Source organism: Oncorhynchus clarkii, chromosome 29 (assembly GCF_045791955.1).
Source record: "Oncorhynchus clarkii lewisi isolate Uvic-CL-2024 chromosome 29, UVic_Ocla_1.0, whole genome shotgun sequence".
In the NCBI taxonomy this organism is placed as follows: domain Eukaryota; kingdom Metazoa; phylum Chordata; class Actinopteri; order Salmoniformes; family Salmonidae; genus Oncorhynchus; species Oncorhynchus clarkii.
The window spans coordinates 3615479-3870873 of NC_092175.1; the positions used below are offsets into that span (position 1 = coordinate 3615479).

The window sequence follows — 255395 nt, forward strand, 5'->3', positions numbered from 1 at the left end:
CGGTCTCTATTGCATTTCACACTGCCCTTTCCCACCAGGACAAAAGAAACACCTATGTGAGAATGGTATTAATTGACTACAGCTCAGCGTTCAACACCATAATGCCCTCAAATCTCATCAATAAGCTCAGGACCCTGGGACTAAACACCTCCCTCTGCAACTGGATCCTGGACTTCCTGATGGGCCGCCCCCAGGTGGTAAGGATAGGTAACAACACATCCACCACACTGATCCTCAACACAGGGACCCCTCAGGGGTGCGTGCTCGGCCCCCTGCTGTACTCCCTGTTCACACATGACTGCACGGCCAGGCACGACTCCAACACCATCATTAAATTTGCCGATGACACAACAGTGGTAGGCCTGGTCACCGACAATAACGAGACAGCCTATAGGGAGGAGGTCAGAGACGTGGCCATGTGGTGCCAGGACAACAACCTCTCCTTCAACGTGATCAAGACAAAGGAGATGATTGTGGACTACAGAAAACGAGGACTGAGCACGCCCCCATTCTCATCGGCGGGGCTGCAGTGGAGCAGGTTGAGAGCTTCAAGTTCCTTGGTGTCCACATCACCAACAAATTGACATGGTCCAAGCACAGAATGACAGTCGTGAAAAGGGCACGACCGGTCATAATGGAGGATGTTGCAGGCGGCAGAACGTTCTCCACAGCGTCTCCAGACTCTGTCACGTCTGCCACATGTGCTCAGTGTGAACCTGCTTTCATCTGTGAAGAGCACAGGGCGCCAGTGGCGATTTTGCCAATCTTGGTGTTCTCTGGCAAATGCCAAACGTCCTGCACGGTGTTGGGCTGTAAGCACAAGCCCCACCTGTGGACGTCGGGCCCTCATACCACCCTCATGGAGTCTGTTTCTGACCGTTTGAGCAGACACATGCACATTTGTGGCCTGCTGGAGGTCATTTTGCAGGGCTCTGGCAGTGCTCCTCCTGCTCCTCCTTGCACAAAGGCGGAGGTAGCGGTCCTGCTGCTGGGTTGTTGCCCTCCTCCACGTCTCCCGATGTACTGGCCTGTCTCCTGGTAGCGCCTCCATGCTCTGGACACTATGCTGACAGACACAGCAAACCTTCTTGCCACAGCTCGCATTGATGTGCCATCCTGGATGAGCTGTACTACCTGAGCCACTTGTGTGGGTTGTAGACTCCGTCTCATGCTACCACTAGAGTGAAAGCACCGCCAGCATTCAAAATTGACCAAAACATCAGCCAGGAAGCATAGGAACTGAGAAGTGGTCTGTGGTCACCACCTGCAGAACCACTCCTTTATTGGGGGTGTCTTGCTAATTGCCTATAATTTCCACCTGTTGTCTATTCCATTTGCACAACAGCATGTGAAATGTATTGTCAATCAGTGTTGCTTCCTAAGTGGACAGTTTGATTTCACAGAAGTGTGATTGACTTGGAGTTACATTGTGTTGTTTAAGTGTTCCCTTTATTTTTTTGAGCAGTGTATATATTTATTTTTCTGCCCCTCTTTAATTACTTGTTACTTTTACATCTTATTCTTATCTGTAATTTTTTAAACTGCACTGTCGATTAGGGGCTCGTAATTAAGATTTTCACTAAGGTCTACACCTGTTGTATTCGGCGCATGTGACTAATAAAATTTGATTTGATTTGATTTTGACATGCACTGACAAATGTTACCAGGTACTGGGCCGTACGCACTACCCTCTGTAGCACCTTGCGGTCAGATGCCAAGCAGTTGCCATACCTTGCCACCTTCTTGATACACACAGGAAATTGTTGAGCGTGAAAAACCCAGCAGCATTGGAGTTCTTGACACAAACCGGAGCCATACCCTGTTCAAAGGCTCTTAAATATTTTGTCTTGCCCTTTTACCTTTTGAATGGCACACAAACTATGTCTCAATTGTCTCAAGGCTTAAAAGTCCTTATTTCATGTCTCCTCCCCTTTATCTACACTGATTGAAGTGGATGTAACAAGTGACATCAATAAGGAATCATAGCTTTCACCTAGATTCACCTAGTTAGTCTGTATTTAAAGTTATGTAACATGCACATGTACAGTGAAATGCCTTTCTTGCTAACTCAAAGCCCAACAATGCAATAATCAATAACAATGTATTACTAGGAAAAATATGAAAAATAAGAATAAGAAATATGAAATTCACAATAAAGTATTTACAGTAAGTAAGCATACTATATACAGCAAATATTGAAAAAGTCAGTTCCAAAACCATATGTACATGTGCAGGGATACTGGAGTGATGAAGGTAGATATGTATAGGGGTTTGGTGACTAGGCAACAGGATATAAGATAAACAGAGTAGCAGCAGCTTGTATGTGAGTATGTGTGTGGGTGTGTAGAGTCAGTGTAAATGTATGTGCATATTATGTGTGAGTGAGCAATTTATGGAGTGAGTGTGTGTTGGAGTGACAGTGTGTGTGTGAGTGTGCATAGAGAGTGCAAATACTGAAATTAAAGATCAATAACGATGCAAGGTCAACTCAGTCCGTGTAGCAATGTCATGGAAAGAGCAGGTGTTCTTAATGTTTCGTATACTCAGTGTACATGTTGGTTTACAGAGAGAAAACTATTCTAGGTGTCAAAGTAAAAGTGGGGATGGGATTACTCACTACGGTCTGTAGAATCTATATATGGTGTTATTTCATTACAGCCTATATAGTAATGATTTAACAACAATATAATGGAATCAAATAGAATCAATTAGGGAAGGGAGCTGGTCACAGAGGTCTGGTGTTGGTGGAGGGACTTGTAAAGGGTGGTCCTAGTGCTATGGTAGGAGTTGTCTGTGGTGATAGAATTAACTGGGGTGTTGACCTACTAATAAATGCATAGAACACAATAATTTGACCGCTGATAAATTAAAAATAATGCTGCTGAATAACCAAATCTGAAACATAAATTGGATGGGAGTGGCGGGAATGTTGGGGATAATCATGCTATTTTAATGACAATACATTCCGTTATGCAGCATAATGAAACATTTTTATTTCCAATTTTGGGAGGAAGTTGACAAAACTCTGCAATGGCCAGTTGGAAAACCCATTGTCACTAAACGTAGTGTCCAAAATCTTTGGAATATGAGGGACAAGAATAGAGATAACATTCAAAGTCTTGTTAATCAGCTTGAGGAACAGGTTGGGTTGACCAGCCCCTAACCGATATGCAATGGGATAGGAGATGAAGATGAGAGCACAAACTTAAATCAGTGCATCCCAGTCAATAAACAAATGTAAACAAATTCACCAGTCAAAGACAGAGTGGGTAGGGGAAACGCAGTGAAACATAAATGGTGAAGAATGGGCCCAAGAAACCCGAAACACTGTTTTGTTTCTGTAAATGACCAAATAACATTGAACAAGCAATGCTAGCATGTGATATCTGTGCAAAATGTTATCACTTTGATTGTGTTGGCTTATCTACAGATAGTCAAAAGGATGTAGAATATGCTACGTTTCTATGCAACGCAGAATTATGTTGAGTTCAAGTGCAGACATTGCAAAACTGATTTAGTCTTAAAGGGGACTTTGACACATTGATGTAGTACATTCTACTGCTAGTGACAACATGGTTAAATTAAACAAAATGGTACAAACAGAGAATGTAAATGAGGCTCAGGTACAAAACCTGTGGAGTGTTTAAATGAGGGAATGTCAACTGCTCAGAGAAGACCTTCAGACTGCCAACTTAATTTGATAAACATACAAGCCTTTGAGGATAAAGAACCTGCTTCTGATCTTCATCCTGATGTAGCCAAGAGCTCAAATGATGGAGTGTCGGTGGTGCAGCCCAATCAAATCTCAGACACCCAAGATATTGGGAATGAATACTACTACTTAGAGACAGAAAGTTGTGGTAGAGGTTTATCAGATGAGGAATTCGTAATCTCTGTGAAAACTGAATCAGATGAACAGCATGTAACTGGAGAGGTTGACATCAAAATTCGCAAGGATACACTGAAGTGTGTTTAGTCAGATGAGGCAATTAGAGGGTCCATTCAGAAAGAGGTGGTAGATATGTAAAAAAGTTCTCTCTCAGGCCTATTTGCACCTCTGAGAAGCGGGGTCCAGAAAAGTTGGATCCACAGCCTCTACCTTTTAGAAAACAGGTAGCAGTTGTGGTGTTTATGTGTGCTTGTTCTCTGATGCAGTCTTTTAATTTTTATTTCTCCTTTATTTAACCAGGTAGGCCAGTTGATAACAAGTTCTCATTTACAACTGCTTCCTGGCCAAGATAAAACAAAGCACTTCGACACAAACAACAACACAGAGTTACACATGGAGTAAAACAATAAAGATAAAGGGATAAAGAAACATACAGTCAATAATACAATAGGGGGAAAAGTATTTATACAATGTGTGCAAATGAGGTCGGATTAGGGAGGTAAGGCCATAGTGGTGAAATAATTACAAATATAGCAATTAAACACTGGAGTAATAGATGTGCAGAAGATTAGTGTGCAAGTAGAGATACTGGGGTGCAAAGGAGCAAAATAAATCAAATAAATAACAGTATGGGGATGAGGTAGTTGGATGGGCTATTTACAGATGATCTATGTACAGGTGCAGTGATCTGTGAGCTGCTCTGACAGCTGGTGCTTAAAGCTAGTGAGGGAGATATGAGTCTCCAGCTTCAGTAATGTTTGCAGTTCGTTCCAGTCATTGGCAGCAGAGAACTGGAAGGAAAGGCGGCCAAATGAGGAATTGACTTTGGCAGTGACCAGTAAAATATACCTACTGGAGCGTGTGCTACAGGTGGGTGCTGCTATGGTGACCAGTGAGCTGAGATAAATCCAATCAAATGTATTTATATAGCCCTTCTTACATCAGCTGAAAGTGCTGTACAGAAACCCAGCCTAAAACCCCAAACAGCAAACAATGCAGATGTAGAAGCACGGTGGCTAGGAAAAACTCCCTAGAAAGGGCAAAACCAAGGAAGAAACCTAGAGAGGAACCAGTCTATGAGGGGTGGCCATAAAGCAGGGCTTTACCTAGCAAAGACTTACAGATGACCTGGTGGGTTTGGTGACGAATATGAAGCGAGGGCCAACCAACGAGAGCTTCAGGTCGCAGTGGTGGGTAGTATATGGGGTTTTTGTGACAAAACGGCGTGCACTGTGATAGACTGCATCCAATTTGCTCAGTAGAGTGTTGGAGGCTATTTTGTAAATGACATCGCCAAAGTCAAGGATCGGCAGGATAGTCAGTTTTACGAGGGTATGTTTGGCAGCATGAGTGAAGGATGCTTTGTTGCGAAATAGGAAGCCAATTCTAGATTTAATTTAGGATTGGAGATATTTAATGTGAGTCTTGAAGGAGAGTTTACAGTCTAACCAGACACCTAGGTATTTGTAGTTGTCCACATATTCTAAGTCAGAACCATCCAGAGTAGTGATGCTGGACGAGTGGGCAGGTGTGGGCAGCGATTGGTTGAAGAGCATGCATTTAGTTTTACGTGCATTTAAGAGCAGTTGGAGGCCACGGAAGGAGAGTTGTATGGCATTGAAGCTCGTCTGGAGTTTAGTTAACACAGTGTCCAAAGAAGGGCCAGAAGTATACAGAATGTTGTCGTCTGCATAGAGGTGGATCAGAGAATCACCAGCAGCAAGAGCGACATCATTGATGTATACAGAGAAAAGAGTCGGCCCGAGAATTGACCCCTGTGGCACCCCCATAGAGACTGCCAGAGGTCCAGACAACCGGCCCTCCGATTTGACACACTGAACTCTGAGAAGAATTCAGTGAACCAGGCGAGGCAGTCATTTGAGAAACCAAGGCTGTTGAGTCTGCCAATAAGAATGTTGTGATTGACAGAGTCGAAAGCCTTGGCAAGGTCGATGATTACAGCTGCACAGTACTGTCTCTTATCGATGGCAGTTATGATATTGTTTAGGACCTTGAGCGTGGCTGAGGTGCACCCATGACCAGCTTGGAAACCAGATTGCATAGCGGAGAAGGTACGGTGGGATTCTAAATGGTCGGTGATCTGTTTGTTGACTTGGCTTTCAAATACCTTAGAAAGGCATGGTAGGATAGGTATAGGTCTGTAGCAGTTTGGGTCTAGAGTGTCTCCCCCTTTGAAGAGGGGGATGACCGCAGCAGCTTTTCAATCTTTGGGGATCTCAGACAATATGAAAGAGAGGTTGAACAGGCTAGTAATAGGGGTTGCAACAGCGCGCACCACTCCCTAGCATTCTTCTTGCCAATGTCCAGTCTCTTGACAACAAGGTTGATGAAATCCGAGCAAGGGTAGCATTCCAGAGGGACATCAGAGACTGTAACGTTCTTTGCTTCACGGAAACGTGGCTTACTGGAGAGACGCAATCCGAAGCGGTGCAGCCAACAGGTTTCTCCACGCATCGCGCAGACAGGAAAAAACATCTTTCTGGTAAAAAGAGGGGCGGGGGCGTATGCCTTATGACTAACGTGACATGGTGCGATGAAAGAAACATACAGGAACTCAAATCCTTCTGTTCACCTGATTTAGAATTCCTCACAATCAAATGTAGACCGCATTATCTACCAAGAGAATTCTCTTCGATTATAATCACAGCCGTATATATCCCCCCCCAAGCAGACACATCGATGGCTCTGAACGAACTTTATTTAACTCTCTGCAAACTGGAAACAATTTATCCGGAGGCTGCATTCATTGTAGCTGGGGATTTTAACAAGGCTAATCTGAAAACAAGACTCCCCAAATTTTATCAGCATATCGATTGCGCAACCAGGGGAGGAAAGACCTTGGACCATTGTTACTCTAACTTCCGCGACGCATATAAGGCCCTGCCCCGCCCCCCTTTCGGAAAAGCTGACCACGACTCCATTTTGTTGATCCCTGCCTACAGACAGAAACTAAAACAAGAGGCTCCCACGCTGAGGTCTGTCCAACGCTGGTCCGACCAAGCTGACTCCACACTCCAAGACTGCTTCCATCACGTGGACTGGGAGATGTTTCGTATTGCGTCAGATAACAACATTGACGAATACGCTGATTCGGTGTGCGAGTTCATTAGAACGTGCGTTGAAGATGTCGTTCCCATAGCAACGATTAAAACATTCCCTAACCAGAAACCGTGGATTGATGGCAGCATTCGTGTGAAACTGAAAGCGCGAACCACTGCTTTTAATCAGGGCAAGGTGTCTGGTAACATGACCGAATACAAACAGTGCAGCTATTCCCTCCGCAAGGCTATCAAACAAGCTAAGCGCCAGTACAGAGACAAAGTAGAATCTCAATTCAACGGCTCAGACACAAGAGGCATGTGGCAGGGTCTACAGTCAATCACGGACTACAGGAAGAAACCCAGCCCAGTCACGGACCAGGATGTCTTGCTCCCAGGCAGACTAAATAACTTTTTTGCCCGCTTTGAGGACAATACAGTGCCACTGACACGGCCTGCAACGAAAACATGCGGTCTCTCCTTCACTGCAGCCGAGGTGAGTAAGACATTTAAACGTGTTAACCCTCGCAAGGCTGCAGGCCCAGATGGCATCCCCAGCCGCGCCCTCAGAGCATGCGCAGACCAGCTGGCCGGTGTGTTTACGGACATATTCAATCAATCCCTATACCAGTCTGCTGTTCCCACATGCTTCAAGAGGGCCACCATTGTTCCTGTTCCCAAGAAAGCTAAGGTAACTGAGCTAAATGACTACCGCCCCGTAGCACTCACATCCGTCATCATGAAGTGCTTTGAGAGACTAGTCAAGGACCATATCACCTCCACCCTACCTGACACCCTAGACCCACTCCAATTTGCTTACCGCCCAAATAGGTCCACAGACGATGCAATCTCAACCACACTGCACACTGCCCTAACCCATCTGGACAAGAGGAATACCTATGTGAGAATGCTGTTCATCGACTACAGCTCGGCATTCAACACCATAGTACCCTCCAAGCTCGTCATCAAGCTCGAGACCCTGGGTCTCGACCCCGCCCTGTGCAACTGGGTACTGGACTTCCTGACGGGCCGCCCCCAGGTGGTGAGGGTAGGCAACAACATCTCCTCCCCGCTGATCCTCAACACTGGGGCCCCACAAGGTTGCGTTCTGAGCCCTCTCCTGTACTCCCTGTTCACCCACGACTGCGTGGCCACGCACGCCTCCAACTCAATCATCAAGTTTGCGGACGACACAACAGTGGTAGGCTTGATTACCAACAACGATGAGACGGCCTACAGGGAGGAGGTGAGGGCCCTCGGAGTGTGGTGTCAGGAAAACAACCTCACACTCAACGTCAACAAAACTAAGGAGATGATTGTGGACTTCAGGAAACAGCAGAGGGAACACCCCCCTATCCACATCGATGGAACAGTAGTGGAGAGGGTAGCAAGTTTTAAGTTCCTCGGCATACACATCACAGACAAACTGAATTGGTCCACTCACACAGACAGCATCGTGAAGAAGGCGCAGCAGCGCCTCTTCAACCTCAGGAGGCTGAAGAAATTCGGCTTGTCACCAAAAGCACTCACAAACTTCTACAGATGCACAATCGAGAGCATCCTGGCGGGCTGTATCACCGCCTGGTATGGCAACTGCACCGCCCTCAACCGTAAGGCTCTCCAGAGGGTAGTGAGGTCTGCACAACGCATCACCGGGGGCAAACTACCTGCCCTCCAGGACACCTACACCACCCGATGTCACAGGAAGGCCATAAAGATCATCAAGGACATCAACCACCCGAGCCACTGCCTGTTCACCCCGCTATCATCCAGAAGGCGAGGTCAGTACAGGTGCATCAAAGCTGGGACCGAGAGACTGAAAAACAGCTTCTATCTCAAGGCCATCAGACTGTTAAACAGCCACCACTAACACTGAGTGGCTGCTGCCAACACACTGACACTGACTCAACTCCAGCCACTTTAATAATGGGAATTGATGGGAAATGATGTAAATATATCACTAGCCACTTTAAACAATGCTACCTTATATAAATGTTACTTACCCTACATTATTCATCTCATACGCATACGTATATACTGTACTCTATATCATCGACGGTATCCTTATGTAATACATGTATCACTAGCCACTTTATACTATACTATGCCACTTTGTTTACATACTCATCTCATTTGTACATACTGTACCCGATACCATCTACTGTATCTTGCCTATGCTGCTCTGTACCATCACTCACTCATATATCCTTATGTACATATTCTTTATCCCCCTACACTGTGTACAAGACAGTAGTTTTGGAATTGTTAGTTAGATTACTTGTTATTACTGCATTGTCGGAACTAGAAGCACAAGCATTTCGCTACACTCGCATTAACATCTGCTAACCATGTGTATGTGACAAATAAAATTTGATTTGATTTGATTTGATTTGAACAATTTTGGCTTATCATTATAGAAAGAGAGGGTCCAGATTGTCTAGCCCGGGTGATTTGTAGGGGTCCAGATTTTGCAGTTCTTTCAGAACATCAGCTATCTGGATTTGGGTGAAGGAGAAATGGGGGAGGCTTGGGAAAGTTTCTGTGGGGGGTGCAGGGCTGTTGACCGGGGTAGGTGTAGCCAGGTCGCAAGCATGGCCAGCCGTAGAAAAATGCTTCTTGAAATTCTCAATTATCGCGGATTTATTGGTGGTGACAGTGTTTCCTAGCCTCAGTGCAGTGGGCAGCTGGGAGGAGGTGCTCTTATTCTCCATGGACTTTACAGTGTCCCAGAACTTTTTGGAGTTTGTGCTACAGGATGCAAATTTCTGTTGAAAAAGCTAGCCATTGCTTTCCTAACTGTCTGTGTAAATTGGTTCCTAACTTCCCTGAAAAGTTGCATATCGCGGGGGTTATTCAATGCTAATGCAGTACGCCACAGGATGTTTTTGTGCTGGTCAAGGGCAGTCAGGTCTGGAGTAAACAAAGGGCTACATCTGTTACTGGTTCTACATGTTTTGAATGGGGCGTGCTTATTTAAGATTGTGAGGAAAGCACTTTTAAAGAATAAACAGGCATCCTCTACTGACGAAATGAGGCCAATATCCTTCCAGGATACCCCGGCCAGGTCGAATAGAAAGGCCTGCTCGCTGAAGTATTTTAGGGAGCGTTTGACAGTAATGAGGGGTGGTCGTTTGACCGCAGACCCATTACGGATGCAGGCAGTGATCGCTGAGATCCTGGTTGAAGACAGCAGAGGTGTATTTGGAGGGCAGGTTGATTAGGATGATACCTATGAGGGTGCCAGTGTTTACGGATTTGGGGTTGTACCTGGTAGTTTCATTGATAATTTGTGTGAGATTGAGGGCATCAAGCTTAGATTGTTGGATGGCTGGGGTGTTAAGCATGTCCCAGTTTAGGTCACCTAGCAGCACAAGCACTGAAAATAGACGGGGGCAATCAGTTCACATATGCTGTCCAGGGCACAGATGGGGGCAGAAGGTGGTCTATAGCAAGCGGTAACGGTGAGAGACTTGTTTCTGGAAAGGTGGATTTTAAAAGTTGAAGCTCAAATTGTTTGGGCACAGACCTGAATAGTAAGACAGAACTCTGAAGGCTATCTCTGCAGTAGATTGCAACTCCGCCCACTTTGGCAGTTCTATCTTGTCGGAAAATTTTATAGTTAGGGATGGAAATTTCAGGGTTTTTGATGGTCTTCCTAAGCCAGGATTCAGACAAGGCTAGGACATCCGGGTTGGCAGAGTGTGCTAAGGCAGTGAATAAAACAAACTTGGGGAGGAGGCTTCTAATGTTAACATGCATGAAACCAAGGCTTTAACGGTTACAGAAGTCAACAAATGAGAGTGCCTGGGGAGTGGGAGTGGAGCTAGGCACTGCAGGGCCTGGATTAACCTCTACATCACCAGAGGAACAGAGGAGGAGTAGGATAAGGGTACTGCTAAAGGCTATAAGAACTGGTCATCTAGTACGTTCGGAACAGAGAGTAAAAGGAGCAGGTTTCTGGGCATTGTAGAATAGATTCAAGGCATAATGTACAAACAAAGGTATGGTAGGATGTGAATACAGTTGAGGAAAACCTATGCATTGAGTGACGATGAAAGAGATATTGTCTCTAGAAACATCACTTAAACCGGGTGAGGTCACTGCATGTGTGGGAGGTGGAATTAAAGGGTTATCTAAGACGTATTGAGCAGGGCTAGAGGCTCTACAGTGAAATAAGGCTGAGGTAGTTACTCAACAATATTACTCAACAAAACAGCAATGGACAAGGAATATTCACATTAGAGACAGGCATGCGTAGCCGAGTGATCATAAGGGTCCAGTGAGTGGCTCAGGCTGGTCAGGGAGATATGGCGATTCAGGTAGCTAGCGGGCCGGGGATAGCAAGCTAGCAGAAGGGCCTTAGAGGTACGTCGTGATGGAAGAAGTCAGTTGTAGCCCCCTCGTGCTGTAACGTCGGCAGACCAGTCGTCGTGGATCAGCAGGGCTCTGTGTGGTGAAAGGGTCCAGGCCAATTGGAAAAATAGATATAGTGGCCAAAGAATTTGTCCGATGGGCCTCTTAAGCTAACAGTCTGGTATGCTCTAGACAGCCAGCGGGTCGCGGTTAGCAGGCAAGCATTCAGGGGACGTCGTGACAGAGGAGCCAGTTGAAAAACCCCCTCGGTCGAATTACGTCGGTAGTCCAGTTGAAAGAGACTTAAGAGGAGCCTTAACCTATGTTTGAACCGACCCGGCTGTAATTTTGGGAAGATAAGATAAGACAGGGAGAGCCCCTCCATGTTTCTGGTATCTGGGGGAGACTGGAACTGTCAGCTGATTGGTAATAAACTGTGGTGAGATTTCATGAGAAAATCCTGATGTTGGTGTGTATGTATGTGTGTAGGTTAATTAAGAGAAAGATATAAAGGGAACATCTTTGTACATGCACAGGAGAGCTCTCGTAAATAAACATGCTGACTATTGTAAACTGGTCTCTGTCTGTTTCATTTCAATAAGAACCTTACAAATTCTTAGTAACAGACAGAGTAGTTTAAGTGAAGTTCAGTTTATGAACATTGAGAACAAAATTCTCATAACAATGGGTCGGTGGGGGGTCCAGGCCAATTGGCAAAATAGGTATTGTAGCCCAAGGAGTGGCTGACGGACCTCTTCGGCTAGCCGGGAGATGGGCCCAGCAAAGGCTAGCTCCAGGCTAATTGGTTCTTGCTTCGGCACAGAGAGGTTAGCCAGGAATGGCCATTCGGATAGCAGCTAGCTAGCTGCAATGATCCAGGTGAAAAGGTTCAGAGGTTGCGGTAGGAATCCAGAGATATGGAGAAAAATCAGGCCGATTTGCTCTGGTTTGAGTCACGCTGTGCAGACTGGCGAGAGTTGTCCGGGCTAAAGGTAGCTGATGACCGCTAGCAGCGGCTAGCTGACTACTAGCTAGTTAGTAGTTAGCTGGCTAGCTTCTGTTTGGGGTTCCGGTTCAAAGTAAATAAAATAGCAGATCCATACCACATTGGGTGAGATGAATTGCAGGAGAGTATGTTGAACTTGAGGTTAAGAAAAATATTTTAAAAATATACATGAAGAAAAAAGATATATATACACAATTTATATAAGGGACACGACAAGACGAGGACAAAAAGCGTCTGACTGCTACGCCATCTTGGATCTAATGTGAGGGCAATGTCAATATGCTTTTTCACGATGGCATGCAAGGCTATGTTTTACATGAGGTATCAAAGAGGAAATTACTCAGTTGAAAGAAGTTAAGGTTTAAAGCTTCAATGATACAGCAGATTAGGCTATATGCTTAATAATTTAATTATATTTAAACACAGCTCCAGTCAAAATTTTGGACACACCAACTGATTCAGGGGTTTTTCTTTCTTTTTACTATTTTCTACATTGTAGAATTATAGTGAAGACATCAACACTATGAAATAACACATATGGAATCATGTAGTAACCAAAAAAGTGTTAACTTCTTCGATATAGGGGGCGCTCTTTTAATTTTTGGATGAAAAACGTTCCCGTTTTAAACAGGATATTTTGTCACGAAAAGATGCTCGACTATGCATATAATTGACAGCTTTGGAAAGAAAACACTCTGACGTTTCCAGATGTTGTCTGTGAGTGCCACAGAACTGATGTTACAGGCGAAACCCAGATAAAAATCCAATCATGAAGTGCCGCATTTTTTTGAAACCGCCTCATTCCAATGACTCCTTATATGGCTGTGAAGGAGCTAGGAGTCAGCTTACGTTTTCCACGTTTTCCCCAAGGTGTCTACAGCATTGTGACGTATTTGTAGGCATATCATTGGAAGATTGACCATAAGAGACTACATCTACCAGGTGGTCGCTTGGTGTCCTCCGTTGCAATTATTGCGTAATCTCCAGCTGCAGTATTTTTCAGTTTGCTTCTGATGAGAAGGCAACTGCCACCACTGATAGATTATTGAATAGATATGTGAAAAACACCTTGAGGATTGATTCTAAACAACGTTTGCCATGTTTCTGTCGATATTATGGAGCTAATCTGGAAAAAAGTTTGGCATTGTAAGTGACTGCATTTTCCGGTATTTTTCTTAGCCAAACGTGATGAACAAAACGGAGCTATTTCGTCTACACAAATAATATTTTTGGAAAAAATGAACATTTGCTATCTAACTAAGAGTCTCGTCATTGAAAATATCCGAAGTTCTTCAAAGGTAAATTATTTTATTTGAATTATTTTCTTGTTTTTGTGAAAATGTTGCCTGCTGAATGCTAGGCTTAATGCTATGCTAGGCTATCAATACTCTTACACAAATGCTTGTGTAGCTTTGGTTGAAAAGCATATTTTGAAAATCTGAGATGACAGTGTTGTTAACAAAAGGCTAAGCTTGTGTTTCAATATATTTATTTCATTTCATTTGCGATTTTCATGAATAGGAAACGTTGCGTTATGGTAATGAGCTTGAGGCTATGATTACGCTCCCGGATACGGGATTGCTCGTCGCTAGAGGTTAAACAAATAAAAATGTATTTTAGATTTTAGATTCTTCAAAGTAGCCACCCTTTGCCTTGATGACAACTTTGCACACTCTTGGCATTATCTCAACCAGCTGATACTCAACCATGCTGAGCACATGTTGGCTGCTTTTCCTTCACTCTGCAATCCAACTCATCCCAAACCATCTCAATTGAGTTGACGTCAGGTGATTGTGGAGGCCAGGTCATCTGATGCAACACTCCATCCCTCTCCTTGGTAAAATAGCCCTTACACAGCCTGGAGGTGTGTGTGGGTCATTGTCCTGTTGAAAAACAAATAATAATCCCACTAAGCGCAAACCAAATGGGATGGCATATCGCTGCAGAATGCTGTGGTTGCCATGCTGGTTAAGTGTGCCTTGAATTCTAAATAACTCCCCAACAGTGTCACCAGTAAAGCACCCCCACACCATCACACATACTCCTCCATGCTTCACGGTGGGAACCACACATGCAGAGATCATCCGTTCACCTACTCTACTTCTCACAAAGACACAGCGGTTTGAACCAAAAATCTCAAATTTGGACTCATCAGACCAAAGTACAGATTTCCACTGGTCTAATGTCCATTGCTCGTGTTTCTTGGCCCAAGCCAGTCTCTTCTTCTTATTGGTGTCCTTTAGTAGTGGTTTCTTTGCAGCAATTCGACCAGGCCTGATTCACGCAGTCTCCTCTTAACAGTTGATGTTGAAATGTGTCTGTTACTGAACTCTGTGAAACATTTATTTGGGCTGCAATTTCTGAGGCTGGTAACTGTGATGAACTTATCCTCTGCAGCAGAAGTAACTCTGAGTCTTACTTTCCGTTGGTGGTCCTCATGAGAGCCAATTTCATCATAGTGCTTGATGGTTTTTGGGACTCACTTGAAGAAACTTTTAAAGTTCTTGACATTTTCCATTTTCATGACCTTCATGTCTTAAAGCAGTGGTCGCCAACCAGTCGATCACGATCGTCAAGGCATTCCTAGTCGATCACCAAATTTTTCTGTAGAAAAGCCAACGACCGATAAAGGTTTGCGCTCCTTTTTAAAAATCGTTTTGAACTGTTGCCGGTAGGTGCACTTAATTAAACAGTCCTGCGCACCAGGTAAGCAAAGTGTTCCCATGAGACAAACTCCGCCTACCCAGCGGACCGGCAAATCTGTGACTAAATCGAGAGCACCTACTGCGCTGCCCAATCAGATAGCTCAAATCACCATGGCTACAGAGCTTCAATGACCCTGGCCACAGAGCTTCAATGACCCTGGCCACAGCCAAGTTTAATAGGCTACTAGCCTACGTAAGATTTAATTACTTTTAAAACCATGTCAACAGAGAGACTGTCAACGAATACAGCGAATAGGTGCTGTTTTTATGAGTGAGTTCATGTTTATATTCAGCACTGTCACTGTTTTTATTCAACACTATTACAAAACGTGCTTCTTCGTACTTCTGCTCGGGCTGCAGCTGCAATGAATGAGTAGCCAAGTATCGATAGCCCTGCGTTTTATTATTATTAGCAGCTCGTCGTATCGATTTTAATATTAAGGAATATTTAACTTTCTCTGGTTATAGGAACATCATGAATTTGTGCATGAGGCAGATGCGGTGCGACTCGAGTTTCGCCGTCAGGTGGAAGACGGTGTCCCCTCTCTCTGGTCAGTCTCACGGGAGGAAAGGATGGAGAGAGCAGGAACCGTGAGAGACGGTTGGGAAAAATCGTTTTGAACGGTCATCCAACTCGGAATTCCAAGTCGGAAACTGGCATCTTTCTAGAGCTCGAAATATGATATGGTCTGATTAACAATGTTGGCAGGCCAATCATATAGCCAATATGCTGTGATAACGTACTGCCCAAACCTCATTCCTACAAAACTGTTTGTGTGAGGTTAATTCATGTAAAAAAATGTTATCTGAGCAATAGATCTCAGCTTGCTTTTTGACTACGAAAGTGAATCTTGACTCAGAAAAGGTTGGTGACCACTGTCTTGAAGTAATGATGGATTGTCATTTCTCTTTGCTTATTTGAGCTGTTCTTGCTATAATATGGACTTGGTCTTTTACCAAATAGGGCTATCTTCTGTATACCAACCCTATCTTGTCACAATACAACTGATTGGCTCAAACACATTAAGAAGGAAATAAATTCCATAAATTAATTTTAACAAGGCACACCTGTTAATTGAAATGCATTCCAAGTGACTACCTCATGAAGCTGGTTGAGAGAATGCAAAGAGTGTGCAAAGCTCTCATCAAGGCAAAGGGTGTCTACTTTGAAGAATCTCAAATGATTCCATGTGTTATTTCATAGTTTCGATGTCTTCACTATTATTCTACAATGTAGAAAATAGTAAAAAATAAAGAAAAACCCTTGAATGAGTAGGTGTGTCCAAACTTTTGACTGGTACTGTAAATGTGTTATTAATTTAATGTAGTTGTGGGCACCAATATTAATCATTTGATATGATATCGATACCGTTAGATATTGATACGAGCAAGGTATATAGTGATTTTGGTTTATTCTTCCCGTTAACCTACACTATTCTGTAAAAAAGCTTACATTACTGTTACATTGAATTCTGATTTGCCACTAATAAACACTGACATCTAAAATATTGTGTTATTTTTATGCTGATTATTAATAATTATAATAATTAAAGATTAACCCCCAAAATATATTTGAGGAACCATTAAAGGGGGTTCTTTGAAAAACCCTTTAAAAGGGTTCTTTCGAAGAACTTATAGAGGTTCCCCAACACACTCTAAAAAATAAAATGTTCCTGGACTATCCATTAGGGGTTCTTCAAATGGAAACTGGGGGGGAACCCCTATAAATTCTTTGAAGAACCCCTTTTAATGCATCCTCGAAGAACCTTTTAAAGAACCTTTTGAACTAATCCCTTTCTCTTTTTCCCCCTTAAAAAAAAAATCTTAAACAACTTTGTCACCTACAGCAGACAATTACAGGTAGGTCTACATGTTCTTGCTGGATTAGGCTGTGTAGGCAGGGCTGTATTTTTGTACAGATACTGAAAGCTAAAGGCAAATGCGGTGAACATTCCTTGTGGAAGAACACAATGAAGGCCAGATTTATGTGTCAATCATGTGTTGAAATTAGATGCAGAACTTTCTGCTTTATTTTGATCTCTTGCAGGAACTGCATGAACAGGCTAGAATGCCTATCCTGAAAATAACTGTTTGAGAATCTCAGAACAATGCTATGCCAGGCCATGGTGACACTGCTCTTGTTGGCCAACCTATTGCCCCCATCAGCATTCGCCTATGAGATGCCGGGCCGTGCAGCATTTAGAGTGATACTGCCTCTGTAGAAGGCAGGGCATTTATACTACTTGCGCTTCACCGAGCAACGCAGAGCTGTTAAGGAAGTTGTCAAGGAAGTGAGTTTGTGTTTATACATGACCTCCCGCCCCCACCTACGGTCAACCAATCATGTCAATGCGGAGCCATACCGAGTCCTCCGCATTGTGACAAAATTTGAGAGGCGCTCGTCGATGCTGTACGGAGCTTGAATTGGCCTCTGCATGCACTCATAGACTCCGCAATTGCATCACACGTAGCCTCAGATCAAGCATAAATGATCTTTAAGAGACATCGAGTTACCGTAATCTCGACAACACAGAAATCAAATCAAATCAAATTTTATTTGTCACATACACATGGTTAGCAGATGTTAATGCGAGTGTAGCGAAATGCTTGTGCTTCTAGTTCCGACAATGCAGTAATAACAAGTAATCTAACTAACAATTCCAAAACTACTGTCTTGTACACAGTGTAAGGGGATAAAGAATATGTACATAAGGATATATGAATGAGTGATGGTACAGAGCAGCATAGGCAAGATACAGTAGATGGTATCGAGTACAGTATGTACAAATGAGATGAGTATGTAAACAAAGTGGCATAGTTTAAAGTGGCTAGTGATACATGTATTACATAAGGATACAGTCGATGATATAGAGTACAGTATATACGTATGCATATGAGATGAATAATGTAGGGTAAGTAACATTATATAAGGTAGCATTGTTTAAAGTGGCTAGTGATATATTTACATCATTTCCCATCAATTCCCATTATTAAAGTGGCTGGAGTTGAGTCAGTGTCAGTGTGTTGGCAGCAGCCACTCAGTGTTAGTGGTGGCTGTTTAACAGTCTGATGGCCTTGAGATAGAAGCTGTTTTTCAGTCTCTCGGTCCCAGCTTTGATGCACCTGTACTGACCTCGCCTTCTGGATGATAGCGGGGTGAACAGGCAGTGGCTCGGGTGGTTGATGTCCTTGATGATCTTTATGGCCTTCCTGTGACATCGGGTGGTGTAGGTGTCCTGGAGGGCAGGTAGTTTGCCCCCGGTGATGCGTTGTGCAGACCTCACTACCCTCTGGAGAGCCTTACGGTTGAGGGCGGTGCAGTTGCCATACCAGGCGGTGATACAGCCCGCCAGGATGCTCTCGATTGTGCATCTGTAGAAGTTTGTGAGTGCTTTTGGTGACAAGCCGAATTTCTTCAGCCTCCTGAGGTTGAAGAGGCGCTGCTGCGCCTTCTTCACGATGCTGTCTGTGTGAGTGGACCAATTCAGTTTGTCTGTGATGTGTACGCCGAGGAACTTAAAACTTGCTACCCTCTCCACTACTGTTCCATCCATTCCACCAGAAGAACCAAATGCTGTGTGACCTCAGGCCAGCTACTTGATTTGGGTCTGAAACTGGAGGATGTGATGTTGGGACTAGTATGTGGCAAGAAAAAGGTAGTTATTTTATGCAAGGTGATTTGTAGTTGACTGCTATGCAGTTGATGTTGAACAGGTCCACAGTTTTATGAGGCTATAACCAGAAAGAAATAAATATTCTTGATGAAATTGCTTTATTGCAACTCAATACAACTTTATACACGTTCAAGGTATATAAAATGGCCATTACAAATATATATCTCCTATTTCATAATTAAAGCAGAAATATTTAAATTATTGACAAGAGCACAACTCCTTCACTGTTGATTCCTCTCATGGGTATCACATTTTAGACAAATACTGACACAAATAAACAGCAAACAAACCAAACAAAATAATTGGTTTCATTGATATGGCTCTGTTTAGCAGATAGCACCATCATTGGCCTGGGTACCAGTCTGTTTGTGTCATCATGCCACTCCTTGTCATTCCAAACAGGAGTTGACACGATAGCACAAACAGATCTGGGTCAAGGCTAACCAATCATAGCACCATTGGAACAATTCCGTAATATGTATGATAAGATGAAAAATAGCCAAGATGTATAACAAGTCCCAGATCTGTTGGACAGCTATGTTTTGGTACATTACATCTGTTAGGTGGTTGGTTACATGCTGTTGTATAGTAAGGTACAGAATGATACAGTATGCAGAGACATTAACAGTAGAACTGAAAACATAATGAAGTCAGAAGGACGTGAACAACTATAGGACAACTGTAATTAATGCAGACATGCTGGAAGTAAAGGCTGTGTAAACTTGATGTCTTATATTGTAACATTATTGATATTGTATAATTGGAACCATATTGATATAATGTATAATTGGAACATATACACCCACAAAATCAACATTGAATATAGTTGAAAAGAGCTCTGAGTATAGACCTGGATAATGATGTGTGTGTGATCCGAGAGAATCTTTGGGGAAGAGTTCCCTCAAATGGGGTGTGTGTATTTGTGTGTGCGTGTGCATAGTGTAGGTGTGTGTTTTCTGAGAGAATCTTTGGGGAGAGTCCCCTCAGTTGGGAGAAGGGGCCCGCAGAGTGCTGGTGAGGGCCGAGTCTCCGAACACGTTGGCATAAGAGGCTTTGAGGAACTGGACGTAGTTCTGCAGACTCCTGTTGGTGCTGTCCGACTGCTCCAGACGATCCTTCACATCCTGAAGACGGGACTGGTACCGCCGCTCTGCCTGAGGGTGGCGGAGGTGCACACACGCAGACAGACACACACCACAGCAATTCTATTATTAGAATGAAATATCATTTGATTTCTAAAGAGTGTGTGTGCCAAGATGTGTATTGTTATGAGTCACTATGTCTTTGACCGCAATAGTCTTAGAGATTTTGAGAGATTATAATCAGAGTTGACGCTAGAGATGTGTATTTCTAAAACACTCTCCTTCACCTCCTCTTTGCTGCGGCGGAGGGTGGTGAGTTCTGTGGTGGTCCTGCTTAGCTGGGTCTCCAGGTCCACCACCTTGGACTGGGTGGAGTGCTCTTTGGTGATCGCACGTTCCCGGGTCTGGGACACCTAATATAATAATATATGCCATTTAGCAGACACTTTTATCCAAAGTGACTTACAGTCAGTCATGTGTGCATACATTTTATGTATGGGTGGTCCAGGGAATTGATCCCACTATCCAGGAGTTGCAAGCGCCATGATCTACCAACAGAGCTACAGAGGACCACCTATACACCAGGACCGTGATACTCCATCAGACAGAGCAACTGACTTGTTACAACAAGCATAAAACAAAATGGCTGTGCACCCCATGGGAAGAAAATGACAAAGTCAGTGTAAACTAATGTTATTCTGTGAGTATTCACAATGCTAAAACGTAAAACAACCAAATCACTCAATGCAATACTTGCATCTCAATTTTACAATGTCCATGCAAAAAGCAGTAATAATTTATACGACTTTTGAATGACCAGGGATTGGTTCGGATTTCTAAACTTTAAATATTGTTAATAATCAGTTATACTAGAGACATGAAGAGTGCCATAGTCTGGTTTCTACACCAGGAGTTAATGGGTATCTGTAGGAGGAATGTATATGGTGGAGGCCTTTAAGCTTGGAATGTACTGAGTGAAGGAAAGACGATCACATCTTGGCAGGCACTGATAAGAGTGGAGAGAATTGGTTTAGTGAGGAAGGTGGCCGAGGTCAGGTCAGGTTAAGGGAGAAGGAACAGTCTATTGCCGGCGTAACTTAATTTCCTGCCTAGCAACAAAGATGTAATGTTTAGAGAGAAGGAGGAGATTCCACCCCAAATTGGGGTATATATACTACCACTTGTGGAACAATGTATTTGTCTTATGCAGCTGTATGACCCAATGGGGGAATACACTTGGTTTAAGCTTTACTAATCGTCCGTGAGTTTTAATAGGTTCATTTAGAACCTAACACCAGTGAACATAATCTGATGCACATATTGATCTCAAGCTGCAATGCTCCCTCCCACCCAGTTATTCCCCAAGTAGCCAATCCCCAGCCCCACTCTCCCTATGCCCGGGTGCCCCAGACAGACCTGGCGTCGGGCATCATCCAAGGCCTCCTCCAGCTGGCGGGTCAGGTGCGTGCACTCGTGGGACTTCTCCTCCAGCCGGAGCTGATTGCCATGGATGGTCTCCTCCCGCTTGGCGATCACCCCCACCAGGTCTCTGTTCTGACAAGTGGCCTCCTCTAGCTTCCTGTAAGGGAGAGATGGGATGGGCTCTCAAGCCCAGGTATGTTCACACATACACACACACACACCATACAAACACGGTATACATAAACACACACACAGGGGGTCACATGTTTATGCCAGGTCACAAACTAACAACGTATGAGCTCACTGTACTGTAAGTTGGATAAAAGCGTCGGTATATATCATGTATCATACTGCACACACACACACACACACACACACACACACACACACACACACACACACACACACACACACACACACACACACACACACACACACAGCGCGTTATGATATTGGCTCTGGAATGGCCATGATAATCTGACCTCTCCAGACTCTCCACACGGTGCTGCAGCTGTTTGTTCTCCTCCAACAGGACAGACTTTTTCTGTCTCAGCAGCTCCACCTGGCTGCCCTGCTGCTCCACCTAGACACAAAACATAAACCATTATATTATTATTACCATATTATTAAATTGATAAAGCCAGTTTGGAAGATGTGCATATACCATCACATTGTGTACAGCACACATACACCACCCTCCCACCACACACAAGCACGTCCCCCCCCACACAAACTTCCCCCCCCAACCCCCACACAAACTTCCCCCCCCAACCCCCACACCTTTATGCGCAGGTCAGCCAGGACGATACTCAGCTCAGTGCTACGTCTCTCCTGGGAATGTTCTCTATCCTGAGCTTCTTCCAGTAGGACCTCAGAGCGCCGCAGTGCCTCAGGAAGAGGCTCCAGCTCCGTCAGCCGGCCCAGCAGCTCCCTGCGCACCACCTCCACTTCGCTCTCCAGCTGGTCCCGGACCTCCCGCGCCTCTCGCTCTGCTTGTCCCAGCCTGGCACAGTACTCGTCCGCCTCCGCCCGTGTCTTCACCACCTGCATTACACAGAAGCACAGAAAACACATGAGGCACGCACAAACAATATACACACACATTGTAATTTATGGACTATAATTCTCCTTTTCATTTAGCCTATTATTGCATGTTTGCTTTCAGCACATTAAGAGTCTGTATGTGGGTACAACATGTGTGCATACCTGTGTGTATACCTGTCTGTGTGTCTATTTACCTGGGTCTTGTAGTTGTCCACTAGGCTCTCGTATTGCTTCACAGAGGCTTTGACGTGTTGTACCTCTGACTGGGACAGAGTCAGCTTCTCCTCCACTGTAGACAACATGGCCTGAAAGAGGGGAACATATGCCTGTCAGCCTACAGTATAGCACTGTGTATGTGTCCAAGTCCATGTTATGATGCAGTCCAATATCTGGTCGGCTAAATCTATGCATATTGAATTACTTTCAAATCTTTGTAATTTACTAGAACCAGAACCAACACCTACTATTTGGTACCGGGTACAGATGTAATTCTTGTAAATGACAAAGAACCACATAAATTGATTATTTCCCAGGCACAGATTAAGCCTAATGCATGATTTAAAATGTATGCTCAATGAAGAATATCCATTCAAAGTGATTTTTTGTCCAACTAAAATGAATCTGTGTCTGTGAAAACTGGCCTAATAATTCCAAGAGTCCATTGTCATCACTGACCTTGAGGCTCTGGTTCTCTAGCTTGGCGTGGGTGCCCTCTGTGGTGAGGCGGTCCAGGAGCCCCTCTCTCTCGGCCCGGGCCTTGTCCTCTGTCCCATGGAGTTGCTCTGTCAGGTCTGACACTCGGCTGCACGCATAGGGTATGGTCAGGATTATAAAGGTTTTTATGTTAGACCATAAATGTACAATTCAACCATATTCATGATTGCTCATGATGCTGTGTTCCCTATTATTCTGAGAAAAACTGAAGCAACTCTCCTTCTCTCACCTGTTGAGGACTGAGACCTCCATATCTAGCTGAGTCTTGTCCTTCATTTCCTGGGCGTGGCGACCACGCCAATTCTCTGCTGCTGATAGGGCCTCTACCATCTGGTTCTCCTGTGTAGGTAGCAACATCATCCAATAGATGTAAAAAGTATTTAAACCTGGTCCTGGTGAGCTACATGGTACATCTGGCTATTGTTCTAGCCCAATACTATCAAACGTAATTCGACTAATCATCAAGAAGTTCTTCATTGGAACATCTTGTTCCTAAGTATTGATGAGTTGTTCCATGTCAAATCAGCAAGCCAAATTGTTTCTGTAGTTAGACTGAACAAAAATATAAATGCAACAATTTCAAAATGTTTACTGAGTTACAGTTCATAAGGTAATCAGCCAATTAAAATAAATGCTTTAGTCCCTAATCTATGGATTTCACATGACTTGGCATACAGATATGCATCTGTTGGTCACAGATACCTTAAACACAAGGTGTGGATCAGAAAACCAGTCAGTATCTGATGTGACCACCATTTGCCTCAAGCAGCGCGACACATCTCCTTCGAATAGAGTTAATCAGGCTGTTGATTGTGGAATGTTGTTCCACTCCTCTTCAATGGCTTTGCGAAGTTGCTGGATATTGGCGGGAATTGGAACAGGCTGTTCAATCCAGAGCATCCCAAACATGCTCAATGGGTGACATGTCTGGTGAGAATGCAGGCCACGGAAGAACTAGAACAGCTTCCAGGAATTGTGTACAGATCCTTGTGACATGGGGCCGTGCATTATCATGCTGACACGAGGTAATGGCAGCGGATGAAGGGCACGACAATGGGTCTCAGGATCTCGTCACAGTATCTTCGTGCATTCAAATTGCCACTGAAAAATGGCAATTGTGTTTGTCACCCACACGCTGTCTGCCATCTGCCCGGTACAATTGAAACCGGAATTCATATCTGAAGAGCACACTTCTCCAGCCTGGCAGTGGCCATTAAAGGTGAGCATTTGCCCAGTGAAGTCGTTTACGACGCCGAACTGCAGTCAGATCAAGACTCTGGTGAGGACGACGAACACGCAGATGAGCTTCCCTGAGATGGTTTCTGACGGTTTTAGCAGAAATTATTTGGTTGTGCAAACCCACTTTTATTTCAGCTCATGAAACAAACACTTTACATGTTGCATTTATATTTTTGTTCAGTGTAAATACAGATAAGATTAGCATTCCAGCAACAATATTAATGTATAGGATAACAATCAATAAATATAATACCTAACATCCAATTTTGGACCAAAGAAATTGTAAAAAGCCACGCACGGGCCCCCCACGCCAATCCAAACCTAACAACGAGTATACAGTATCAGTTCTCTATGTCAGACAAGTAGTATGGAGTATTGTTTCTTCATCCTATGTAATGAATTCTCAGTTAATTTTGTGATTTCTTTCCTCTGCTCAGTGAAATTAGTCATTCAAGTTGTTTGGTTGATGTCCCAGCCAGTTCTGACCACTTGATGGTGTTGTTCCTGCTATTAAGTGACAAAAATATATAATTCCCCACCTCCCCCAGGCATTACAAACATTTCGCTACAACCGCAATAACATCTTCTAAATATGTGTGTGTGACCAATTACATTTGAGTTGATCGGGGCGGAAGGTAGCCTAGTGGTTACAGCATTGGGCCAGTAACCGAAATGTTGCTAGATCGAATCACCGAATTGACAAGGTGAAAATCTGTCATTCTGCCCCTGAACAAGGCAGTAACCCACTGTTTCTAGGCAGTCATTGAAAATAAGAATTTGTTCTTAACTGACTTGCACTTAAATAAAAGGTTAAATATAAAAATGCAAATGAAATAAAACTGTTACCCAAATTACAAAATTACATTTTGGTTTCTTTACCCTGTGGACAAGATGACAGCAACCCATGCAAATCCAATTCAAGTCAATGGTACCTATATTACCATTTTTGAGCTTCATTTCCAAATCATCCACAAGTAACATCATTGAGTTAAACAATACATTTTTTAAAATAATTTCACGATTTGAAAATGAAGAGTAATAATGCTAATATATGTACCAATGACTTGCAATGGATTTGTACAAAAATGCAAAAAAGATAGCAGTTGAAACAGTGGCCAATAAAACGAAAGCATGGGTTACTGTCATTCCTTGTCAATAGACGGCTTTTAGGGTAAGGAAACCAATGCAATTTTGTAATTTGGGCGAAGAATCCCTTAAACAATCTTCCAACTTTTTTCACCTAATAACAGGAACAGCGACATCTAGTGGTCAGAACCTGGTAATATCAGAACGCAGGATGAGGCACGTAGCGAACAACTCAAATGACTAATTTCTCTGAATGGGGAAAACACCATCACCAAATTCACTGGGAATATAATAGAAAGGATGAAGAATCAATATTTTCAAGCCGCAACTCCATAGTACATGTCAAACAAAGAGAACTGATACTATACGGTGCGTTCGGAAAGTATTCAGACCCCTTCCCTTTTTCCACATTTTGTTACATTACAGCCTATTTCAAAAAATTATTAAATTCACTTTTTCCTCATCAATCTACACACAATGCCCCATAATGACAAAGCAAAATACATTTTTTACAATGTTTGTAAATGTATATAAAAAATTTAAAAAACTGAAATTCCTTATTTACATAAGTATTCAGACCCTTTGCTATGAGACTTGAAACTGAGCTCAGGTGCACCCGGTTTCCATTGACCATCCCTGAGATGTTTCTACAACTTGACTGGAGTCCACATGTGGTAAATTATATTGATTAGACATGATTTGGAAATGCTGTCTAGATCAGGTCCCACAGTTGACAGTGCATGTTAAGAGCAAAAACTTAGCCATGAGGTTGATTGAAGGTCCCCAACAACATAGTGGCCTCCATCATTCTTAAATGGAAGAAGTTTGGAACCACCAAGACTCTAACTAGAGCTGGCCGACCAGCCAAACTCAGCAATCGGAGGAAAAGGGCCTTGGTCAGCGAGGTGACCAAGAACCCGATGGTCACTCTGACAGAGCTCCAGAGTTCCTCTGTGGAGATAGGAAAACCTTCCAGAAGGACAACCATCTCTGCAGCACTCCACCAATCAGGCATTTATGGTAGAGCGGTCAGACAATGCCACTCCTCAGTAAAAGGCACATGACAGCCGGCTTGGATATTGCCAAAAGCGACCTAAAGGACTCTCAGACCATGAGAAACAAAATTCTCTGGTCTGATGAAAACAAGATTGCACTCTTTGGCCTGAATGCAAAGTGTCAGATCTGGACAAAACCTGGTACCAGGATTGAGTAAAGGGTTCGAAAACTTACGTAAATGTGGTATAAAAAACTGTTTTTGTTTTATCATTATGGGGTATTGTGTGTGGATTTATGAAAAACAACTTAATCAGTTTTAGAATAAGGCTGTAACAGAACAAAATGTGGAAAAAGTCAAGAGGTCTGAATACTTCCTAAATGCACTGCAAATGTATTGAATATTATATGAATTCTACACACTAAATTGCCAATTTGGATGCAATCAATTATCTTAATTTCTCAGATAAATTATATTTCAACAAAATAACGTTGCAAGAATGCTAATCTTATCTGTTTCTAACAACAGAAATTATTTCAAAATAATCTGAGATGCTGAGTGTCAAAATTCTTTCTTGTCCTTTTTGAGTTGAAACGAGGATTAGACCAAACTGGTCCTAGATCTGTTCTAAGAGGTAGGTCACCATCTCCCTTCTTCCACCTACCATGTCCAGTAGCTGAGCTCTGAGCTGACCGGCGGTGTCTTCACTGCGCTCCGCCCGGTGTTTCTGGGCCCGCGTAGCCCTCTTCAGGGCTTCTTTGTTGGACTCCGCCTGAAGTTTCAGACACCGCAGCTGCTCCAGCAGGTGATCCATCTCTCCCTGCTGCTGGTTGGCCGCACGCTCCAAGTTCTGGACCAATCAGAAAGGAGTGGATAAAAAACAGGAATACATTTTGTATGCAAAGAAAGAGAAAAAAACAAGTGAGCCTCCACCCCCAATCTCCTGCCCCATTCCCCCAACCCCATGTCTCCCTACAACCACCCACCTCCTGCCCCCCTCCTGGAAACCATGTTTTCAACTCCTTCCCACCCCCCAGTACCCCTTACCCTTGGGCCTGAAAGCAAAAATATATATATATATAATAATAATGAAAATAGGTAAATACGGTATATTTTGTTTATATGTTTGGGCTTTATAAATTGTTTATTTGTATGTGTTGGGCTTTAGCTGAGATTATTCTTTACATAGTCAAGTGTACTTTTTCAGGCCTCAATAAAAAATATGTACATTCATTCTCGCTGTCGATAATTCTAAAGTTATGACTTCTAATAGTAACTGTATTCACTGGCGAACTGGGAGAGAGTGAGATGATTGCCATCTAAGAGCCAACATCTTTTTTGCAGCAGTGCTACCTGGCAGCAGTAATCGTCTCTCTGATTTATTGTGAGATTCAAGGAGCTATCATCGTTAAGTAACATAGTAGATGCAAAGAACTGAATATTTACATTCATGCACTTCTAAATTAATTTTGTAAAAGGCTGCACTCCAGACCTCAAGGCATTATTGTGAAATATTGGAGTATGGGCATGCCATTTTGATTCCAAGTTAAGTAGTTTAAAAATTTTAATGGATTTTCTATGGATTTTTTCCCAATAGCCAGAAGGGGGAGGCAAAAATACAGAAATTCAGCCATGGAAATACAATGCATTTGGAAAGTATTCAGACCCCTTGACTTTTTTCACATTTTGTAGTTACAGCCTTATTCTAAAATGGATTAAATTGAATATAGAAATGTTTTCAGATGTAATAAAAATTTAAAACTGAAATACAACATTTACATAAGTATGGAGACCCTTTACTCAGTACTTGTTGAAGCACTTTTGGCAGCGATTACAGCCTCAAATCGTCTTGTATATGACGCTACAAGCTTGGCACACCTGTACTTGGGGAGTTTCTCCCATTCCTCTCTGCAGATCCTCTCAAGCTCTGTCAGGTTGGATGGGGAGCGTCACTGCACAGCTATTTTCAAGTTTCTCCAGAGATGTTCCATCAGGTTCAAGTCTGGACTCTGGCTTTGCCACTCAAGGACATTTGTCTTGGCTGTGTATGTAGTTTTTTTTGTCCTATTGGATGGTGAACCTTTGCCCCAGTCTGAGGTTCTGAGCGCTCTGGAGCAGGTTTTCATTAAGGATCTCTTTGTACTTTGCTCTGTTCATCTTTCCCTTGATCCTGACTAGTCTCCCAGTCACTGAAAAACATCCCCACAGCATGATGCTGCCACCACCATGCTTCACCGTAGGGAGGGTGCCAAATTTCCTCCAGACGTTCAAGCCAAAGAGTTTAATCTTGGTTTCATCAGACCAGAGAATCTTGTTTCTCATGGTCTGAGAGAATCTTTAGGTGCCTTTTTGGCAAACTCCAAGCGGGCTGTCATGTACCTTTTTTACTGAGGTATGGATACCATCTGGCCACTCTACCATCTCTACCTGATTGGTGGAGTGATGCAGAGATGGTTGTCCTGGAAGGTTTTCCCATTTTGCACAGAGGAACTCTGGACCTCTGTCAGAGTGACCATCGGGTTCTAATCATGTTGTGAACCCGATGGTCACTCTGACAGAGGTCCAGAGTTCCTCTGTGCAAAATGGGAAAACCTTCCAGGACAACCATCTCTGCATCACTCCACCAATCAGGTAGAGATGGTAGAGTGGCCAGATGGTATCCATACCTCAGTAAAAAAGGTACATGACAGCCCGCTTGACCAAGGCCCTTCTCCCCCGATTGCTCAGTTTGGGACCAGGGCACAAATAATAATCAATCATTTTTCTCTTTATTTAACAATCTTACATATGAAACCTTATTTGTTAATCGAAAACTGTGAATAACTCACCACAGGTTAATGAGAAGGGTATGCTTGAAAAGATGCACATAAGGCACAGGCAAAGTACATCAGTATAGCGAAATTAAGCTGCAAGTTGAATTGTGTCCAAATGGAAGCCATATAAGGTCACTTTACCTTGATTTGCACAGCAAGACGGTTGTTGTCGGCCTCTTTGCTGCGTAACTGGCTCTGCAAATGGGCCCGAGTAGACTCCAGTACTTTAGACAGCTCGCCTGTGGTCTTAGCATTCTCCTGGAACAACAACAGAAAGCAAATAAATTAATCAAATCATTCAAATAATGAAACATTTGTTGAACACGCTGGGATGTAAAATACAGCAACTATAGTTCACCTTCTCAGTGTCCATAAGTGTAGTCAGTTGATTAACCTCCCTCTCTTTCTCTTGAAGTTTCAAAACAAGATGCTGTGTGAGGAATGACACAGAAATGTAATTCAGTACAACCTTCTATCCGTCAGCCGTCCAATAAGCACAAACCATTTTGAAGAGGACATTTTGGGGATTCGTGATTCACTGAATATTTTGTTGACTGACAGTGGCATATTTAAAGAAACACACCGAGTTTTCTGCCTCTGTGTTCGTCAGCCTCTTCAGAAGTACATCCTTCTGCTCTGAAATCCTCATGGATTCCATCTGTTCAAAGATTTTAAAAAACTGCCACCACCACAACAGGTAAAAGTGTAGCTATAAGAGGCCCGTATTTCAGGCCACAACATGATTAGATTGTGAGATCTAATTGGCTTGCTGCCTCATCCTAGTTCCGAACGTCCATGGTTATTCATCATGTCAGCATTTTCACCATCCTGGAAGTTTTTGAAACTTTTGGGTTCAAGTAGGGTTAGGTTTCAAGATAAGGAAATTCGCTTACTTCGCTAATCATGTTGTGGCCCCAAATCAAGGCCGGTGTTATGGATTAAAGTGAGTTGCTCTACTCTTAGTCTGCCCTCTACTGGCATGGAGGGTGTACCGGTACCTCACGTCCATGCTGTTCCCTCAGTAGGTGGCGGAGAGTGAGGTTGGTGGACTCAAATGTTTCCAGTTTTTGGAGCAGCAACTCCTTCTGACGCGCCAGGAATGAAGACTCAGACCCCGACATTCTCTTTTCCAATCAAAATAAAGCATTTCAGATATCAATACCTACTGTATATCCTTGAGGTTACACCTACCGTATGTATTTTGAAAGCCTATATTGGTATCTTTGCATGGTTGGTGTCAATTCCAGTTCAATTCAGTCAACTCTGGAAGTAAATTGATAAATGGTCTGTGCATTGGCATTTTAATCCATCCCCTGAATAGAAATGGTATTGACCGCCAACCATGTCTCTGCTGACACTCACACTGGCGCTGGAGCTCCTCATCTTGGTGACGGTCTCTCTCAGGGCTGACACCTGCCTGGCAGCAGCCATCCCGTCCATCTCTGCCTCCATCAGCTTCCTGAGCAGGGTGTCCTTCTCCAGCTGAATCGACTCCATAGACCTCTCCACTCTGTACGTACAGGGGGGTTATGGCAAACACAACAGGAGAGAGGCAAAGGGATGGAAGATTTTGAATAAGGGGTACAGGAAAGATGTTTTATAGTTTCACGTTTATTTAGCACCTCTGTATATTATTAAGTAGGACAATTATATTATTTTGCGTGAGTCACTGGGGGCTGTTGACAACTTGTATTTTGCAACTTCTGAATCAGATTTTATGAAAAACTACCAAATAGGCCATAGTGTGATAGCCTGCTAGGACTGTTGTTGGGTTAAAGGCATCTGAGAATCAAGGCTTATTACAGTCATGAGAAGTTGTACTGGAGTCTGGTCTAGTGGTAGCGCTGCAGACTCCTGACAACACTTACCTGCTGGCGACGGGGGTTATGAATCCCACCAGGGCCCTTCCCTTCTGCATGCCACTCTGTATCGGTCGCCCTCTCTACTTTCTGACTAAGACAATTAAATACAATTTGAATGAACTATGGCTTCAAGTGTGTCTGTCTGGGCCATACCTGCTGGTGCAGTCCGTCTCCTCCAACATCTTCTCCATGGAGTGGCGCAGGCGGGAGTTTTCCCTCTCCGTGACCTCTAGCTCCTTGGACACCTCGGCTAGCTCCTCCTCCTGTTCCTCGATGACCCGCTGGGAGGCGCTCAGCTTCTCCGACTGGCGCTCCAACAGCTGCTCCTTCCTCCGCAGCTCCACCTGCACACATACACAGGCATGTACACACACACACGCACAAAATCACACACTTAGAAGATTAATAAATGTATCAATGGGTGAGGGACTAGGGCAACATGTGGAACCGGTTCTAAGGAGAATTAAATGGGAGGGACAGACCTCACTCTTCAACGAGCTGACCTCAGTCATCAGGCTGTCAATCTTCCTCTCGTACTGGTTGATTCGTCCATGCAGCACTTCCTCCTCCTCTGACGACAGGTCGGCTAATCGCAGGGGAGAGTGGGAGGTCTCGGGCTCAGGTAATGGTGTGATCTCCAGGCGATGAGTCGGCCCCTAAGACATGGACAGGTCCAGTGACCACAGACTATATATATATGGCTTCTTTTGATCCATTTTATACCATATTAATGAAAGTGCTGATAGGAAAGTGTTGATATGAGTGCTTTCATAAGATATTGCTTCAATAGGTACAGTGTGAATACATCGCATTAGTGGAGATGAGATAAAAGGAATGAATAGCATGTCAGACCTCCCATTTGTAAGAGGCATCCCGCATTGAGGCCTTCCCAGGCGGTATCCATGGCACCCGTGTCTTCACCTTTGCAGTAGGTCGCAGGATCCCTCTATCACCCTTGGTCTTACCCTGCAAAGCAGACAGCATGAAACTCAACGGAAACACATTTAGGCCCACATGTAATGCATTCATGTGCAGGTAAATCCAGCAGTTTTCACACAAGCTGGGTATACAGTATTAGATAGCATAAGAAAAAGGAAAATACACTGCTCAAAAAATAAAGGGAACACTAAAATAACACATCCTAGATCTGAATGAATGAACTATTCTTATTAAATACTTTTTTCTTTACATAGTTGAATGTACTGACAACAAAATCACACAAAAATTATCAATGGAAATCAAATTTATCAACCCATGGAGGGTCTGGATTTGGAGTCACACTCAAAATGAAAGTGGAAAACCACACTACAGGCTGATCCAACTTTGATGTAATGTCCTTGAAACAAGTCAAAATGAGGCTCAGTAGTGTGTGTGTGGCCTCCACGTGCCTGTATGACCTCCCTACAACGCCTGGGCATGCTCCTCTTGAGGTGGCGGATGGTCTCCTGAGGGGGTTGTACCCCAGGTCTCCCAGACCTGGACTAAAGCATCCGCCAACTCCTGGATAGTCTGTGGTGCAACGTGGCGTTGGTGGATGGAGCAAGACATGATGTCCCAGATGTGCTCAATTGGATTCAGGTCTGGGGGAACGGGCAGGCCAGTCCATAGCATCAATGCCTTCCTCTTGCAGGAACTGCTGACACACTCCAGCCACATGAGGTCTAGCATTGTCTTGCATTAGGAGGAACCCAGGGCCAACCGCACCAGCATATGGTCTCACAAGGGGTCTGAGGATCTCATCTCAGTACCTAATGGCAGCCCACCTACGGCCTCCTCCACGTCTCCTGATGTACTGGCCTGTCTCCTGGTAGCGCCTCCATGCTCTGGACACTATGCTGACAGACACAGCAAACCTTCTTGCCACAGCTCGCATTGATGTGCCATCCTGGATGAGCTGCACTACCTGAGCCACTTGTGTGGGTTGTAGACTCCGTCTCATGCTACCACTAGAGTGAAAGCACCGCCAGCATTCAAAAGTGACCAAAACATCAGCCAGGAAGCATAGGAACTGAGAAGTGGTCTGTGGTCACCACCTGCAGAACCACTCCTTTATTGGGTGTGTCTTGCTAATTGCCTATAATTTACACCTGTTGTCTATTCCATTTGCACAACAGCATGTGAAATGTATTGTCAATCAGTGTTGCTTCCTAAGTGGACAGTTTGATTTCACAGAAGTGTGATTGACTTGGAGTTACATTGTGTTGTTTAAGTGTTCCCTTTATTTTTTTGAGCAGTGTACATTCAGAGACCTTTGGAAAGTATTCTCCGCTCTGTTCAGCACCTTAGACCCTGAATCGGAACGGCATTGATATGAAATTAGGACATTTAATTAACTGTTTCAAATGTGTTTTCCTGAAAAGGGTTTTCCAACCTGTGGTGTCCTGGAAGGGCTCCGAGTGCTCTTCTTCACATGCACATGCACAGGCGTAGTCTCATTCACATGCACATGTAGGGGCGGTGAGATTGACCGGGTCCTCATTGCTTTTTTCTGTAAAAGAGCAGTGAGTCAACTAGGCAAAAGCCACAATATAGGCCCCCTTTTCTCCCGTATCATATTAGCCTTTATACTGTTGCCCATCACTACCACACCATCAAACAAACACAACCAAAGTAATTTCAAAGGAGACTTTTTCAAAGGGAGACTGAATTATATGCACTGTTAGGAACAGAGTAAATGGTGCAAAGCAGGACTTGATAGGGACAGATTCCATGGTTCAATCATCAAACAAACATAGAAATGAAAGGAGGAGGAAGTGTAAACAAACAGGTTGGTTGACTGTCAGATGTGAACTGGCAGCTGATATGTAGTGATCATTCAAGTCCGTCCTTGTTTACAGTGTAGACAACACATGGCTGGTGTATCATTTTACCTGGGTGATGTACAATTACTAGATCAAGAGTGGACTGGCTGGTTAAATTTTTGCCTAATGGGCCTTTATAACTTGTTAATTTTGCGCAAAGTTATAATTATCAGGCTAATAGTGCGGGCCTTGAGGAAAACAATGGGCCATTGTGGGGGCCTCAAGGAAGAAAATGGGCTGGTGTGTTAGAAATACCAGAGATGATTTCTGGTCCCAGTCTGCCCCTGACTAGGATCATATGTCAGAGCAGTAGCAAAAAAGGTATACTTTTAGCGAATGAAGGCACGGCAGGAGCATACCTTCTGAAGTTAAGAAGGGTTGGTCCTGGTCGGTTCCTGGATAGGAGTGGTTACTGGAAGTGGTGTTGGGGGGGGGGGGGGGGGGGGGGGGCAGTAGGAGGCACTCTTTCCTCTGGTCAAATAAGAAAATATCCTAATGCCCCAGTGCAGTGATTGGGGACATTGCCCTGTGAAGGGTGCAATCTTTCGGATTGGACATTAATACAGGTGTTCTGACTCACGGTGGTCACTAAAGATCCCATGGCACTTATCGTAGGGGTGTTAACCCTGGTGTCCTGGCTAAATTCCCAATCTGGGCCTCATATCTTCCCCAGCTTCCAATTCGCTCATTCCTCTCCCCTGTAACTATTCCCCAGGTCGTTGCTGTAAATGAGAACGTGTTCTTCTCAGTCAACTTACCTGGTAAAATGAGTGTGTTGAACGGAGAGTGGCAAGGTAGGAGAAGAACAGAGGGAGGACGTGTGTTGAGGAAGAATGGCGCCAAGTACAACCCGTACTCTGATGGCTCAGAAATTGAACTTGACGAGAGTGAATTGCGTGTGGTGAAGACCTCTGAACCATGCCCCAATGATCATGCAAAGGATGATTCTGGCACAGTGGGAGTGACATTTTTATAGAAAGTGGATCCCTGACTTTTGGCTGACCCATATAATTTGGGTACGGTTAAATCGGTGAAGGTAGCTCGAAGTGGAATTGTGATTTTCTGTTATCTTCCGCCCAGAGGGAGTTGACACTTGGCGTCACGCGCCTCGGGACAAGACCTGTGACTTGCTTTGCTCTCCGGAGCAGAGTGCCTTTCAAAATAATGATTACTGTGGTGGCATTAAGTGTTGAGGTGGAGCAACTGAAATGTAAGATTCCCTGTGTCTGTGACACCCGCTGACCCAGTGGCGAGCGTGGTGAAACTGAGAAGATACTGTCTGTCCTTTTGAGTTTTGAAACAAAGTCTTTATCTGACAAAGTCATGGTAGGATGTGTCAGTTATCCCATGAGAGTTTTTGTGCCGATCCCACTAAGGTGTTTTAGATGCCAAGCGTATGGTCATGTTGCAGCAGTGTGTGGGAGGGAAATTCCGAGATGTGAGAAGTGTGCAGGAGGGCATGGAAAAAAGGAATGTGTAGTATCGGTGGAAAAAACGGTGTGTTTCAATTGTGGGGGTGCCCATGTTACTGGAGATCAGAAGTGCCGGTGCAAGAGATAGGTTGAGGTTGCAACTCTGTTCAGAGTAGAACAGGTCACAAAATGTCGTCATAATATATGCACAAAAACTGTTTCGGCTGGGAAGCATGCCTTTAACACCATCATTAAGTTTGCCGACGACATGACGATGGTAGGCCTGATCACCGATGAAGATGAGACAGCCTATAGGGAGGAGGTCAGAGACCTGGAAGTGTGGTGCAAGAACAACAACCTCTCCCTCAACGTCAGCATGACAAAGGAGCTGATTGTGGATGACAGAAAAATGTAGGGGTCGAGCACACAACCCACTCACATAGATGAGGCTGTAGTGGAGCGGGTCGAGAGCTTCAAGTTCATCAGTGGACATCACTAAGGATCAATCATGGTCCACACACACCAACAGTCTTGAAGAGGGCACGACAACACCTCTAACCCCTCAGAAGGCTGAAAGTATTTGGCATGGGCCCTTAAAACCTCAAAAACGTATTTGATAGCTGCATCACTGTTTGGTATGGCAACTGCTTGGCATCCAAACGCTACAGTGGGTAGTTTGTACGGCCCATTACATCACTGGAACCGAGCTCCCTGCCATCCAGGACCTCTATACTGAGGTCGGATGTCTTAGCCGTGTCTGAATCCTGGCTTAGGAAAACCAACAAAAACCCTGAAGTTTCCATCCCTAACTATAACATTTTCCACCAAGATAGAACTGCCAAAGGGGGAGGTGTTGCAATCTACTGCAGAGATAGAACTCTGAAGGCTATTTTACTATCCAGGTCTGTACCAAAACAATTAGAGCGTCTACTTCTAAAAATGTACCTTTCCAGAAACAAGTCTCTCACCGTTGCCGCTTGCTTTTGACCCACCCTCTGCCCCCAGCTGTGCCCTGGACACCATATGTGAATTGATTTCTCCCCATTTATCTTCTGAGATCGTGCTGCTAGGTGACCTAAACTGAGACATGCTTAACATCCCGGGCATCCTACAATCTAAGCTTGATGCCCTCAATCTCACACAAATTACCAGGTACAACCCCAAATCCGTAAACACGGGCACCCTCATAGATATCATCCTAACTAACTCGCCCTCCAAATACACCTCTGCTGTTTTCAACCAAGATCTCAGCGATCACTGCCTCATTGCCTGCATCCGTAATGGTGGTCCTCATCACTGTCAAACGCTCCCCAAAATACTTCTGCGAACAGGCCTTTCTAATTGACCTGGCCGGGGTATCCTGGAATGACATTGACCTCATCCCGTCAGTAGAGGATGCATGGTTATTCTTTAAAAGTGACTTCCTCACCATCTTAAATCAGCACGCCCCATTAAAAAATGTAGAAGTAGAAACAGATATAGCCCTTGGTTCACTCCAGACCTGTCTGCCCTTGACCAGTACAAAAACATCCTGTGGCGTTCTGCATTAGCATCGAATAGCCCCCATGATATGCAACTTTTTCGGGAATTTAGGCACCAATATACACAGGCAGTTAGGAAAGCTAAGGCTAGCTTTTTCAAACAGTAATATGCATCCTGTAGTACAAACTCAAAAAAGTTCTGGGACACTGTAAAGTCCATGGAGAATAAGAGCACCTCCTCCCAGCTGCTCACTGCACTGAGGCTAGGAGACACTGTCACTACCGATAAATCCACAATAGTTGAGAATTTCAATAAGCATTTTTCTAAGGCTGGCCATGCTTTCCACCTGGCTACCTCTACCCCGGTCAACAGCCAAATCCAGATAGCTGATGTTCTGAAAGAACTGCAAAATCTGGACTCCTACAAATCACCCGGGCTAGACAATCTGGACCCTCTCGTTCTCAAAGTACCAGCCGAAATTATTGCAACCCCTATCACTAGCCTGCTCAAACTCTCTTTCGTATCGTCTGAGATTCCCATAGATTGGAAAGCTGCCGCAGTCATCCCCCTTTTCAAGGGGGGCGACACTCTAGACCCAAACTGCTACAGGCCTATATCTATTCTACCCTGAATTTCTAAGGTCTTTGAAAGCCAAGTTAACAAAGATTATTGACCATTTCGAATCTCACCGTACCTTTTCCGCTATGCAATCTGGTTTCAGAGCTGGTTATGGGTGCACCTCAGCCACGCTCAAGGTCCTAAACGATATCATAACCGTCATTGATAAGATACATTACTGTGCAGCAGTATTCATCGACCTGGCCAAGTCTTCGACTCCTTTAAACACAACATTCTTATTGGCAGACTCAACAGCCTTGGTTTCTCAAATGTTTGCCTCGCTTGGTTCACCAACGACTTCTCCGATAGAGTTCAGTATGTCAAATCGGAGGGCCTGTTGTCTGGACCTCTGGCAGTCACTATTGGGGAGTTCAATTCTCAGGCCGACTCTCTTCTCTGTATACATCAATGATGTCGCTCTCGCTGCTGGTGGTTCTTTGATCCATCTCTAAGCAAACGACACCATTCGGTATAACCTCCAGATGAGCTTCAATGCGATACAACTATCCTTCTGTGGTCTCCAACTGCTCTTAAATGCAAGTAAAACTAAATGCATGCTCTTCAACCGATCGCTGCCCGCACCTGCCCGCCCATCCAGCATCACTACTCTGGATGGTTGACTTAGAATATGTGGACAACTACAAATACCTATGTGTCTGGTTAGACTGTAAACTCTCCTTCCAGACTCACATTAAACATCTCCAATTCAAAATTAAATCTGGAATCGGCTTCCTATTTCGCAACAAAGCATCCCTCACTCATGCTGCCAAACATACCCTCGTAAAACTGACCATCCAACAGATCCTCGACAATGTCATTTACAAAATAGCCTCCAACACTCCACTCAACAAATTGGATGCAGTCTATCACAGTACCATCCATTTTGTCACCAAAGCCCCATATACTACCCACCACTGCATGCTCTCGTGGTCTGGCCCTTGCTTCACATTCGTAGCCAAACACACTGGCTCCAGGTCCTCTACAAGTCTCTGCTAGGTAAAGCCCAGACTTAGCTCACTCGTCACCATAGCAGCACACACCCGTAGCAGGCACTCCAGCAAGGAATTCTCACTGGTCACCCCCAAAGCCTATTCTTCCTTTGGCCTCCTCTCCTTACAGTTCTCTGCTGCCAATGACTGGAACGAATTGCAGAAATCATAGCAGCTGGAGACAAATATCTCCCTCACTAACTTTAAGCACCAGCTGTCAGAGCAGCTCATAGATAACTGAACCTGTACATATCCCATCTGTAAATAGCCCATCCAACTACCTCATCCCCATACTGTATCTATTTATCTTGCTCCTTTGAACCCCAGTATCTCTACTTGAACATTCATCTTTTGCACATCTATCACTCCAGTGTTTAATTGCTAAATTGTCATTATTTTGCCTATTTATTGTCTACCTCCCTTATCGTACCTCATTTGCACACACTGTAAATACTTTTTCTCTATTGTGTTATTGACTGTATGTTTGTTTATTCCATGTGTAACTCTTGTGTTGTTGTTTGTGTCGCACTGCTTTGCTTTATCTTGGCCAGGTCGCAGTTGTAAATGAGAAATTGTTCTCAACTATCTGGTTAAATAAAGGTGAAATAAAGTAAATAAATAAAAAAAAAAGAATGACCATCGTTGTGTTTGGAGGAGAAAGGGGGAAGGCTTGCAAGCCAAAGAACACCATAGCAACCGTGAAGCACGGGGGTGGCAGCATCATGTTGTGGGGGTGTTTTTCTTGCAGGGTGGACTGGTGCACTTCACAAAATAGATGGCATCATGAGGGAGTAAAATTATGTGGATATATTGAAGCAACATCTCAAGACATTAGTCAGGAAGTTAAAGCTTGTTCACAAAAGGGTCTTCCAAATGGAGAATGACCCCAAGCATACTTCCAAAGTTGTGGCAAAATGGCTTAAGGACAACAAAGTCAAGGTATTGGAGTGGCCAGAACTGAAAAAGCGCGTGCGAGCAAGGAGGCTAACAAACCTGACTCAGTTACACCAGCTCTGTCAGAGGAATGGGCCAAAATTCACCCAGGTTATTGTGGGAAGCTTATGGAAGGCAACCCGAAACGTTTGACCCAAGTTAAACAATTTAAAGGCAATGCTACCAAATAGAGGTCGACCGACTATGATTTTTCAATGCCGATACCGATTATTGGAGGACCAAAAAAAGCCGATACCGATTAATCGGACGATTTTTAAAAATGTATTTGTAATAATGACAATTACAACAATACTGAATGAACACTTATTTTAACTTAATATGATACATCAATACAAATCAATTTAGCCTCAAATAAATAATTAAACATGTTCAATTTGGTTTAAATAATGCAAAAACAAAGTGTTGGAGAAGTAAAAGTGCAATATGTGCCATGTAAAAAAGCTAACGTTTGAGTTCCTTGCTCAGAACATATGAAAGTTAGTGGTTCTTTTTAACATGAGACTTCAATATTCCAAGGTAAGAGGTTTTAGGTTGTAGTTAATACAGTATTTATAGGACTATTTCTCTCTATACCATTTGTATTTCATATACCTTTGAGTATTGGATGTTCTTATAGGCACTATAGTATTGCCAGTGTAACAGTATAGCTTCCGTCCCTCTCCTCGCCCCTACCTGGGCTCGAACCAGGAACACATCGACAACAGCCACACTCGAAGCAGCGTTACCCATCACTCCACAAAAGCTGTGTCCCTTGCAGAGCAAGGGGAATAACTACTACAAGTCTCAGAGCGAGTGAAGTTTAAAAACACTATTAGTGCGCACCCCGCTAACTAACTAGCCATTTCACATTGATTACACCAGCCATTAGGCTGATAGGCTTGAAGTCATAAACAGCGCTGTGCTGGCGAAGAGCTGCTGGCAAAACACATGAAAGTGCTGTTTGAATGAATGCTTACGAGCCTGCTGCTGCCTACCATCGCTCAGTTAGACTGCTTTATCAAACCATAGATTTAATTATAACATAACACACAGAAATACGAGCCTTTGGTCAATAATATGGTCGAATCCGGAAACTATCCTTTAAAAAGCAAAACGTTTATTATTTCAGTGAAATACGGAACCGTTCGGTATTTTATCTAACGGGTGGCACCCCTAAGTCTAAATTCTTGCTACATTGCACAACCTTCAAATACAGAACCGTTCGGTATTTTATCAAACGGGTGGCATCCCTAAGTCTAAATATTCTTGCTACATTGCACAACCTTCAATGTTGCATATACCCTGACTCTGCGTGCAACGAACGCAAGAGAAGTGACACAATTTCACCTGGCTAATATTGCCTGCTAACCTGGATCCCCCAGTGTTGCATCGATTATATGCAACGCAGGACACGCTAGATAAACTAGTAACATCATCAACCATGTGTAGTTATAACTAGTGATTATGATTGATTGATTGTTTTTTATAAGATAAGTTTAATGCTAGCTAGCAACTTACCTTGGCTTCTACTGCATTTGCCTAACAGGCAGTCTCCTTGTGGAGTGCAACAAGAAGTAGGTGGTTATTGTGTTGGACTAGTTAACTGTAAGGTTGCAAGATTGGATCCCTCGAAGTGACGTTCTGTTGGCTGTGTGCTTAGGATCGTTGTCCTGTTGGAAGGTGAACCTTTGCCCCAGTCTGAGGTGCTGAGTACTCTGGAGCAGATTTTCATCAAGCATCTCCCTGTACTCTTTGCTTCGATCCTGATTAGCCTCCCAGTCCCTGCTGCTGAAAAACTTCCCTACAGCATGATGCTGCCCTCACCATGCTGGGGATGGTGCCAGGTTTCCTCCAAATAGTTCATTATTGGGTTCATCAGACCAGAGAAACTTGTTTCTCATGGTCTGAGTCTTTATGTGTCTTTCGGCAAACTCCAAGTGTGCTGTCATATGCCTTTTACTGAGGAGTGGCTTCTGTCTTGCCACTCTACCGTAAAGGCCGGATTGGTTGAGTGCTACAGATATGGTTGTCCTTCTGGAAGCTTCTCCCATCTCCACAGAGGAACTCTTTAGCTCTGTCAGAGTGATCATCGGGGTCTTGGTCACCTCCCTGACCAAGACCCTTCTCCCCCAATTGCTCAGTTTGGCCACATGGCCAGCTCCAGGAAGAGTCTTGGTGGTTCCAAACTTCTTCCATTTAAGAATGATTGAGGCCACTGTGTTTATGGGGACCTTCAATGCTGCAGAAATGTTTTGGTACCCTTCCCCAGATCTGTGTCTCAACACAATCCTGTCTCAGAGCTCTACGGACAATCCCTTCGACCTCATGGCTTGGGTTTTGCAAGGACATGCACGGTCAACAATGGGAACTTATATAGACAGTTGTGTAACTTTCCGAATCATCCCTTCACTGTTGACGTTGAGACTAAAGGTTGACCAATTAATCGCCATGGCTGATTAATTATGGCCCTTTTCAAGTTTTCATAACAATCAGTAATCTACCCTTATGGCCAATTACATTGCAATTCACGAGGAGACTGTGTGGCAGGCTGACCACCTGTGACGCGAGTCCAGCATCAAAAGGACCTTGTGGTTGTAAGGAGCCATGGTAAGTTGCTAGCTAGCATTAAACTTATCTTATAAAAAACAATCAATCTTCACATAATCACTAGTTAACTACACACGGTTGATGATATTACTAGGTTAACTAGCTTGCCCTGCGTTGCATATAATCAAAGCGGTGCCTGTTAATTTGCCATCAAATCACAGCCTACTTCAACTTCGCCAAACAGGTGGTGATTTAACAAAAGCACATTTGTGAAAAAAGCATAATTGTTGCACAAATATACCTAACCACGAACATCGATGCCTTTCTTAAAATTAATACACAGAAGTATATATTTTTTTTAACCTGCATATTTAGTTAAAATAAATGCATGTTAGCAGGCAATATTAACTACAGAAATTGTGTCACTTCTCTTGCGTTCAGTGCAAGCAGAGTCAGGGTATATGCAGCAGTTTGGGCCGCCTGGCTCGTTGCGAACTGTATGAAGACCATTTCCTAACAAAGACCATAATTAATTTGCCAGAATTTTACATAATAATGACATAACATTGAAGGCTGTGCAATGTAACAGCAATACAGTGCCTTGCGAAAGTATTCGGCCCCCTTGAACTTTGCGACCTTTTGCCATATTTCAGGCTTCAAACATAAAGATATAAAACTGTATTTTTTTGTGAAGAATCAACAACAAGTGGGACACAATCATGAAGTGGAACGACATTTATTGGATATTTCAAACTTTTTTAACAACTCAAAAACTGAAAAATTGGGCATGCAAAATTATTCAGCCCCTTTACCTTCAGTGCAGCAAACTCTCTCCAGAAGTTCAGTGAGGATCTCTGAATGATCCAATGTTGACCTAAATGACTAATGATGATAAATATAATCCACCTGTGTGTAATCAAGTCTCCGTATAAATGCACCTGCACTGTGATAGTCTCAGAGGTCCGTTAAAAGCGCAGAGAGCATCATGAAGAACAAGGAACACACCAGGCAGGTCCGAGATACTGTTGTGAAGAAGTTTAAAGCCGGATTTGGATACAAAAAGATTTCCCAAGCTTTAAACATCCCAAGGAGCACTGTGCAAGCGATAATATTGAAATGGAAGGAGTATCAGACCACTGCAAATCTACCAAGACCTGGCCATCCCTCTAAACTTTCAGCTCATACAAGGAGAAGACTGATCAGAGATGCAGCCAAGAGGCCCATGATCACTCTGGATGAACTGCAGAGATCTACAGCTCAGGTGGGAGACTCTGTCCATAGGACAACAATCAGTCGTATATTGCACAAATCTGGCCTTTATGGAAGAGTGGCAAGAAGAAAGACATTTCGAAAAAGATATCCATAAAAAGTGTTGTTTAAAGTTTGCCACAAGCCACCTGGGAGACACACCAAACATGTGGAAGAAGGTGCTCTGGTCAGATGAAACCAAAATTGAACTTTTTGGCAACAATGCAAAACGTTATGTTTGGCATAAAAGCAACACAGCTCATCACCCTGAACACACCATACCCACTGTCAAACATGGTGGTGGCAGCATCATGGTTTGGGCCTGCTTTTCTTCAGCAGGGACAGGGAAGATGGTTAAAATTGATGGGAAGATGGATGGAGCCAAATACAGGACCATTCTGGAAGAAGACCTGATGGAGTCTGCAAAAGACCTGAGACTGGGACGGAGATTTGTCTTCCAACAAGACAATGATCCAAAACATAAAGCAAAATTTACAATGGAATGGTTCAAAAATAAACATATCCAGGTGTTAGAATGGCCAAGTCAAAGTCCAGACCTGAATCCAATCGAGAATCTGTGGAAAGAACTGAAAACTGCTGTTCACAAATGCTCTCCATCCAACCTCACTTAGCTCGAGCTCTTTTGCAAGGAGGAGTGGGAAAAAATTTCAGTTTCTCGATGTGCAAAACTGATAGAGACATACCCCAAGCGACTTACAGCTGTAATCGCAGCAAAAGGTGGCGCTACAAAGTATTAACTTAAGGGGGCTGAATAATTTTGCACGCCCAATTTTTCCGTTTTTGATTTGTTAAAAAAAATTGAAATATCCAATAAATGTCGTTCCACTTCATGATTGTGTCCCACTTGTTGTTGATTCTTCACAAAAAAATACAGTTTTATATCTTTATGTTTGAAGCCTGAAATGTGGCAAAAGGTCGCAAAGTTCAAGGGGGCCGAATACTTTCCCAAGGCACTGTATTTAGACTTAGGGTTGCCACCCGTTCGATAAAAAAGGGAACGGTTCCGTATTTCACTGAAAGAATAAACGCTGTGCTTTCGAAATGAAGGTTTCCGGATTTGACCATATTAATGACCAAAGGCTCGTATTTCTGTGTATTTATTATATGTGTTGTGCATTGAAGTCCAGAAGTGAAGGGAAAAGGTGACAGGAAGAGAGCGCATAGATGCGAGAAGGAACACAATGTGGCTGCTATGAAAGTGCACTGTGTTTACGTTATCAGGGGAGTATTCATTCCTCAGATTCTGTTGAAAAACGTTTCATAAACGAATGCAAACGGAACGAAACTGAGATAAACATACCTGAAATTGTCCAATGGAAACTCTTGTTTGCAACTGTTGGACTAATGATTACACTCTAGATCAGCTAGATGCAGGCAAGCGTGTGCAAGGCAGTATTGAATGTGTCACCATCTGTCACTGTCTGTCAACTCAAATGTTTCTCTCTACCTTTGTTTACCTACGTTGTAAACTTTCATTCATAGGCTAGGTTGTAGCAACCTCGATGGGTATAGGGATAATTTCAGTATCATGTAGTAGCCTAAACCTTTTACATCGAACTGAGTGAATGGGATATGAATGACAGTCATCCAATATGCTGTAATATAAATAAGGCCATGCTCATAAAATGTGTTTTGTTCTCCCTCATCTTAAACGCCCCCGACCTCCACTGTACCTGTCTCCTGTTATGTTGACTCAGTTTATAGCAGTTTATAAAGAACGTATATAGTCTTGTTCTTTCTACATAACAGTATTCTCTCTTGAACGGAGTTCCTCGAGTTTCCCTGCCCTAGCCTGCCTAGGCCATATGCCTGTGCTCAATATCGACATAGGCACACATTTATTGCTTTAAAATATATATTATTGGCACTGGCAGCTAAACTTATCAACACTAAATAGACACTTCTTAAATATACATGTCACAATTCCAGACATAACAATGCACAATATATATTTTCTGGCCATGTATCCGCTCACTTTGCCTGCGTTGCTTTACGTTGACGCGAGAGAAATAGACTTTCTAATTTCAAGTAACGTTATACATGGCGGCGTTGACGCTCGCGGCCCGTCTGTTCTCTCTCATTCAGCTCGGTGCATTCTAATTCCAGCGTGTAAACGCTCGTAAAAATAAACACTTTTCGTTTGATTTTGTCTTCAGAGTAAACTGAAGCCAGTGTACTAACGTTACTGTAGTTCCACCTCTTCCTTCCCAATACAATCCAATTTGTCAGGCTGAAGCTGCAACTTGTTGAGCAGGAGCTTGTAACTGCCAATCCAAATAAAAGTAGTTAATAAGATAGCCACTATCTAGTAAGCTAGATAGATATAAATAGCTAAAGAAATGCAGTAATGTATTGTAGCTAGCTAACGTTAGATAGCAAGCTAAACCACGGGCTTTGGCTAAACAGAATTTATGCTTTATGCTAAATAACCAATTGTTCAAGTACCTTTTTAAGAACACCAGAAGTAACTCACCATGTGAGAATCAAAATATTCGTCGAAATTGTGGTTTATGGATATTGTGACATATAGTTTACGTAGCTAGCTACCATTTCATTCAAAAGGCAAAGCAAAGACAGTGGGCAAAGCGTCCTCCAAAACACCATTCTTCCGGTAGCAGCGTTCCGGTAGGTGATTGGCTCATTCAAAACTTTGCTGATCTGTGAATGGAGCAAAGAGCTGACCTTTGGTGGAGTTATGTTCCACGTTGTCCGTAGCAACGGGTCCCTACAAATCAAATCACATTTTATTTTTCAAACGCGCCGAATACCGCAGGTGTAGACCTTACCATGAAATGCATACTTACAAGCCCTTAACCAACAATGCAGTTTTAAGAATAATAAGACTTTAAAAAATATTTACAAATAAATAAAAAAAAGAGCAACAATAGCTTTTTTTATGACCAGCACTGTAGGTGCGCGAGACAAGTTTACCAGCATCATAGCATAAGTATCATTGACATGTTCCTTGCCATTTTAAACAATATTACATTATACTAATAAACTGACACAGTAGGTGCTGTTGCAAGGCAAACTTTTCAAGACGAACAATAATGTATGGACAGAAAGCACACAGCCTAATTGTTTATTTTTTTGTTGCCTGCAGTGGGCTGTATCACATGGAAAGATAGCTACATTTTTACATTGGTTTACAGTCCACTTTTCCTAAATATCTAGCTGTTCAATGTCACATTTGCACCTTGTATTATTTTAAAACCCTTCCACTCTTCGTGTTGAGTGTAAAGAAATATTGGCAAGACATTAAATGCAGTAAATAATTTAGTAATGCGGGACACAATAATTGAAGTACTTTTACTTCTAGTATGACTAATTGTACAGCAAAGCCTTCACAACATTTACTTGATACTCATATATTAAAAGGACTGAAATTGAAAGGAATATATTACATGTAAATTTACTAAGCATAGTCCTTCACAAATACAGAGTGCATGTTAGTCCAATGCAACACTGTTATGTCCTTATCTACTTCTATACTCTTAACAAATGCATAGAATGGTGTTTCACAGCGGCCATTGACATTTACCTGAATTCCATTGCACAGTACGTACTTAAAGATTTACTGTTAATACTAGTCCATCATCTATGCTAGTCATTGTGGTTCTTACTAACAAAACATAGCAGAAAAAAAACATCTCAACCACATTATCAGATGGTTGAGATATGAAATGAATAGGTGAACTTACATAGTAATAGCTTTGAAAAAAGGTCAATTGGTTTACATTTCCTCTAATCAAACATGAATATATTCTTATATCATCTAGCTTGTCAAATGTGCGGTTCTGGTTTACTGTCGCAATATAAAGGAATGTGTTTCCAGGACATAGATTCACGGGGTCAAATACCATAGTGATAAAATCCAATACAGGTCTTTGTCATATGGTATGTCATGTCCAATTGAGTGGTGGAAACCCACTGCCGGGGTTTGGTAACTGTTGTGGAACAGATGTGTGAAGTCATTCTGGTGCAGAAAGTTCCCCCTACAGGTAACTCATAACAAACAGTTCCTTTCTTTCCAACCTGATGTGGCTCCAGGACATAGAACCTAATCATGACCCTGTGGAATACAAGTTCACCTACAATTAGATTCCTGTATATGGTTTTCAATACATAAGACCATGTGGCTATAATTTAAATCTACTAAATGCAATATTCTATTTAATGCAATATAATGTCAATACATACTTTGAATGCTATATGGTGTTGCAAGATCTCCTGTGCAACCCCTTACAAGCATAAGTAGTTAGGCTGTAATCAATACCTCATGGTAGTAATAACCTAGACATATGAGCTGTCCATAAATCCAGACACACCATGGTATAACAGATAACTAGAATTTTTCATCTGTTTCTTGAGTCAAAGTTGAGTTGGGCTTTAAAGAGTCTGCAGGCAGGCCGGGTACAGGAACTGACATACAGAGACACTCCATCTTTCAATCTGAGAAGGTATCATATGACATACTGCCCTTTATCCACACCAATGCAGAAATGCAAAATCCTCTTATCTTATGCATAAAACATATTTTCTATCATTAGAACAGAGCCAAAGCTCTGCAGTAGAGGATAGTACTAAGGTAAAATACATGAATGATTTGTAGCATAGTCAGCTTCTAACCGGTCTTCAGTAAGTCCAAGTTCTCCTGTAAGGAAAGGGAATATATTGGCACTGTGTTCCTTGTTCTTCTCAGCAGTGTCAGTGACACCGATGGCGGACACGGACAGTATCACGCAAGGAGCACAAGTTCCACCCATGAGCATTGGCAGTCCTGGTTTCACCACCAACATCATTCTCTGCATGGAAAACAGACAACATAAAATACACACAAGCACCATTTTTGAATAGAATTAGCTAGCTAAGCTTTATCTAAGTATTTAAATATGGACACTGGAGTTAAAACCTTGATAGCCGCTAACTATAGTGCCTTCAGAAAGTATTCACACCCTTGACTTTTTCCACACTTTGTTGTGTTACAGCCTGAAATTAAAATTGATTAAGTTGAGATTTTGTGCCACTGGCCTACACACAATACCCCCTGATGCCAAAGTGGAATTATGTTTTTAGACATTTTTACAAGTATTCAATCCCTTTGTTACGGCATGCCTAAATAAGTACAGGAGTAAAAATGTGTTTAACAAGTCATATAATAAGTTGAATGGACTCACTGTGTGCAGTAAGTGTTTAAAATTATTTTTGATGACTACCTTATCTCTGTACCCCACAATTATCTCTAAGTTCCCTCATCTCTCGGAGACAGAACACATCTCCTTCCTGAGCGGTATGACGGCTGCGTGGTCCCATGGTGTTTATACTTGCGTACTATTGTTTGTACAGATGAATGTGGTACCTTCAGGCATTTGGAAATTGCTCCCAAGGATGAACCAGACTTCTGGAGGTCTACAATTTTTTTTCTGAGGTCTTGGCTGATTTATTTTGATTTTCCCATGATGTCAATCAATCAGAGGCACTGAGTTTGAAGGTAGGCCTCTAAATACATCCACAGGTACACCTCCAATTGACTTAAATGATGTCAATTAGCCTATCAGAAGCTTCTAAAGCCATGACATTATTTTCTGGAATTTCCCAAGCTGTTTAAAAGGCACAGTCAACTTAGTGTATGTGAACATCTGACCCATTGGAGTTGTGATACAGTGAATAAGTGAAATAATCTGTAAACAATTGTTGGAAAAATGACTTGTGTCATGCACAAAGTAGATGTCCTAACCGACATGCCAAAACTATAATTTGCTAACAAGACTCCAACCTAAATGTATGTAAACTTCCGACTTCAACTGTGTGTGTGTGTGTGTGTGTATATATATTTTTTTTTGGTTACTACATGATCCCATATGTGTTATTTCATAGTTTTGATGTCTTCACTATCCTACAATGTAGAAAATAGTAAAAATAAAGATAAACCCTGGAATGAGTAGGTGTGTCAACTTTTGACTGGTGCTGTATATTTTACACATACTTTGTATGTGGACACCCCTTCAAATGAGTGGATTCTGCTACTTCAGCCACACCCGTTGCTGACAGGTGTATCATTTTTTTTTTAAAGAGCGCACACAGCCATGCAATCTCCATAGACAAACATTGGCATTAAAATGGCCTTACTGAAGTGCTCAGTGACTTTCAATGTGCCTGAATGTATAGTGCCAACTATAAAGTTTGTTGGAGGAGGAATAATGGTCTTGAGCTTTTTTTTTCATGGTTCGGGGACATTGACTGTCATGGTACAATGATAGTCTAGACCAGGGGTTCTTAACTTTTTAATCATGGGATCCAAATGAGAAATTCTGTGTAAAGCAGAAAGCGCACTGAACAGAGAGCACATGGCCAAATCAATTACAGTAATTAATGAAACAACTATAAAAAAAACCACCATTAACAGGTCCCATACTTTAAGAAAGGCGGGTCTTGACGATTCTGTGCTTCCAACTTTGTGGCAACATGGGAAGATCTTTTCCTGTTTCAGCATGACAATGCCCCCGTGCACAAAGGGAGGTCCATACAGAAATGGTTTGTCAAGATGAGTGTGGAAGAACTTGACTGGCCCTGACCTCAACGCTATCGAACACCTTTGGGATGAATTGGAATGCCAACTGCAAGCCAGGCCTAATCGCCCGACCTCACTAATGCTCGTGGCTGAATGGAAGCAAGTCCCTGCAGCAATGTTCCAACATTAGTGGAAAGCCTTCCAAGAAGAGTAGAGGCTGTTATAGCAGAAAATAGGGGGACCAATTCCATATTAATGCCAATGATTTTAGAATGAGATGTTTGACGAGCAGATGTCCACATACTTTTGGTAACGTAGAATATATGCTACTGCTCGACTAACAAAATATCTTATTACCAACAGCTTATCGACCAATTGGTGTCAGCCCTAAAAGGAACTAAAGAAAAACGACCATAAATTGGGAAAACAAATTAACTTCATGTCCTCAATAAAACACGTTATATTTGGGGAAAATCCAACACAACACATCAATGACTACCACTCTTCATATTTTCAAGCATGCTGGTGGTGGCTGCGTCATGTTATGGGTATGCTTGTCATCGGCAAGGACTAGGGAGTTTTTAGGATAAAAATAAATGGAAAAGAGCTAAGCACTGGCAAAAATCCTAGAGGAAAACTTGGTTCAGTCTTCTTTCCAAGAGACACTGGGAGACACTCACCTTTCAGCAGGAAAATAACTGAAAATACAAGGTCAAATATACAGTTGGTTACCAAGATGACTTTGAATGTTCCTGAGTGGCCTGAAAATCTATGGCAAGACTTAAAATGGCTATCGAGCAATGATGAAAAACCAACTTGACAGGGCTTGAAGAATTTTTTAAAAGAATAATGTGCTAATATTGTAAAACCCAGATGTGCAAAGCTTAGAGACTTACCCAGAAAGACTCAAAGGTGATTCTAACTTGTCACATTGACTCAGGGGGATGAATACTTATGTAAACATGTGTTATTTTTCATAATTATTTTACGAATGTTTGAATCCATCCGAGTATTTAGTGTATATCGTTTAGATTATCGTTTATCGTTTTAAATTAAAACTATTTTAATCCCACCTTGTAACACAACAAAATGTGTTAGGTCAAGGGGGTGTGATTATTTAAGAGCCCCGATTTAGCAACTTCGTCACTATATTTAGCGAGTATTCAGATTCCTCTAGCAACACATTTTCAAAAATAACGACTAGCGACAAATCTAGCGTTATTGGAGACTCTGACGTGAAAGCACGTATCGTTCTTACTCTTCTCAACGAGCAGCGGGTGCTGCCGTGGGCCCCACCACCGTCCCATAGCACTCGCAGGCGGCCCAGTCCTCGCGCAGCAGTCCCTCTCAGCTGCAGTCAGAGGAGATGTTCACCCCTCCGCGTCCAGACTGCAAATGAATTGCGCATGCGGGAAGCCGCCGCTGGCTTACATTCAGGGCGGGATGTAAATGTACAACATTTCTTTGTCTAAAATAAATCACTGCACAAAAATAAATCACTGCATTTGACTAACACAGCCTCAGTAATTTACTCAGTTACTCACCTTGTCCACTGTGTGTGTGCCTCTCTGTGACATAAGCTAAACATCTAGCTGGCTAGCTCATCATAGTCTCAATCTAAACTGTACACTCAAAAATACAGAAAGGAGTGGGAATCACACCCTGAATTCAAAGGCTGATTGAAGCCGTTTATTGGAGATGATACACTGCATTCTGCCTGTATTGTAAGGCTGATTTCTACGCCAAACTTAGTGATGTAAAAAAAACACATGACTACTCAAAAACATACTCAAAAGGCAAAGCCTTATAACAGTTCCACCCAAAACAAGCTGCCATTTATGGTTAAAAAAAATAGACTCTGCAAAAAAGGCTGAGGCCACCAAGGCATTAGCTACCGTTGAACACTGTTCCATGCTGGCATGTGATCACATTGGAGCATGTAGAGCTGCTTTCTCAGACTCCACTGCTGCTACCCACTTCAAAATGCACAGGACAAAGTGCACAGAAATTATTAATGGTGTTCTAGGACCATACTTTCTGAAAAAGTTGGTTGCAGATGTGGGTGACCAGTGTTTCAGCCTCCTCCTCGATGAGTCCACGGATGTAAGTGTTTCTAAGTACCTGGGGGTTGTGATAAGGTACTTTAGTGACACCAAGCAGACAATTCTATCAACATTTCTGGGGCTTGTTGAGTTGGAGGGAGGAGATGCCAAATCTATAGCCCGTGCTGGTGTGGCTTTCCTCTGGAAGTGTAGTCTTAAAAAAGAGAAACTCCTGGGGATAGGGACTGACAATGCCTCTGTTATGACGGGGATTAACAATGGGGTCCATAATGTGCTGGAGGAGGAGTATGGCCTCAAATATCTGGTTCTTATTCGCTGTGTGTGCCACTCTGCAGCTTGCTGTAAGTCATGCTTCCAATGACATCATCCCCCGTAGCGTGGAGTACTTGGTACGAGAGACTTATAACTGGTTGTCAGTGTCTCCAAAGCGCAGGGAGGCCTACAAGGCCAAATATGAGACCATCAACTGTGGGGAGAAACCTTTACAGATAACCAAGGTGTGTGCCACACATTGGCTCTCCATTGAACCCGTGGTTTCACGCATTCTGGACCAGTGGGAGGAGGCTGCATTTCGCAGTCACCAAGTCCAGTGAACACTGCTACATGGCTGAGGTTTTATACTCCATGTACAGTGATCCTCAAAACATATTGGATCTGATTTTTTTGAAGTCAGTGCTGGGTGAGGTACAGTTGGCCATCAAGGCTTTTGAGGGAGAGCAAGTAGATCCTCTTAAGCTACTTGACAGCTTGGTTAGCCTGATCAAGTCTGTGAGCAGCAGGGTGCTGAATCCACTGGCAAATGTTGATGTACTCAAAGGGCCAATAGATGGATACATCAGTCCCAAACTGTACCTTGGTTACCTTTTTGAGTCAAAGGCAGCTGAGCTCCACCTTGTACCTGAGGATGAAAACAATGTCCGAAAGTGGTGTGTAGCCTTCACCATCTCCCTCACTAATGAGTTGAGGGTGAGACTGAAGGACAACATCGAAGCATTGTGTAGCCTTCACCATCTCCCTAACTAATGAGTTGAGGGTGAGACTGAAGGACAACATCGAAGCATTGTGTAGCCTTCACCATCTCCCTCACTAATGAGTTGAGGGTGAGACTGAAGGACAACATCGAAGCATTGTGTAGCCTTCACCATCTCCCTCACTAATGAGTTGAGGGTGAGACTGCCGAACAACATCGAAGAATTGCAGTACATGTCAACTTTCAATGTGGAGGAAACTCTAAAGCACAATAAGAGCCCTGGAGAAATAGAAGAAAAAAAATAGCCAAGCTCCTTGGCTACTCCCCTGCAGAGATAGACAAGATGGTCCAGCAATGGCGTGCCATCCATCTTAGTAAATGGAATGAGACAACACACACACTGGGGCTTCTGGAGTGAGATTTGGAAGTTCAGGGGTGCAGCTGATATCAACCCGTTTCAAGAACTTGCCATGGCTGCTGTGTCTGTGTTGTCCTTGCCACACTTGAATGCTGAAGTCGAGAGAGTATTTAGCCAGATGAGTGTGGTAAAAAGCAAACTTAGAAATCAGATGTCCTTGCAGACCCTTAACTCCATCCTGTACATTCGATATGGACTGAAGCTGTCTGGTGAGGCTTGCTATGAGCACCAGCTGGCTGATAATGTTTTGTGGCTTTTTGGCACATCAGCTGCTTACTAATTTAAGTCAGCTCCGTCAGTTGCTGAACCTGCCATAGAGAGCCTTGACCAAAATGAGGATGATCCACTCTTTCTGTGAGGGGGGTCTGGGGGAAAAAAAGACAACCTGAATTAGGGCCAGACTAGTTACCATCATTTTCTCACATTGCCATTGACAGTTTTTTCTATTGTCTCTTTTTGGTCCATTTAGATTGTATTCAACAAATATAAAACATGTTATGGTTAAAAATGTTCATGTTTTACTGTGACTTGTTGTAGGCTCCTAAGTGGACCATAAGGTTAAAAACCAAACCAAATTAAGAACAAAACAATTTAATAGAAAACAAAATAACTCCGCCAGTGTCTCTTTTGGAGGAGGGTTGGAATTGTGACATAAAAAAACAAGAATCGACAGAAGAAAGTTAATTTGTAGTTCTAAACACATTTACGGTGTTTTTGACTCACTGTCTCTCCCATGATGTTATTTCTCTCTCCTACAGCGCCCATCACAATTACATGCACGATGACGTCCTTTAGCGACTTCTAGGACAACCTTACTGAGGAGTTGGCAACATTGCCAACGCTCAGTATGAAAGTTAACACGCATTGCTTGCGATATGATTTTGGCAATATAAGGAACATATCGGCGAGAAATAACTTTCTAAAATCAAAAAAGGTTAAATGCACACCTTTATAGAGTTAGTGTTCGCACACGGACATCTATTTTACAGCGCTTGTTGACGGAAGACCGACAAGACAGAGGTGACCACTTGCGCTAATAAGCGATCTTGCATGATCGAACAGCTGTGTGTAAGTGTAACTATGGAGGAAGTATAGCAGAAGCCTTGTTCATCAGCTCGATGCACACAGCCGTATGGATATGTGCAAACCTGCTACACAGTAAGTGTTTTTTTAAAGATTATTTCTCGCTTATATGAAAGACAAGTTCCATGTTTCGTGAAAAGTATTGCACGCAATTATTATTTACGTTTCCAAATGTTAAAACAGAGCGTCGGGATTGTAATTCACCCTTGGGATAAGGCCTTGAGTTCTCGTGAGCAAGGCTACAGCTAGCCCATTCAATACTGTAGACGGCAAGGCTTGAGTTCGACAACTAGGCTACAGCTAGCTGACAGTAATCTCAACAATGCAATGTATCAAAGGCAGACATATGGAGTGAGGCCAAACTTAACTTCACTCAGTAACATTTTTGATGCAGTAGCCTACTCACCTCTTCGTGTTTCCCTAGAACAGCGGCTGTTTTGGAGCACAGCTTTTTCAAGAAATCCTCAGAAAACGTACTCTCAGGTAAATTACTTTCTAAATCAATGAACGGCATGATTTTGTAAAGAGGTCGTTCTTTCAGATGAGAAGGCTAGGGAGGTCAATTTGCAGCAAATTTGACTTTGCTCCGGAAAGTACGTCTCTTCATTGGAGGGAAAAAAGTACTTCCGTGTCACGGAATTTCGGAAATGTTCAAAATAAAAGTCCCCCACTAGCAAAAAGTCTCAGTAACTTGAATGTATTCATGATATAGGAAAAATTGTCTAAACATGAACAATGATTCATACTTTTTCATATTTAGGTGACATTTGCATTACATTTGAATTAAAAAATATGTTCTAAGGTCAAATATGGTAAGTGGAAATGCCTCCAATATGAATCACTGTATATTAGGCATAAGGTTAGTGGTGTGGTACCATATGAGTGTGATATAACCAATTAGATTCCAGGAACCTCCTACTGCATTTTTCAAAATGTCTGATTAGTCAGGAGACAATACAAACAACAAATCACATTATTATTTTTATTTTGTATATATATTTTAAAGTCAGTGTTCAATCTGGCAGGGCCTCTGCCCAGCCTTGCCCTGCCATGGCTTCGTCTCTGTTAAACATTCAGATGATGATTCAGTTTCCAGTACAGTAGCCTACTGTTACACTTGATTGTTGTTGGTATGTTCAACTCATATTTCTGATTTGGAAGTTTATAATAAACAGCATTGGAGCTATTTTAGATAGTACATGAATGCTGCACGACTTTCCCAGTCAGTGTTCTGAACTTCTGAGAGCACATGAACACAACAAAAATATATGTACACAATGATGTCATACATATACCACGTGAATGCAATGACCAATAGAATGAGCGTATCCAAAGGAACGCCAGCAACCCTGGACAATAATATTGCAGCCCTTCAGAGACGTTCTGGTCATATTTATTAGAGCGGAAATGATTGAATGCTATTTTGGTGATTAGGAATAAATGTAGCTAGCACTAGTTTTAAGGTTGTATGTGTCTAACCAGCAAGCTTGGCATGTTAATTTCGGAATTTAGTTCATGTTAGACCTTTCCAGTCGCCATTTGGAGAGAAACCTCGAGCTGTTTGTTGGGTTAGTTGGCAAGATAACTGGATACAGTAACGCTGACCGCTAGCTACGGTTATGTGGGACGATAGTGATAAAGGCTAGTTAGCTAAATGCATTTTGTTAGCTAACTATAGTAGGCCAGTTCTCGTAACCTGATGCATACCGGTACCAGTCTATTGCTACGTGTTGAAAAATGCTAGGATGTTCAAAAATGTGTTCGGGTCAGGATTTATTGTAAGAACCGCGCACGTTATCCTGACATGGGTAATAACACTGATACTCTTCCTACATGATACAGGTAAGTGCACTGAATTTAAATTCATTTTCAGATGCCAGTATCCGTTGCACGGCTGTAATGCATAGATGGCATATGCATTATTACACTGTAATGCATACCATCAAACCACACTTCCACTTATCACCAAATATGGTGTTGTGGGGAAGTCCAGTGCCATTGCGTGGAGGAAAGTGGGAGAAGATGGAGCTAGATGAAACTTGGCTGACAATCTGCTGTATTTTCTCATCAATGAAATTTGATTTCAGTACAGTTTCCCAAAACTAGAATCTGTTAAATAAAATAAAATAAAGTGTTAAGTAAAAAATACATAAATAAGAGGGGGAGTAGTCTGGGTAGCCATTTGATTAGCTGCCCGGTAGTCTTATGGGTTGGAATCTGTTAAGAAGACTTTTGGACCTAGACTTGGCGCTCCGGTACCGCTTGCCTTGTAGTAGCAGAGAGAACAGTCTATGACTAGGGTGGCTGGAGTCTTTTTGACAATTTCTACCACTGTTGTGTCATCAGCAAACTTAATGATGGTGTTGGAGTCGTACCTGCCGTGCAGTCATGAGTGAACAGGGAGTACAGGGGTGGGGGCTGAGCACGCACCCCTGAGGGGCTCCCGTGTTGGGGATCAGTTTGGTGGATGTGTTGTTACCTACCCTTACCACCAGGGGCGGCCTGTCAGGAAGTTCAGGATCCAGTTGCAGAGTGAGGTGTTTAGTCCCAGGGTCCTTAGCTTAGTGATGAGCTTTGAGGGCACTATGGTGTTGAACGCTGAGCTGTAGTCAATGAATAGCATCCTCACATAGGTGTTCCTTTTGTCCACGTGGGAAAGGGCAGTTACGAACAGAGTGCGCGCTAAGTTTTGTAGACTTAATACTTTGCCAAATTTGCTTAGTGTAGAAGGAGTGCGACAGCAAAATTAGTTATTGCACAGGCGCACTTTTCAGAGTATCTGTGCCCTAAGTACATGTTAAAATGCGCCAATTGGATCTTTCTAGCTTGTGTGTGGCTCTGCCCAACTCCTTGCTTGTTCTGCCCGCTGTGCTTTATTTGCTCCCTTTGGAAACAATGATGATAAATCGTAGGTTAGTTATTTACCTGTATCTTTGATCGAAGTGCCACCAACACGATCAACAAAGAAGCCAATTAGGTAGCTGATAAAAGTAACTAAGGTCCTTATTGGTCAAGACAGTTGGACTAATCTCATAAACCACGGTCTGTGTAAAATAAGACTATATTCCAATTAGGGAAATGTACTCATTTTTTAATATATTTTTTTACCTTTATTTAATTAGGTAAGTCTGTTAAGAAGAAATTCTTATTTTCAATGATGGCCTAGGAACGGTGGGTTAACTGGTCTAGGAACAGTGGGTTAACTGGTCTAGGAACAGTGGGTTAACTGGTCTAGGAACAGTGGGTTAACTGGTCTAGGAACAGCGGGTTAACTGGTCTAGGAACAGTGGGTTAACTGGTCTAGGAACAGTGGGTTAACTGGCCTAGGAACAGTGGGTTAACTGGTCTAGGAACAGTGGGTTAACTGGTCTAGGAACAGTGGGTTAACTGGTCTAGGAACAGTGGGTTAACTGGTCTAGGAACAGTGGGTTAACTGGTCTAGGAACAGTGGGTTAACTGGTCTAGGAACAGTGGGTTAACTGGTCTAGGAACAGTGGGATAACTGGTCTAGGAACAGTGGGTTAACTGGTCTAGGAACAGTGGGTTAACTGGTCTACGAACAGTGGGTTAACTGGTCTAGGAACAGTGGGCTAACTGGTCTAGGAACAGTGGGTTAACTGGTCTAGGAACAGTGGGTTAACTGGTCTAGGAACAGTGGGTTAACTGGTCTAGGAACAGTGGGTTAACTGGTCTAGGAACAGTGGGTTAACTGGTCTAGGAACAGTGGGTTAACTGGTCTAGGAACAGTGGGTTAACTGGTCTAGGAACAGTGGGTTAACTGGTCTAGGTCTAGGAACAGTGGGTTAACTGGTCTAGGAACAGTGGGTTAACTGGTCTAGGAACAGTGGGTTAACTGGCCTAGGAACAGTGGGTTAACTGGTCTAGGAACAGTGGGTTAACTGGTCTAGGAACAGTGGGTTAACTGGTCTAGGAACAGTGGGTTAACTGGCCTAGGAACAGTGGGTTAACTGCCTTGTTCAGGGGCAGAACTACTTTTTTTTCCCCAACGATTTTTACCTTGTCTGCTCGGGATTCGATCTTGCAACCTTTCGGTTACATTGATTTGAATGAATAGTCTATTACTTATAAATGAGATAAATACAACTGCCTTACAGTTATCATATCTTAGGACCTATTACTCTCTGCTGGCATAGACCTAGTAAGCCTTTGCCTGATCCTGTATAGCTTGGTATGTCATTCCTAGAGCACTTCATGCAGTGTCACACAAAGCAATTGCTATTTGCAAGTGAAAATGTCATGGGATGCATAGGCTCCATTATTAACCTTTTGATGGCCATTTATTTGATCGTATTTCATTATCCAACATTTTAGTAGTAGCTACTAGTTAGTAAACATTGCTAATTTATTCTTGTTTTGCAGACCTGAGGAAGCAAGAGGAGAGGGGAGAGCTCATCCAACCTGTGCTCTTTGTCTTGCTGGTCCTTGTGTCGGTGTTGCTGTACTTTGCTGTCTCACTCATGGATCCTGGCTTTGTCCTATCTGACGGTAGTGACTTACAGGTGCGTCAAACCAAGTTTTGCTTACTTCACAACACACGAACACAGTAATGCATATCAATGCTCAGGAAATGCATTACAGCTAAAAAAAAAAAACTATGCACTTTGTACTGCATTTTTAGTTCACCCTTGGCATCGCTGAGGAGACGCAGGACATGATTCCCCCAACAACCAAGTCTCTGCGACAGCGGCGCTGTGGTCATTGTCTGCTCCAGGTATGGAGTGGGCTACTGTAGTATTTATTTAAAATGTTTTGTTGTTGTCTTTAACCTTTATTTATCCAGTGGAAACCCATTGAGACCAGCGTCTCATTTACAAGGGTGCCCTGGGAACAATACATTAACATGATCAGTCTCAATACAATATATTTTCAATTACACATCACAACAAGTCAAATTCAAAAGCGACAGATAACATGTATATGCGCTAGGGGCACAATAACTAAAAGCAATCTTCCTGGACTCTGGAGACCCGCAGAACCTCTAAAAACTTGAGAGCGAGTCTGATGGTGGGTTGCTTTCCAATTAAAATGTGAGGTGAGGTGGTATGAGAGTTTCTGGAGAACTGCTTAGATATGTAGGCCCCAGTTATTATTATTATTATTCAGAGACAAACCAACATTATTCATGTAAATAGTGAACAGTAAAGGGCCTAGTATTGAGCCTTGTACACCTGTTTACATGTATATTTAGTGTGTATGTATTCCTGAGGTGACATTAGGATGGATAATGTAATCATAGGATGCTGACAGACACACCATCTGCTCTCACTCTGTTAAGAGATTCTCTCACTCAATTATGGTCATGGCAAGATAAGCTGCTGGCATATGATATGAGTACAGGTCAGTGGACTAGTTTATGACCAGAAATAGCTTTCTGTAACTCCTCCTTCCCCCCTTTCCCATTCATGTGCCCAAACAGCAGCCAATGAGATCCAAGCACTGTCAGACCTGTCAGCACTGCGTGCGTCGCTACGACCACCACTGCCCCTGGATCGAGAACTGCGTGGGTGAGAGGAACCACCGCTGGTTCGTGCTCTACCTGGCTGTCCAGCTGTTGGTGCTGCTGTGGGGCCTCCACATGGCCTGGTAAGTGAAGATGGGTCTTCAGAGCCCATTCATACATGGTTGTGGTGACCCACAGGGTATGCAATGCAGGGTTTACAAAAACATTTGTACACCCCGTGGGTCACCACAACCAGGATCGAAGATCTTGATGATTTTTGCTTCAATTTATCATATGATGCACTGTTTCAGAAGTGTGGCCAATCTCACTTGTTCTGTGACGCAGGTCGGGCTTCACCACGGCACCCACCTGGCAGCTGTGGCTGCGCGGCAATGGCGTGCTGCTGGGTACAGTGGCGGTGGTGGCGGTGCTCTCCCTCACCGTGCTCCTACTCCTGGGCTCCCACCTCTACCTAGTCTCCCTCAACACCACCACCTGGGAGTTCATGTCGCGCCACCGCATCTCCTACCTCAAGCACTGCGGCTCTGACGAGAACCCGTTTGACCGTGGTGCGCTGCGCAACCTCTGGGGCTTCTTCTGCAACTGGGGCGCCATAGTGTGGGAACAGGTGTACTTCAGAGAGGGCAACGACCCCATCTGATTAGCAAACAAGCTAACTAACTCGTCGTCTACTCAAGTTCTTCATTCCTTCCCTAGAATTCCCTAGAATTGAGTTTACATCCTCCTTTCTAGAAGTATCTTTATATGAGAAAGACATCCAAATGAACTATGAACTCCTCTCATTACTTCAGTTGGTCACTGAACTTTGCAAGTTCAGTTTAGTATGTAAGTGGATTTCAATGGAATTGAGCGCAATCCTGGTATTTATTTCAGTTGACTAGTGACATGATAAAAAAAACCTTTGTCAGGAAGACAGGAAAAGTTTTACTGGAACAAATAGGTCAGCTATTCAGTCTTGGTAAGAAAGGTAATTGCAGTGAGCCTGTGAACAGTAGCGCGACTCTTAGTGTTGCTCTGTTTATTTCCTATCCTTCCAACTTACCATTGCCTTTGACAACCACTACACTCCCACCCACTCCAATACCTTCTTCTGTCCAAAGAATAATATCTAAGAGTGAAGAGTGAAGAATATCACTGAAGTATTAGGAATTTGAGCTAAGGGAACTCTTATGTGTTGAAGGGAACACATTTACAGAATAGATCAATAGATCACATAATTCCTTGACAGTTAGATTAACAGAAAGGCAATTCACGTATGGCCTGTTTTTCTATACCCTGAGTTTACTAAGCTATAACACGCCGTAAGCTAACTGTTGTTTTATACAGGATAAAGGTACTTTCATATACTATTGTTGATGTAAAACTGTCTATACTTGAGAGCATGATTTGATTCCTTGTTGGTGTATTTTCCCCAATATTGACTCGGCATTGACAGAGGCTCTGTAGCGACCAAGTGGCTGATTGACTCAGTCAATCAAGTCTTTAGGCTGTGTTTAAACATGCAGTTTAATTCTGATCTTTTGCCCAATTATGGGCCAAAGATATGATCTGATTGGTCAGAAGACCAATTATTGGCAAAATATCAGAATTGGGCTACCTGTGTTTACACAGCCTTAGATTTCCAGAAGAACATTCCTCTTAACCATTTGAGTATTTTTGCATATTGAAATATTGTTACGAATATCACATTTTCAATGCCTGGTGTACTGTAATAGTTTAGTTTAATTGAATCTGTACAAAAAGGAATGTCAGGTTTTAATGCTGCACTACAGCTCAAAGCTTCCTGGCAACAGGGTTAATATGAAGGCAACGGTCAGCCAAGTGTTGGCAAATTAATAAGTAACTAAAATGGTAATTCAGTTATCAATATATTTTTGGTAGTACCATGATCCGTCGACAAATTATTGCACCTCTTATAAAATGGTAGTGAGGCGTTTTATTTGCAATTGTATTATCTATTACTATAAAGTATAGTAAATGTGAAAAGCACACAATTTGCACCATACCCAGAGGTGGTTTGAAAAAGGATCTGATCTTGGGTGAAACTCCAAACATGTTTAATCATTCACTTAAATAATTTATCTCACTTTTTCAATTGACAGAATGTCATACTATTTTTGTAAACAGGTTTATCGCTCTTGATAAAAATCAACCTTTTTGAACGTCCATTTTGGAACATAAAAAGTTTGCATGAGATTTTTACATCTAGTTTTTTGTAACTTTAGGAATAATCGTAGAGAACTTATTTAAAGGAGTGCAATGTTGTGCGTGTTCCCTAACTTAATCGTTAGCTTATTCTCTGTGCAATAGGAGAGCATAGAAAAACATGACAGAAATGAGCAATAATGGTAATATTGTCATCTTTTTATAGGATCAGAAAATCTTTCTGGCTCTTCCAGTAGAATTTAAAGATAAGTGATGTGATTTTATATATATTTGTTTGGTCTTGTAAGTGCTGATTTCAGTGTGAACTGTTTATGAACAAAGTAATTAATGCAATATTTTATTTTTTAAGAAATTGTTTGAAATGCAGTAGACCTATAGAGTCCAATAGATATATTTATTAATTTACATTTCCTTCATGTCGTGTCAAGAAAAACATGTCTCATCTCTAGACACAATAGTATTTTTTCCCCGTTGTATTGCACAGCATATTTATTTTAGTACCAAAGCATGTACATTCATATTCATGACTGGAATGGAATGAAAATGACTCCCTGGGAATACTTACAAACTGTATCATTCTTAACTTACCATTTCTAGTCTTTTAGAAAAGGTATTTCAGGAACATGTCAGTTTCAACTTGACATTCAAATGTTTAAGTGGCCCAAAGCAGCCCAAGATGGACCCATGGAATACGTTGACTACACAGCAGCACAATGCACATTAAAGGGTTTTAAAAAATCTTCAGGGACTGTTTCCTCCATGAAGATGACATTCCTGTATTCCTAGGCTAGTGTATGGCGATTCAATTTGGATTCCCAGGCTAAATATACAAACATCAGTAGCTATAATCAGTGTTAGTAATTGGATAGAGCCAAGACCGTAATAGGGTTACAATACAATACATGTAAAAACATAATTTACAGTAAAGGTTCTTATGATTGGAAGTGTAGTGTTATGAAGCGCTGGTCTGTCCAATATCCTTTGGATTAGAACTCATTTAAAAGCTCATTATTGCACGGGGGCCAATGTTTGAAACAAAGCCCTCTTACTTTCACAAATGAATAAGAAAGTGCAGCAAATGACCTAATTCGTGTTGTCACAGTAACAAAACAGTGGCATGTCAAGTATTCATTTGGCAATATCAATATGGAGTTGACAAATAAACAAAAACAAGGCAAAACTAGATTAGTCAATATTGACCACCAACATACAAATATAGACACTTACATACAAATACAGATTTGAACAAGGCAGAGAGAAACAGAAGACCGTTTTCAGAGTGGCTGACACTCCCATGGATGAGGAGTCCCCTCTCTACAGCTCAGTGTAACTGACTGGGGTCTCATCGGCAGGCCGAGCTCCGAGTTCTGATAGGCTGTAGTGGTTCAGGTGGAGTGCTCGTCATCACCCACAGAACATTAATGGCCCTGAGGAGAGATGACAAGCCCAAGAGAACATCACAGTGGCCTATCTGGTCAGTACTTATTCAGCCACAGGTAGCTGTTTGCCACAGTGAAGTAAAGGAACCAGCTTCAGTGGAGCAGCAACCATTTTGGATTTTAGTCCTGTCCGTCCGCTCCTCTGTCTGGCCGTCATTGTATACATGTGTATGTTTAAGGTCAAGGGCAGCGAGGAGAAGTCAGTCAGCAGAGAGGAAGTAGGGTGTGAGACCTGCCTTGAGCTTTGTGAACTCCCTGTCAAAGTTACTGATCTGTGGGAAGAACGGGGGAACCACTTTTTTCTAAAGCAAAGCCTTCCAGTCCCTGGGATGAACAAAAGTATACATCAAATGATTATACATTTCATTGGATGATTGCCTTCGTTTCAACATTGTAGGAAAGTTGGCAAAGGCGCTACAACAACAATCTTGGTGATGCTCAACTGAAATGAAAATGACCCATAGGCCACAAATGAGGCCAGTTTTTACCTGGAAGTACCTGTGTTTCTTGACCTTGTTGGGCCCGGCTCTCCTGATCCCAGCCTCCTTTCGGGGTTTTTCTGTAGTAGCTGCAGCACAATACGAAAGTCTGTCTCAGTATTCATCCCACTATACATCTTTGTATATTATTTCCACACAGTTTTCATTTTCTGTATTTGCAATGCAGCTTGTTGTTGATTCCGACTGTGTAAGGAGGCAGTATTCTGTACAAGGCAGTATACCGAGAGGATGGCCCACATACCTTTTGGATGATGGAGACTCTGGGGAGAGGAACCTCGGATAGCGCACTTCATCATTTACTATGCTGTCAAACACCTCCTCATCGTCACCAGGGAAGGGAGACTGCCACAGATGAGAAGAGAGAGAGACGCCATTGCAATGAAAGTCCAAACAACCTCATTCCTATCATGATACCAGACGAAAACATCTTCATTCATACAAGACCAAAAATCCTTATTCAACCAAGAACAAACATCAGAATAAAACTTCATGGGTTCACCATATGAGTGGATATTGTGAGCCAACTGACCAGAAAGATCATTTATGTTTCTCGATTCATTTCTCTGGTCCAAACATCTAAATTCAACCGAGACCTACAACTCAAAATACTTGGTTGGTTCACCATAGGAGTGGACCTTGTGAGCCTACTAATTGGAGACATCCTCTAGGTATTTCTATTCTACTGACCTGCCAGCATCTCAAAGAAGAGGATACACCACAGAGCTAAACAGGACACATATGGCCCGTGCACCACCAGTTTGAGATCTCTGCTATAGGTTATTTTATTAATCTCTCTGCTACCGACCTCTCCCACCAGCATCTCGTAGATGAGGACACCCAGGCCCCACCAGTCCACACAGCGGGTGTAGTAGTTGTCCGTCAGCACCTCCGGGGCCAGGAACTCTGGTGTGCCACAGAATGTGGCGGTGCGATCTCCGTAACCCATACCTGCAGATACACACAGGGAAAATATAACTTATATATAGGAGGGGAAATATAACTTTTTAGACGGATGGAAGTGTGTACCCAGGGATTTTTCTGCCATTGAAATCCTTGGGTGGGCCGCCTAAGCATTTTTTGGGGGGGTTGCCTAAAACCAATAAAATATTTGAGAACTAACAATCACAAAAAAGTCTATCTGCAGTATTTTCTCTCAGCTCCATGGCAGAATATGTAGAATTGCAGGAAATTAGCTTAAAAACTACACGCCAAGATGGGATTCTCTAAAATGTTCTCATATTCAGCCGGACCGACCGCGCCCCCCTGCCACGCCCATCACCTAAGACCTTACTTCGTGCAGCAAGCTTGACACTGTTGTCCCACTTTCAACAATGAGGTGTTCCTTAGCCCAGGGCTAAAAGCGAATAACTTTAAATTAAAGAGCAACATAAATCATTGATTAATAACACTGAATGTTCATTTAATAAACCAAGTGAGTGGGTGGGACAGTGGGTCTCAAAGGGAATGTCCTAGAAGCCATAACCATAATGTACCGTACCTTTCTTGCACAATCCAAAGTCTGCTATCCTCACATAGCCATCTGTTTCCATCAACAGGCTGTCTAGCTTCAGATCCCTGAGAGAGAGAAAAAGAGATGACTGGATGAAATTAGAAAAATAATGACTGACAGGCAGGTTATTAGGTGTGCGAAGGCAGAGGGCTGGAAAACAGTACTGAGATATCTTACTTACCGGTAAACTCTTGTTCTGGTGCAGAAACTCTAGTCCCAGCAGCACGCACGAGGCATAGAACCTAAACAGGGCACAAAATGGCACACATATAATGGTGAGTTTTGATGTATCACCAACTCTAAAGCTTGAAGGAGAATTAGACAAGCCTGCATTAACCATTTGTAGTCACTCACTGGTACATGTTTAAAGTGCCTGTAGATAGTATACACACCCCTTGCATTATTTGCATATTTTGTTGCCTTACAGGCTGGAGTTGCAATGCTTCACATGCTGTCATAATGGGGCCTGTGTGTGTTGTGTAAGGCTTACTGAGCTCTGTCTCTCAGTGAAGATGTTGATGTGTATGTAGGTCATGAGGTCTCCCCCGGGGGAGTACTCCATCACAAAGCACACATGATCCGCCGTCTGGAAGCAGCCATGCGTATTCACCAGGAAGGGATGGTGGGAGGAGTTGATCGTCTCAAACTAAAATAACAGAAATGCACACGAACAAACACACACGAAAGAGCAAACACACAATAATAGTATATTTCAGGTGGAATGCAACTGCTAGTGTCTTTCAAATCCAGTTCCCTCAACATGTGTTTTGTCTAAATTCACTCACGGTTCGCTCTCACCTGTCCATTTCATCCGTGTCACGTCTCCTTTCTTCAAGGCCTTGATGGCATTCCATTTCAAAATCAAATCAAATTTTATTAGTAAGATGCGCCAAATACAACCTTACAGTGAAATGCTTAATTACAAGCCCTTAACCAACAATGTAGTTTTAAGAAAATACCAACAAAAAAGTAATAGATAAAAATAACTATTAAAGAGCAGTAGTAAAATAACAATAGCGGGGCTATATACAGGGGGAACCGGTACAGAGTCAATGTGTGGGGGCACCGCTGTCGAGGTAATTGGGGTAATATGTACATGTAGGTAGAGTTATTAAAGTGACTATGTGTAGATAATAACAGAGAGTAGCAGCAGCGTAGAAAAGGGTGTGGAGGGGGGCAATGCAAATAGTCTGGGTAGCCATTTGATTAGATGTTCAGGAGTCTTAAGGTTTGCGGGGTAGAAGCTGTTTAAAGCCTTTTGGACCTAGACTTGGTGCTCCAGGTACTGCTTGCCATGCAGTAGCAGAGAGAACAGTGTATGACTAGGGTGGCTGGAGTCTTTGGCAATTTTTAGGGCTTTCATCTGACACCGCCTGGTATAGAGGTCCTCGATGGCAGGAAGCTTGGCCCCGGTGATGTACTGGGCCGTCCACACTACCCTCTGTAGTGCCTTGCGGTCCGAGGCCGAGCAGTTGCCATACCAGGCAGTGATGCAACCAGTCTGGATGCTCTCGATGTGCCAGCTGTAGAACCGTTTGAGGATCTGAGGACCCATGCCAAATCTTTTCAGTCTCCTGAGGGGGAATAGGTTTTGTCTTGCCCTCTTCACGACTGTCTTGGTGTGCTCGGACCATGTTAGGTTGAAGCTCTCAACCTGTTCCACTACAGCCCCGTCGATGAGAAAGGGGGTGTGCTCGGTCCTCCTTTTCCTGTAGTCCACAATCATCTCCTTTGTCTTGATCACGTTGAGGGATAGGTTGTTTTCCTTGCACCACACGGTCAGGTCTCTGACCTCCTCCCTATAGGCTGTCTCATCGTCGTCGGTGATCAGGCCTACCACTGTTGTGTCATCGGCAAACTTAATGATGGTGTTGGAGCCGTGCCTGGCAGCGCAGTCATTAGTGAACAGGGAGTACAGGAGGGTACTGAGCACGCACCCCTGAGGGCCCCCCCATGTTGAGGATCAGCGTGGCAGATGTGTTAATACCTATCCTTACCACCTGGGGGTGGACTGTCAGGAAGTCCAGAATTCAGTTGCAGAGGGAGGTGTTTAGTCCCAGGGTCCTTAGCTTGATGATGAGCATTGAGGGCACTATGATGTTGAACGCTGAGCTGTAGTCAATGAATAGCATTCTCACATAGGTGTTCCTTTTGTCCAGGTGTGAAAGGGCAGTGTGGAGTGCAATAGATATTGCATCATCTGTGGATCTGTTGGGGCGGTATGCAATTTGGAGTGGGTCTAGGGTTTCTGGGATAATGGTGTTGATGTGAGCCATGACCAGCCTTTCAAAGCATTTCATGGCTATAGACTTGAGTGCTACGGGTCGGTAGTCATTTAGGCAGGTTACCTTAGACTTCTTGGGCACAGGGACTATGGTGGTCTGCTTGAAACATGTTGGTATTACAGGCTCAGGACAGTTGAAAATGTCAGTGAAGACACTTGCCAGTTGGTCAGCGCATACTCGGAGTACTCGTCCTGGTAATTCATCTGGCACTGCGGCCTTGTGAATGTTGACCTGTTTAAAGGTCTTACTCACATCGGCTGCGGAGAGCGTAATCACACAGTCGTCCTGAACAGCTGATGCTCTCATGCATGTTTCAGTGATACTTGCCTCAAAGCGGGCATAGAAGTTATTTAGCTTGTGTAGTAGGCTCTTGTCACAGGGCAGCTCGCGGCTGTGCTTCCCTTTGGAGTCTGTAATTGTTTGCAGGCCCTGCCACATCCGACGAGCATCAGAGCCAGTGTAGTACGACTCGATCTTAGTCCTGTATTGACGCTTTGCTTGTTTGATGGTTCGTCAGATGGCATAGCGGGATTTCTTATAAGCTTCCAGATTAGAGTCCCGCTCCTTGAAAGCGGCAACTCTACCCTTTAACTCAGTGCGTATGTTGCCTGTAATCCATGGCTTCTGGTTGGGGTACAGTCACTTTGGGACAACGTTTTCGATGCACTTATTGATGAAGCCAGTGAATGTGGTGGTGTTCTCCTCAATGCCATCGGAAGAATCCCGGAACATATTCCAGTCTGCGCTAGCAAAATAGTTCTGTAGTTTAGCATCCCCTCCATCTGACCACTATTTTATAGACCGATTCACTGGTGCTTCCTGCTTGAATTTTTGCTCGTAATCAGGAGAATAGAATTATGGTCAAATTTGCCTAATGGAGGGTGAAGGAGAGCTTTGTGCGTGTCTCTGTGTGTGGAGTAAAGGTGGTCTAGAGTTGTTTCCCTCTGGTTGCATTTGACTGACCTCTTGAGGGGTGGAGGGAAGGCTTTAGGTGCAACACAGTAAACAGGGTTGTGTTCATTAGGCACTGAACAGAAGAAAGCAGATGGTAACAAACACCATTTCCAGTCCAGGGTGCTTAAATAATACGTTGTGGATTTCAGTTACTTTTGTGTGTGTGTGTGTGTGTGTGTGTGTGTGTGTGTGTGTGTGTGTGTGCGTGCGTGCGTGCGTGCGTGCGTGCGTGCGTGAGTGAGTGCGTGAGTGCGTGCGTGCGTGCGAGGTGGTTATTGTGAGTGAGAGGGACATACTTAGGAGTTGGCATGGGTGTTGACCTGTTGTCCTCTGCTGAAGTATATTTGGAGGTCTGAGTTAGGGAAAGGAGAGAACAAAAATAACCATGAAGACAGACATTTGACGAGCCCCTAAACATTGTGCAACTTCACTGGGAAAGTGAGACTACAGAAATAAAATGGCTAGAACCAAATCCTATTTTTAGGAGTGAAACTATGAGCGGAGACTTTGTAATGATTAGAAAAACAACAAGAACAATTTCGGACACTCATGAACCATAGTACAGTGTATTCGGAATGTATTCAGATCCCTTGACCTTTTTCCACATTTCGTTACATTACGGCCTTATTCTAATATGGATGAAATATTGTCATTTTTTTATTAATCTACACACAATGCATCCTGTTTCCATTGATCATCCTTGAGATGTTTCTACAACTTGGTTGGAGTCCACCTGTGGTAAATTCAATTGATTGGACATGATTTGGAAAGACACACACCTGTCTATATAAAGCTCCCACAGTTGACAGTGCATGTCAGAGCAAAAACCAAGCCACGAGGTCGAAGGAATTGTCCGTAGAGCTCCGAGACCAGATTGTGTCGAGGCACAGATCTGGGGAAGTGTACAAAAACACTTCTGCAGCATTGAAGATCCCCAAGAACACAGTGGCCTCCATTGTTCTTAGGTGGAAGAAGTTTGGAACCAACAAGACTCTTCCTAGAGCTGGCCGCCCGGTCAAACTGAGCAACTGGGGGAGAAGGGCCTTGGTCAGGGAGGTGACTCCGATGGTCACTCTGACAGAGCTATAGAGTTCCTCTGTGGAGATGGGAGAACGTTCCAGAAGGACAACCATCTCTGCAGCACTACACCAATCAGGCCGTTATGGTAGAGTGGCCAGACAGAAGCCACTCCTCAGTAAAAGGCACATGATAGCCCGCTTGGAGTTTGCCAAAAGGCACCTAAAAACTCTCAGACCATGAGAATCAAGATTCTCTGGTCTGATGAAACCAAGATTGAACCCTTTGGCCTGAATGCCAAGCGTCACATCTGGAGGAAACCTGGCACCATCCCTACTGTGAAGCATGGTGGTGGCAGCATCATGCTCTGGGGATGTTTTCCAGTGGCAGGGACTGGGAGACTAGTCAGGATCGAGGGAAAGATGAACAGAGCAAAGCACAGAGAGATCCTTGATGAAAACCTGCTCCAGAGCACTCAGGACCTCAGACTGGGGTGTAGGTTCACCTTCCAACAGGACAACGGCCCTAAGCACACAGCCAAGACAACGCAGGAGTGTCTTCGGGACAAGTCTCTAAATGTCCTTGAGTGGCCCAGCCAGAGCCCGGACTTGAAACCGATCGAACATCTCTGGAGAGACCTGAGAGGATCTGTAGAGAAGAATGGGAGAAATTCCCCAAATACAGGTGTGCCAAGCTTTTAGCGTCATACCCAAGAAGACTCGAGGCTGTAATCGCTGCCAAAGGTGCATCAACAAAGTACTGAGTAAAGGGTCTGAATACTTATGTAAATGTGATATTTCAGTTTATATTTTTTCAAACAAAAATGTTAAAAAAACGGTTTTGCTTTGTCATTATGTGGTATTGTTTGTAGATTGATGAGGGGAAAAAACTATTTAATACATTTTAGAATAAGGCTGTAATGTAAAAAAATGTGGGAAAAGTCAAGGGGTCTGAATAATTTCCGAAGGCACTTTATATAAAATGTTTAATAGTGATTGTTGATATTAGTGATTGTGACATGTTTAATGGTGCTTGTGAAATGAAGGGTGATTGTGAAATAAGGGTCCTACTGAACTCAGCGAAGAGCATGCCCTGGGGCTCCAGATAGAGACACATGCAGTGGCGCTGGTTGTCCTAATTATCCTCTAGACGCAGAAATTTGAATAAGCACAGAGCCCTCCAGTCCTGCCAGTACACCCCAATCTGGACACGTACACACATGTTTTTAGAATGCCAGGGGAAGAAATTGAAAAAGATGGACCATCTTTAACAGATTGCAACACTGTCTTCCCTTATCTTCCTCTACAAGAAAAAACAGTTTATCTCACTTCCCTTGAAATAGTATCAGCCAGAGGCTTTCAGCCCCACAACCCAAAAGAACAGTGCAGCACGACCTTTAAAGACCTAGGCTGAGAGCTTGGAACTGAAAGTAGTGTGTGCCCTCGCGCTAGGAGCAGCAGCTCAGCTGAAAGTAGTCTTGGAGTTGAATCATAGCCCCATGTTAGGCTTTTTGAGGCAAGGATTGAGATTAGTGGAAAATGTTAGGATTAGCAGTGGGATTACATCTGCAGAGTGGGAGTGGAGGCGTGAGAGAGGGGTGATTTCTCTCTGCTACCCAACAGCAGAGACTCTGTATGGCCACAGTGAGAGTTTCTGTCTGAGCATGCTGGAGCTTGATGGTTGCAGCTGAAGGTCATTACTCGTCTATCTGGAGATTATCAAGGAGGAAAGCTGCTGGCACAAAATGGTAATGTCTGTAGCAGACTGCTTTCCAACAGCAGACACTTAAATCCTACCCCTTTTGAATATTTACTATCACTATGGGGTGAAAAATTGTCTTCCAACTGAAGATTTAAGTATTGATGAGACGGGGGGGTAAACATTTTGCATTTTTTACACAATTTAACATGACTCCTGGCAACTCCAGGATGTTATCTGAGAAAATAAAAAATAATGCTTGAACTACTCCTACTGGTGCTAAGGAGAACACTAACCCGTTCCAGCTCGATACTGAAGCTCTGGTCCCAGAACTCTCCAGTGTGTCCGGCCCACCATCCTGTTGTCCACTTTTAGCACTGCACTGATGTCCGCTGTGGACAACATACAGTGGGACAGATAAATCAGTCAGTACACCTCCACATACACACACTGGCTGTCAGATCATATAGTGCATATGTAACCAATGTGAAATGGCTAGCTAGTTAGCGGTGGTGCGTGCTAATAGCGTTTCAATCGGTGACGTCACTTGCTCTGAGACCTTGAAGTAGTGGTTCCCCTTGCTCTGCAAGGGCCGCGGCTTTTGTGGAGTGATGGGTAACGATGCTTCGTGGGTGTCAGTAATTGATGTGTGCAGAGGGTCCCTGGTTCGAGCCCGGGTATGCGCGAGGGGACGGACTAAAGTTATACTGTTACACATACAGTGCATTCGGAAAGTATTCAGACCCCTTGACTTTTTCCACATTTTCTTATATTACAGCCTTATTCGAAAATTGATTAAATCTGTTTTTCCCTCATCAATCTACACACAATACCCCATAATGACAAAGCAAAAACAGTTTTTTAGAATTCATTGCAAATGTACAAAAAAAAAAAAAATTCAATATTGTTGAAGCACCTTTGGAAGTGATAACAGCCTTGAGTCTTTTCGTGTATGATGCTACAAGCTTGGCACACCTGTACTTGGGGAGTTTCTCCCATTCTTCTCAGCAGATCTTTTCAAGCTCTGTCAGGTTGGATGGGGAGCGTCACTGCAAAGCTATTTTCAGGTCTCTCCAGAGATGTTCGATCGGATTCAAGTCCGGGCTCTGGCTGGGCCACTCAAGGACATTCAGAGACTTGTCCCAAAGCCACTCCTGCCTTTGTCTTGGCTGTGTGCTTAGGATTGTTGCCACAGTCTGAGATACTGAGCGCTCTAGAGCAGGTTTTCATCAAGGATCTCTTTGTACTTTGCTCCGTTCATCTTTCCCTATATCCTGACTAGTCTCTCAGTCCCTGTCACTGAAAAACATCCCCACAGCATGATGCTTCCACCCCCATGCTTCACCATAGGGATGGTGGCAGATTTCCTCCAGATGTGACGCTTGGCATTCAGGCCAAAGAGTTTTATCTTGGTTTCATCAGACAATATAATCTTATTTCTCATGGTCTGTCCTTTACTGTAGGTGCCTGTTGGAAAACTCCAAGCGGGCTGTCATGTGCCTTTTACTGAGGATGTGGCTTCTGTCTGGCTACTCTACCATAAAGCCCTGATTGGTGGAGTGCTGCAGAGATGGTTGTCCTTCTAGACTCTAGAAGGTTCTCCCATCTCCACAGAGGAACTCTGAAGCTTTGTCAGAGTGACCCCGGGCAGCTCGGTTAGACAGCGCTCCAGAGACAGACGCAGCAGGTCCAGCTTCTGGCATGACACCTGCAGCCTTGGCCTGGAGAACACTCAGTCACACACACTTTTAGAGTGTCTCTGTGACCCACCAGGTATGCATAACGAATGTTTCCAGCCATGAAAACATTAACTAGGTGTCTTAACCTGCAACCCAAAAAGAATCAGACTTGCATTAACCAGATCCCCCAAGACCTCATTTATATCCTGGTGCCCACCTACCTCTGCCAGTGCCCGGCAGTCCTGCACCTTGTGCCTCCCCAGCTGCTTGCCCACTTTCCTGGCCACCCCTGACACGGCAACCTCGATCTACAGGTGGTGCCGGAGCTCAACCACACGTAGATCCAGAGGACTGATCGTCTCAGAGGGTCGGCCTGCAGGGACCAATGAACAAACACAGAAATGGCCCTGGGAAAAACACAGTCACACACATAAAACCAAAACAATGACATGGCAAAGGACACACACACACTCAGTGGCTTCCCGCTCCCCCTCTTTAGCCCGGGTGATTGACAATCTGCATGCGGAGCAGCTCAATCTTGGTGCGGCTGTCCTGAAGCATCTGCTGGGCTGTGGACAGCATCATACGGTCCTAGGGAGGGTAGACCAGACACGAGAGTTCTACGTCAATGGTACGCATCTAGTGCACAAGTCAACCATGTCGTGTACTCCGGCGCCGACAGAGATGGCCGCCTCGCTTCGCGTTCCTAGGAAACTATGCAGTTTTTAGTTTTTTTACGTGTTATTTCTTACATTGGTACCCCAGGTCATCTTAGGTTTCATTACATACAGTCGAGAAGAACTCACCATCAGTACGACCAAGAATATGACTTTCGCGAAGCGGACGCTGTGTTCTGCCTTTCACCCAGGACAACGGAATGGATCCCAGCCAGCGACCCCAAAAAACGACTTAGAAAAAGGGGAAAACGAAGCGGTCTTCTGGTCAGACTCCGGAGACGGGCACATCGTGCACCACTCCCTAACATTCTCCTCGCCAATGTCCAGTCTCTTGACAACAAGGTTGATGAAATCCGAGCAAGGGTAGCATTCCAGAGGGACATCAGAGACTGTAACGTTCTTTGCTTCACGGAAACATGGCTCACTGGAGAGACGCTATCGGAGGCGGTGCAGCCAGCGGGTTTCTCCACGCATCGCGCCGACAGAAACAAACATCTTTCTGGTAAGAAGAGGGGCGGGGGCGCATGCTTTATGGTTAACGTGACGTGGTGTGGCCAAAACAACATACAGGAACTCAAGTCCTTCTGTTCACCTGATTTAGAATTCCTCACAATCAAATGTAGACCGCATTATCTACCAAGGGAATTATCTTCGATTATAATCACAGCCGTGTATATTCCCCCCCAAGCAGACACATCGATGGCTCTGAACAAACTTTATTTGACTCTGTGCAAACTGGAATCCATTTATTCCGGAAGCTGCATTCATTGTAGCTGGGGATTTTAACAAGGCTAATCTGAAAACAAGACTCCCTAAATTTTATCAGCATATCGATTGCGCAACCAGGGCGGGAAAAACCTTGGATCATTGCTATTCCAACTTCTGCGACGCATATAAGGCCCTGCCCCGCCCTCCTTTCGGAAAAGCTTACCACGACTCCATTTTGTTGATCCCTGCCTACAGACAGAAACTAAAGCAAGAAGCTCCCGCGCTGAGGTCTGTTCAACGCTGGTCCGACCAATCTGATTCCATACTCCAAGACTGCTTCTATCAGTTGGACTGGGATATGTTCCGTATTGCGTCAGACGACAACATTGACGAATACGCTGATTCGGTGTGCGAGTTCATTAGAACGTGCGTTGAAGATGTCGTTCCCATAGCAACGATTAAAACATTCCCAAACCAGAAACCGTGGATTGATGGCAGCATTCGAGTGAAACTGAAAGCACGAACCACTGCTTTTAATCAGGGCAAGGTGACCGGAAACATGACCGACTACAAACAGTGTAGCTATTCCCTCTGTAAGGCAATCAAACAAGCTAAGCGTCAATATAGAGACAAAGTAGAATCGCAATTCAACGGCTCAGACACAAGAGGTATGTGGCAGGGTCTACAGTCAATCACGGATTACAAAAAGAAAACCAGCCCAGTCACAGACCAGGATGCCTTGCTCCCAGGCAGACTAAATAACTTTTTTGCCCGCTTTGAGGACAATACAGTGCCACTGACACGGCCCGCAACCAAAACATGCGGACTCTCCTTCACTGCAGCCGAGGTGAGTAAAACATTTAAACGTGTTAACCCTCGCAAGGCTGCAGGCCCAGACGGCATCCCCAGCCGCGCCCTTAGAGCATGCGCAGACCAGCTGGCTGGTGTGTTTACGGACATATTCAATCAATCCCTATCCCAGTCTGCTGTTCCCACATGCTTCAAGAGGGCTACCATTGTTCCTGTTCCCAAGAAAGCTAAGGTAACTGAGCTAAACGACTACCGCCCCGTAGCACTCACTTCCGTCATCATGAAGTGCTTTGAGAGACTAGTCAAGGACCATATCACCTCCACCCTACCTGACACCCTAGACCCACTCCAATTTGCTTACCGCCCAAATAGGTCCACAGACGATGCAATCTCAACCACACTGCACACTGCCCTAACCCATCTGGACAAGAGGAATACCTATGTGAGAATGCTGTTCATCGACTACAGCTCAGCATTTAGTACCCTCCAAACTCGTCATTAAGCTCGAGACCCTGGGTCTCGACCCCGCCCTGTGCAACTGGGTACTGGACTTCCTGACGGGCCGCCCCCAGGTGGTGAGGGTAGGTAACAACATCTCCACCCCGCTGATCCTCAACACTGGGGCCCCACAAGGGTGCGTTCTGAGCCCTCTCCTGTACTCCCTGTTCACCCACGACTGCGTGGCCAGGCACGCCTCCAACTCAATCATCAAGTTTGCGGACGACACAACAGTGGTAGGCTTGATTACCAACAACGACGAGACGGCCTACAGGGAGGAGGTGAGGGCCCTCGGAGTGTGGTGTCAGGAAAATAACCTCACACTCAACGTCAACAAAACTAAGGAGATGATTGTGGACTTCAGGAAACAGCAGAGGGAACACCCCCCTATCCACATCGATGGAACAGTAGTGGAGAGGGTAGTAAGTTTTAAGTTCCTCGGCGTACACATCACAGACAAACTGAATTGGTTCACCCACACAGACAGCATCGTGAAGAAGGCGCAGCAGCGCCTCTTCAACCTCAGGAGGCTGAAGAAATTTGGCTTGTCACCAAAATCACTCACAAACTTCTACAGATGCACAATCGAGAGCATCCTGTCGGGCTGTATCACCACCTGGTACGGCAACTGCTCCGCCCACAACCGTAAGGCTCTCCAAAGGGTAGTGAGGTCTGCACAACGCATCCCCGGGGGCAAACTACCTGCCCTCCAGGACACCTACACCACCCGATGTGGTGAAGGCCATAAAGATCATCACGGACAACAACCACCCGAGCCACTGCCTGTTCACCCCGCTATCATCCAGAAGGCGAGGTCAGTACAGGTGCATCAAAGCTGGGACCGAGAGACTGAAAAACAGCTTCTATCTCAAGGCCATCAGACTGTTAAACAGCCACCACTAACATTGAGTGGCTGCTGCCAACACACTGACTCAACTCCAGCCACTTTAATAATGGGAATTGATGGGAAATGATGTAAAATATATCACTAGCCACAAACAATGCTACCTAATATAATGTTCCCTACATTACTCATCTCATATGTATATGTATATACTGTACTCTATATCATCTACTGCATCCTTATGTAATACATGTATCACTAGCCACTTTAACTATGCCACTTTGTTTACATACTCATCTCATATGTATATACTGCACTCAATACCATCTACTGTATCTTGCCTATGCCGCTCTGTACCATCACTCATTCATATATCTTTATGTACATATTCTTTATCCCCTTACACTTGTGTCTATAAGGTAGTAGTTTTGGAATTGTTAGCTAGATTACTTGTTGGTTATTACTGCATTGTCGGAACTAGAAGCACAAGCATTTCGCTACACTCGCACTAACATCTGCTAACCATGTGTATGTGACAAATAAAATTTGATTTGATTTGATTTACTTCCCTCCTTTAGTCCATTATAGAGCAGCCCTTAACAGCATTGGACACTGCCATCAGTCTTAGTGCCCTTATTCATTGACATGCATGGTGCTAGCCTGCACCCATTACCACTAACACACCTTCCCTGGCCTGCATTCAGTCAAAGTCCAAGACAGCATGACGAATTGGGATCAAGCCGCCTTGAGAGCTCAGTTTTAGTTGACAGTGCGGCCAAGCCTTTACATTGCCTGGCTACCCAAACTCCTTGCTCTGGCCATTCGCTACGCCACGGACGTAAGATTCTTCTCCGCAGTGATCCTGGATCTGAGTACCAACCCCAACGATTTCTAGAACGCAAACACATTCTAACTGTTCTGATTGGTCCCAGAAACGGATGGGTTGTGCCAGAGCCACAACACACGGTGGGTAAAGTGGCATTTTGAAAATGTGTCATTGGCTGAGATACTCTTGATTGGTTAGAGATGATCCAAATCGCTGATGACTTTTATACAACAACTGTAATTTTGAAGTCACCACAAACGACTTCAACGATGGCAGTCTTACTGAAATATGTATCAAATATAGAGCAGTGGGAGAAATCAGATTGAAATCAAATCAAGGTGGTGGAACCTATCCAATTCTTCCATGGTCATGAATGGGGGAAGGAAGTGGTGTAATAACTAGTGATGAAACAAATAAAAAAATTGTTACATATCGTAATATTGATACTAAAATAAAATTGTTCTAGGTATAGTTAGCTAGCGTTAGTAGGCTGTATCTGCGCTAAAACTCTGTGTATTTTCATCCTCCATCTTCTTCTTTAGAAAATAGTGAGCCAACATGTTTTCAGCACTTTCATTTCCATGACTGGAACTACATTTTTTATGCTCTCATATACAGAGCAATGTCTTTGGAGCATCAAATCGCAATATCGAATCGTAATTCATATAGAATCGTGAGAATCACAATAGATATCGTATGGACACCTAAGTATCGTGATAAGTGTTTTCCATAAGCGTCGGCTAATCAGCCGGTTACAGAGTGATTTTCACCCGGTTACATTTTCCAAGTCATATTAACTAGGCTACTTTTCATTTCAAAGTTTCAATTGGCTGGTCCGTTGAGCCCTCTCCCGCTAGATATGCACCTGCTAGCGATCTATCGATAGGATAGGCGCCTGTCAGTCATAACGCGTGCGATGACAGGAAAAATCAGCAGAGGTGAAGAGGCGAAGTGAGAGGTTTCACTCACCAAAATCTGTCCAAAATAAGCACAATGCGCTTCTACGGGTTTATTTTGGACCTAAGCTTGTCACCTGCCTTCCACCGTTGGGACAACGACTCCCATTGTTAAGAAGGAAACATGAGCATCTCGTCATTATAGTCCTACAGATCTCATGAATTTACATGTCCCATGTAATGTAAGTGGTAACGCTGAGTCTAATGACTTAGCCTAATAATTGTTTTCTGACACATTCATTTATTTTATTTTGTGTATTTCACAAAGCCAGCCACGCGGAGTCGTGACGCATAGACTATTTACTGTGCGTTGATTGACAACTGAACAGCAAGTGTTGACTGGTTTATAAAAAGGTGTCAAACTGACTGTATAAAGTCGATCTCCTATATCCCTTTGCCATTGATAAATCACGCAACCTGGTTATACACCAGTTTAGCAGGTACACCAATCTACACTGAACAAAAATTTAAAAACGCAACATGCAACAATTTTGATCGAGTTACAGTACATATAAGGAAATCAGTGGATTGAATCAAATGAATTAGACCCTAATCTATGGATTTCACATGATTGGAAATACAGATATGCATCTGTTGGTCAGATACCTTTAAAAAAGTAGGGGCGCGGATCAGAAAACCAGTCAGTATCTCTTGTGACCACCATTTGTCTCATGCAGTACAACACTCTCCTTTGCATAGAGTTGATCAGGCTGTTGATTATGGAATGTTGTCCCACTCCTCTTCAATGACTGTGCAAAGTTGCTGGATATTGGCGGGAACTGGAACACACTGTCGTACACGTCGATCCAGAGCATCCCAAACTGCTAAACGGGTGACATGTCTGGTGAGTATGGAGGCCATGAAAGAACTGGAACATTTTCAGCATCCAGGAGTTGTGTGCAGATCCTTGCGACATGGGGCCGTGCATTATCATGCTGAAACATGAGGTGATGGTGGTGGATGAATGACACGACAATGGGCCTCAGGATCTCGTCACAGTATCCATAAAATGCAATTGTGTTTGTTGTCCGTAGCTTATGCCTGCCCATTCCATAACCCCAACACCACCACCATGGGGCACAATGTTCACAATGTTGACATCAGCAAACCACTCGTCCACACAAACGCCATACACGCCATCTGCCCGGTACAATTGAAACTGGGATTAATCTGTGAAGAGCACACTTCTCCAGCCTGGCAGTGGCCATCGAAGGTGAGCATTTTCCCAGTGAAGTCAGTTATGACGCCGAACTGCAGTCAGGTCAAGACTGTGGTGAGGACGATGACGACCATGCAGATGAGCTTCCCGAGACGGTTTCTGACAGTTTATGCAGAAATTCTTCGGTTGTGCAAACCCACAGTTTCATCAGCTGTCTAGTTGGCTGGTCTCAGACGATCCTGCAGGTGAAGAAGCCGGATGGGGAGGTCCTGGGGTTACACGTAATCTGCGGCTGTGAGGCCAGTTGGTCGTACTGCCAAATTCTCTTCAACGACGAAGCCGGCTTATGGTAGAGAAATTAACATTAAATTGTCTGGCAACAGCCCTGGAGGACATTCTTGCAGTCAGCATGCCAATTGCACGCTCCCTCAAAACTTGAGACATCTGTGGCATTGTGTTGTGTGACAAAACTGCACATTTTAGAGTGGCCTTTTGTCCCCAGCACAATGTGCACCTGTGTAATGTAGAGGCAAAAGAAACACACACCTACAGTGCCTTGCGAAAGTATTCGGCCCCCTTGAACTTTGTGACCTTTTGCCACATTTCAGGCTTCAAACATAAAGATATAAAACTGTATTTTTTTGTGAAGAATCAACAACAAGTGGGACACAATCATGAAGTGGAACGACATTTATTGGATATTTCAAACTTTTTTAACAAATCAAAAACTGAAAAATTGGGCGTGCAAAATTATTCAGCCCCTTTACTTTCAGTGCAGCAAACTCTCTCCAGAAGTTCAGTGAGGATCTCTGAATGATCCAATGTTGACCTAAATGACTAATGATGATAAATACAATCCACCTGTGTGTAATCAAGTCTCCGTATAAATGCACCTGCACTGTGATAGTCTCAGAGGTCCGTTAAAAGCGCAGAGAGCATCATGAAGAACAAGGAACACAAAAGATTTCCCAAGCTTTAAACATCCCAAGGAGCACTGTGCAAGCGATAATATTGAAATGGAATGAGTATCAGACCACTGCAAATCTACCAAGACCTGGCCGTCCCTCTAAACTTTCAGCTCATACAAGGAGAAGACTGATCAGAGATGCAGCCAAGAGGCCCATGATCACTCTGGATGAACTGCAGAGATCTACAGCTGAGGTGGGAGACTCTGTCCATAGGACAACAATCAGTCGTATATTGCACAAATCTGGCCTTTATGGAAGAGTGGCAAGAAGAAAGCCATTTCTTAAAGATATCCATAAAAAGTGTCGTTTAAAGTTTGCCACAAGCCACCTGGGAGACACACCAAACATGTGGAAGAAGGTGCTCTGGTCAGATGAAACCAAAATTGAACTTTTGGCAACAATGCAAAACGTTATGTTTGGCGTAAAAGCAACACAGCTGAACACACCATCCCCACTGTCAAACATGGTGGTGGCAGCATCATGGTTTGGGCCTGCTTTTCTTCAGCAGGGACAGGGAAGATGGTTAAAATTGATGGGAAGATGGATGGAGCCAAATACAGGACCATTCTGGAAGAAAACCTGATGGAGTCTGCAAAAGACCTGAGACTGGGACGGAGATTTGTCTTCCAACAAGACAATGATCCAAAACATAAAGCAAAATCTACAATGGAATGGTTCAAAAATAAACATATTCAGGTGTTAGAATGGCCAAGTCAAAGTCCAGACCTGAATCCAATCGAGAATCTGTGGAAAGAACTGAAAACTGCTGTTCACAAATGCTCTCCATCCAACCTCACTGAGCTCGAGCTGTTTTGCAAGGAGGAATGGGAAAAAATTTCAGTCTCTCGATGTGCAAAACTGATAGAGACATACCCCAAGCGATTTACAGCTGTAATCGTAGCAAAAGGTGGCGCTACAAAGTATTAACTTAAGGGGGCTGAATAATTTTGCACGCCCAATTTTTCAGTTTTTGATTTGTTAAAAAAGTTTGAAATATCCAATAAATGTCGTTCCACTTCATGATTGTGTCCCACTTGTTGTTGATTCTTCACAAAAAAATACAGTTTTATATCTTTATGTTTGAAGCCTGAAATGTGGCAAAAGGTCGCAAAGTTCAAGGGGGCCGAATACTTTCGCAAGGCACTGTATAAACACAACATGCAACAATTTCAAAGATTTTACTAAATTAGTTAATGGAAATTAATTAGGCCCTAATCTATGGATTTCACATGGCTGGGAGTACAGATATGCATATATTGGTCACAGATACCTTAAAAAAAGGTAAGGGCGTGGATCAGAACCAGTCAGTATCTGGTATTGAAATTGTTGCATGTTGTGTTTACATTTTTGTTCAGTGCATTTACATTTTTTCCCCTATGCAAAACGCCTTTGGAGATTGTATTTTGTAGTCTACATTGCATTTTTCCTTAAAATGTTGTGAAATTTGTTGGGGTTAATTTGGTAGCCTTTCACAGGCCAGACAGGTTGACCAATACTGCCACCCATATGAGATTAGTACTACAGGGTGAAGGCTCACTCTTTTCATAGTTATACATGCTCTGCCGGTTGCTTTTGTCAACTGCCATCCCAGTGCAACAGTGACAAAAGCAGAGTTAAAATATAGTTTGACAAATTTTCACTATGGTCTTCTTTATTGTCCGAGACAAGTTTCATGTTTGTAAAGAAAATAAATCATGACCAATCTAACTCCCTCTCCAACTATGTCAATGAGGCCTGGGACAGACATTGATCCACCATTTGCTATGAAATATTAGTATATAGTGCTCAAGATGTGGGCAATTCAAACCATGACTCAATACAAAAGTATAATATTGAGTTACTTTATTAACAGTTGTTCCCATATAAGCATAAATACATTTAGCTTTACATTCATTCAATAGATGCATTCTTCTACAAAGGACAACAATGGTTCATTTACATAGTTTTCAATACATTCAATACTTTTCTAAATGCATTGAGCTCAAAGTATTGGGACAGTGACAAATTGTTTTGTTGTTTTGGCTCTGTACTCCAGCACTTCGGTAAATAATGTATTGAGACTTGAGTCACTTATTGTAAATAAGAATATATTATTATTTCTAAACACTTCTACATGATTACGGATAGTCCTGAATGTATCGTAAATAATGATGAGTGAGAAAGTTACACAAATATCATACCCCCAAGACATGTTAACACCTCACCATTAAAATAACGGGAGGGGAGGTTAGTATTTTTTGGGGGGTATGATGTTTGTGTAACTTTCTCACTCATTTTATTCACGATTCAGGATGATCTGTAATCATGGTAGTATTCACATTAATGTAGAGGTGTTTAGAACATTCTATTCTTATTTACAATAAAAGTGACTCCAAAATGACCTAACACATTATTTACCAGTCATTTCTATTGGGCACAAAATAATCTGAAACACAACAAAAACAAACAGCAAAGGCATCCAACAAGTTTGTAGAGTAACAAGCTTGATGTTGTCATTGTGTGCTAGGAATATGGAACCATATACTGTACTAAACCTTTGACTCCCTAAAATGGAGGGATTATGTACTGTAATTTCTAAACGGTCACCCAATATGGACAAAGATACCCTCAAATTAAAGCTAGCAGTCTGCACTTTAACCCCATAGTATCATTAGGAATCCAAAGTGCTGGAGTACAGAGCCAAAAAAGAAAAAAATGTCACTGTCCCAATACTTTTGTAGCTCACTGTAAATCAGGATTCACTGTAAATCAGGATTTAGATCAGGATTCACTGTAAATCAGGATTAAATCAGGATTTAAATCAGGATTCACTGTAAATCAGGATTTAAATCAGGATTCACTGTAAATCAGGATTTAGATCAGGATTCACTGTAAATCAGGATTAAATCAGGATTTAAATCAGGATTCACTGTAAATCAGGATTTAAATCAGGATTCACTGTAAATCAGGATTTAGTCTGGATATGTTTTGCAAAATATTTCAATACAGTGAATGGGCTGTTTTGATTCAAGAGACCACCTAAAGACTACTGAATATACCAAACATTAGGAAAACCTTCCCAATATTGAGTTGGCTGGATGTCCTTTGGGTGGCGGACCATTCTTTATACACACAGGAAACTGTTGAGCATGAAAAACCCAGCAGCGTTGGAGTTCTAAACACAAACTGGTGCACTTGAAACCTGCTAACAAACCCCGTTCATAGGCACTTAAATCTTTTGTCTTTCCAATTTACCCTCTGAATGGCACACATACACAACCCATGAATCAATTGTCTCAAGGCTTAAAAATCCTTATTTAACGTCTGCCCCCTTTCATCTTCAACGACTGATGTGGATTAAACAAGTGACATCAATAAGGGATAATTTTACCCGGATTCACCTGGTCAGTCTACATCATGGAAAAATAATGTGTTTTTAATGTTTTGTATTGTGTATAGCTACACTATACATTTTAGCCTTCAGCGATATAGGGGGACAATATGAATTTCAAGTTCACAAAAGCGTAGTCTGATTTCCTGCTCGTCAATGCAGGAAATAAGGCGCTACACTTCAGGCAGTATGGAGTGGTATCCTTAGGTGGGGTACAATAATACAGACACAGCCTTTTCCATCCTCTTGTGGAGAGAATACCGGGCTCCGGTATTTGCTCTAAAGCAAAAGTGCAAAAGATTAGTACTTATTTTGTGGAGCTGCACCAACTAGAAAAAGCATTTAGCTAAATAGTGACAACTGACTAAACTCAAAACAAACAAGTCCCAAACTCAAGAAATACTAGCTCAAAGACTGTCAGATGTTGATATTGAGTAATTTCATTTTACCGTCCAAACAAAATCTATGCAGCCAGCTTTATACTCGTATCCCCGTGGACCGGATTGTACAGAAATCATTCTCCATTCAGGCTGCAAAGGAGTCAATTCCTTCCTTAACTCGATTGAATGGAGAGAAGACCGAAAAAACAGGGAAAATGTCTGTGCATCTTTATGAAACACCATTTTCCACCACCATGAAACAGTGAATAATGCTAGTTGTTGCGTATCGGGTTGCAGCAGTCTGTCTTTTCACCCCTGAGCTGTGTTCGAATACTGATACTAACCGCACTAACTGTACTATGTGACATGAATTGAGTATATAGTATGTTTATTGGTCATAATATGCCAAAAGTTCGCCAAAATACCAAGTATACATGCAGTGGATGCTTTTAGGGCCCATAATGCAATTCAGAAAATGTGCGTGGCTTCAACTGTTCAGATTTAAAGAAAATGGCATAAGATATGTAACCAAAGTACGACGAGAGCAGATACAAATTAATTGCTTTAACTAATTTTAACAAATGTTGAGCAATGTAATGACTTTTCTAATAACGAACCATATAGCTTACAGCAGTATGTACAGGTATGTTAACTAGTTACTAAAACATCAAACTTGCCAGACAGCATATTAGCTATCTAACTACCCACCCAACATTTAGTGACATGATTATTTACATCATTCTTCATCTACGATTCTACATCTACTCCGATTTCAGAGCACTCTCGCACAGAATAACTGATGAATTTACAAAAGGGACAACACTCTGGATTTACGAACGCACAGAGCGCACTATCACTCCAGATTGAATTTACAAACACACCCGAAATCGTAAAATGTTTAGCTAGTCATTTGTTATGCTAACAAGCTAGCAAAAGGTTGCATAGCAACAGCATCAACTTCCGGTAGACAGGCGATGCTCTAGTACGCTCAACTGAAACGATACCGTTTGTTTACCGTATACTAAAATGAACTAAGTATATAGTATGTTAGTATGGGCATTCAAAAACCGCTATAGTTTCAAAATGCTACTGTGGACCGGGGCTAGAATTAGCCACTGTAGCATGATGGTGGAAAATGGTCTTTCAAAATGAAACATGCACATTTTCCCTGTCCCCCCCCCCCCCCAGAAACGACTCAATATCACCATCTTCCTGTCTGAAATGTTACACAGGAAGTGACAGCGTAATGTCTCAACCCTTGATCAGTAGGTATCATTATGTGTTGCATTGTATCTTGGAAAACAATATTTTAACAGTTTCTGAATATGTTATAGTAACTAAACATCTGCTAACAGTATCTATTCTTTGAGCGTTGCCTGTCTTGGACCATATTTATTTAAATATCTGGTTACAATACAAAAAATGTATTAGCATCAAGACATACACACTTCTTACCAGCGTTTTTAAGACTAAGTGGACAATAATACACTATGGGCATCCAACCTGCATTGCCCTTTCTGTTCAAATCAGTTGTTTAACATTCTCATCAAGCTATACAATGAGAAAACGGAAAAATATGGAATTAACCAGATTAATCAAAATTGTGAGTTGAGGTTTTGCTCCCTCCAGACAAATAACAGCTAATGCCCTAATAGTTGCAGCCTCTTACGCGTTAATGAATGCTGCATTAAGGCGGATACATATTACATAGGACAACTTTAGATGACAATTAGAAAAGTAGTCTTTCACAAGCCAGATAGGTTGACTAATACTGCCACCTATAGGATAGTACTATTGAGTGAACATAACAGTAAATACATTTCCGTTAACAAATTTCAAGCAAGTTGGAGAATACTGGAGTTCCAGTGAAGAGATTGCTTTTCAGTTAACCTGGGTCTTCAATTTGATAATAAAAAGCCAACAGTGGACTCATGGTGTCGTGCCTCTGGATTGATAACAAAATAACTCCTTACATAATGATACTTTAAGATTACAGCTACGTGAGAGGATCTCCATCCCCACCTCCCTTCCAGTCATAGTGTCCGTTCCCATCTCTCCATCGGTTTTTTTGTCCTTAGTGTTGTAATATTTTTCCCCATCTGTCTTCATAACATTTACAGAATGAGATTGTCTCTAACAACCCCAGCTCTGTCTGCTGAGATTCCTCCCTTTATTCCGAGTCACCCGCACCGTTGCTTGGCAAAGCAAAAATGAACAATTTGGCCTTCAGGGGAGGTGACACCTCCCTCTCCCCCCAGGCCTCAACGTGACACCACCCCCAGACTCATCTTGAGGTTCTCGTAGACCACGTAGCTGATGCTGACCGCTGGAATGACCTTCATGAAGTTTGGGGCCAGGCCTCGGTAAAGTCCGAATGCACCCTCAGTCTTCACAATGTGTTTGAACAGCCCCGACATGGTCATCTGGGGACCGCCCTCGATGGTGGCTGAGGGGAAAAAACATGAGAAGATGAGCGACATGAAATACACATCAACACTAGGGATGCACCACTCTGGAAACTGGGTCATGGTCAATATTATTAGCCATGCTGGTCAATGCTGATGTGGCAACTATATACAGTGCATTCGGAAACTATTTAGACCCCTTGACTTATTCCACAATGTATTAAAATAGTGTTTTCCCCCCTCATCAATTTACACACAATACGCCATAATCACAAAGCAAAAATAAACTGGAAAAATAACATTTACATAAGTATTCAGACCCTTTACTCAGTACTTTGTTGAAGCACCTTTGGCAGCGATTACAGCCCTGAGTCTTCTTGGGTATGACGCTTCAAGCTTGGCACACCTTTATTTGGGGAGATTCTCCCATTCATCACCACAGATCCCCTCAAGCTCTGTCAGGTTGGATGGGGAGCGTTGCGACACAGCTATTTTCAGGTCTCTCCAGAGATGTTCGATCCGGTTCAAGTCCGGGCTCTGGCTGGGCCACTCAAGGACATTTCAGAGACTTGTCCCGAAGCCACGCCTGCATTGTCTTTGCTGTGTGCCTAGGTCCTTGTCCTGTTCAAGGATCTCTGTACTTTGTGGAATTTATTTTTTGAGCCAATCAGTTGTGTTGTGACAAGGTAGGGGTGGTATACAGAAGAAAGACCTATTTGGGAAAAAAGTCCATATGTGAAAAAAGTCTGAGTGCTGCACCAGATGACCTGGCATCCACAATCATTTGACCTTATCCCAATTGAGTTGGACCGCAGAGTGAAGGAAAAACAGCCAACAAGTGCTCAGCATGTGGGAACTCCTTCAACATTGTTGGAAATGCATTACAGGTGAAGCTGGTTGAGAGAATACTAAGAGTGTGCAAAGCTGTCAAGGCAAAGGGTGGCTACTTTGAAGAATCTCAAATATAAAATATATTTTGATTTAGAAAATAGAACTGTTTGGCCATAATGGCCATTGTTATGTTTGGAGGAAAAGGGGGAGGCTTGCAAGCCGAAGAACACCATCTCAACCGTGAAGCACGGGGGTAGCAGCAGCATGTTGTGGAGGTGCTTTGCCGCAGGAGGGACTGGTGCACTTCACAAAATAGATGGCATCATGAGGGAGTAAAGTTTTTGAAGCAACATCTGAAGACATCAGTCAGGAAGTTATTGAAGCAACATCTCAAGACATCAGTCAGGAAGTTAAAGCTTGGTCGCAAATGGGTCTTCCAAATGGACAATGACCCCAAGCATACTTCCAAAGTTGTGGCTTAAGGACAACAAAGTCAAGGTATTGGAGTGGCCATCACAAAGGCTTGACCTCAATCCTATAGAAAATTTGTGGGCAGAACTGAAAAAGCATGTGCGAGCAAGGAGGCCTACAAACCTGACTCAGTTACACCAGCTCTGTCTGGAGGAATGGGCCAAAATTTCACCCAACTTATTGTGGAAAGCTTGTGGAAGGCTACCCGAAACATTTGACCCAAGGCAATGCAACCAAATACTAATTGAGTGTATGTAAACGTCTGACCCACTGGGAATGTGACAAAATAAATCAAAGCTGAAATAAATCTCTACTATTATTCTGACATTTCACATTCTTAAAATAAATTGGTGATCCTAACTGACCTAAAACAGGTAATTTTTTAGGATGAAATGTCAGGAATTGTGAAAAACTGAGTTTAAATGTATTTGGCTAAGATGTATGTAAACGTCCGACTTCAACTGTATGTTGATTTGTTTGTTGGTTACTACATGATTTCATGTGTGCTATTTCATAGTTTAGATGTCTTCACTATTATTCTACAATGTAGAAAATAGTAAAAATAAAGAAAAAGCCTTGGATGAGTAGGTCTGTCCAAACATCCCCGTTATTTGCAAGAGGAAGAAACGCAGGTACAGGGGACACAGAGCGGGATGCCTCGTGAGGACCCACAGAAGGCGAGTGGGAAAGCTGCCGTTACCATCAATACTACTCGCCAACGTGCAATCATTGGACAATAAATTAGACGAGGTACGATCACAAATATCCGACCAACGGGACATCAAAAACTGTACCACCGTATGCTTCACGGAATCGTGGCTGAATGACGACATGGATATTCAGCTAGCGGGATATACGCTGCACCGTCAAGATAGAACAGCACACTCCGGTAAGACGACAGGGGGCGGTCTGTGCATATTTGTAAACAGCTGGTGCATGAAATTTGAGGATGTCTCTAGACTTTGCTAGCCTGACGTAGAGTATATTGTGATAAATTACAGGCCACACTACTTGCCTAGAGAGTTTTCAGCTATACTTTCCGTGGCTGTTTATTTACCACCACAGACAGATGCTGGCACTAAGACCGCACTCAGTCGGCTGTATAAGGAAATAGGCAAACAGGAAACCACTCACCCAGAGGCGGCGCTCCTAGTGGCCGGGTGACGTTAATGCAGGGAAACTTAAATCAGTTCTACCTCATTTCTATGAGCAGGTTAAATGTGTAACCAGAGGGGGAAAAAAAATTCTAGATCACCTGTACTCCACACACAGAGACACGTACAAAGCTATCCCTCGCCCTTCATTTGGTAAATCCGACCACAACGCTATCCTCCTGTTTACAAGCAAAAATTAAAGCAGGAAGCACCAGTGACTCGGTCTATAAAAAAGTGGTCAGATGAAGCAGATGCTAAACTACAGAACGGTTTTGCTATCACAGACTGGAACAGGTTCCGGGATTCTTCCGATGGCATTGAGGAGTACACCACATCAGTCACTGGCTTTAGTGCATCGGGGACGTCATCCGCACAGTGACTGTATGTACATACCCAAACCAGAATCCATGGATTACAGGAAACATTTGCAATGAGCTAAAGGGCAGAGCTGCTGCTTTCAAGGTGCGGGACTCTAACCCGGAAGCTTACAAGAAATCCTGCTATGCCCTGCGACGAACCATCAATCGGGCAAAGCGTCAATACATGGCTAAGATTGAATCATACTACACCGGCTCCGACACTTGTCTTATGTGGCAGACTACAAAAGGGAAGCACAGCCGAGAGCTGCCCAGTGACACGAGCCTACCAGACGAGCTAAATCACCTATGCTCGCTTCGAGGCAAGCATGAGAGCATCAGCTGTTCCGGACAACTGTGTGATCACGCCGACGCTGCGGGGCCAGACGGATTACCAGGACGTGTGCTCTGGGCATGTGCTGACCAACTGGCAGGTGTCTACCCTGACATTTTCAACATGTCCCTGATTGAGTCTGTTATACCAACATGCTTCAAGCAGACCAACATAGTCCCTGTGCCCAAGAACAAAGGCAACCTGCCTAAATGACTACAGACCCGTAGCACTCACGTCTGTAGCCATGAAGTGCTTTGAAAGGCTGGTAATGGCTCACATCAACACCATTATCCCAAAAACCCTAGTCCCACTCCAATTTGCATACCGCCCAAACAGATCCACAGATGCAATCTCTATTGCACTCCACACTGCCCTTTCCCCCCTGGACAAAAGGAACACTTATGTGAGAATGCTATTCATTGACTACAGCTCAGCATTCAACACCATAGTATCACTAAGCTAAGGATCCTGGGACAAACACCTCCCTCTGCAACTGGATCCTGGATTTCCTGGCAGGCCGCCCCGAGGTGGTGAGGGTAGGTAGCAACACATCTGCCACGCTGATCCTCAACACTGGAGTCCCCCAGGGGTGCATGCTCAGTCCCCTCCTGTACTCCCTGTTCACCCACGACTCCATGGCCAGGCACGACTCCACCATCATTAAATTTGCAGACAACACAACAGTGGTAGGCCTGTTCAACGACAATGACGAGACAGCCTATAGGGAGGTCAGAGAAAAGGAGGACAGAGTATGCCCCCATACTCATCGACGGGGCTGTAGTGGAGCAGGTTGAGAGCTTACGTGGTGTGCACATCACCAACAAACTAGAATGGTCCAAACACACCAAGACAGTTGTGAAGAGGGCACGACAAAGCCTATTCCCCCTCAGGAAACTACAAAGATTTGGCAGATTTGGCAAAAGTTTCTATAGCTGCAACATCGAGAGCATCCTGACTGGTTGCATCACTGCCTGGTACGGCAATTGCTCGGCCTCCGACCGCAAGGACTACAGAGGGTAGTGATGACAGCCCAGTACATCACTGGAGCTAAACTGCCTGCCATCCAGGACCTCTACACCAGGTGGTGTCAGAGGAAGGCTCTAAAAATTGTCAAAAGACCCCAGCCACCCCAGTCATAGACTGTTCCAGCTACTACCTCATGGCAAGCGGTACCGGAGTGCCAAGTCTAGGACAAAAAGGCTTCAACAGTTTACCCGGGCGGCGCAGTGGTTAAGGGCGCTGTACTGCAGCGCCAGCTGTGCCATCAGAGTCCTGGGTTTGCGCCCAGGCTCTGTCGTAAACGGCCACGCCCGGGAGGTCCGTGGGGCGACGCACAATTGGCCTAGCGTCGTCCGGGTTAGGGAGGGTTTGGCCGGTAGGGAAATCCTTTTCTTATCGCGCACCAGCGACTCCTGTGGTGGGCCGGGCGCAGTGCACATTAACCAAGGTTGCCAGGTGCACGGTGTTTCCTCCGACACATTGGTGTGGCTGGCTTCCAAGGTTGGATGCGCGCTGTGTTAAGAAGCAGTGCGGCTTGGTTGGGTTGTGTATCGGAGAACGCATGACTTTCAACCTTCGTCTCTTCCGAGCCCGTACGGGAGTTGTAGCGATGAGACAAGATATGTACATACTACCTCAATTGGCCCGACCAACCAGTGCTCCCGCACATTGGTTTACCGGGAAATCTGCTTTATTTCCCGCCACCCAACAACCCCTCTTTACGCTACTGCTACTCTGTTCATCATATATGCATAGTCACTTTAACCATATGTACATACTACCTCAAATCAGCCTAACTAACCGGTGACTGTATGTAGCCTCGCTACTGTATATAGTGTCATGACTTTGGCTTGAGGGGGAGGTTTAGGACCCCCATAAATACCTTCCCCCTTTTCCCTCTACTTTACCGATGTGACTATTGAAAATCCTTTTGTTAACATTGAGAGTCTGGTGACATCAAAAGATGGGAAACGGAACCATATTTCAGTAATCCAACCAGTTGAAAATATGCGTACTTAATGAACATGACAGATCAGTTGGCGTCGGAGACATTATTACTGATGATAGGACGACATAAACTGTATCTTGGAAAGTCTACACATTCTAGTTATCAGATTCACATGGAATTGTTGTGCAATTTAAATGTTTAAATATGAAACTGAAAATATGAAATGTAATTTTAGCTTCTTAAATGAGAGAACGGTTTGTCATAACACCACTCTGCCCACTCAGAGGCCCCGCCCAAGTGAACAGACATGGGTTGTAAACTATGAAACACGGCCCTCTCTCCCAATCCTATATAAGCCCCTTGAAGAACTTTCTGTTCCAGGGACGTGCGGACTGGCAGTCCCCACGTTGAAAGGACAAAGACCACCTACAGAACTAATCCAACATCAGCAAGAACCTAACGCAATTGGCATCGAATTTCAATGTGAAGGTGAATAATTTTGCACGCCCAATTTTTTCAGTTTTTGATTTGTTAAAAAAGTTTGAAATATCCAATAAATGTCGTTCCACTTCATGATTGTGTCCCACTTGTTGTTGATTCTTTACAAAAAAATACAGTTTTATATCTTTATGTTTGAAGCCTGAAATGTGGCAAAAGGTCGCAAAGTTCAAGGGAGCCGAATACTTTCGCAAGGCACTGTATATGTAATAAAATACCAATACCCCTGTACCTCACTACCAATATGAAGGCAGACATTATACATCCCAGATTAACAAATTCCTTGGTACCACAGATTTTGGTGGGTCCATGAAACAAACCTTTCACTAACTAATTCTATGCAAGTTATCTAATGAAACTCCAAATAGGTTTTGGCAGTGGGTGTACCTTGAGCCTGCATTCGGGTCCTGACCAGGGCCAGGGGGTAGCTGGCCAGCTGTCCACAGGTGCTGGAGGTGGTACCGCAGGCTAACAGCACGAACACCCCCGGGTCAGCACTGTCTGTGGCATAGCGCTGCAGCCATGAGTTCTTCAGAGTCTGGATGGAGACAAAAGAGTGGGAAAAAGAAAGATAGAGAAAATGGTTAGTTGAAGAGAGAAAATGTGTAGTTCTGATTGATAAAACCAGAGAGGAGACTTATGTCCTAATATTATTACAAAGTCTCCTAGCAACACACACAATTTCCGTTAGACAGTAATTGCTGGCTTTTGGCCAATATTTATTTATATTTTTTAATTGCCGGCCAAATTCATTCATTGATGGAAATACCAGTCGAGTGTGTGTCTTCGTTAGGTAAATAAGATGCATGATGACGAACAACTATCACATGCGCACAGCACAGGCCTACAAAGCCTATTTTCAACTGGATTTCTTCTGCGTCTCCCCAGTTGGTTGCGGCTGTAAAACATGTGCTTTTATTCAGACGCTTTGCTATGAGACGCGAAATAAATTGAAATTGAGCTCAGGGGCATCCTGTTTCCACTTATCAGCCTTGTGATGTTTCTACAACTTGATTGGAGTCCACCTGTGGTAAATTCAATTGATTGGACATGATTTGGAAAGGCACACAGCTGTCTATATAAGGTCCTACAGTTGACAGTGCAGGACAGAGCAAAAACCAAGAGTTCGAAGGAATTGTCTGTAAAGCTCAGAAACAGGATTGTGTCGAGGCACAGATCTGGGGAAGGGTACCAAAACATTTCTGCAGCTTTGAAGGTCCCCAAGAACACAGTGGCCCACATCATTCTTAAATAGAAGAAGTTCGGATCCACCAAGACTCTTCCTAAAGCTGGGCTCCCGAGTGGCACAGCGGTCTAAGCCACTGCATCTCAGTGCTAGAGGCGTCACTACAGACCCTTGTTCAATTCCATGCTGTATTACAACCAACCGTGATTGGGAGTAGCGCAAAATTGGCTGCCCGGCCAAACTGAGTAATCGGGGGAGAAAGGCCTTGGTCTGGGAGGTGACCAAGAACCCGACGGTCACTCTGACGGTGCGCTAGAGTTCCTCTGTGGAGATGGGAGAACCTTCCAGAAGGACAACCATCTCTGCAGCAGTCCACCAATCAGGCCTTTATGGTAGAGTGGCAAGACAGAAGCCACTCCTCAGTAAAAGGCACACGACAGCCCGCTTGGAGTTTTCCATAAGGCACCTAAAGACCATGATTAACAACATTCTCTGATCTGATGAAACTAAAATTGAACTCTTTGGCCTGAATGCAAAGCGTCACATCTGGAGGAAACCTGGCACTATCCCTTCGGTGAAGCATGGTGGGGGCATCATCATACTGTGGGGATGTTTTTCAGCTGCAGGGACTGGGAGACTAGTCAGGATCAAGTGAAAGATGAACGAAGCAAAGTAGAGATCCTTGTTGAAAACCTGCTCCAGTCCTCAAGCCCGGAATTGAACCCGATTGAACAGCTCCGGAGAGACCTGAAAATAACTGTGCAGCGACGCTCCTCATCCAGAGGATCTGCAGAGAAGAATGGAAGAAAATCCCAAATACAGGTGTGCCAAGCTTGTAGCGTCATACCCAAGAAGACTCAAGGCTGTAAATCGCTGCCAAAGGTGCTTCGACAAAATACTGAGTAAAGGGTCTGAATACTTATGTAAATGTGATACATTTTTTCTTTAATACATTTAAATATAAGTCTAAACCTGTTTTCACTGTCATTATAGGGTATATATATAATCAATTTTATAACAAGGCTGTAACGTAACAAAATGTGGAAAAAGTCAAGGGGTCTGAATACTTCCCGAACGCACTGTACATTAAGCCGACACAAACAGTACAAAATATCCTGAAGAAATTCAGGTTATTTCTAATCGCTTTCATCTCTCTACTCAGCCTGTCTGCCTCCCTTTTTTATCTGTCTTGACTTGAGCTATTGCTAGTGAAGTGCAACATTGCATCATATCAATCAACTGGGTTGGCTGAAGTTGTCACTAGCGAACTTGCGGGTCGATCACGTACAGTATATCGCACTTATGCGTGGGGATACTTTGGAGTATGAGCTCAATTGCTGGTGTTAAGGTATTTAAGTACTTTATTTTTAAACCTATTTTCGCTTTGTCATTTTGGGGTATTATGTGTAGATGGATTAAATAAAACTCATCAATGTTAGAATAAGGCTGTAACGTAACAGAATGTGGAAAAAGGGAAGGGGTTTGAATACTTTCCGAATGCACCGTATATACAGACAAATAAAATCACCTGCGGGCCAAATTCGATAAGCAGCAACGATGAGTGAGAAAGTTAGTGGCATAAATATCATACCCCCCCCCCCAAAAAATGTTAACCTCCCCCTGTTATTGTAATTGTGAGAGGTTAGCATGTCTTGGGGGTATGATATCTGTGCTTCTATCTTCCCCACTCATTATTATTCCCAATTATTTAATCATGGAAGCAACCACATTAATGTAGAAGTGTTTAGAAACATTCTAATTTACAATAAAAGTGACACCAAAATAACAGTACATTATTTACCATTAATTTCTATTGTGCACAAAATAATCTGAAACACAACCAAAACAAATGCATCCAACAAGGTTGTCACAAGCTTGAAGTAATCATTGCATGCTAAGCATATGGGACCAAATACTAAACTTTCACCACATTAACACACAAGTCAATTTGTCCCGATACGTTTGGTCCCCTAAAACGGAGGGATTACGCACAAAGAGTGCTGTAATTTCTAAACGGTTCACCCAATATAGATGAAAATACCCTCAAATTAAAGTTGACAGTCTGAACTTCAACCTCAGTCATCGTATCACTTCAAATCCAAAGTGCTGGAGTACAGAACCAAAACAAAATTGTCACTGTCCCAATACTTTGAGCTTACTGTATGTAATGGAAATTTATAAAAATAAACAAGGGGGAAAACCAATTCACACAATGAATGCGCAAGAATTGGTGAGAGACAGCTAAGTGCATTCTGGAGAGCTGAGCGCATTCTGGAGAGGGACGTCCCTATATCGTCACCACACATCACCCCCCTTCTTGTCGAAACATTTTAAATTATACTCAAGATATATTATCTTCACACATATTTTAGATGCTTTTCACTGACAGCTCATCAGCTTTGCCAATTCACTGACAGCTCATCAGCTTGGCCAATTGCCACACGTTTTGCCCATATTGGCATAAGCCTACACAAGCTTGTGATTTGAAACAATCCACAGCAAATTTATTTTTAAAGAAGCTAATGATTCTTGATTCCTATGTTGCTAAGTCATGCTCTCTGGTGAAGTATTTTGAATAGACAGGAGTGATTTTAAATTTTGGGCAAATTTATTTCAATTTACTTTAGGGGAAATTGAACACGCCACCTATGAAAGAATTCCTTATATGCCATTTCTCTTCTGTTCTATTGGTTTTAATATCTACTGTCTTTCGTTGTGCAGAAGAATAGTCAGTCATATTAGCAACCCATTTGTAACTGAGATTTTCATCTGTCACATAGGCTTATGGATCCGCTCCCATCAGGGGCTCTGTTCAGAATGTTGTTTTCCCACTTATTGCATTTTGGCAAATGTTTGAAAATAATGTTTAATTGGCGGCTTCTTTACAGGAGTTGCATGTTCTGTTATGATGCATCACCCATAATCTAAATGTGATTTCTGTCATTTTGAGCACTGTGGTAAACACGCTAATGGGTTACAATACCCAATGCATATGGGTCCCCTAAATTTCCCATAACGGACAGTTAATTTAAATCTACCCGGTCACGTTGACCGGTGTCACGTTTTCCTAAAGTAAACCTTGACACACACACCTCGTAGACAGCCAGGTCGATGCCAGCGTAGGGGATGATGCCTATCAAGTTGGGAATGTAGCCCTTGTAGAAGGCGGCCATGCCCTCCTTCCGGAAGATGTGTTTGGCGCAGTCAGCGATGCCAGAGAACTGTCCCGTCTTCCTCAGGGCTAGGCGGGTCTTCAACACCTCCATGGGGTAGATGCTGCTCTGGGCGATGGCTCCTGCCAGAGATCCCGCCACAAACCTCTCCAGGATGCCCAGTGTCTCCTGGTTGCTGCCTATCAAACGTTTGATCTGTACAACACAACTCTGGTTAGTGACCGTCCTCAAGAGTATTTGAGTTCAACTGTGAGAGGCCATAGTCAAAACCAACTTGGTAAGTGACAGGAGCTTATAGTGGTATTTCCTCTGAGTATGTTCCTAGACAAAGTCTGAAGGAGACATTTTTTACAGAAGGACAGTAAACTACAGAGCGGTTAATAGCAAAACATTAATTGACTCCAACTTGACAGCACTAGAAAGGGTCTCGTCATATTAAAGTAAAGGTGCTGAACAATAGGGTTACCTGCTCGTAAGCCATGAACTTGATGGCTGACTCAGGGGCGATCTTGATGACGTTCATGCCATTGCCTCGCCATAGTGACCACATACCGCCCTCGCGTATCATGTGGGTGAAGCCGCCGGCAATGCACATGCTGTTGGTACGGGAGGCGTGGACCTGGTAATGAAACCGTAAGACAGATCGTTACATCATTCAATCGCCATGTTGGCAGGTGAGCAAGTTTTTTAACCGACTTGAAACAAGTCCATTTTTCTCCTCTCTATAATGTTGATGGAATGTGTCAACACATTGTTCATGTTTTCATGTCATTTTACTGTTATAGTGCTCCGTTTCCATCTATCCGCTCATAAAAAAAACACTGGGAATAAGTGGACACAGATAGATGGAGCATGGGATGAAAAGATAAAGAAGAACAAACTGAGTTATCCCAGTGGGCTTCTGCTGACACGAGTGCATCTGTTGAAGTGAACTAAGAATGGTTGCATTCAAGAGGATCGGGGTTCTCTTGCAGTGTGAACACAAAAATAACTGGAGTTTGTCTTTTTCATTCTTAACTGAGGTCAGCTTTTTAAAAATTCTCCCCTGGGAGTGCCCTTACCTGCATGAGCACTTTGAGCCGGTCCAGGGGTGCGGTGCAGGTTCGAGACACGGCGCCGGCTGCCCCTCCAGCCACTAAGTGTCGCCACCACATCCCAGTCTTCTTTTCCTCGGCTGTAAACTCATCTGGCACCATCAAACTCTCCCCCACATCGAATATCTACAGACAGACAGGAGCAGGTCAGGGCAGTGGAAGGAGGACCCCACACACACAATTGACATAAAAAGTTGGTGGGTCAATTTTCCTGATTCTAACCTGTGACCAACAGTATTATGAAATCATTAGCCAACACATATAGGCATCCCATTGGGATATAATTGAAAGCTTTGTTTTGACAACTGTAGAGGGGGGTCCAATAAGGCAGAGGATCATCACAGGTTTACAGTATGTAAACCGGTATTACAAAACAGTTCCACCTCCTGCAGGGGATCAGCCAGTCGGTGGCCCACGATAATTTAAACAGGAATGTCTCTTCACATTAACTTTGCGGTCTTAGAAGGGGGTTGGGGGTCACGACAAATCTTGAGAGCACCAACTGTGTTTCAGCGGCGAGAGCCTCTTTTAACCCATTCAAATACCCTTAAGTTCAAGTCCACTTAAGAGAGTGGTAGTCTCCCAATTTAAAACAGGTCCCCCCTGTGGCACGCGCAAACGTACCGTGATAGCTGGTCGAACCGATGAGGATATAACATTCACCGGGGGGAATCAAATTAAAAAGGCATCCTGCTCCAAAACTCTAATTCATGTAAGCAACAGTACTTCTTATGGTCCCGTGTCACTCCAATATAAGAATGGACCTTTGTGAACACGATCTCCACTATGATCTACAGGAACGGCTGTCTGCCCTCCTGGCCTAACAGGTTGTGGAAAAGCTTTGCTGATTGACGTCAGCGGAAGGTGGTTGGTTGATCTGTTCAAGGGGATTAAACAGGATCACAGTGACCCGTTTGGCTCCTTCAGGGAGTATTTCCGGGAACCCTGGTCAGGGCCTAGACGGCTAATACGGCTGGGGCATGGAGAGTGTCTGTGGGACCATTAACAATATACGAACACAACTATGCTTTTCTATAAAGAAAAAAAGGAAAAACAGCCCTTAAAAAATGCTTCCTTTGTTTACAGTATTTGTCATTCAAAGCTTTAATAGCTGAAGACAGTGATACAAATGTGTTTCATACTATCCTGGTAGTTTTTACTTGATGAAAAACCACCAAAGCTTGTTATTTTGAACAACCCTGAGAGAAAAAGTGTTGTTTTTCTTTCTAACCTAGCCTTACCGTTGAGTGTTTCCAGTACAGGATGATCTCGGGAATGTTATCGGCGGGGTGCAGTAGGTGGTAGTCTCTCCACTCGTTCCAGTCGATGGTCATCGTGCCATTCTTGTCCATGCTGTTGACAAGAGAAACAGAAAAGACCAGAACCATTACAATGTAGCTTTTTACAGCGCATATTCTCTTTTGTTTCACCAGACCACCTGTGTGTGTGTGCGCCTGAATTCAGAAGCAGTATGCTCACACATGCACACCTTTTGGATAAAAGGTAAAAAGCCTTTAAGTGCTGCTTTTTTACCTTTCCGAATTGAAGCATGAAATGAGCATTTTGTGTGTTGGGAATCATTCAGTACTCTTCTTAATTTGGATTTTTCACAAGCAATTGAAGGGATGCAGCCTTTTCTGTCGCTTTCTTTGTAATAATGAGAAGAGAAAAAAAACTTGGAGGGCAGAAACACAGTAGAATAAGAAGCGAAGACGATGCATTGGTTTGTAGTAGGGTTGTAGTAGGGCAAGCAGACGGAGAGGATTCCATTACTTACTACATTATTCTGAGACCAGCAAGAGGTTGAAAGAGAGAGAGAAAAGGGAGAGGGGTGGCACAGAAAATGAGAGGACAGGGTGAAGCACACACACACATTTAGAACTAAAAAGAAAGAAGGGGGATATCATGGAATCTTAGTGATTCAGTGATTCCATATTGGACATGGTGGTAAATGGCTTAATATGTAACAAAAATGAAATTAAATCTACATATTGGTATTAAAACAAAGATGCAACGCTTCACTTCAGTCAGAGAAGAAAATATCACTAGGTTTATATTAACCAGAGTAAATTATAGTTTCCTCCTCAAACCAATATGCCTAAAAAGTGTGCTTCCTTATATCTATAAAAGGCCAAGCCCCAAAAAAAGCCATGACAGCATAGGAATGGCAGCTCTGACCAGGGCTAGCAGGCAGTATCCCGGTGCTTGGAGGGAAACACTTCTGTGGAAGGTTCTGGTGGACTCGAGATAGTTGACTCAAGCATCTAGCTAACCGCCGTGGTAAAAAAACGACACTGACTGCAAACAGTCAAGAATTAGAGGTGAAACGGAGAAAGGGGGCAAAAAAGTAGAGAGAGTAAGAAGTAAGAGGGAGTATGAGGTAGAGAAGAGACAAAATGCATGCTGGACTGACTAACACAGACAGACACTTAGAGCTAATGGTTTAGACAAGAGTGTTGGTGAGACGGGAGACACCTCGGCCCAGGTTGACAGCCTTACCTTTTGAGGATCTTCTCTGCCTGCTGCTCGGAGATGTTAACCCCCAGGTCTCGAAGGGACTGCATGATTTCCTGCTTGTCAATACGACCTGCGGGGTAAAAGAGTAAACATCAACATCAGCCACTCGTAAGGGATCTCACTGACCGGATATTATATCAAAGTTTTTTACTACCAGCTTATAAAATAGTACCTCAATGTAATAGACCTAAAGGCTGAATTTCCTCAGTTAATGTCATTGTGCATGCACAGCTAAACCCAATGCATAATTTCCCCCCAAGTGAATAGTACAGCATAGCACTTTGTAGGCTAAACCGTGGTTTAAGATAAACATAGTGATACAAGTGAATGCATTCAGTGGTTGTGTGGCTCCGGCCTATGCGGCCCCTCTCGGTGTTCCTACCATCGTTCTTAGTGTCCAAGCTTTTGAAGACCAGCCGGAGCTTCTTCTCGTGGTCTCTCAGATAGTGGACAAACTCTTCGAAGTCCAACTGGCCGTCCAGGTCCTTATCTCCCGCTTTAACTATTTTCTGTCAGAAAATAAGGAGAGGATTTTTACACTTCGATGAGAATTTAAATATCACTTTAGATACAGGCTGAAGGGGTAGCAAGGATATAACTGTAGGTTTAAAAAGAAAATTAACGATTCTCAAGGGAAATTGAAGCCTATGTTCAGTTAAAAGTATGACAAAAGGTGAGCCCGTTACATTTGGATAAGGAGACCAAGACAAAGAGATGAACTGAGTTTATTTGAGGACAGGAGTGTAGATCAGTGAGGGAAGGTTACAACCACAAGCCACCTGGGTCTTGTTTGCTCCAGAGTGGTCACATAGTGGACATCACCTGGTCCACCTGCTCCATTAGTGTGGAATGTTTAGACCAGGGCAGCCTAAATTTCAGTTCGTTTCTACCTGGTAGTTAATTGCACTCACCTGGTGTCCCAGGTTTGAATGAATCCCTGATTAGAAGGAGAGGATGAAAACCCTCCAGGACTGGAATTGGGCAGTCCTGGTTTAGACCCTCACAGGCATGTTGAACTCTAGCTCAGGCCTAGCTAAAAGGAGCACACAGGCTGTTCAATCCATTTAGTTTAGTTTATTAATTTGACCATTTCTTTTTTTTTTAAGTACACATAAAAACATGAAAAGGCCAAACATGCACATGGAGGATAACACACAATAAAGCCTGGGACTTATTTCCATGGTGGTCCTCTTGAGACAAGATGGCTCGGCAAGATCCAACACAGTATGGCATTGAGATAAAACATAAAAAAACAAAGAACAACATCTATCTCATCATTGCAGTTACATCGTAGGGGTTATTCACATGGGCACAGAAGACAAACATATTTTCACTTTATTTTTAAAGCTGCCCAGAGAGGACATTGTTTTTATAGGCAGAGGCAACTCATTCCATTCTGAGGCTCCATTATACAAGAAAGTACCCTTTCCCAGCATTACTCCTGAACCTGCATAAGCACACATCAGCAAAACCTGATCTGGTGCTGTGATTGTAATCACTTAGATATCTGGGCGCAGGACCATAAATACTCCTGTAAACCAAACATAGTCTAATCTTGGGCACCCTAGCCTCAACAGGCAGCCAGTTTACTTCCTGAAAGCAGCTCCTGCCTATGTGGATACATGGACTCGCCTTCAATTACTACCCTGATGAGCTTATTCTGGGCTATCTGGAGCTTCCCCATCATACATTTAGATAATCCCCCAAACCAGGAAGAAATAGCGTAGTCAAAATGGCATTGAATGGAGGGCTGTGGCTCTTTTATGGAGTCCTTTTCAAGCCGTTTGGACTTTCTAGCCAAAAACTTAGTCCAGGCATAAACCTTCCCTAGAACTTTATTGGCCATGCTCACACCTACCAAGCTTCCATCAAGGATACATCTCAGGTAGCGAACATAGGTTTTAGTTTTAGTCAGCACCTCACCCCCTAACTCTACTCTGATTTCAGTGGACCTACTCAATGTAGGCCTGGATCCAAAAATAATTGCCTCAGTTTTACCCAAGTGCAGAGATAGCTTATTATCTCCAAGCTAGAGGTCGGAATGGCCGATTAATTAGGGCCGATTTCAAGTTTTCATAACAATCGTAAATCGGTATTTTTGGGTGCCGATTTGCCGTTTAAAAAAAATATATATATATTTTTTAATACCTTTGTTTAACTAGGCAAGTCAGTTAAGAACACATTCTTAATTTCAATGACGGCCTAGGAACGGTGGGTTAACTGCCTTGTTCAGGGGCAGAACGACAGATTTTCAACCTTGTCAGCTCGGGGGATCAATCTCGCACCCTTACAGTTAACTAGTCCAACGCAATAACGACCTGCCTCTCTCTCGTTGCACTCCAGACTGCCTGTTACGCGAATGCAGTAAGCTTTCTACTTTCTTCTCCAACACTTTGTTTTTGCATTATTTAAACCAAATTGAACATGTTTCATTATTTACTTGAGGCTAAATTGATTCTATTGATGTATTATATTAAGTTACAATAAGTGTTCATTCAGTATTGTTGTAATTGTCATTATTACAAATAAAATAAATAATAAAAAAAAAATGGTAGATTAATCGGTATTGGCTTTTTTGTTCCTCCAATAAATCGGTATCGGTGTTGAAAAATCATAAATCGGTCAACCTCTACTCCTCTAAGCTCTGTGCTAAGTATGCTCTCCAACATAGTTTACTTTTGTTAGACACCAGAAGTGTAGTCATCCGCACGAAAAGACGGCAAGAACAAGCATCTTTCATATCGTTAATATACAGTAAAAACATTAGAGGCCCAAGCAAGCTCCACTGCGAAACGCCACAACTCATTGGTTTTGCCTGAGACAGTGACGCATTAACCGCTACTACTTGCTCTCTTCCTGATAAATAAGACTTTACCCAGCCTAGAGGGATACTGCGTAACCCCGGTGCCTCCAGTTTGGAGATTAGGAGACAGTGGTTAACTGTATCAAAGGCCTTTTATGGGTCAATTAGTACTATTCCACAGAGATTTCCCTCATCAATCTCTTTCCTGATGAAGTCAGTGAAGTAGACATGAATCAGTGGAGTATGTTTTTCTAAAAACAAACTAAAAATCATCCATTAGAATGTTTGTTGATATATTCATATATTCATTTGCTCAAGCACAACTCTCTACAGGATCTTTGATGTTACAATGAGGATAGATACAGGCCTATAATTTCCAGGGTCAGACTTTATCCCCTTCTTATACAGAGGTATAACTTTAGCTTGCTTCATGTCTCTGGGAAAGATGCCCTGTTCAAGAGATAGATTAACAATATCTGTAATACAAAGGCCAATTTGCTCAGCAGAATTTGAGAAACCTTGCAGGAATATTATCCAGGCCTGTGGCTTTGGGGTATTTAAGCTCTGCTAGCTTCTTGATGCACCCATCCCGTTAGCGGGACCATTTCCGTCAAGATCCGCTGAATTGCAGAGCGCCAAATTCAAATTAAATTACTAAAAGTTTTTCATTTTCATGAAATCACAAGTGCAATATAGCAAAACACAGCTTAACTTGCTGTTAATCCACCTGGCGTGTCAGATTTCAAAAAAGCATTTAGGCGAAAGCATACCAAGCGTTTATGTAAGGACATCTCTCTCAGTAAACAAAACATTACAAACAGCTAGCAGCCAAGTAGATTGGTCACGGAAGTCAGAAAAGCAATAAAATGAATCGCTTACCTTTGATGATCTTCAGATGTTTGCACTCACAAGACTCCCAGTTACACAATAAATGTTCCTTTTGTTCCATAAAGATAATTTTTATATCCAAAATAACGTGCCAACCGAATGGAGGTATGTTCAGAGATCCACAGGCTCGAGTGGTCACGACCAGGCAGACGAAAATTCCAAATAGTATCCGTAAAGTTCGTAGAAACATGTCAAACGTTTTTATAAATCAATCCTCAGGTTGTTTTTACAATATATAATCGATAATATTTCAACATGACTAAAATTTCTTCAATAGGAGAGAGAAAATGTCTGCTCCACTCTGTTGCGCATGCAAAATGCTGCTGGCACACAGCCATCCAATAATGCTGTCAATCCAACATGACTTTTGCCGTGTTCAAAACAACTGAGAAATCTCAGACTTCAGTGAATTCAAGACAACTGGGAACTGGGGGAGGGGGAGAATGAGCTCCGACTGGGAAAATATGTTTTGAACGGTAATCCAACTCGGAATTCCAAGTTGGGAACTCTGGCCTCTTTCTAGAGCTCCGGCCTTAAGATCACTGACGTCATGATTCCACCTTGTTTTTTTCAGAGTGCATGACAAAATATGCACACAGGGACCGAAAGGCCACCTTCCTGTTCAATTGAGAACAGCACAACGATGAGTTCTGACTTGGCATACAGGGAGAATACTGTAAGAACGGCCCAGGTTCTGAATTATGTTGCTGTACATTTCAAAAGTGCTAAACAAAGTTATTGACTAAGTCCGTTTTAGCTCGCTTAAATGTCTTAATCCAAATTACACATTGCCTCTTTTTTTGCTCATCGTTCCCTTATGCCATAGTTTGTACATCTCAATTGTCAGTAGAAACCATATTTGTTTAAACAAGTCAGCCATATCAGCCATTTTGTTTATTTTTTAAAAAGGCAATAAATGTGGCTGAATGAACTGTTTCACTGCCAGACAAGGCTCCACTGATAGCCAGGTGTAGCAGTGGTAAGGATTCACTCCATGGTGCTGGAAAGAAAGCTCTGCTATTGGGACAGCTTTATGTAGGCCCTAACAGTTTGTGGGCACCATTTGTCACTGTTAGTGGTAGGCAGTAGGAATGACCATGTCTTCTCTTGATAAGTGCTTGAATTTTACAATTTTCCTGTCCTGCTAAGTATTCAAAATGTAACAAGTGCTTTTGGTTGTCAGGGAAAATGTATGGAGTAAAAAGTACAATATTTTCTTTAGCAATGTAGTAAAGTAATAGTTGTCAAAAATATAAATAGTAAAGATACTACTTAATTTGTTTTTTTTGGGGTACTTTAAAGTATTTTTTACACCACTGGTCACAGTGAATGTATTGTTTAGTGTTATGTAGTGTAGTGGCTTTGTTGGCATTCATTAAAAATATATATTCGAGTTTGCCCCACCAGGATTTACAGGCTAAAAATCACCACTGGTCAGGAAAGAGGAAGACATCACAAAACAGCGGAGACTTGAAAAATACTAATCTCAAAACTAGACATTTTGCAGATAGAACCTTAAAGCCCAAAGTCCTTGATTACTCATTATGGGTTCTGGTCTTCTTTTTCTGTTACTCAGATTTCTCCACACCACTTTTTCAGAAGAATGGTAAAACAAATAAATACAGGTGCCTTGGAGCATGTTTTAGGCCATTAAAGAAGCATGGCTGTTTTTGTCTTGTATCAATACAAATACCTCTATGGCTGGGGTATTTTACTAAAATTACATTTTATTGATTAATAGTAAGCATTTTACTGACTGTGGGTGTCAGAAACCAGAAACATCAGTTTACTCATCCAGAGCTAAGCTTTAGCAATGTTGCTAGTTATCCAAACGATAGTGTATGTCATATTGAACTAACGCTTTAACAAATGTGTGATGAACATTAATTTATATATTTGATGTGATCAGAAAGGAGGAAGGCTATTTTAAATTTAATTATTACATGTCTGTACTTTTCTTTTGAAATCTGTGCCAGATAGAACCTTAAGGCTGAACCCAGAGTTACATTTCAGAGCCGTACGTTTCTATCGGAGATCACACCCCCCCTAACATGTTTTTACAAAGGTCTTAGGATTTTGATACTCTGCACTTTATGTACCTTTAATAGGTGCGGGCCTTAATGGGTTATGAAAGAAGAATTCACTACAAAACAGTTCTGAGATCTGGGATGTGAAAACTTTGATTCTCAACATATCTTTGAATTATGCTTTGTGCAGATAGAACCTTATAGTCCCAAGGTCTCTAAATGTCAAGGAAATAACTGTATTAACAGAATACTACTATTCTTCATCGCCACACAATAAAGTTGTAACCCCCTCATAATTACAGTCCTGAACATAGACATTAATAGTAAGGTTCCATGTCTAAATTCTGGACATTATGCTTGCATTCAGACAAAAGGCAGCATGTCCCTGCTTTGAATAAAAGAATGAGTCAGAAACATGGTGCATCCCCTGTTGGACAATATAAGAAGTACCAGACAATATTTTCATTAAGAGTCACAAGACAAGAGCCACAAGTCATGTACATCATGATGAGAAAATGCTGTGAAATCCCATTGACATTCACAGAAATAAATGAGATTTAGAGACAGAATGATGTCTGTGTGTCAAGTTTCCCATCTGGGAGAATCACCACACTTCCTTCAACAATAATCCCCCATCAACCCAAATCTCATTACCGTGAAGGTTAGGCTAAGTGTCAAAACCATTAGCCATTTCCTGGGCTTAGGCTACTTCTCCATTCAATAAATGATGCACTACATGATAGGATAACCTCTATTTTCGCTCGTGAGCCAAAAGGAATCCCTGAAATTAAACAGCATTGATACACACGGCATGATGTTAAAGGCCACATATCCTACTGGGGAAAACAATGGGGTCTCGCCATTACATATAGCTTAACATGCTGAACAAACTACCCGCGTTAAATGTTATTCCATATTTTCATCCAAACCCCTCGTGGGCATTTGCGTAGCCAGGCGCTAAAATAGACGCTTGACGCACTGCAAGTCCCTCCTCTCCCATCTACTCATTGCTTTTTATGAGCATATACCCATGTGGGTGGTTGAAAGATGAACGAGGTCCACACTCGTCCAGTTGGTGGCGGTAATGTTCCTTAAAGTTGGTAGCAAACGACCATATAAAAGTCACAGAAGAATGAACAAGGAGAGATTAATCAAAGAAAACAAACTAAAAATAAATGTATCTGAATTAATTGTTGGTGTAGAGAACACACAATTGTGTGACTCAATTCTACAAAGATCCAACAAAAAAATGTAACATAAGCTTTTCAGATAAAATAATGCATGGATTATCTCCCAGGACAAATGAACTAGCAACAGCAAGCAAGCTAAATGTCCATGAATATTTCAACCGGTCCTCAAATTAATATACACTGCTCAAAAAAATAAAGGGAACACTTAAACAACACAATGTAACTCCAAGTCAATCACACTTCTGTGAAATCAAACTGTCCACTTAGGAAGCAACACTGATTGACAATAAATTTCACATGCTGTTGTGCAAATGGAATAGACAACAGGTGGAAATTATAGGCAATTAGCAAGATACCCCCAATAAAGGAGTGGTTCTGCAGGTGGTGACCACAGACCACTTCTCAGTTCCTATGCTTCCTGGCTGATGTTTTGGTCAATTTTGAATGCTGGCGGTGCTTTCACTCTAGTGGTAGCATGAGACGGAGTCTACAACCCACACAAGTGGCTCAGGTAGTTGGCAGAGAACACCAAGATTGACAAATTCGCCACTGGCGCCCTGTGCTCTTCACAGATGAAAGCAGGTTCACACTGAGCACGTGACAGACGTGACAGTCTGGAGACGACGTGGAGAACGTTCTGCTGCCTGCATTATCCTCCAGCATGACCGGTTTGGCGGTGGGTCAGTCATGGTGTGGGGTGGCATTTCTTTGGGGGGCCGCACAGCCCTCCGTGTGCTCGCCAGAGGTAGCCTGACTGCCATTAGGTACCGAGATGAGATCCTCAGACCCCTTGTGAGACCATATGCTGGTGCGGTTGGCCCTGGGTTCCTCCTAATGCAAGACAATGCTAGACCTCATGTGGCTGAAGTGTGTCAGCAGGATGTGTTATTTTAGTGTTCCCTTTATTTTTTTGAGCAGTGTAGTTGGTTCACAGTTGGTTTTGGTACTTTAACGTGCGTGTCATGAATGCGTCTGGTGGGGATAGACAAAATCAACATGCGCTCGATGGCGCACGCACGCGGGGAGCTGGTTTTGTTCATCAATGTAAATGTGAGAATTTTGTGTTCTAAAACAGGCTAATAATCCTGTTTTAAATGGTGGTAAGAACATATTTGGCTATTATTGCTATGAACCAACTTAGAAGTTATCATTGCGGCTGGATGGTCTCAGCATTCGTCTTGAGATCATGTCTTCACAACAATCTTGTTTCACTCAGTCATCCCCTAGTCACTTGAATAGAGAGTATTGGAGTTTGACCAGGGCAGATTTATCATAATGTGTGAGGAATCATTTATAACATTTTTATGGCAGGTAAAAATGTGTCATACCATACTGTAATGGAGGCACAAGGCAAGCAGTATATGAGAAGCATAAAGGCCAACTTTTCTCAAACCCACAGCCTGACCTTGGGAGGCACTCCTGCTACATTTACAGTAGAGCAGATAAGAGCAAAATGCATGCAGACATGCCTAAAAACAACAAAAAAAGCCACGCCGGCATCACACACACACCAACTCACTCAATTACAATGACGCAGATAATTGTACAAGAAAATGTGCATAGAACAGTGTCTGAGTCTGCTGCAGTGGAATAATGTGTACCTCAAAGGGGGGGGGGGGGGGGGGGGGGGGGGGTCAAAATCAAAAGTAACAGTCAATGTAGCTGGTGACCATACTAAGTACTGCAGTGCATCTCTTCCTCATGGACTGCACCAGATTTGCCAGTTCTTAATGTGAGATGTTACCCCACTCTTCCACCAAGGCACCTGCACGTTTCTGAACATTTTTGGAGGGAAAGGCTCTAGCCCTCCCCTCCGAGCCAACAGGTCCCAGACGTGCTCAATGGGATTGAGATCTGGGTTCTTCGCTGTCCATGGCAGAACACTGACATTCCTGTCTTGCAGGAAATCACGCACAGAATGAGCAGTATGGCATTGTCATGCTGGAGGGTCATGTCAGGATGAGCCTGCAGGAAGGGTACCACATGAGGGAGGAGGATGTCTCCCCTGTAACGCACAGCGTTGAGATTGTCTGCAATGACAACAAGCTCAGTCCGATGATGCTGTGACACTCCGCCCCAGACCAAGACAGACCCTCCACCTCCAAAATCAATCCCGCTCCAGAGTACAGGCCTCGGTGTAACGCTCACTCCTTCGACGATAAACGCGAATCCGACCATCGTCCCTGGTGAGACAAAACCGCAACTCGTTGGTGAAAAGCACTTTTTGCCAGTCCTGTCTGGTCCAGCGATGGTGCGTTTGTGCCCATAAGCGACGTTGCTGCCGGTGATGTCTGGTGAGGACCTGCCTCTCAGCCTATTGTGGACAGTCTGAGCACTGATGGAGGGATTGTGCGTTCCTGGTGTAACTCGGACAGTTGTTGTTGCCGCCATCCTGTACCTGTCCCGCAGGTGTAATGTTCAGATGTAACGATCCTGTGCAGGTGTTGTTACACGTGGTCTGCCACTGCGAGGACGATCAGTTGTCCATCCTGTAGCGCTGTCTTGGGGGTCTCACAGTACAAACATTGCAATTTATTGCCTTGGCCACATCTGCAGGACTCATGCCTCCTTGCAGCATGCCTAAGGCACCTTCACACAGATGAGCAGGGACCCTGGGCATCTTCCTTTTTGTGTTTTTCAGAGTCAGTAGAAAGGCCTCTTTAGTGTCCTAAGTTTTCATAACTGTGACCTTATTTGCCTTCGGTCTGTAAGCTGTTAGTGTCTTAACGACCGTTCCACAGGTGCATGTTTATCAATTGTTTATGGTTCATTGAACAAGCATGGGAAACAGTGTTTAAAACCTTTACAATGAAGATTTGTGAAGTTATTTGGATTTTTACAAATTATCTTTGAAAGACAGGGTCCTAAAAAGGGACGTTTCTTTTTATAGTTTATATATCTTGCTTTCTTGTTTTTCTCTTAACAAATTAAAAGGCCAACACAAGTCTTAACTGAAATTCCTTTATTAAAATAAAATACACAAGGCCTCAAGTCCTACTTTATGCAACACAAATTAACACACCCACCCACACGTCTATTCTATTGTTTAGGAATGTTAGACCACTAGCTGTTTGAATATGTAATTTATATAATCATTCTTATTGAAAATGTATTAGTTAACTTGTTGTTATAATTAAAACAGCCTGTGGTAATTTGCTATTGGATTGGCAGAATGCCACAACTACTAACACAGCCTACAGCTGGCCTGAACATAACTTTTTTGAATGCACTTTAATTATCCAATGTCACACTTACCAATGGTAGTTTGTCTTTTAGCAGACGTTTTGGGAATCGGGCGACTGGAATCGGCATTGCGTAGTCTCACATATTCCTCGCATTCCACTGTGTGTTTCAGTTGCAGGTGATGGAAGAGGTTGGTTGTACTGCTGCTTTTTGTAGCAATTGTCTTTCGACACATTTTGCACAGGACATTCGTTTGCTGAACATCAGAACTCAAACCCGAACCACTTCCATATTACTGATAAAACATTGCTGCCCTTTTTGGGGATGATTTCATCCTCACGAGAGGCTGAGCTGGCTTCCTCACTTTCCATTTTGGTGGAACTTTTACCGCCGCTACACTTCTCCAGCGTGGTTACAACTTGTGAAAGGCTGTCTAGGGTTGTGATTGGTGGATAACCTATGCACGTGTTGTCACGCAATTGGGACATGATTCGACATTGGGCTGACAGAGAAGAGACAGTGAGATGCTGCAATTGTAAAACATTACAACATAACAGAACCTCGATTCTTGCGATAAAGGAATTTTCCATATCGCGCCAAAACAAACTCGAATATGTTGCCCAGCCCTAATTTGAGCATAATTTTACCTTGCAAATGCGACTCACCTAACTAGATAGCCAAACAGATTGCTGTGTCATTGCTCAGTTCACAACGCTCAAAGACAAATATTTCTGGTGTGCAACCACCACAGGAAACCAGTCAATGTAGGCCCCAAATCACAGCCGGATGTGATACAGCCTGGACATACACGTCACATTCTTATTCTAAATGTTTATTTTTTATTTATTTTTAACATCTCAATTTACACTCAATACCCAATACTGACAAGGCAAAAACAGGTTCTGAAATGGCCTAGGAACAGTGGGTTAACCGCCTTGTTCAGGGGCAGCTCAGGGATTCAATCTTGCAACCTTACAGTTAACTAGTCCAACGCTCTAACCACCTGATTACATTGCACTCCACGAGGAGCCTGCCTGTTACGCAAATGCAGTAAGCCAAGGTAAGTTGCTAGCTAGCATTAAACTTATCTTATAAAAAACAATCAATCATAATCACTAGTTAAACTAGTAATATCATCAACCATGTGTAGTTATCTAGCGTGTCCTGCGTTGCATATAATCGATGCGGTGCGTATTCGTGAAAAAGGACTGTCGTTGCTCCAATGTGTACCTAACCATAAACATCAATGCCTTCCTTAAAATCAATACACAGAAGTATATATTTTTAAACCTGCATATTTAGCTAAAATAAATCCAGGTTAGCAGGCAATACTAACCAGGTGAAATTGCACGCAGAGTCAGGGTATATGCAACAGTTTGGACCACCTAGTTTGCCTGAATTTTACATAATTATGACATAACATTAAAGGTTGTGCAATGTAACAGGAATATTTAGACTTATGGATGCCACCCGTTAGATAAAATACGGAACGGTTCCGTATTTCACCGAAAGAATAAACGTCTTGTTTTCGAGATGAGAGTTTCCGGATTCGACCATATTAATGACCTAAGGCTCGTATTTCTGTGTGTTATTATGTTATAATTAAGTCTATGATTTGATAGAGCTCTCTGACCGAGCGATGGTAGGCACCAGCAGGCTGGTAAGCATTCATTCAAACAGCACTTTAGTGCGTTTTGCCAGCAGCTTGTCGCTGTGCTTCAAGCATTGCGCTGTTTATGACTTCAAGCCTATCAACTCCCGAGATTAGGCTTGTGTAACCGATGTGAAATGGCTAGCTAGTTAGCGGGGTGCACACTAATAGCGTTTCAAACGTCACTCGTTCTGAGACTTGGAGTAGCTATTCCTCTTGCTCTGCATGGGTAATGCTGCTTCGAGGGTGGCTGTTGTCGATGTGTTCCTGGTTCGAGTCCAGGTAGGAGCGAGGAGAGGGACGGAAGCTATACTGTTACACTGGCAATACTAAAGTGCCTATAAGAATATCCAATAGTCAAAGGTTAATGAAATACCAATGGTAGAGAGAAAAATAGTCCTATAATTCCTATAATAACTACAGCCTAAAACTTCTTACCTGGGAATATTGAAGACTAATGTTAAAAGGAACCACCAGATTTCATATGTTCTCATGTTCTGAGCAAGGAACTTAAACGTTAGCTTTTTTACATAGCACATATTGCAATTCTACTTCTCCAAATCTTTGTTTTTGTATTATTTAAACCACATTTGAAAATGTTTCATTATTTATTTGAGGCTAAATTGATTTTATTGATGTATTAAGTTAAAATAAGTGTTCATTCAGTATTGTTGCAATTGTCATTACTACAAATAAAAACAAACAAACAAAAAACAACAACATCCGATTAATCGGTATCGTCTTTTTTTTGGTCCTCCAATAAAAATTGGTATCGGCGCTGAAAATCATAAATCGGTCGACCTCTACTACAAAAGGGAAGCACAGCCGAGAGCTGCCCAGTGACACGAGCCTACCGGAGGAGCTAAACTACTTCCGTGCTCGCGTCAAGGCAAATAATACTGAAAGATGCATGAGAGCACCACCTGTACCGGGTGACTGATCACGCTCTCCAAAGCCGATGCAAGTAAGACCTATAGACAGGTCAAAATTCACAAGGCCGCAGGGCCAGACGGAGTACCAGGACGTGTACTGCGAGCATGCGCTGACCAACTAGCAAGTGTCTTCACTGACATTTTCAATCTCTCCCTGTCCGAGTCTGTAATACCAACATGTTTTAAGCAGACCACCATAGTGCCTGTGCCCAAGAACACTAAGGTAACCTGCCTAAATGACTACCGACCCGTAGAGCTCACGTCTGCAGCTATGAAGTGCTTTGCAAGGCTGGTAATGGCTCACAAAACCAACATCTCAGAAACCCTAGACCCACTCCAATGTGCATACCGCCCCAACACATCCACAGATGATGCAGGCTCTATTGCACTCCACACTGCCCTTTCCCACCTGGACAGAAGGAACACCTATGTGAGAATGATATTCATTGACTACAGCTCAGCGTTCAACACCATGGTGCCCTCAAAGCTCATCAATAAGCTAAGGACCCTGGGACTAAACACCTCCCTCTGCAACTGGATCCTGGACTTCCTGACGGGCCACCCCCAGGTGGTAAGGGTAGGTAATAACAATGACTGCACGGCCAGGCACGACTCCAAAACCATCAATAAATTTGCAGATGATACAACAGTGGTAGGCCTGATCACAGACAACAACGAGACAGCCTATAGGGAGGAGGTCAGAGGCCTGGCCGTGTGGTGCAAGGACGACAACCTCTCCCTCAACGTGATCAAGACAAAGGAGATGATTGTAGACTACAGGAAAAAGAGGGCAGAGCACGCCCCCATTCTCATCGACGGGGCTGCAGTGGAGCAGGTTGAGAGTTCCTTGGTGTCCACATCGCCAACAAACTAACATGGTCCAAGCACACCACGACAGTCGTGAAGCAGGCATGACAAAACCTATTCCCCCTCAGGAGACTGAAAATATTTGGCATGGGTCCTCAGATCCTCAAACGGTTCTACAGCTGGCACATCGAGAGCATCCAGACTGGTTGCATCACTGCCTGGTATGGCAACTGCTCGGCCTCTGACCGCAAGGCACTACAGAGGGTAGTGCGAACGGCCCAGTACATCACTGGGGCCAAGCTTCCTGCCATCTAGGACCTCTATACCAGGCAGTGTTAGAGGAAGGCCCTGAAAATTGTCAAAGACTCCAGCCACCCTAGTCATAGACTGTTCCCTCTGCTACTACACGGCAAGCGGTACCGGAGGACCAAGTTTAGATCCAAGAGGCTTCTAAACAGCTTCTACCCCCAAGCCATAAGACTCCTGAACTTCTAGTCAAAATGGCTACCCAGACTATTCACCCCCCCCCTCACCAATGTCCCTCTGTTGTCATCTATGCATAGCCAATTTAATTAACTCAACCTACATGTACATACTACCTCAACTAACCGGTGCTCCCGCACATCGACTCTGTACCGGCACCCCCCTGTATATATTGTTATTTTTTACTGCTCCTCTTTAATTACTTGTTACTTTTCTCTCTTATTCTTATCCATATTTTTTTTTTAACTGCACTGTCGGTTAGGGGCTCGTAAGTAAGCACTTCACTCTAAGGTCTACCTGTTGTATTCGGAACATGTGACTAATAACATTTGATTTGCCTATTGGACTTCGCTAGAATATTTTTTATTTTGTTTAACTTGTTGTATGAGTAGTTGTCTCCTCACTGCTGTGAGAACCAGTCATTCCTTATCCAACTATCTTTAATTATCTCCAATTTTCCCCATATTCCCTCTAGGGAAGCCCTTGTACCCTATTGTTTATCTTCCTCTCGTATTGCCTAACCTCTGCTTATCCTGTGAGATGGTCTCCTAGCACCTGACTTGTTTCTACCATATCAGCGCCCTTTGCCTGCCCCAGTCGCCATCCCAGCACCAGATCTGATGGACATGAGTCATGACTGGCTGTCAGTGTCAACGTCCTAGTTCTGTAACTATTACTTCATGGCCAGAAATGTGTAGGAGGACAAATCTATTTTTGGATGGCAATTTAAAATGGTATTATCTTTATCTTAAAGTAAACCCTGGCAAAGCTGACATTCTTGAAGAAATACAATTGTCTTGTGTTAGTAGCTTAGGCCTACACACAAAAATGGATGTCAGTTTGCCATAAACCCAAATCAGCAGACAGATGCAAATGCCAAATAAAAAAAGTGAATCCTCTAACTGAAAATAAAATAAACAACCTGGGTATAATAATTTTGGTTCAAATAAGTGAATGAGGTTGTAAAATAAGAGTAGCCTAATTTAAAGAAGGGTGTTCAAAGAGCAGTGTTGTATGAAACCTTGATATTTCAGATGGTGTTACTGGCCTGTAAAATAATAGTGCCGACTGATGTCATACTTAAAATGTATTCCAAACAAAAAAAAAACACTGATTTCAAAGTTTAACAAACCATACAATTCTAAGGACCACTTTTAACAATTTACACTGAACATTTTACAAAAGCATTTACTGGAAGAACTGTGCAAATGCAAAGTTCGGTAACAGAATTTTGGGGGAAATGTTATATATTTTTATGGGACCACATTTTCTAAAAACTCTTGAATATCTGCTCAGAATCTAGATTCAAAGATGTCTGCTGAAGGAATGGGGTGTCAGCTGACATAACACAGAGTTTGAGAAAATATATTTTTGGTTATTGAACTACAGCAAGTGAAGTGGATTTACACCAGTAACATCATTTCATCATGGGTCAATGATCTGTACTACACAGAAAAGCATTATTATGGATATGAATGTCATGCTCATTATGGTGATGTGCCCTAAATAGGTACACAAAAAGGTAGAAATATCCTCCTGGGCATATCATTCTACACCACTGGCTGTTCTTTTAATGAGCTCCGCCACCAAACAAAACCAAATTTAGTAGCCTATCAATGTTTCACAAGTTTGGACATCAAAGCACAGCACAGTAGATTATAGTTCAGTACAATAAAGTATAGTACTGTTAAGGGAATTTTTATCAATGATGACTAATTATGTATACATTTCAATCAGGACTGACTAATCAGAATGTATCAGTATGTTACTATACATGTACTAATCCGAATACTATTATGTTACTGTATATGTATTAATCAGAATACTATTCTATATATTTATGAGTTTTCTTTCTTGATCCCAGTACTGAAAATAATGTGTGTGAACTTGGTCAAAAGTTAGAACAATGACTGTCTGTTCCTTGGTACAAATCTTCAGACTGCTATTTGAATGCTTATCTACACGAGAAAACCTTGACTCGTAAATTATATTAAATTGGTAGGGAGGCGGATGTGGGAAGGCTGGAAAGACAGCCTTTGTACTGGAACGGAGATGGCACGGATTGGGGCTGGAACTAAGGACGTCATTTTCAGTTTATAACCTGTGGTAAACCTGTATTGTGGAAGTACTCTCCTGAATAAACTCTGCTGTCTGATTTTAAGACTGGGCTCTGTCTATCATTATAGAATAAGGGAATTACAAATCCTTATGAATTGACAGAGTGTTTCATTTTAATTGGGTATTAAAACAGAGCTATGTAATTCTTTTAACAAGTACATTATAGTGTACTTAACGTGTGTGCTCTACTGAACTCTACTCCACTCTATTCTACAAAAACGTGTGAAACAGACGTCTATGAATGGTTCAGATTTGGTCTCGTCTAGATCGGACCAAGTCTGAACCAGTCATGGAGGTCGATGTTTGGGCCAAATGAAGTAGGGTCCAGAAATCTGTGGACATTGAAATCAAGTCCAGACCGGATCAAAAAACGACACCTGTGGATGTTGAAATCAAGGCCAGAGCGACTGACCTAATTTAATCTACCTTTCAACGTCCATGGACGTCCGGTGTCGGTTGGTGCTCAGTGGGTGACGATGCTGGTTACAGTAACTGAAAAGAGAGGGGGCTCATGGGTAGGTGTCTGTAAGAGCAGGGAGAGGTTGTCCAGACTTTTCACACTCTTGCTTTGACCACCAGATGACTATGAAATTTCACAATTTGTCAACTTCATATTCGTCATCGTCAGCACCACCCCAACATCCATGCACCTAGTGGCAGCCTTGGTAGTTTACTCCTGTAATTTCTCAATAATTATTTGTTTCAAGTGTTTATGTGCATGGTTTTTAAAATCAACCTTAATAAATATATATTGATAGCTATTCATGTTTTTAATACAGAAATGTTGGTTATCAACATTGAATTGGTTTGGATATTTGACTACTTCTCCAATCAACTAGCTAGTTGTTTTGATTTGAGAAACCAGCTTAGATCTTCCCAGATCATCTCATCGCCTGGAGCCAAGGACCATTGTGTTTTTCATGTGCATGAAAACTCTGTCCAGCAGTTGAAGCAACCATTCTGAAACAATGTACAGAAAACAGCACACATGGAGTATTTATCCTGTCTTATCCGGTGTCCTGTGTGAATTTAAGTATGCTCCCTCTAATTCTCTCTTTTTCTCTCTCTGAGGACCTGAGCCCTAGGACCATGCCTCAGGACTACCTGGCATGATGACTCCTTGCTGTCCCCAGTCCACCTGGCCGTGCTGCTGCTCCAGTTTCAACTGTTCTGCCTGCGGCTATGGAATCCTGACCTGTTCACCGGACGTGCTACCTGTCCCAGACCTATTATTTGACCATGCTGGTAATTTATGAACATTCGAACATCTTGGCCATGTTATAATCTCCACCCGGCACAGCCAGAAGAGTACTGGCCACCCCACATAGCCTGGTTCCTCTCTAGGTTTCTTCCTAGGTTTTGTCCTTTTTAGGGAGTTTTCCTAGCCAACGTGCTTCAACACCTGCATTGCTTGCTGTTTGGGGTTTTAGGCTGGGTTTCTGTACAGCACTTTGAGATATCAGCTGATGTACAAAGGGCTATATAAATACATTTGATTTGATCATCTGTAATTTGGTCTGATGAGTCCAAATTTGAGACTTTTGGTTCCAACCGCTGAGAAGGTGAAAAGATTCTCTGTATTTTAGATTCCCACCGTGAAGCATGGAGGTGGTGGTATGATGGTGCTTTTCTGGTGACACTGTCAGTGAAGTATTTAGAATTTAAGGCACACTTAATCAGCATGGCTACCACAGCATTCTGCAGTGATACACCACCCCATCTGGTTTGTGCTTAGAGGGACTATCATTTTTTTTTCAACAGGACAATGACCCAAAACACCTCCAAGCTATTTAAGGGCTATTTGACAAAGAAGGAGAGTGATGGAGTGCTGCATCAGATGACCTGGCCTCCACAATCCTCCGACTTCAACCAAATTGAGATGGTTTGGGACGAGTTTAACCGCAGAGTGAAGGAAAAGCAGCCAACAAGTGCTTCAGCATGTGTGAGAACTCCTTCCAGACTGTTGGAAAAACATTCCAGGTGAAGCTGGTTGAGAGAATGCCAAGAGTGTGCAAAGCTGTCATCAAAGCAAAGGATGGATAATTTGAAGAATCTAAAATATATTTTGATTTGTTGAACACTTTTTTGGTTACTACATGATTCCACGTATTATTTCATAGTTTTGATGTCTCCACTATTATTCCACAATGTATAAAAAAGTGAAAAATAAAATAAAAACCTTTGAATGAGTAGGTGTCGAAACTTTTGAATGGTACTGTTTACTCATTAAGTATGTACTGTAGTATACAGTATATGTTAGTATGGATATTCTAACACAGCTGGTTCATGTGGTTCATCAAAATTCTATCCAAATCTAAATGAAAATGCTAAACCTAAAAAGTTACTATCGCCATTGCCGACAATGTAAAAATAGCCTACATAAAGCCCACGAATAACATTAGCAGGTATAAAATATCCTGATAAAAATAAATCGACTTATTTATTGGATATGTATGGCCTGTCTGCAAAGAACTTGAAACATTGTATCAACTTGGGTCCAGCTGAAGCTTGCCCTAGCAAACTTGCAACATTGTAATTGGATAAAATATTCTGAGTTTCCCAGTCAGTGAGCTCCAGTCAGACACAGCTATAGGCTATTTGGTGTCAAGGGATAAGAAGTAATCTGGTAGGCCTATTTTATGATGTTTCCACTGGATCAGAGCATGACAGTTTTCCCATTTCAAGCTGAGTGGTTATCGAAAGGGCGAGAGCTGGAAAGAGTTCCTCAATGTATTTTAAATATTGTCATTCTCAATGGATGTCAAAACAGTTTGTTTGCTGTTTAAGGTGAAGAAAACCTTTGAGAAGCTAATTGGATAGCTCAAATCACTGTGCCTGCAGCTTCCACGACCCCACATCAAAGTTAGATACTACGCGAGTTAGATACTATTCATAACTTTTAAAACCATGACCGGAGAGACTGTCATAGAATGCAGCAAAGAGCTGCTGTTTTTATGACCGAGTTCATGTTGAAGTTTTTTATTCAGCACTGTTAACACTTTCACGAACCATAAAACATGCTTCTCCCTATAACCAACCAACACACTGCAGCTGCAAGGAATGAGCAGCCAAACGTAGCCTATTGATAAGCCTGCGTTTTATTATTTGCGGTTCATCAATTCTATTTTAATATCAAGGAATATTTGTGCATGAGGCAAAAATAATGCAGTGCGACTTGAGTTGACATCAGGTGCAAGAAGGTTCCCACTCTCTCTGGTCAGTCTTACTGGAGGACGGGAAAGAGCAGGGACTGTGAGAGACAGGCCCTCTGCTGCTCTATCCCTCCAGTCGCTGAGACTGACCATCAGAAAAATCCAGTAAAACAAAAAAGATAATTATTTGTATTTATGCTCAGCTGTGCCTCTTTAGTAACACAACTGATTTATTTACGTTTTGAAATATAATATGGTCTGAGAATAACAATATTGTCAGGTCAAGCAATTAGGCTACTGCACAAACCTTATTCCTACAGAACAGTTTTTATTAGGGTAATATTGCATAGGTGAAAAACTTTTTAAAATATGACTTAAAAAGTTATCTGAGTGGTAAATATTGGCTTGGTTTTTAACGACAGAAAGTGATAGAAACGGTTGCTGACTACTGCTTTACTTACGAGCTTTTGCCCAGTGTTATAGAATAGATTATTATGTAAACACTGAACAGGGAGTCAACATTAAATCAGTTAATCCTGTCACAGTGTTAATGAGCTTGCTTGAACTTATTGCGTTTCACCTTGTCCTTAAGTTATTAATCTTTAGAAAGATATAGCGCACTCTGAAAGTATTCAGACCCCTTAACTTTTTCCACATTATTCCACTTTTTGTTACATTATAACCTTATTCTAAAATTGGTTAAAATTGTTTCCCCCCCTCAATCTAAACACACTATCCCATAATGAAAAAGGAAAACAGGTTTAGAAATTTTCGCTAATGTATTCAATGGAAAACAGAAATATCACATTTACATAAGTATTCAGACCCTTTAACTCAGTACTTTGTTGAAGCACCTTTGGCAGTGATTACAGCCTTGAGTCTTTTTGGGTATGGCACTACAAGCTCGGCACACCTGTATTTGGGGAGTTTTTCCCATTTCTCTCTGCAGATCCTCTCAAACTCTGTCAGGTTAGATGAGGAGCGTTGCTGCAGGTCTCTCCAGAGATGGTATATCGGGTTCAAGTCTGGGCTCTGGCTGGGCCACAAAAACATTCAGAGACTTGTCTTAAAGCCACTCCTGCGTTGTCTTGGTTGTGTGCTTAGGGTCGTTGTCCTGTTTGAAGGTGAACCTTTGCTTCAGTCGGAGGTCCTGATGGCTCTGGAGCAGATTTTCATCAAGGATCTCTCTGTACTTTGCTCTGTTAATCTTTGCCTCGATCCTGACTAGTCTCCCAGTCCCTGCCAGTGAAGAACATCCCCAAAGCATTATGCTGCCACCACCATGCTTCACCGTAGGGATGGTGCCAGGTTTCCTCCAGACGTGACGCTTGGCATTCAAACCAAAAAATTAAATATTGGTTTCATCAGACCAGATAACCTTGTTTCTCATGGTCTGAGAGTCTTTAGGTGCCTTTTGGCAAACTCCAAGCGGGCTGTCATGAGCATTTACTGAGGAGTGGCTTTCGTCTGGCCACTACCATAAAGGCCTGATTGGTGGCGTGCTGCAGAAATGGTTGTCCTTCTGGAAAGTTCTCTCATCGCCAGAGGAACTCTAGAGCTCTGTCATTGGGTTCTTGGTCACCTCCCTGACCAAGGCCCTTTCCCCGGATTGCTCAGATTGGCCAGGAAGCCAGCTATCGGAAGAGTTTGTGGTTCCAAACTTCTTCCATTTAAGAATGGAGGCCAGTGTGTTCTTGGGGACCTTCAATGCTGCAGAAATATTTTGGTACCCATCCCCAGATCTGTGCCTCGCCAAAATTCTGAGCTCTACGGACAATTCCTTCGACCTCATGGCTTGAGCTATGGGACCTTATATTAGACAGGTGTGCCTTACCAAATAATGTCCAATCAATTGAATTTACCACAGGTGGACTCAAGGATCTCAACGATGATCAATGGAAACAGGATGCACCTGAGCTCAATTTCAAATCTCATTGCAAAATGGCCTGAATACTTCTGTAAATAAGGTATTTATGTTTCTTATTTATAATAAACTTGCAAAAAAAATCTAAACCTGTTTCGCTTTCATTATGAGGTAGGTTTAAAAAAAAAGGTTAATACATTTTAAAATAAGGCTAACTAACAAACTGAATAATGTTAAGGGTCTGAATACTTTCCAAAGGCACTGTAATAAAACGACACACTTACCATAAGCTCGAGTTCTGTGCGATGAACGCCCAGTTTCTTGAGCCCAATGGACAGGTCGTTGACGCAGATGCCCCCATCACCATTCACGTCCAGGACTTGAAACAGCACTTTCAGTCTGTGGTCCTGCTCGGGTCCACCACAAAGTTCGCATAGATACGATGGTTCACAGGAGTCATCACAGGAACCTGTGTTCACCCCTGACAACGGCCAAGCCCGAGGTGGGGATGGGAAGGATGGACCCCCAGTATCCTCGACCCCGCCACCTGGGTCAGAACCCCGGTGCGCCTCATCTGCTTGGCATTGACAAAAGACCCCGCTGAGCAAGGGGGATACGAACGACCCTTGCTTGGGCATCATACGGATGGAACCAATATTATCAAACTATTACAATCGATATCCGATATTTTACTATATCTAAATGTAATGTAAATTGGGGTAGCTTGGCAAGCTGCCAAATATGGACAAGTCTATTTTAGCCACCACGTCACGTGCGTTCTAACTAAATTGCTCAGAAGGACTGCTAAAAGTAGTGCAGACTAAACAGTCAAATGTAAACTTTGCAATGTAACTAACTCTCATTCCACCGTTATCCAGGTTTGGCCCATAACGGTTGACTTCTTTAATTCTCTGCTAACTCGGTTGGCGTACTAGCAACCGGCAAAATAGCTAGCTAGCTAACGTTAGCTATTTTAGCTACGTCTGCCAGCGGAGAAGTGATGAGGTGGATGCTGAGCCGCGTTACAATGTAACTTAGTCAATATACTGTACATTTCAACAAGTTTTTGCTGTAATGTGCCACGAAAGTCACTTCAGTGATACCTTCTACTGGTATTGAAGATGTCCACTGCCCTTTCTTGGCTATAGCCGGCGAATTCCTCCCGTTTGACTTGGCAGTTGGATTGATAAGTGATACCACAAACCAAAAAAAGCCGGTGCCGTAAAGGACTCTTCCTGCCTACTTAGCATTTTCAACCTAGGGTTCCTGCCAGGAAATGACTAGTGGAGAGTGAATAGGGAGGGTGTTGGAATGTGCATGATGGATAGGTCCAGTAGCCAATCACCATCGTTGATGTAAATTTGTGAAACCCAGAACGAAACCGGTTCAAATGAATCCATAAATGAAAATAAACTAATCTCATGAAAAAACATCCACATTATAACACAGCCTACATTCGTATTGATGCAATGTTGACATTTTGTCAATTTGATTATGTTTTTTACTACATGGAGCGAGATAATTACTTTAATTGGGATAAACAATTGGCATTTGGTTTAGCCGCAGCAGGCAAAACGGGAGGAATGTAACCAACCACAGTGCTACGTTGGTTGGTTGTGCGGAGTTCTAATCACAACGAACGTAAGCGTTGTTTGTAGGAAGAATAAGCCGATTCTGGAAGCCATTACGTTGCGCAGATCAATTGAGTAAATAGTACTATTTTACGTACAATACGCACAATTATTTAAAAGAAACAGCAATTTATGCAAATATGGCATCGAATGGCAAAAAGAGAAAAATGAATTTTTCTGAGAGAGAGGTCGAAATTATTGTGGAGGAAATTGAGAAACAAAAGCACATACTCGTTCACACTCACATAGTAAAGAATAACGCGTGGATAGAAATCCCGAAGAAGGTGAACGCTGTAACAACCTGCCCAAAAGAATTGGCCGAGGTCAAGAAGAAGTGGTCGGATATGAAGACCGAGGTGGCACAGGCGAGGGCGGCAATTGAGGATACCACTACCGACTGCACTTCGGTTCCCGTTATCCTCACTGCTATGCAGCAGCGTATTTGTAACCTCTTGGGAGAGGCGACTATCATCAGTTTACCTGCTGGAGACCCAAATGCTGAGATAACTTTACCTGTTACTATGAGCTCAGTCACCACCGTGACACTCACGGAAAGTACGTTTTTCATACGTTTCTAACCAGGCTGCAATGACTTTGGCAAGGAGTGCTAGAGCAAATTCCAGTTTTTCAAAGCTCCAATTTTCCACATTAGTAGTATAAAGATGATGACGTTATTTATTTATGTCACAATAACCATTTATTCAGGTTGCCACTCCAAATGAAAGGAAAAACATTGCTTTAATACATTGCTTAACCTATTCAAAACACCGTTTCTGATATTTGTAGGCCTTCAGACAGCTTCAGCATCATGCGAGGAGACGAAATCCCTAGATGGTAAGTCGTTTATTCGGTTTGAAGTGTCTGGTTCTGTAAATTGTTATGGAGGCAGTTGCAAGGTGAACTATACAGGGTGAGCCGGCTTTTCTTACAGCCCAGCACTAACACATATGATTCAGCTAATCAAGGTCTTAATTTTAATAGTAGAATCAGAAGTGTTCGTGCTAGGCTGGAGAAAAATCTTACACAGCCTGTAGCTCTCTGGGACCAGGAGTGAAGAATCCTTTTCTAACAAGCTGTCTGTCTTTTTTTCCACCAGTCGAGACCACGTACCACACTCTGGAGGAAGGCGGCAATGTGCACGTGAGGCAGATCGCTCAGCATCTGGAGGGACAGAACCAATTACTTCAGATGATCCGTAGGTCCCAGGAGGCGCAGGCCTATGCCCAGGAGAGGCAGGCCCAGGCACTGGAGTGCACCCAGGCAGCCCTGCTGGCCCTGGTTCAGATGATGAGGCCGGCTCTCAAAGACCCGAGGAAGTTCCTGCAGAGCGGGACTGACAACTCCAACAACTCGGGGACTCTTGCAGAGGGCGCGCAATAGAGGCCCAAGATCCCGTTGCCACAGCCAGCCGAGGATGAACAATAAAGTGTGTGTGTGAGAGAGTGTGTGTGTGTGTATGAAATGTGTTTGTGAGCTTGCTCATGCTTGTATGAAATATGAGAACTTTGAGAGAAAGATAACTGTAATGAGTTCCCTCAGAATGAGCATGCACAGAGGTTTAGTGTTATAGTTCTAGATAGAAATAAGTTGCTGTAATGGTTGTAAAATGAAGTTCACATTTTCCATTATGGATTTGTATAATTGACCATAGCCATACTTACTAAAAAGAGTATATAAAATCTTCAAAAACATATTCTTCTTAGAAGAGCTAAATTGACCCAGGCAGAGCTGTTTTTATTTTAAATTTTTTTATTTAACCTTTATTTAACCAGGTAGGCAAGTTGAGAACAAGTTCTCATTTACAATTGCGACCTGGCCAAGATAAAGCAAAGCAGTTCGACACACAACGACACAGAGTTACACATGGAGTAAAACAAACATACAGTAAATAATACAGTATAAACAAGTCTATATACGATGTGAGCAAATGAGGTGAGATAAGAGAGGTAAAGGCAAAAAAAGGCCATGGTGGCAAAGTAAATACAATATAGCAAGTAAAACACTGGAATGGTAGATTTGCAGTGGAAGAATAATGGGGTGCAAAGGAGCAAAATAAATAAAATAAATACAGTAGGGAAAGAGGTAGTTGTTTGGGCTAAATTATAGGTGGGCTATGTACAGGTGCAGTAATCTGTGAGCTGCTCTGACAGTTGGTGCTTAAAGCTAGTGAGGGAGATAAGTGTTTCCAGTTTCAGAGATTTTTGTAGTTTGTTCCAGTCATTGGCAGCAGAGAACTGGAAGGAGAGGCGGCCAAAGAAAGAATTGGTTTTGGGGGTGACCAGAGAGATATACCTGCTGGAGCGCGTGCTACAGGTGGGTGATGCTATGGTGACCAGCGAGCTGACATAAGGGGAGACTTTACCTAGCCGGGTCTTGTAGATGACATGGAGCCAGTGGGTTTGGCGACGAGTATGAAGTGAGGGCCAGCCAACGAGAGCGTACAGGTCGCAATGGTGGGTAGTACATGGGGTTTTGGTGAAACGGATTGCACTGTGATAGACTGCATCCAATTTGTTGAGTAGGGTATTGGAGGCTATTTTGTAAATTACATCGCCAAAGTCGAGGATTGGTAGGATGGTCAGTTTTACAAGGGTATGTTTGGCAGCATGAGTGAAGGATGCTTTCTTGCGAAATAGGAAGCCAATTCTAGATTTAACTTTGGATTGGAGATGTTTGATGTGGGTCTGGAAGGAGAGTTTACAGTCTAACCAGACACCTAGGTATTTGTAGTTGTCCACGTATTCTAAGTCAGAGCCGTCCAGAGTAGTGATGTTGGACAGGCGGGCAGGTGCAGGCAGCGATCGGTTGAAGAGCATGCATTTAGTTTTACTTGTATTTAAGAGCAATTGGAGGCCACGGAAAGTTGTATGGCATTGAAGCTTGCCTGGAGGGTTGTTAACACAGTGTCCAAAGAAGGGCCAGAATTATACAGAATGGTGTCATCTGCATAGAGGTGGATCAGAGACTCACCAGCAGCAAGAGCGACATCATTGATGTATACAGAGAAGAGTCTGACCAAGAATTGAACCCTGTGGCACCCCCATAGAGATTGCCAGAGGTCCGGACAGCAGACCCTCCGATTTGACACACTGAACTCTATCAGATAAGTAGTTGGTGAACCAGGCGAGGCAATCATTTGAGAAACCAAGGCTGTCGAGTCTGCCGATGAGGATGTGGTGATTGACAGAGTCGAAAGCCTTGGCCAGATCAATGAATACGGCTGCACAGTAATGTTTCTTATCGATGGCGGTTAAGATATCGTTTAGGACCTTGAGCGTGGCTGAGGTGCACCCATGACCAGCTCTGTAACCAGATTGCATAGCAGAGAAGGTATGGTGAGATTCGAAATGGTCGGTAATCTGTTTGTTGACTTGGCTTTCGAAGACCTTAGAAAGGCAGGGTAGGATAGATATAGGTCTGTAGCAGTTTGGGTCAAGAGTGTCCCACCCTTTGAAGAGGGGGATGACCGTAGCTGTTTTCCAATCTTTGGGAATCTCAGATGACACGAAAGAGAGGTTGAACAGGCTAGTAATAGGGGTGGCAACAATTTTGGCAGATCATTTTAGAAAGTAAGGGTCTAGATTGTCTAGCCCGGCTGATTTGTAGGGGTCCAGATTTTGCAGCTCTTTCAGAACATCAGCTGATTGGATTTGGGAGAAGGAGAAATGGGGAAGGCTTGGGCGATTTGCTGTGGGGGGTGCAGTGCTGTTGACCAGGGTAGGGGTAGCCAGGTGGAAAGCATGGCCAGCCGTAGAAAAATGCTTATTGAAATTCTCAATTATAGTGGATTTATCGGTGGTGACAGTGTTTCCTATCCTCAGTGCAGTGGGCAGCTGGGAGGAGGTGTTCTTATTCTCCATGGACTTTACAGTGTCCCAGAACTTTTTTTAGTTTGTGTTGCAGGAAGCAAATTTCTGCTTGAAAAAGCTAGCCTTGGCTTTTCCAACTGCCTGTGTATATTGGTTTCTAGCTTCCCTGAAACGTTGCATATCACGGGGGCTGTTCGATGCTAATGCAGAACGCCATAGGATGTTTTTGTGTTTGTAAAGGGCAGTCAGGTCTGGGGAGAACCAAAGGCTATATCTGTTCCTGGTTCTACATTTCTTGAATGGGGCATGCTTATTTAAGATGGTTAGGAAGGCATTTAAAAAAGATAACCAGGCATCCTCTACTGACAGGATGAGATCAATATCCTTCCAGGATACCCCGGCCAGGTCGGTTAGAAAGGCCTGCTCGCTGAAGTGTTTCAGGGAGCGTTTGACAGTGATGAGTGGAGGTCGTTTGACCGCTGACCCATTACGGATGCAGGCAATGAGGCAGTGATCGCTGAGATCTTGGTTGAAGACAGAAGAGGTGTATTTAGAGGGCAAGTTGGTTAGGATGATATCTATGAGGGTGCCCGTGTTTAAGGCTTTGGGGAGGTACTTGGTAGGTTCATTGATAATTTGTGTGAGATTGAGGGCATCAAGTTTAGATTGTAGGATGGCTGGGGTGTTAAGCATGTTCCAGTTTAGGTCGCCTAGCAGCGCGAGCTCTGAAGATTGATGGGGGGCAATCGGTTCACATATGGTGTCCAGAGCACAGCTGGGGGCAGAGGGTGGTCTATAGCAGGTGGCAATGGTGAGAGACTTGTTTTTAGAGAGGTGGATTTTTAAAAGTAGAAGTTCAAATTGTTTGGGTACAGACCTGGATAGTAGGACAGAACTCTGCAGGCTATCTTTGCAGTAGATTGCAACACCGCCCCCTTTGGCAGTTCTATCTTGTCTGAAAATTTTGTAGTTTGGGATGAAAATTTCAGAATTTTTGGTGGTCTTCCTAAGCCAGGATTCAGACACAGCTAGAACATCCGGGTTGGCAGAGTGTGCTAAAGCAGTGAATGAAACAAACTTAGGGAGGAGGCTTCTAATGTTAACATGCATGAAACCAAGACTATTACAGTTACAGAAGTCATCAAAAGAGAGCGCCTGGGGAATAGGAGTGGAGCTAGGCACTGCAGGGCCTGGATTCACCTCTACATCGCCAGAGGAACAGAGGAGGAGTAGGATAAGGGTACGGCTAAAAGCAATAAGAATTGGTCGTCTAGAACGTCTGGAACAGAGAGTAAAAGGAGGTTTCTGGGAGCGATAAAATAGCTTCATGGTATAATGTACAGACAAAGGTATGGTAGGATGTGAATACAGTTTGAGGTAAACCTAGGTATTGAGTGATGATGAGAGAGATATTGTCTCTAGAAACATTATTGAAACCAGAAGATGTCATCGCATGTGTGGGTGGTGGAACTAATACAGTGGGGCAAAAAAGTATTTAGTCAGCCACCAATTGTGCAAGTTCTCCCACTTAAAAAGATGAGGCCTGTAATTTTCATCATAGGTACACTTCAACTATGACAGACAAAATGAGAGAAAAAATCCAGAAAATCACATTGTAGGATTTTTAATGAATTTATTTGCAAATTATGGTGGAAAATAAGTATTTGGTCACCTACAAACAAGCAATATTTCTGGCTCTCACAGACCTGTAACTTCTTCTTTAAGAGGCTCCTCTGTCCTCCACTCGTTACCTGTATTAATGGCACCTGTTTGAACTTGTTATCAGTATAAAAGACACCTGTCCACAACCTCAAACAGTCACACTCCAAACTCCACTATGGCCAAGACCAAAGAGCTGCTATGCCATCTTGGAGCAATCTGTTGTATTATTTCAGTTGTTATTATCTCTGTAGTGTTTTAAATTGTGTCACTATTTCATTAACTGAAATATTGGGGATCTGATGGGAAAATACAGTTAGTTGATGCTGATACCACTTACTGTAAAATGTGTCCTTTAATGCAATACGAATCTGGGGATGCAACGTCAATGTTACTATTACCAGCAGATGGCGGTATATGTTAAGATTTAAATCACAATTTGACATTACAGCGTGGAGATGACTTATTTTAGTGATTTCTCAGGACTACAAATAAACCTACGTTGATGTTTTCACATAATAGTCATATGTTGAGAGTAGGTCTATAGCGGAACGCAACAATTTTCTTACATCGTTTAAAAACATTACATTTGCCTAAAATGTTGATTGAGGTGTATTAATGAACAGAAAATGATATCACTTTTGATTGGATACAAATAAATGGATTCTAATGTTTAAGATGTTTATATATGTAAAGACTGTATCAAGTCAGGTGACTTATTAAACATAATGCAAAACGCAACCTACACGCTTCCCTAAGCCAAAGGCGGTGCTTAGCAGCTCTGTTTGGAAGAGAGGAGGGACCGGACCAGCCCACCCCGATTCAAAGTGAAGTATGAATGTCCGTTTAATTGGCCTGGGGAGATGTCCTGTTGTCTTCGTTGAACATGAGGTAAAACGACTTTGACATAATTTCACTGCCTTCGAGTTGGGCTTGTGTTGTGTATCACTTTGGTGAATTAATGTCGGCCTGTGGGTGAAATGCGATTGTGTTTGCGTGGAGGGTTGACAAGAAATACTTGGTAAAATGTATGCAGAAGAGTCGAATTGGTCATGGGACGAACGAACTATCTTTTCTTGTTATTGTTGACGGATGCTGACTCCTGGAAATCACCGATTAGCGAAAAAATGTGTGCATTAAATTGTTTGGGGAATGGTGTAGTTTATTGTAATTTTCAAATCCCATAACCAACACGGTGTAAAGAAAAGCCACATCTTTACAAAGCATTTATTCTGTGTAGGGTATGCCTTCAAAATATTTTCTTTCGAGTTGGCCAAATTGAATACCGTAATAAAGTTTTTTTTATAGATATTTAATGAAAGGCTTATAACCTATTTGAGATAAATTGGGGATAACATGTGAGATGTGTTTGTAATCATCTCCAGCATATATGATCGTAATAAAGCACCTATTATTGTATTTTTTTCCCTGCTCCAGGTCCGAATCAACACGGGGTCATCAGAGATACTGAGCCAACAATATCAAGGACTTCCAAGCTCCTGATTGAAAACGACATTTTTACTTTGTTTCATTTCCTATTCTTTTTGTTGGTCAATCCCAAAGGTTTAATTTAGGAATATTTCTGCTGCATAAACCTATCAATTATTGACATATTTCAAGTTCACCAGTTCAACCATCTCAATGGCGTTTTTAATGAAAAAGAAGAAGTTCAAGTTTCAAATCAATTTTACATTGGAGGAGCTCACAGCCGTGCCGTTTGTCAACGGGGTACTTTTCTGCAAGATCCGATTGTTGGATGGTGGGGACTTTGCCATCTCATCATCCAGGTAAAAACAATTATCATGTCAATGCATTTTTTTTTACATGGGGTAGTGTAGGCTATTGCTAGCCTGGCTACCAGTCTGTTTTACATGACAATTCTGGAAGGGGTTTGCAAGAAAGCAGGAACAAGCTTGATTTGATCAATGTAGGTTGGCACAATAGTTTTATCAATGTAGGCACAAGAAGGATTAGCCTGAGTAGGCCTACACAATAGATGACAAGTGGAACACACCTATTAGGATTGTAAACAGAGGATTATTAGGTAGCTATTTAAGCGAGGTCAGTTTTCTAAACATAATATATGTTTCTTTAAGAGAATAATAGGATCTCGAGAATAATGGGATCTTGCACTCTGTGAATTGGCTACTTGGATCCCTGCCAAAAGTTGCAGCAAATGTAATAACAATTTTATATTTAGGTTTTGTGCATTATATTTGTTGCTTTTTGCACATGTGTCACTCTGCCTGTTTTTTTTAAATCACTTTTCTGTGTGCAGACACCAAATAATAATTCTAGCAGTTTGTTTAATGGAATGATATAGGGATATCTCCATTTTATCCTTTTTTGGCAACAATGATTTTCCAAGACATGGATGTATTTGTGCATTTATGTTTAAGTAGGCTTATTTTGTATTTGTATTGCGTCAAATTGCTTGCTGTGATTGTGTGTGAGTGCTCCTATCGTTTCCCTATCACACTCAGCGCTCGAAGTTGGCAGACAGTGGGGGTGGCAGTGACCTTTCCAAGCAATTCTTTCCCCCATAAATTGTTTTAATTAAATATCAAATGTGGACTGACAAGGTGGAAACAAGTGCTTTTGTAGACAGTTATCCTTCACAGGCTTGGTTCATTTCAATTAATTGCATTCCTACACTCATCTTACACCATCTGGGAGTCTCCATTTGTAATTGTGTGTTTATATCTCAGCATGGGGGATATGTTCAGGCATGGGGGAAATGTGGAAATCCATGGATGCCTCTAGTACTCCAAAGCAAAACAGTCCTTCTCATAACAGTTGTAATCCTCCTAGAGCTGTATGTCCACCAGACAGGGTGGTTAATCGATCTATAGTAGCGGTCTGTTAAGTGGTGCCCCGTCCCACCGTCTACCAAAAATGATCAGCAGCAACCCCCCCACCAGTGTGTAGCATCCCCTGTATTTACTCTAACGTAACCCCTTGACTATATTCCTGCACTTGTCCACTTACTCTAACCCTTCACATTAGCACAGGTCTATTTACACTAGGCTACAGCCCTAGTTCTCTGCTACAGTTGTTTTTCTCCTTCCCCCTCTCATCACGTTTGGGTAATGATCTCATCCACTGTCTCCCAGGAATTACTGTCTTTGATTAAGACACCAGGGTCTAGTTAGCCTGCAGAGAGAGGGTGGGAGATCTGTCAGGGTATTATGCAGATTTATACAACGGGTGGGTCTAATCCTGAATGCTGATTGATTAAAACTGCATTCCAGCTGGTATCAATTCCACAAGTTACCACCAGCTATGGCGTTAAAATGCATATTTACTCTGTTCCATCTGACTGCGCAATCCACTGTCTCACCAGCCCAGCCAGGCAATTTATAAACTTGGTCTCCACTATAAAAAGCATCTAGAAATGATCTCACATTTCTTTTAGACAAACATTTAGTTTTCATCAGCAGAGATTTGTATAAACCTTACTGTCTGTCTCTGACATTTGCAACATTGTTTCAATATTCAAATTCGATTTTCAGTTGTCCCATAGTGATGAACGCATCATTTTTACTGATATATACAAAGAAATGTCATTAGAAAAAAGGTCAAACGAAACGAAGTACAGCTAGTTTGCAGTCTTTCCAGCTTCAGTTTGAAGTGATTGTGTTAGCTGTGTTGTTGGCTAGCTCCTCTGAACAACAGTGTCCTGAAGAGTGAGCACATTTTCTATGCCAGGCTAAATCACGCCTCATTAGCCCATCGTTATGGATGTATTGAAATAAATGTCACTAGAAAACAGCTTAAACAAATGCAAATGCTGCTACTTTGTTTTTTTATTCTGGCTGCTCTGTTTAACGTGACTGTAAATGAGCCGTAGTTGGCTGGGTGGGCATTTGCCTTGCTTAATGGAGAGAACTCTGTCGTCAGAGCACTTCATTTAATATTGTCAGGGTGTAGGGTTTGAAATAGTGGATTAGATAAATGGCTAGATTCTACAGTGCTGGCCAACATTATTGTCATCCCCAGGGACTGTGTTACAAGGGTTGTTGTTACATCCCTCATTCTCGTGCATATGTTGCTTGTATGAAAGGGCCTGAATTGAAAAAGAGACATTGATTTGCGTCTCAACTCTGGAAGAGACTGAGTTGGCAACTTTGACGAGACATTGCTGTAATGTCGACAAGGCAACGCTGAATCAAAAGACCCTGACCTAACGTTGCTCCTCTTGGATTGTCAGCTCTGCAAACCAACCAACCAGATTCCTAGTTTGGGTGCAGACTGTAAATATGTCAAAGCACCCAACCACCACGTACGTATACAGTAGATACATAAGTCAAAGTATGATGTATCAGTAGTTGTAGAAGTCTTGGTGTCATTATTGACATCCTTGACTCTATGGACTCTGTAAAGTAAAACAAAGGATTTGTTGACAATAGTAACGAAGGTCAGGTGGACTCTGAGACAGCTGTTTCACCGTATGCCACTACTACCGACCTAGTTTGTGTAGCCCAGTGGTTCCCAACCTTTTTTCTTACTGTACCACCAACTGAATTTGGCTCTACCAAGAGAACCCCTGAAGTTCCCCCTCGTGTGCATTTTCCCAGTAAGCCTATTGTTTCATGGGTCTTCTCAAGTACCCCCTGTGGATAGGTCAAGTACCCCCAGGCGTCCTACTGGTTGAGAACCACTGGTTTAGCCTAACCTGTTAAGCTCTCTGACACACAGACATGTGTCCATTGGCTGTCCCGTAGTAGCCCAGTGTGGTGGCTGGGGTTTTGAATACGGGGCATAATGCGAATAACAGTTACAATAGAGAACTGCAATGTCCTCTGAAAGAGGAGCACACCGTCTTGTCTGGTCTATCCGTTTTGTAATTTGAATACTGGGGGGGTCAGTGACCAGAGCTTTATTGACCTATCATGCGTATGCAGCAGTCATGGTTTAACACAGCCATGCATATTCCTTGTGTGCACACAGGAACTTGGAACTCAAACACACTTCTCAAATTTGGTTGTTTATCATGGGTATAGCTGTAAATGTTTATATCCTCCAATGCAGAGGTGTTGTCAATGACTGAATGTGTGTTGTGCATGTGGCCCACTGCACCATCTGATTAAGTGTGTATATTTGAAAAGATTTGAAGGTGGAAAATATGACAGTATGATCCACAGAGGTGTTTTTCTCAAATAATGCAAGTCTTTTTATTATTTAACTAGGCAAGTCACTTAAGAACAAATTTATTTTCAATGACGGCCTAGGAACAGTGGGTTAACTGCCTTGTTCAGGGGCAGAACGACATATTTGTACCTTGTCAGCTCGGGTGTTCGATCTAGCAACCTTTTTGTTACTGGCCCAACGCTCTAACCACTAGGCTACCTGCCGCCCATGGCTTGTATTGCAATTTCTATCTTGAGCCTGTTGCTTTTAATAGTCTGAGAGGAGCATGTTCTTGAGTCAGTGTCTATTTCAATTTATTTGTCTGCTTCAATGACTTTTTCCAGAACTGTGTGTGTGAGCAAGACAGTGGGCACTGCTGTTTGTCAAGTCCCGTGGTAGAATTGGCCCAATCTCCTTGTACCAGGCACTGGCAGTCCCATTGTACCCTGAGTCAATCCTTGGTCTCAACAAGTGTGTGTGTGTGTGTGTGTGTGTGTGTGTGTGTGTGTGTGTGTCGTATGAGTTATGAATGTTCCAGAACATTGCCAGTCTGTATTCAGAGACAGAGATGAGGGATAGTGACAAGTGTGGAGGGAGAAATAGAGAGCGAGAAATAATGAGATGGGAAAACTGATACTGCAGACACTGACAGACAGGTTTTTGTTTTCCAAGTCACTGCTCTCTTGCTCTCCTTCTCTTGTTCTCTGGCTCTCACAACAGTACAGTCAATAGAAGGAAGACACTAGCTCAGTGTAATTTGTTATGTGTTTTAACTAAAGCCAAATGCTTTTGTGAATATAATGTGTATCTTATGCTGAAACTACACTGCAAACATTGCCTGTGTACCATGACTTTTGATTCACATAATAACACAAAATGATGCCCCTGTCGATTTCTCCTATGCATAGTGCATACATGATGCTTGGTGGTGCATCAGTAGCCAATCCAGCACAGTGGCAATTGATTGAATTCAGCCTAAAGTTATTGAGTAGGACAGGGCATCTGGATATGAAGGAAACTTGTCTGAAACGCTATTTCTCTTCTATGGGCAGAGTGGAGGGACTGATTTGAACTTAAAACTGTTTTAATGAATCTTTTCATTGTGAATGATTGTCTCAGTGTTCCGCTCGACTGTTCCCAGATTCCATATAATGAGGGTATCATGGCACCAATCATCAAATTCAGAAGGCAAAACAAACTATAATACCCGCTGGCTGGCGCCTTCATTAATGTTTTGAGGGTGGCTGAAAACCACTGGAGTGGCAGGCGAGGGGTGTTACAGTATTTAGCATTGGGGGAGTTAATGTTAGCCCCTGGCCCTGCTGTTATGTCACGCTTTGTTCCCGACATTTACTGTGCCAAGGTCACCGCACTCTGTCACCCTTTAGCTGGCTCTCTCCTGCTGTTCCTTTGGGAAGGGCTCTCTCACGCTTTGTTCCCGACATTTACTGTGCCAAGGTCACCGCACTCTGTCACCCTTTAGCTGGCTCTCTCCTGCTGTTCCTTTGGGAAGGGCTCTCTCACGCTTTGTTCCCGACATTTACTGTGCCAAGGTCACCGCACTCCGTCACCCTTTAGCTGGCTCTCTCCTGCTGTTCCTTTGGGAAGGGCTCTCTCACGCTTTGTTCCCGACATTTACTGTGCCAAGGTCACCGCACTCTGTCACCCTTTAGCTGGCTCTCTCCTGCTGTTCCTTTGGGAAGGGCTCTCTCACGCTTTGTTCCCGACATTTACTGTGCCAAGGTCACCGCACTCTGTCACCCTTTAGCTGGCTCTCTCCTGCTGTTCCTTTGGGAAGGGCTCTCTCACGCTTTGTTCCCGACATTTACTGTGCCAAGGTCACCGCACTCTGTCACCCTTTAGCTGGCTCTCTCCTGCTGTTCCTTTGGGAAGGGCTCTCTCACGCTTTGTTCCCGACATTTACTGTGCCAAGGTCACCGCACTCTGTCACCCTTTAGCTGGCTCTCTCCTGCTGTTCCTTTGGGAAGGGCTCTCTCACGCTTTGTTCCCAACATTTACTGTGCCAAGGTCACCGCACTCTGTCACCCTTTAGCTGGCTCTCTCCTGCTGTTCCTTTGGGAAGGGCTCTCTCACACTTTGTTCCCGACATTTACTGTGCCAAGGTCACCGCACTCTGTCACCCTTTAGCTGGCTCTCTCCTGCTGTTCCTTTGGGAAGGGCTCTCTCACGCTTTGTTCCCGACATTTACTGTGCCAAGGTCACCGCACTCTGTCACCCTTTAGCTGGCTCTCTCCTGCTGTTCCTTTGGGAAGGGCTCTCTCACGCTTTGTTCCCGACATTTACTGTGCCAAGGTCACCGCACTCTGTCACCCTTTAGCTGGCTCTCTCCTGCTGTTCCTTTGGGAAGGGCTCTCTCACGCTTTGTTCCCGACATTTACTGTGCCAAGGTCACCGCACTCTGTCACCCTTTAGCTGGCTCTCTCCTGCTGTTCCTTTGGGAAGGGCTCTCTCACGCTTTGTTCCCGACATTTACTGTGCCAAGGTCACCGCACTCTGTCACCCTTTAGCTGGCTCTCTCCTGCTGTTCCTTTGGGAAGGGCTCTCTCACGCTTTGTTCCCGACATTTACTGTGCCAAGGTCACCGCACTCTGTCACCCTTTAGCTGGCTCTCTCCTGCTGTTCCTTTGGGAAGGGCTCTCTCACGCTTTGTTTATTTACATTATTATTACGTTGTTGTAAAAAGTTGAAAGTTGTAAGAAGTTTGTGCACAAGGGGGAAAAAATGACCTGTTATTTGTTTTGGAGTTGGTCATGTTTGTCGTTCCCCAGCGTGCTTGGTGATATGTTTTGGTCAACGGGGATAAGTTACCATGGAAACACCTGTGCATTGTCAGTGTCACTCCCCCGGGCTGAAATCTCCTCCTCTCCCGTTCTTTCTTGTTCTTTGCCCTCTCTGTGTGTTTCTCTTTATTTTTCTCTCTGACCCCTTTCCTCCACTCTCACAGGAAATATGTTTCCGCTGAATGCTTAATGTTTTCCAGCTTGAGTGAAAAGAAATGATCCACATCTGTGTTTTTTTCTTAGATTTTCCCTTGTCATTTAACTGGCATCCATCCAAGAAATAATAGTTCATATTGTGTTAAATTAACACTACCAGTCAAAAGTTTTGGATTCAAGGGGTTTTTCTTTATTTTTACTATTTTCTACATTGTAGAATAATAGTGGAGACATCAATCCTATGAAATAACACATTCATCATGTAGTAACCAAAAAAGTGTTAAACAAATCAAAATATATTTTATATTTGAGATTCTTCAAAGTAGCCACCCTTTGCCTTGATGACAGCTTTGCACACTCTTGGCATTCTCTCAACCAGCTTCACTCTCCACTCTTGGCATTCTCTCAACCAGCTTCACTCTCCACTCTTGGCATTCTTCAAGTGTAGTTTTGATGTCTTCATTATTATTCTACAATGTAGAAAATAGTAAAAATAAAGAAAATGTTCCCACCAATTAGTTAGCAGTTAGTTGTGTCATTTTATGAGTGTTGGACAGACCTCATGGGGTGTGTAGAAAACGTTTTTTACACAAATACCATGTACAAACATACCATGAGTAATTTTTTTTAATGAACTTAGTTTATTTGAGATAACAGATACTGACTTTTGACATCTTTTGAGTATTTTGCATAACAGTATGCGTGTGTGTGGGCATTTCCATCTAGGGACTTAAACAACATCTACCAGAAAAAGTCTTCAGAGTTATTAGAAGTACATCAAAACACAATAATGTTGAAGTTAAGACCCCTGTCAACTAATATCAACACTTATATTTTGTTTTGGAGAAATGATTAGCCTTCTGTAAGTTTAATCAACATTGCCTTATGCCTTGTAATTCCGTTACTAATTTCTCTCCCTCATGAGGAGGGAAGATAATGACTGTTAACAGAAGTAACAACTCACTGGCCACAGATGTCATTTCAATGTCTAGTTTTGATTTACATTTGTTTGAGTTGTCAAACTAACGTGAGGTCAACAAAAAACATGTCACCATGTCATTGGTTAAAAGCCGGGTAAAAAACATTCTGTAGGTTGATGACAAATCCAATCAGTTTTCCACATTAATTCAAGATTCAAGACTCACATTGCATTTTTTTGTTGGAATGAAGTGGAAACAAGGTAGCTTGTTTGAGATAGGCTATTGGCGTGAGTGCATCGGCTATCACTGGTGAGTAGCCTAGGCTTCATCTTCATCATTGGGTGAGTCGGTGCCACCCGAATGTTTATTTAGTAGCCTACTGTAGCCTATAATATATATTTCTTCCTAATAATCTGTGTCTCTTCATTGGCCTGGGCTATTGTTTGCATTCAAGACCAGGTCGTTTTTATTGATCTCAGTTTGTCAGAGTAGCCACTTATTTCAGCCGCTTGTGTGGTATTAAAAAAGATTCTGCTAATGCCTTCTGTCGTGTAAATGATGTAGAATTGTATGACATTCGTTCATAAAAGGCAACAAAACATTTATTTGTATTCCTTGTTTTTTGGGGTGGACGTAAAAGACTGTAAAAACACCAGCAAATCAACTCCCAAGTGTTTTTAATTTTGGAACTCTGTCCCAAAGTAGGATAATAGAGAGATATACTGTATGTGATCATATACAAATGTATGCAATGTTTGAAATGATTATGTTTTGGCCAAATATTATTTATGTTTGGGCTTGTTGTAGTCAATTTGTAGTCTTGAAGTTATTTGTAATTATGTTCCGGTCCGCTGACCATCCGCTCAAGAAAAAATCATCCCACGGCTGAATCTAGTTGATGATCCATGCACTACGCTAATGCCATTAAAGATGCGCACAATGCTTTATTAGAAAATGTCTTATCTCTCCTCTTCCTCCCTCTCCATGCCACTTTCCACACAGACCAAGCCCCACACCCTATCACTCAAGGAGCGCATTTGTTGTTCCTCGACAACATCACTTGCGCTCAGTCTGCATGGTCAATGCAGCACACGTAACAAGATGTAGATGTCAACAACGCTGCTTTTCTTCTTCATGTAAATCCAAATTCGTCTTCTATGATCACACTATTAGTTTGTGTATCTTACTGTCTGCAAACAGATAGTTTGTCTTTTCTTTGCAAGTTGTGGCAAAAATGAATTGTGTTAGCTGTTAATCACTAGTTAGCTGGATAGCTAGCTAGCTAATACATGTACTGAGTCAGAGCAAACGTAGCTATCTAATACCAAAGACAGTAGAGTATGAAGATAGGCAAAAACTGCTTCTCTAAATATAAATCCGCGATCACACTTGTAGGCGATGTCATGGTGACATTAGATTGCAAAACTCATGCACAGAAATACTTCATCGGGTCTAAGGGTTGTCTCGCGCCGAAGTGTGCATTTGCAGGCCATCAAATCAAAGGTACTCCTTCTATATAAAGTTGTTTTTGACGAAAATTAAAATGTGTCTGTTTGTCACTTTCACGAGATTGGAGTAATAACATGTTCAACTATACTGAACAAAAATATAAACGCAACATGCAAAAATGTAATTGATTTTACGGAGTTACAGTTCATATGAGGAAATCAGTTAATTTAAATAAATTCATTAGGCCCCTATGGATTTCACATGACTGGGTACACAGATATACATCTGTTGGTCACAGATACCTTTAAAAAAATGGGCCTAAAACAATGGGCCCCAGGATCTCGTTTGTGCAATCAAATTGCCATAGATAAAATGGTATTGTGTTCGTTTTCCGTAGTTTATGCCCACCCATACCATAACCCCACCGCCACCACGGTGCACTCTGTTCACAACGTTGACATCAGCAAACTGCTCACCAACATGACGCCATACACGTGGTCTGCGGTTGTGAGGCTGTGTTGGGCGTACTGACAAATTCTTTAAAACAACGTTGGAGGCGGCTTATGGTAGAGAAATGAACATTAAATGATGCCAATTGCAAAACTCGAAACTTGAGAGATCTGTGGCATTGTGTTGACAAAACTGCACAATTTAGAGTGGCCTTTTATTGTCTCCAGCACAAGGTGCACCTGTTAATTATTATGCTGTTAATTATTATGCTACTTAATTAGCTTCTTGATATGCCACACCTGTCAGGTGGATGGATTATCTTGGCAAATGAGAAATGCTCACTAACAGGGATCTAAACAAATTTGTGTGCAATATTTGAGAGAAATAAACCATTTGTACTTATGGAACATTTCTGGGATCTTTTATTTCTGCTCATGAAACATGGGACCAACACTTTACATGTTGCGTTTATGTTTTTGTTAAGACATTGGCTCGTATATAGGTTGTGCCTTTAGATTACAAAACCCTAAACCCCGGCCTGGTCTATTTGGTCTGTGTCGCGAGTTGAAACTGTGTTTTAACCGCCTGATACCAGTGATGGTGTAGGCTTACATCAGCATGTTGTTTGTGCAACAGTATCTTCTAAAGAAAAGATTCCTTGATTCCAACAGTTCACCCAAGTGTTTTGATCTAAATCGCAAGTGACATCGCAATTTCAATATTTGCTTAATAAATAAGGCTTACATTATTTTGCCCATATCGTGCAGCCCTACTTGGCAGTGTGGAAATGATCTCAAATGAGTGTAGGCACTGCAGAAATGTAGGAAAATGATTTTTTGGTTGAAGTTTGATTGAACAGTATAAAGCAATCAGAATGGAGAAAGCCCCGTTCAAATCACTTGCATTTGATTTGTTGCCACCGTAGGGTCATGCACTACTCATAAAACAAATGAATTCAAAAATAAATAAATGAAATCTCACAATTATATTTGTGATTCGATACTGTGAGTTCCGATTGGCATCTATGAAGTCTGATTATTAATGTTGATGGCTTGTTGGTCAGCCTTTTTCCTTTCACAAACACACACACACACACACGTAACAGTATAACTTTAGACCGTCACCCTCGCCCATACCCGGGCGCGAACCAGGGACCCTCTGCACACATCGACAACAGTCACCCACGAATCATCGTTACCCATCACTCCACAAAAGCCGCGGCCCTTGCAGAGGAAGGGGAACTACTACTTCAAGGTCTCAGAGCAAGTGACGTCACCGATTGAAACGCTATTTAGCGCGCACCGCTAACTAAGCTAGCCGTTTCACATCCGTTACACACACTCACACACTGATATTGCTCATGGAGAGACAGATTGTCCTGATTGCCCCCCAAGAGCTAGCATGGCTACGGAGAAGATGGGATAAGGGGATAAGTGGAAAGTGGGATGAGAACAGGGGGAGAGTAGAGGAGGGGATATTTACATCAGCTCTGAAGGGTATCTAAGGGAGGAGGCAATGCATCGCATTTTCTTCATCTGGCAACAATCGTTGGTACAACTACACACACACACACACACACACACACGCACACACACACACACACACACGCACACACACACGCACACACACACGCACACACACACACACACACACACACACACACACACACACACACAAAAGTGTGAATTAAGTTTGAAGTGAGGTCCTAAGACCTTACCCAGCTAGCACATAACGTTCTGAGAACCATATGTTTCTTAGTGCTTGGTGAGAGCATGGCTGTCCTATAGTTATTTTGCATACCTTCCCACACCGTTCTCGGAATGGTGCAGGATAGTTGCTTAGCTTTGGAACATTCTAAGCAAATTTCATTACTTTAAGAGAACGTTTCCTAAAAGTTCAAACATGGTGACATTTAATTGCATTTTTGATAATGTTCTAGGAACATTCTCCAACTGGTTTGACATTGACATGTTCTCAATTAGTTCAGAGAACTTTAAGAAACAGCTTTCAAGCTGTGGGAACTTTAACACTTCAGCATAAAGGAATGTTCTCAAATTGTTCCAAGAACATTAAGAAAAAATGTTCTTCTTGTAGGAATTTCAGTACTTCAGCATAACTAACGTTTCCTCCTGGTTCTATTTAAAGTGATGTTCTCAGCTCCAAGAACATTAAGAAACAATGTGCTTCTGTGGGAATTACAGTACTTCAGCATAACTAACGTTTCTTCCTGGTTCTATTTAAAGTGATGTTCTCAGCTCCAAGAACATTAAGAAACAATGTGCTTCTGTGGGAATTACAGTACTTCAGCATAAAGTTTCGTGATTTAATTTAAGTCATGTTCTCAGAACATTAAGACACTTTCCTAAAAAACCACAACAAAACATTGGTAATGTTCAAAGTAGAGGTCAACCGATTATGATTTTTCAACGCCGATACCGATTATTGGAGGACCATAAAAGCCGATACCGATTAATCAGCTGATTTTTAAAAATGTATTTATTTGTAATAATGACAATTACAACAATACTGAATGAACATTTATTTTAACTTAATATAATACATCAATAAAATCAATTTAGCCTCAAGTAAATAATGAAACATGTTCAATTTGGTTTAAATAATGCAAAAACAAAGTGTTGGAGAAGAAAGTAAAAATGTAGTATGTTCCATGTAAAATATGTGCTATGTAAGAAATCTAACGTTTCAATTCCTTGCTCAGAACATGAGACCATATGAAAGCTGGTGGTTCCTTTTAACATGAGTCTTCAATATTCCCAGGTAAGAAGTTTTAGGTTGTAGTTATTATAGGAATTATAGGACTATTTCCCTCTATACCATTTGTATTTCATTAACCTTTGACTATTGGATGTTCTTATAGGCACTTTAGTATTGCCAGTGTAACAGTATAGCTTCCGTCCCTCTCCTCGCTCCTCCCTGGGCTCGAACCAGCAACACAACGACAATTAGCGCGCGCTAACTAGCCATCCATTTCACTTCGGTTACACCAACCTCATCTTGGGAGTTGATAGGCTTGAAGTCATAAACAGCGCAATGCTTGACGCACAACGAAGAGCTGCTGGCAAAACGCACAAAAGTGCTGTTTGAATGAATGTTTACCCGCCTGCTTCTGCCTACCATCGCTCAGTCAGATACTTGTATGCTCAGTCAGATTATATGCAACACAGGACACGCTAGATAATATCTAGTAATATCATCAACCATGTGTAGCTAACTAGTGATTATGATTGATTGTTTTTTATAAGATAAGTTTAATGCTAGCTAGCAACTTACCTTGGCTTACTGCATTCGCATAACAGGCAGCCTCCTTGTGGAGTGCAGCGAGAAAGAGGCAGGTCGTTATTGTGTTGGACTAGTTAAGGTTGCAAGATTGGATCCCACGAGCTGACAAGGTGAAAATCTGTCATTCTGCCCCTGAAAAGGCAGTTAACCCACCGTTCCTAGGCCGTCATTGAAAATAAGAATGTGTTCTTAACTGACTTGCCTAGTTAAATAAAGGTGTAAAAAAAAAAAAAAATGAAAACTTGAGATCGGCCCTAATTAATCGGCCATTCCGATTAATCGGTCGATCTCTAGTTCAAAGATTGTTCTAAGAATGTTATTTACAAACATATACATTCCTTTCTCAGCATCTACAAAACTCTCTTTATCCACTTTCATGTTAAGTGTGTAGGCTGCGCACACTAATTGACCACACTTGAGCTTAATGAGTGCGTGTTTCCTTTGAACGGGGGTCTATTTGAATAGACTAAAATGAACAGCTTTGTATGAGTTTAAAATGGTAGCTCCATCCTGGAGGCACAGTGGATTAATTCCATGGATAGACAACAGAAAATCATAGGTTTGAATTTCACTGACGCCGAGTCACAATATAAAATACATGTGTTTGCATGATTAATGCCAAAGCAAATTGATTTGCATGTGTCCTATCTGTGCTTGGAGTTCAAAACAGTTAACCTTGCAGTCTAATTGAAACATTAATTAAAACTTTCAGGGAACCATAGTAAAACGTCCTCAGAACCTCCTTGCAACCCACTTTATATACATCACAGAAGACTGAAATATAACAAAACTGATTTACATAGAAACATCATTTATTTTTGAATTAATCTTCATTAATCAATTAAAGATATGAATAACGTTCCAGCCATAAGGCCGCCTTTGGTCATTGACTGCAGGAAAGGGCTACAGTCAGAAAACGTATGGCTTCGTTTCCAGAACCAAAGGGAAACATAAAAAAGCACATACCCACGACTTCCAAGGAACCATATATGCTAGTAGGGTAGTGTGAGGTGGCAGGCTATTTATTAAGCCAGATTGTAGAGCTGGGTGATATGGACCAACATTCATATTGCGATAAATTGCCTGATTTGATGTGATAACGATAAATAGAATGATACGTTTATCATTAATGTACACCAAACTTCTAGTAGTTTGATAGTTGTAGCCATCAATTGTCCCATTAACAATCACCCATATTAGCAAACTTATTTAATTTCGAACTCTAGTTTAGGCTACTTATCATAATGAATGATATCAGCAAAATGCCGGTGAAAAGTGATCGGTTTGGTCGGTGTCGATCATTTTCGGTTTATCGTCCCAGCTCTACCCTAGTGCACTAAAGAGGCTAAAGTGTGTTGTAGTGGAACAGGTGTGTGTGTATGTTTGAGTCTATGATTCTGAGGCTACTATGATTGTCAAGCAAGTTGATTACCTCATCATTATCTCACCATTGCTCGTTGCTGATGGGGATCCATACCCTATGTGCCAATATGAAAGCTCAGTTATGCCCACAGACTTTCTTCTCCACTTCTCTCTTGCTCTCTCTTCTCTCTCTTCTCTGCAATCGCTTCAAACACACAGTCATTCCCCTATATGCTCACACACAACAGTAACACATACACAACAGCACACTCTTAGCGCACACAAAAAGATATCACAAAGTGTTTCCCTCAGAGCAACTTTATGGCAACCTCATTTGATTAGCTCCACTCCTATGTGAATCCATTCTCTCAGAATGTGAGGAGTTACTGTGTGCTTCCCTGCCGTCCTTTGCCTTTAGGCCTATATTAGCTGATTCATCATGGCTTCTCCCTGTCTGTTCTGTTGTTTAGGGACTTCTCAGGTTCTGAGGTATTGGAGGTTCCCTTTTGTCTCCCAGCTGCTCTGCCTCAGCCCTCATTCCTCCTCAGAGTTATTGCCCCTTCCAGAAACTACCCCTACCCTCTCCCCCTGAGGCACTTCATGTATGTCTGAAAGGGATAGGACTAGGGGCTTGAAGCCCAAAAACCTACACCCAGGAACTTCAGCCTAGAAGTCAGACCAACAACTAGGTCTGGTTACTAATCAATTTGGTATTACAGTAGATCCACCTTGGTTAAGCTAGGTGGAAAGTTTGCTGTAGTGCTTATATCTAAAAAGTCTTTAGGTTTTTAGGGAAAAGGAACTAGGTGTTGTTACTGGACAGGGCCTTTGTCTGCGCCGTGCTGCGCTTCACTCAATCACGGTTCGGTTCAAAGGTCAGAGGTGAAGGGGTGAGGTGGTCAATCAGCACCACTGTCCAGTCGGTGTCCCGTTGCACTAGGAAGGTGGGAATGTCAGCATGTGGGAATGTCCAGTCTCTGTGTGTGGGAATGTGCAGTGTTTGTGTTTTTTTTGTGTCTGTCGTTATGATGACTTGGAGAATTCCACAAGGCTGGCCTCGCTCTGTCCCTTTACTGCTCTGTTATCCCTCTCCCTGTCTACTCATTTCTCTTGACTGCATTAACACACACTCCCTTTCACTTAGGAAGTGCCAAGCTATCAGCTCTCTGTCGGCACCACTCTTTTTTTTTTTTACATTCAGCCTACTGAAGCTACACTGAAGGTATTTACCCACTGGGAACAAACTGGTTAAATCAACATTGTTTCAACGTAATTTGACAACGTATTGTGATGTGGAATCTATGTGAAAAATACATTGGATTAGAAAAAATTTATCAACGTAAAAAAAAATGTTTTGAGGGTGAAATCTCAACCACGGGATTATGTCATCATGGTAACCAATTTTCAACATAGACAAACCGTTTAAAATACATTGAATTTGTACCTTGAAACAACGTCAGATCTTCAATGTAATATGCACTATAAGAAAAAAGGCTGGTCAGCCTCTCCTACTGGAGAGTTGATCTATCTACAGCACCTCCTACTGGAGAGTTGATCTATCTACAGCACCTCCTACTGGAAAGTTGATCTATCTACAGCATATCCTACTGGAGAGTTGATCTATCTACAGCACCTCCTACTGGAGAGTTGATCTATCTACAGCACCTCCTACTGGAGAGTTGATCTATCTACAGCATCTCCTACTGGAGAGTTGATCTATCTACAGCACCTCCTACTGGAGAGTTGATCTATCTACAGCACCTCCTACTGGAAAGTTGATCTATCTACAGCACCTCCTACTGGAGAGTTGATCTATCTACAGCACCTCCTACTGGAGAGTTGATCTATCTACAGCACCTCCTACTGGAAAGTTGATCTATCTACAGCACCTCCTACTGGAGAGTTGATCTATCTACAGCACCTCCTACTGGAAAGTTGATCTATCTACAGCACCTCCTACTGGAGAGTTGATCTATCTACAGCATCTCCTACTGGAGAGTTGATCTATCTACAGCACCTCCTACTGGAAAGTTGATCTATCTACAGCATATCCTACTGGAGAGTTGATCTATCTACAGCACCTCCTACTGGAAAGTTGATCTATCTACAGCATATCCTACTGGAGAGTTGATCTATCTACAGCACCTCCTACTGGAGAGTTGATCTATCTACAGCATCTCCTACTGGAGAGTTGATCTATCTACAGCACCTCCTACTGGAGAGTTGATCTATCTACAGCACCTCCTACTGGAGAGTTGATCTATCTACAGCACCTCCTACTGGAGAGTTGATCTATCTACAGCACCTCCTACTGGAGAGTTGATCTATCTACAGCACCTCCTACTGGAGAGTTGATCTATCTACAGCACCTCCTACTGGAGAGTTGATCTATCTACAGCACCTCCTACTGGAGAGTTGATCTATCTACAGCATCTCCTACTGGAGAGTTGATCTATCTACAGCACCTCCTACTGGAGAGTTGATCTATCTACAGCACCTCCTACTGGAGAGTTGATCTATCTACAGCTATCCTTTTGGTCTCCCATCCAGGGTTCTAACCAAGCCAGCTTTGATATTTGCCACTGCCTCTTACCAATGTGCTATCGCGAGAATGATTTTTGAGAAATCTCAATTTAATAGATTAATTCCCACTGGGCACAAACATCAACGTCTAGTTCTGATTTTTTGTTTTGTTTTTTTGGTTGAGTTGTCAACTGATGTGAATTCAACAAAAAAATTCAACATGTCATTGGATTTAGGTTAAAATTACAATGAAAAACAAATACTTTTTGATGACTTTTTGCAAATACAATTATCCACGTTGATTCAATGTCATCACATAGATTATTTTGTTGTTAAAATGACATGGAAACAACGTTGATTCAACCAGTTTTTTCCCAGTGGGCTGTTGCTATTGAAGTCGTTCCAAATGGTAGGTTTAACAGAGCCATTTAAATGTAACCATACTTTATCAATCATATATCATCAATGATGCAATTTAGGCCTAAATAGCATTTGGGAAGTCATGGACAGCTATTGTTTAAATTCAACCCAGGATTCAACTAAACATAGACAATGATAATGGAAACTATAAGTTAATAAAACACATGTTGGATTCACATCTCCATCAAAATGAAAGAATATGACTAAATCAATCAAACTGTATTTAAAGTGCACTTAAAGTTTGATTTGATTTAGTCCTATTCTTTAACTTCGTTTTTTTGGTTGAAATGGAGATGTGAATTCAACATATAAATTATGAATTTGTTGACAAACTGGAATTAAAGCCACACTCAGTGGCACAGATGGAACTATCCAAGCAGAAGAAGCAGCCTCCTTCAAATGTTGATATTTGATTACGTTGACAACCAAACACAATTCAAATTCACTTTTGTATGACAGTAAATAGCCTGTTAACCTTTTCACGTGTGAGTTCCAAATATCTCTAACGGTCGCCCCAGCGTGAGTTTTTTTAATGTGTGTGTTACAAAATGTGATTGTTACGCAACGGGACAGTTAACCCGCGGTGCCCTCAAACCGAGACACATGCTGCCTGCTAATTATCTATAGGCTATATTTCAACTTGGCAATTTTAAATTATTTTCTAACAAGTTTTATTTCCTAACAACAGTTTGAAATTAGATGTGTTCCACCTCCTCATTAACTCACATAGAAGTTGCCCATTTCAGTGTTGCGGACAATTTATGTTTGAGGCTTTACCAAACTGGAAAAACTTCTCTCTTCAATGAGAGCCCAAGCACCTCCCCAGTGTTTCCCGAGATCAAGTATGCAGACATTTGTGCAGTCTGGCACAACATTTTCCCCCCCGGCACATTTTCTGGATGGTGCTCGCATTGCCTTCATTGTTGTTTTGCTTACAAATAATAACTGTGGACATGTGTGATTTCCAATAAAAGTAAGTGCCTTATTTTCTGTATATCGCATTGTCATTTCTACTGTAGCATACAGTATGTATGTATGGAGCATAATGTATGTACTGTTTTATTCACATTTTCAAGTATTGGTGACAAATCATGTATTCTGATACTTGTATAGATTGTAATGGACACATACTGTATGATGTGTGTAAAATATTTTTTTAAAGGTTGTACTGATTATGATGCGCTAATGCTAAGCTATTTTCCAGTGTGTGGTGCCATGTCTGTTGACATTATAACAATGCATTCTGGGTGTCACGTAAACATCTGTCAGATCAAAGATGTTATAACAAAACGAGGTGAGGGATGGTTCACTCATCTTTCGAGTAAACTTACGGAAGTGAATAATGGGAAGTGAATGATGGTAGACGACACACCCCCTTCAACATGCATACTGCAAACAGACCAAACTCATCTTGTCTCCTCTTCTTATCTTTAGTTGACCCCCTCCCAAAAAACATGGCGGCATGCACAAACTACCCATCGTCTGATTTTTTGAAAAAAAATGTTAAATTATTTAGATCAGTGGTGATGTGATAAATTGTAAATAGTATTTTCTATTAGCTAATTCATATGTGGTTTCTGTCAGAGGAGAGTTAGCTAAATATGAACGCTTGTGTAATGTCACCATTGCATCCAAAAAGAACCTGGTCACATTTGGGACATAATGTTGTAAGGACTGTGTTTGTGCAAAATGTTTCTGTGAAAAAAAACAGTGTGGCCGGCTCAAACGCTGACTGTTGTGTCAATCGAAACTGGATTTTCTAAATAAGCGTTCTAATCACACTGGTTTGAGCGTACGCTGCAGGGAACACTACAATGATCACACCCGTGTGTTGGTATGCGTTAACTCTTTAACTTGTTAACAAATTATATGTTGGATTCCTGTCTCCATCTCAACCAATAATAAAATAAAAATAATAGGATTAAGCCAGTGGCTCAGATGGAACTATCCAAGTAGTAGATACATCACCTATAAATGTTGATATTTGATTGCGTTGTCAACCAAACACAATTCAATATTACTTTTGTGATACAGTAAATAGCCTAAAGTTAGGGCTATCTTACAAACTAATGTAACAGTATTTATTAAACTTTAAAATCAACAACACATCCATGGTCACATTTTGAGGTTACTGTAACAGTAAATTGTCTTATCTAATCATAGAAAGCGTGCATGTTCATGTTCAAAGGGGCACGACAACGCCTTTTCCCCCTCATGAGACTGAAAAGATTTGGCATGGGTCCCCAGATCCTTTTACAGCTGCACCATCAAGAGCATCCTGACCGGTTGCATCACCGCCTGGTATGGCAACTGGTTGGCACCCGACCGCAAGGCGCTACATCACTGGGGCCAGGCTTCCTGCCATCCAAGACCTATATACTAGGTAGTGTCACACGAAGGCCCAAAAAATGGTCAAAGACTACAGTCACCCAAGTCATAGACTGTTCTCTCTGTTACTGCACTGCAAGCGGTGCCAGAGTGACAAGTCTGGGACCAAAAGGCTCCTTTACAGCTTCTACCCCCAAGCCACAATACTGCTGAACAATCGTACCAATATCCCCTGTATATAGCCTCGTTATTGTTATTTTATTGTGTTACTTTTAATTTTCTATTTCATTTTTTACTGTAGTTTATTTATTGAACTGTGTTGTTGGTTAAGGGCTTGTTAGTAAGCATTTCACAGTAAGGTCTACCTACACCTGTTGTATTCGGCACATGTGACAAATAATATTTGATTTTAATTTTAATTCTCCTCTCCCGTTCCCAGTCAGAACCGGCACGCTCCGATTCCAATCCCTGGGCTTATCTTTATATTCTTCATTTATTTGATTTTACCTTTATTTAACTAGGCAAGTCAGTTAAGAACAAACTCTTATTTACAATGACAGTCTACCAAAAGGCAAAACATGACCCGCCAAGCCGCACTTCTTAGTTAACAACCGCTCGCTTAACCCGGAAGCCAGCTGCACCAATGTGTCGGAGGAGACACCGTTCAACTGACGACCAGGCGCTCGGCCCGCCACAAGGAGCCGCTAGGGTGCTAGAACGCGATGAGCCAAGGAAAGCCCCCTCGGCCAAACCCTCCCCTAACACGGACGACACTGGCCAATTGTGCGGCCGGTCACGACACAGCCTGTACAACCCCAGGCTGTAGTGACACCGCAATACTACGATGCAGTGCCTTCGGCCGCTGCGACACTCATCGATATTTTACTGAAAGTCTCCCTTGATAAGAGTTCAATCAAGCAACCTTTCGGTTACTGGCCTTACGCTCTAACCACTAGGCTACCTGCCACCCCCAAGAATGGCAAAAAGTATAATTATTCAAGTGAACACAAATCCCTCCCTCTTTACTCTAGCTAGAGATATTTCAATAACAACGATATGGGTAAATTCTAAATTCAATTCAGGAAGTTAAATGAAATTGAACTACTGGCACACTATCACAGGTCCTATGATGATTAGATTACACAAGTGAAATAAGGTCAAATACATACTGTAGGGTTATAATGAACTTACCCTAGTGTTATATTTTCTCTTTATTCCCACACTCTCTATCTCTACCTTACCTGTTGCGGTCTGTCTCCGTTTTTCTCTGTGTGTGTGTGTGTGTGTGTCCTCTTCCCTTCCTAGCGCCCAGGCTGGGATCTATTGGAGTGTGTCTCTAATGAAGTAATCAATCAGCCAGCCACGTGGGTTGTTCTGCTCTGCCGTCCTGCGTGTGTGTGTGTGTGTGTGTGACTCGAGGATCACCAAAGGTTAATGAAGGGACTACTGGGAGGCAGGGAGGCTTTGAAAGGAAGTACATCAGCACCACAAAAAACACACACACAGGCATTTTCTGTAACGGTCTTCCAATTCACCCTAGCCTGGTCCTAAATCTGTGTTTGGGCTGTCTTACCAACTCCTATGGTATTACCGTGTGACAATGACAGTAGCAGTTGGCAAGAAGGCACAAACAGATCTGGTACCAGGCTATATTCAACCCAATGCGTCATAAAAAGTAGAATAGTCAGAGAATTATCCATCCTTTTCCTATGGCTATAAGTGGACTGCATCATAACCCATATGTACCCAATGTTGACTATCAACTTCTACTTGAAGACAGCTGATCGAAGAACCATACCATGTTGTTATTTCCATGGTGTGTTTACATTGAACAATGTCCAATATGTCTAGCATTTAATTACAGCGAATGGGAATATGGGGTGCAGATCAGATTTCTCATGATTTAGTTGAGTCACAGATGGCTGGTAGCCTTTGGCATGACCTTAGTTGGATAAGATTGTCATGTACCTATGTCCTGTAGTGCCCACATTGGCATTGGGCTGCAGTGCACACTGTCATAGACTGGTATACCTTCCCTCAGTCTCTGTGTGCTCTTGTGCTTTCTCTTTTGTTTTTGACTTGCTATCTCCTCTTTTGGTTTTTCCCAAACGCTCCATCTATCTAATCTCTATCTTTCCTTCCTGTCTGTGCTCTCTATCTATCCATCCTCCTGTTGTCTTCTTTGTCTCTCTTCTCTCCATCTCTCCATGTTTTGTATTAGACACAGTCTTGGCTGCCTGTGGTTCTAACTGTTCTGTGTCGGATGTCATCCATTACCGTCACTGTAACACTATATAGCACCAGAGGTTGGAGTTACAGTATGACCTAGCCTACATTATGCAACAGTCATGTGCTCCTAGGACCATGTCTTGGTCTATCAAGGCCAGTTTGCCTGACCAACCCTGGGAAGAGAACAAGACACCCACAACTAGGACCGTTACGGTGACCATATTACCACCATACCTGCGGTCAAATATTTTTTTCCGTCATCAATATACACACAATACCCCATAATGACAAAGCAAAAACAGTTTTTCATTTTTTAAAAACATTTTTGCAAATCTATTAAAAATAAGAAAACAGATATCTTATTTACATAAGTATTCAGACCCTTTACTCAGTACTTTTTTGAAGCAGCTTTGGCTGTGATTACAGCCTTGAGTCTTCTTGGGTATGACGCTACAAGCTTGGCACACCTATATTTGGGGAGTTTCTGTCATTCTTCTCTGCAGATCCTCTCAAGCTCTGTCAGATTGGATGGGGAGCGTCGCTACACAGCTATTTTCAGGTCTCTCCAGAGACGTTTAATCCAGGCTCTCGTTGGGCCACTCAAGGACATTGGGACTTGTCCCGAAGCCACTCCTGCATTGTCTTGGCTGTGTGCTTAGGGTTGTTGTCCTGTTGGAAGGTGAACCTTTGCCCCAGTCTGAGGTCCTGAGTGCTCTGGAGCAGGTTTTCATGAAGGATCTTTCTGTACTTTGCTCCGTTCATCTTTCCCTCGATCCTGACTAGCCTTCCAGTCTCTGCCGCCAAATATCAGACAGCATGAGGCTGCCACCACCATGCTTCACCGTAGGGATAGTATTGGCCAGGTGATGAGTGGTGCCTGGTATCCTCCAGACGTGATGCTTGGCATTCAGCCCAAAGAGTTCAATCTTGGTTTCATCAGACCAGAGAATCTGGTTTCTCATCATCTGAGAGTCCTTTAAGTGCCTTTTGGCAAACTCCAAGCGGCTGTCATGTGCCTTTTACTCAGGAGTGGCATCCGTCTGGCCACTCTACCATAAAGGAATGATTGGTGGAGTGCTGCAGAGATGGCATGTTCTTCTGGAAGGTTCTCCCATCAACACAGAGGAACTCTGGAGCTCTGTCAGTGTGACCATCGGGTTCTTGGTCAGTTTCCTGACAAAGACCTATGTAAAATAAATAATGCATTTATTGTGATGGTGTAGGCTATATTACATTGATTTATTAGACTTTTTAAAATGTAGATGTTCCAAAGGTCTGCATCGGTGGCTTGTAGGTCATGTGTGGAAGCCAGGAGATGCTAAATATGTTTATGTTAATTAATGGTCAATTACCGTGAGACCGGCAGTTAATTGCTTGACAATCACCGGCTGACAAAATGTAATGTCCGCCACAGCCCTACCCACAACAACAGCCTATGACAGAATCATCCACCAATGAGATTATAGGAAATTGTCAACATCCCATGAACTGAGAGCTTTGTACAAGTAATTTCCAAGTTTTAATCTTACCTCCACTTCATGTTAAACCCCATTTGCTTTAACCAAAAAATCCATGGCGGCTACAAAATGCGACATTACATGTGGCATTTTTACCCTGGCTCGAGCAATAGCCATGGAAAAAGCTTCCAACAAGCAGCTAGCTTCAGAAAAAGCTAGCGCCATTAGCCAGGAGCAAGAGGACCCGTCCCGTCCCGAGGCCCAACAACTGCCTCATCCTCTGTCTAAGACATCCTTTCTGATCTGAGATCCCAACGTACTTAACATCAAACTAAATGGCATTAACTCTAAGCTCAGTGCGATAGGTGACAACCCTGGAAAATGCCTGACATCAATAACAAGATAAGCATCAACACGGGGTGCCTGGATGAGGCAGAGGGGCAAATCATATCTGTGGAAAACTCACTGGCAGACGCCATGGAAACAATAGCATCTGCTAAAAAGAAAATAGAGCATCTGGAAGAGAAAACAGAGGACCTGGAAAATAGGGGGCGAAGGAATAACTGTGTTCTATTAAACCTGAACAAAAAAGAAGAGGGAAACATGCCACTGATCCGCTACCTGCAAGACAAGCACCGAGCACTGAGGCTCCCACCAGCAGCCAGTAAACCACTCGCCCAATCACCATAAGTTTCCTGAGATTCACCGACAAGGAACGATTCCGACATGAGGAGAAAATCAACACCATTTACAGTGGGAAATGCCAAACTCACTTTACACCAGGACATGTCAGCTGGAATACGCTGACGCGCCGAAAGTTTGACGAGGTGAAGAAACACTTCATTGACCGAGGCATCTTCAGGTGATTCAAATACCCAAACGAGTTCAGGATTCTTCACCAAGAAGCCTTGTGACACTTCAAAACTCCCGAAGAGCCAAAAAGCTTTTTGAAGAACAATCCTGGCCACTGAGAAATGGTCCAATGACTGAAAGCTATTACTGTTAATAATATTGGAGGTAAGACAACATATAGCCGCCATCCAATGACCCACCCACCCCGCTAAATTTCATTATAGCTGTCTATATTTTTTATTTTATTTTTTATTTTGGCTGTAAGAGGGACAGGCCATATAGCCTAACCTAGGCCTACTAATGTTTAAGCCTGCTTTTATTTCCCCTTATTATGTCAAGTGAGAAAATTAACCATTTCAGTCTGTTATCTTGTCCACAGAACATAGGCTAATTGGCAGACAAGGTGATCAGATACTGTCAATTTATATTACGCCTGTACCCTACTTTTTTATTTGTATTTATCATTTTCACATAGGCCTTCACCACGGATAGCCTGTCAATTACGACACGTCTACAGACCTACGGAGAGGCTCAGTGTGTCAATTTTATGCCTATGGTTATGACCGCCTTATCCTGTTGATATTTTATTTTAATAATAACAGACAACTTATCCTCTTAGGGATTTGCTCCCTCATTTCACTTTTATTTAGTCCAAATGATTATTGACTATGTCCTTTGGGGGATGTATTTGTAGGCTGGGCTATTGATTTTATTGATTTTATTTCTCCCTCTCATTCGGTTACTGTTCGATGACGTTGACTAGTACCTTAAATCTACTGGGAGAAAACATACGGATGCAGGACTCCATTCTCTTCCTAGAGGGAATCTTGCTACCAAAACTATCAGAGACCGACCAAACAGATCTCAACTCCACCTTCACTTCTGAGGAGGTTCTAGATGCAGTTATCTCCATGCCACCTAACAAGTCCCCAGGCTCAGACGAATTTCCCAGAGAGTTCTACAAAGGTTTTTGGCCCCAGCTTTGGCCCAATCCTGTGGTTCATTGCCCCTAAGCTCAATTATATGAATTAATAACTTTAGTGAAGTGGTCAGCATAGCCAAAACCTTTGTGATTTACAGAACCCTACTAACGTGGAGGGACTGTAAGAAATACCTTGGCATTTCCTCCCAAATACTCGCCTATACTGTAGTATGCAACCCAGACTTGCCAAAAGCCCTGAGCGATGAACTTTAATCTGTGGCATGCTCTAGGGACCAGGTCCTTTTCAGACCTGTTTCACCCGAACACAACTACAGTGAAATCCTTTCAAGAGCTTTGCACTGAATTCAATGTGCCAAAATCATTAAAAACATATATATCTTCAAATTAGACACGTAATTTCCTCATGTACTTCCAAGGGGAGGTTTAGAGCTCAGCTGAGTGAAGTTGAGACCCTTCTTGCTACAGCACAATCCATCAAAGGCAAAATATTCTACAGTATATCTATAGAGTCCTTTCTGAGAAAGGAGGCTCCTCCTTTACTCCTCTGAAAATAATCTGGGAAAAGGACCTTGGTCTTACTATCAGTGATGAGTTATGTGCGCCGCCCTATGTCCCAATCACAGCCGGTTGTGATACAGCCTGGATTCAAACCAGGGTGTCTGCAGTGCCACCTCTAGCACTGAGATGCAGTGTCTTAGACCGCTGTGTCATCTGTGAATGTGGAATGTGTTTTCTTTGTTGATTGAAAAGCAAGAAAACTTAATTAAACTTTTAATAGAAAAAAAAAAATCTAGGTCAGTCTCACGTTTTTTTCCCTGGTTCTGTGCTTCAGAGAATTCAGTGCCAAAAATGTGTCTACTTTGAGCAGATGTGATAGCTTCACAGTCTTGTGGCTCATGCACTCTCTCTCTCTTTCTCTCTTTTTTTCTCTCTGTCCCCTTCTAATTTCCTCTCAGGTTCCCCTATCTTTCTTTTCTTTTGTTGGGGTAGCCCAAGTCCTCTTGGGGGACGTTGGGTAAATTATGGTAAATGGGGATGGGGCGGCAGGGTAGCCTAGTGGTTAGAGCGTTGGACTAGTAACCGGAAGGTTGCAAGTTCAAACCCCAAAGCTGGCAAGGTACAAATCTGTCGTTCTGCCCCTGAACAGGCAGTTAACCCACTGTTCCTAGGCCGTCATTGAAAATAAGAATTTGTTCTTAACTGACTTGCCTAGTTAAATAAAGGTAAAAAAAAAAAAATGAGGGAGGTGGGAAAAAGCCTTATTTCTCACCAGATGTTTACTTCTGTCTCACTCATGCACTTCTTGTACTCTTCCTTTCTTTTTACTCCTATGCTTTTCTTGGACACACAGACACATTCTTTTGGCAGGTGTGTGTCTGTGTGCATGAGTGAGTGTGTGCGCACATGCGTGTGTGTCTTGGTGTCTCGGTGTGTGAGACGCCTGGTGTGTTATCATATAGGTCAAGATTAGGAATGTGCTGTAGCCGTCCTGTAAGTGGTGGGCGTGGCAGTGTTTATGTAGCATGCTTTAACACTCACTCAAGCTGCATAGCTAGCATACCTGTATAGTGTTCGTGCCAAGCCGAGTACCCTCGTCTCAAAGGAGCATAAGAAAGGAAAGAAGTTTCAGCAGACCACACCGTGACACTCCCCTGCTTTTCAGTTATGCGTTATTTCACTCACTTAATCTTTCCCTCCATCCACCACCATCTTTGTTCCATGCGAACAGAAAGATGCAGAATTGCAGAGCAATAAAACAATACATACAGTACCAGTCAAAAGTTTGGACACACTTACTCATTTAAGGGTTTTTCTTTATTTTTTACTATTTTCTACATTGTAGATGTTACTACATGACGCGTTATTTCATAGTTTTGTTGTCTTCACTATTATTCTACAATGTAGAAAACAGTAAAAATAAAGATAACCATTGAATCAGTAGGTGTGTCCAATCTTTTGACTGGTACGGTAAGTCATGGTTCTACAGTACTGTACGTACTGTGTGTATTCCAAGTTTTCTTTCATGATATCTTTCCTGTTTTCCACATTTCTAAAATCCATGGTTCTCTTACAATCACATTTGAAGATAATAGTGAGTGATTTCAATCTCTTCCATGACCCCCTTCTTCTCCCTACGTCACTTGAAAGGATTCCTTGGGGGTCTGTTCAGAAGGGTTTAATGTTACACAGTCAAAAATATTGTGTATTCTCTGTTGTGCAGAATTGCGCATCATGTCAGCGCTATTCACTGCATTTCTTTCTGCAACGTTCTGAACGGATGTTTGGGTGATGCGTGAGCACTCTATTGGATTTTCCTGATCTGCTTCCGCCCGTTATGTTTTCATCATGTTTTTCAGTCTGGCTCTGGTTACCGTTGATGGGGTCCTGGAACTCGTCTGCATTGTTAATGAGAGACTTTGTAAACAGGTCTTTCCTCTCACTTCTCTCTTTCCCTATACTCTGTATTTCTGCTTTCTCTCTCTCCCACTCTATTGCTCTCTCTGTCTCTTTCTCTCTCCTAACCACGTAAAAAATACTATAGTATACTATTGTGTAAATACTATAGTATTCACTGTAGTGCTTTTGCGGACTTTACTGTAGTTTGACTGCAGACTGCAGTATTTACTGCAGTATACTAACGTAGCCTGTGACGCGGTTAGCCCTTGTGGCTGGGACCACGGATTGTCCAGCTTGTGACTGTCTAGATCCCCGCAGCTTCATTAAATATTACTCGCAAAACACCCGTCTCAACGTCAACAGTAAAGAGGCGACTCTGGGATGCTGTCCTTCTAGGCAGAGTTCCTCTGTCCAGTGTCTCTATTCTTTTGCCCATCTTAATCTTTTCTTTTTATTGGCCAGTCTGAGATATGTTTTTTTCTCTGCCTAGAAGGCCAGCATCCCGGAGTCGCCTCTTCACTGTTGATGTTGAGACTGGTGTTTTGCGGGTACTATTTAATGAAGCTGCCAGTTGAGGATTTGTGAGGTGTCTGTTTGTCTAACTAGACATTCTAATGTACTTGTCCTCTTGCTCAGTTGTGCACTGGGGCATCCCACTCTTTCTATTCTGGTTAGAGCCAGTTTGCGCTGTTCTGTGAAGGGAGTAGTACACAGTGTTGTACGAAATCTTCAGTTTCTCAGCAATTTCTCGCATGGAATAGCCTTCATTTCTCAGAACAATACTACTGAACTACAGAACTGAAAACTGCTGTTCACAAATGCTCTCCATCCAACCTCACTGAGCTCGAGCTGTTTTGCAAGGAGGAATGGGAAAAAATGTCAGTCTCTCGATGTGCAAAAACTGATAGAGACATACCCCAAGCGACTTACAGCTGTAATCGCAGCAAAAGGTGGCGCTACAAAGTATTAACTTAAGGGGGCTGAATAATTTTGCACGCCCAATTTTTCAGTTTTTGATTTGTTAAAAAAGTTTGAAATATCCAGTAAATGTCGTTCCACTTCATGATTGTGTCCCACTTGTTGTTGATTCTTCACAAAAAAATACAGTTTTATATCTTTATGTTTGAAGCCTGAAATGTGGCAAAAGGTCGCAAAGTTCAAGGGGGCCGAATACTTTCGCAAGGCACTGTATTTAGATTTGTTTAAAAACAAATTGGTTACTACATGATTCCATATGTGTAATTTCAAAGTTTGATGTCTTCACTATTATTCTACAATGTAGAAAATTGTAAAAATAAAGAAAAACCCTTGAATGAGTAGGTGTGTCCAAACTTTTGACTGGTACTGTATGTGGACCATAGTTGGTTTTACTCGGACGTACAGAAAAACAAATACAACAACATCAACACATAACACTCAACAACAGTACTTCAAGTTCAGTTGAGATTGGTTGACTTCGATTGCGTCGGGGCACTCTCCTAACTGGACCGTCTTTCTCTTCAATGAGGCGCCATCGGACTCAGAGTTGGAGCTTCCCGAGAAATAGTATTTTTCTTCCGTGGCTCTACAGTAGTCATTGTCACAGTGTCCTTTGGCAATACAGAGACAGAGACATAGAATAGAATATTACTTTATTGTCCATCTCACAAAGGAAATTACACATTAGATAGTTTTAGGCAGGAGCACAGGGGCCCTGGAACTAACTGGGCTACTTACCAATATCGTCCTCTGGTCTCTTACTCTTAGAGCAGTAGTTGTCAAACGGTTTCTGTTCCCTTTCTACCCATGAGCTGTAAAATCCCCTCATGCGTTTTACCAGGAAGTCTATGGTCTCATGATTCTTCTTATGTACCCCTTGTGGATAGGCCAAGTACCCCCAAGGGTCCTATTACCCCTGGTTGAGAACCGCTGTCTTAGGATGTGCCCTCGCTGGCACTCTCGCTGATCTGGGACCTGCCTGGGTGAGACCCTGCTTGGCCCTCTGGTGTTCTTAGGGCCTCTGGTGTTCTCTGGGCCTGGAGCCTCCAGGGTGGCTAGAAGTGGATGATTCTACAGCTCTGCTAAGGCAGGCCTTTGGCACTACAGAGACATAGAATAGATTGGTACTTAAGTGATTTATGGACATTTATCTTTTGCTATGCTCCCAGTCCAAACTCGCACAGATACCACCAAAACACACTTTTTAGCAGGAACACAGGGTCAGCTGCCCTTAGATAATTTTAGGGGTTAAGAACTACCTTGACTACTGACTAGGCTACATACCGAGATCATCCTCATCCTCTGGTCTCTTCCTCTTAGAGGATTTTGATTTGATCTCATGTTGTTTGTGCTCCATGACCTCCAGGCTGGTTATGAAGGGAATGTTGAATCTGTCTAATTTAGAATGTGTAATTCTAGAATTGTTTCCATGGCCTGAAAAAGTTATAGTAACTGAATTTACCTCAAGATTTGAAAATACATTTTGGCTCAGTAATTCTGCTATCTCTCTTTCTAGTGTTGTGTGTTAGCTTATAACCCCTACACTCTTCCTTTCCTGAGTTAAACTATAAGTCATGGATAGCTCAAGGAGGAAGTGAAAAAGAAAGAGAAAGAGAGGAAGACAGTGAGACCGAGACAGAGAGAGACATTGATGACACATTGCCTGTAGTCTAGACCAAACAAAAGGGGAAAGATTCTCTGACTAAAAATTCTCACTTAAATGAACAGGGAACTTGTAGCACTCTGCTGACATAGGTGGAGTAGTGAAAGTTTACATTTCCTGATTTAAAAAAAAAGTGTGGCCTGTGAGCAAAAAGAAAGTATGGCCTTTGTATGGACATCCCGTTGTTGTCAAGTTTGGTTGTGTAGTACCAAATAGTCTTCTTCTCCTCCTTCTTTCATTCACTACTGTCTTTCATGACTACTGTGTGTTCCATGGTTGTCATGGCGCCATGAGGTCATCTGCTTGGGGTTTTTGTCTTGCTGGAAGATCCAATTGCGGCCAAGTTTCAGCCTCCTGGCAGAGGCAACCAGGTTTTGGGCTAAAACGTTTATCCTACTGGATAAAGTTCATGATGCCATTGACGTTAACAAGAGATATAATAGCTCCATAACATCAAAGCTGCACCACCATATTGTATAGTAGGTATGTTTTTTTCCCCAGCATATGATGCCTCTTTTCGATGCCCAACCCACCACTGGTGTGCGTGGCCAAAGAGTTCTAATTTCATGTCACCTGACAACAGCATCAAATCAAACTTTATTTGTCACATGCGCCATATACAACATGTTTAGACCTTATTGTGAATTGCTTACTTATAAGCCCTTAACCAACAGTGCAGTTCAAGAAGAGTTAAACTAAAGTAAAAAATAATAAAAAGTAACACAATAACAAGGCAGGGGGCACCGGTACCGAGTCAGTGTGCGGGGGTACAGGTTAAAGGTAATTTGTACATGTAGGTAGGGGTGAAGTGTAGGTAGGGGGGGGGGGTCAATGTAATATATATGTAATATACAATTTTATTAATTGTTCAGCAGTCTTATGGCTTGAGGGAGCCTTTTGGTCCTAGACTTGGCGCTCCGGTACCGCTTGCCTTAACGGTAGCAGAGAAAACAATTTATGACTTGGGTGACAAGAGTCTCTGACAATTTTATGGGCTTTCCTCTGACACCGCCTATTGTATAGGTCCTGGATGGCAGGAAGCTTGTTGTACTGGGCCATACGCACTACCCTCTGTAGCGCCTTACGGTCAGATGCCGAGCAGTTGCCATACTAGGCGGTGATGCAGATCAGATGCTCTCGATAGTGCAGCTGTAGAACCTTTTGAGAATCTGGGGACCCATGCCAAATATTTCAGTCTCCTGAGAGGGAAAAGGTTTTGTTGTGCACTCATCACGACGGTCTTGGTGTGTTTGGACCATGATAGATTGTTGATGATGTGGACACCAAGGAACTTGAAATACTCGACCCGGTCCACCACAGCCACGTTGATGTTAATGGGGGCCTGTTCGGCTCGCATTTTCCTGTAGTTCACGATAATCTCCTTTGTCTTGCTCACATTGAGGGAGAGGTTGTTGACCTGGCACCACACTGCCAGTCCAGGATCCTGTTGCAGAGGGAGGTGTTTAGTCCCAGGGTCCTTAGCTTAGTGTTGAGCTTCGTGGGCCCTATGGTGTTGAACGCTGAGCTGTAGTCAATGAACAGCATTCTCACATAGGTGTTCCTTTTGTCCAGGTGGGAAAGGGCAGTGTGGAGTGTGATTGAGTTTGCATCATCTGTGGATCTGTTGGGACGGTATGCAAATTGGAGTGGGTCTTGGGTATCCGGGAGGATGCTGTTGATGTGAGCCATGACCAGCCTTTCAAAGCACTTCATGGCTACCAATGTGAGTGCTACAGGGCGGTAATCATTTAGGCAGGTTACCTTTGCTTCTTTGGGCACAGACTCACAGACTCAGTCAGGGAGAGGTTGAAAATGTCAGTGAAGACACTTGCCAGTTGGTTCGCACATGCTTTTAATACACGTCCTGGTAATCCATCTGGCCCCGCGGCTTTGTGAATGTTGACCTGTTTAAAGGTGTTCCTCACATCGGCTCCCGAGAGCATTATCACACAGTCATCCGTAACAACTTGCAAGCTTCAGTGTTGCTTGCCTCGAAGCGAGCATAAAAGGCATTTCGCTCGATCAATCATAATCACTAGTTAACTACACATGGTTGATGATATTACTAGATATTATCTAGCGTGTCCTGCGTTGCATATAATCTGACTGAGCATACAAGTATCTAAGTATCTGACTGAGCGACGGTAGGCAGAAGCAGGCACGTAAACATTCAATCAAACAGCACTTTCGTGTGTTTTGCCAGCAGCTCTTCGTTGTGCGTCAAGCATTGCGCTGTTTATGACTTCAAGCCTATCAACTCCCGAGATGAGGCTGGTGTTACCGAAGTGAAATGGCTAGCTAGTTAGCGTGCGCTAATAGCGTTTCAAACGTCACTCGCTCTGAGCCTGTGGTTGTTTCCCTTGCTCTGCATGGGTAACGCTGCTTCGATGGTGGCTGTTGTCATTGTGTTGCTGGTTCGAGCCCAGGGAGGAGCGAGGAGAGGGACGGAAGCTATACTGTTACACTGGCAATACTAAAGTGCCTATAAGAACATCCAATAGTCAAAGGTTAATGAAATACAAATGGTAGAGAGGGAAATAGTCCTATAATTCCTATAATAACTACAACCTGAAACAACTTACCTGGAAATATTGAAGACTCATGTTAAAAGGAACCACCAGCTTTCTTATGTTCTCATGTTCTGAGCAAGGAACTGAAACGTTAGCTTTCTTACATAGCACATATTGGACTTTCACTTTCTTCTCCAACACTTTGTTTTTGCATTATATAAACCAAATTGAAGAAGTTTCATTACTTACTTGATGCTAAATTGATTTTAATTATGTATTATAATAAGTTAAAATAAGTGTTCATTCAGTATTGTTCTAATTGTCATTATTACAAATAAAAAAATTGGCCGATTAATCGGTATCGGATTTTTTGGTCCTCCAATAATCGTTAGCGGTATCGGCGTTGAAAAATCATAATCGGTCGACCTCTAATGAGGATAATGATTGATGATGATGATCGTGATGATGATCTCTGTCTGTTTATAGGGAGGAGGTTCAGCAGAACTGTGTTCGTTGGAAAAAGAAGTTCTCCTTCGTCTGTAAAATGAGTGCCAATCCTACCACTGGAGTCCTGGACCGATGCATCTGCAGGGTTTCTGTACGCAAGGTAACTACATCTCCCATCAACCCATGCTCTAGTCATTTACCCTGCAAAATAATGGTACTGTCCATTCTGTAGTGTTTTAACCTGCCAAAAAGTGGTACTATCAATTGTCTAGTGTTTTACCATACCAAATAATGGTATCGTGTAGACAACATTGAGGAGATATTTTCCTAGTGCAAAACAGCAGTGAGAAAATGTTATGCTTATTTTGGGCAACTTTTACTTATTGCGTAAGCTTTTTTGCCCAGGCTCTCTCTGTCTCAAAAGTGCTGCGTAGTTACATTATTAACCTGTTATAAGAAAATGAATCTGTAGTTACTTGGGTATTAAGCATACCTTGTTAATGGAAGCCTCTCCCTTACTTTTTATCTCCAACTCTGATGTAAATGAGACGTTCCCAGACTTTTCACACACCTACTACACACTAGATCAACTTTGACAGGTGTTTTTCAATGTATTTTTTGCAGTCAGCGTAGAAGTTCTATGGACCCTTTTATATTTGTTGTTGTTTACTTTACGCTCTTATTAGCGACAATGCTAGCTACAGTACATTTGACTCATTTAGCAGACGCTCTTATTAGCGACAATGCTAGCTACAGTACATTTGACTCATTTAGCAGACGCTCTTATTAGCGACAATGCTAGCTACAGTACATTTGACTCATTTAGCAGACGCTCTTATTAGCGACAATGCTAGCTACAGTACATTTGACTCATTTAGCAGACGCTCTTATTAGCGACAATGCTAGCTACAGTACATTTGACTCATTTAGCAGACGCTCTTATTAGCGACAATGCTAGCTACAGTACATTTGACTCATTTAGCAGACGCTCTTATTAGCGACAATGCTAGCTACAGTACATTTGACTCATTTAGCAGACGCTCTTATTAGCGACAATGCTAGCTACAGTACATTTGACTCATTTAGCAGACGCTCTTATTAGCGACAATGCTAGCTACAGTACATTTGACTCATTTAGCAGACGCTCTTATTAGCGACAATGCTAGCTACAGTACATTTGACTCATTTAGCAGACGCTCTTATTAGCGACAATGCTAGCTACAGTACATTTGACTCATTTAGCAGACGCTCTTATTAGCGACAATGCTAGCTACAGTACATTTGACTCATTTAGCAGACGCTCTTATTAGCGACAATGCTAGCTACAGTACATTTGACTCATTTAGCAGACGCTCTTATTAGCGACAATGCTAGCTACAGTACATTTGACTCATTTAGCAGACGCTCTTATTAGCGACAATGCTAGCTACAGTACATTTGACTCATTTAGCAGACGCTCTTATTAGCGACAATGCTAGCTACAGTACATTTGACTCATTTAGCAGACGCTCTTATTAGCGACAATGCTAGCTACAGTACATTTGACTCATTTAGCAGACGCTCTTATTAGCGACAATGCTAGCTACAGTACATTTGACTCATTTAGCAGACGCTCTTATTAGCGACAATGCTAGCTACAGTACATTTGACTCATTTAGCAGACGCTCTTATTAGCGACAATGCTAGCTACAGTACATTTGACTCATTTAGCAGACGCTCTTATTAGCGACAATGCTAGCTACAGTACATTTGACTCATTTAGCAGACGCTCTTATTAGCGACAATGCTAGCTACAGTACATTTGACTCATTTAGCAGACGCTCTTATTAGCGACAATGCTAGCTACACTACATTTGACTCATTTAGCAGACGCTCTTATTAGCGACAATGCTAGCTACAGTACATTTGACTCATTTAGCAGACGCTCTTATTAGCGACAATGCTAGCTACAGTACATTTGACTCATTTAGCAGACGCTCTTATTAGCGACAATGCTAGCTACAGTACATTTACAGTAGTGAGTGCATACAGTTACATACTTTTTTTATACTGGTCCCCCAAACCCACAACCCTGGTGTTGCAAGTGCCTTTCTCTACCAACTGAGCTACACGGGATCTACTGTACTGTACTCCTTCCTCCCTGTGGTGTTACCATGGTATCAGCAAATATGAGGATTGAGAAATGTGACTCTACCTTTATTGTATCAGTAATGACTGATTGGAGATCAGGGTGTGGCTAGAATCACACAGCTCAGTATCTGGTACTATGACATGGAGTCCTCAGAACTCAGATCAGTTCATCTGTAGGGAGTGGGGACACTAATGTAATGCATGTAAACTGTTGTTAGCGTCTCAGCTATGCACTCTGTGGTTTTATAAGGCACCTTTTCTTCTAGTGTAGCATACAAGTGCCCACTGTTAAAACCACATTCTGTAAGATTATTCAGAATGAAAAGATTAACACGATCGTTTATAATCAAACTTTTCAAGTGGTTCCTTCCTTTAATTTGTTTAGTCTCCTGGTGTTTGAATGCACTTCAAATATGAATCCTAGCCACTTAATGTCATATGCTGTAGAATAGACTATAGAAGGAAAAGAAAGTGTGTTTCTTCTGAAAGTGTCGGCAGCACACATGAGTTTGTGCTTCAGGTATTTAATCTGCTTCTTCTTGTCATTGCAGGAGCTTAAAGGAGGAAAGGCGTTTTCAAAGGTATGAAGACAAAACAAAAAAAATGTTGCCATCTAATTTTTCAGCATACCTCCGCTACTTTATCTTTAGCGGGTAGATCCGCTTTAACATTGCTGATAGATTGTGGCTTCCATCAATGTTATTGTCTACATCATTTCCAATACCCCATATATATTTTTTGTAAATATACGGTACCAGTCAAGTTTTGACACACCTACTCATTCCATGTTTTTTTTTTTTTACTATTTTCTACATTGTAGAATAATAATGAAGACATCAAAACTATGAAATAACACATATGGAATCATGTAATTTGCAATTTATATAGTTTTTTTCCCCCATTTTTAATCCCAGGCCCAAGTCCCCGCTGGAGGCCTTTTGCCTTTTGGTAGGTCGTCATTGTAAATAAAAATGTGTTCTTAACTGGCTTAGTTAAACAAAGGTTAAATACAAAATAAAATAAATAAAAAAACAAATGAAAATATATTTTAGATTTGAGATTCTTCAAAGTAGCCACCCTTTGCATTGATGACGGCTTTGCACACTCTTTGCATTCTCTCAACCAGCTTCACCTGGAATGCTTTTCCAACAGTCTTTAAGGAGTTCCCACATATATTTTGATTTGTTTAACACTTTTTTTGGTTACTACATTATTCCATATGTGTTATTTCATAGTTTTGATGTCTTCACTATTATTCTACAATGTAGAAAATAATAAAATAAAGAAAAACCCTTGAACGAGTAGGTGTTCCAGGCTTTTGATTGGGTTTTCCCCTAACCCTACCACCCCTCCCCTAATTGGAGTAAACAAATGGACAACAACGCTTAGGCTTCTACTTCCAGTTCATACATACTATATACATTTTATGGACGCAGTATATTTTACAATGGTTATCTTATTATTTTTAGTTCCCCCCTTCAGCTCCACTCAGCACTCCCATCTATCTATTTTTATTTATATTTGCATTATATTTTTCAACACTACTGTGATGTTTCACAAAACTTCACAGAAGTTTAACAAACATTTTCTAAAGATTGTAAATTAATGATAAACATTGTTATATAATTGATCGATTGACTATGACTTTTTAAATCACCCAGCAGTGCTATTTGCAGAGTTAGCTCCAGGTAAATGTTACAATTCTTCAGCCATTCCTGAACCTGCGACCAAAAACAAGCTACATATGGACAGTACCAAAACAAATTATCTAATGATTCTGTCTCTTCGCAGCAAAATCTGCAACGCTGGGATGGTTGTATCCCCCATATATATATATATATATATTCTATTGGTTGCAAGAATTTTGTATAATAATTTAAACTGAAAGGTTTTGAATACAGCATTGTCAGTTCATAAACCATGTCCCATGGAATTGGTACATCGAAAATCTCTTCCCAACTATTTTGTAATCTATATGGCACAGCTGTCAATTTTTTGGTCCTTAAATGAAACTGGTATACTTATCTATTTGACACAACTTTCTTTTACCAATTTTGGTATTTAATGCAGGGTCGACAGGCAAGTTCCTTACTTTTCCCCCGTCCACTTGCCTCTCTTTTGTGCTAAAGGCACAATTAGTTGGTTGTAATTTGGGTAGAGCAGACATTTCCGTTTTGTTAGCTGCACTGCACTCCACCAGTCCTATTTATTTATAATTTACAAAGATTATACAATTTCATTTTGAATTAAAAATATATATATTTATATACAGTGCCTTGCGAAAGTATTCGGCCCCCTTGAACTTTGCGACCTTTTGCCACATTTCAGGCTTCAAACATAAAGATATAAAACTGTATTTTTTTGTGAAGAATCAACAACAAGTGGGACACAATCATGAAGTGGAACGACATTTATTGGATATTTCAAACTTTTTTAACAAATCAAAAACTGAAAAATTGGGCGTGCAAAATTATTCAGCCCCTTTACTTTCAGTGCAGCAAACTCTCTCCAGAAGTTCAGTGAGGATCTCTGAATGATCCAATGTTGACCTAAATGACTAATGATGATAAATACAATCCACCTGTGTGTAATCAAGTCTCCGTATAAATGCACCTGTATATATATATACATTTGTATATTTGAGTTTAACCATCATAGTTGTTGTAACATTTGTTCTGTCTTTTCTGGTGGGTTAAACTGAAACTTTTAATTTTTTGCTCATATAATTACAAAAAACTGTTCGCTAGGTGTAAGCAAAGCCATAAGCAAATAGGTAAACTGTTATATGACTAAAGAGTTATTCGGGGTGAGATTTCTACAAATAGACAGGTATTTTCCTTTCTATGGTAGCAAGATCTTATCTATTTTTGCTAATTTTCTATTAAAATGTATTGTAGTGAGATTATTTATTTATTTCGGGATATGAATACCGAGTATGTCCACTTCACCGTCAGACCATTTTATTGGTAAACAGAAATGTAAAAGTTGCATTTTTTTGTGATCCAAAATGTAAAATAGTTCACTGATCATAATTTGGTTGTCGTCCAGAGAGGATAGAAAAATGATCTAGATCCTCTATGAAGCTGTGGAGGGATCTAAATTGTGGATTTAAAAGAAAACATGAATCATCAGTGTACAATGACACCTTTGTTTTTAAGCCCTGGATTTGTAGCCTGTTGATATTATTGTTGGATCTGATTTTACTATACACAACTTAAACCCATTGTGTAAGAGTTTCTCCCAAATTGAAATATTCCTGGCATTTATATATGAATTCCAGTCGTACTTTATCAAAAGCCTTTTCAGTCAGCTATGATTTCCCAGATTTGTCATAGTGTTCTATTGTTTCCAGTGCTTGTCTTATTATTATTATCTCCAATGTATCATCCATGTCTGATTAGGATGAATGATATCCGACAATACCTTTTTAATTCTATTTAAATATCCTCCCTCTCTCACTTTGCTTGAGTTTTTGCATCACAACACTGACATGTAAGGGGCCTCAAATGTTTTAAATGGACTGGATCTTTATATGTACCACTTGGGTCCTGTTTCATTAATAATTATATCAGACCTTATTGAATGTCTTATGATCTACCTTTTTTATAAGACTGGTTAAAACATGCTAATAATTGTCCTGTGAGTACATCAAAAAAGGTTTGGTATACCTTAACTGGTATGTCATCCAGCCCTAGAGTTGTCCCAGACTTAATGTCTTCATTTGCATCCAGTTCCTCCTCTGTAATTTGGCCTTCACATGAGTCTTTCCGTACAACTGTTCATTTTACATTATTAATAGCAACAACAAAAAACTTGTAACAAATTTGGTAGCATTTCTATGTTGAAGATGAAAACATAATTTGATGCATTTTCCCCCATATTCCATCCAGTTCGCTTTATTAAAAAAAAAAAATATTACACTTGATCTTTCTTGAATAAGTTCCTCCATTTCTTTCTGTTTTTCCTCTGTGCCTCTATGATACAGTTTTTACTGGTATCTATCTATACTGTACGTCCCTCTATTTCCTTTGTTAATATGAATTATTTTGACCTAAATTGTATTTGTTTTAACGATTGAATTGCATGACCTCTAAAGGCACATTTAAAAGTGGCCCATACAGTAAGGGAATCTGCTGTACCTATGTTATGTAGGAAAAAGTCAGTTATAAATGATTCTGTCCTCGTTAAAAACAAGTTGTCATCCAAAGGCTTTGGTAAAATTTCCAATATCCTCGCCCACGTGGAAATTCTGTAAGAATAATGTACAGTGGGGCAAAAAAGTATTTAGTCAGCCACCAATTGTGCAAGTTCTCCCACTTAAAAAGATGAGAGAGGCCTGTAATTTTCATCATAGGTACACTTCAACTATGACAGACAAAATTAGAAGAAAAAAAAATCCAGAAAATCACATTGTAGGATTTTATATTAATTTATTTGCAAATTAAGTATTTGGACAATAACAAAGGTTTATCTCAATACTTTGTTATATACCCTTTGTTGGCAATGACAGAGTTCAAACGTTTACTGTAAGTCTTCACAAGGTTTTCACACACTGTTGCTGGTATTTTGGCCCATTCCTCCATGCAGATCTCCTCTAGAGCAGTGATGTTTTGGGGCTGATTGCTGGGCAACACGGACTTTCAACTCCCTCCAAAGATTTTCTATGGGGTTGAGATCTGGAGACTGGCTAGGCCACTCCAGGACCTTGAAATGCTTCTTACGAAGCCACTCCTTCGTTGCCCGGGCGGTGTGTTTGGGATCATTGTCATGCTGAAAGACCCAGCCACGTTTCATCTTCAATGCCCTTGCTGATGGAAGGAGGTTTTCACTCAAAATCTCACGATACATGGCCCCATTCATTCTTTCCTTTACACGGATCAGTCGTCCTGGTCCCTTTGCAGAAAAACAGCCCCAAAGCATGATGTTTCCACCCCCATGCTTCACAGTAGGTATGGTGTTCTTTGGATGCAACTCAGCATTCTTTGTCCTCCAAACACGAGGAGTTGAGTTTTTACCAAAAAGTTATATTTTGGTTTCATCTGACCATATGACATTCTCCCAATCTTCTTCTGGATCATCCAAATGCTCTCTAGCAAACCTCAGACGGACCTGGACATGTACTGGCTTAAGCAGGGGGACACGTCTGGCACTGCAGGATTTGAGTCCCTGGCGGCGTAGTGTGTTACTGATGGTAGGCTTTGTTACTTTGGTCCCAGCTCTCTGCAGGTCATTCACTAGGTCCCCCCGTGTGGTTCTGGGATTTTTGCTCACCGTTCTTGTGATCATTTTTACCCCACGGAGTGAGATCTTGCGTGGAGCCCCAGATCGAGGGAGATTATCAGTGGTCTTGTATGTCTTCCATTTCCTAATAATTGCTCCCACAGTTGATTTCTTCAAACCAAGCTGCTTACCTATTGCAGATTCAGTCTTCCCAGCCTGGTGCAGGTCTACAATTGTGTTTCTGGTGTCCTTTGACAGCTCTTTGGTCTTGGCCATAGTGGAGTTTGGAGTGTGACTGTTTGAGGTTGTGGACAGGTGTCTTTTATACTGATAACAAGTTCAAACAGGTGCCATTAATACAGGTAACGAGTGGAGGACAGAGGAGCCTCTTAAAGAAGAAGTTACAGGTCTGTGAGAGCCAGAAATCTTGCTTGTTAGTAGGTGACCAAATACTTATTTTCCACCATAATTTGCAAATAAATTCATTAAAAATCCTACAATGTGATTTTCTGGATTTTTTTTCTCACTTTGTCTGTCATAGTTGAAGTGTACCTATGATGAAAATTGCAGGCCTCGCTCATCTTTTCAAGTGGGAGAACTTGCACAATTGGTGGCTGACTAAATACTTTTTTGCCCCACTGTATATGCCAATTATGTGATGGTCCGACCGCATCCTGTTCCCTATCAACACTTTTTAAACTTTTGGTGCCAGTGTGAATGACATAATAAAGTAATCAAGACAACTAGCTTTATTGAGCCTCAGCCATGTATATCAAACTAGGTCAGGATATTTAAGCCTCCATATATCCACTAGTTCCAATATATCCATGATATTTGTGATTTCCTTAAATTCACAAGGGTGATAGTTTGTTGTGTGATTTCCTTTACGGTCCATAGAGGTATTTAAAACCATATTAGTAATAGTATTGCTTGTAGGCATGATCAATTATTATATACAATTGGAGTCATTAAAACTTGTTTTTCAACCACCACACATTTCTTGTTAACAAACTATAGTTTTGGCAAGTCGGTTAGGACATCTACTTTGTGCATGACACAAGTAATTTTTCCAACAATTGCTTACAGACAGATTATTTCACTTATAATTCACTGTATCACAATTCCAGTGGGTCAGAAGTTTACATACACTAAGTTGACTGTGCCTTTAAACAGCTTGGAAAATTCCAGAAAATTATGTCATGGTTTAGAATCTTCTGATAGGCTTACTGACACCATTTGAGTCAATTGGAAGTGTACCTGTGAATGTATTTCAAGGCCTACCTTCAAACTCAGTGCCTCTTTGCTTGACATCATGGGAAAATCTAAATGAATCATCCCCCAAAAAGTTGTAGACCTCCACAAGTCTGGTTCATCCTTGGGAGCAATTTCCAAACGCCTGAAGGTACCACGTTCATCTGTACAAACGATAGTATGCAAGTATAAACACCATGGGACCCCGCAGCCGTCATACCGCTCAGGAAGGAGACGCGTTCTGTCTCCTAGAGATGAACGTACTTTGGTGCGAAAAGTGCAAATCAATCCCAGAACAACCGCAAAGGACCTTGTGAAGATGCTGGAGGAAACAGGTACAAAAGTATGTATATCCACAGTAACACGAGTCCTATATCGACATAACCTGAAAGGCCGCTCAGCAAGGAAGAAGTCACTGCTCCAAAACCGCCATAAAAAAGCCAGGCTACAGTTTGCAATTGCACATGGGGACAAAGATCGTACTTTTTGGAGAAATGTCCTCTGGTCTGATGAAACAAAAATAGAACTGTTTGGCCATAATGATGATCGTTATGTTTGGAGGAAAAAGGGGGAGGCTTGTAAGCTGAATAATACCATCCCAACCGTGAAGCATGGGGGTGGCAGCATCATGTTGTGGGGGTGCTTTGCTGCAGGAGGGACTGGTGCACTTCACAAAATAGATGGCATCATGAGGGAGTAAAATTATGTGGATATATTAAAGCAACATCTCAAGACATCAGTCAGGAAGTTAAAGCTTGGTCGCAAATGGGTCTTCCAACTGGACAATGACCCCAAGCATACTTCCAAAATTGTGGCAAAATGGCTTAAGGACAACAAAGTCAAGGTATTGGAGTGGCTATCACAAAGCCCTGACCTCAATCCTATAGCAAATTTGTGGGCAGAACTGAAAAAGCGTGTGCGAGCAAGGAGGTCTACAAACCTGACTCAGTTACACCAGCTCTGTCAGGAGGAATGGGCCAAAATTCACCCAACTTATTGTGGGAATCTTGTGGAATGCTACACAAAATGTTTGACCCAAGTTAAACAATTTAAAGGCAATTTGTGGAGTGAATGATTCCCACATAAGTGTATGTAAACTTCCAACTTCAACTGTATATATACACTGAGCAAAAATATAACTGCAACTTGTAAAGTGTTGGTCCCATGTTTCATAAAATTAAATAAAAAAATCCCAGAAATGTTCCATATTCACAAAAAGCTTATTTTTCTCAAATTGTGCGCGCAAATGTGTTTACGTCTCTGTTAGTGAGCATTTCTCCTTAGCCAAGATAATCCATTCACCTGACAGGTGTGGCATTTCAAGAAGCTGATTAAACAGCATGATCATTACACAGGTGTACCTTGTGCTGGGGACAATAAAAGGCCACTTTAAAGTGTGCAGTTTTGTCACACAACACAATGCCACAGATGTCTCAAGTTTTTAAGGAGTGTGCGATTGGGACCTCACAGGATGAACACAAGGAGCTGTCTGTATTGTGGGACTTTTGGTCATTTTGTGTCCTCTTGGCCGGTAAAAGACCAGGGTCACCGGTAGGAGCGAGTACTCTGGTGGGCCATATGGAGAACTTTCTGCTTCCCTTACTCGCACCCCTTTTCATGTCTATCTGCTGTGGGGAAACCAGTCCAAATCTCTCAGGGGTTCTCATTGACTCTAGGGCCGATGAGAGCTTTTTGGACGCCACACTGGCTTCTGAGCTGAACATCCCCACTCAACCCCTCTCCATTCCCATGGATGTTAGAGTGCTGGACGGGCGCGCTATAGGTCAGGTCACCCATAACACCACTCCCATCAACCTACGTGTGTCAGGGAACCACAACAAGACCATTCAATTCCTTCTCATCAAGTCCTGCCAGATTCCCGTGGTTTTGGGATTCTCCTGGCTCCAGTGACACAATCCCCTCATCAATTGGTCTACGGGTGCTATCATGGGCTGGAGTCCGTTCTGCTAACGCCATTGCCTGAAGTCGGTGCAACTTGCCCTGGAATGTCTTCCTGGGGGCTCTGAAGCTGCTCCAGACCTCTCTGCCATTCCCGCAGAGTACCCGGACTTCCGGGAGGTGTTCAGCAAGTCCCGGGCTACTTCCCTTCCGCTGCACCACTCCTATGACTGCGGGAATGACCTTCTCCCCAGCACCACGCCGCCCCGGGGACGTCTGTACTCTCTGTCGGACCAGAGTCCAAGGCTATGTAGACCTACATTGGGGACTCCCTAGCTGCAGGATTTATCTGTCCCTCTTCCTCTCCCGCTGGCGCAGGGTTCTTCTTCATGGAGAAAAAGGACAAGACCCTGCGCCCGTACATTGACAATCTGGGACTCAATGACATTCCTGTGAAGAATTGTTATCCGCTACCAATAATTTCCTCGGCTTTCGAGCCGCTCCAGGGGCCCACTGTTTTCTCCAAGCTGGATCTGCGAAACGCATACCACCTGGTCGGGATACAAGAGGGGGATCAGTGGAAGACCGCCTTCAACACGGTCAGCGGCCACTACGAATATCTGGTCATGCCCTTTAGCCTCACCAATACCCCTGCCATGTTACCGGCTCTGGTGAATGATGTTCTCCGCGACATGTTGAACCGGTTTGTCTTCGTCTACATTGATGACATCCTCATCTTCTCCCGCTCCCCCCAAGAACATGTGCTCCACATCCGACAGGTTCTCCAGCGCCTTCCGGAGAACCAGTTGTTTGTTAAGGTCGAAAAGTGCGAGTTCCATCGCTCCACCATTCCCTTTCTGGGCTACATCATTTCTGCCGGGAGTGTCCAGATGGATCCCAAGAAGGTGAGAGCGGTGGAGGATTTGCCTCAACCTATTTCCAGGGTGCAGCTGCAATGCTTCCTGGGGTTTGCCAACTTTTATCGCCACTTTATCCTGGTTTACAGAACCCTGGCCTTCCCCCTGTCTGCACTCACCTTTACCAAAGTTCTGGGACCTAAAACACCACTTCTCCACTGATCCTATCCTGGTTCATCCTGAACCTTCCTGTCAGTTCATGGTGGAGGCCGATGCTTCGGATGTCGGAGTGGGGGCTGTCATGTCCCAACGTTCTGCCCTGGACCTTACGCTACATCCCTGCGCCTTCTTCTGCCACTGCCTCAATGCCACGGAGAGGAACTACGATGTGGGGAATCGGGAGCTTCTTGCGGTGAAGATGGCGTTGGAGGAATGAAGGCACTGGCTAAAAGGGGTGGAACTTCCGTTCATTGTGTGGACCGACCAGAAAACCTGGAGTATTTCCGCACCGCCAAGCGCCTCAACTCCAGGCAAGCGAGATGGGCCCTGCTGTTTACACGGTTCAACTTTTCCTCTCCTACCGGCCGGGGTCCAAGAACGTCAAGCCGAATGCCCAAGAACGTCAAGCCGGATGCCCTGTCTCGCCTCTATAACCCCATGGTTACCACCCCAGAGCCCGAGATCATCCTTCCCACCTTGTGCATGGTGACGGCACTCATCTGGGGTATAGGGAATGGGATGGGGGGGGAGCCCAGATAACCGGATGTTTGTGCCTGACACTGTCCACGCCGCGGTCCTGGAGTGGGCCCATTCCTCCAGGCTTGCCTGTCACCCGGGCTCTCGCGGCACCCTGGCCTTCGTGCGACAAGGCTTTTGGTGGCCTACTATGGTTCCCGGATGTTGTTGCGTTTGTCGCCGCCTGCACAGTCTGTGCACAGAACAAGACTCCTCGGCAAGCTCTGGCTGGTCTTCTCCAACCACTGCCTGTGGTTGTCCCTGGTCCCATATATCCCACTGCCATCCTGACTGTGGTCGACCGGTTTTCCAAAGCCGCCCACTTCATTTCTCTTCATAAACTACCCTCGGCCAAGTAGACGGCCCAGCACGTTTTCCAGATCCACGGACTCCCGTTGGACATGGTCTCCAACCGGGGTCTTCAGTTCTTGTCCCGGTTATGGAAGGTGTTTAGCTCGCTCATTGGGTCACCGGCCAGCCTGTCCTCCGGATTCCAAACCCAGTCCAACGGCCAGTCAGAGCAAGCGAACCAGGACTCAGAGACGACTCTTCGCTGCCTAGTTTCCGCCAACCCTACCACCTGTATTTAGCAACTGGTATGGGTTGAGTTCGCCCGCAACACCCTTCCTTTCTCTGCCATTCTCTGCCATTTCTCTGCCGTTTTTTTTATGTATTATTTCTTACATTGTTGCCCCAGGAAATCTTACGTTTTATTACATACAGCCGGGAGGAACTATTGGATATAAGAGCAACGTCAACTTACCAACGTTACAACCAGGAATACGACTTTCCCGAGGCGGATCCTTTGTTTGATCCACCACCCAGGGCAATGGATCGGATCATAGCCGGCGACCCAAAATAACGGCGCCGCAGAAGGGGCAGACGGAGCAGTCTTCTGGTCAGGTTCCGTAGATGGGCACATCACGCACCGCTCCCGAGTATACTTCTCGGCAATGTCCAGTCTCTTTACAACAAGGTAGACGAAATCCGAGCAAGGGTTGCCTTCCAGAGAGACATCAGAGATTGTAGCGTTCTTTGTTTCACGGAAACATGGCTCACTCGGGATACGTTTATCGGAGTCGGTCCAGCCACCTGGTTTCTTCACACATTGTGCCGACAGAAACAAACATCTCTCTGGTAAGAAGAAGGGTGGGGGTGTATGCCTTATGATTAACGAGACGTGGTGTGATCATAACAACATACAGGAACTCAAGTCCTTTTGTTCACCTGATCTAGAATTCCTTACAATCAAATGCCGTCCGCATTATCTACCAAGAGAATTCTCTTCGATTATAGTCACAGTCGTGTATATTCCCCCCAAGCAGACACATCGACAGCCCTGAAATAACTTCATTGGACTCTATGTAAACTGGAAACCACATATCCTGAGGCTGCATTTATTGTAGCTGGGGATTTTAACAAGGCTAATCTGAAAACAAGGCTCCCTAAATTTTATCAGCATATCGAATGCACGACCCGGGCTGTTAAAAACCCTGGATCGTTGTTACTTTAATTTCCGCGACGCATACAAAGCCCTCGCCCGCCCTCCTTTCGGAAAATCTGACCACGACTCCATTTTGTTGCTCCCAGCCTATAGACAGAAACTGAATCAAGAAACACCCTTGCTCAGGTCTGTTCAAAGCTGGTCCAACCAATCAGATTCCACGCTTCAAGATTGCTTCGATCACGTGGACTGGGATATGTTCCGCATAGCGTGGTACAATAACATTGATGAATACACTTATTCGGTGAGCGAGTTTATTAGCAAGTCCATTGGTGATGTTGTTCCCACAGTGACTATTAAAACCTTCCCCTACCAGAAACCGTGGCAGCATTCGCACAAAACTGAAAGCGCGAACCACTGCTTTTAATCAGGGCAAGGCGACCGGAAACATGACTGAATACAAACAGTGTAGCTATTCCCTCCGCAAGTCAATCAAACAAGCTAAGCGTCAGTATAGAGACAAAGTAGAGTCGCGAATTCAACTGCTCAGACACGAGAGGGTATGTGACAGGGTCTACAGTCAATCACGGGCTGCAAAAAGAAAACCAGCCCCGTTGTGGACCACAATGTCTTGCTCCCAGACAAACTAAACAACTTCTTTGCTCGCTTTGAGGACAATACAGTGCCACCGACACGGACCGCTACCAAAACCTGCGGGCTCTCCTTCACTGCAGCCAACGTGAGTAAAACATTTAAACGTGTTAACCCTCGCAAAGCTGCCGGCACAGACGGCATCCCTAGCCGTGTCCTCAGAGCATGCACAGACCAGCTGGCTTGTGTGTTCACGGACATGTTCAATCATTCCTTAGCCCAGTATGCTGTTCCCACATGCTTCAAGAGGTCCACCATTGTTCCTGTTCCCAAGAAAGCTAAGGTAACTGAGCTAACTGACTATCGCCCTGTAGCACTCACTTCTGTCATCATGAAGTGCTTTGAGAGACTAATCATGGGCCATATCACCTCCACCCTACCTGACACCCTAGACCCACTCCAATTTGCTTACTGCTCCAATAGGTCCACAGACGACGCAATCACACTGCACACTGCCCTAACCCGTCTGAACAAAAGGAATACCTATGTAAGAATGCTGTTCATCGACTACAGCTCAGCATTTAACACCATAGTACCCTCCAAACTCTTCATTAAGCTCGAGACCCTGGGTCTCAACCCCGTCCTGTGCAACTGGACTTCCTGACAGGCTGCCCCCAGGTGGTGAGGGTAGGAAACAACATTTCCATCTCGCTGATCCTCAACACTGGGGCCCCACACGGGTGCGTTCTCAGCCCTCTCCTGTACTCCCTGTTCACCCATGACTGCGTGGCCATGCACGCCTCCAACTCAATCCTCAAGTTGGCAGACGACACTACAGTGGTAGGCTTGATTACCAACAGCGACGGCCTACAGGGAGGAGGTGAGGGCCCTCGGTGTGTGGTGTCAGGAAAATAACCTCACACTCAATGTCAAACAAACAAAAGAGATGATCGTGGACTTCAGGGAACAGCAGAGGGAGCACTAGATGTGCGAATGCATATACAGTTGTAGCTGTTGAGAAGGAATGCAAGATTGGGGAGATTTGATTAACCAATACCAAGTCCTAGCTGATGGAGCTCAGATACCCCCCTACCCTAAAACACACACGCTGGTCCCCCGTTGTGACCATTTTCCCAAGTATCTCTGTGCAGTCCGACATTTTGATTATTTTGTGCTACAATAATTTGCCCCCTCTCTAATTGTCCAAGTGTGACCCCCTCCCCATGGGTTACTGCAGCTAGTGTAGTCAGCACTGCCACTTGGGTGGGGGCACCTAACTGAAAATCCCACCGGCTAGGTACAAGATCATCAAGGTTCTCATTAGCAGCTTTGATAAATTCCTTGTATATTATTCTCACACATCCGGGGGCTTTGGCTTTGTTGGACCAACCCTGCCAGGCAGGCGCAGACTCTTGAGGTGCCAGTGCTGCTTTAGTGGGTCTCTGACCGTGTTACTCTTTCTGTCTTGGCCGCGTATCGGCTACTTGCAGTAGGACTATAAAACAAACATGGACTTCTCCTTAGTGTGTGGTTCGCTCAGGTGAGTGTCTAGGGTATAGGGTTGGGGACCGTTCCATCATGACAGGGCAATAAATAAATCAACTATATTTAGAATTTATTTTAAAATGAATAACCCATATCTGCACAAAATTGAAGGCTCCACTATGTTTGTGTGGATGCCCGTTTGGGCGTGTCTGTACAGTTGGCACACCATTTGTACAGTATATCTGGAGCAGTGTTTGTGTGTTACAGAGTGTTTTACAGTACATTTTACAGCCTCAATAATGGTAAAACCGCTGTGGTAAAAGTAAGGTAATTGTAAATTAGGTCCATAGCTCAAGCCAACTAACTGTAGTATGACATACATGTGACAAAACATTGTGGATGTCCCAGGATGGGACTTTTGGGGATGTTGGGAAAATAGGACAGTAACATGGACTACTTTTTCCCTGCCTTATTTTCCATCCATAGTGTTTATAGTTTATAGGGTTTCCACTAGTTGACAGTAAACTGTGTGAAGTACCTTTTTAGCTCTTCAGTGACCCTGACCTAAGTTTGTAGGTGTGACCTACCAAGTAACCCAGCCAGTGATTAACACAGGTAACTGAAGGTGATGTCTGGATTGGATACAGCGCATGTCAAATTGAAGTTGGAAAATATAGCATTTATACCCTAACCTAATTCTCCTTACCTCTTACTTTTATTCTCCTAACCTGCTGCGTAAGTTCCCCTAACCTGCTACGAAAAGTCCATTTTAAATAAGCTGTATTCTATCCAGTCAAAACCGTAACTAAGTACTGTGGATAGTGACACCATTACCAACAGGCACTTCGGATTTCGAGAAATTACTGACACATGGTAGCCTATTCATAGTTTATACTTGTGCTTCAGAAAAAGTACTGCATTAAGATATTATAACATCTTTAGTCTATTGCCACACACTGTTTAGTAGGAAAATTGATTGTCTTTTTTGACATTGAAGACAGTGCATGGGAACTGGGAAGCACTCATAGTGGGAAGAGACAGGGCAGAGGCCAATCATGATTCTAGTGCTGATTATTGAAAAGGCATGTGACTGGTGGCCTTAAGGCACCAGTTTCTTTATCTAAGAGGAAAGTGTTTGGACATGGACCTCCCCTTGTCCATTAAAGAAGGAAATGTGTGCATGCTTGTGTGTGTGTGTGCGTGTGATGTGTGTGTTGGCCTGCGTCTCTGCCTGCCTGTGTCTGTGTGGATGTTATCATTGAGATTGTGCTTCCCTGTTCCCCTTGTTTCCTCCATATTTGCTGATCCCGTTCATCAGGAAAAAGGCACTGTACCAGAATGTCCTCTGAATTAGCAGAGGGAGAGAGAGAGAAGAAAGGTTTTATGTTGTGTGTATTGTTGTGAATTGTTAGATATTACTGCACTGTTGGAGCTAGAAACACAAGCATTTTGCTACACCCTTAATAACATCTGCTAAACATGTGTATGTGACAAGTAAAATTAGATTTAGAGATAAAGAGAGAGATAATGATACCCTCGGTCAGCTTGCTCTGCAATTCACTAGCCGCAGGGCATGTGGCAGGGGAGTGTAGGAGGTCTTTGGCATCTCTTGGTCTGTATGTGTTTGACACAGAGGGCAAGAGGAAGGATGACTGTGGAAAAGGACTATTAGTTCTGATGTGTTTGCCCAGTCCTGCTTCCTCTCAGTAGTACAGGACAATGTCTGCCCAACTAACAGTAGTCTAGCTTGTCACTCAGACTCATGGCACTCCAGCCCAGAGATGTGTGTCAGAGATGGAGTGGCTGTGTCTGTGCGAAGATACTAAGCTAACAGTTTGTGAATGAAAATGCTCCAATACATACAACTATTGTGGATCCAATGAGAAAAGGTTTGTGATCCACACATTGGTTGTGAAACCTTGTCTTCTGACCACGTCAAAGCAGTAGGATAATATGTCGATTCTAATGTGACTCACAGTTTAGATGACTGCCCTCAAAGGCAAAAGTCTGGGGGTGTAAAAAACATATGTGAAAAAAATGAATACAGTACTTTTACTGGTGGTGACCATGAGTCAGTCGAACTTCAACCAAATAATTTGGCATCTCGACTGTATTGCTATGACAAGATTATGAGTGTGTTGAGTGCATTTAGTCCCAATCTAGTTTTAAAGCTGCTTTCTGCTAGAAAGCTAATTATCTACCCATAGTCTTTTGCCTGTCACCATACGTGTCCTTAAACTGTGGTGAGTTACACTTACCGACTAATGACCATTAATTAGGTGACATTGAATAAAGTGAAAAAAAGTGAAGCTGATGGCTTTATTTGCTGTATTTGCTAGTCATAAATACAACTTTACCCTGCCGTAAGCATGACAGATACCATTAATAACAATTTCTGTCAGGAACAACTAACACCTAACAACTTTTATTCAAATTTTTTTATACCCAAATAAGTTTCTTTAATAGACATGATTAGCGTTATATTGTATACAATAAAACTAAGGCCTAGAAGAGAACCTACAATGAAGTTTCTGTCATGGTTTCGGTGTCTGATGTGGTGTCATAAGCAACCATGACGCCAAATTGCCTAATCTTGTCACTAGGGAGGTAGTCACATGACTTCAAAGGCTCTACGTTGTCAGGGAAACGTCAGTGAAAAGGTCAGTGTCATGTTTACCCAAGATTGTGCTTGTTTGTGTAGTGGTTGTGAATGTTGTCACAATGTTTGGGGCTGCATTTAGTTACTTAGTTGTTTTGTATATTAGCTATCTCCGCACTGAACATCATCTTTGGAGTGGAACATTCATTTAAGTCAATATACCATTATAATAAAGACCTCCGGATCCGTTTTGAGATTGATTAAGATTTGAGTGAGTCGATTCCTGAATGCTAAACGAATCAATATGGAGCATAGCGAAGACAACAACTAGCAGGAAAATCTTAAGCCTCTATAAGTAAAGTATGCTGTTGAAATCCTGCTGTAATTCCCTCTTAGTTGAACCAACGCTACAACAGCACCATACCCTGTCAGCAATGGTTTTGCTGGCTGGTCACATATTATGTTATGGCATATTTGTGTTCTTCCGGATTGGCTGGAGGCTGAGGGAGAAAAGAGAGGGTGAGATTCAATGGATAGAAGAAGGAGAGAGAGAATAGGGAGATAAGGGGACAGAGAGAAAAAAGGGAAGAAGAGAGGAGACTGAGAGAAGTAGGTGAGGGAGCGCTAGTTGTCCCTAATCGAGTGAGAGGCTTCACGGTTGGGTGACCTCGCCAGCCTCACATGGATAGTTATGTAACGGCTCTTTGGGGGGGTGGTGTGTGTTAGCCCCTCGCTCACCTCCCACCCAGTAGAGTAAAAATACTGGAATGGCATGCCGAAAGCGAGAATACACGTCATGCTTATACAAAATGCATGATGTGTGTATGCGCCAGTCTCATTGGGGAGCTGGTTTGAAACCACCCATCTCACACTGAAAGGAAGCCGAAGTACAGCAATAGCAAGGGAAAGCCTTATTACAATGGGGGCAGGTGTATTTAATGGATAGTTGGTAAACACATGAGTAGCGGTATACCAGAGAATTGACATTCTATTCTGATAACAGTATACAGATTTTCTATACACAATTTGTTATCATCATCATCATCTCTCTTTCTTCCCTCTCTCTTCTCCCTTTCTCTCTCCCTGCAGCTGGGCTTTGCTGACCTCAACATGGCAGAGTTTGCTGGCTCAGGCTCCACCGTGCACTGCTGTATTCTCGAGGGCTACGATACCAAGAACACCCGACAGGATAACTCCATTCTCAAGGTAACCACACACACACACACGTTCAGATGAGCTCGTCGAAGCCCCATGTGCAAAGACATGTCCTCTGCACTCTGCACAGAGAGATCAAGGCCATGCTGAGATTTGTTCAGGAATTGTTCAGGTTGAATGAACGGTTAGCTTTCCCACTAGGCATTTAGAGTGGACAGTTATTTGCACAGTAAATGGATGAATAGACTGATCTTGCCAGGGGCCACTCTTTTGGCTTATTTTTTATTTTATTTTTTTGGCTTTTTTTTTTTGTTGAATATTTTATTTTTGCATTTTCCAATTAAGAACATTCAAAACAAACGTGAAAAGATATTAGACAACGATAGGACAAAGTGACAGTAACAGACGAGCGTAACAAAAAAATAAAAAATACTAATAATTATATAAACAAACATACAATAAGAAAGAAAAAAATATCGAGACATTGGATCACCTGCCGTAGGCTACATATTATACATTACGTGTGAAACATTATGTGAGGATTATATAGAGATTCAATCAATGAGATGTGGGGGGAGATTCTCCATATAGTTAAATAAAAGGTTGCCAAATTCTGTAAAATGTCTTTATCTTATTCCTCAAGCAGTAAGTGATTTTCTCCAAAGGGATACAACTATTAACTTCCGATAGCCACATTGCAACTGGCAGGGAGGAATCCAATTTCCATTTCAAGGCAATACATTTCTTGGCAATCGCTAGCAATATTTCTGTTAGCTTTATAGTATGGCTTTGCCTAAGATTGGTGTTAGTAAAGTTACCCAGTAGACAGACCTCCGGGTCTAAAGGGAATGCAACCCCGTGAATTGAGGATATGGTATCGCATACCCCCTGCCAGAAACCGTTTAGTTTGGAACACTGCCAAGTGGAATGGAGGAATGTTCCTTCATCTGAGCCACATCTAAAACATAGGGAGGAGATATCTGGGTTGAACTTGTGCAGTCTAGATGGGGTGATATAGAGCTGATGGAGGAAATTAAACTGGATCAGTCTGTATCTGGAGTTCAATGTGGATGTAACACCATCCCTGCATAGGTCACTCCATAGATCCTCATCAAGATCAATACCCAGATCTTTTTCCCATCTAAGTCGGGGTTTATCTAGCCCAGGCAGTGTTAGTCCTGACATAAGAGCATCGTATACACGGGAAATGGTCTTGAACAGTGGTTGGTCTGTGTGGCAGAGTTGTTCAATAGGTGACATCTTAGGTAGGTTTCATTGTCCCTTGAGAGTCACCCTAATAAAGTTTCGTAGTTGTAGGTAGCTAAAGAAGTCCCTGTTAGGCAAGTGGTATTTCTGTTTCAGCTGATCAAAAGACATAAGAACTCCCTCCTCGTAACAATGTTCCAGAAGAGTGATCCCCTTATCAGACCATGGTCTAAAGTTACTATTCTGGAAAAACATAGGAATCAATCTATTGTTCCATAAAGGGGTTTTAGGGGAAAGGAATCCCCCTCGTCCGAACAGCTCATGCAGTTTGCACCATGCCAGGACAGAATGTATGATTAAAGGGTTGTCTGTGATGGTTTTTATAGATTTTCTGTCCCATTTGTAAAACAATTCTGCCCCAGTGTCATCATTTACCTCAAGCTTTTCAATGTTCAACCATGAGGGAGAGGGACCATTGTCAAACCTCTGAGCCAGAAACCTAGACTGTGCAGCCCAGTAGTACATTCTAAAATTGGGGAGGTTTAAGCCCCCTTGACTGTAATCAAGGGTCAGTTTATCCAGGCCAACCCTACAGGTTTTGCCATGCCAGATAAACCGTCTGGTCAGCTTGTCGAGAGAGGGAAAAAATGCTGCGGGAACAGGGATAAGGGGGAGATTGAAACAGATATAGAAATCTGGGCAGGACATTCATTTTAATTACATTGATTCTACCCAGTAGAGTGAGAGGTAAGTTCATCCATTTACAAAGGTCAACCTCCACCTTTTGCAACAAACTGGCCAGATTGAGTTTATAGAGGTTGTTCAGATTACCATCCACCATTATGCCCAAATATGTGAAGCCCATAGGTGACCATCTAAAAGGAAACTTGTGCTTGATGGTATGATGGTCAAAGACAGAAAACGGTAAGATTTCGCTTTTATTAAAATTGACCAGAGAAAGAACTATAACACTGTAGTAGGATCTGCAAGTGAGAGAGGGAGTGTTCTGGGTTTGTTAGAAATAAAATAAGGTTGTCCGCAAAAAGTGATAATTTATGGGTATGGGGGCCCACCTCAAAGCCATGTATGTCAGGGCACGTTCTAATAGCCTCATCCAACGGTTCGATGGCAAGGGCAAAGAGGTGGGGGCTAATTGGGCAACCTTGTCTGTTCCCCCTATAAAGAGGGAAAGAGGAGGAAGTAATCCCATTGGTAGCAATCCTAGCTTTAGGAGATTTGTAGAGTGAATTTATCAAATTTACAAACACGGAACCTAAACCAAACTTTTCCAAGACGCGAAAGAGGCCATTCAACCCTATCAAAGGCCTTTTCAGCATCGAGGGAGACTGCGACACTAGGTATTTTGTTTTTGTTAGCAAGGTGAATTATATCAAAGAACCTTCTGAGATTATTGGAGGACAATCTATTAATTATGAAGCCAGTCTGATCTGGGTTGACCAACAGGGGAAGACATGACTCCAGTCTCTTAGATAGCATCTTGGTGACCAGTTTACAATCTGTGTTAAGGAGAGAGATTGGTCTATAGGAGACACAATTAAGCGGGTTTTTCCCTTTCTTGTGGATTACAGTAATCACTGCTTGAGAGAAGGACTCTGGAAAGCAGTTGTCTTCTCTGGCTTTTTTAAGTACCTCCATAAGGTAGGGGACCAACAGCTCCCTAAATTCTTTATAGAACTCTGGAGGGAAGCCATCCTCCCCAGGAGATTTATTAGAAGGTAAGGATTTAATGGCCTCCAACAATTCAGGAACTGAGAAGTGTTCACTCAGGCGCTCGCTGTCTTCCCCTGACAGGCATGGGAGGTTGAGAGAGGAGAGAAAGGAGTCGATCTCTGATAGATCATCGCTTGATTGGGAAGTGTAGAGGTCTTCATAGTATTTCTTAAAAGTATTATTAATTTCAGTAGGGTCGAAAGATATCTCCTTAGTAAGAGTTTCTATGGCATTAATTGTCCTCTTACTTTCCTCTGCTTTCAGTTGCCATGCCAATACTTTGTGAGCTTTCTCTCCAAGCTCGTAATAACGCTGTTTTGATTTAGTGATGGCCCTCTCAGCTTGATATGTGTTCAGAATATTATATTTTATATTATATTTAATATTATATTTAAGTTTTTTATTTACCAAAAGCCTGTATAGATCTTTAGCCGGGCCTCTTTGGTAGGTTCTCTCTAGCTCGGAGATTTCAGATTCAAGGGCACTCAGTTCCGCACCGTGTTTTCTCTTCAGCCCTTTAGTATAGGAAATTATCTGTCCCCTCAGATAGGCCTTCAATGTGTCCCAAAGAATGAAGCTGTCAGGAGCAGAGCAGTTTGTCGAAGTAAAAATATTGATCTGCTCTTTGATGAATGCACAAAATTCAGGTTGCTTTAGGAGTGTAGAATTTAGTCTCCATCTATATGCTCCATTTACCTTGGTAGGAATGGAGATTGATAATACCAGAGGAGAATGGTCACTAAGCAATCTGGGGAGATACTCGACATCTAACACTCTATGAAACAGTTGTGTCGAAAGTAAAAAGTTATCTATGCGTGTGTGTGTCTTGTGTGGGTGTGAATAAAAAGAGTAGTCCCTATCCTGTGGGTGCATCTGTCTCCAGATGTCTAGTAAATTGAGATCTTTCATGAATGACATGGTGAGCTTGCCGGCTTTGGTAAGAAGGGAGGGTTTATCAGAAGACCTATCAAGAACTGTATCTAAGCGAAAATTAAAATCTCCTCCAACCAGTAGCCATCCTGGTGGTGCTTGAGCAACCTGAAGGAAGACATTCTGAATAAACATGGTCATCGAAGTTAGGAGCATAAATTTTCAATAGGGTCCAAGACTCTGAAAACATATGCCCCTGCACCAAAACAAACCTGCCAGAGGGATCAGAGATGGTGTTGTTGACGCAGAAGGGGATGTGTCTACTTATCAAAATTGCAGTTCCTCTTGCTTTGGAGTTAAAAGAGGATGCAAAAACTTGTCCCAGCCATTCCCTCTTCAATTTCTTGTGTTCACTGGCTGTAAGATGTGTTTCTTGTAAAAACACAATGTCAGCCTTTAATTTCTTAAGGTATAGACTCTTTTCCTTTTAATCGGGCTGTTAAGACCTTTTACGTTGAATGTGACATATTTTAGTGGATTAAGCATAGGTTGGGTTTCCAATATGTAACTGAATAGAAATCTATCATATGCAGATAATTAGGAAATGTTTCAACTTTGGTTTGAGCACAAAAGTGACCTGTCTCTCTCTTTAGGAAGGAAACAATAAACATAGAAAAAAGGAAGAAAAAAATAATAAAAATCCCACCCACCCCGATTGTCAGACTAAAACAACAATCCCAACAATCAAACATGAATACACTTGTAGAGATACGTTGCTGCTCCCTTTCCATCTTGCTCTTACTAGCTAAACCTTGGCGTAAACTAAAACCTGCGAGCTCTCTAAGTTGAAAACAAACGTTGTGAATAGATATTTATGGCTGAATATTTACTTCCCACGGTAAGGGATGCTTGAGTCTCTTTTCGAAAGATTAGCATAAATGAGGGGGAAAGCAGTGGGCCTAAGCCCACTTATTTGCTTCGCCCAGTGGATATGGACTAAACCAAAAATATACTCTCATGTAAATGTAATAGAACTCACCCCGGAAAGATACGGTTAGTTGAAAATGTACAAATCAATTATAGTGACCGGGAGATACGAGCAGTTCAATCCGGATAAGAGAAAACAAACAAACCGTATTTTATCCCCCAGAGAGACCGTCCTGGCTCAGACGTTGCTCTGTTCTTTGTGAAAAGTGTGCACTTCTCCCGGTGTGTTGAAGAGATGGCTTCGGCCTTTGTACTGAACTTTCATCCGCGCAGGGTGGATGAAGTAGCCGGTGATGTTCTTCTCCTTCAGTGCTTTGGCGGCAGGTCTGAACTGCTTGCGACGTCTGGCGAGATCCGCGCTCATATCTGGGAAAAGGCTGACCCTCTTTCCATCGATGGTGATGTCCCCTTTGGCTCTTGCGAGTTGCAGTATCTTCTCTCTGTCTTGGAAACGGAGGAACCTGATCAGGACGGCTCGTGGGGGCTCATCTGGTTTCGGCGCTGATGTTCTGTGGGCGCGTTGGATTTCCAGCGGCTTGGTGAAGTGGATTATGCCTAGGACCTCCGGGATCCATTGAGTGAAGAAACGGACCGGGTCACGACCCTCGCTGTCCTCTTTCAATCCTACCACACGGATATTACTACGTCTACTCTGGTTCTCCATCTGATCTACCTTGTTTTTGAGGTAGGCATTGTCCTTTTGCAGTTGTATAAAGACCTGGTCATGTCTAGCGATGGTATCTTCAACTGTGCTAATGCGCAACTCTGCCTCAGTCGTTCTCAAAAGGAGATCATTCATGGAGGATTTCAGGTCGTCAATGGAAGAATGGAGTTCAGCCGATTTCTTATCAATTTTCAGAGAAAGACCTCTGTTACCATCCTGAATTTCCCGGAGGACAGTAGCCAGCATGTCGGCAGGCTCGCAAGAGGCTGCTGAGAGCAACAGTCTGGAACTGTCGTCTGAGTTATGAGGGCTAATGCTAATCTTGCTAGCTGTAGCGTTATCGTTATCTTGGGAATCAACAACGTTTTGGTCGTCCTTCTTGCCTCTCGGTCGGAGGTCCATGGCTCTTTGGGAAGGTAGGTACTTGACAATTTATCAGCCGATGTTAGAATATTGTTTCAACGTTGTTATTTAGGTCAAATAAGAATAACTTTGAAGAGCTCGGTTTGTCAACGTCTGCTCAGCTCCGCGGCATCACGTGCTCCCTTTTGGCTTATTTTTAACCTGACAGTTTTTAGCTACCATACATGCTGTAGTTTTGAATGCAATGAGGGGGGAAAAAACACTAGTTAAAGTGTTCTGTTGTAACATTTTACAATAATATCAATAAAGATGATGTATGATAATAATTATAATATTGTTGTCTTTTTTCTAGGTTACTATTGGAATCACACTTTTGTCAGGGGATCCCTGCTTTAAAACGTGAGTTGGACCTCTGGCGCCACCTTTTGGCCAAAATTGATATCATAAAATAAGTCACCTCAGATTCTGGATAGTCAGGATTTCCTCCTTTTACTCTCTTTCACTCTCATCCCAAAGAGTTTTCCTCATTCATTGTCTTTTATGTCTTTTGGGGCTCTTGGTTAAAATGATATAAAATATGATCCAATTAATATGTGTATTTAGTGCTTACTATGATTACTTCATAATATAACTACGAAATGATTGAATGGTTTATTTTTATTTGACCTTTGATCCTGTAGGCCCCCCAGCACGGCCAAGTCCGTCTCTATCCCGGGCCAGGACCCCTCCCTGCAGCTGGACTGTAAGGGCGAGGGCACCAATGCCAACTATAACCCTCCCCCAGGGGGCGTCACCAGGACATCATCAGGACGGCCCCTCAAACCCAGACTCCCCTCAGCTCCTCTCAACTCTGGTACGACAGGGAATCACATCTGATTGCTGAAACTTTATTAAAGGGGCAATCTGCAGTTCAAACAAAAACAAAGCCCAAATATATATACCCAAAGCAGATGTTCACTTTAATTTATTATCTTTGTATTATCTATTTAATCCTTTATTTGTGTATTTTTAAATAAGTTGACTCTCCTGTTGTCCATGTGGGGCACCATTTGTTGAATTTCATGCCACGGAAGCTAACATCATCTTGTGTGTTGTTTTGTGGCTCCAGGTCTACCTAGGGAGCAGTTGGAGCAGAACCTGTCCAGCCCAGATGAAGTGTTTCACACAGGACACTCCCGGAACTCCAGCTACGCCAGCCAGCAGAGCAAGATATCAGGTCAGTTAACTTCTTTAAGATTGCCAAACTTACTATTGTGTATGTTGGCAGGAGTAGGGTGAAGTGGCCCCTAGGCTCTGATCTTGGATCAGATTGTCATTTTCCCCACTAATGGTTAAGGTTAGGATTGGTGGAGGGGAAGCTGATTGTAGATCTGTACCAAGGGGAATTTCTGTCCTGTCACCCCCCCCTCCCCCCCCAAAAAATGCACTGACTTTCTTTATAACTACTACTTTATTGAGGGAAAATGTACTTGCTACGACTGTGATATGTGGTTCTCTCGCCCAGCTTTCATGAGATGAATGCACAAATTGTAAGTCACTTTGGATAAGAGCGTCTGCTAAATGTAAAAATGTAAGTCAGGGTGTTCATCTTAGCCTTGGACTAACTCAATATGGTTTGATTGAGTTGATCTAAAAGACTCCTTGATTTCATGACTGGGGAGGGGAATGATGGATAAATAATAACTGTCATAGGGTTATATGACAATCCTGTGTGTATGCTGTATGTGCATGCACAGTGTGTGTCTGGGGGTCTAATATACTTGTATGCCCTCCCTTCTCTCCCAGGCTACAGCACGGAACACTCTCGCTCCTCCAGCTTGACAGACCTCACCCACCGCCGCAATGCCTCAACCAGCAGCAGTACCTCCGGGAGCCTGGGCACCCCTACCCAGACCCCCCACGTCTTCGCCCACCCCCTCGCAGCAGACCCCCAGACACCAGGAGAGCCAGGCACCAAGCCTGAGAGACCCATACGGCCCCTACGCCCTGTCCTGCTCTCCAATAGACCCTCCAGGCAAGCCACAGCACACTCACACATAGACAGACACAGACACAAACACACAATCTGTTGCTGGGTTGCTGGTTACTTTTCCACAGTAACATATCGAACCCTGTTTCGGCGTACCGTGTCAAATAGATACGCGTCAAAGAACAGTATTTGACATGACATATAATGAGACGACTACGACCTAAAAAGTATTTGACAGTAATAGCCTTGCTCAGGTGTTACTGGTTAACTGCACCACAATCACTGATGACTGAGAGAGCCTCGATCAGGTGTTGTTGGGTAACCATGTCATGTGACCTGCCAGGAGGAAGAAGGACTCTGTGGAGAGCCACCCCACCTGGGTGGACGACACGCGCATCGACGCCGACGACATTGTGGACAAGATCATCCAGAGCCAGAACTTTGCTGATGTCAACAACCATAAAGAAGGTATGTGGAGGGGAGTAGCCATGATGGAACGGTGAAGACTAGCTGTGAAGATTGTGTATTTATTTTGTATATTGTTTTTACCTTTATTTAACTAGGCAAGCCAGTTAAGAACAAATTCTTATTTACAATGATGGCCTACCCCAGCCAAACCCTAACCCGGACGACTCTGGGCCAATTGTGTTGTTGGAATAGCTCATAGAAAATGACAACAGTGAGCATGACCACACAGTGATAACGTTGTGCTTCTCGCTCTTCTTCTCACTATTTTATCCCTCTGTGTGCCCTCTCTCTCTTTCTTGTCTTTCATTCCTGCTTCCACACACAGACAGCAACCTCAGACTGTTTGTCAGCAAAGATGGGACAACAGCCCTGAGTGGGATACAACTGGGAAACAGGTGATTTGTGCATGCAAGATTATCTGTGTACAGTATGTTATGAGGATCAAGAACATATCATTTGTTAAGGTAATAAAAGAAAGAAATGAACCCCTTCCTCTTCTTATGTGTTTGCTGTAGTGTGATTGCTGGTGTCTTTGAGCCAGTAGTGATCGAGAGCCACTAGCGATGAAGATTGATGGATGTCAAATCACTCTACCCCCCTCCCTCCATCTCACTCATTCCCTCAGCTGGTGGGAAAAGGGTACATGAGGGACACTGAAGACAACTCCACTGTTTTGAACTGTTGTGTGTGTGTGTGTGTGTGTGTGTGTGTGTGTGTGTGTGTGTGTGTGTGCGCGCGCACACACGACTGGCTGCCTTTTGATCTACACCATTTCAACAAACACCACTAGACAACAGATGTAACCCTTTAAGCAGATGTTTAAGCAGATGTTTAAGGTGATGTAGGTGGGAGGTGCGATGTATGAATAATCCATTAATGTAGAAAAGCTTTTAAAATCAGGACGACCCCTCAAACCCAGACTCCCCTCAGCTCCTCTCAACTCTGGTATGACAGTGAATCACATCTGATTGCTGAAACTTTATTAAAGGGGCAATCTGCAGTTCGAACAAAAACAAAGCCCAAATATTTAAAATCAATGCTTTCGTCTGGGGGCCGTAGGTGTAAAGTGTGCAAAGTACTTGATAGAGAGAGAAATGGGAAACCATCGCATCGTGGAAATTGTAGTGCAACACTGAAAACCAGGAAAAGGCATTGGAGTCAAATGTGGCTGCCTCAAGTTGGAACGTTATGGTTTACCCCATGTGTATCATTTCGTGTATCAATTCAAATGAGGGGAGCGTGCTAAAACCAAGAAAGATGTGGAGAAATTGAACAGACCATTTGAACTAGGCTTCAATGGGTGGTTTTCAATGTGAAATGTTCTATTTGCGATGAACCCCTTGCAATCCTCAGATTCCAGAACAACAGAACAACAGCACTAGACCTGGGGCTAAAGTTACTGTATAGCCCAAATAACCCATGTTATAGAATTATAAAGTTATAGAATATATGCATATAAATATGTAATATGACAATAGATAATATGTATATACGGACCTGAGAAAGAGAAAGGTATATACACATGTGGCTGGCCATATGCAACTGTACATACTGCCATTGTCTATGTGTGATTCATCAATTACTCTCGGTAAATGCAGGTAGGGTTGGTAATCGATGAGTCTAGTCTACGCCCTTGGTCCTCCTCCCTTGGCTCTTTTACATAGTCTGCTTTACGTCCTTAGAGTAAAATACTATCCTGAAGTTCACCAGCTGGCTTGGTGTCTATACTGTAAAAGTAGGAAAATCAGACTCAACTTTTCTTGGTTTCTCTATTTTTGTTGTTAGTCATGTGTCTGTCTCAGGATATATGGATGGTGGGTCACCCTGTACTGTTTTGTCCCTGGCCTGTCATGTATGTCACACCTAATTGATTTGAGTCACCACGCCCATGACATCAGTCCGTGTTCTCAAGGACAGGAGCTGTCCGTTACCAGGTTACACCCATCCAAATCACTTTTGGATTGGTGTTCTCAACAAACCAATGTTTACAGTGTGATGCAAAAGGAAACTCGACCGCATATTATTTCAAACTTGCTTTCTTGCTGCAAGGGAAGAGTATTGTTTTTTAAACCTGGTTACTGATTTTGATTGAATTGGGGCCCATAATATGTTGTTAAGTTGCTGAAGTGGGGTACTAAAGTTAGCCAGCTAACATCATAGTCCTTCTTTGTGAGGTACTTTCTATGTGGCCTTGGCCACATGAGCTGTCCAACTGTTGCCGTTCCACTTAAGTCGCAATATCACCCGAGATGTTGACTCGTTATCAAGCAAAATCAACTTACAAGTGAATAAGGGCTGTAATGATACAACTGACCGTATCTGGTAATCTTCTCCAAAATGACCAAGCTATTCTATTTCCTGGGGGGAAATGTCATTTCATTTCTGTCGCCCCCGGATCTTGAATGTGTTAGAAGAACATTGCATTGTAGGTATGGTGTAGTCAGAGCCAATCAGAGCCAATGAGTCAGTCTCATGCAGCTGCCCCATGTGGCACAATGCACCTGGTGTGCACTGGCTTAACAACGGAGGGTTTTCAGAAGAAGCGCCACCCTCATCCCCAAATGACAATGTCCTTTTGTATGCGTGTTTGCGCCTGTGTGCCTGCGTACGTCTTTGTGAGGGAGGGAGAGGGAACGAAAATGTGGGAGTTTGTGTGTGTACGTCTGCATATTGTGTGTGTGTATGTCCGTGTGTGCGTGTGTGTGTCTGTCTGCACATGCATGTTTGTGCATGTGTGTATGTCTGTGCTGCAAACGAATGTGCGTGTGCAAGTCGAATTGTTTATGTGTGCTGAAATCAGAACAGCTTGCCACTCGCCTGTCTTACGGTTCTTGACCCCTGAGTATCCTTTCAGTTGATCTGAGTCAACTCAGCAGGAATACGGACCTAATGCATAGCCTGTCTTACGGTTCTTAACCCCTGAGTATCCTTTCAGTTGATCTGAGTCAACTCAGCAGGAATATGGACCTAATGCATAGCCTGTCTTACGGTTCTTGACCCCTGAGTATCCTTTCAGTTGATCTGAGTCAACTCAGCAGGAATACGGACCTAATGCATAGCCTGTCTTTTCGCCCTTAGTCTGCTTAATTAAAATGTCTTTCAAAGGAAAAAGTGACAATGGGCTTTTATCTACCCACATGTAGCCTCTACATACTGTGTCTTCCTAACAAGGATGTTTTATTTACACCACACCGGACATTCATAGCGTACTGAGATTTGACATTCAGAGGCATAGAGAGAAAATGTCCAAAATCTTGGCCCTTGAAAAATAACATTTGTATTTTTGTGCCGTTGCAATGTGCTTTTGTTTTTGTTCCACTCTCCAATGTGTTTTTGTTCCACTCTCCAATGTGTTTTTGTTCCACTCTCCAATGTGTTTTTGTTCCACTCTCCAATGTGTTTTTGTTTTTGTTTCACTCTCCAATGTGTTTTTGTTCCACTCTCCAATGTGTTTTTGTTCCACTCTCCAATGTGTTTTTGTTTCACTCTCCAATGTGTTTTTGTTCCACTCTCCAATGTGTTTTTGTTCCACTCTCCAATGTGTTTTTGTTCCACTCTCCAATGTGTTTTTGTTCCACTCTCCAATGTGTTTTTGTTTCACTCTCCAATGTGTTTTTGTTTCACTCTCCAATGTGTTTTTGTTTCACTCTCCAATGTGTTTTTGTTCCACTCTCCAATGTGTTTTTGTTTCACTCTCCAATGTGTTTTTGTTCCACTCTCCAATGTGTTTTTGTTCCACTCTCCAATGTGTTTTTGTTTCACTCTCCAATGTGTTTTTGTTCCACTCTCCAATGTGTTTTTGTTCCACTCTCCAATGTGTTTTTGTTCCACTCTCCAATGTGTTTTTGTTTTTGTTTCACTCTCCAATGTGTTTTTGTTTCACTCTCCAATGTGTTTTTGTTCCACTCTCCAATGTGTTTTTGTTCCACTCTCCAATGTGTTTTTGTTTCACTCTCCAATGTGCTTTTGTTTTTGTTCCACTCTCCAATGTGTTTTTGTTCCACTCTCCAATGTGCTTTTGTTTTTGTTCCACTCTCCAATGTGTTTTTGTTCCACTCTCCAATGTGTTTTTGTTCCACTCTCCAATGTGTTTTTGTTCCACTCTCCAATGTGTTTTTGTTCCACTCTCCAATGTGCTTTTGTTTTTGTTCCACTCTCCAATGTGTTTTTGTTTCACTCTCCAATGTGTTTTTGTTCCACTCTCCAATGTGTTTTTGTTCCACTCTCCAATGTGTTTTTGTTTCACTCTCCAATGTGTTTTTGTTCCACTCTCCAATGTGTTTTTGTTCCACTCTCCAATGTGTTTTTGTTCCACTCTCCAATGTGCTTTTGTTTTTGTTCCACTCTCCAATGTGTTTTTGTTCCACTCTCCAATGTGTTTTTGTTCCACTCTCCAATGTGTTTTTGTTCCACTCTCCAATGTGCATCATTGACATTGTAGATGTTGCTGTTTATACTGCGTGGGAAACATTAAATGCATACGCTACAACTCCTCTGACATGAATACACATGCATGGGAAAACGACACAGACATTCTTAGCTCTATTTTAATGTGTCACATTGATGTGGACCATTCACCTCTATTTCATTAACTTGATATAAGTAAGACACTGAATCTGTGTATTTTAACAGGGGCTTTTACAACAAAACTGCTTTCTTTCTTTCACTCTGCCTCTCATTACATTACACTGTCTCTTAGTAGTATAATAATTTGTATTAATGATAAACTGATAATAGTTCTAATGTCAAACACTTAATTCATATTTTAGTTGTTGGTATTTCCAAACCAGCTGGCTGGTTTACTTGTTGTATGCAGCAGAGATGTATGGGAAAACCTGTGCTCTTCTTTGTAACACTAAAAAATCTAGTATACCATTTTCTTTGGTCTTCTCTAGAGTTAAAATAATTGATTGTTTCTGATTCTCCTGCTACTGATTTTAGGGCTTGTTGGATATTCCTTGTATTGTTTGGGATCTGCTTTCCTACGTACTTGACTGTTTGGAACCAGAGTAGAACCATGTTAACATGAGGTTCTGCTGCCATGAATGGAGCGCCAAGGATTTTATCCTGCATATTTGAAATATGAATGAATCAACACAGGGTGCGATTTCTCTGGTGCAGCACATCATCAGATATGTGTCATTGCACTTTAAATCAGCCAGAGTATCCCCTCCATGTTGTGGGTTGAAGAACTTGGTACAGTAGGTAGAGGATGGCAGTCAACACTGAGATTGCTCTCTGAAAGATAGAGGGGGAGTACTGTAAATCACTTTCATGGTTCAAAACCTCACATGGGCCTTTTCTAAGGCTCATCAGCTCAGTAGGTAGAGGAACCATGATTGAACGGGGACCAGATATGCTATTCCAAGATTCATAACAGCACATAGGTCTGGACAACTATCTTGACTATTGAAATGACATTTTTTTCAGATTTTCCAGAATTATTGTGAGATATTTATTTTACACACACACTTACAGGGCCAAAGTTTTCTCATCTTCATTTTTTCTCCTAAAATGTATTTATTCTATCACTTTAAACTCACATGTTGAGGTACACTGTGGCATGATGAATTGGAACTATATTTCTACACACTATTCTAATGTTTCCTATTTTAGATTGTATATTTCTAGTGGAACAGTGTAAATGTCATATTTTGTGGAAATAAAATTATTGTTGGGCATCTGAAAAACTTGGGCTGATTTATTACACATCCATAATACAATGTAGCTCAGAATTTCATATAGGAGTCTATACCTCGGTGATGATCATGCTGTTACTTTGACTCCATCTTGTAGTGTAAATATGTCTGAGTTACATGTGTACACTAGGATCTCAAGGACACACCCATCACTTACATGTGATCGAGATGTCTGGTCATGAATCCTCCAGCTGGTACAACTATGACAAGATGTTGGGTGGCCACATTCACATTTACCAAAGAGGATGTTGAAATAGATTCATAGGTGGTATTACTCGATTATGGGTAGGCCTACTAATTTGAGAGGTATCCCAACAGCAATGGACAAATGGCAGTGCTGGGGTGGAAAAAGTACCCATATTTTCACACTTGAGTGAAGGTGAAGATACCTTAACAGAAAGTTACTCAAGTAAAAGTGAAAGTCACGCAGTAAAATAGTACTTGAGTAAAACTCTAAAAGTATTTGGTTTAAAATATACTTAAGTATCAAAAGTAAATGTATAAATAATTTCAAATGTCTTATATTAAGCAAATCAGACAGCAACATTTTCTAGATGTTTTTTATTTATGTATAGCCAGGTGCACACTCTAACACTCAGACATCATTTACAAACTAAGCATGTGTGTTTAGTGAGTCTACCAGATCAAAGGCAGGGGATGACCAGCGATGTTCTCTTGATAAGTGCGTGAATTGGACCATTTTCCTGTCCTGCTGAGCATTCAAAATGTAACAAGTACATGTGTGTGTCAGGGAAAATTTATGGAGTAAAAAGTACATCATTTTCTTTAGGAATGCAGTGAAGTAAAAGTAAAAGTTGTCAAAAATATGAATAGTAAAGTAAAGTCCAGATACCCCCCAAAACTACTTAGGTAGTACTTTAAAGTATTTTTATTTAAGTACTTTACACCACTGACAAATGAAAGAACAGTTATGTATGTAGCAGGCCTAGTAGTAAATGATGATAACATAATTATTTTCAATTTGAATCACCATTTGGCAAGATGCTCTAGTCTGCCTGACTTGTACAGAAAACCTTTATAGATGCTGGCATACAACCAAAGAGTGGGAAACCTTTTTAATACAACTACAACTCCCAAGAAAACCATGTATATAGCGTGACCCTGTATATAGCTTACTTGCTTTCTCGTGGTCATCTTATTTCTATTCATTATGTGTTTTTGTTCTACTTAACTTTTTCGTTATAGTACTACTGACATTGATTACTGCATTGTTGGGAAAGAGCATGCAAGAAAGGTATTTCACTGTAATGGCCACGTGACAATGAAAAAAATATATATGTTCTTCCACATCCGGGTCACCTCTCAGTTTACGGAAGTGATTCATACGCGGAAACAACAAGTCAGAAATGGTGAGAGAAATACACAAAGTTGTGATTTACCCTGTATAATGCTGCCATTTTCATTTATATCCACAAATATATTTAATTATATACGGATTAGCTGGTAAAATGTCGTTAGGGAAGCTCCAGAGACCATGTCAAAGCCAGAAAAGGTGTATGTTAAACTGAATTAGCTAGCTAGCTTCCTAGATAATCTCTCAAACCTGTCTGTACTGTATGGTAGTTACAGCAATCTATCACACTATTGTCTTTTTTTGTGTCATGCATGGTATATTTATCACCTTGCCAGATTATCAAATTAAACTTTGTAGTGTTAGCTAGCTTACCTGGTTAGCTATATGAATCACCTTATACGTATAGCTATCTAGCCATGCGTACTAAGTGTTCTTATTATTAGTAATAATAGCTATTCATATGATGCTTTAGCTATTTTTAACCTCACACATTTGGTCTTACTTTCTTGTAGGCCACAGGGGCAGACCAAGCAGTTGGCATGGGCCTTGTTGGCTTCAGCCTCCTGTTGTTTACATACTACACAATATGGGTAATCATTCTGGTAGGTAATTTATAGCCTAGATCTGCTATTCTGGTCCAAGATCTGTTTGTGCTGTTTTGCCAACACCTGCCATGGCATACCAATGGTTTTCCAAGACAGCACAATCCATTCTGGGACCAGGCTATAGATTATATCTGCAAATTAAACTTGTTGCCTGAAATCGTTTTTGTGTCCACTGACTAACTTGACTGATAATGTACCTTTTCCAGCCATTCGTGGACAGCGATCATGTGGCCCACCAGTATTTTCTTCAACGGGAGTATTCTGTCATTCTACCTGGGATCGCAGCATTGATACTGCTGCTCAGTGTAGGTGAGTTCTGGAATGCTACATTGGATGGGTTCTAATCCAGTGTTTTGGTCCCTTCCCTGTTCCCTGCCTGTAGATCCGAAATAACTGGATAGACATAGGATCTATGTATTCTAGGGCATTCTGTTTGTTCACTAGGATCTCCCTGAGCTAGGTGCTACTGTGATGTCTATCTGGTGGTCTACAAATCACCAGAACTTAAAGTGGTACTGACAGTGTTTTAACTACTATGCTAATATGAAACAAACATAATATCAGTCAAAAATATCAAATTCCCAGTTTATGCTTTGAAACCAACTCAATAAGAGGTTTTAAAAAGAGGTTATATTTGAGTCAAGATTCCATGACATACAGTGACGCATTGTTGGCAAAATGGATGGATCCAGTTCAATACATGATTAATATAATTAATCAATACATTTCTTGGTAGTCTAAAAAATATTGCTATCAGGTTGTAAATCACAGCTGGCCTGGTACATTGTTTGCTGCCTCCACCCATTCGGGATGCTCTGTTTCAGTTGTAATTACAGAAATATTTTTGGGGAACAATGGACGACTGTAACTAAGGCTGGGAATGTCAGTGCAATCAAACTAGCAAGGGCAAAGTCATAACGTGGGTAAGAGGCTAGCACACGTGTCAAACACAAGGCCCGCAGTCTGAATATTACGCACGAGTATAAATGAGTCAGTCATCTACTTTATGAAATTACTGCCTGATGTGGTTGCATAGGTGAATTCAACTTCAATTGCCCTGCATTTGTGTTCCATTTACAGCGCACAGTGGAGGGATAGAGTACAGACACATGCCACAGTCCTAGCTAGGCTACTAAATTGTTGCTGTATGGTTTTGTTTTTTAAAGCTTGACAATGAATAACTAAAAAACAACCTGCAACAAAACACCATGCAAAGGAAGAACATGTAAGCCTATTACAGCAAAATCAGAGCAGTAGCTTAAGCTGGCTATTCAACTACAATACGTGTTGAGTGCACCATACAGCAATGCTGCATTTAACCACACCGGAGATCCATGCAGTGGAACAAAAATAAACATGTTTTAAGTTTAAATGTTACAACAACTTCTGTTTTTGTTATTAAATGCCTTTTGATTGGGGTCGCAGCATATTATGCAAGCATAGCAGCAAAGGCAGAACAAATAGTATTTATCTCTTTTGTTTTATTGTTAAAATGCTATATACAGTATCCTATGTACGTAAGTGGACATTTTATAAAGGGCCATATTTTTTTCAAAATAATACAGTGGTTGGTTCGCAGTTAAGTTTTTTGTTTATTTTGTAAAAAGAAATGTCTAAGTCTGGTTCACATTCGTTTTTTTTATTTTTATTTTTTTATCTGGCCCATGCACTGATTGAGTTTGACACCCCAAACTCTATTTATATAGCTAGCTATTTATTTAGCATGCTAAAAATACAGAGCCTAAAGTTAGATAGCTGCTGGGAGGATATCATGTCATTGGAGGAGTGGGTGAGTGACTTTTCCCAATCATACCGTTTTTCGTTGGCTACAGCTAGAGATCACTTTCCTAACTAGCTAACTATGCTGAACTTGAATTACTTGTCCACAGTTAACATATATCTTAGTTGTCAATCAAATTTATTTGGCATAGATCAAATCGGTGGGTAGGCAAGTTCTCATTCAGTTGTCAAAATGTGGGTTCTGACAAGCATGCATTGCAGAAGTACGAGCAGGCTACTATCCCCATCGTTTATCGGTGCAATTTTGAAGGCCAACTAGCTGAAACAGTTTAAGAGGGTTTATCTAATGTTTTCTCATTAGCAGGGATGCACAGGGGATGCATTTCCCCTTTCGGCGAAATTCGTAGTTTTGAATCCAAAATAGGTGAGAGCATAGCTTCGTGATTCGTGTAGATCCAATGAGAAAAGTTTGGGAGGGGAGGTGGTTTGGATCACTACTGGCTGTAAACGGATGAGTAATGCGCGTTTGGAGCAATACTGGCTGTATCCAAGGCTCAGCCAATCGTTCACATAACAGCAGAATGCAAGAATGCAGTGCAGCAAGCGACTGAAGAGAGAAGAGACAACCAATTTGCTAGTTACAGCATCAGCGCATGCTCTGGAAAGACAGCATAGAGTAGAAAGGCAGTTGCAGCAGCGTGTCTCCTGAACGATTAATGAAGAGGTAACGTTAGGTGAGAAGCCTGACCACGGAGACGGGGGTGAGAAGGTGATGAGACGGTGATAAAGCGTACTTCATGAGCTGTAACCGAAAAACAACTGGAATTTGGAAAGTTTGAGGTGAGGGAGATAGTGTGGTGAAACAAGTATTAGCATTGTTAAGTATCTTGCTAGCTAAATCAAATCACATTGTATTTGTCACATACACATGGTTAGCAGATGTTAATGCGAGTGTAGCGAAATGCTTGTGCTTCTAGTTCCGACAATGCAGTAATAACCAACAAGTAATCTAACTAACAATTCCAAAACTACTGTCTTATACACAGTGTAAGGGGATAAAGAATATGTACATAAGGATATATGAATGAGTGATGGTACAGAGCAGCATAGGCAAGATACAGTAGATCAGGGGTGTCAAAGTCAAATGGACGGAGGGCCAAATAAAAAAATCAGCTACAAGACGAGGGCCGGACTGTTCGAATGTTCATTGAAAATTTTTTAAATGACGCATATAGTCTAGTGAACCTAATTGAACCTACTGAAAACCTAACAAATATATTACAATATGATCAGATAAATAAAGCAATATTTTCTTATGGCTCTGTCAGTAATCTTTAATTTTCAACAGACACAAAAGACAAATTTCCTTTATATAAATATCCCCATAACATGAACATTAAATGAAAGAAACCGGTATTCAAGGCACCATCAGTAGACTATATTTTCTATTTTAGCAAAAGTGGGCTAAATTTACTTCAAAGAAAAAACAATAATAGCAATTTTCTATCATCCACTCAACTGAAATATTTTTAAAATATAATTGGATTGAAATACAAAAAAATAAAGTGCAAAAATCTATTAATCAAAAACAACACTTTGTTTAAGGAGAAGTAACATGCAGTGAAAACAAATATTAAATTTTAACTTTTAAACTTGAACTGAGTAAAAACTCTAAATATGTGATTGCACAGTAATGTTCACTTGTTTGAGGTTGAGGGTGATACTTGGTGGTGTCCCATCTTTTCCACAAGTTCATCAATGTTCGGGGTAAGGCTCTGAGCTGAAGAAATCCTCAGAATTGAGTGGAGGTGTTCAGCAGTAAGTCGACTTCTGTGTGATGTTTTGTTCAGGTTCATCAAAGAAAACAGTTGTTCACACAGGTATGTGCTGCCAAACATAGACAACGTTTGAGCAGCCTGGATGCGCAGCTGGGGCATTGTGCCGGGGAGGAAACGGGCGAACTCCGCAGCACCCACTGCCGCATATTTTGCCCTCAGTGCATCATTGCATTGGAGGTCAATCAACTCCATTTGGAGGTTTGGTGGTGAGCTTTCCACGTCAACAGCAAATGGGTTACCGAGCAGTTCCAACCTGCTTTTTTGTGCTTCAAAGTCAGCAAATCGGCGTCGAAAGTCAGCGGCAAGCATACCTATTTTATCAGCCAACTGTGTGCTCGGGAACGCACTGGTAGAGAGCTTCTCTTTCATGGTCTGGCAGCTGGGAAAGTGGCTCAAATTTTCTTTCCGCATCTGCGTCTCCCACAGAGTCAGTTTGGTTTTAAATGCCTTCACTGTACTGTACATATCAGAGATGACACGATCCCGACCCTGCAGCTGCAAGTTTATTGCATTCAGATGACTCGTAATGTCACACAGAAAAGCCATTTCACACAGAAACATTTCGTCTCGGAGTTGTGTTGTGTCTTTCCCTTTGCTGTCCAAGAACAGACAAATCTCCTCACGAAGCTCGAAACATCTTTGAAGCACCTTTCCCTGGCTTAGCCATCGCACCTCTGTGTGATAAGGCAAATCACCATGCTCCGTTTCTAACTCCGTCAGAAATGCCTTGAACTGGCGGTGATTCAAACCTTTGGCTCTGATAAAGTTAACTGTGCGTGTGATGATGCTCATTACATGCTCCATTTTCAAGGCTTTACCGCACAACGCTTCCTGGTGTATGATACAATGATAAGCTGTCAGCTCACCTGTCGCGTTTTCCTCTTGCATCTTTTCCCGTATCTTCGCCACCAGTCCGCTCCTGTGTCCACACATCGCAGGTGCTCCGTCGGTTGTCAAACCCACAAGTTTTTCCCAAGGCAGCTCCATCTCATTTACACATCTTGACACCTCTTCATACAAATCATGCCCCGTAGTTGTGCCATGCATAGGACGTAAAGCCAAAAACTCCTCTGTCACGCTTAGGTTGGAGTCCACTCCGCGGATGAAAATTGACAACTGGGCAATGTCAGAAATGTCGGTGCTCTCATCCACAGCCAAGGAATATGCAATAAAATCTTTTCCCTTTTTCACAAGCTGCTCTTTTAGATTGATGGACAACTGGTCTACTCTCTCGGCAATGGTGTTTCTGCTCAGACTCACATTTAAAAAGAGTTGCCTTTTTTCTGGGCAAACTTCGTCACAAACTTTAATCATGCAGTTTTTGATGAAATCCCCCTCCGTAAATGGCCGGGCTGATTTAGCGATCTCTTCTGCCAAAATAAAACTGGCCTTGACAGCAGCCTGGCCTTGTGATTTGGCTTTTTTGAACAGAGCCTGTCGAGATTTGAGGCCTCGTTTTAATTCCTCTGCCTTTTGTAGCCTTTGTTCCATGTCCATATTCTTGTTTTTGTCCGCGTGTTTCGTTTCATAATGTCGTCTCAGATTATACTCTTTCAGTACCGCCACACTTTCTCCACACAGAAGACACACAGGTTTTCCAGCTACCTTCGTGAACATATACTCCGACTCCCACCTTGTTTGAAACCCCCGGTTCTCAGTATCCACCTTCCGTTTTGCCATTTTTGATGGGTATCTGAAAGTTAATTTTACTGTGATGCTGACGACTGCTGTGCCAATAAATATTGAAATGAAGCAGCCTACTGCTCGGTGCGTCACCTTTGCATTGTGGGAAATGTAGTATTGGTGCGTGTAAAAGATCTGCGGGCTGCCGGCTTGCTGCGGGCCGGTTCTAATAATAAATCAAGATCATCCCAGGGGCCGTAAAAAACCTTCTTGCGGGCCGGATGTGGCCCGCGGGCCTTGACTCTGACATATGTGCAGTAGATGGTATCGAGTACAGTATATACATATGAGATGAGTATGTAAACAAAGTGGCATAGTTAAAGTGGCTAGTGATACATGTATTACATAAGGATGCAGTCGATGATATAGAGTACAGTATATACGTATGCATATGAGATGAATAATGTAGGGTAAGTAACATTATATAAGGTAGCATTGTTTAAAGTGGCTAGTGATATATATTTACATCATTTCCCATCAATTCTCATTATTAAAGTGGCTGGAGTTGAGTCAGTGTCAGTGTGTTGGCAGCAGCCACTCAATGTTAGTGGTGGCTGTTTAACAGTCTGATGGCCTTGAGATAGAAGCTGTTTTTCAGTCTCTCGGTCCCAGCTTTGATGCACCTGTACTGACCTCGCCTTCTGGATGATAGCGGGGTGAACAGGCAGTGGCTCGGGTGGTTGATGTCCTTGATGATCTTTATGGCCTTCCTGTAACATCGGGTGGTGTAGGTGTCCTGGAGGGCAGGTAGTTTGCCCCCGGTGATGCGTTGTGCAGACCTCACTACCCTCTGGAGAGCCTTACGGTTGTGGGCGGAGCAGTTGCCGTACCAGGCGGTGATACAGCCCGCCAGGATGCTCTCGATTGTGCATCTGTAGAAGTCTGGATTGAATTCTCTGTTAACTAGCCAGAGAAATGTTGAGCAAAATTAGCCAACTCATCTGATCAAAAGTTTATGCTGTGACAATTAGCTTGCAAATAGTCAGACAGCTAGCTAACGTTACAACATCAGATGAGCTAACATTAGTAACCTAACCAATTCGCTTATAAGAAATCCCTCTATGCCCTCCAACAAACCATCAAACAGGCAAAGCGTCAATACAAGATTAAGATCGAGTCGTACTACACCGGCTCTGACGCTCGTAGGATGTGGCAGGGCCTGCAAACCATTAGACTACAAAGGGAAGCAAAGCCAAGAGCTGCCTAGTGACACAAGCCTACCGGATGAGCTAAACTACTTTATGCTCGCTTCGAGGGAAATAACACTGAAACATGCATGAGAGCACCAGCTGTACCGGAAGACTGTGTGATCATGCTCTCCGCAGCCGACGTGAGTAAGACCTTTAGGCGGGTCAACATTCACAAGGCCGCAGGGCCAGATGGATTACCAGGACGTGTACTGCTAGCATGCACTGACCAACTAGCAAGTGTCTTCACTGACATTTTCAACCTCTCCCTGTCTGAGTCTGTAATACCAACATGTTTTAAGCAGACCACCACAGTGCCTGTGCCCAAGAATACTAAGGTAACCTGCCTAAATGACTACCGACCCCGTAGCACTCACATCTGTAGCCATGAAATGCTTTGAAAGGCTGGTCATGGCTCACATCAACACCATTATCCCAGAAACCCTAGACCCTCTCCAATTTGCCTACCGCCTCAACAGATCCACAGATGATGCAGTCTCTTGCACTCCACACTGCCTTTTCCAACCTGGACAAAAGGAACACCTATGTGAGAATGCTATTCATTGACTACAGCTCAGCGTTCAACACCATAGTGCCCTCAATGCTCATCAATAAGCTCAGAACCCTGGGACTAAACACCTCCCTCTGCAACTGGATCCTGGACTTACTGACGGGCCGCCCCCAGGTGGTAAGGGTAGGTAACAACACAGCCGCTGATCCTCAACACAGGGACCCCTCAGGGGTGTGTGCTCAGCCCCCTCCTGTACTCCCCGTTCACGCATGACTGCACGGCCAGGCACTACTCCAACACCATCATTAAAGTTGCTGATGACACAACAGTGGTAGGCCTGATCACCGACAACAACGAGACAGCCTATAGGGAGGAGGTCAGAGACCTGGCCGTGTGGTGCCAGGACAACAACCTCTCCCTCAATGTGATCAAGACAAAGGAGATGATGGTGGACTACAGGAAAAAGAGGACAGAGCACGCCCACATTCTCTTCAACGGGGCTGCAGAGGAGCAGGTTGAGCGCTTCAAGTTCCTTGGTGTCCACATCACCAACAAACTAACATGGTCCAAGCACACCACGACAGTTGTGAAGCAGGCATGACAAAACCTATTCCCCCTCAGGTGACTGAAAAAATTTGGCATGGGTCCTCAGATCCTCAAAAGGCTCTACAGCTACACCATCGAGAGCATCACTGCCTGGTTGCATCACTGCCTGGTATGGCAACTGCTCGGCCTCCGACTGCAAGGCACTACAGAGGGTAGTGTGAACGGCCCAGTACATCACTGGGGCCAAGCTTCCTGCCATCCAGGACCTCTATACCAGGCGGTGTCAGAGGAAGGCCCTGAAAATTGTCAAAGACTCCGGCCACGCTAGTCATAGACTGTTCTCTCTGCTACTACACGGCAAGAGGTGCCGGAGCACCAAGTTTAGGTCCAAGAGGCTTCTAAAACAGCTTCTACCCCAAGCCATAAGACTCCTGAACATCTAGTCAAATTGCTACCCAGACTATTTGCATTACCCCCCCCCCCCCTCCCACACCACTGCCACTCTCTGTTGTCATCTATGCATAGTCACTTTAATTAACTCTACCTATATGTACATACTACCTCAACTAACCGGTGCCCCCACACATTGACTCTGTACTGGTACCCCCCTGTATATATATATTTTTTACTGCTGCTCTTTAATTACTTTTATCTCCTATTCTTATCTGTATTTTTTTTTAAACTGCACTGTTGGTTAGGGGCTCGTAAGTAAGCATTTCACTAAGATCTACACCACATTGTATTTGGCACATGCTACTAATAAAATGTGATTTAATATGAACTGTTATACGACTCCTTGCTGTTCAAGTTATAATGTGTTAGTTGCTTACTGAACCCTGGCAATCTGTGTGAAACGTTGACTAGCTAATGAACTAACCACTGTCTGTTAACTAATGTTTTCCCTCTACAGTATGTGGTTAATTTTCAGAATGAGAGAATTAGGTGAGAAATGAAGCGTTGCTTGTTAAAACAAGTGGATTCAGGGCCTGGCTTAAGCTGGATGCCACTATAGAGGTGAAAGAAACGCCACACACTTTCCCCCTCTCACTTTTGCTGGCACATTGTAGATGGATGTCCATAGGCAGAAAGTGTATAATTTGCAGTGTAGCCCAAAGATATTGTTTTTTGTTGTGTTGAACTTGACAGTAACGTGTGTGTGTGTGTGTGTGTGTGTGGGTGTGTGTGTGTGGGTTTTAACTCGGTGAACGTTATTTTTGCACACGTTGCCTTGTGCACTTGATCGATGTCTATAGAGCCAAAATAGAATGCCTGTTTGTTTCATTCTATTTCCACTTTAAGATGTTTTTTTCCCCAAGTGCAATATTTAGATGTGTGTGGTCATAAGCGTTCTCTTATAAAGACTGTCATGGCTAACTGCAATATCGGTGTGTTGTTTTTTTGTCAATACTTTTTTTTTTGTTGCATTAAAGGCAACAAATAACATTGGATTGCTTTCTTTAGGTTCACAATAACCCGTTTTTATCTTACTCAGAGACCGATCATGTAGATCATCTTCTTTGTTGTTTAATTAGTTCACCTGCATTTCCCCCTAGCAGGGTTTTTTTTTTTTTTGCATGTTTCAGCCCTTTTTGGGCTCTCACCAGTTTGCATCCCTGCATGAGATTTTATCGCCTGGCTAGCATTAGTTGTTGATGTGCATAGGCAATTGAGGGAAAGCGAGCCTACCCTTTTTTCATGGTTGTTTGATCAATAGGATTGTGAAGTTCTCAAATGTAAATGACTCCTGTGGTATTAACATAATTGCAGAAATCCATTCAGGTGTATTTTGTTGCTTTTGGCGAATGCTTTCTAATGTTATAAAGTCGCGCTGTTGCTACTGCCTGTAAACGTCCAGTCAAAGTGAATGATGGCAGGCCCGTGTCGCTATTTGCTTATAGGTCTGATTGGCTGTGGCGCACCGGTCTGCGTAGACGCCGGTTCTGGACAGATGTTTTTTTGTTGTTGTTTTTTGCTGCAGTGTCTTAATTGTACAAACCTACAGTCACTTTCCCACTCCTATATTGCTGTAGAATTTTCACAATTTCCTTACTATACATTTTTTTTTTATGAAAATGTGAAAATGACCAAATCGAAGTGCTCGCCTGTCAGAAAATGTAATAACATTTTTTTGTTGGGATTTAATGTTTCTAAAATTCTGGCATTTCTACTTTAACTACAGATCCATATGCAGTACACACATTGGTGATTCTGTGTGTGGCATCTACTGTATTTTAGTCTGGCCTTAATGAACATATTATTCTCCTTTAACAGACATGTTCTTCTCCTCCTCAGGTACCTTCATTGGCGTGGTCACCTGGAAGAATCGCAAGCCTAAGAAGGTGGACTAAGAGGGATGGTATCACAGAGGTTAGACGGTTGAGGATGTAGAGCTAGAACTAAAGCTTCCATAGAACCTCCCTGGTTCCAACATCTTTCCAACAGTTCAGCTGAAGAAACTAAAAATAAAGTCATATGGTCACCCTTAAAGGCAGTGTTGTGTTCGAGACCACTGAGACTAAGTCAAGACCGGGAGGGGGACAAGGGGTCCAAGACTGAGACCAGAAGAATGCGAGTCCAATTCAAGACCATGATTGAAATTCTGTCAAAAAATCATCATCTGGTGTGTGGAACTGTGTTTTATTGCAGTGCTTGCTGTTAGCCATCTCTTTGAAAATAACTTGTATGTGAAACATTGTTGTGGTTTAAAGTGGAACTGACAGCATTTTAGCAACATTACATTTGATTAAAATCTGTTCAGATACACACCCAGGAACAATATGACACTTTAAAAAAACAATGTATCCTGAAAAGCGACCACTTAGATATGGTCATTTTCATAAATTCTTAAAATGTTTGGGAATTCTGTATACTAAGGCATTTGAGAAAATTCTATAGCAATGTAGATTGGGAAAGCAAACGTCAGACACTCACCTACTCTTCCAATGACATGACATCCTCCTAGCAGCTAGCTATCTAGCTAATGTTACTGTGTTTTTAACTTGATACATAAAGATACATGCTAGCCTATTAGCCACGTTATGACTGACTTGTGGTCATTGCCCTTGCTCATTTGATTGTATTGAAATTCCTCGCCTTAGTTACATTCATATGTTTTTGTCCAGATTATTGAGTCTTTGAAACTGAAACCGTACATCCTGAATGGAGACACAGAACTATGTACCAGGCCAGCTGTGATGCACAATCTGATAGCAATATAAATGTATTGGTGAATTATATTATGGTATGGTACGTTGAGTCAAATATAACCTATTTTTAAAACCTCTTATAAAGATGGTTTTGTAGCATAAACTGGGAATTTGATATTTTTGACAGATTTTATGATTGTCTGTTTCATATCTGCGAAGTAGTTAAAACGCTGTCAGTTCCACTTTAGGTCACTGGTTACTTTGTATGCAAACATTAAATGTTTTTTTGCAATGGGAAGTAATAGTTGTACATTTCAATTAGGAAATGCTTAATGGTTGTTTTTATATTCTTGTGACTGGTACCTACTGGCTTATTATGTCTGAGTTTATGGACTGCTTATCCTTTAACATCTTATTTAACATTTAGTGATGCAAGTCAGTTAAGGACAAATTGTTATTTTCAATGACGGCCTAGGAACAGTGGCTTAACTACCTTGTTCAGGGGCAGAACGACAGATTTGTACCTTGCCAGCTCGGGGATTCAATCTCGCAACCTTTCGGTTAATAGTCCAACATTCTAACCACTAGGCTACATGCCACCCCCTCATACTGTGTGTGACTGCTGTCTTTCCATTGGCCCTATGCCGTGGTGCCTGGAGAAGTGGGTATACTCTAATTTGGCAAAAAAGTTCACAAAGGAAAGGCACCCTGTGTGGAAAATGTCTTTTTGTAATGCATTTTCCTTGCACATTTTTGGATTTTCACTCAAAATCACATTTTTTATATATAAATAAATTGATGGTCTAAGTCCACAACAATGCTGAAACCACATCAATCTGATTGGGTGGGCCTGTCAGGGCCTGGCTCCCCAGTGGGTGGGCTTCTGTCCACCCAGGCCATCCATGTCTAAGCCCCTGATGCAAACAGTGCATCAGGACAATCATGCGTCACAAAAAGCCCACTAAACAACACGTCGGACTAAACTTTTTCAATACATGGTTTGCATACCTATTGGTTAGCATTGTTTTATGAAAAGAACACTATCCTACATGAGTGCGCTGGCATTACGGTTGCTGTCCTTTCAGAATCACGAACCTGGCACACACTGAAGGCCTATAGGTTTGCCACTGCGCAAACATATCTATAATATATATAAAGGCTGTTAAGATATTGTTTCAAGAAAGGTGTCTATATATTTGGCCTGGCGAAGCAGTTTTATGCGCTGACTGAATGGAAGCTGATAATTCGTTTTTTACTCCGCTGGTTTCGGGAATAAATTACGAGTCCTCACTGTCCCGAGACAGAGTCAAAACCAGTACAAATGTATCCGACACCGAGACGAGACCGAGAGTACTACAACACCGTTTAAAGGTCTATTGAGTTCTAATGGAGTTGCTAAGAATGATAAATATCAATTGTTTAGTAACTGTAGTCTACACAGAATGAAAAGGCCCAATTGATTAATGTAAAATGTTTGATTTCCAAGCATATTTACTGTATCCATAGAAGTATTGTAGATAGGCTGCACTGTGTGGCAAATGAGGGAATCTGGCATGGTCTGAAATATCTATCTGTCCTATTAGGGCGTCTGAGAGAGCATGTGCAGTGCGGTTGAGGCCATCTCCAGTTTGAAGTAGTACTTTTTCTTCTCCTACCACTTCTATGAGTTGCTAAACAATACTGCCACCTGGAGTATATTGTTTGAACAGGTATAAAGCCACGGTTGGTGATTTACTGCCACCTACAGCTATGGAATGTTTCCTCAGGTGTGTAATTAATTGGCTAATCCCTCCAGATGACTTGGATGGAATTATGTGGTCCTTCCTTATGTGGGCACCCGAGTGGCACAGCGGTCTGAGGCACTGCACTACAGACACCCTGGTTCGAATCCAGGCTGTATTACAACCGGCAGTGATTGGGAGTCCCATAGGCCGGCGCTCAATTGGCCCAGCGTTGTCTGGGTTTGGCTGGTGTAGGCCTTCATTGTAAATAAGAATTTGTTCTTAACTGACTTGCCTAGTAAAATAAATAAAAACTTAACCCATAGGAAGTTCCCACCGTTGACTACTTCAAGATGGTGAAAGTCTTCAATGGTGTTGCCCATGTTAAAACAGCATTTTGGGCACTGGAGTCCTATATCTATATGAAAATACTATTCAACACTTTGGTAGTTCAAGTACAAAATATAATGAACAGAAATATAAATGCAACATGCAACAATTTCTGAGTTACAGTAAGGAAATCAGTCAATTGAAATAAATTAATTAGACATGAATCTATAGATTTCACATGAATGGGTAGGGGTGCAGCCATGGGTGGGCCACTGGGGAGACAGGCCCAGCCAATCAGACTGAGTTTTCCCCAGAAAAGGGATTTATTAAAGACAGAAGTACTGCTCAGTTTCATCAACTATCCGGGTGGCTGGTCTCAGACAATCCCGCAGATGAAGAAGCCGGATGTGGAGGTCCTGGACTGGCGTGGTTACATGTGGTTTGCGGTTTGTGAGGCCGGCTGGACGTACTGCCAAATTCTCTAAAAAGACATTAGAGGCGGTTTATGGTAGAGAAATTACCATTAAATTCTCTGGCAACAGCTCTGGTGCCAATTGCACGCTCCTTCAAAACTTGTGACATCTGTGGCAATATGTTGTGTGAGACAACTGCACATTTTAGAGTGGCCTTTTATTGTCCCCAGCACAAGGCACACCTGTGTAATAATCATGCCGTTTAATAATCTTCTTGATATGCCCCACCTGTCAGGTAGATGGATTATCTTGGCAAAGGAGAAATGCTCACTTATAGGGATGTAAACAAATTTGTGCACAACATTTGAGAGAAATTAGTTTTTTTGTGTGTGTATGGAACATTTCTGGGATCTTTTATTTCAGCTCAAGAAACATGGGACCAACACTTTACATATTGCGTTTATAGTTTTGTTCAGTATAGCATGCTCAGCTGTCTAATGGAAGGTATATAGGCTAAGTTATTTGTGGTCAACAAATACATGTTTATATTGATAGTTCTGGTATAGAATGTTTAGAATATGGTATATAATCAATATGCATTGATTCAAATAATCCATTTGAATTGTGTATCCAGGTCATCGTTGATCATATCAAACAATTCCTCATAGTCTACTGTAAATGGCTTTTGAATATATACTGTGCGCCCAAGTGTTTTCAGCTACAAACATGCGCTAATGCTTTGTGAAACGATGAGATTTCTGGTGCAGCATGTTGGGGGTTTCGCGCAGTGTCAGTGTCACTACATTACCGCTTGCATGCATTTATTGAAAGAACGGATTGCAATGTCAATCGGAGGAATGCGCTGATCTCGGGAACTATAGAGCAGACACAGGAGGGCCTGAATTAGCCTCATCGATGAGCCAAACTGAGGCAAGTATCTTCGTGTTATGGTCTATATTAGCCTACTAATGTTGACGCAAATATTATTTGGATATTGCTTGTTTTGTTAGGATATGTTTTGACCAAATGGGTGTAGCTTGCTGTAGTTCTTTTACGCGTTGTACACTTACCGTCAGAATGTGTATTCCATGGGCGCAATGAAAATGACAGGGCACCGGATAGGCGACATGTATCCGATTTGTGTGTGAAAAGTGTAATTTAGTTAGCAGGCGTAAGGATCATATTCAAACCATCTACCCAACATTGTTTTCAGAATTGTTAGTGGCAATATTACCGTTATGCGCATGCAATAACCTTTTATTGGATAGCCTGTTATATAGCCTATATTTTATTGTATACCCTATATATGGCAAAATAGTCCCTACTTTATTATGCTGCGGGTGTGGTGTCAAGTCGGTTCCACTGGTTAGTCGGTCAGTATGGAGCAGTGCAGATTCTCAAAATTGGAGTCCTTATTCAAAGATTCTGACACGTTGAGAAAAACCACCTATTTTCTTCCCCATGTTTTACCAATGGTTTATCCTCGATTCATCATGATTTAACATTGAACTACTATTGAGACTGTTACTAATATATTTGCTCCACAACAAGGACCTCTTTAGTTACAGCCCCTTGAATAGATAATGAAGGGCATGTCCTGCTGCTTTGAGAGTAAACAGCAACATCTAGGCCCTAGGGACTTGAAAATACTTGTTCCTCTCCTGCTTCTTGTCAATGACACAGCTGGTTGATCCATAGAATTAGGAATCGGAATACTAATTAATGAACTCGTGTCATTTAATAGGATTTCTATGGGTTTATCCGTGATCACTGGTGGGTCATATGTGGGAGAAGGAGAGAGTGAGAGACTAGCCTATATAGCCCTTAGTTATCGCCCAGCCGCTTGTTCCAAACCTAGGAAAGGCTGCTGGTGTCAAATGGATGTCGCTGGTTTGGTTCCACTGTTAATCAATATCAGGCCAATAAAAACGTTCCAATCTCTGAGGCCTATAGAGCCATTGGACCTTTGTGGCCGTGGTCACTTTCTGCATGCCTCAGGCAGCTCAGGTCTGTCTAGGTAAGACACGACTGTTATTGTCAGGTCTGTCTAGGTAAGACACGACTGTTATTGTCAACCTCTGGTTCTCCCAGCAACGACCTTACCACGCATGTTAATCGATAGGAAGACTAACCTACATAGTCTTACCGGTGTATGTGCTTTGTTATGGCACTCAATTGGAATCGGGGGGGAAAAAAGCCCTATCATTGATGTGGCATTTTGCGGAGATGGTTGCAAGTGCTGGATCTTGAGTACTCATTTGTGTGTGTGTGTGTGTCATCCCCACCCCAGATGGAGATGTCTGCGGGTCCAGCGGAGGGCACGCACAGGACTGGTACGGTGAAGAGGAAGATGTGGGGGGGTCTGAGGCAGCAGTGGAAGCTACTGGGCCTGTTTGAGATCGACCAGCAGCACGATTTCTACAGCCTCACCTCTATGATGAAGGAAGGCCTCTCTGCAGCCGTGCAGAACACCATCGACAACCCACCACCGGTGAGCACCCACAGGTCATTAAATGTGATGCAAGTAAATATGCGTTGCATTTTACTAAGCAAAAGTTCACACCTGTTTTTTTTTACGTAGGGGATAAAACACTCAAAACAAAGGCATAACAAGAGACTGTCATCCTTCACACCTCCTTTGCTTGTTTTTGGTACATCCCTCTGTGTTTAATGCCCTATGGGAATAACAGCTATTGTACAAACTTGCACAGGGGTACACGCGGTTCAAACACCTCACAGAGCAGGATTTTTTACAAGGGATAAGTAGTTTGAATTGAGCAGTATCTTTAGCTTGTGCAATCACATAGTGGTCTAAAGCTAACTGAATGGACCAAACAAACAAAAATGCAGACTTCTATTATGTGCCATTGCCAGCATTTAAAATGATTGGTTGCAAACTGGTTTCATTTACCGTGGTGGCTGATGCCTCTCAATTCCTCCTTAATTTGCATCACCTATCGTGTTCCCCAAGAGGGCCATGAGAAGGCCAAGAGTGGGGCTGAGGCATGAACAAAAGGAGCTCATCAGAGAGAGCCGTGTTTTCTTTTGCAAAACGTTTTGCACCGTTTTCTGTTGCGCGCCCTAATGAACATGGCCCAGGCTAAGGCTGGATTCTAACCTGTTATTGTCATCCTCATTTGTTTTCCATTGTCAAAAGATCTCTGAAACAACCATTTTGTTAAAGACATTAAGCCCCATTTAGACTTTACATCATTGAGGAGTCTTTGGATTCCAAACTGAAAACCTGCTCCCTTCTATCTGCCCCTAATAACTTGCCCTTGTGGATCTGAGAAAGTTTTGAGACGTTACCATATTGCTTACTCCTATCTGGTGGCCTCAGACCATAAAAGTCATCCGCATCAAGAACAGAGGGAATGGGGGTAAGTTTCCAGTTTGCAACGGAGTATTTGACTGAGCTATGGGAGGTGGCTATTAGTGGCTTGCTCTTTGTTTAGCCTTCTGCCTGCAGTGCTAGATGTTCCCCAATGTTCCCTAGGCAATGTGGGGTTGTCTGACCAACCCCATTGTTGTCCCTACAGAGGAGAAGGGATACAGAACACAGGCTGATATTAGAGCCAAGTGGAACGTAGTTGTTTGGATTGTGGAAAATGACACAAACACTTCATTTTATATTCCAAGGAAATTTGATTTGATGTAGGTGTATTCATGATCTAATTTGCAGCAACCATTATTTTGTCAATCGGTATTTGGTTACTCTGCCGGATCCTATGGTGGTGAATAAGAGGTCACAAGGGAGTTATTCACACACGCACGCACACGCACACGCACACACACACACACACACACACACACACACACACACACAGCATCAGACCCATTGAAACGGAGCCTACTGACTCAGCGTTGTGATACATGGTTGTCTCTTACTCACATATTCCCTTACACACACACACACACTTGTTGTTGATCCACCTCTTGTAGCATGTTAGCCTACTTTTGGCTGGGGTGCCATGTTTATATTTCCTGAAATGTTCAGTTGAGTTCGACAGAAAAGGGATCTGTAATTTTTTGTTGTTTGTGGACTGTCATTGCTGTTAATGGTCTTTTGTGTTTTTCGCACTTAACAGTTTCCCATGTGTATCAATAATGGTCCACCACCCAAAGGACATCCAGACAACTTGACACAACTGTGGGAAGCATTGAAGTTAACACAGGCCGCCATCCCTGTTGACTGCTTTCGACACCTTGTAGAGTCCATACCCCGACAAATTGAGTCTGTTCTGAGGGCAAAAGGGGGTGCAACTCAATATTTGGAAGGTGTTTCTAGGTGACCATTTGTCATTTAATTGGGCCCCAAATCCTTCTCAAAAGATAACTGCATAGTTAGTATATTTTCCAAGTAATTATTCCCTTTCTTCTTTTATCATAGGATGAATTGTCGGAAGATGACTACAGATTGGAGGTCACTCAAATACACAAGGTATGTTGATTTAAAAAAAATGTAACACAGTTGCAACACCAAAAGGTACAAATCGGGAAATTCATATCTCACAATTTCAGTCTTCAAAAAGATGTGAACAAACAACTTTTTTTCCTTATAGTGACATGGGGCCTCATTTATAAACCATGCGTACATACAAAATATACCACAAAATGCGTGTGCGCCAGTTACCTCAAAAGTTGGCTTTTATAAAAACTGAACTTGACCGCCACGCAAACTTCAGACCATGCGCATCTTCTTTTGGTTGATGTATTGTATTGCAAGTCGGCCTAAATATTTTGTGCAAATGGAGGATATGACACGCTTATTCATAAACAAATTCATAATAAGATGCATCCATTTGCCGTTAGTGAGAAGAGCAAAAATCATGTGTTTTATTTTTGGAATCTAAAATAATTAGACATAGGAATCTAATTCCTACTTATTTAATTTTCATAACCATTACAGAATAAATTCCTCACGTTTTCTGGCCGTGATGGGTTCATATTCCTGAAGTAGCCTACCACAAATGACCATGCGCATTTCTCATTTAATTGGGCCTATGTAGATATAGAATATCTAGGCCTATTTCCAGTTTTGCTACATGTGATCCCATAGGCAGCACAGTTTATAACCTACAGATGAATTTAATAGGTGAACATCAAGACAGTTGATCTTTTACTTTTGAAGTACGCTGTATTCAGACCCCTTGACTTTTTACACATTTTGTAATGTTACAGCCTTATTCTAAAATGGGTTAAATAAAAGAAGAATCCTCAGAGCAATCTACACACAATACCCCATAATGACATCACAATACCCCATAATGACATCACAATACCCCATAATGACATCACAATACCCCATAATGACATCACAATACCCCATAATGACATCACAATACCCCATAATGACATCACAATACCCCATAATGACATCACAATACCCCATAATGACAAAGTGAAAACAGGTTTTTAGAAATGTTTGCACATTTATTAAGATTAAAAATGTAAATACCTTATTTACATAAGTATTCAGACCCTTTGCTATGAGACTCGAAATTGAGCTCAGGTACATTCTTTTTCCATTGATTATCCTTGAGATGTTTCTACAAGTTGATTTGAGTCCAAATTCAATTGATTAGACATGTAAATTCAATTGATTGGCCATGATTTGCAAATGCATAAACACCTGTCTATATAAGGTCCCACAGTTGACAGTGCATGTCAGAGCAAAAACCAAGCCATGAGGTCGAAGTAATTGTCCATAGAACTCCGAGACAGGATTCTGTGGAGGCACATATCTGGGAAAGGGTACCAAAACAGCATTGAAGGTCTCTAAGAACACAGTGGCCTCCATCATTCTTAAATGGAAGAAGTTTGGAACCACCAAGACTCTTCCTAGAGCTGGCCCCCCAGCCAAACTGAGCAATTCAGGGAGAATGGCCTTTTTCAGGGAGGTGACCAAGAACCCGATGGTGACTCTGACAGAGCTCTAGAGTTCCTCTGTGGAGATGGGAGAACCTTTCAGAAGGACAACCATCTCTGCATCACTCCACCAATCAGGCATTATGGTAGAATGGCCAGACTGAAGCCACTCCTCAGGGGGATCTGCAGAGAAGAATAGGAGAAAATCCCCAAATACAGCTGTGCCAAGCTTGTAGCGTCATACCCGTTGCTGCACAGCTATTTTCAGGTCTATCCAGAGATGTTCGATTGCTCAGTTTGGCCGGGTGGCCAGCTCTAGGAAGAGTTTTGGCGGTCCCAAACATCTTCCATTTAAGAATGATGGAGACCACTGTGTTCTTGGGGATCATCAATGCTGCAGAAATGTTTTGGTAGCCTTCCCCAGATCTGTGCCTCGACAAAATCCTGTCCCGGAGCTCTACGGACAATTCCTTCGACCTCATGGCTTGGTCTTTTCTCTGACATGCACTGGGACTTAACAAAGACACGTGTGTGCCTTTCCAAATCATGTCCAATCAATTGAATTTACCACAGGTGGACTCCAATCAAGTGGTAGAAACATCTCAGGGATGGTCAATGGAAACAGGATGCACCTGAGCTAAATTTCAAGTCTCATAGCAAAGGGCCTGAATACTTGTGTAAATAAGGTATTTCTGATTTTTATTTTTAATAGATTTGCAAAAACTTCTAAAAACCTGTTTTCGCTTTGTCATTATTGGGTATTGTGTGTAGATTGATGGGGAAAACTATGAATTTAAACCATTTTAGAAAAACGTAACAAAAGGCTGTAACATAACAAAATGTGGAAAAAGTCAAGGGGTCTGAATACTTTCCTGTATGTAGCCTACTGTAATTTGAATTTCAATTGGTTTTGAGTAGCCTAGAGAATGTTTCAGAATTCATGGGCAGTCCAGCATATTAAGGTTGGAGGGCAAAAGTCCATGCAAAACATTGTTGAATTCAACTGTTCTGCTGACAGGTCCACAACAATGTTTCATTGTTTCCTCTTTCAGAAACTGTCACATTCCTTTGTCAAATTTCAGCATAAATTACTGTTGTTGTTTTTTTACATTCTGCCAACACAGTAAATTGACCAGTAGCTTATGTAAGATATTTGACCATATTCCTAGGCTACAGTACTGCTGTTCGATAACAGCGCAACATCATAAGCCTATTTCATCACAGAGCCTATACTAAGTCAGGACAGACATAGAAACACAATGATCTATTGATAAACAAAATATTGAACAACAATTTTGTCTGTGCAAACAGCCGGTATTTAATATGGCTAAAATATCTTGTAGAGTTCTTCAAGTATCAATTGTTGGACCTTTGTTGTTTCTTACCCACATAAATGTATCTACTACTGTTTGCTGATGCCAATATGATTTGAACTCTCTCTTTCTCTCCCCCTCTCTCTGAAGGCCTTCAGAATGGAGACGTTTGCAGGGCCAGTGTTTGCCAGCTTGCGTCGCTCCCTGGGGATGACAGAAAAGGAGTATCAGCACTCTCTCTCCAACGACGGTTCCTACCTGCAGTTCATCAGCAACTCCAAAAGCAAGGCCGACTTCTTTCTCACGTGCGTAGGCATATTCTACTCCTCTCATCTTTTTAAGTGGGAGAACTTGCACAATTGGTGGCTGACTAAATACTTTTTTGCCCCACTCTATAGTGCAAATATAGGAAAGATACTTTCTTACTCTTATCTGGCCAAAGTATATGCTCAAACACAATGCATTTCTCTTTCTCATCCAGGAACGATAAGCGGTTCTTTCTGAAGACCCAGAACAAGAGAGAGGTGCAATTCCTCCTGTCCAACCTAAGAATCTACATGGAGCACCTAGAGAAGTATCCTCATTCACTGCTGGTCAAGTTCTTAGGTAAGACACAGGACTCTGATCTTATAGTCCATTGGCCAGCCGGAAAATGTGTTCACTTTGGCAGGGGTGGCATGGACCCCAAAAATCTAAGGGGTTATCAAGTATGTTAGAATGGCTGGGGTGAGAATTTATCATTTTTCAAACACCTGAAACAACTTTTTTCCTGCAATGTAGAGCCATAATCTTAATTCTTTGTAAAAAGATGTCTATTTATCTAAGCATACCTCTTGAGCTTTATGTATCCTCTTGACTGGTGGTTATTTTTTAAAGAAACTAAATATGCTTCTCTTCATCACTGCTAAAATATGGGTTAAAGAGTGTGAGTCTTATTCAGTACATTTGTTTTTGCTTGCTTTTCTAAAGTATACCAATCTTGCCAGCAGGCATGCCAGCTAAGATAGAGATTGACTGTCACGTTCGTGTGTAGAGACGGACCAAGGCGCAGCTGATGTTGAGTTCCACATCATTTATTAAAAGTGAAATTTAGCAAAACAAAACAATAAACGAACAACGAACCGTGACTACAGAGGTGCTACGTGTACTAACTCAAAACAATATCCCACAAACACTACTTAAATATGATCCCCAATTAGAGACAACCATTAACAGCTGCCTCTAATTGGGAATCATACAAAATCACCAACATAGAAAAACCAAAACTAGAACCCCGCATAGAAATAATAAACTAGACTGACCCCTCAGTCACGCCCTGACCTACGCCACCATAGAAAATAAAGGCTCTCTATGGTCAGGATGTGACATTGACAGGGCTGGGGAGTAACTGATTGCATGTAATCAGCATGTTGTATGTGAGTCTAAGCAATAGAAGGTTTGCAGGCTGATAAAGGAATGTTGAAACAAGTTGGAATGCTCACATGCTCATCGTAAATGACTGTATCAAACAACAATGGAACATTCTATTGGGGGGGGGGGGGGGTCTTATTTATAACCAATGGGATTTGGTTAATTTTTGCCATCCGATTTAATGATGGCAAAATCATAGGCAGAAGCTAGCTATCTGTCGATGTACCCTTGAGCAAGGCAATTAACCCAAATTGCTCCTGTAAGTCACTCTGGATAAGTGTCTGCTAAAAACGACAACAGTTTTTTTCATTTGAATTATTCCAGAGCTGGGTTCAATTTGAATTTGAAGGCAATCAATTCAGGAAGTTAACTTAAATTGAACATTTGAAAAAAAACAGCATCTATTTTCAATGAGGAGTCAGTTTTTACATTTTTAATTTGTAATTAAAATAACTTCCTGAATTGACTGCCTTAAATTCAAATTAAATTCAAATTGAAATTCAAATTGACCCCAGCCCTGGTTGATTCCCTCATAATCAGACGATTGGTTAGAATGTTATGTTGGAATGCTGTGTATATGACAGGATTCAAGACATATATTTTATATTTAACAATTATAGCATCATTTTGCATATCAGTATTATCACTACAAACTAGTAAAATATCCCTTTAGGAATATTATAGATACATTTTTTATTGTTTGAAAATAAAACATAGAAATTAGGGATGCAAATACTGACCAAAAACAGTCAGAGTTTTTGGCACATTTTACAAATATTTTACAAAGATGATACATTTTGCAAACCTGGCTAAATTGGTTGTGTTTCTTGATAACTATAATAAATGTTTTTATTATCATTAGGCATATTCTACTTATTATTAAAAGAGGCGTGGCAATGTCAGACCAATCCAAGTTAGAACAATGGAACTGGTTGGTGTCCATATTGGAAAATGTGTACCCTATAGCCTATGGTTAAATCAGCAATAGCTAGGCATCCTTGTTTAGACTTATTTTCTAGTTTTATGTAGGCATTTTGTGAAAATGGATTACCTGTATCTCATTGCTGTATGTAAGGCATTCCTATGGGATGTCATATACGGGGAAGGTTTCACATCACATTTCTTGATATTTAATATAATTTTAATTAATAGATATTAATCACATGTTGAATACTTCTAGAACATTTTCTATGTGTTTTAATATAATATATTTGAAACGGCTACAAAACTCTGCAAATCTGACTGCTTTTTTGACATATTTTTGCCACTTCTGGTAATATTTAGCTAAATACATATTCAGTGAGCTCCAACAGTATTGGGACGCATTTTTGGTTGTTTTGGTTCTGTACTCCAGTACTTTGAATTTGAAATGATACAATGACTATGACATTTAAGTGCGGACTGTTAGCTTTAATTTGCGGGTATTTTCATCCATATTGGGTGTTTATAAATTACAGCACTTTTTGTACATAGTCCCCCCATTTTAGGGAACCAAACGTATCGGGACAAATTCACTTATACTACCGGTCAAAAGTTTAGAACACCTACTCATTCAAGGGTTTTTCTTCATTTTTACTATTTTCTACATTGTAGAATAATAGTGAAGATGTCAAAACTATGAACTAACACATATGGAATCATGTAGTAACCAAAAAAGTGTTAAACAAATCAAACTCTATTTTATATTTGAGATTCTTCAAAGTAGCCACCCTTTGCTTCAATGACAGCTGTCACGTCTGCTTCCAACTCACACCCTCAAACACGTAGATCCCCTGAAAGCAGCTCACTCTCCAGATCCCAATCACCTGAATTCTAATCACCTGTTCACACACCTGTATGTCATTATCACACTATTTAGTTCAGTTCTTTGCACCCCATCACTGTGAGGTATTGTTTGTTTTGTGTCACACGGCTTGCGGAGCACTGTTGTCTCCGTGATTTACTCCCTCCTGTGTATGATAGTTTTTGCCTGCCTCACTAACGACGCCTTTTGCCAATTCCATGCCTGTATTTTAGCCTATAGGATTTGCTGTTATCTACCTATTGTCTGATCTCCCGGACAACGTTACGAGCCTTTTCCCTGCCTGTACTGTTGCCCTTTTGAACCCCCTGTGTATGACCTTCTGCCTGCCCCTGGACCTAGCTACCTGCCTCCTCCTGTGTATGACCTTCTGCCTGCCCCTGGACCCAGCTATCTGCCTCCTCCTGTGGTCCTGTACAATAAACACCTGCTGCGCCCTGCTTGAAACCAGCTCTCTGTCTCCCCTCGTGTTCATTACAACAGCTTTGCACACTTGGCATTCTCTCAACCAGCTTCATGAGGTAGTCAGCTAGAATGCATTTCCATTAACAGGTGTGCCTTGTTAAAAGTTAATTTGTAGAATTTCTTTCCATCTTAATGTGTTTGAGCCAATCAGTTGTGCTGTGACAAGGTAGGAGGGGTATACAGAAGTTAGCCCTATTTGGTAAAAGTCCATATTATGGCAAGAACAGCTCAAATATGCAAAGAGAAACATGAAGGTCAGTCAATACGAAACATTTCAAGAACTTTGAAAGTTTCAAGTACAGTCGGAAAAAACATCAAGCACTATGATGGAACTGGCTCTCATGAGGACCGCCACAGGAATCGAAGACCCAGAGTTACCTCTGAGGCAGAGGATAGGTTCATTGGAGTTACCAGCCTCAGAAATTGGAGCCCAAATAAATGCTTCAGAGTTCAGTAACAGACACATCTCAACATCAACTGTTCAGAGGAGACTGTGTGAATCAGGCCTTCATGGTCAAATTGTCGCAAAGAAACCACTATGAAAGGACACCAATAATAAGAAGAGACTTGCTTGGGCCAAGAAACACAAGCAATGGACGTTAGACCGGTGGAATTTAGTCCTTTGGTCTGGAGTCCAAATTGGAGATTTTGGTTCCAACCGCCGTGTCTTTGTGAGCGCGGTGTGGGTGAACGGATGATTTTCGCATGTCTATTTCCAACAGTAAAGCATGGAGGTGGTGGTGTTATGGTGTGGTGGTGCTTTGCTGGTGACACTGTCTGTGATTTATTTAGAATTCAAGGGACACTTAACCAGCATGGCTATCACAGCATTCTGCAGTGATACGCCATCCCATCTGGTTTGGGCTTAGTGGGACGATCATTTGTTTTTCAACAGGACAATGACCCAACACACCTCCAGGCAGTGTAAGGGCTATTTGACCAAGAAGGAGAGTGATGGTGTACTGCATCAGATGACCTGGCCTCCCAAATCCCCCGGCCTCAACCAAATTGAGATGTTTGGGATGAGTTGGACCGCAGAATGAAAGCAGCCAACAAGTGCTCAGCATATGTGGGAACTCCTTCAAGACTGTTGGAAAAGCATTCCAGATGAAGCAGGTTGAGAGAATTCCAAGAGTGTGCAAAGCTGTCATCGAGGCAAAGGGTGGCTATTTGAAGAATCTCAAATATAAAATATATTTTGATTTGTTTAATACTTTTTTGGTTACTACATCATTCCATATGTGTTATTTCATCGTTTTGATGTCTTCACTATTATTCTACAATATAGAAAATAGTGAAAATAAAGAAAAACCCTTGAATGAGTAGGTGTTTCTAAACTTTTGACCGGTAGTGTATGTGTATTAAAGTAGTCAAAAGTTTAGTATTTGGTCCCGTAGTCCGAGCACACAATGACAACATCAAGCGTGTGACTCTACAAACGTGTTGAATACATTTGCTGTTTGTTTTGGTTGTGTTTCAGATTATTTTCTGCTCAATGGTAAATGTTGTATTGTGTCATTTTGGATGAACTTTTTATTATAAATTAGAATATATTATGTTTCTAAACACTTCTACATTTTACCCCCTTTTATTATTCTTTGCCACTGCAAAGTGGACAAATATGTGAAATTTGGCCTGCTGGACCATGGAAGATGTTTGTAGTTGACTGAAGTATACATTTTTTTTGCTTTCAAGGTGTCCACAGGATCAAAATTCCACATAGGAGGAAGGTACTGACTGATTATGGATTGTTATTCATAGCCATATTGTTTATTATTATCATTATTTATTAGCTATAACTTAGTTTGTTCATGCCTTGTCTTACCTTTTTCACAGAAGTACTTTATTGTAATGCAGAGTGTTTTTTACCCTGACGATCGAATAAATGCCAGGTAAGCCTGTTTCAGAGTAAAACAAAACAGTCTGGTGTGAGAAATGTATTACAGGCACTGTGGTAACAACACTGTTAAACTGACTTTGTTGCTTGTTGTTGCAGGTATGACATCAAGGGTTGTGAGGTGAGCCGGTGGACAGACCCAGCTCCAGAGGGAAGTCAGGTTATCGTTGTTCTCAAGGACTTGAACTTCGAGGGCCAGTACATCACTTTGGGTAAGGGTAAGGAATCCTGTCATAGTATGTTACAGAATGAGATATGTTATTCATGAGGACTGATTACAATGAAAGGAAATACCTTACCTTGTTTTAGTAATTGAGGTAAGCCAATTTGGCAATTTTTAGCATGTAAATCTTGGTGGGGCAAACCCAAAAACCTTTTGAGGGGATGCATGCCAGCAAATACACTACACAACACTAAACAACACATTAATTGCACTATAACGGTGACAAACGATGCCCACAAACTTTTAGGGTGTACATAAAGCTGTCCCAATAGTAGTCCCAACAACTTACCATTGCTACAACTGGCAGACAATCAGCAGACAACCACTCACTGTTGAATTTGCGATTTCTAACTTTTTGTGTAATGTTTATGTTCAATGGTCGATGAGCACCAATATGTTTTATCTATAATTTCTCTTCATTATTTATCTTTATATGACAAGGACTAAAAAGGATTTGCCAGTAGATTGTCGACTTGATTCCTGATGATGACTGCTAGCTAAGATTTTGAAAGTATGATGTTGACATGAGTCCAATCAAATTTTTGAGCTCTACCCTTAGATTTGGCAGTGACGTAGTGTCCCAATGAGTGACAGAACACTGAGCCCAACCCTACACTCTGTATTTTCCGCTGGCTGCCCCACCAGCACAGAAAGCACTGAGCTAGGTTGAAACACCTGCATTTTGGAGTTGCCTTACTCAAGAAAGCAAAAAAGAGACCATGTTTGTATTTTACTGAAAGTCACCCTTGATAAGAATGTATGTTGACCAATGTTTTTTTTAAATACCTAGGGGCCTAGGGGGCAGAACAACAGATTTTTACATTGCCAGCTCGGGGATTTGATCCAGCAACCTTTCGGTTACTGGCCCAACACTGTAACCACTAGGCTACCTGCCACCCCAAAATGTGGCTTTATTGACTCAATGATAATTATAATAATTATATATATTTTTTTACATTGTTTGCAAACTGATATGTAACACGTATTAATGCCAAAATAACATGCAAAACAAGCACCCCCCCCACCCCCCACCCCCCAAAAAGGTGGGGCTCAAAATGATGGGCGGCACTGGTAATGACACTGTAACGGGGTAGTAAGTGGTACATACAGTTATAGAGTCCAAACCAGTTTTGCAATATATGTGTTTGTGTTGATAGACCAGCACCGTCCATGGCTGCTCCGGCAGGTGGAGATTGACACGTCGTTCCTGCAGAGACTCAACGTGCTGGACTACAGCCTCCTGGTGGCTCATCAGCCCCTGCACCAGGATGAACGCCACCAGTGCCTGTCCTTCGCCACCCTTATCATGCGCACTAAAAAGTGGGTGGGATTTTCCTTTTTGTATTATTTTTTTCTGTCTTTGATTATTTCTTTATGTTTTAGTGACATATTCAGGCCTCAAAAGTGGTGTAATGTTGAGATCAATATTTTCCCCAGGTCCTGGTCTTTCTTCAGGACAAAACCAATGACTTCCAGGCATGTAGTTACCACAAATATACTTCTTGGCTATACAATAACATGCATAACCACCACGAGCAACTATCTAGTATTTGTCTCCTCTAAAATCAGTCAACGGTGGTATTTTTTAGGTTGGCCATGCTGCCTCACTCTTGGCTCTTACCCTCCCCTCTTTAACCTCTCAGGTAGACATGCTGGCTCTAATAACTTTGTTACCCTTCATAGAGATGGATAGAGGCTTTACTTACCACAAAGCCTGTTTTAACATGGGCAGCGCCATTGAGTGGAAGAAAATGGAACTGCCTATTTTTAATAGAGATAGCATGGGCAGTGCCATTGAGGGCTATCACAGAAGTGTTCATGGCAAAGATAAGTGTGCCCTATTTCTATATCTGTTACCCTCTCCTCTTTAACCTTTCAGGTGGCCATGTTGTCTCTAATAACTCTGGGTACCCCCTCTCCGCTTTAACCTCTCAGGTCAGTGATCACATGCTCAAGCCCCACCCATGCGGGCATGCCCACTGTTCCGGGGGCGGTCCCAGAGGAAGATTCCGCCCTGTTGGTATCAGAGATGGACGGCGGGACAGGAAGTTGCAGCGTTACTGAGTCACGGGTAGGAAGTGGCCTGGGCAGTGCCCCTTCCAGGAGACCCTGTACTGAGCAGCCGGTGGGAACGGTCACGGATTCGATGGAACTGCAAGACTTCCAGGCCCAGAACCGCCGGCTGCTGCCCAACTTCAGAAACCCGCTGCACGTCATTGACGGACCGGAGCATCGCTACTTTGTGGGCATCATCGACATCTTCACTGTCTACAGCTTCAAGAAGAGGCTGGAGCATTGGTGGAAGAGACTGCGGCACCCAGGGCAGGCCTTCTCCACCGTCAGCCCCCCCGCTTACTGCCATAGGCTCTGCCAGTGGGTACAGGACCACACCAGGTAGACTCAGAAAGAGGGGAGGATGAGAATGGTTACTCCCACTAGCACGCTGTCTGCCCAGGGACACACACGCACGCAAATACACACACAAAGACTAGCAACTGTGACGCTGTTCAGAGACATAAAGCTATTCTTTTAAAGCACTGTAATTTCAGATTGACCAAGAGGCAGTTATTTTCATGTTTCCACATGTCCAGACCAAAGCCAAAACGAACATAAACCATTATATTGAAATATATTACTCACCACAGCGGATAAATGGGTTCTCCCTCTTCATATTCTTTCATTTTCTTTAAGTAACAAAGAAGAAGGTGCAACATTTAAAATCTAGTGCTATGAATTGATTAGCTGATTTTCCAAAGTATAATCGTTTTTGAATGGTTGAAGTTTAGTTTGTGAATCAATAACGAAAACCAAAATTATTTTTCAAATTTGCCATCTGTTTTAAAAAAAAAATTTTTTTACGTTTGACTCCTATGGATTTTTTTTCTCCTAATTTAACTTTGACGTTTTGATAAATGTTGTATATTGTTGTATGTTTTTTTTAAGTGCCTTTCTTAGGCACTTCTCAGTAGTTGGTATTCAGACTTACTTATGCAGGTGCGTAACGGGCTTTGCAGTCGTGGTTCACTTGCGCGCGCGCTGAATACATACACCTTTCAATACGGTGTACCTTTCATTTTGACGACATTCACTAGAATGGGTTCAGAATATAAGGATCAATGAATGAAACCCATCTAAAGATATGCATATTCGTGTCCATTTCAGGACCAACTAGTCGACCAACTATATTTATTTAGGCACATTTTGGGTTAAGAAAGTATGTATGAATCATAAAAAAGTACAGGGTTTGGAGAGCTTTTACACACTAAATGCAGTGCATTCGGAAAGTATTCAGACCCCTCGACTTTTTCCACATTTTGTTACATTACAGCCTTATTCCAAAATGGATAAAACAATCTATGCACAGCGTTGGACTAGTAACCGAAAGGTTGCAAGATCAAATCCCTGAGCTGACAAGGTACAAATCTGTCGTTCTGCCCCTGAACAAGGTAGTTATCCCACTGTTCCTAGGCCGTCTTTGAAAATAAGAATTTGTTCTTAACTGACTTGCCTAGTAAAATAAATAATGACAAAGCAATTTTTGCAAAATGTCAACAAAAAAAACCTGAAATATCACATTTACATAAGCATTCAGATCTTTTACTCAGTACTTTGTTGAAGCTCCTTTGGCAGTGATTACAGCCTCGACTTTTCTTGAGTATGACGCTACAAGCTTGGCACATATGTATTTGGGGAGTTTCTCCCATTTGTTCTATGTAGATCATCTCAAGCTCTGGATGGGGAGTGTTGCGGCACAGCTATTTTCAGGTCTCTCCAGAGAAGTCCGGGCTCTGGCTGGGCCACTCAAGGACTTTCAGAGACTTGTCCCGAAGCCACTACAGCATTGCCTTGGCTGTGTGCTTAGAGCCATTGTCCTGTTGGAAGGGGAAACGTCAAAGATAGGTCCTGAGCGCTCTGGAGCAGCTTTTCATAAAGGATCTCTTTACTTTGGTCCGTTCATCTTTCCCTCCATCCAGACTAGTCTCCCAGTCCCTGCCGCTGAAAAATATCCTGACAGCATGATGCTGCCACCACCATGCTTCACCATAGGCATGGTGCCAGGTTTCCTCCAGACGTGACGCTTGGCATTCAGGCCACCGTTCCTAGGCCGTCATTGAAAATAAGAATTTGTTCTTAACTGACTTGCCTAGTTAAATAAAGATTTTAAAAATCAAACTAAAGATTGATCAGCGAAAATTGTAATTTAATCCATTTTAGAATAAGGCTGTAACAAAATGTGGAAATTGTCCAGGAGTCTGAATACTTTCTGAATGCACTGTATATTGATGGATAAAAAAATACAGTGGTTTGATTCATCGTGAAAGTTTAAGTTCAACCCATGAAATATTGGAAGGTGTAAAAAAAAAAGGGTGTACAATAGGGATTGAACAATAGCCCTATATATCTACACCATCATCACTAATCGTGGAACTGTATGACAATGGTCCAGTCATGGTAGACCGTGCACCAGGCTACAGGTTTAACCTGCTACGAGTGGCCTGAGTTCCATAATGATTAAAATGTTCCAAATTATTGCACAGTGTTAGCCTAATATAATCCACTAATGCTAGCGACCCTCAAGAACAACTACACGGACGTGACAGAGGAAAGAAAGGTCAACGGAATGGAATGCTGCAAAATGTAGGAAATTGACAGTTAGAAATGTTGTGGGTATTATGGATGATGGCTCCCAATTGTGGCTAATATTTAACCCGATACAAATTCTAAACCAAAACGTAGAAAAGCATGGGCAAAGAATTAAAACTAGAATCATAAACCAATTCGGTAAGTTGGGTGCTATTCTGTCATTTGCGCATTGGCTATAAAAACCTATACTAAAGCTTGGGTCTCTATACTTAATTCCTGCAAGTTATAAGGCCATCCTTTTATAAACTTCACTATGTGAAAGTTGATATGCTTCAGTTTGCTGGCATGACTGGTTTCCCATTTGTCTCCAGCGCTCATAATAAGACAATATAGATCTAAAACAAGTGTAATTTATATTTACAATCCCCTTATCCAAATGGTTAACTCATTTACTTACCTCTGATCAATAGCTCTTATCAATTTCTAAATTACAGTGCATGGAGAATGCTGTTATTTCATTCGCAAAAATAAAGTAAATGCTTTTTCCACTTGGAACAGGCAGGTTTGCTCGACCTTATCCATGGTTTCCTCCCGCATAAAGGTGGTGAAATGATGATGTATTATGGTGTATCTGTAGACATACCTCCGCCACACCTTCATTTCTTAGATCTGCACCCTGAACGAATAGCGGGTGAATAGCATGCTATTCTCATGCTTAAGGGGATACCTCGGGATTATCTACTTGCCCAGAGTCAGATGAACTCTGTGTCTAGTACGGAAGTTAGAGGTCATTTTGTGAGCCAATATGCTAACTAGTTTTAGTGCAATGACTAGAAGTACAGTATATGGGTATCTACTAGCATGATAGCAGATACCTATAGACTTCCAGTCATTGCGCTAATGCTAGTTAGCAATTGCACTAGCGCTAGTTAGTAACTTCCTTCAAACTGCACCATTGCCAAAATTCCGAAGTATGCCTTTAAGTTCAATGTCAGAATACATATAGAGAGAAAAATGCAAATTGTTCAATTTACGCGCGCATAACTCCACTGGTCAGAATTCCGCCCCCAAGTGAATATACTCTCCTGATACCACTGTGCATGACTGTGGTTCTGCAGTATATTGTTTATTTATTTATTCTTTATGCAGTTATGGCAAGGTCAGCATAAAGGGGTAATGTTTCAAAATGCCGACAAACAGCTGTCATTTAATACGACTGCCTAGTGGCGCAGCGGTCTAAGGCACTGCATCTCAGTGCAAGAGGCGTCACTACAGTCCCTGTTTTGAATCCAGGCTGTATCACATCCGGCCGTGATGGGAGTCACGGAGGGCGGCACACAATTGGCTCAGCGTCGTCCGGGTTTGACTGGGGTAGGCCATCATTGTAAGTAAGAATTTGTTCTTAACTGACTTGCCTAGTTAAATAAAATAAATAAATACAAATTGTTATTCTGATGGTTTTTACGTTTTAGCTTATTTTTGACTTACCTGAACTTGGGACACCCTAGGTAAATTGAAAATAAGCTAAAACTTGTGAACTATCCCTTTAATGTTGCCTCAGCAGAGATATTACTTACACTGTCCAATTTTACAGCAAAATGCAGGCTACACACTTGGGGCCTCGAGTTCTTAGTATTTGCTGTTGAAAATATAACCCAAATGTGATTTACACCTGCTTAGGTGCTCTCCATTCTGCACCTCACCTGGGACACCCAGTGTCAGTCAGGGAAATATGTGGATTTCGGAGGTTTTCCACATTGACTGGGTCAGAATTGTTTTTCAAAGTAAGGCACTGTATTTACAAGGTTTTAGTTGTCTCTGGAAAAAATTATAAATACCCTGATTTAAGGACTGGGATATGTGGTGACCACATGTTCACTAATGTAGCCTACTTCATTGATACAGTAAGGGTGTGGATTGGCAACTCCAACTCTCTCCTGGCTCAACTTGTTTAACCCTACCCCTAAGTCATGTTTGTGCCTTCTGCCTGCAAATGGTATGTGCTGAAACCTTTTCTCAATGCATAAATAACTTTTTCGAGTTAAGTTGTGTGTAAAGTTTGCTTATTTGCTTACTGGGCTGTATCTAACTCTGTTATCCTCTCTAATCCTATACTGGCCAATTCCACGGTAACAGAGTGATGATGAGACTAAGATTTTTCACATTAAAATGTATGTCAAACAAAAATCAATGATTGCCAAGTTAAACAAACCATTTATACTGCAAATTAAACAAAAACACATTTACTTGAAGAACAGCGCAGATGCAACATTTTGTAAGAATGTGCCATCATTCTGTTACCAAACTTTGCCACTAAGCTAGTGGAAGAAAAGAAAAACACAATAGCACAATTCAAACAGTATATCCTACACTACAGATATACGGGTAACTGCCAAAATAACGGAAACGCAAACATAAAGTGTGTTAATAGGGTGTTGGGCCACCACGAGCCAGAACAGCTTCAATGCACCTTGGCATCGATTCTATAAGTCGGGTTCAGTCTAAACAGTCTAAGCCGGGGCAGTGGGGGTTCTGCTAAGCTATACGGAATTGTTTTAATAATGTAGCTATTCATTTGGCCTTACTGCAATTAGCCCATATAAATGCATTGAATAACAGATTCCCTTACATGGAACAACAAATAGTCCTCACAAAAAAATCTAAAGGAAGTTTGTCCCGAATTGTCTGTCCTATATCTGAGAGATATAAGAAAGATCAGGATTTTTATTTTTTTTTGTACATGTTTTGTACAACCCCTTATTTTTTGCGACTAAACTGTCTCAAAATATACTGTATTTCCATTCATATTTTCAACTGGTATCGGGGTACCTTGTGAGGCCTGTGGCGCAATCAACCGGCATGTACGTGTTCGTGAGAGTCTCACCTCTCCACAGAAGGGTCATATTAGTGTGTAGCTCAAACTGTGTGGACTCTACAGCTAGAAGTTGGCAGATCGGCTGTACCCGACTTCAGACGAGTCCCAAGACACTTGTGGGGGTCGTAGAGAAAAAAACGGAGAACCCCATCGTCTCATCTTTCCATAATTGTTTGTAGGCTGAACAGTTTTTGTGAGAAGAATCATTTTCAGGATGTCTCATGGTCTGACAAACACCGCTCCAGCTCTGTCACCTTTCACCACAGATGCAGAAGTGCGATATAGGTGGGTGCGGTTGATTGAGATGCATCCAATGCAAAAAAACAAGTTCTGCTGGGGGACCCCTTGGGAACTGTGTCTGGAACTCTATTGGAGAGATGCAACGCCATTCTTCCATGAGAAACTCATTTGGTGTTTTGTTGATGGTGGTGGAAAACGCTGGCTCAGGTGCCGCTCCAGAATCTCCCATAAGTGTTCAATTGGGTTGAGCTCATGCAACTGAAATGGCCATGGCATATGGTTTACATCGTTTTTATGCTCATCAAACCATTCAGTGACCACTCATTTCCTGTGGATGGGTGCATTGTCAGCATTTTTATACATGATAGCACAGCCACAAAGTGAAAATTGGTTAAAGCCTATTGTAAAAATGTATGAAAACAAAAATGTGCATTTTGGTCTTAATTTATGGTTAGGGTTAGTCGTAAGGTTAGCAGTGTGATTAAGGTTAGGTTTAAAATCTAAATTTAAGAAGATAAATTGTAGATTTCTGAGAAAAAGCCAATCTATTTAGAGGCTAGTCCTGGGTTTGTATACTACATCATCGCGAGAGGATTCCCTTTGCATTGGACACAAACAAGCCAATGTAGCTGTGCACACACTGATACGATGGATTTCAATCTCAAAAAGCTTTCTTCTGACGCAGGCGTCTTCACCCGTGCATTGCATGTATTTATCATTTACATGTATATATTATTTGAAATTCCATGAATAATTGTTTTTGTCATGCTCTGACCGATAAAGTGCGTATGCTTTAATTAGACCTATTTTATTCTGAAGCTAAAGGAATTCTAATGGGTCGTCCTTCCCAAATAACGGGTCGCCCGTCCAAATAACGTTGCAAACACCAAACAAAAACTGTCAGGTCAAACATTATTCGTTTAGGTATTTCTCGCAGTTAAATCTGGTTAAGCCCTACTCCATAATTCATGGTTGTTCTCGGCTGCCGAGGTGTGCATGTGACAGTGGCATCCTCTAACCTAGCCTAGTGGTTAGAGCGTTGGACTAGTAACCAGCAGGTAGCCTAGTGGTTAGAGCGTTGGACTAGTAACCAGCAGGTAGCCTAGTGGTTAGAGCGTTGGACTAGTAACCAGCAGGTAGCCTAGTGGTTAGAGCGTTGGACTAGTAACCAGCAGGTAGCCTAGTGGTTAGAGCGTTGGACTAGTAACCAGCAGGTAGCCTAGTGGTTAGAGCGTTGGACTAGTAACCAGCAGGTAGCCTGGTGGTTAGAGCGTTGGACTAGTATCCAGCAGGTAGCCTGGTGGTTAGAGCGTTGGACTAGTATCCAGCAGGTAGCCTAGTGGTTAGAGCGTGGTTAGAGTACTGAACAGCTTTGTGACATCAAATGGACTTTGGTGGTCAAGATGTGTTGCGATCTGTATTGATGGCGTAAAAGCCATGACAGGGAGAAATAGTGGTAACGCGCGTGCAAGCTGTAGCTCACAACGCCACTTGCGGACACTGCAGCATCCACCGAGAGGCTCTTGCTGCCAAGGGAACGCCTGACAGCTTGAAAGACATTTGGACACTAGAGTGAAAATGGTTTACTTTGTTAAAGCAAGGCCCCTGAACTCTTGTGTATTTTCTGCATTACGCAAAGATATGGGCAGCGACCATGTAGTGCTTTAACAACATACAGAAGTGCGCTGGTTATCAATGGGCAAAGTAATGACACGCTTTTTAGAATTGAGAGACGAGCTTAAAGTTCTTTACTGACCATCATTTTCACTGATCGTATGCATGATGGCGAGTTTCTCACACGACTGGCCTATCTGGGTGATGTTTTTTCTCCCCTGAATTATCTGAATCTAGGATTACAGATTCTCTCCGCAACTATTTTCAATGTGCGGGACAAAATTGAGGCTATGATTAAAAAGTTGGAGCTCTTCTCTGTCTGTATTAACAAGGACAACACACAGGTCTTTCCATCATTGTATGATTTGTGTGCAAATGAACTCAAGCTTAGGGACAATGTCAAATGTGATACAGCGAAGCACCTGAGTGCGCAATTATGCAGGTACTTTCCCGAAACAGATGACACAAACAACTGGATTCGTTATCCCTGTCATTCCCTGCCTCCAGTCCACTTACCAATATCTGAACATGAGAGCCTCATCGAAATTGAAACAAATGGTTCTGTGAAAACTGAATTTAATCAGAAGCCACTACCAGATTTCTGGATTGGGATGCGCTCAGAGTTTCTTGCCTTGGCAAATTGCGCTGTTAAGACACTGATACCCTTTGCAACCACGTACCTATGTGAGAGTGGATTCTCGGCCCTCACTAGCATGAAAACTAAATACAGGCACAGACTGTGTGTGGAAAATGATTCAAGACTGAGACTCTCTCCAATACAACCCAACATTGCAGAGTTAAGTGCATCCTTTCAAGCACACCCTTCTCATTAACCTGTTATTCACCCTTTTTGATGAACAAACAAGGTTTTATATGTAAGATGGTTAAATAAAACAGCAAAATGATTGATTATTATTATATTATTATTTGTGCCCTGGTCCTATAAGAACTCTTTGTTACTTTCCACGAGCCGGGTTGTGACACAAACTCACACTCATTCTTATGTTTAATATACAGTGCCTTTGCGAAAGTATTCGGCCCCCTTGAACTTTGCGACCTTTTGCCACATTTCAGGCTTCAAACATAAAGATATAAAACTGTATTTTTTTGTGAAACTTCAGGCATGGTAAACTCATTGTCGTTTAGGAGCTCTCAATAGACCAGTGAAGGGCATTCTAACATTATATGATTGTCTACTAGGCCTATGTGTGAATACTATGTGTAGCCTCGATGAGGCAAGATGAGCTGTCATCTTGGTAAATGGGAAATATTCTGACTCCTTCTTCCACTACACCCCGGGCATTACAGATACGCCTTATAAATACACTTTTGTAATATTTATGAAATGCATATTGTTATATTTGGTAGCACTTATTTGTTTTTCCTTTGCCCCCAACCCCCTTCGATGTGTAGAACGGATGTGGGTGGGGCCAGGTTGCACATTTTAAAAAAATCACAAAAGCTCTGATGAAGGCCGTGTGGCCGATACTTAAATTATTAAATCTCTGTGATACAGAGTTGTAAGGTGTTGTGCCCAGAATTCTCCCCGCCCTGCTGGAACCTTGCTAGTTAAGATTTCTGCTCTTCACTCCGTTGTCGGTTTAGCCTACATTTTACTGATCTTAGTAGCAGAAATCATTTTTTATTTGTGTCCTTGAATGCAGCTGTCAATGATCCCGCTAGGCTGCGTTTCATTCTATTTTTAAAAATGACCAATTAGACAACCCTCAAACTACGGTTCTCTGACAGTAGCCTACAGTGGTGAAGCGGATAGAGGCAGGGTTGCCATGTTCTTGGTTTTCCTGCCCTTTGAAAACGACGTCGCGGGTGAAAATATATTGGTTGCGGGTTCTTGGGCTACTTCTAAATTGCACCGTGGTTGCCATGGCATTTCTCTTATCTATTCATTTTACTGTGACCTGCTGCTGCTTACTATCAGACAGTGAGACAGGCTGCTGTTGCTGAGTGAGTGGTGGGGGGGAGCTTCATAAACAGTTATTGGAAGGGAGGGGCGGGACAGAGGGTATGTAGTACTGTATGTACAGTATGTAGTACTGTTGAGATGTTAATTCTTTGCATCCTGACTGCCCCCGATAGTACCAATCATTACAGCCAACACAGAGAGAGAGAAACTGAGAAATACACATCTAACAGTTTCAGTACCATGCCTGAAGTTTGATATGATGACGTCAGCCGTGGTCAATAGCCTACATGTTGACCACTGCTGGCTATTTGATATAAAGTACATTGCATATAGCTACACGTGGTTGGCTGGGTCATATGGCTTAAGGTTGCGTGTTAGAGAAGGAGATTTTGTAATAGTTTTTCTGTAAGAAGTTTTCACACCCCTTTATTTTTCCCACAATTTGTTGTGTTACAGCCTGAATTTAAAATGGATTCAAATTCAATATTGTGTCACTGATCTACACACAATAATTACAAATGAATATAAAATGAAAAGCTGAAATGTCTTGAGCCAATAAGTTTTCAACCCGTTTGTTATGGCAAGTCTAAATAAGTTCAGGAGTACTAAGAAAATGCAGGCACTGAATAATTAATTTGGCTTTGGATGGTGTATCAATACATACAGTCACGACAAAGATACAGACGTCCCTCCTAACTCAGTTGCCGAGAGGAAAGAAACCGCTCAGGGATTTCACCATGGCCATAGGTAATTTCAAAACAGTTACAGGGTTTAATGGCTGTGACAGGAGAAAACTGAGGATGGATCAACAACATTGTAGTTACTCCCCAATACTAACCCAAATGACAGAGTGAAAAGAAGGAAGACTGTACAGAACAAAACATATTCCAAAACATGCATCCTATTTGTGACAAGGCACTTAAGTTATACAGCCAAAAATTTGGCAAAGAAATTAACTTTTTGTCCTGAATACAAAGTGTTGTTTGGGGCAAATCCAACCCATCACTGAGTACCCCTCTTCATATTTTCAAGCATGGTGGTGGCTGCATTATGTTACAGGTATGCTTGTCATCGGCAAGGACTAGGATGTTTTTTTAGGATAAAAATAAATGGAATACAAGCAAAATCCTGTAGGAAAACCTGGTTCAGCCTGCTCTCCAACAGACACTGGGAGACTAATTCACCTTTCAGCAGGACAGTAATCGCTGCCAAAGGGGTATCTAACATGTATTGACTAAGGGGGTTGAATACTCTAATCTAATCTAATCAAGATATATTACTGTTTTATTTTTCATACGTTTTCCATAAATGTTAACTTTGGTAGAGCATTTTGTGTAGGGCCGATGACAAAAAATGACCCTTCAATCAATTTTATTCCCACTTTGTAATGCAACAAAATGTGGAAAAAGTTAAGGGTTGTGAATACTTACTAAAGGCACTGTATTTAAATGTAGACCCACCAGATGATTCCTCATTTAGTTTCAGTGAGAGCACCTGGCAGTGCGTCAGCTGGGCTCGTACTGCTTATGGTTGCTAGTTAGATAAGTAGAATAGTCCAATATACCAAGATGACAGCTCATCTTGCCTCAAGCGAGTGTCGTGGAAATTCTAATCAATAATGAGGAGAGACAAGGTCAATCATTATTATTTGATTCAAAACTTGTTAATTAGGAAAGCATAGAGCAATTGCTTATATAATGATGAGGCTGGTCGGCTCAACACTTCCAAGTGTTGTGGCGAGTAGCTCTGACATACGAAGAATACAAATATATTTTATAGAAAAGATACATCCTTTTTAGTCTTCATGACAAACAACAGACGTATGGAATGAGTCACAAGGTGAAAGTTGATATATGAGAAAGGAGTATCCTGCAGCCAGATAGCATTTGCTATGAAGACTTTGTTCAGTCTGGCCCCTAATTGTTCAGTCTGGCCCCTAAGACGAGGCTCCGATCTCGTTCCTGGTACTTCATAGCACAGAAACACCAATTCATTCTATGGCATAGATCAATTGGGATGGCAGTGTAGCCTAGTGGTTAGAGCGTTCAAATCCCCGAGCTGACATGGTACAAATCTGTCATTCTGCCCCTGAACCGTCATTGAAAATAAGAATTTGTTCTTAACTGACTTGCCTGGTTAGGTAAAAAATAAAAATAGTAAACTCCAGATACTCCCATCTCAAGTAAAACCTCTTCTTGACCACACACCTGGACAAGCTCACTGAGGGGAGTGAGCCTCTAGGTCATACACTACCCCAGGATAGGTTCAACATCAGAGATGACATACAATGGTTCCAGACACTACCCCACACATCTTTTCTTTTCCCCAAGGCCAAAGGAGGGAGTGACTGGCGCACAGACATTGTGGAGACAAATAATTGGTTCCCCATTCCCCAGTTCTCTCGCATCAGCAGGGGGTGACCAGTCTGCTCCTGATCCCTGGGTTTGTCCCCTTTGATTGCGTCCTGCGGCTGAAGCTGAGCTTCGGAGGGGGTACTGTCCCATATACTCTCTCTGTTCTATAGGTCATCAGGCTGCTGATTATCCGGCACACCTGTCACCATCGTCTCGCGCACCTGCACCCCATGACACTCACCTGGACTCCATCAGCTCCTTGATTATCATCCCTATATCTGTCACTCCCCTTGGTTCTTGCCTCAGGTGTTTTTGGTGCGTTGTTTGTGTTTTCGTGTTAATTTAATTTATTAAAAACACTCACTCCATGACCTTGCTTACGGACTCTCAAGGCACTCGTTACACAGGTCAGGATTCACCCTTAGGCTTCCATGCACAGGGATAGTTTAGTTGCCATATATCCAACTTTCACTGCTTTGTCTTTGGTTTCTGTTTTCATTCAAGGAATTATCCCATACCCCAAATAAGATTGTTGAAAAAAATGTAATACTTTATTCACTGAAAAGTCAATATGAAACTTTGATTTCGTAACACACAGTATATTTAAAGGGATACATCACCCCAATTACAAAAATACATATTGGTTTCCTTACCCTATATATTACCCTCTAAGGTAAGACTGCTTACAGCCAATGGGTTTTCTATGGAAGTAATCCGTTAACAGGTGATGGACAACAGAGAACGCACAGTATATCAATCTTTTGGGCATGTAACAATAGTTGACTGGAATTAAGCTTTTAATGGACCAAAAAGGAAAATGAATACCCGTGCATTTTCATACATCTTCATATGTCTCTGTGTAGCTGTAGCCTACAGGTGAAATCCTACATTGACCCTTGCACAAAATTTGCATTTAAGAGTTAAGTAAAAGTTTGAGATGTGCTTGTATCTCTAGTTAGGATTTGAATACACTCCACACTTGATAAAGCCATAATACAGTATTTAATATTGAACAACAATACAATTCATCTTGATAAAGAAGGGACATGTGTAGCAAACGGTACATACTATGAAAGCAATGTATTAATAAATGAATTGTAACATTTAGCTTTGTCATATGGAAATACCTTACAAACTAATACCTGCATGTTACAGGTGTATTGTATCCCTAAACCCACAAGGATTTCAAAATGTGCCTTGGAACATACATGCACTAATCTTACTAAAAGTATGCATGGAAATAAAATAAAATTCCTCACAAACGGCATATTTTTGGCATAGACACGTTCTCCTTGTCTAGAGGAGAAAAGCACCAATATACATGGTGGTCTCTGCCGCACAGTCAATCAGTTCATAGTTGTCTTTATCAATCGACACCCACAGGAAGTCCCCTTCATCCAGAGTGACCACCTGTCCTGTGTACACTGTCCTTCTCTCTCTTCTCCCATTGTCTGGTAAACTATCAATGATAGGGTTATAATCTTTGTAGTTCTTGGAGTATCTCAGGACTTTCAGGCTAAGAAATTGGACATCTCTAGATACCTCGACCTTATCCGGCATTCTAAAGTTGATCCCCACGTAGACAAAGTATTGGCCTTCCCGAGGAACAACCAGAGAGTGCCTCTTCTAGTCATAGGTGAAATCCTGCATGTGCACCAAGCCGATTTCCTGGTGTTCCCATTGGATGTAGTCTGCAGGCACTGAGTTGCTGCAGTTTGTTGATGCTGGAGGTAGGAGAAGATGGAGAGGGTCAGAGAAAATATATACACACTTAATTTTTTAAAAACACAACCTTCCTGACAGAGGCTCTCACACAATATTACCACAGACATACACTAGGCACACCATATTAGCAAACTCAGTAGGAAGTTAGATTAGGCAAGTGAAGAACAGTGAAATCCAAAAAGCATGTGGTTTCTGCAAGATGAGGGCATCATTCTCTTCACGAGAATAAAATTATATAAAAGAAGAACTGGTATTAATCATCAATAAATACATTGTAGCTAAGTTGCAAATACCTACAGTACATGCAAACCAAATTAAATTAACCTACTTGTCAGGTGAGCGTTTGGCTTCTTCAGATTCTGTCCTTGACGATCTGGTTGAAAAAAAGGAAAACAAAATCATCAGCACATGCTTGCTGTCAGACCTGTGCTATCTGGAACACATATCATACCTGTGAAATATACACAAAACACAGAGACGAGTTATCAATTAATGGTGATCGACAGAAGTGAATTAAACTTAAACCAATGCCAAAGCACCCAAGCATCTGGATTCCCCTGCAATGCTTACCTTCTGATTACCGTCTCTGATCACATGTTGCGTAAAGAAAAATACAGCTGCACAACCCAGAACCAAGAATACAGTGAAAAAAACGCAAGAGACTCTCATGTCGCCTCATCTCTTGACAGTGTTTAAGCAAGACAAGAATGGACTCTTGCTGCAATATTGAAATCACTGCGTCTTGGGGGATATTGCTATTCAGCGTGCACGTCTCCATATCAGAACACAACTATAAAGACTAAAGTAGCGAAATTACTTTTTTATGTAATGCATCCGAATTTATACAGTTATGGTACCACCTACACTTCTCGGTTGCCTTGATAGTGCATGTGCCCTACATGTGTGCCCCGGGAAAATCCGAAGTATTGCATATCTAATAAACTATATTTGTCCCTACCATGGTCTATTACTCATAATATGGACAAAAAGTCTCTACAGTTGCCATGCCTACAAGACTGCAGAATGTAGGCCTGTTGCTACAACTGTAGGATACACTATGCAGCTACAACTGTATACACTATGCAATCTTTTAGCCCACATAATTAGAAACAGGAAGTTAGTGGCAACCCTAACTTCCATTTAAAGGGGAAATCTGAATGTCAAACAAACTAAGCTGACACTTGGCCACTGTTTTGGTAAACAGCTGAGGGATGGATAGGGCTGGAGAAATGTAAGCACACTCAAATTCATAGACAGATCTTTGGGTGCAAGGACTGACCATCCATAACCTAAACATTATTGTGTTAACCATGTTTGAGGTTATACACAGCCAGTGTTTGTTTACATTGACGTTATTTACAAACAATAGAGTTTTACAAGTAAAACAAGCTTAGGCCAATATGACGTGGTACGACAGCTGAACTAAGCTATGTTTTATTATTTAAGAATTAATGGGAAGGCCTATACTGTATATCATTAATTTAAAAGTCCAAAAATGTTAGAACCATTCGCAGATTGCCCCTTTAAATCACATTGCCCCTTTAAATCACATTGACATCAATTCATAAGTGTAGGTACTGTAGGCTACTTGGACAAAGCCATAAACAATTAACTGTCTTGGAATCCTACCCCTAATACAATTTACAAAAAATTACAGCAAATTATGTAAAACGCTCCCGAAGTTCTATCAACAAAATCCTCAAGTTTCCAGATGACAAATTACCTGATTACCAACAATGATGAGATAGCTTACAGGGAGGAGATGAGGGCCCTGGGAGTGTGGTGCCAAGAAAATAACGTCTCACCCAATGTCAACACAACTAAGGAGCTGATCGTGGACTTCAGGAAACAGCAGAGGGAGCACCCCCCTATCCACAGGACCGCAGTGGAGAAGGTGGAAAGCTTCAAGTTTCTAGGCGTACACATTTTATTTATTTATTTTACCTTTATTTTACTAGGCAAGTCAGTTAAGAACAAATTCTTATTTTCAATGACGGCCTAGGAACAGTGGGTTAACTGCCTGTTCAGGGGCAGAACGACAGATTTTGTACCTTGTCAGCTCTGGGATTTGCTCTAACCACTAGGCTACCCTGACAAACTGAAATGGTCCACTCACACAGACAGTGTGGTAAGACTGAAGAAATTTGTCTTGACACCTAAAACCCTCACAAACCTTTACAGATGCACAATGAGAGCATCCTGTTGGGCTGCATTACCGCCTGGTACGGCAACTGAACCGCCTGTAACCGCAGGGCTCTCCAGAGGGTGGTGCGGTCTGCCCAACGCATCACCAGGGGCAAACTACCAGCCCTCCACTCATCTCATATGTATATACTGTATTCTATCCTATTTTACTGTATCTTAGTCTATGCCGCTCTGACACTGCTCACCCAAATATTTATATATTCTTAATTCTATTCCTTTACCTTAGATTTGTGTCTATTGTTGTGAAATTGTTAGATATTACTGCACAAGCATTTCACTACACCCGCAATAACATCTGCTAAACACGTGTATGTGACAAATACATTTTTATTTGACTTGAACAAAATACATACGATTGTGAATAGGTATATAAAAATAGCCTGTGTGCCATTCAGGTGCATCACACCAACCTACGAGTCCCGTGAAGAAAGGCAATGCCATTGTGACTAACCTAAATGTCCCTGTCAGCAGAATGTCATACCTATTTTGAATTAAATCCTAATATGCTGCCTATGGCTACATAATACATTATTTTTTTGTGCAATCTTATTCATGTAAAAAGCAACAAATTGTTGAGCAGACAAAATGTCCTCATGGTAACAAAGTCATCATCATACCCTGAAAGTGGAAGTTAGGATTTGCCCCATAGTCAGTTCCTGCTTTGCATGCACGGATTACCGCCACCACTATTATATGTCTATTTAAAGTTATTTTATGTATTTTTAAAGCTGTTGATGCTTGTCCAACTAGGACCAGGTGGATAGATTTAGCAAAATGGTTTAAATGCTGATAAAACATAAATTACACTATACTAAATTTACTATTACCAAATCTCTGATTAAAACACTGAAACACCCTGTTTCGCAATTAAGGTTTATGTGGTCTTAAAATCACCCTCCACAGGCTAGAATCATCATGTTGTCTGGAGGTCAGCAATTATCTGTCATGAGGAACCTGATCTTTTGATTGCAACAGAAACTAGATAATTTTTTTACAGGAGCATTCCCACTATGCCAGAATATAATAGTTTGTACCAGGAGAGGGTCAAGTGAGGACAAACTTAATGGGTTCTAATAGACTGAGCTTTGACAAATTGCTTCTAAAATTAGGCTATTTATTACTATTATCGCAATTATTTCCAAGGACATTGTTATAGTGTGGACACTTTATAAACAATTAATACTGAATCCGTAATACATACTACCTGCAGTATAGTATAGTATTACGATTGTAGTGATCCTCGCTATATGAGCCACGTAACAATTCCTATGTGGGTTTACCCTATTGGCCCGATGCGTAGGGTGTTTGCTTTCACACCGAAGACCCGGGATTCGCAGCCCTGCTGTGAGGCAATCAGAATGCAGAGCCTGGACATGTGAAGTAAGTCAAAACATGGGGATATGCCTTCCCGTTCTGAGGGCCAGTGTAGCGACCCTCGCTATATGAGCCACAATACAATTCCCACAAAGTGAGTTAACCCTATTGGCGCGATGCGTAGGGAAACCAGGATCACGCCGGAGACTAGGGTTTGCTTCCCTGGCTCGCCGTTCACTACATTACAGATGTCAGTTCTTAATCTGACCCATTTCGCCGCAGGAGGAAAATTATCCTGCAGCAGGAGCAATAATGAATAAATTGAATATTTTGAATCGCCGTCAGGGGGAAGCTGGAAGCGGTGTTTGAAGGCTATATAACATAGACTGCAGGTCCACTGGGCATCAGCTCAAGTAGCCTAGTGTTTTTTCACATACCTTTTTATATATTTTTAAATTTTTTTCCATAAACTCATCTTCAAAACACTCTCCTGCAACCCGCCTCACCAATTTATATTTATAAAAAAAAAGTATTATTTACCTCAGATCTGTAATCCTCCAAGAAGCTATACAGAAACTAGCCAGAAGCTAACCAGGAGCTAGCCAGAAGCTAACCAGGAGCTAGCCAGAAGCTAACCCAGAAGCTAATCAGAAGCTAATCAGAAGCTAGTTAGCTTCTTTACTGGCTAATCGTTAGTATTCAGCTAACCACGGTTTGTGGTCATCAGCTATCCTTTAGCTCGAAAATCTATCGCCAGTTTTGTACGGCGCAGCGCGGCTCGGAACGGAACATACCGGACCAATTTTTCTCTCCATGTCCCTGGATTTCAACCGCTAACTCTGGACATTCATACCTGGATCTCACAGCTAGCTAGCTGCTATCCGTGTGACTATCAGCTTTCGTCGATTCCGGAGCAAACATCAATTATTCCGGAGCTAGCCAGTTGAAGAGTTCCATCAATCACTACTGGGCTACAATCACCTATCCGGACCAGTTTTACTGCCTACGCGGAGCCCCACCGGGCCTTCACAACTGGACTGCCGACGTTATCTACCCGAAGGAGTTATCCGGCTGGCTCCTCCGTCGCGACGTTAGCTGAACGCCCATCTGCGGCCCGCTAACCGTTAGCTGTCTTATCGGCTGCTGTCTGAATAGACAATCGGAGAATTTATTTATTTTATTTTTTTCTTCTTGGGCCTCTATCACTATATCTATTGTTTTTTTGTTGTTGTGTGATTTGGATTAATCCCCTCTACCACACGGAACCCCACTAATCTACTAACGGAACGCAAGAGGTGGCTAATAACAGGCCTCCATCCTATGCTAGCTTGCTACCGATGGCCTGGCTAGCTGTCTAAATCGCCGTGACCCCCAACCAACCTCTCTACTCACTGGACCCTTTTGATCACTCGACTAAGCATGCCTCTCCTTAATGTCAATATGCCTTGTCCATTGCTGTTCTGGTTAGTGTTTATTGGCTTATTTCCCTGTAGAGCCTCTAGTCCTGCTCACTATACCGTATCCAACCTATTAGTTCCACCACCCACACATGCAATGACATCTCCTGGTTTCAATGATGTTTCTAGAGACAATATCTCTCTCTTCATCAATCAATACCTAGGTTTACCTCCACTGTATTCACATCCTACCATACCTTTGTCTGTACATTATACCTTGATGCTATTTTATCGCCCCCAGAAACCTCCTTTTACTCTCTGTTCCAGACGTTCTAGACGACCAATTCTTATTGCTTTTAGCCGTACCCTTATTGTACTCCTCCTCTGTTCCTAAGGCGATGTAGAGGTTAATCCAGGCCCTGCAGTGCCTAGCTCCATTCCTATTCCCCAGGCGCTCTCTTTTGACGACTTCTGTAACCGTAATAGCCTTGGTTTCATGCATGTTAACATTAGAAGCCTCCTCCCTAAGTTTGTTCTATTCACTGCTTTAGCACACTCTGCCAACCCGGATGTTCTAGCTGTGTCTGAATCCTGGTTTAGGAAGACCACCAAAAATTCTGAAATTTTAATCCCAAACTACAACATTTTCAGACAAGATAGAACTGCGAAAGGGGGCGGTGTTGCAATCTACTGCAAAGATAGCCTGCAGAGTTCTGTCCAACTATCCAGGTCTGTACCCAAACAATTTGAACTTCTACTTTTAAAAATCCACCTCTCTAAAAACAAGTCTCTCACCGTTGCCGCCTGCTATAGACCACCCTCTGCCCCCAGCTGTGCTCTGGACACCATATGTGAACTGATTGCCCCCCATCTATCTTCAGAGCTCGTGCTGCTAGGCGACCTAAACTGGAACATGCTTAACACCCCAGCCATCCTACAATCTAAACTTGATGCCCTAAATCTCACACAAATTATCAATGAACCTACCAGGTACCTCCCCAAAGCCTTAAACACGGGCACCCTCATAGATATCATCCTAACCAACTTGCCCTCTAAATACACCTCTGCTGTCTTCAACCAAGATCTCAGCGATCACTGCCTCATTGCCTGCATCCGTAATGGGTTAGCGGTCAAACGACCTCCACTCATCACTGTCAAACGCTCCCTGAAACACTTCAGCGAGCAGGCCTTTCTAATCGACCTGCCCGGGGTATCCTGGAAGGATATTGATCTCATCCCGTCAGTAGAGGATTCCTGGATATTTTTTTTAAATGCCTTCCTAACCATCTTAAATAAACATGCCCCATTCAAGAAATGTAGAACCAGGAACAGATATAGCCCTTGGTTCTCGCCAGACCTGACTGCCCTTAACCAACACAAAAACATCCTATGGCGTTCTGCATTAGCATCGAACAGCCCCTGTGAGATGCAGCTGTTCAGGGAAGCTAGAAACCATTATACACAGGCAGTTAGAAAAGCCAAGGCTAGCTTTTTCAAGCAGAAATTTGCTTCCTGCAACACTAACTCAAAAAAGTTCTGGGACACTGTAAAGTCCATGGAGAATAAGAACACCTCCTCCCAGCTGCCCACTGCACTGAAGATAGGAAACACTGTCACCACTGATAAATCCACCATCATTGAGAATTTCAATAAGCATTTTTCTACGGCTGGCCATGCTTTCCACCTGGCTACTCCTACCCCGGTCAACAGCACTGCAACCCCCACAGCAACTCGCCCAAGCCTTCCCCATTTCTCCTTCTCCCAAATCCGTTCAGCTGATGTTCTGAAAGAGCTGCAAAATCTGGACCCCTACAAATCAGCCGGGCTAGGCAATCTGGACCCTTTCTTTCTAAAATTATCTGCCGAAATTGTTGCCACCCCTATTACTAGCCTGTTCAACCTCTCTTTCGTGTCGTCTGAGATTCCCAAAGATTGGAAAGCAGCTGCGGTCATCCCCCTCTTCAAAGGGGGGGACACTCTTGACCCAAACTGCTACAGACCTATATCTATCCTACCATGCCTTTCTAAGGTCTTCGAAAGCCAAGTCAACAAACAGATTACCGACCATTTCGAATCTCACCATACCTTCTCTGCTATGCAATCTGGTTTCAGAGCTGGTCATGGGTGCACCTCAGCCACGCTCAAGGTCCTAAACGATATCTTAACCGCCATCGATAAGAAACATTACTGTGCAGCCGTATTCATTGATCTGGCCAAGGCTTTCGACTCTGTCAATCACCACATCCTCATCGGCAGACTCGACAGCCTTGGTTTCTCAAATGATTGCCTCGCCTGGTTCACCAACTACTTCTCTGATAGAGTTCAGTGTGTCAAATCGGAGGGTCTGCTGTCCGGACCTCTGGCAGTCTCTATGGGGGTGCCACAGGGTTCAATTCTTGGAACGACTCTCTTCTCTGTATACATCAATGAGGTCGCTCTTGCTGCTGGTGAGTCTCTGATCCACCTCTACGCAGACGACACCATTCTGTATAATTCTGGCACTTCTTTGGACACTGTGTTAACAACCCTCCAGGCAAGCTTCAACGCCTTCCGTGGCCTCCAATTGCTCTTAAATACAAGTAAAACTAAATGCATGCTCTTCAACCGATCGCTACCTGCACCTGCCCGCCTGTCCAACATCACTACTCTGGACGGCTCTGACTTAAAATACGTGGACAACTACAAATACTTAGGTGTCTGGTTAGACTGTAAACTCTCCTTGCAGACCCATATCAAACATCTCCAATCCAAAGTTAAATCTAGAATTGGCTTCCTATTTCGCAACAAAGCATCCTTCACTCATGCTGCCAAACATACCCTTGTAAAACGGACCATCCTACCAATCCTCGACTTTGGCGATGTCATTTACAAAATAGCCTCCAATACCCTACTCAACAAATTGGATGCAGTCTATCACAGTGCAATCCGTTTTGTCACCAAAGCCCCATATACTACCCACCATTGCGACCTGTACGCTCTCGTTGGCTGGCCCTCGCTTCATACTCGTCGCCAAACCCACTGGCTCCATGTCATCTACAAGACCCTGCTAGGTAAAGTCCCCCCTTATCTCAGCTCGCTGGTCACCATAGCATCTCCCACCTGTAGCACACGCTCCAGCAGGTATATCTCTCTAGTCACCCCCAAAACCAATTCTTTATTTGGCCGCCTCTCCTTCCAGTTCTCTGCTGCCAATGACTGGAACGAACTACAAAAATCTCTGAAACTGGAAACACTTATCTCCCTCACTAGCTTTAAGCACCAACTGTCAGAGCAGCTCACAGATTACTGCACCTGTACATAGCCCACCTATAATTTAGCCCAAACAACTACCTCTTTCCCTAATGCATTTAATTAATTAATTAATTTTGCTCCTTTTATTTCTACTTTGCACATTCTTCCATTGCAAATCTACCATTCCAGTGTTTTACTTGCTTTATTGTATTTACTTTGCCACCATGGCCTTTTTTTGCCTTTACATACCTTATCACACCTCATTTGCTCACATCGTATATAGACTTCTTTATACTGTATTATTGACTGTATGTTTGTTTTACTCCATGTGTAACTCTGTGTCGGTGTATGTGTCGAACTGCTTTGCTTTATCTTGGCCAGGTCGCAATTGTAAATGAGAACTTGTTCTCAACTTGCCTACCTGGTTAAATAAAAGGTGAAATAAAATAAATAACTAAAATTATTCTACAATGTAGAAAATAATAAAAATAAAGAAATACCCTTGAATGAGTCCAAACTTTTGACTGGTATTGTATACACAAAAGTATGTGGACACCCTTTCAAATTAGTGGATTCGGCTATTTCAGCCACACCCTTTGCTGACATGTGTATAAAATGAAGCACACAGCCATGCAATCTCCATAGACAAACATTGGCAGTAGTATGGCCATACTGAAGAGCTCAGTGACTTTTAACGTGGCACCTTTCTAACGGGTACATTTGTCAAATTTCTGCCCTACTAGAGCTGATCCATTCAACTGTAAGTACTGTTATTGTGACGTGGAAACGTCTAGGAGCAACAACGGATCAGCCTCGAAGTGGTAGGCCACACAAGCTCACAGAACGGGACTGCCGAGTGCTGAAGCGCATAGTGGGTAAAAATTGTCTGTCCTCTGTTGCAACACTCACTACCGAGTTCCAAACTGCTTCTGGAAGCAACGCCAGCACAACAACGTTTTGTTGAAAGCTTCATGAAATTTGGTTACTCTAACCACTAGGCTACCTGCCGGCTTCTGGGTTAAGCAAGCAGTGTGCCAAGTAGCAGTGCGGCTTGGCTCTTGACCTTTGCCGAGTCCGTAGGGAAGTTGTAGCGATGAGACAAGATTGTAACAACCAATTGGATATCATGAAAATACATTGGCCATGCTGTCAATCCAGCATGACGTCTGACATGTTCAAAACAATTGGAAACTCGGAACTTGGCTTCAGTGAGTTCAAAACAACTGGGAACTTAGATAAAACTACCTCCAAATGGGAGTAACTATTAAGATAGTGATTTTGTCAGACAGCATAGGCAGCAGCTCACCGGAAATGAAATGATGACTTGGAATGAAATAACAAAGTCATCAAATAAAACAAATGTGTAATATACACAACTACACAATATTTCAGTTATTAATTAATGATGGTTAATAAGTGATAAGCAGTAACGGACAGTCCCTACCATCATGCAGAGACCAAAACAGTAATTTGCGACCGTTGGACTTGGCAGTGCGACAAACATTGGTCACAAGGGTGGCAGTGAATCTTTTTTTACCTGGTCACATTAGTTTTTGGCTCACAATTTGCTTTTAGATTTTTTTATTATTATGATTTATTCCAGCAGTGATTACTATGCAATTGACCAAAAATAAAACAACTTCCTGAAGAGGAAACAATGGCACAGAAATGCCCCTGTCTCTGTGTGTGCAGGGCCTATAGGTCTACTATTTTGTGTAGCTGTTAGCGATGCTATTGATAGTCTAACCATCTTCGGGTGGATGGAAATGCAATTAAAAACTAACTACAAAGTAGCCTATGCCTGCCTGGCATAATCATGATTATTTGCATCAATCCAGTGACCATTTGTTTTGAAAACTGAAATAAATGTTAAAAATCATTCAAAATAGGCTACTACACCAGAAAGCATGATTTGGCCACCGAAGATCATTAGCTTCTTAAAGAAAAATAAGCTGTAGATGGTTTTAAATCACATTGCCTAGTCAGAAGGGCCCGCAATTTGGGCAGTGTGCAGGCAAAAAAAATAAAAACACATACTGTAGATTAGTGTTTCCCAACCAGGGGTACCCTGGGGGTACTTGAGAAGACTCATGAGACCATAGGCCTACTGGTAAAATGCACATGGGGGGAGTACTTCAAGGGAACTCGGGGCAGAGCAAAATGTATTTGGTGGTACAGTAACCAAAAAAGGTTGGGAACCACTGCTGTAGATTGTTGAGTTGCGACTGAGGTCAAGCCAGGCACATCGCAATATTTCACCATAGTTTTGAACGCAAATGGCTATTGCTGTAAATAGAAGACAATGGAGACACTCCTGTGTAGCTTGTGTAAAGTTTTTTTTATATACTGTATATAGTTTTGTACCCCTTTTTCTCCCCAATTTCATGGTATCCAATTGGTAGTTACAGTCTTGTCCCATCACTGCAACTCCCGTACAGACTCAGGAGAGGCGAAGGTCAAGAGCAGTGCGTCCTCCAAAACACAACCCAGCCAAGCCACACTGCCCGCTTAACCCAGAAGCACCAATGTGGTCAGAGGGAACCCCATACACCTGGCGACCATGCATGCACCCGGCCCACCACAGGAGTTGCAAGAGTGCGATGGGGCAAGGACATCCGGCCGGCCAAACCCACCCCTAACCCGAACGATGCTGGGCCAATTGTGCAACACCCCATGGGTCTCCCGGTCGCGGCCGGCTGTAACAGAGCCTGGACTCGAACCAGGATGTCTTGTGGCACTGCTAGCACTGTGATGCAGTGTCTTAGACCACTGCGCCACTTGGGAGGCAAAGTTGTTGGCTGTTTTTGTTTGGAATATCTAGCATAGTATCTAATATCTACACTAGCAAGTAAGATCAGTGCATTAGGCTACATCACGTTAGTACAGTTGGCTAACAACTTAAAGTAACAGTAGCTAGCAGTCTGTTTTGACAGGTTATCTAAATCGTTTGTCACATCATCATCAAAATATTCTGTCAGCCCCAATATTTCTACATTTGGCTAAAATCATAAAGTATGATTTCATAGTAGGCCTATGTTTTGTCACACCCAGCTAGCTAACGTTAGATACTTTTAAATGACTTAACAAACGTTACTGTGGCTAGATAGCAAGCAGATGATATTTAATAAACATGCACTTGATTGTGTGTGTGTTCTAATGTGCTGAGTAAGCTAAGATGTTAGGTAAAGGTTAAACGCCATTCATTTAATGTTCCATCTCGACATCCAGTCTGCTTGAAATTGTACATCTTATACTCATTATTACAAACTTGTCCCCCTTATTTCCATACTAGACAAGGAGCGGCCCATCTTCACAAGAGCCTTGTCCTGAAAGACACCAGCTTCTACAGTTGCACCATTGAGAGTATCCTGTCTGGCTGCATCACAGCCTGTAAAGGCAGCTGCATTGTCCCCCGGATGATCACCAAGGACTTCAGCCACGACCGTCTGGCAGACTGTCTGGCAGACTGTAACAGAGCATCCACCACCAGGCCAAAAGACTGTTGAAAAGCTGTTGACCTGCACAACCTGCTGTTGACCTGCACCTTAAGAGACTATTTCCACTGACTCTCTGTAACAGTATTGCTTCCGTATAAAATTATTATTACAATTATTTCTCGCTGATGTGAAAGATAAGGTCCATATGCTTCCAAAACAGTACTGCAAGCATGTGTGTTAATGCTCAGACCAATCGTCGGGGCTTTAAAACAAACTCCCCTGTATAGAAGATGCCTTCTTACAATGACTCTTATGTGTAATGTAATGTAACCGAGAGTCATGATCAATGGCTATCTCAGGATAATTTTATTTGACCTTTATTAAGTCAGTTAAGAACAAATTCTTATTTTACAATGACGTCCTCCGGCCAAACTCTAACAATGCTGGGCCAATTGAGCGCCGCCCTATGGGACTCCCAGTCACAGCTGATTGTGATACCTCAAACACTGAGATGCAGTGCCTTAGACCGCTGCGCCACTCAGGAGTCCCAATGACTATGAGGTTAAAGTGCATACTGTCAGCTTTAATTTTAGGGTTTTTCCAAACATGTCGGGTGAACCGTTTAGAAATTACAGCACATTTTGTAAATAGTCACCCCCCATTTTAGGGGACCAAAAGTATTGGGACAAATTCACTTGTGTGTATTAAAATAGTCAAAGGTTCAGTATTATGTCCCATATTCCTAGCGCGCAATGATTACGTCAAGCTTTTGACTCTACAAACTTGTTGGATGCATTTGCTTTTTATTTTGTGCCCAGTATTTTGTGCCCAGTAGAGATTACTGGTAAATAATGTATTGTGTCACTTATTATAAATAAGAACATGTTTCTAAACACTTCTACATTAATGTGTACGCTACCAGGATTATAGATAGTCCCGATGAATTGTGGATAATGATGAGTGAGAAAGTTACAGACGCACAAACATCATACCCCCAAGACATGCTATACTCTCAATATTACAATAACAGCAGAGGTTAGCATTTTCTTTTTGGGGGGGGGGGGGGGGGGGGGGGTGACATAAGGGCTATGTTGAGAGGTAGCTGGCAAGTAAGCATTTCATTGCACTGTTTAATTAAACAAATAACATTTGATTTGATTTTTGCCATTTCAGGAGTCATAGTTCTAAAAGAGGGTACACCAGCGCTACGTCCCCGGATAATTTGGGCCAGGAGGTGGCAACCCAGCAACAAGGCACACTTGTTGGGTCAACACGACATGATTTATTTGTCATTCTCAAGGCTTCCTCCAATTCTGTCTTCAATTACTTCCTTGATTTAAAATAAAAACAACTTAGCTAACGTTACGTTTCCGATGTGAACTTGATTTTAAATGTATAGATTAAGCCATTTGTCTTATTTGAGATTAACAAGATCTAACTTTTGTGGTGTTTAGGCTTAACACATTTAGGCTAAATTACAAAACTTTTACAATTATCAAAATTTGCATCTTAATTGATTGAAGAGTATATCCTATATCTTATTGGCACAAGGGGAGAGCACGGGTGGGGCTGAATGCCAAGTGTTACGTCTGGAGGAAACCTGGCACCGTCCTTACAGTGAAACATGTTGGTGGCAGCATCATGCTGTGGGGACGTTTTTCAGCGGCAGAGACTGGGATCGAGGGAAAGATGAATGGAGCAAAGTACAGAGAGATCCTTGATGAAAACCTGCTCCAGAGTGCTCAGGACCTCAGACTGGGGCAAAGGGACTCCCAGTCACAGCTGATTGTGATACCTCAAACACTGAGATGCAGTGCCTTAGACCGCTGCGCCACTCAGGAGTCCCAATGACTATGAGGTTAAAGTGCATACTGTCAGCTTTAATTTTAGGGTTTTTCCAAACATGTCGGGTGAACCGTTTAGAAATTACAGCACATTTTGTAAATAGTCACCCCCCATTTTAGGGGACCAAAAGTATTGGGACAAATTCACTTGTGTGTATTAAAATAGTCAAAGGTTCAGTATTATGTCCCATATTCCTAGCGCGCAATGATTACGTCAAGCTTTTGACTCTACAAACTTGTTGGATGCATTTGCTTTTTATTTTGTGCCCAGTATTTTGTGCCCAGTAGAGATTACTGGTAAATAATGTATTGTGTCACTTATTATAAATAAGAACATGTTTCTAAACACTTCTACATTAATGTGTACGCTACCAGGATTATAGATAGTCCCGATGAATTGTGGATAATGATGAGTGAGAAAGTTACAGACGCACAAACATCATACCCCCAAGACATGCTATACTCTCAATATTACAATAACAGCAGAGGTTAGCATTTTCTTTTTGGGGGGGGGGGGGGGGGGTGACATAAGGGCTATGTTGAGAGGTAGCTGGCAAGTAAGCATTTCATTGCACTGTTTAATTAAACAAATAACATTTGATTTGATTTTTGCCATTTCAGGAGTCATAGTTCTAAAAGAGGGTACACCAGCGCTACGTCCCCGGATAATTTGGGCCAGGAGGTGGCAACCCAGCAACAAGGCACACTTGTTGGGTCAACACGACATGATTTATTTGTCATTCTCAAGGCTTCCTCCAATTCTGTCTTCAATTACTTCCTTGATTTAAAATAAAAACAACTTAGCTAACGTTACGTTTCCGATGTGAACTTGATTTTAAATGTATAGATTAAGCCATTTGTCTTATTTGAGATTAACAAGATCTAACTTTTGTGGTGTTTAGGCTTAACACATTTAGGCTAAATTACAAAACTTTTACAATTATCAAAATTTGCATCTTAATTGATTGAAGAGTATATCCTATATCTTATTGGCACAAGGGGAGAGCACGGGTGGGGCTGAATGCCAAGTGTTACGTCTGGAGGAAACCTGGCACCGTCCTTACAGTGAAACATGTTGGTGGCAGCATCATGCTGTGGGGACGTTTTTCAGCGGCAGAGACTGGGATCGAGGGAAAGATGAATGGAGCAAAGTACAGAGAGATCCTTAATGAAAACCTGCTCCAGAGTGCTCAGGACCTCAGACTGGGGCAAAGGTTCACCTTCCAACAGGACAACAACCCTAAGAACACAGCCAACTCAAGCCTTGAGTGGCCCAGCCAGAGTCTGGACTTGAACCCAATCAAACATCTCTGGAGAGACCTGAAAATAGCTGTGCAGTGACGCTCCTCATCCAACCTGACAGAGCTTGAGAGGATCTGCAGGGAAGAATGGTAGAAACTCCCCAAATACAGGTGCGCCAAGCTTGTAGCGTCATATCCAAGAAGATTTGAGGCTGTAATCTCTGCCAAAGGTGCTTCAACAAAGTACTGAGTAAAGGGTCTGAATACTTATGTAAATAAGATATCTGTTTTCTTATTTTTAATAGATTTGCAAAAATGTAAAAAAAAAATAAAAACTGTTTTTGCTTTGTCATTATGGGGTATTGTGTGTATATTGATGACGGAAAAAAATATTTGACCGCAGGTATGGTGGTAATATGGTCACCGTAACAGTCCTAGTTGTGGGTGTCTTGTTCTCTTCCCAGGGTTGGTCAGGCAAACTGGCCTTGATAGACCAAGACATGGTCCTAGGAGCACATGACTGTTGCATAATGTAGGCTAGGTCATACTGTAAGTACTGAGCAAAGGGTCTAAATATTTATGTAAATGTGATATATCTATTTTTTTATATACATTTGCAAAAATTTATAAAAACCTGTTTTTGCTTTGTCATTATGGGGTATTGTGTGGTAATTGATGAGGAAAAATACAATTTAATACATTGTAGAATAAGGCTGTAATGTAACAAAATGTGGAAAAAAGTCAAGGGGTCTGAATACTTTCCGAATGCACTGTATGTGGATACAGCAAACAACCCGGCGGATGACATCACTCAGGGAAGACCTTGAAAGAGCTGGCCCAACGACGTCAATGGCACCATGGCCCTGAGTTCCTCCAACACTCAGAAGATCAGTAGCCTTCAATGCCTTCTGCTGACCGGGTGCCTGATGACAGCGAACTGAAGAAATCAGTCTTCTGCGGACATGTGTCTGTCAGTTCCAGTCCTCAGTTCCCAGATGTAAGTTTGATACATGGATAGAACTCATGATGCAACAATTAGATCCCTACACGGGATGGCCAATCCACTCTCCAGTTCATCCGGAAGTTTTAGCACACTTGTTGGCAATGCCAAAGATGGCGCACCAAACCTGAAGTTCCAAAGATGCGACTGTACAAGCCAAACTTGTTTCGGACCATTCAACATAAAAATTGGACATCACAACGAAAAGAGATGGGGCATCGTCTACAAATGCATGACCAGCAGCTGCACCCACCTGGACCTCCTGGAGGGCCTGGATGGCGATGCTTTCCTGATGTCTCTAATATGCTTCACTGCACGTTGCTCCTCACTTTGGTAGAATGTGGGAAAGAGGTGAAACCAGGGAAGACTGCTCTCAAGGTCATACTCAAGGAACAGACCCTCACTGTAACCGTGCTCTGCACTGTGCTTATCAAAGTGGGGGGAATCTTGAATGCACAACCCCTCGGGTACATCTCCTCCGATGTCGCAGATCCAGATCCTGTCACACCAAGCCTCCTACTCATGGGATGCTACAACGCATCTCTTCCTCAAGTTTTGTATGACTCCAGTAACATCCTAGGGAAATGCCGATGGAGGCAATGGCCAAGTATTTGCTGTTCACCTTTGGTCCC

General features: G+C 42.4%; 9 protein-coding genes across 15 annotated transcripts; 5 read left to right on the top strand and 4 right to left on the bottom strand.

Annotated features, from left to right (window-relative positions):
• Window positions 1-18767: 18767 nt before the first annotated feature.
• On the bottom strand, window positions 18768-45602 carry LOC139388536 (outer dense fiber protein 2-like). 4 transcript variants are annotated; one of them, XM_071135244.1, is made up of 20 exons: window positions 45467-45599; window positions 45175-45257; window positions 33314-33430; window positions 31795-31908; window positions 31425-31598; window positions 31096-31286; window positions 30443-30590; window positions 30079-30204; window positions 29664-29738; window positions 29439-29510; window positions 29222-29338; window positions 26932-27117; window positions 23178-23287; window positions 22910-23036; window positions 22429-22539; window positions 21971-22234; window positions 21673-21773; window positions 21185-21347; window positions 20056-20181; window positions 18771-19840 (listed from the first exon to the last, which is right to left on the bottom strand). In XM_071135244.1, the coding sequence occupies exons 3-20, from the start codon at window positions 33419-33421 to the stop codon at window positions 19670-19672; spliced, it is 2484 nt and encodes an 827-aa protein (XP_070991345.1). In that variant the 5' UTR covers window positions 33422-33430; window positions 45175-45257; window positions 45467-45599; the 3' UTR covers window positions 18771-19669. The 4 variants fall into 4 exon arrangements, with proteins under 4 accessions (XP_070991344.1, XP_070991345.1, XP_070991346.1 ...); XM_071135243.1 differs by lacking the exon at window positions 45175-45257 and having other exon boundaries at window positions 18768-19840; window positions 45467-45602; XM_071135245.1 differs by lacking the exon at window positions 45175-45257 and having other exon boundaries at window positions 19521-19840; window positions 31446-31598; window positions 45467-45581.
• Window positions 45603-46062: 460 nt separating this feature from the next.
• LOC139388284 (D-dopachrome decarboxylase-A-like) lies at window positions 46063-54643 on the bottom strand. Of its 3 annotated transcripts, XM_071134858.1 has the most exons (3): window positions 54445-54612; window positions 47623-47798; window positions 46726-47065 (listed from the first exon to the last, which is right to left on the bottom strand). In XM_071134858.1, exons 1-3 carry the CDS (start codon window positions 54550-54552, stop codon window positions 46846-46848), a joined length of 504 nt encoding a protein of 167 aa, XP_070990959.1. In that variant the 5' UTR covers window positions 54553-54612; the 3' UTR covers window positions 46726-46845. The 3 variants fall into 3 exon arrangements, 1 of the variants encoding a protein (XP_070990959.1); XR_011629260.1 differs by lacking the exon at window positions 54445-54612 and adding an exon at window positions 50763-50895 and having other exon boundaries at window positions 46063-47798; XR_011629259.1 differs by lacking the exons at window positions 46726-47065; window positions 47623-47798 and adding an exon at window positions 51168-53320 and having other exon boundaries at window positions 54445-54643.
• Window positions 54644-55354: 711 nt separating this feature from the next.
• LOC139388662 (palmitoyltransferase ZDHHC12-B) lies at window positions 55355-62062 on the top strand. The gene is made up of 5 exons (XM_071135477.1): window positions 55355-55880; window positions 58419-58558; window positions 58678-58770; window positions 59476-59642; window positions 59845-62062. Exons 1-5 carry the CDS (start codon window positions 55784-55786, stop codon window positions 60158-60160), a joined length of 813 nt encoding a protein of 270 aa, XP_070991578.1. The 5' UTR covers window positions 55355-55783; the 3' UTR covers window positions 60161-62062.
• A 1-nt stretch (window position 62063) lies between these two features.
• Window positions 62064-65469, bottom strand: LOC139388663 (RAC-alpha serine/threonine-protein kinase-like). Its single transcript, XM_071135478.1, has 6 exons — window positions 65317-65469; window positions 65124-65200; window positions 64431-64573; window positions 63867-63967; window positions 63614-63693; window positions 62064-63449 (listed from the first exon to the last, which is right to left on the bottom strand). Exons 2-6 carry the CDS (start codon window positions 65173-65175, stop codon window positions 63169-63171), a joined length of 657 nt encoding a protein of 218 aa, XP_070991579.1. The 5' UTR covers window positions 65176-65200; window positions 65317-65469; the 3' UTR covers window positions 62064-63168.
• A 19686-nt stretch (window positions 65470-85155) lies between these two features.
• LOC139388021 (calcium-binding mitochondrial carrier protein SCaMC-2-like) lies at window positions 85156-122216 on the bottom strand. Its single transcript, XM_071134504.1, has 9 exons — window positions 121314-122216; window positions 100314-100440; window positions 99914-100001; window positions 98656-98767; window positions 97382-97540; window positions 96787-96939; window positions 96240-96515; window positions 92349-92499; window positions 85156-86410 (listed from the first exon to the last, which is right to left on the bottom strand). Exons 1-9 carry the CDS (start codon window positions 121668-121670, stop codon window positions 86226-86228), a joined length of 1608 nt encoding a protein of 535 aa, XP_070990605.1. The 5' UTR covers window positions 121671-122216; the 3' UTR covers window positions 85156-86225.
• Window positions 122217-122800: 584 nt separating this feature from the next.
• On the top strand, window positions 122801-124040 carry LOC139388752 (nuclear apoptosis-inducing factor 1-like). Its single transcript, XM_071135653.1, has 3 exons — window positions 122801-123215; window positions 123447-123494; window positions 123757-124040. The coding sequence occupies exons 1-3, from the start codon at window positions 122801-122803 to the stop codon at window positions 124038-124040; spliced, it is 747 nt and encodes a 248-aa protein (XP_070991754.1).
• A 4927-nt stretch (window positions 124041-128967) lies between these two features.
• Window positions 128968-190769, top strand: LOC139388678 (early estrogen-induced gene 1 protein-like). Its single transcript, XM_071135502.1, has 12 exons — window positions 128968-129019; window positions 129566-129915; window positions 162483-162603; window positions 165125-165154; window positions 181744-181860; window positions 187983-188029; window positions 188311-188483; window positions 188739-188846; window positions 189416-189644; window positions 189943-190067; window positions 190393-190462; window positions 190583-190769. Exons 2-12 carry the CDS (start codon window positions 129770-129772, stop codon window positions 190626-190628), a joined length of 1212 nt encoding a protein of 403 aa, XP_070991603.1. The 5' UTR covers window positions 128968-129019; window positions 129566-129769; the 3' UTR covers window positions 190629-190769.
• A 6322-nt stretch (window positions 190770-197091) lies between these two features.
• Window positions 197092-208635, top strand: LOC139388575 (dolichol phosphate-mannose biosynthesis regulatory protein-like). The gene is made up of 4 exons (XM_071135319.1): window positions 197092-197136; window positions 197594-197683; window positions 197893-197995; window positions 207484-208635. The coding sequence occupies exons 1-4, from the start codon at window positions 197134-197136 to the stop codon at window positions 207537-207539; spliced, it is 252 nt and encodes an 83-aa protein (XP_070991420.1). The 5' UTR covers window positions 197092-197133; the 3' UTR covers window positions 207540-208635.
• Window positions 208636-211542: 2907 nt separating this feature from the next.
• LOC139388453 (phosphatidylinositol 4-phosphate 5-kinase-like protein 1) lies at window positions 211543-230407 on the top strand. Of its 2 annotated transcripts, XM_071135117.1 has the most exons (11): window positions 211543-211731; window positions 213092-213292; window positions 215192-215242; window positions 218133-218287; window positions 218464-218588; window positions 223354-223388; window positions 223495-223550; window positions 223655-223767; window positions 224936-225098; window positions 225216-225254; window positions 225714-230407. In XM_071135117.1, the coding sequence occupies exons 1-11, from the start codon at window positions 211717-211719 to the stop codon at window positions 226174-226176; spliced, it is 1416 nt and encodes a 471-aa protein (XP_070991218.1). In that variant the 5' UTR covers window positions 211543-211716; the 3' UTR covers window positions 226177-230407. The 2 variants fall into 2 exon arrangements, with proteins under 2 accessions (XP_070991218.1, XP_070991219.1); XM_071135118.1 differs by lacking the exons at window positions 211543-211731; window positions 225216-225254 and having other exon boundaries at window positions 225714-226176.
• Window positions 230408-255395: the final 24988 nt, after the last annotated feature.

Coding starts and splice junctions, on each gene's coding strand:
- LOC139388536 (XM_071135243.1), bottom strand. Junction 21,774..21,970: donor TGGCTGACCTGCGCATAAAG/GTGTGGGGGTTG, acceptor TTTTGTGTCTAG/GTGGAGCAGCAGGGCAGCCA. Junction 19,841..20,055: donor TCCGCCGCAGCAAAGAGGAG/GTGAAGGAGAGT, acceptor CGCCACCCTCAG/GCAGAGCGGCGGTACCAGTC.
- LOC139388284 (XM_071134858.1), bottom strand. CDS start 54,552: ATGCCGTTCATTGATTTAGAAAGTAATTTACCTGAGAGTACGTTTTCT. Junction 47,799..54,444: donor TTCTAGGGAAACACGAAGAG/GTGAGTAGGCTA, acceptor TTTTCCATGCAG/AGAATGATGTTGGTGGTGAA. Junction 47,066..47,622: donor CTTGGACTTACTGAAGACCG/GTTAGAAGCTGA, acceptor TGTATTCCACAG/GGTCATGATTAGGTTCTATG.
- LOC139388678 (XM_071135502.1), top strand. CDS start 129,770: ATGGCGTTTTTAATGAAAAAGAAGAAGTTCAAGTTTCAAATCAATTTT. Junction 188,484..188,738: donor CTCAGCTCCTCTCAACTCTG/GTACGACAGGGA, acceptor TTGTGGCTCCAG/GTCTACCTAGGGAGCAGTTG. Junction 190,068..190,392: donor TGTCAACAACCATAAAGAAG/GTATGTGGAGGG, acceptor TTCCACACACAG/ACAGCAACCTCAGACTGTTT.
- LOC139388663 (XM_071135478.1), bottom strand. CDS start 65,175: ATGGAAACAGATGGCTATGTGAGGATAGCAGACTTTGGATTGTGCAAG. Junction 64,574..65,123: donor CTTTGGATTGTGCAAGAAAG/GTACGGTACATT, acceptor GTGTATCTGCAG/GTATGGGTTACGGAGATCGC. Junction 63,450..63,613: donor AGAAACACAGGTACTTCCAG/GTAAAAACTGGC, acceptor TGTTCATCCCAG/GGACTGGAAGGCTTTGCTTT.
- LOC139388662 (XM_071135477.1), top strand. CDS start 55,784: ATGTTCAAAAATGTGTTCGGGTCAGGATTTATTGTAAGAACCGCGCAC. Junction 55,881..58,418: donor ACTCTTCCTACATGATACAG/GTAAGTGCACTG, acceptor CTTGTTTTGCAG/ACCTGAGGAAGCAAGAGGAG. Junction 58,559..58,677: donor CTGACGGTAGTGACTTACAG/GTGCGTCAAACC, acceptor CTGCATTTTTAG/TTCACCCTTGGCATCGCTGA.
- LOC139388453 (XM_071135117.1), top strand. Junction 213,293..215,191: donor CCATCGACAACCCACCACCG/GTGAGCACCCAC, acceptor CTTTTATCATAG/GATGAATTGTCGGAAGATGA. Junction 223,551..223,654: donor GACGATCGAATAAATGCCAG/GTAAGCCTGTTT, acceptor TTGTTGTTGCAG/GTATGACATCAAGGGTTGTG.
- LOC139388575 (XM_071135319.1), top strand. Junction 197,684..197,892: donor CAATATGGGTAATCATTCTG/GTAGGTAATTTA, acceptor TACCTTTTCCAG/CCATTCGTGGACAGCGATCA. Junction 197,996..207,483: donor GATACTGCTGCTCAGTGTAG/GTGAGTTCTGGA, acceptor TCTCCTCCTCAG/GTACCTTCATTGGCGTGGTC.
- LOC139388752 (XM_071135653.1), top strand. CDS start 122,801: ATGGCATCGAATGGCAAAAAGAGAAAAATGAATTTTTCTGAGAGAGAG. Junction 123,216..123,446: donor CACCGTGACACTCACGGAAA/GTACGTTTTTCA, acceptor TGATATTTGTAG/GCCTTCAGACAGCTTCAGCA. Junction 123,495..123,756: donor GGAGACGAAATCCCTAGATG/GTAAGTCGTTTA, acceptor TTTTTCCACCAG/TCGAGACCACGTACCACACT.
- LOC139388021 (XM_071134504.1), bottom strand. CDS start 121,670: ATGATGCCCAAGCAAGGGTCGTTCGTATCCCCCTTGCTCAGCGGGGTC. Junction 97,541..98,655: donor TGTACTGGAAACACTCAACG/GTAAGGCTAGGT, acceptor GTCTGTCTGTAG/ATATTCGATGTGGGGGAGAG. Junction 92,500..96,239: donor TCGACCTGGCTGTCTACGAG/GTGTGTGTGTCA, acceptor GTCTCCATCCAG/ACTCTGAAGAACTCATGGCT.